We start from the raw sequence: 288,358 nt of genomic DNA, 5'->3' as shown, positions 1-288,358 counted from the left end.
AAAGTAACTTCTAAGTGTTGCTTTCTTCATTCTTACTATGCACAGATACCACAGATCCCTAAAAAGCAGCAGAAACAAATCAGAAATCTTTCAGGGTTTTTGTTATTTTCTTTAGAAAGATCTCACCCCAGCCAGCTGTATCCTCATCCACAGAACAGCTCCTTTGCTCCCATTTCTCTCCAGAGACCCACATGGGCTGAAGGCAAAGCAGAGATCCTCCTGCTACCTTCTCCTCCCCCACCACAGAGAAAGCTAATTGACCTTTTCAGCCTTGTTTCTCTTTCAGCTCCACTGCCTTACCAGAATGAATTGGCTATTAGCCCATGTCCCTTTAGCCACAGCTTTATCTAGTGAACCTGTTCTATTTGAATGCTTCAGGCACCCATTTACTGCGAGACCTTGGGACATCCCTTCAGTCCAGACTCCAGCTGCTACACGTTACCTCCGAGTCAGTAGCAGCTGAAATGTGCAGTTTGTAGCTCTAAACCATGAAGGGCATCAGCATGAAGTGCAGTGCTAAATTGTAGCTCTAAAAAATATGGTGTCCAGTCACAAGTTTTGGGGCTAAATATCAGTGATTATGTCACTTTGGTCACCTCCTCTGAAGTGCTGCATCTCTGCTAGATGCTATCAGAGAATGTGTCCACTCAAAGCAAGAAGGACTGGAAACTCATCACTTTTTCCATGGGAATCTCCACTCATTTGGTGAGATGAGGGTGGGTTGGTTGGTGCAGGCTGCCAGGGTGGTAGGAAGCACCCTGAGAAACCCAGGGTAGGTCAGTGGTCTGCACAGGTCTGATATCCCTGCCTCTAAACAGAGATGCCTGCCTCCCAGCTGGGGCATGAATTGGAGCTGGGTTCATTCTCCTCAATTTACTAATCAAAAAGTGCAAGAAAGAGAAGCTTAGTTGTGATCTATAAATATCCTGATCTTCACACTGGGTGCTCAGAAAGAACAGGAATTTTCATATTAAATAACTCACACGTATCCAATACCAGAGGGAAGGAATTAAATCATGTTCTGTGTTTACACAATGCTTAACACAACCACCAAAACCTACATGCAAATAAATTAAATGGATGAATGAAAATCAATACTCTAGAGAAATATACAAAACTTAAATAACAGATAGTTTCAGACCCCAAGAGGCCACTGAGGACCTTTCCCTAATGACCTCCTTCCCAGAGATGCTAATTATGTTAATTTATTTTATAAAAAGAGAAAGAAAGAAAGAGAGAGAAGAAATCAAATCTAAATATAGCAGAACTCTTTGCTAGTCACATATATTTGGCTATTTCCTGCAATAAGAAGCATCTCAAGTTTCTGTTTAAAAGGGTCAGGAATGCATTGACTGTACCTGAAAGTTTCAGTGACTATGAAAGCTTTAAAATCTGTTGTTAATCCTTAAAGAGAACTCATGCAAAGTTAATTTTACTCTTGAATCATCATGTCTAAATTATTACTTAGTATTAAATATTTGAAATGAAGGATTTTCAAGGATTGATGCAAATTTGGAGGAATATTAGGGTGAATTCGCTTCAAACCTTGTCAGGAACAAATAATCTGCTTTCTGATTATTAACAAAGTATTATTTTTTTTTCTTTTTTCTTTTTTTTTTCTGTCAGCAGTTTTGTGTTTTGCTGTTAGCTCCAGTTAGACACACACAAAGACCCACACATGGAGCAACGCTGAATTAAGGAAAGGAAGTTAACACATGTCTGACAAACCCAAATGCAATAGATAAGTGTGCAAAAAAGTGCAAAATTAAGTCATCTTTCTAAGTATGAATAAGTGTAATATAATGAAATTTACAGGAAACCAAGAAAACAATGCTTTTCAAAAGTCAGTGCAAAGCCAGTTTCAGATGAACACAGCACTCCCTTTGGACTCTACCAATAATCTCTTTTTGATATAAACATTGTCAAAAGCTGAACAAGTAAGGGCAAATACCTTTATCACTAAGTCAAAGAAGAAACAAGTTTCTTGGATCTATTATATTAAATACAGAAGAAAGTGCTGAAAAGATTGTAACAGATATCTTTTTCTGAATTCTCCATTTACTTAAAGCTATAGTAGCTAAAAAAAAAATCTCTGTAGTGTTTTATACTTGTCACACATGAACTTCTTCATTTCATGCAATAAAATATTTATTCTGGAAGCCCTTTCAAAAGGGCCAGATGTGTAAAACAGAGGTAACAAACAAGAACATATCAGGTCTGATCATTCACATGGAATTTTTCTGTGACTTCCAGTAGTTAATGATTCAACAAAATATTTACATAACTGTTTTTCAGGGATAGCTCATATATCAGCATAGATCTAATTCTTAATTCTAATGAGCCCATGGTGAAGAAATATCATCAAAGATACCTCTAGACAGAAGGCATGTACAGAAATTTCAGAATTTCTTGAAATGTGATTTACATAGACTAAAATTCAACGTCTGAAAATGTTATACTATCTTAAGCAGTTATGCAATAACTTAGTGAGATGTTAAACACAGTTGCTGTTCTCATTCTGGTAAGTTTGAATTTCAGAGCTAATTGAAATCTGAAATGGTGCCTTGAAATAAATATAAGGATGTAATTACCGAGATAAGTAGAAATGCAAGAAATTTATGTACATAATGAATTGCCTAAAGGAAAGATCTTCTTCTTCTTCTTCTTCTTCTTCTTCTTCTTCTTCTTCTTCTTCTTCTTCTTCTTCTTCTTCTTCTTCTTCTTCTTCTTCTTCCTCTTCCTCCTCTTCCTCCTCTTCCTCCTCTTCCTCCTCCTCTTCCTCCTCCTCCTCCTCCTCCTCCTCCTCCTCCTCCTCCCTCTTCTTCCTCCTTCCTCTTCTTCTTCTTCTTCATCTTCTTCTTCATCTTCTTCTTCATCTTCTTCTTCATCTTCGTTTTTGTCTTCTTCTTCGTCTTCTTCTTCGTCTTCATCTTCTTTCTCCCCCAAGCTCCACAGCACTGAAATGCACAATTCTTTTTGCAGGAGAGACTCTCCCTAGTTCAAGTTTTAAGAGAATCTGGAGGTCTACACAGAAAGCTAAAAATTGTAAAATTATTTCCCAAGTTGTTCCACCATAGCTATCAGCATGTCAGACAGTCACCTACAGCTGCCCCTAACTAGAATCATGTAGACCACCCTGTCTTAATGTAATGGGCTAGAAATCACTAGAACCACAAATTACCTAGAAAACAGGTAAAAAGAGTTTGCCTAGAGGCACTTCTAAGAAAAATTCTTGAAGGGGTAGCATGAGATTTCCCTTAAGTGCTGCACTGAAGTCCGTGAAGCAACACACCATCTTCCGTAAGGGATTTAAGTAACACTGCTAGCACTGTCCAAAAGCTTTGGTTTTTCTCTGAGGGGCTGCTCCTGTCAGGGAAAATTACTGAGCAGCTCATCTCATCAGTGACACTGAACTTGCCTACAAGGCAATGCTGCTCCTCGCCCATGGCATTATAGGAGGTGCCTCAGGTACTGCTGGCTAGATGCCAGATCATTTCCCCTTGACTTTCCTTGCCTCGTCATCAAATAAATGATCCTCCTTCTTTGACTCAGCCTTTTTTTGAATTCTGCTGCCTCAGGTTGACCCCACCTTCCTTCTTTTTTGCTAGAAGTGATTCAGGCAACTCCTCGTGCTTGGTGCAGGAGGTCAGCCCTTGGCCTGTGGTCTGCTTAAGAAATTGGCAGTACAGAGATACAGACAACTGGCGTTGCTTTTCTGCATAGTAGCTGAATTTCACTTGGGCAGAAGCCATTATCTTCCTTTGCAAAGACCTATTTGAAGGCTTTAAACGAATATTTCCAGTTTGCATGCCCAGAGATTGGAATAACTCTGCTCTTCATTATCATGGAAAATGAGCTTTCTCTGCTGGAGAACCCTGCTCTTTACTAAGGTCAGAACCCACCTGGATGGCAAAATATACTAAAAAAGGACATCATAAGCATTCGAGAGAGAGCAGCAATAGCAATGCAGAAGCTGCTCTTTTATCCTAGGTGGTAATGTGCTATTTCAGAAGGCATTATTACCTCAGGATAACTCTACTTTCATTGTGTATAATGATTAATGGTAATTGCTTTTGTACTTCAGTATTTTTCAGAGAACACTTTAGCTTCCAATGAATACATTAGTACCTCATTGCTGTAAACACCCTCCTCACAACTTGGCCTATAACACAGAATTAGATTACAAAGCAGTCAAGATGGATATTTTTTATCTTGTTTTGATTTTTCTGGGAGATCAGTTTTTTGCTCTGATGTGAAGGAGAAAATTGTTCAAGAGCTTCCACTTTAATCTAGCCATGAGTGGCATTCTAAGTCTTCCTAATGTATCTAAAATTCCAATTCTCTGTTAGATTGGTTTAGTGTTAGGACCATGATCAAAGAATACATTTTCTTCTGCATTCCTAGGCTTTCTCAATAATGTAAAATGCCAGTTTGTGCGATGGAAAAATAAGAAAGATGACTTTCTGGTTTTCACGGGAGCCATTTTATCCCTAGATATTACATCATCACACTGTCCTCAAATATCCTTTATTTGATGACTCACATTAAAAAAAATCTTGCTTTTAGAAACTTCAGCTGGAGGGGCTTATGACTGTCACCCTTGCTCTCTCTTTTGCTTCCTTTTTTTCTTCCTTTTTTTAAATTCTCCTTTATTTTTAAATACTCTCTTATCCCCACTGAAAATTCAGTGTAAGGATAGGGAATTACAGCAATAGATTGCCTAGGGAACTGTTGGGGTCTCCCTTATTAGGGTTCTTCAAAAACAGATTAGGCAGTGTCTGTCAGAAATAATTTATGTATTGCTTATCCTGCCTTAAGGCAGAAGGACACACTAGATGATTTTCTTTGATGTTACGACTGTCAATAGGATTTCTGTACCTACACCACCTAAGGATTTATGAAAAAAGAGAAATCTTATATTTCTTTAGGTCAAAGAATTGTGTTTGTGGTCTCCAACATTGCAGCAGTTTCCATTACCATGCTACAGATAACACTAATATCTTGGATAAAACAGTGAAGCAATTGTATTGTAAGAATTAACTTTGATAGCAACAATGCATAAGGTTGAAATGCTCCTCTGCTCACAGGAAGTGTTGCAAGTAAATGAACTATCTTAGTCTTATTTAAGACCATCTCAGACTTCATTTAAAGTTCTGCTAAAGGGATAAAATTGGATTATATGGGTCTCAAGGTCTTCCTCTGATGGGATTTCCCTCTATGTTAACAGCCCACCAAGCCATATGCTTCCTTCAAAACACTGCTGTGGGACTGATGGCATATAACTGTGGTCATGTGCAAGGTAAGAATTTTATATGAAACATTCTGGAGAACAATTACTACTTTGTAATGTCAGCTTGATGCCATAACATAGACACAATTTGTGTCAAATTAAATTCTAATCTTTCTATAGCAACCATATTATCAGAACCAGTTCTTTCTATTAAAAAATATTGATCCCATGGTCCTTGATAAACAAAACCAGTATTAAATTCAGGAGTGAAAAGCTGAGTTTCCAACTTCAAATTCCCTACTTGATTCAAATCAAGACTTTAACAGAGGGATGTGACTCAGTGAAGCCGTCGACTCACTGCACAGGAAATTATTTTTTTGCTGCTGCTTTACCAAGAAAAAGTCACACTGTAAAACTTGATGAAAGGCAAGTAAATAGACCTTGGTTTAGATGGCAGAATTCCTTACCTGAAACTTCTACTGAAGGCAGCAATAAACTCAGGCTACACACACACATGCACTTTTACAGAAGAGATCTCCAGTTTGGGCCTCTAAGAACTACACAAAGGGTCAGAGCTTTAGACAACTTTGTGGAAAGCTTCTGTGTACCTCTCTCTGTGAGTGGAAAAACATCCCCATACACCAAAGAAACAAGACCCCAACAATGTTATTTTCAATCATAACACCTAAAGTTATTCAGAGGCTGAGATCTTGAAATTCTCAATTTTATGTGAGGCTGGTAGTAATAATTTATGCTTTTATTTATTATTAGTCTGATAATATTAATTTGCTGAAACAGAGACTCAGAATTAGGCACAAGTGTTTTGCAATAATGATGTTTTCAAAACTTGTGTCTGGACTTTCAGTGGAGACAGAAGATTGAAATCAGAGATTTGTGCTGCTTTCTCCAACATGTGCTTAAATGATAGCAAATTTGTTCTGTACTAACTAACCAAATCTTCCTAATCTTCAGTTTTCACATATTTCTTCTCTCTTGTCATTACTCCTCACCTGAATAAATGCAGAAGGTCTCCATTTGATTCTGTCTCAGAAGACAAAGACCAACACACTGGCATTTTTCTATGAAAGAGAATTCTTGTTGTCATGAACTCAAGGCAATTGCAGAGTTAAATTTAGGACCATATTAATGAATATTCCTCAGTACTTCCAGTCATCCATGCATTTTCAATACCTGCTTTCATTTTACTTTTTTAGATCCAAAGCTAGATAGAGTGTATGGAATCCAATGTATCATGTTTGAAAGGTTGAAAGGCAGCTGAGATTTATTCCTCAACAGCTAATTGGGATCTCTGCTTTTGGACTTCACCTGCATCCTTCTGCCAATATAATTCTTTATGTCATACTGGTAAAGTCATCAGAATGTCAGGAGAGAATAATTTGCTTCCTCAAGATTAAAGCAGTGAACACATCAATTTAATCCAGAGTTTTGGGAGACAGTCTATTAATCATCAACAAGGAAAAAGACTTATGCACTAATAAGAGTTTTCTAATTGCTAAGCAAAAGATGGGGGGGAAAAAATGACTATTCCAGTTTGGCAGGTTTGCAAATAACTCCTGGTAAGAACAAACAAAATGTTTCTGTTGCTGTTATCATTGCTTCACTTCAACACATCAACCTTGCATTGTCAACAGGAATAATTCAGCTGAGCCTTAGAAATGTGACTCTGAATCCATACAACTACCAGGAAACCCTCTTTCTGTGCTTTGTGACAATAACCACATTGCTCTGGTTCTTTATCAGGTATGATATGAGGTATGAGAGCCTTGAACTTTGAATCAAACAGGTATTTAGTGCTGTCTACCCTGGATGCTGATGGCATCTTGCATTAGCATGGCTGGTAGGGAAGTGCAAGCTGCCAGGCCTGGTGGCTCACAAGAATTCCTCTGACTGTTCCTCGCTGCTGTTTTCTAGGAATAACAAATGGCCTACAATACAGGAATACTCAGTATCATAATGGGTTGATCTGTGTAGTAGGGGAATGATTCTCAGAATTTTGAAAGTTTCAATCAGACTTTTTTTTCCCCTCTGTACTGCTAAGATTATACTTCCTTTCCTTATTAATACTTCTCACAGAAATCCTCTCTACCTCAGACTCACCGCACTCTTCCACCCCACTGACAGATCTACACCAGCAGAGTAAAAACTACCCTCTAAACAACAACGTGCCAATCCCTGACAGATCCTCTTTCTCCTCTCACTCACAGCATAGTCTTTACAACAGCCTGAGTAGCCTTTGATGAGAAAAAAAAAAAAAGACTGGCCTTCAATTGTTTTCTGAGGCATTGTGTATTCCAAATTATTTATTGACAGACATTTTCATACCTGACAATTCCATATTACTTAGCCTATTCAGCCATAAATTTCAGTGATTTTTTATTTTTTTTTCCCTTGAAGGGCTTCCTTGATGTAGAAGAAGAACAGACTTTTAGAATTAGGAGGCAGCCTAGTGCTCATGAAAGTTACAGATCAATAGAGGTGGTGTGAAACAGCCTGGCACTGTACAAAAGCACCAGCCTGTTCTGCTGCTGCATCTCAATTATGCTGCGTGACACACCTGCTGTCCTAGCCCTGCTTTTCCCTTGAGGCAAGCCTGCTAATGTGCTAATTTATATGGTGCATAACAGGGGATTTGGAACAGAGGCCTAAAAGACTTCTTTTCACCTGGTGCCTTATTAGGGATTTGAGCCCACTTTGCTAGAGATGAAAAGCCAGTGTGTATAACGCATTTGTGTCATTTAGTTCTCAATAGGTAGTCAGTTAGTGAATAATGGACTTGCAATGACTTTGTGCAGGTCATTTCCTTTAACAGATGTTCCTTTGTGAAGCTGCTATCCCGCAACAGATTTTGTGTGTTTTCTTTGTGCATTAACTATACACGTTGAGGAGCTATTTATTCCTTTGTCATTAAACAAAATCAAATTAATTACATGTTAATAATAAGAAGGCAACAATTATATAGTTTGCATTTCTACAATATTTCTGTGGATTTCACATTCTTCTACTTTCAGAAGTAAACTGTCTGCAGAAGAGAGAGCTCTGACTGTTTTGTTAATGATAAGAGAGACAAAGAAAGGTTTGGCTGCAATTCTGAAAACTCCTGAACCCCTCCACAATCACAGACTCACAGAACAGCTGAAGCTGGCAGGCACTTAAGGAGATTGTCTGGTCTAACTCTCCTGCTGAAAGAAGGCTAAGCTGGAAAATGTCATTCAGGACCATTTCCAGTTGAGTTTTGAGTATCTCCTAGAATGGAGACTCCATAAACTCTCTGGAGAATTTGTTCCAGTGTACAGCACCAATGGTAAAGCCTTTTTCTTATGTTTAAATTAAATTTTTTGTATTTCAGTTTGTGACCATTGCTTTTTATCCTTTCACTGAGCACCATTGAGAAGAGTTTGGCTCTGATCTCTTTTTCTCCTTCCAACAGGAGTTAAAGCACATTGATTAAAATAAGCACAAGGTGAAATAATCTCAATTTTTACAGGTGCTCCTCATATAAAAGGTACTGCAGTCCCTCAGTTATCTTAGAGGACCTTCAATGAACTCACCTCCAATATCTTCATGTCCCTCTTGTATTGGGGAACCCAGAAACAGACACAGCAGTTCAGATGGGGTAGGGAGAAAACATCACCTCCTTCAATCCGCTTGTGACACTCTTCCTAATGCAGACCACAACGCCCAAGGGAACACTGCTGGCTCACCTTAGTGATCACAGGCCCTCCAGGTCTTTTCCTGCAAGTAAAAATGTCTTTTTCTTAAGTACATCTCACATGTGGTTATTACACTGACACATGGGGTTATTACTTCCAAGGTTCAAAACTGCACATCCTCTGGTCAAACTTCATGAGGTTCTTGTCTGCCCGTTTCCCAGCTTGTTGGGGCCCATCTGGATGGGAGACAGCTATCCCACGTACCAACCTCTCCTCCCAGTTTTGTATCAGAGCTTACACCCTGCCCCATTATCCAGGTGGTTAATGAGGACATTAAGAAGTGTTGGGGCACAGCACTAGTTATTGGTTTCTGGCTGTACTTCATGCCTTCATAACCCTTTGAACCTCATATTTCAACTGGTTTTAGGAACAATGGTCAGATATCACTCCCCACCTCATGTGTCTGACAACTTCAATCACTTCTTTGTTCTTTTTATGTTTGGAAATAGTTTCCAGAATTATTTGCTACCTTATTATGACCTTTCAGGGACAGAGATGAGTCTGGATCCTCATTCTTGTAATTCATGAAGACACAAGGAATATCTGCATTCTTCAGCTTTCAGGAGTCTCACCAAATTTCCACGACTTTTCAAAGATTTTTCGAAGAGTGTGTGTGGCCTCACAATGACATTGGAGCACACCCTCAGCACTCATGGGCACATTTTCTCAGCTCCTATGGACTTGGGTATGTCCAGGTTGTTTAAATGTTCCCTAACCTGATGCTCCTTTAGCAAGAGTAGTCTTCCTTGCTCCAGACTTCCTCAATGGTTTCAACAGCTTGGGATTCCTGAAGACAAGACCAACATAATATTGAGTACATCAGTCTTTTCATATTCTTTGTCAAAAGGCTCTTTCCCATTTAACACTGGGACCATGTTTTCTCTAGTTTTTATTTTGTTGGTGATCTACTGGTAGAGGAGTCTTTCTTGTTGCCCTTCCTGTCCTTCATCAGATTCTATTCTAACTCCTGCATATTTGGACACTGTATTGTTCTCAAGGCCTCATGTCCCTGCTTATACTTCATATACTCTGAAATGCTGCATATCATCATATCTTAAGGAACAGTGATAAGAACTAAAGGTATTTAGACAGCTTCATTGGGCAGTTTCCTTAGTCACTTGGGATGGGATTTACTCCATCCAATGTTAATGACCAGAAAGACACAAATCCAGTCTTAAGTAATCATCCCCTGATTAAACTTCAAGTGATGAATAATCTCCTGGAGGTGACCGTCTCTCCCGACTGAGTATGGAAGCCCTGACTATTTATATACAGTTTAGACTACGTGCCTAATTTTCAGACGACTAAAACAAATTCCATGCATCAAACTCTACCATCCCGTATTGAGCAGTCAGTAAAAAAATAAGTATGTGCACATTTATATTTATGTGTGTGTGCAGGAACTGGGAACCCAATTCCAAGGTCTTTATTTCTATAAACTTTGAAAAAGTAAGACTGCAACCACAGTATACTGCTTACTAGAGATGGAGCCATATACAGAGTTCTTATGTTTCTTCTTAAACAGAAAAACATGACATTTTATAAAACTGTGACCATCTGCTGTACTGGAGTAATTTTTGCTTAGTAGTGGTGAATACAGAATATTGAAGCCAGTGAAAAAAACAATGGCTTGCTGTCAATGCATTATATGGACTTAGATATTTCAAATGTCTTGAAATTTTTTCAACCTTCTTGGAAGTAAGGTTGCTATATCTACAGCCTTCATATGGCTTAACATTTGAAATTCTTGTGATACAATTAAGTCCTGTGGCTCCAGTTTTGTTTGCCATTCATTTGCAACCTACTTTCCTAGGTCAAGAAAATCTCTGATAGAAATGTAGCTACACAGTTACACAAGACTGTTGCAGGAAAAGCTGGTTTAACTCTGGGAACAGGTGTAAGAGTCTTCAGCAAACGCAGTGCTGGAATAGGCAGAATTTGCTGGCAGTTCTGTGGCTTCGAGAAGCTGTGTCAAAGTGACTTCAGAAGGTCATGTGCTGAATCAGATGCAGAGCTCACACTCTGCTATTGGGGTTTCAGCATCCACACCCTTCTGCTTTACCTCTGGTACAGATAATTACTTCTTTGTTTGTATCAGAAGGCCAGGGAACCACTTCTTACAGGGCTTCAGAAGTAACATTTTAATATTTTTAGATAGAGTTATGCAAAAGTCAGCAAGAGGCTGGAAAAAAGCTCCAACATTGGACACTGCACAGGACTGGAAGAGCTCAACATTTTGAGTCTAGTTTTATACTGGTGAAGGCTTGCTTAACTGCTCCCTAAGGAATAAGACATTTCTTATTGTTAAAAGAAATTGTCATTTTTCTTTGATAAAAAATTTGAATAACATGTAGTTGAAACAAAAATTATATCATTAGTGATTAAGTTATAATGAAACCAATGAAACCACAGTGAATAAAACATCTAAGTTATTCAGAATTCAAATGTGTCTGTCGGGAAGTGAGAGCTAAGATGCTTTCAAAATCCCAAGACTTAGCATGAGTACAAGTGATCTGCATAGAAAATTAAGTATTTTCATTAGCTATTGATTTTTGTTCTCTAAGGGCCATTAATGCTGTACATTTGGACAGTACAGGACGGTGCCCATATTTTAAACAACCCAAGAACTTTCCTGAATAATCTAAATTTATTCAATTTGCTCTCTCTTGGTCTGAACCCCGGGTATAACAGTAGGCTTCAAAGCCCACCGTTAAGTGCTAACATAAAGCCTTGAAGCTTGAGATTGTCTCTTCCAGATATTTTAAATGTGTGAGTTTGACAAAGATCTTAATGGAGCTGGGATTTTGCATTTGCCACATTCTCCTGTCTGGGAAGGCAGATAAAGACAAGTACAGCTCTAGCACCAGGCAGGGGCACAGCCGATTTCAGAGGAAATTGTAATAAATGATGGCTTTAGCTTATCATTCCCCACAGGCTGTTGTGCTTAGCTGCTGCTGTTCAGGTCTCAAGGTCTGTGAAGGCATGGTCCTGCCATGGTGACGGCCTGTCCTCACGGGCTGAGCAGAACCTCACACCCGCTGCGGGATGCATCTCCTGAGCTGAACTCAGGACCCAGTGCTGCTCTCAGCACCCAGCAGGCAGGCCTGGGCTGAGTAGGGCTGGCAGCTGCCCTGGGCAGAGCTGGGGGGGTCAGCTGGCTGAGCCAGCCTTGCCAGAAGGCCTCCTCCCTCATTTCAGGCTCTGGGGAGCAGCGGCCAGGAAGGAACGCTGGGATCCAGCTTAGGCTCTAAAGTAAAGTGACCTCCTCCCCAGCCTTCTGCACAGTGAGAGGACAGAGGCAGGCTCCTGTTATGAGAATCATTGGGGATTCTGTGTTTTTAAATAAACCTTTCCCATCAGATCCATGAGCAGGTCATTGACAGTATAGTGTGGGATCCTTGGAAGGGATTGACCACAGAAATTTCCAACCCTAATTCTGGGCTTGCAAGACTATTTCACTTGCTGGGAGCTTGGAGAAGACAGTGTGGCCTCTCAGGTGTCCCCCTCCACTCACCTGCACAGTTGCTTGCCAGCACAGCCACACCACTTTTTTACACCCAAATGATATTTTGAAATATCAGGTTGTCAGGAACACAACCAAGTGCCCGAGGAGAAGCCTTTCTTTCCTCACTCACATACAGTGCTAACACAGACTGGATTGCTGACATGGCACCCTGGCTCGCTGAGCACAGTTAAGCTCACACCCCATTCAAGACTTTGGGCAGGTCTGCTGAGCAATTCGTTCACCCACTCAAGTTTCAGAAAAGCACTTGGAAACTTCTGTTTTCCTATGTTCTAGCAAGAAAAGAAAGAGTTGAATTTTCAGGGATTTTACAAAAAGACAAAAAGACGCAGAACTGAGGCACAGAAAGTGACATTTGTGGAAAATGCCAAGCAGGCATGTAACCCTGAGAGCTGCTTTTCCCCATCTCTAATTGGGTATTAATGTTCAAATCCACACGTGTGTTTTACAGTCACTGTTTCATGTAATGGCTCTTTTTACATAGGAGCACAGAGTGAAAGGTGGAGCACTTCAGTACCCCTGCATTTCTGTACACTGCATATCTCCAGCTGGCTTTCAAACGAGCAGTAGCTTTGGATCTGACCTGGGGGTTTTGCTGCTCCCAGGGGACATTTTTGGAGGCAGCAGGGCTTGACCTACAATTGGGCATTTCATGCCCATAGCTTGGCCTCTGAAAATTAAAAGACTCTAAAGCTGAGCTCCTCCCATCTCCTTTTTTAAACTCTCTCTTTTCAATTCCCACTCAGTGAGCTCACCACTTTCTGAAAACTGAGATGTGATAAATACCCTGTAGCACAAAAGTTGAATTTTGAAATATCAGGTTGTCAGATACTTGGAAGCAAATCTTGTATATACTATTGACTAAAACACATTAATTTTAATATTAGGTAACACCTATTAGTGATCCCAGAACTTCTACCCATCTCCATGCCTATGCTTAGAGCAGTTAAGGGAGGTCATTTAATAGGTCAGACAGATCGTGTGTTCTGATACATGCTGTCTGGAATACAACAGTAAAGCAATATGTAGGCACACAAGTTTATCAATGAAAAGGGAAGGACATCAAAGACGACAGCTAAAAACAGTGAGATAAAATTGTCCTTCATGTACATGCTACCTACTATTTTATACTGCCCTGCTCACTGCTTGCCATTTCTCCCTTTTTCATTTCACATTGTAAAAAATATAGCTCTTTACACTAGGTTTCCAATGAATTAAACTGGGATCCAGATTATAAGCAATTCCCAATACACATTATTGCTGAAGTTCAGCTCCACAGTCCTGGCACTCACGTGATACATTACCCCTAGTGTAGCTTAAATCTGCTCTAAATTAGGCTGGCTGGGGGAGTTTGGGGAAAAAGTAATTCCCTACAGTAGACAAAACCAAAATATTGCTGCTGGCCAAACCACCCACATACCCTTTTTGCAAAGAAATTGTTTGCCCTTATGTCTTCTCTGAGAGACCAAGAAACAATTTACTTAAATTTCCTAACTGTGTTTCCTTTGGGAGCACCATGGCTTCTTATGTTGTACATAAGCACCTTCTGCACTAGGATCCAATTCACCCCACCCACTTCTCCCATCCGTGCTGCAGGGCAATCATTGTGTTGGGACACAGCTTTGGCAGGTGGCATTGCACCTCTGAGCTCTGCAAGCTGAGGTCCTTTCCTTACACTTCCCCACAGCTACATTTCTGTCTGTGCTGACATGTACAAATGAAGAAAAGGAAAGCTTTTCATTCTATCTGCCTTAAGTGATCTAAAGGAGTGGACATCATAGCCTTTATAAGAATTAAAACAAAATTAAGTTACATTCTTCTACTTGTTGGGTTGTTTGTTGTTTTTTTTCCTGTTTGATAATTCAGGAGTATCAGTATCTGTCTTCTTTATGCTTCTGCAGTTCCCCTTAGATTGTCAGTTTCTCCATCATTGCATTAAAGGTCAGGACGGAAATAACTTTCTCTAAGGTATTTCTTCCTAGGGAGGTTAATTAAAAAAGAACAAAGGGCAGATACTCCACTGCCTTCTGTTTTGCATAGTCATTTGCAGACTTGGATCCAGTCATAACTCACACAGCTCCTCAGACATCCTCCAGCATGGACCACCAGGCTGTATAAATATATGGGGCGGGAGAGAGAAGACAGCTACTGAAGCAATGCGTAAATATTTAAAGATCACCTGTAGTTGCCTGACTGACACAAAGGCCTTGGCAGGCAGCCTGATCACTGAAACAGCTCAGAGGAAGAGGGTATATGAGCTCAGCAGGGGATTTCAGCTTTTGGGATTCTTAGCTCTTGTAAATTCATTTCACTGAGGAAAGGGACCGTGACTTTAAACTGTTCCGCCACAAAGACACAACCTACTTCCTCTAAATCTGCCCCTAAGTTTACTAGGTAGAACAGAAAACCACTACCAGCTCAGAATCCCTGTCTCATTTGATATCAGTGCGAGCATATAATGAAAGTTTAAACGGCCATACAGTTGAGTGGCAATGGAGAATCAAAATAAAACCAATTTCACCTCTCATGTTAATTTGGTTATACTTGCATGCTTTCTCTGTCATTTTCCCACTTCTCCAGTCATCCATAGATTTTCAGGTGAAACAAGATCTGAATTTTAAAATAAGGTTCACATAGGAGAAGAAAAACAAACCAGAACAAAACAACAAAGCACTGCTTTAAAGAAGGCATATAAAGGAAGTACAGGCCTGGGCTGGACAACATTTTCCAGAAAGTGTCTTTGCTAGAAAAGTTGTTTTTCACCCAGTCTAAATATTTCCACAATCAAGAGCCTGAAAGTCAAAATATTTTTCTTTAAAAATATTTTCTGATATATCAATCATATATGGTAGTTGTTAGTTCATATCCTCATTTTTCTGAATTACCTGTGCACTGTAATTTTCATTGGTACTGATGTGAAAATCACCCTGGAAGCTAGGGAATCTAGTTTAGAGAATGCAAAGGAAGAGGAAGTACCCAGGAAAACAGCACCTAAGGTGTTCTGACACCTTTTTCAAGCAGTGATGAAAAAAACCCCACACTGAAACCACAAAGGTGTAGGACATGAGTGTTCTCTTTCTCCTGTGGGTTTCTGTTTCTCCCACTGCCTCAAAAGCATTCTGTCTTCCTCAGCAGTGCTCTGTAGAAAGCTCTTTCTTTAGAAAGCCTGCTGATTTAGCAGCAGATACAATCATTAATGGCACATTTTTCCATCTTTGTGGATTAGCAGTGGACAGCAGTAGAAGAGGGGATGTGATTTTGTTCTCGGTGTTGTTCCCACTGACTCATCACTTCACACCTGCCAGAAAGCTCATAGGATTTCTCAAGGGGGTAATGCAAGGATTGGTTAATTTTATAAATTGCTTTATGACCATTGTTACCCAAACATAAAAGAGCTCAACCTTGAATGAAAGGTGAGGTAAAAGGATAAAATATGAGTGCTACAAGAAGAAAAGCTATTAATAGAATGAATCTTATAATCACACCTCTGTTGCTACACAATTATTCATATTCTTCATTTCTCTGGGTGAGATGGTATCTCTTACTTCTGCTGAACAGAAGAACTGGCTACACTGGGAAGCACAACCTCCTGAGAAAGCTGCAGCTCACTGTGAGGGTATCAAGAGTCAATCCCCCAGGAAGAGATTTGCTTGTCATGAGGAAAGAGTACATTGTTTTCTCTGAGAGCAAGATGCATTCTAGAGTGGAGTAGAAGCCTAATCCTGAGTGAATATAACCAGAGTTCAGCAGAATATGGTACCAAGAGCACTCTCCAGAACAGGATCAAAGAAAACATGAAAAATAAAGTTCAATCACTAATACCACCTCACTCTTTGTTATTTAAAAACTTTCAGCACCCACAAGAAAAGACAAAATTTCCAATTTTGCCACACTTACTATTCCTGAGGAATTACAGAACCATGGTTTCCAGATAAAAATTACTTCTTGTGAAGTCTGATATATTTTAAAACACTTTGTAACAATTCATTGCATAATTCAAAAGGCCTCTACACTACAAACAGCTAACGTATTTATGCTGGCAGGACTGTCAGTGCATTTTTGTTATAAGAAGCTTGGAGGTCTGCTACAAATAATCTCCAAAGAGTAACTCTAATTAGCGGCTAAAGTTGGCATATTTCCTGCTATCTGAAATTAGATCAGAGAGTTAGGCTGAGATGAAAAAGCCCTATTAACTCCCTAGGCTTCCAGTTCCTGTTTATTGGTGGAAATTAATGTTTTGAACTTTATCAACCATTATCTAAAGAAGTCTGGAGTCAGTGGTAACAGAGTGATTCAAGAGAGCCAGCTTCTGTTGAAGTACCATAGGCACTGTGCATAAACATCTACATGAAAACTTTATTTAATGGTTACATGAAGCTGAACAATAGTCAGGAAAGATGGTTGAGTGGCCAGCATGCCAGCCTGGCAATTATTAGGAGTGGGAGACACTCCTTGCTCCAAGGTACTATTTAATCATTTCTGCATGACCTAGAAAAATTCTCTTTGAGGGAGGGTGAAAGTGTGGGAGATTAACCAAAGTTTTCCTATAGTTAAGCAAATCTTTTTCCTACAGCTGGTGGAAAGAGAGAGGCTCCTTCAGACAAAACAAGCCAGGTTTTTGGTGTTCAGTGGCTGCAGCCAGCCTTTGAAGAGATCCATTTGTCATCTGTAAAACAGAAGCAGCACTGTTCCACCTCATGGGAACATTAGACAGATGGACACTTTGATTCCTAGAGACCTCATCTCTCCCTGGACAGGCACACCAGAAGCAAACACCATAGCTCTCCCCACATGGCTCTGCAGCTTCCCTTGGGCCTTTGGTGCTGAGTCTGGGCTTTAGATTTGCTTGCATTCCACTCAACTTCAGCAGCCCTGAGGTCTGCCACGGCTACATGTTCCTCTCCTCCTGCACAGCTTGGAAAATATTAAAATGAATAAGCTCCTTTTAAACATCAGGAGAGGCAGGGGACAGGTAGAAAGACAGCAGAAAGGAAGGCACAAGAAATCATCCTCTTGGGAAGTAAATTTGAACCTCAGTTCTTAGACTTTCTAAACAAGGAAAATATTTGTCAAATTGTATTTAGCTCTACCAAACACATGGGAAAGGAAGTGATTTTTACATCCCAGGGCTAAGCACTTAAAACCAATGTAATTCTAGAGTTAATACATAGACAAAGGAGGAAATGTTATTAGGTCAGGCTACTTTTGTTCAGACAAAGCCATAGAGAATTTAGGGTATCTATTAGTTCTGGTAATCAGCCTGAGCAGACAAATCAATGTTTTAAGCTCTTAATAGCTACAGAAACAAAACTAAAGCTAGGCTAATGTTTCAAAAGAAAGTTGTGGTTTAAAGCAATCCATTATCCCACCCAGTACGTGGAAATTTTCTGAAAAATCCATCTACCACGACAAAAATTTACAGCTTAATAAAATCTGCATTGACACTGAATGTTTGCAGACAGAATTCTGAGGGTACCTTCACCCCCTCCACACCACAAAGTGTACCACAATAACCCTTGCATTTACAAGTTGAGATTACCCTTCTCCATCTTTGCATTGCTTTTTTACATTCTGCTGTTTTCCTTCTGAAGAGGAAAGACAGGATCTGTCTAAAAACATGTTAAGGGAAACAGGAAGAATCTACCTCCTTAGGCCTGTGGTCACAGCAAAGCCAACATAACTGAACTGTCTCAGGAATGGATCCCATTCAAACAAAGAGCCCTTTGCTTAAAGTCTGACAATGGTTAAAAGCCAAGTTGGTGGCAGCCAAGAAGCCAGGGATCACAATTCAAGTTAGTGTAATTTATTCTCCTGGCTACCCAAACACCCTACTGGAGGGCTTGCAGGCAAAACTCAGTTGCAGACAAGCAGAGTTGCAGTACTATCCCAAAGGTTAATTCCCAGGAAATTTAAGAAATTTCAGGAAATTTCTCTCAGTCCCTTCCAGCAAACAGCAGTGTATCACAGCAGGGGAAGCAGCAGGTGCATCTCTGAAGCCTCGTGATTGAATAGAGATATATGCAGGGTGAACAAGGAAACGGGGCTGAGTTACGGGGTTGCTTCTTTCACCATAACTTTATATGACTAAAGCAGAGCTACTTTACACTGCCAGGAGAGAAATGAGTGAATCAAATGAACCTCCAGCAACTAACTGCCATAGGAATTTTACTTGCAGACTGCAATACTTTGGAGAAAAGTGTTTATACAGTTGCTGTGAATTTCACATCTCTCTGTGAATGAGATTTGTACCCTGTATTTTTGGGGAACTAAATAATCCATGACCTAGGAAGACCTAGACAATGGCAGGGTTGCCCAGAAATGTGAGATCAAGCAATCAAGGATCCCTCCCCGGTCTGCTGAAGGAAGCAATGGGCCTTCAGCCAGCAGAATGTGTTTGTCTTTGGACATGCTCTGCAGAAACACACTAAAGGTGAGGGCTTAAAAACTCAGGCTGAGATAGTGTCAGTTAAAGCAACAGTGTTCTCCACTCAGCCAAACAGTGGTAGCGACTATTTAAAAAAGGAGAATTTTTCAGCTAAAAGGAGCCAATTTCTTACCAGAAGGCAACATGGAGAGGCTTGGTCTCCCCTGCAAATTTAAATCAAGCCCAGGGACAAGACCAGTCAGCTGATGCTTAATATAGATTTGTAATAGTTTACATTTTAACGCTGTGGGTGCTTATTTTGCTAAGCCTCTTCCTTTAGCACACTATTCTGTTGTCCCCAAAGGGTGTAACGAGGTGAAACCCACCAGCAAACTGTGTTTAGTCTGGGAGGCCCAAGAAACAACCTGAAGTTGAACAGAAGGCCTGCAAGTTTCAATGCCATGGAGATGTGTAATAAGGACACTTAGAACTATTAAAAAGATGTGTCTTTATGTAGACACAGGAAATTAATGCCTACAGAATAATGTACTTTGAACTAATCACAACAGCATGGAGAACATTAAAGAAGAACGATGAGACCTGTTTTTAACACTGATGATATATGCTTTTACTAAAGGACGTGTTACTATTCTGAACTAGTTTTCCAGCTGCAGTTAATAAGCTCTGGGTTCAGCTCCATTTGTAAGAATACAAAGCAGTTCTTTATGATTTCCCCACCCTAGAAATTGCCTCACTTTGGTCTATTCCCCACGACTGAAGTAGCCCCAAGGGAATCTTCAGCTTACTGGACATTTTTGTTATTCGACCTCTAAGACTTAGTAGAGTGACATAGAGGAGATGTGACATCTTGAAGATGTTAGCCCAGTATTTCTGGAACCAGGGTAAATGAATCAGGCCAGCCTGTACTCTCTGTGCTGGGAAGACTGCTCCACAGTACTCCAAGACTTTTTCCTTTGCTGAGCATCTCCTGGTGTCCGTGACAAAAAGCATGTCTACACCTCTAGGACAGAGGAAAAGTTCCCAACACTTTGTGGGCACTGCATGCTCCATGTCCTGCCTCCACGTGCCTGGCCTGTGCAAGTGGAGCCTCCAGAGGAGTTCATGCACACTCGGGCACCTGCTCTCTTGGGTGTGCTCCAGTCCTTCTTGCACTCAGCTGTGCCAGTGAAGGGAGTCTTGAGACCTCAGAGCTGCCCTAAAAACCAGTATAGCCACAGCAGGCATGCCAATTTCTAAACTCCCCATGATGAGTCTGCTGGATCCTCTAACATGAAATGCACAATAGCAACCAAGTCCAAAGTGGGTGAGTGCCCAAAAGCTCCTTTGGCAAACAGGCATTGCTTTTTCTCCATTCACACACTACCTTTCCATTAGTATATTCAGCTAATCAACAGGTTAATTCTGTTTTATGAATGGTTAGATCTTCCCCAGCTGCTCTAGAGAGGATAGCTGTGTATAGTGCTGCTGTTGTTTTAATGTATGCATTGTTATTTATTTATGATGGGAGCATTAGGAAATAAACCTTGTGTGTGGAGCAGGAGAGACTGAATCTCACGGTGGTTTCAAAGGAGCATTGTTCCCTGCCTCTGGCAGCTACACCAAATATTCCTGGACCCGACTCTTACATGAAGCTTATCTGAAAAAGGATAGCACAGGTCTGGATCTAAAATTGTCATGGAACATACAGAACAAAATTTTAGAGTACAGTGAAAGCACAAGTTAAGAAATTTTGTTGAAAATGCAACAAAACAGATAGATTTCAAGTCCAGTAGATACCTCTGTATGTTACCATCTTAAGTCCCATTGTAGTACTTGAATTGAGTGAGAATGTTGCTTTCAGCATGCAAGGCTGTTATCTACACCTTTCTGAGTCTCCTGTTACTGAGGAGGGAGCACAGTGCATGTATGAACCTAGTTTGTCATCCCTCACCGATTGCTACAGTAATTAAACGACTCTCTTGTAGTGCTGGCAGCTGATTCTGTGCAATATTAAAAAAGCCAAAGTCCAACTTATTACATACTGCACTGAATAAAAATTTGGAGTACTTGAGACAAATTGAAAGAATAATATGTAAAGATTGCAGAATACTGAAATTATCCTCTAGGGCACACAAGACTTTGGACTCAGGGGGAAGAAGATATAGGGGAGCCTTTTTATAGAAGGTGGTAATGAGAAATCACACATTAAGTTATGGAAAGCTGTCCATTTTTTTCTGTACAAAGATTTGGTGGCTAGGTTCTGGAGAGTACTGAGGAGTCACTAGAGACCAAGAAATAGCAGAGCTAGAGATATGATATCAGTGCAAAAAGCTTCACAGCCATGGATTGATGCAAGTGACACAGTTGGATGATTTTTTAAATTTAAATTTTAAAAATGAAGAGAGTATTGCTTTTCATAACAGCATTTTCCCTATGTCTCATTGCAGTGCTACAAATGAATAAAAGTAAAGAACATCATCTTTTGTTGGATCACAGTTTTTTTGAGAAAGACTTATAAGAATCATCTCTCTGCTTGCAACACAGGTAAACTTAAATTTTTCATTTATTTGAATCATGTAGACATTCAAAGAAAGGCATTACCAAAAGAGGTTCCCATTTCTATGCACTAAATATTTTTACTATTCTTAAGCTGAACAACAAATCCAAGGTCAAGATCAGCGCTCACAAATTCCACAGAGCAACACAAGCAGAAATTATGAACCATACCTGGTTGGAACCGCTGGAGGTCAGGTCTGAATGAGGCATTTGCATTTGGCAGGAGATGTTTATCACTGACTTTGGAAAGGTTTGTTTCAGCAGAATTTTCCATGCTGTTTTCATGATGGAATAGTCCCATTAACATCATCATTCAGTATCACTTTATCTCTTCCACTCTTTACTATGGTCTTTATACCCCTGGATGATCCAAAAATTATGTTTATATGTAGTCAGTCTCATTAACTCCTTCATATCATGAGATTCCGCATAAAACTAATGGCTAATACTGACATGGCCTTGAACAAGTAAAGTGCAAGGGAAAAAACTGATGCTTTCTCTATGGTTTAATACCACCAAGGCTATTGCAGCAGGTGGATTTATGGCTACCCCTGTGCACAGGTATCCTAAGAAAGCACAGCAGTGGAGTTTCCAGTGTTAATGTAAAGCTTGTGGAATGCACTTAGCAGACTGGTTTGGCCAGATGTTGAAACAGCTTCTTTGCCTCAGTGCTAAAGCACTTCTGATAAAAACCAGCACAAATGTAGAGTAAGACTTACCTAAGTTCACCTGAGGTATGCTCTCCAGTTGGCTGAATTCCTCCTTGAAATAGAAATTGTGCGTATTAATCTCACCCCAAAATAACAACATAGGATTCTAAGTTTACTACTGTAATGGCTCTTGGAGCACATCAGACCAGGTCACCCCAGAGTCAACAAAGATGAGAACTAGTTTGTCAGTATATTTGAGAGAAAACAGTGAGCAAAGAGAATGCTAATAAATTTCTGTGGGCCCCTAAGAATCCTAATGTCAGCTATCACCATTGTTTCTGCTTCAAGGATCTACTGTTGCAATCAAATATCTTTTCTGTTTGGTAGTGCAAATGTTAGGAGAGTAAATATTAAGAGCTATTAGGGACTCTGTCCAATTGTATGAATGCTTCTATGGGGAAAAATCCTACTTTTGTTGGATTGCCTACTTTTGCTTCTGCTCCATGGCACAAATGTCATATGAGACAGAAAAAGGTCCAAGAACTGGATTGAATCTTTCTGACTGTCAAAGTACATGCAACACACTGCAACATCTGTACTTTTCCTGGATCTAACCTCACCAATAATACAGAATCCGCTTCTGGAATTGGCTGAAAAGCACAACTGATGTAGCCAGACCAGAACTCCAGATCACACTCCCAGACCGGCATGTTGGCTCAGCTTTTTGACAGCAGTGCAGGAAGCTGGTGATTATTTTTGTCATTAAAATAAATGCAGATGGTATGTAGCTGGAGTACTGCTATCAAGCTCTAGCCTATAGCCCTTCTAACCTGGCAGCCAGGAGCCACCATATCCCCACAGCACTCAAAAATAATTTGTTATTTATATTTTCACAGGTCACATTCCGTCCCTTCAAAATTTTTGTTCAAGGACTCCACAACTGATGCAGCTAGGAAAATGCTAATTTTAGTGTAGCAAGTGAACAGAGGTCTGATTCAGCTCTCCTCAATACTGGATGCAGAACAGGATTTTGCCACTGGAAAGATGAAAGGATACAACAAGCATTGGACTGGCCTCCACTGGGAAATGGAGGGTAAGGAACAGGCTTGACCAGAGAGCCAGGCTGAGCATCTTGGAATGTGCTGCTGGCAGTTTCTTATGTAGAGGAGAATTAAGAAGTTTTTACCGTGGTGGATTGACACTGGCCAGGAGCCAAGCAACCACACAGCCTCTAACTCGCCACACCCCGTTCATTGGGATGAGGGATGAAATAGGAAGAACAAAAGCCAGTAAACTCATAGTTCAAGCTAAGGACAGTAAAATAGCTGAAGGAAAGAAGAAATTAAATAGCAGTTGATAGGCAATAATTCACCAACTCCCACAAGCAGACTAATGGCCCAGCCAGTACTGAGCCACCATAGAAGAGAAAGCCCTCACTTCCTTCTTGCTCTACCCCAGCTTTTATTGCTGAACATGTTAAATGGTATAGGATGTCCCTTTGGTAAATTCAGGTTGGCTGTCCTGCTGTGTCCCTTCCCAACCATCAGCCTACTCCTTGGTGGAGCAGGAAAAGGCAAGCTGTGACACCGTGCAAACATTGGTTAGCCACAGCCAAAACAACAGTGGGTTATCAACACTGTTTTACCCACAAATTCTAAATGCAGACCCACAGAGGCTGATACAAAGAAAGTTATCTCCTGCCTAGCCAGACTCAATGCATCAGCTTAGGCAAAACCAATTCCCCTGGACTCTTCTTTACTTTTAGTTTCAATAAAAGAAAAGGAAGAAAATCAATGTCTTCCTTTGTAACACAGTGACTACGATTATTTTCCAAACAAATGGGCAATTTGGGAACAATATTACCACACAATTCATCAGACTGCCATGGCATATCAACGTGCTAATCCATCATTTCCAGATTGCATTAAGATATGCAGGAATTTGGGCTCAAGCAGGAGTATGCTGTACACAACAATTGAGGATGTTTGGAAGGTACCCTCAACAAAATATCACTCACTCGAACTGGGACACAATCAAGGACTATTGGTGTATTCCTAACCAATATCATTTTTATACATGGCTGTGTAAGACACAGTGTCTAGAATGCAGAAGGTCTGGTTTGGCCTCCAGGCCTCTGGACTCTGTCTCTTTTGGCACAAAGCAGTATTGCTTGCCAGTCAGTGTTGCACCACAGCTATTCCTACATTAAATTGCACAGCATGGTATCATGAAAATTTGCCTTCAGTGCTTTACACTACTTGTCACTTATTAACCAAATCATTTGAAACACCAATGTAAAACCTGCTGAAATCAAGAAGTTATGGTTGTGGGATTAAGGCTCTTCAGACCAGGAATCCAGGACATCTAAAGGGAAAGAAGGGTGCTGCATAAAATAATGGTGACTATAGTCAAGGGTGTGTTGTGGGAGAAAGAATTAAATAATGGGCCCCTGTTTCATCAGGGAGGATGATTAAAAGCAGTCAAGGAGTTCAGGTTCTGTAGATTGCCCAATGGTTCAAGATCACAGCCATAGGTAGAAGGTGAAAAAATACAAAATTTTCACAAGGAGAGATATAATTTCTGGTTGATACATATTTTAAAGTCATTGGAGTACCAAGAAGATGAAAATAGACACCATAAAAGTGAACTTCATAGATAAACCACTGCTATATGACAAACCATCATCTTTTTTGATAGGAAAGATCTGACTATAAAAACAACATTTCTTTTCTAGTGCAGCCAACCCAAGGGAAAAGAAAAGGCATTACAGCTGCCCCAAAAGAAAATATTGAGGTTCCTCTTATATTACCTGGTGAGAACTCAGGTATCCATTTTTCTAATTTCAGTTACCATTTTACAGAGTTTTACAGAGTACTCCTGTACACCCCAGAGCAAAACTGAAGTGACAGAGCCCTTCACATATCATCATGGGCAATTTTGCAATCTGCAAAACATTTAAATGTACAAAAGCCTTAAGTACTCCATGGCATTCATCCCCAGCATGAATTATCTTCTTCATGGTGGCAATTTTTGCCCTTCTCCTGAGGGCAAAAAGGAAGGGAGGGTATCAGCTTGCAGCTACTCTTGTCACAGCATTTTATAATGCAGTCCATTGCTCTGCTTGATTTGGGAGTAAGATTCACTGAAGGACCTGGGGATTGAGGTATGCCCAGAATCATATGGAGAACATTTAAATCTTCTCTATGCATGACACATAAAAGGCATCATAAGGGAAGAGCTGGTGCCATAGATCCTGGGTGGATCCAGGGAACACAATCTTTTACAGTGGAAAAACTGTAGGACCAGTTGTTTTTCTGGAAGTGGTGATGACATTGATTGGAGGAGGAGGCTGGTTCAGTGTTCAGTCTTTGGTCTTGCAAGCATGTTCTTTTCACTTATCCTTGTCCCAGGAATAAGGGCTCCAAGCCTGCCTGGAGGAAATAGAGAAAAACTTTCACTCCCCTTGTATACAATACTAAAAATGGAGTACTAATTCCATTGGTCTTAAAATTCACAGCTATTATAAAGATTAAGAATAACGTTTTTGGTTGAAAGAAAGCAACAAAGCATTCTTCAGTTCTTTATTCAAAGTAGTGTTGAAGGAAGACTTTGGAAATGTAAGTAGGGCATCTCACCAGCTCAATTGAATAAAAGATCAGAAGAGGAAAAACTGTGTGAAATAATTCTCCACCCAGAACTCAATCTGCATTCAAACTCAATTTATAGATGAATGAATGATGGAAACCAGCTTAGGGCAAGCAAGCTCCAATCACCATCATTATTATTATATGAGAAAATACCATCAGAGCACTCAAAATACTCACTAAAAATAGCACCTTGGGCCAAATTCTTCCTTTACAATAATTTTGTGTTTATGCAGTTTCAATTTGTGAAAGATGCATTGAATTTCTTGACTGCCTACAAAGAAAACAGTATCTTATTTGAAGGACATGCTTTCATTTTAAAATTCAGGTATTCCAATGCTGACCCAGCACAAGATAACTGATTTGCTCTTGAAAATGTATTGAAACAAAGGGAAGCATTTGTCTACTCTCTATCCTGATATTATGTTTAAATATGTTATGCTTAGTCTCTAGAAAAAACATAATCATATACATGCATATTTTAATTATAAATACTCTATTTATTATTTTGGATCTAAAAGGATCCAGAAATGTACAGACCTGTCTAAAACTGGAGAGCTTAAAGCATAACATATAATGCAGGTGATTGACGCAAAATATTTAATTCAAGGGAAGTTTTGGTGATAGCAAAATCAGGTCTGCCACAAGTGCATAACAGACATAGGAGAACAGAATGGGTTCCAAATTTGAGGCAGCATTTATCAGGAAAAACTGAACTTCTGGTCCCTGGGACTGGAACACGAGACAAGCCAACTACTGAAATGGCCAGAATAATCTAGCAGTGTTGTCTTTAAGTACAGAGCAGAACAATTAATTTTTTCCTTGCAAATCTAGAACATGCACCACTTAGGTCTCAACAAAAATTCCACACATGGAGTTTGCTATATCACCGCATCTGACCTCACTGGCACCTGGCTAAATATTCAGAACAGATGGTTGCCTTTGCATATCAATGGTATAACTGATGTAATGAAACAGTCCAATTTACAGATGCAGGGATGCTGAAAAGCTCATTTATATAGACATACTTCTCCCCCAGACTGCACAACATATTCAGTGTTTATCATGAGCATTGCTCAGACAGCATTCCTGAGTGGTCCCAGTAACTCTCATCGTGTGCTCACTGCTGCCACAGAGCCATCTGCTTCCTGACCGGATGATTCCCAGGCTACAGGCAGCCCTCCCATGCTCTGATTCAAACATAAATATTCAAACCAACGTTCACAGATGGATATATGTTGGCAGGAGTATCTATAACACTTTCCTTCCTCAGAACTAAAGCTTTTTAGGAAATAAATCTGTTGTGGTAAGAGAAAAGGGGTCAGGCATTCTGTAAAACAATTGTATGTGAGTGTATACAGTCATTCCACTTAAAAGAGATAAAAAATAGTCACAGTAAAACCTTCTTCTTATCACATACCTCTCTATCACATCTGTCACTCCCAGGGCTTTTCCACATAATAACTCTCAAACCATGCCATCCTCAAACAAATCATAAAACCTAAACAAACAGAACTAATCTATTGAAATTTTAAAAGGCTGTAATGTCATAACAGGCCTGTACAGATGTAATACCATAGTGATGTTAAAAGTCGAGTTCATCCAAGGCCCCCAAGCCTGTTTACTTGTGACAGTTATCCATTACACTTCACATCCCTTTGATTCTTCCTTTATTTGTGTGTCAAATGCCTTTGATGAAAGAGGTAATTAAATATTTCCAAAGATGCTTGTGGTTAGTATTAAGGTTTTATTAAGGCAAATAATGCAATAACAAAGCTCAACTATCAGACTACCCCCCCATCCCCCTTTTCTCTCTTTTTTTTTCCATCTGAGTGAAAAGCAAAACCAGGAGAGGACCTAGTTTCAGCTTTGCCCTTGAAAATCAGGTGCACAGTGTGCTTTGAATTCAGCTTGCACTCACAGCACACATGCACGCAGCTGTCACCCCACTTCGGCAGCAAAAGCAGACTAAGCTCAGAGCAGCAAATGCCCATGACCTTAAGAATTATCAGTAGTGATATAACACTTAGTGTGTAGGCACATGTAGGAAGTTAAACCATTAGAGTCTGTTCCTCACAGCTACTGTTGTATCTTCTGGAAGTCCCAAGGAACGCTATTTTTAAAACTGTGTAGCTTCAGGGTCAAAATGTACTTGCACAAAACTCTTAACTAATGGTTCTACTATCTTGCAGGTACTTAGCACTTTGGAGGGTTTCTTTCACAGAGAAAAGACTTGGAAATGAAAGTGATATCTGCATGAAACCATAATCATATATACAATGCAGAGTATGGTGGTTCATATGTACACTAAAACAAATTGAAGTTTCAGTTCCCAGGCAGGTCTGTATTCAGTAATAAGTTCCTAAGAAAAGGAAAAAAAAGATGATGTAGAAGAAATTCAAGGAAGCCCTTTTCAAATTTTCATGTTTTGCTTTCAGAACCATTTCTATATGCTTGGGGCCAAAGAATATTTTAAAAATTAAATCTGAACAAGTAAAAGCACTCTTGCATTAGAGAAGACAGTGAAAAGAAAGGAAGGTACACATCCATAGAAAGCACAGGGGTGTATCCAGCCAAAGCTCAGGATAGGTCTTGCTTCTTTAAACTTCAGCTTCTCCTGGATTCTTTATATTTATTAACAGCCTCACATCTAGCTGTTATAAAGGCAGAGAATATCCTTAAAATAAATGAGCTACATGACTGCAGCTCTTCCAGTTTTCTCACAGTATTGCATATTAATATTTCTCTTTAGGCTGCAGATCCTGAGAGGATAAGGGAACGATACAGCAAAATTTTCCGTTTCCATTAGAAACCACTTTTTGTATAGACCGTGGTTTCAGAGAAAATGGTGTCTCAAATGTATTTCAAAAGCACTCTATAGATTGAGAAACTGGGGAGGAAGGAAATCCAAAGTGTGCTATTGTATATAACCCCACAGTATGGGGCTGGGGGCAGGGAGAGGGGAGAGAAGCATCTCACAGTGTGACAAGTGATGGAGCTGGCAGTGTGACCTGACTTTGAAGATTGCCTGCAAAAAACAACCTTCATTTCATGTACTGCTGTTTCAGATGCAAAGGATGATACTTCAGGTGACAACACTGCTTATGATGCCACTCAGGCAGAAAAGAGAAGACTGCTCACTACATCAGACATGGTTTGTATCATTCAAACTACCTGTACATCATTTGTGGTGGTTCAGGCTACCAAAGGTGAACTCAAAAAGCTAAAATTTAAAACTCCAAACCTTTTGTGCTATACAGCAGGGTTACAGCAAGGTGTAATTCCTTCTGTTTGGAGACAGAACTTGACTTTCATAAGCCTGGGAAACCAATAAAGCAGAAGTGTTCCAAATAGATGTCACAGAAAAATGCTCAAAGACAGTGCAGGGAAGAGAGAAAGAAGGGGCAGATGGTTGTGAAGGGCAATCCAGTCTCTCTGTATACAGAGATGTTATTTGCTAGCAATAGCTTTATTAATGACACTATCAATATCTCATTCAACATAACAGAGTATTTTTGCCACAATTTCCTACTCTCTCCGCTGAGCTGTATCAGGGGAAGCTGTATCAGTGACTTGCATGCTAAATTTGGGTGTCACACTGACATGCTTGGCACAGGATGAAATGTCTGTGCTAGAAGCTGCAGAAGCTGCAAGTGGAGCTGTGTTCACGTCACCAACAGATGAAGCACACTAGAGCTGAGAGCAGGGCATCAAATCAAGCTGAGCCTGCTCTGCTGGGCTTGCTCATTTATTCCCAGCAGTTGGTCAGGGCCAGCAGCAGTGTCAGAAAAGCAGTGGTTGCATTATGGGGAGGCATGGCACAGGGAGCACATGGAGCAAGGTGTGTGGGAGGGAAAGGACATGGGGGGATAAGGCAGCAGGAACCATTTCTGACAGCAGAAGTGGGACAGTGGCTTGAAGACAGCAAGCATGAACAGAGCAGAAAGCTGAAGCAAACACAACTGTGGGTGTTTGGAAAGATTTGGAAAGCTGCAGTCAATTCATTTACCCTGTCAGCTGCTATCGCTGTCAGAGCCCAGCCAAGGGTAGCAATGGTGGAGAATTTGGGCAGGAGTTTGCCAGTATGGACACAGCCCACAGTTCTATTATATCTCTCTATAATGAAGCATTTCACTGATGCCAAGACAGTTCAAAGAGCACATACTCTGAAACCAGGATTCCCATCAGTGTTTTCCAGCAAACTGCCCCACGAGCAAGACTCACTCACCATTAGTTATGTTGGCAGCCAGCACTGCATTGCACCTAGTGAGAGACACATAGAGTAACTGGATGTGACATGCCACCATAACGACAGATCAAACCAGGACATTCCAGAAGACAAAGTGCTCCAATACGAGGGGCTTAAAGAGGCACTAAAGAATTTATGGAGAATGAAATGCAACTTCAGGGGGGGTGATGAAATTATCAGCCTCACCAAGAGCAAGCACAGAGCCAAATGGCAGGATCATATAATCCTGTGCTATTGACAGACAACCTTGGTGGTAGTCTCAATACATTCATCTTCTTAATTGAAGCTGAGCTGAACTGATCTGATCACATTAGTACTGCCAGATACAAAAAACAATCAGCAAGAAAATTTTTAAACTATTTTAAGTCCTTGAGATTTTTTAAATTAAGAATTATTGGTAATTGCAATTAGTGAGTAGAAGCTGGTAGAAGTTTTTCATTGGAACTTTCTTTTATGTTTTTCAGTATAGATAGACATTTTTAAAAGATGTTTAGTTTCCTTTAAATGTTTTCAAATTTTCACACAAACATAATAATGATTAAAAAAAAGTATTTTAGGGAGAAAAAAAAGTGTTCCTCTCTTCATAAACCCCCAGCTGTGTTTTCAATGAAAGGCCAAAAATACTTTATGGATTAAATACATCTCTGCACTTCCTTCCTCACCAACCCATACTGCCTTACTTCAAGTTGCCCTGCTCCTAGAAGGACTAACAATCTGATTCAATGACGGTTGACTTGACTTTAAGGAAAGCTGAAAGCACTCAGTTCTCTGTGGAAATGAGTCAATGCCTGACAGTGTAAGTCCTTAAGAAGTGAAGTGGAGTGATGCCTTTATTCCAGCTTGTTACCTGCAGGGAGGAGGATGCATGGCCAGCAGCACTGGGCAACTGCTGTTCATTTCCTGCATGAGGAGCAGTAGCATTATAGAGTCTCTGGCTTGAACTGGGCAACAGAGTGGTTTTTTCTGATATAAGACTGGCCTGGTAGGACTCAGCCACCAACCAGATCAATCCCCTGCCAGGCTCCTTGGCTCAGTGCTGGCAAACGCACCCCGTGCTTTTGGCACACGTAAACTTTCCCCTGCAACTCAGCAGAATCAGGTTCCGTTCCTCCCCACAGAAGGCTTCCTTGGAAACCCTGAGAAAGTCACATAAGGACAGAGTGTTAAATGTATTTAAATTTTTACAATTTTAATGCTTTTCTATATGACACCAACTGCGCTTGGACGGACCAATGCACTAAGATAGTGCTTACACTAGGAATGCAAGGAAGGGCAAAATGTGTGACCAAGACAAATGCGTACAACTGAGGTGTTCAAACAATCCACAACACAGTCCATAGGAACCACAGCAGGTTCTGCTCTGTAATTCAGACCTTTGTTATAGAGCAACAATATTTTTATTTTAAATAAAAATATTTTATTTAAATATTTTTCATTTTCAGTTTTTTCATTAAAAAAACCCAACAAACTCTTAAGAATGTCAACATCCTTACCTACTTCCTATAGGTTTCTACCTTCTGTTTGGGGTTCCTTCTCCTCCACTCTAAGAACCTGAGCCTCACACATAATACCTGCCAGGCAAGAAATGCCATGTGCTGTGGGCTATCTGTAAATACAGAAATGCATATTGGCAGGGCAGTGTGTTTGTGCTAAATGATTACTTAGCTTATGCAATTGCTAAATTTTCCTCTCATTTCCCACACTCTGGGAAGCATTTGGATAGATTTTCTCTTTGCTGATGCCAGTTTATAAGGACTTAATTATCGTTAAGACAATTTCAGATTTGCCTGAAATGGGGAGAGATGGCTTTAAACCACAACACTCTGGGCTAAAATCATCTGACAAGGGGCACTAGATAGCACCTTTTGGTATGTCTGATACACAAATGCAATGTGTTACATTTTGAGAGCTACGCAGACCAGCACATCCTAACCCATATGAGTCCATGGAAGTGCTAGCTTCTGGCTGTCAAAATGCCTCAAGAAAATTTTCCTCTTCAACATGAAATGTCAGCATGGCCAGAATACCTACAAGAATAGAACTGTGTGTTTGCATAGAAACCCAAGACATTACTGGAGATGAACTGAGCCTCCCTTTTTAGTCTCAGTGCCACAGGTGATTCCAAACAACTTAAATGTTAATTTAGGGAGGAGATATATACTCTAGGACTGAACAGACTCTCTCACATTATATGGAGTGCACATCGATAACGTGGGAGAAGAGGGGCAGAAGAGCACAAAGGAAAACTGTTTAATCCTTTCATGGTCCATTCAATGTTTTCTGAAAGTTACTGGGAGCCTGAATGTATCCTTGGCCCTGAGACCATCAAGGGAGATTACATACATAAAGGAGAATTACTGGGTTGTTCAGCAGTAGCAGGTACTCAGAAAGCACATGGAGTACAACGATGTTCTTCTCTCATTAAGAAAATCATATGTTTGAAAGAAGTCTAAAGGGGGAAACTATCAATTTTGAGTGGGCACAGGCAATCTCTCACTGAAAAGGAGGATTGCTTCAGCTCTCACAAAAGCACAGAGCTAGGCATTAAATGGATGCTTCCATTCTCCTCTACTGTCTTTGAAGCTGGGATAGCCTCTCTTGGAGGGCAATCCCCTGAAGCTTCCACAGTGCTCACCTGGATCCTTGAGCTTATACAGGCCTCCTGCACAGCAGCACCATCCATTTAATTCAGCTGTAGCACATAAGGCTCCCACTGGGGCCAGGGCATTGCAGGAGGCAGTCAGGAGCTCCCCCAGACCAGCTTCCATTCCAGACTGACAACAAAAATCCAACTGCTTGGGCACAGCTGCAGCAGCAGGGTCCCTTTTGCTGAACTTGCCTCTGATATGCCAAGCCCTGCTGAGCCTGTGGAAATCAGGTTTACAGCAGCAGCTGCAGCCATTAGCTCCCTCTTTTGTGATTCCCAGCATTATTATGCTGTTTGCGAACTTCACTTTAAATGACCAGACTATAGACTGGGAGAGATGAGACTTAGCAAAAAAGCACATACACACACTGACACACGAAATGTGACAAACCCCAATGGCAAGGTTGTGTTAATAGCTTGTTATTTAGCGACATAAAATCACTGCTAAGATAATACAGGCAGACTAAACCTCTAGCAGCCCTTTGACAGGGATGACAGACACACTCAAAAAAAGCCCCTTTCACAGCATTCCACAGGGCCGTTAAGTGTACACGGGAAACAAAACAAACTAAGAAAACAAGTAGCTTTCTGCCAGAAAAAATAGGCCCCTTCTGCTCATGTATGATGCACAGTGAGGGGGTAAAGCACTCTTGTCATAGAGGAAAAAGACTGAAGTGGGCTTTGGAAAAGTTTTGCTTTAAATTGGAATTCTACAAGCGGCTCTTGGAAGAAGCTGTTCTTTATACCCTCCCCTTTGCTTCAAAGGAGAGGCTACTACTTTCAGCCCAAGCCTTGACCAGGACATCAGGAAGCACAGCAGCAAAAATGAAACTGAATACATGCATCTAAAAGTCTTGTTCCATGTTTGAAAACTGAACAGACCATGGTCATGTAATGTTAACTGGTATGATAGCACTTGTATTATTTTCTAGTGTGGACACAGATTTAGTGCTCCAAAGGCATGTAGCCTCTGTGCATGTGGAAATAGAGTCTTTGTGGAGGATGCAAAGCCTGCTGAGGCAGTTAATGTCCAGCCTGGCTTATTATTTCAGGCACCAAATTGTGTTTATGTGGCCCGAAGTGCATGCAGAGCTGGTGCAGATGTGGGAACAGTTTGGTTATGTCCATGTGAAAAGGCACCTGAGAACACGTGGAGCACAGTGCAGACATGCTGGCTGTCTCCATCCAGCTCTTCCTACAGCACTCTCCATCTTGCACAGGGTAGATTTCCACATGTGCAGCCCCATCTCTGCAGCACCATCCTGTTCAAGGACAAAAGCTGCCTCCAGGTGTTAGTGCCTATAAACCTTCACAGATGGGAGCACACTGAATAGCACAAAGACATCAGAGCTGGTTTGCATGAATCTCTCTTCATTCAGAAACAAGAGTATCAAAGGTTCCACCATCCAGGATGTTCTTACTCCCCATTGCTGCATACAATGACAGCCATGCAGGGGACATGAAGATGCCATTAATCCAGACATATCCATGCTAACAGCACAGCTGTTGAAGAGACACAAGCAATGCTGTCAGAGGAGCTGACTTAATTTACATCATCCAAGGTTCATTATTCAAGGGAATACACTAGAGAGGGGTGGCAAGGATGATTGCAGCCACAACCAATCTGTTTCCACTGAGCCAAAGTACAGTTTCTGATTTGGCAGGGCCCACTCACACCCCTGCTTACAAGAGTTTGGCTCTGTAAACAAGGGAGAGAGACAGACCAGCATACACAACACCTCACTTTATGGCTGCTAATTGTCTTGGTTGACTATTTATTTGTATAAATAATTCACTTGTGTATCCCACCAAGAAGACACCTGAGCCCTACATCATCTGCTAATGCTGACTTTAATGATGCACGTCCAGCACATGGGTACCACCATTCCCATCCTGCTCCCCCAGCCCTCCAATAAGGCCCTCGCCCATCTGTGCAGAAGGACAGATTAAATGACCAAGGATTAACAATGGCAACCTATCAGTCTGAAAACAGTCCTTTTGGCATCTGACAGCCTTCCTCAGGGCAAGCGCTCTGCAGATGAGGCCTCGCTACAGAGACCTACAGTCCTTGGCTCCTAATGCAGGCGGCTAAATTATCTGTAGTTAAACACTTGGTCCAGTCAGCTTAGACTCCTCTCCCAATCCTCGAAAAGTAAAATATCTAGTATTACATTTGTGAATCAATCTATCATTCAGCTGGTTTCAGTGAGCAACAAATCTATTCTGATTCATGAAGCTATTGGGAAGTTTTACTGAGGCTTTAGAGCTCATCCCTGGAAATGTAACCACAATTATGTATCTTTTGTAAGGGATGAACTTAAGCCTCAGTAAAAACCTCAGCTTTGAAAGTTTTGAAAACTTCCAAATTAGGCTGAAATCTAACCTTGTGAAAGGTGTGTATTTAGACCAGGTGCTTTTTAATGCACCACAAGTAACAGATATTTTTGACTGATGTGTTTCTATCTTCTCCTAGTACGAGGACAGGCACCGTGAGCTTTGAATACAAATGCAGAGATTATATTTCCATCAAGAATATAACAGCTGCTTGATACTCATTGGCTGACATATTATTTTAAAGAAAAACTATGAAAATTGAAATACTTAAAATTTGTCAAAATGTAGTTTGATTCCATCTGAAAAGCGTGTGTTTGTTGCCACTGCATGTCCCAACAATTCACACAGCCCAGTACTCCAGGAATGGCACTTTAATTTTCATAACACATTACCATCTATTAGTGAGACATTTGTGCCACACTATACTTTATTATCTCAGACTCTAAATACTACATCATTCTTGAAGAGCCTGTTTCTTCAGCTATGCCTGTTGGTACTCTTTCCTCACACATTTCATCCCATTAAGGCCTGTGGATTTAATTTTATGGATAAAAGTTTACAAGATGAACCTACATTACTACAGAGATGGCTACTCATATACGGAGTGCTCAGAGTATTTACAAAATAGTCCAAGCTCAACATAATGACAGTCAAATGTTTATCACTGCTGGAACAGAAAAGTACACTGCTATTGCTAATTCTCCCTTTTCTATAGCTAAACAATTTTGGACTCTGGGACAGAGAGTGAAGAAATATTTACCAGCACAACATGAGTGCACTGTGTATACAACAGAGCTACAAACACGCCACATGCAAAGATACTAAATGTCAACATTTCAGCCTCAAACAGGTGCTTGTCTTTAAATATATTGGTAGCCTTACTGCCAGATGTATTTTTCAGAAAGATCTGTGTTCAAATATAGGCTAGTCTGGAGCCTCAAGAATGGTTCCTCTAAATATTTACTAACATCAGGCATGTAGAAAAATGTAAACAGCTTCCTCAGCCACTTTAGGCTGCTTTCCATTTGGAAATAGTAAGTGTGGATATAAAAGAAAAAAAATAGTAAACAATTGTGAATGCAGAGGAAACAAGTACTACCTAATGGTGGAAAACCAAAAAAAACCCAGTATCTTCATTTTTATGTGTCAATAGCAATGAACACCAAATGCCTGCTTTTCAAGTATTCCTGACTGTATTCCCTAGCTTTGTTTCTCTCGTTAGTCTTTGGTTGCTTGACAAATTCAAACACCTTTTTATTTGCTAGTGTTGCCCCTTCCCTGTATCCCAGATTTTCTAACCACCTCACAGTTTGTTGGCAAACATTAGCAACATTCAATCAAGTCAGGTCTATGCTTACCATCTCAGAAAAGCTCTTGTCCTGCATTTCTGAAATATTTTATTACATCATGACATTTTTGCCACGTGCCCTATCAGTCAGAAGATAGGAATCAGTTCTCTCTGTAGGAGGTGAGAGGATGCGTCCTCTTAAATTCTTTCATCTCTTCCTCCCTTGGTAGTCTCATGAACACTGCCTTCACATAGTCCTTCAGTAAACTTTTCTAAATATGCTTCTGGACCTTTCATGATCTTTAACAGCAGTAGAGCCATGTTTTAATTCTCCTGATGAAGAAGCTTCCTGTAGAACAGATAAAGAAGAAAGGTGATTCAGATTCATATCAAACATCCATTCTGTTGTGGTCAATAAGGAGGTTCATTAGCATTCACAACCTTGGTGTAAATAACACCACAGCTAATAATCAGTGCTACATGTGGCTTACCCTTGACACTTTACAAGACAAAATTGAGATAATCTGATGCAACATCTTCACTCACAATGCTCTCTGTGCAATTGCATTGCCTCTGATATCACAGAAATTAGTATTAGTCACAGCTTACTCACCCATATGTCTGAAATGTATGGGAGGTGCCATTTCAGCTAGAAATCACTCATAAGCTCTCTTCCCTCTGCTTCACCAACAGGTAGGGGAAGACAGCTCCTTATTGGTAGGGTTCAGAACACAGGCATACATGTGTGGGCATGACTGGAAAACCCAGTACCAGTTTAGCAGACAGAATGTGAAATAGCAATGCAGCTTTCTCCTTAGAGTGTGTATCAATAAACACTGCTTCAGAATCTCTGTGGGGGTGTCTGACTGTGTGTGAGACAAGGCATCAATACCCAATTTACAATAAGGACATAGAAGCTTGGAAAATTTTTTGGTGGAGCAAGAAGTCCTCTGCTTCCTCAGTGTGTGATCTACTGTTGTTGGCAATACCTGCAGAAGAAAATTTAAGAAATATATTTGAAATAATCCTTATTCATCCTTATTCATCCTTATCCTAAAGACACATTCACAGAGTGAAGACTTCAGTGCTTAAATGATTGTCCCAAAGCCATTACAGTCAGACATTCCTCTAGACTTGGAATAAAATGGGGCCTTTTCAGCTAATGGCAGACAGGGTTGTATAGCTGTGAGTGCAATGCGTGTGCTTCTGTCCTGAACCCTCTATATAGTTTAGAATAAGACTTCTTTCAATACTGGTAATTATATCAACTCATGCTATAAGCTAAAAAAGCCCTGAGAACCTTGGCCAGCTGAAGTAATAATATATTATATTGAGCATTAATATCCCAATAAAATAAAAAGGTTCAGAAATGTGGTTACCTTTTTGTTTCCAGTTTTCCACAAAGAACAATAGGCTATTTCTCACTTGGCAGCCATGAGTTGTAGTTCCTTAGTCACTGAGGAAAACCCAGTCCATCAATTTTTTGATGATTCAGGCAGACCTCCATATATTTTTCTTCATTTAAACACTTTTACAGATGATCAGATTAATTTCATTTTATATCTTCTTCCTCCCCCACTCCCAACAAGGCTCTAAAACCAATATTAAGGCAAAAAAAGCATGACAACTCACAAATCCCACTTCTCACTCTTTGGTAAATAACTCCTATGTGACTGCTTTCACTTTTCTAGAGAGTCCTCATCTTTCACTGCTTTTTCATCCAGTGAGGATCTGTACCTCACCTAACCATACATCTGCATGCTACAGCCTCTATTAGTTTGTCATCCCTCCAATACACAATATACTAGGCTCCAATATTTCCTAAAAGTTCCCAGTGACCCAGCACATGTGTTTTATTCGTGGTTTGAATAAAAAGGTTTCCTCAGAATAAGGGATATTCAGAAGGTGCTACAGATGAGGGAACTAAAAATATACAGCCAAAATAATGGGAATGCATTTCACCAGGATTTTAAAAGAAAAAAAAAAAAAAAGCTGCAGAACTTCCATTACCAGCCAGCAATGTGGAACTTCTGGAGGCTACAGAGCATTGTGCTCTAGGGCACAAGAAAAGAAAAGGCTGGTATGCCAAGCTCAGGTGACCAGAAACTACTCAGGGGATCAGGAATCTTCCCTTTTTGGTCTGCTATGAACTTTCTTTCCAGCACCACAGCCTCTCAGCTTGTTTGTTACACATTTTACTTTTGTAAAGCAAGTAAAGCAGTACCTTTTTGAAATGCTTTGGCTAGGAAATATTAGATAGGTCTTGTCTAGAGGCCCATACAACTAATCTGACTTCCCTATCAGGTTGTACTCTTTGGTGTGCAAAGTCACTGGTCTGCATAAACACTGTAGACCTACACGTACATTGAGGCAGCTGTTATTGGCAATGTGCAGGAAAGGATGGTTTTGCTCAGTGTACTCTGCAAACACAGCAGTGATCAGATCTATACAGACTGTTTGAGAAAAGGTCAGGGCTCAAACTTCCTCCAGGAGTTTCTCCTGTTTCCAGAGGTTCTCATAAATTTATCTTGATTTGTTGGGTGAAATGTTACATAAACCAGAAGAATCTCAGGGTCATGTTTTTTGGTGAATTCAGAGAGCAAATGTACCTTTATTTCCAGAATAGAAAACACAGTCATCTGTCCCATTAATTATTCCCCCCTGAATTAACTTAGTATCAAGATTTTTTTCACTCCCTAAATCCACTTTCTTCATTCTTATCCAGTTTTCCCTCAAACACAACCTTCCACAGGAGCAGCATAATGGATTCCTGGTTAGTGTGGGGGATGTAGTCACATTTTTGTCCATGACTGTACTAATGAAGCTCACCAGAGTGATAGATTTATCTTATTCTTGATATATTTGTTCATGTCAACTCCAAGAGAGATTCTGTCAGTCAGGTTAAGGTTAACCTTAACACTAGAGTATCATCTCTTCAAAGCTTTAACTAGATCAGATATGATATAGACATGACATGGGCATGATTTTCATCTATCTGACTCAAGGAAAGTGAAAATCAGGCGTAGGAGGCTTACTTTCTTCCTCTGTTCAGCCTTTCTCACATACTTTCAGATAGTCTGAGGTTATGCTGTGACACCTGAGAATGCATGTGTTTCTCAGATCCTCTTTAAATTGCCAATGAGAATTTTTTTTTCCCAGAAAACCCCTTGATCTCAGAATGAAATAACATTAGAATGGTTGAAGTGAAGAGTGACATAAATTATTTACAGTGCTTTGCAGGCATACCCAATGGAAGAGCTGCTATTCTGTTTAAACTTCCCACTTTAAAGTGGCAGGATTTGTACAACTAAGAGAAAAAATATTTTTAAAAAATATTAAAAAATATGTGCCCCTGCTTTCCCCAGGCACAAACATCCTCTGTCTTCCTATCTGTGTTTCAGACTTCTGGCTTTAGCTCGTTAGACTCACAACATTGATATAGCTGGAAGTGATGTATAGAGAGGAAGAACAGCAGAGGCAAAATTCTCAAACACCTTCTGGGCACCTTAAAGTAGGTGGCTATCATGGGGTGCATCAGCTAGGAAAAGCTGCTACTTCAGCTGCTATAGATAGGTCAGGAAGATGAAGAGGCAGGATAAATGCTTCAAGACAGAGCCTCATGGAAAATGGAACACTTACGTGGGTGCAAGACAGAGATCATGAAAAAACACCCCCACAAATAAATCTATACTATTCCACACATCCCATCTCTGTCTACCCCTCAGCACCTCTTATCTCCCTTCTCACACAAATCAAGCTGGGGTCTGGGGACCCTTTTGTCACCTTTCAGGTAACAACACTGAAAAACATATCTCCTCTTCCCCACTATTTCCAATTTTTTATTAACTGCTGCTGGAAATCATTCCCTCAGAGTTACAAAGTGTGTCACAAACATACACTGTTCTGCTGGGAGACCTGCTTCACAGGATCTTCTGCTTGTTCACCTCAGAAAAAACCAGCAAGTTAGCTTGAAATTTTAATTGGGTGGTTCACCAAACTTAGCTAATGTTTTCTTAGTGTTTGGTTTAGGGAGTGCTCACAGTAATCACTGGGCTAGAGGCAGTAATTTCCCATTTTGTAGGTAATGATGAGGAGCCTGAGGCAAATACCCAGCTAACTGCGTTGGGACTGAAAGGAAGCATGTTTTTATTTTTGTCTTAACGCAGAAATAAGATTTAACATCTTTGAGATATGTTTAACAGACTATGGTCAGCTGCTCTACAGATTCTAGTGTAAAAAGTTCAAACCACATGTGAGACAAACACAAAAATGCTGTATAAAAATCTTTGACTAAAATGCATTAATACACCACTTCCTTTATCTTAGCAGAGGACAAGACTGCCTTCTGCACCAAATCCCAGGGTCCCACCCAGCCTCCCCAGCCGAACCTTGCAGGAGCATCTGCCATCTTTCCTCACTCTGGCTAAACGTGTAATGCTTTAATCACATCAAATGTACAGCTTAACACAGTCCTATTGCGGCACCTTCACCCTCAAAAATTTGTCCATTTCTGGGACATGTCAGTAAAGACAAAATTTTGGAATGGATTTGTTAGTTTGAGTTAGAAAGAAAACAAAGATTTCAAATTCAGAAAGACACTAGGAGAACTTTGCAAACTACATTAACAGACACATTTCATCAACCATGAAGGAATAAGACAGGATTCTCTTTGCCAAAGATAGCACATTACAAAACAAGAAGAGAAGACTATAAAGGTCTTGTCTTGGATCACTTTGACACTTTCCTTATCACAACAAGCAGTGAAAAATACAGATGTATCTGCAATTACTGAAAAATTCAACAGGAACAAGCTTAGTAAAACTAGAATTTTAACCATAGTAACATATTTTGAAACTGTCCCCCTATCACCTCAGTTGATACATACAAATGATCAAACTTTCTGTATATCTCAAAAGAAGTCAGTGGCACATCACCATCTTCTGGGCCACCAGCACCATGCCCAGCAGTATGTAAAATAACAATTCTTTCTATATTAAGGCAGAACTAGAGTTGGTTTAGTGGCTGGTGAAAGCTGCTAACACAAGACTTCTGATTATGCTGCCCTAGAGAGCACAGGAGGTTTTGTGGGAAGAGGCTGGTTCTATTTCAGTTTCCTGCAGAACAAGACACCACAGCTGCACTGTCATTATGCAGGGTAGGGTCCCAGGTCTAAATGACACTGTGAGTTAAATCATGATTTTTTTTTAAATTTTTGGTTTTTTAATCTGTCTGATCTTGTATAGGCAATTTCAAAGAAAGAAAAACCTTGTTTAAAAATGATTTTTCTATTTGGAAATTGTGAGGTCAAAGCATTTCTTCAAATGTGCAAAAGAGGGATTACATCTTCCCCACTCAGGAACTGTGGCCACTGAAACATGCACTATAAAAATCAAAATATCTACAGTACTGAGAACTGGAACTGGAGTCTTGGGTTTGAGTTTCGGCTAAGCTCTCAATTGAAAACCAAAATAGTTGTTGATAAAACAAAAAATTCAAACTTTTAAGAAAAATGTTTAACTATTAATAGGGTGGTTTTTTTGTTTGGTTTTTGTTTGGGTTTTTTTGTGTTGTTTTGGGTTTTTTGGGGGGGGTTGGGTTTTTTTGTTGTTTTTTTTTTTAAAGGGAAATTTCTTTTTTTATGTGTGGTACTCCAAAATGCAGTCAGCACAATATATATGGGACGAAAATCCACTTTGTGTCCAGGATTTTGGTGAGGGCTTTTCTGTCTAACTGAAATCTTAGCTGAAGTCTCTTTGTCAATTATTTCCAGGTAACTGGTTTCAGATCTAAGGTATCCCAAATGTCACACCAGAGCTGTCAATTCACATTAGAATAATGTTAATAAAGGACCAAATGGCAAAAACAGAAGGCGAGATGAGCACAGGTTACCACTTCAAATGACCCAGGAAACACTTCACCTTGAGACTAATTCCCTATCTGTGCCACATGGATCCTTCTTGCCTCCCAAGCAGAAGTGGGGGTCTGTGGTTGGCTCCTGGCGCTTGGGGAAGCAGAACACGGGAGCCACGTTCTGCTGCCCAGCCACAGGACAGCAGCAGCTACTGCCCTGCTGCTTCTGGGGGCTGGCTCCCAACACCTCTGCTGTTTACCTTGTCTTAATCCTCAGGCTGCAGCCTGGACATGTCTTTTAGCATGTCTGGGCACAAACAACCCTGGGCTACGCCCTCAGGTGTGCTCAGGTGGATACCAAGAGTCTGAGCAGGCGATAACACTCAGAGGTCCTTGCAGGGCACAAACATGACTGTGGGCAGGGCTGCTGTGGTTGGTGGCAGCCAGTCCACATCATGTCCTGCCTGGGAAAAGCTCCAAATGCAGAGAGAGGTAATGGAGTCAAAAGTGGGATGCCCCTAGCTTACTACTGGCGAGAGTTAGGGCTGCCCAAACCGGCCTTTCCATTCAAAAGTTCTTTTCTCAACCCTTTGTAAAGATAACACAACTTTAATTTTATTGGTTTTTTTTAAAAATAAAAAAGTAGACAGATGGTGAAACCTCAGCAAACCAGGGATCGGGTTCAAGTAATGTTAGTATCCACTGGTGCTTGCAGTGGGAAATTCACTATTAATCACTTTGCCCAACCTGAACAATTGTAGGCAAAGACAGGCTATTTTAATTACGTTATTGATTATTTCCCTAAGCTGTCATTCTGAAATCTCACAATGAAATACAACAAATTGGAGGAAAAAAAAGCAGATTGCTCTTTGCAAACCTAGCTGTATAAAAAACAACTCCCTGAATATCGCAGCTCTAATGAGCACAGCTAGGTGCACATCTGTGTGTCTATTCACATGTTTTTCATTAATCTGCCATCTTCTACACACATGTATTGTAGGAAAATACTAAGTACAATGAAGAACTGATACTGTGGGTTTGTGAAACTTCTAGAATAACATACAAGCAGACTTGATATGCAGCTCAAGTAAAGCAGTCCCTGACCCAGGAAAGCACTCCAACACATGCTTTATGTTAAGTCTGTGAATATTGTTACTGAAAGCAAATGAGACCACTTGGTGTTGGAAGTGTTTTGCTGGATTAAAGCCTAAAGGAAGAGGGGAATTGCACAAAAGACTTTTTATGACAAGTAAGAGGCAGAATTCTCAGCAGTACCCTCACAAACAAAAAATGACTGGACACCTTCTCCACTAGTTACTAGGATATCTAACTTCCATTTACCCATGCCACATAAACTTCAAATTCCCAGGAGTAAGGGAAAAAAAAAAAAAAGCTTAAAACCTTAAACAGTTTAGGGAAAAATAGGGAAGCTATTTTACTTTAAATCATGATGAATACTCTGCAACTTCGTGGCAAGAAAAATTATTTTTGCAATATATTACTACAATCTTAGATTACAATTTTAGATGCCTGGAAAACTATGTTTGTAAAAGGAATACCTTCACCAGTTATAGGAAACATTAAAATAAGGAAGGGCTTACAAAAAAATGACAAGGGACAAAGACCTGGTGTTTCTAAAGCAAACTATCTTGTATATTACCTTGGTACTGTATAGTTATCTTGGGAAAAATAAAACTTAGTCCAAAGTCACACAGAGGTAGGTTCATGCAAAAACCATGAGTGAGGGTAAGTTGCTAGAATACTGAGCAGCTAAGCCAGGGAGAAGAGGTCACAGGGAAGTAGCTAAAGAGAATGATGTTAGTGCACCTCAGAGCAGCAAAATGGTTCTGGTCCTCTGAAATGCAATATTCCATCTCTTTTCTTCAGAGAGGAGCAGATCTGCACTGCCCCTCCCACTCTGAAACAGAGCTAGGCGTCAGCAGTCAAGCAAGACAGCATATCAACATGGCTATTCAAAAATGAAGAGTGAAGCATGGAAAAAGTTCAGTCTTCATATACAACAGATCCACTGCTACTCTGCCACCTCGGCCACCATGTGTGAATTGAAAGCATGAGAGCAACATTGATTACACCCAAGGAAATGATTCTGCAAACAGTGGCCTTGTGTCAATAGCTTTTAGCTTTTCTGTGCTGAATCATAAAGGCTTGGTGTGCAAACATGGTGTGGAAAGTAGCAAAGATATTTTGACTAATTTGATGATTAACCCCCAGTAAAAAGTTGCTCATCCTAAACAGAATCTTGCCAGAAACATTCTCTCTCACCTTGTCCTGTCAAACTGTTCATTCACTGAGCTGCTAAAATTTTGCAGGTTTAGTATATTTTATTTCTCTGCTCTGATCCCCTGAAATATAATTGTGTCCTATCATTTCACTCCCAGGTGAAAGCCCCAGGCTGTTGTCAGAGTACCTTAGAGACATAAGTCTTTGACCTGGATGGAAGCAGTAGACAGTGTAGTGGCAGCTCACCTTAACAGCATGTTGTCTGGGAAAAAAATTCAGCCTTATCAAGAATAAAGAAAACTTCTGTTTGAATCTGGAAAAAATAAAACTGTATTTTCTTAACCTAGTTTGAGAGGTTTTTCTCCTCATCTCAGCAGTAAGATTACTTTCATGGAGAGAATTTATTCAGTTTTGCATCAGAGTGTATTATTGTTTCCAGTTGGTAATTTTCAGAATATAAAGGAAGTTTGGCAGTGAGTGGTTTCCAGTAGCTCAAGACGTGTGTTTGGTACAACCTGTACACTTCTGACGTACATTTCACCCAGCTGAGGGGAGTATCCTGCACACAGCAGTACCCACCCCTCATGAGAAACCCAACCACAGAACATCTCAACTCACGTACTTGGGACTCTCTTAGCCTCAGATACTAGTCTCAGAATAATCATACTGAAAATGACAACTCTCTCAGTGTCAAGGATTACTTCCCTTGAGGATTCTCAGTTCCTTCCTCTCAGGCTATTTTCCTTCCTTCATACTCATGTCTTCTTTCTCACCTACCTCTCCCCTTCCTCTTTTTTCAACTCTCTTATCTACATTACTCTTTCACATCTTTCTGGTCTTCTTCTCTTCCATCTTACTTAACCTTCAGTAAAGAAAAAAGAACCAATATATGCCATTTCAGTGTATGTCCCCAAAGAGACACTTGTGTGGGGCTTGATTAGGGGATGTCTCTCTTATATAAAAAGAGCAAAGAGATGACAAGCTTACAAGGAAAGATTAAATGTTTTTTGAAGGTCTTTCTCAGAGACTCACCATCACTTTTTTAACAGTTATGACACCAATTAATTGAAAGCATTGCAATTACCGTGATTTTGGATGAAAACCCCAAAATACCTTAATGCAATTATTCTTGGGGGAAAAAGTGATCAATTTGAGTAAAGGTGGATAAACATAATGGGTTGGACTTTTTTTGCATGTATAATTTTGTACATAAAATTGCTTCTCTAATCTCAGAACTGTTCTCTTACTATTAATCTTTTCCATGTGTTGTGTGAACTACTCTGTATTTTAAGAACTTTTTCACATCAGTTTTGCTTGAAGAAAGAAATCAGACATACTTTACTGCTTAGCTATCCTGTTGAGTCCAAACAAACAGTCCCATTAGGTGACATCACCCTTACTAACCTTTAAGTAATTCCACCTACACAATAATCCTTCAGCAGCACTTGCACACAGTGAAATGGAACCTAAAAAAAAACAAAATCAGAAAATGTTGCCAGTTGGATTGAGTCGTCTGTACTTGTGAACATCTTATGAACTATAATGCAACTCCAGTGTTGAAATGAAGCATGTAAAACTGCACAAGCACTTAAATCTCTTCACATAGATACCACTTACATGACTGCAGTCATATTATGACTACATCACACAAAAACTGAACAAGTAATGGGACAGAAGTGGTCCACTTACAAAGACAAGTTATAAGAGAAGGCAGATCAGGTCACATTTTTGCAAAGTGAGTTACCTAGGCACCACTCCACAGATGCAATATTAAAACTAAGATAAGTATGCCACATTGGTTCCTCACATTACAGCTGCTGGATGTTGGCACCTCCATCTTTGCTGCCTAGGAGCTATCTTCTGGTTAATGTCAAACCACTAATGTGCACAAGAAGAGGTGCATATGCTCACCAAAAAATGAGATGGAAAGTTTACCTTTGTTTTGCCATTGCCTTAGTGGAAGGTGTCTGTACAAGATTCGTAAGATGCCTCTCCCACTGCTGCAGCACTGCTTTTTGGCAAACTCTATTTTTATAGAACTTAATGAACATATTCTTAGCTAAATGAAGTCTAAATGAGACTTCGCTATTCTTTCAGCTTTGAGATACAGCACAAACGTGAATGGATATGATCCAACATAAAAATACAAACATTTCTATTCCTGTTCTTATGTTGCCTTCTTATACAAGAAAAAAACTAAAAGCAAAATCCCCAAATGTGATAACTTTATTTTCTTTAAATAAATTAGCTTATTTTAAATAAATTAAAATTCAGACAGTTTTCTTGAATTCTGTAGTGGGCTGGTTTTTTTCACACAAGACGATATGTGCCAATTTTAGTGTCCTGGAACACTATTAAAGAAAAATAACACATAGATGAGAAATCAGTAGTTTCTCCATTTGAGAAATGTCAGAGTGCTGAAAACTAATTTTTAGGAGATTTTTAAATTTTTTTTTCTCTTCTGTACTTTGTTTTGCACCCTGGAAATTTTAATACTTTCATGACAGCTCCCATAGACCATTAGTCTTTGTCATTGATAACCTGACAGGACACCATAAAGATGCCCTTTCTACATCGCTGGCTGGTGAAGAAGAACACATCAATGATAGAAATTCACAACTACAATTTCACTATTGGACTGTCTCAAGTTTTTCCCAGCTCTCCAATCTTCACTTACCTAGCAACCTGTCAGTTTGCAGGACATTTATACATCTCACATTTCTGGAATATCTGGGGGCCCAGATGTACAGAGACAGTCAAATTTCAAAAATGGACATAGGGTGTTCGTGGGTTGGATTTTTTAATTTTTATTTTTTTACAGTGTTATAAATATTTAAAGAAGTTTAGATTTGCACCTTTAGGCATTTCAGTGTGTACTTATTCATAAATATTTTATTGATTAGCTACTTGAATACATAGCTATTGATCTGAAATTACTCTTAATCAGTCTAACCTCAGCTGAAACACATCCTTCACATACCACACTCTTCCAGTCAATGACTTTGTAAGTATTTAGCCAGTATTTGTTAAGACTTGTATTTAGAGTTGGTACAAGTTTCTGCAGTTTCTGAAGCCATTCTGAGTATGGATTGCTGTTTCTCCAAACTCCTCTGAATGTATGTTTGCACCGCAAGTCAAGCCAAGTTTGAAGTTATGCTCCAGGTCAACCTTGCTTACTCTGTTGTTTACATATGAACATACACCACGTACAGACTGAGGACAAGCAGTCTCAGGAACTCCTTGAGGTGGAGCCTGAAAACTGACAGCTGGGTAATACAGACTGACCTTTTTGTTCCTGGTGATGTGGGTAAATCATCCATATCCAGGAGCAAGCAGGCTCATCCTGTTCTCTCCTAAGCTCTTCCCAAGCACAGTCTTAGCATCCTGAGTCCAAGCTACAGCCAGTCAGCAGAGCTGAAGTAAGAGCCAGCAACACAGAATCACACAGGCCGCAGAAGTCACCACAATTAACCTCCTCTAAGTATGCTCTTAATCTCCCAACTCTTTTAAAACTAAACAACTTAAAGGGGACAATAAATCAAGACAAAGTATTTCAACATTCTCACCAGAGTTTTGAAGTTATAAGAACAAAATTCAGACAGAAGAGATCATATTTAGAAGGAGTTCCACATAGAAAATTATCTTTCTAAAACTAAATCTGTGGCATGTCCTCCTTTTAGACAAGCTGGCTTAACTCTTCTGCACACATATACACTGAACTGAGAGCAGAACTTGGCCCTTCTCCTGTTTTGACACAGGCCCTTTAAATATGGTTTGCAAATGAGCTTTGCATCAGTCCTCCTTGTTAGCTTCTGGTAACAAAGACAAAATACAAGCATAGAGTAGTCAGTGTTCCCCAGAAATACCTGTTTCCACTTACTCTTGTCAGATATGAATGTGCAGCAGCAGTGTTGGACATTCCAGCTACTGCCAGCTGTGTGAGATGTACCAAGCAGCTCAGGGAAGAGCTCGTAGAGAGAGACAACAAAGAATGAGTATATTAACCCCCTCTCACTCATTCTAGCATGAAAATCAATAAACAGAACTTGAGGCACAGTGTTGTAAACACCTTTAAAGGCAAAGTGAAAAATCCAAGAACATTTTTGGAGAACAAGCAAAATCAGGCATGTGCCCACTCTGTGGGGGTAGCCAGATGCCTAATGGTGATTACTGCAGACTCTTTCATCTAAATACACTGCAGGAAAGGAAAAGATTAAAACCATTTTACTTCATCTTTCTTAGTTCAAAAGCATATGTGCAAGTGGCATGGGATGAAATGCAAAATATTAATAATAAAGTCCCCACTCAGACTGTTCACAAGATGTTAAATAACAAAATAAAATAAACCAATTGAAAAAAAACCACCCGAGTCTTTTCTCACCTGCCCCTTTGATGAATATGTTTGGCATTATTTTCCAGGCAAGGATCAACTCCTTGACAATTCCAACACATTTATTTAGGGATTTAAGTCTTCAAATTGAGCCCTGCATGGTGGGTGCCACCTCACCCCACCCCCATGAAAAAAGACAAACAGGAAGACAGGACAAAGAAATGAACTGTCTTAATCTGATTTTAGCCTCCTCTCATCTATCATATTTTTTTAATGTCATACATTTCCTCTTACAAATTCTCTCATTACAGTGCTTCAAATCAGAGTTGTCTACTGCAGCTGGGTTTTAAACATCATCATCCCAGCAAGGTTAAGCATGTTTTAGGAAGACTCTCATTTTAGGCAAGAAGGGTTAATTATGAGGCTGTTTGTAGTGTTATTCATTCATTTCAAGAACATCCAGTACATAGAGTTTTCTCCTGGAGGGAGAAAGTCTGCAAGAGAAAATCCAGATAATGCAGCACTTTTTGGCTATTGAGAAAGGCTTAAGGCCAAGTGCTGCTCTATTACTTCCATACAGCTACTGTTTTCAATAGGAGCAAACACACAAACATCCACAGAATTTAACTCTTCACTCCTCTGTTGACAGATTCTCTCCAGACTTGTGTGACTGATGTTAGCCAGACAGAGTCCTAGAGGTAATGCTCCCGCTGCTAAATTTGTTTTAACTTTTAAATGACTGTCTTAACAGAATCCACAAAATTGCAGATATAGAAACAAGTGCTTTCTGAAACTCATCAAAAAATGCTAATCCATTAGTCAGCATAAATCATTACTACAGCAGGGTTTCCCAAAAATCATTTCAGGAATGGAAGGAAAAGAAAGTACACCTCTCCTAATCTCATTGGATTTTAAGCAGGAAAATGAGGTAAGTAGCACCACAGATTATATGTGTACAAAAGATAAAAAAATAGTTCCTTGTGTCTTGGGCACATAATCACATTATCACAACTTGACAAGCAGAGTAACAATTTTGTATTAGACTTCTATACAGCTGTTCATGTGATTTGAAACCACCTGTAACTCTGCAGCAGAGTGAAATTCAGAGAGGCTGAAAAGAGTAAGTACGGATATTGCTAGACTGGCAATATCCCTAGGTACTAGAACAAAGGCAAAAGATACTAGAAGATATGGTACTTGTCAATAGGACATACACACAACATCGCAGCGTTTTATGACCTTCACAGACTGAAAGCAACTGTTGGACAAGACTAAATAGAGAGTGGGTACCCATGGTGCTCCTTGGATTAATATTACTCTTACCTCTTTTCCTATGACTTAGGTACCCCGATAATTTGATAACCTCAGAAAGATGAATTGGCTGCATATACCCAAAATAATTTAAAAAGTCAGACAGAAAATTTAAAAAAATCACAAATTCTATCATAGGACCTGCTCACTGCAAAGAAATCCATGTGGCACAAACCTAGGCCTGGAATTTAAGACTTGTTCAGTCACTGACCCATGGATTAAGACGGATAAAAGCTGCCAACTTCACTGTCTAATCACTGAAATGAGATGGAAAGTAAATACAACTGGAAATCATTATGCCTTTGGATTTTATTTTTAACATCTTTTTGTTTGCTGAGTGTGTTTGGCATAAATGGTACCATTTAGAAATGAAACAAGCCTTAATAATCATTCTAATACATCCTTTTACAGTTTCCTAATTGACCCCTGTGGAACACTTACCGGCACACTAGCCTCTCTATGTTTCATGGAGTTTTAACAATTTTCTTTGAAAATCATTCTATATCTAATACATAAATTATACAACCTGGAACAGGCTGGGTTGCAACCTGTCTGCCCTTCTTATTTAGCCTGTTTTCTTTTTTCAGCCCATTCCTCCCAGGAGAGGAGACTGACATGCTTGAAATTCCTGCTATGAAAAAGGTTGGGACTTGCTGATCACCTAGATCTTTCTCTTCATAACACTGGCTGCTATTCAGCCAAAATGCTTCCTTCCTCCGGATTTGTCTCATTTCACATGCCCGCACTGATTCCTCTCATTTGTCTTCATCTGGCACTTTAGCCAGCTGCTGCTTAGCCAAGTTAGGTGCATTGCACATTTTCAACTTTCCTTGTAAGCAATCATGTCAGCCCCTCTAATCATCTGTGTTGCTGCGTGCTGAATTTCCTCCAATGTGCCTGTATCTGGGCATCAGGAGCTTCCAGAAACAGTATCTGAAACTGCATTGTAATCTTGTGCAGGTTTTTGAATGGCATTTGGGCAAAGGATGAACAGGGAAAGATGCAATTTAAATTTCAAGCAGCCAATTATCTCAGCAGCTGCATTCAAGGTGCTCATAATTCCACACCACAACATGTGCATCTGAACCCAAACTACCCATTGAGAGGGGAGCTGGGGATGGAATTGATCAATGCAACAGAGCGCCTTAGGCTCGGGGAATACCAGGGGCAAGAGGTCCTGTAAAAGATCAATAAAGGAATTTCTGTAAGCTCTGACACACACCAACAGATCTCAGCTGCTGCAGTACCATTAGGCTTTGAGCTGGGCTTTTAAATGAACCAGAACTTAATCCAGATATGAGGCTCTCCACCATCTTCAACCCTGTAATAGACTCGATGCAGAAAATAGGCTGCCTTCTCTCCTTTAAGGGATGCTTCCAGTAAGTTGTAGGTAGAAGGTGATGGGGGTGTGTCACCCATACCAGCAAAGAATCATGGACACAGTAAAAGCATAGCTCATGCTTTAAAGTCCACAGCTCAGAAAAAAAGGACTCAATTTCCTCCCAGCAAACCCTATTTCCAGCCTCTTTTTGAGAGTTAATTTGACGACAAATAATATGAGAGTAAAATTATGTCACTGAATTACTGAGAATAAAAGACCAGCTTAGCTGGTCTATGATGAAAAGCACATACATACACTGAAAATATTTTCTCTCTCCCAAGACTAAAAATAATTTTTAAAAAAACAGCTTAAATTAAACACAAAAGAAAAGGAATCTTGTATTTGGGAGCATGTACATGATGTCCTCAGGAAATTCTAAGCTCAAATAATGTCACTGCAACTCAGTGACATTAAAAAAAAAAGAATTGGTATATAAATCATGTTGGTTTATGGTAATACAGCTTTCTTGCCAAAAGGTGACTCTTAATTTTCTGTACCATTCTGCTTGTGAATGTGTTCACTTCTCCAAACAAGAAAACTAAACCAACATGGGTGTCAGAGTGTTCCCTGTGAGGAACCACACCCCACATCCTTGGTGATTTCCAACTGGCTTATTCTAGTGTAAATATAGGATAAGAATGTCAAGCCAGGTCTCACAGCCAGAACCTCAGTGAATATAAACTAACACTTCAACCAACTGCTGTGACTGAGAATAGGACTCTGTCAGTAAATTACTTTCTATTATGCCTTACAGAGCTCTGCCACAGAGCCCCACTAAGCCCTGGTTAATAGGGGACTTTATTTTCCCTACCTGTGGAAAAAGCTAATCAGCATGAAACACAGTAAGCATATGAACAGATGTCAACCACTCAGTGCTTATTATTCAATGGCATGACAAGGAAAACCAGGTTTATACAGCTCTGGCTGGAATTGCTAGATAAGCTAGGCAGAAACTAATCTGACAATACTATTACTAATATCATGTTGTGCTAATTGGTTGCATGAGCACATGAATTTCACAGTCAACACCAATTCTGCTCTATTTTGAGTTAGCAGACCTAACTCAGATTTACTGATATCTTGTTCCAAAATATTCTGATATTACAGCATTTTTTCATAAGACTGTAATGTCATTTATTGCATTTTTCTTGCAAAAGAGAAAAGGGACATGACCTTCATACAGGAGCTGCTAAACTGTCACAGTAGTTCTGGGACACTGCCCAATGGAAACATTTCCTATCAGTGGAAAATAGCAGAGGAAAGCTGACACACCTCACCAGATCTTTTAGAGAACTGTGATATGTCCAGCATACACATCCACAAAACCTTTAACACAGTCTTCCTAATGTGAGCTTTGTCAACCTCTCACCTTGTCCTTTGTCCCCTCACCATGTTTGCCCCCACAACAAGACTCTCCTCTGTATGCTCCACGCTTCTTCAAGGCAAAATGGTGTTTGTAGGCCTGGGAAGGAGGTGAGGGTATTGCAGATACCCCAGGCAGAGAAGGCATTTCTTCCAGCCTCTGCTCTGCAGCAGCTCCCAAGGAGAAGATAACTTCCAAGGACTCTAACACTTTCTCCACTGATAGCTTTTTTCTGCCTGGTTGCCCCCAGTACTGGAGATGAGTTTCCCCAGGACCCCTAGCAGTTGTGTTAACATGGCTACATGGCTCTGTGAAACTCCCAGGGACATCCTAGGCCTGGGAAGGTGGAAGGGGAATCCTCTGCCATTCCATAGGTAAGCAGGCACAAATCTCTAGGGCTGTGATTTATACAGTCACACCTCCCAGATTTCCCTTCACCACTTGGTTGATTCCTCGTGTCCTTTTGTCCTCCCTTCTCTTTCCACATCAGATGGCAATGAGCTTGATCAAGAACTTGGCTGCCTAAGATTATAAAGTAGTACTTTCTGATTTATTGTTTTCCATTCCTCTCTGTTTCCCCAGCATTAATTTTGATCTGCACTCTTCTAGGAACTTTTCACCAGTTCTTCTACCTATTTACAAGACAGCCTGATTAGAGAAAATTGCCAGCTTTTCACAGATTTTATGATTTGGGTCACATAAATACTGAGAAAAATATTTTAATTGAAGAAAAGATGTTTTATGTTGTCTTTCCTATGAGTTTTCTAGAGTTTTTACTGGTTTTGAGGGGGAGGAGATAGGGGTAGACAACAAGCAATTTTGTATTAGTGGTGACTCTTATAGTCTGTCTTATATTATTCACTGGGACCTGTCTGACATCTAATGAGTAGACTTGGAGAAGTGGAAGGACAGTCTGAGGAACTTCAGCATCTTTCTGTGGCCTCTGAGGGCCGGCCAGATCCAGAGACCTAATGTCTGATGTGGATGGTCAGCATTCAAGGATCAGGCACTTGGAAATTCTCTTCTGCCCTGTCAGCCACAGGGTTTAATCTATAGTTTTCACCCCTCTTCCCAAGGTTTCCCTCTATTTTCATTCATGCCATCCTGCTGCTGAAAAATATCTAAGATTCTCTGTCTTTTACAAGAGATCCATGTGAGCAGCTTTCTTACCAATTTTTTTCCTCTCCTTTTCTCCCAAGTGTCTCTCAGTTCAGCATTGCTCTGAAGCCTCTTCACTCTTCAAAAAAGGCTTGATATTTTTGTTTGCCAAAGGCTCTGTGAGTCACAGAGAACATGACTCCTGCGGTATAAACAAAGTTCAAGGCTGAGGTTACCGAGTCTATAAGAGGAAAGCTCTCAGGCAGTGGAAACAATAGTATGTCCAGATGCCAGACCTCCCTCAGCAGACACTGCTCCAAAACCCCTGCATGCAAAACAGGTCACATTTCAGCCTCCTGATCTGAGGACAACATGGTTCAATTTAGAGGCAATATTTATGGCTATACAGCTCTTCTCTCAGAAGTAAATGTAAACTAACAAGTTTACATTTTATTAGCTAAGAACTTAATCAAGAGTGTAATTTTTTGCTTTACTGCATGCTGCTATAGGTTCAAGGCATGTCAGAGTTGCATGAGTTGTTCTTGGGAGGCAGTGGAAGTCCAGGGGAATATGGATAGGATATCCATATCAAGGGAGGCATTTTTTTTTGTTACACAAACACAAGTGATAAGATCACACCAGCTGTTTACTGTCAGGATCACTTACAGCATGGGGCCCTGACTGCAGGAGTCATGAGATGTGGTTGTTCCTTAGAGAAATTTCAAGACAAAAAAATGCAGTAGTATATTTTGCCACCAGAAATACCAAAAAATACATTTTTTTCTTTCCATTTTCCCAGTCGGGTTGCCTTAACATCAAAAGGAAAATATTAGCTCAAGTAGTGGGTAAGGCATTGGGTTAGTTATGATGCCTTATACATATTTTAGTGAAGATAGTTTTCTATGGACATACTTTAATTTTGCAACCAAGAGGTTATGCTTACTTAGGCATATACCAAAATTAAAGAGACCAGCTCTTTTCCAGTAAGCTTTAAACTGGTTTCCTCTATGATATAATTTTAACATCTTTTTGGGATAGATGCCAATGAGACTTGTATAGAAAGCTTTAAAGGAAAGTGAGCAAAAAGTCACTGCTGAATATTCTACATTTAAAAGTTTGCATTTCAGGAAAGTGTATTAAAAAAAAAGAACAATGAAAACTTTATAAGGAGGGAGATCCCACTAACACAAAAGGCCCCCCCAAATAGCTCACAACCCTATTGCAAAATACCACATGAGCAATGTGGCTCAAGGAAAATTTGCTTTATTCTGAACTCCCCCTTGTGTTTGCATGGACATGGCTGTAGCAGCAACATGGCAACTCCAGCTACATAAAGCTCATTCTATGAATTGTAGAAGCTATGATAATTTTGTTCTCCAGGCCTGTCTGTGGGTCTCCCAGGGCAGGTGGGACCTAAAAGGCACCAGTTAAATCTTACTTTGGATTAACAAGTGATTAAAAATGAAGGAACCCTTGTGGCATCTCCTGCTGACACAACATACCTGTTTCCCACTGTGTTCGTGATAGGGCCAGGCCAGTTTGTGATAGAGCAAAGCTCTCCCATTCCCTTTTGTCCTACCATAGAATAGAACTGGAAACTTAGAAGATTGTTTGGGTTTGTGGTGCTGGTGGTGTTTTTCCCTCCTATAATTTAAGGGGAAAGCCAGACAAGATGAAACTTTTCCCTAAATTAGAACCATGGGCTTAGCACATTACAGGCTCCGTTCTCTCCCCCTCCAATATGCCACTCTGCTCCTCTCCTCTCCCTACTCCCACAAACATATTTGTGCATATTTATAACTATTTATTAAGTAGCATTGATTAGGTTAAGATAGTGCCTCTCACAATATTTATTTTTTTGTTGAAAAATTGCTGTTATGGTGCTTTAATGTAACAAAAAAGTTCATTTTCATCCCCTTCTTGTCATGCCAAGCAACAAGCCATTGAAAAAAGTGCTGAAAGTGATTTGAAGAATCAGTCCCAAATTCACCTTAACTTTTTTCTGATTTTTATCTGACCTGTTCTTAAAACTTCTGACAGAGATTCCATAACCTCTGCAGTTCATCTATTCTGGTAATTCACTTGTTATTAGAGGTTTTTTTCTCAACAGCTAAATTAGTTTCTCATAATGCAATTGAAGCCCATTTTTTCCTGCACTACCTAGGCTAGACTATGTGAGAAAAATAGTCCTTTTCTCTTTACAGCAGCATATAAGAAAAGTTACCTTGTCCCCATCCTTTCTGACACAGTACTTTAGATTGAGTTACTCCACTCTTTCAAACCCTCTTCATAGATCATTTCCCCAAGAAGAAAAGACATTGGAAAGTATAATTTTTTGGGCATCTGACAGTTGGAAATGTTTTAGTTTAACACCTCTATAGACAGCAAGTATAATTGTTGTCAACAAAATTAGCAAATGACTAGAACAATCAGCAAGGCTCTCCCACATGGAAATATAAAGCCTCTTTTGACAAAGATATGGTTGATTTGGTTACTCTATGTCTTTTTTCAGTAAAGACAGCTCCAGAACCCACTCTTATCTTCAGACTTCTTGCACTTATCGGTAATTCAGTTTTCAAAATAAAATCAAAACAAAGACACAGCTTTTAGACTTGCTCAGCCTGTTAGATTTGGCATCTTTGTATCCCAGTGACTAAGCTTAGCTATGTTACTGCTTGACTTGGATTGCATATCAGATAGCAGTAGCTCTACAATATGAAAAAAACTTGAGTTTTTTAGAGCCCTACAGCACGAACACCACAATACCAGATCAATCTCTAGCTTAGCAGTAGTCCTGGATTCTTCAGAAAACAGTAAGTTTGATCTTGGCAGCATCCATGAATAACACTTTCTACGATCCCCAGTTGGCAAGAGACTCAGTCCCATCTGGACAAATGCTGATCTGGCTTTCTCTCTTATCAAAACTCCAGCACAGTGACCTGGCATGAAGCCACAGTCCTTGAGAAACTCCAGCTACGAGGAGAACACCCTGTGTCTCTCCAGTAAGGCAGCTGCCAGGAATGCATTAAACCTTCAACGCACTGGCCTGGGCAGATGAGCTATGTTCAAAGCTTCCTCATTGTCCTCAAAGTGGTTCACAGCCTGGAGTGGCACTGACTGCCTTGGCAATTTTAGATGAAAGACAGGAGAAAAATAGGTACAGGATAACTGGACATTTTTGCATATTTGTGCATACAGGTACACTGTGCCTTCAATAGGCTGTAGTGACCCTGAAGAGAAAAAAAACACCACTCTTCCCAGCTTATATCAGTCAGCAACTTTGAGAGTAGATCATTTACTCTGCATGTATTTCCATCAACCTCCTAGCAAGTGCATTTCTGATTTCCCCTGCTCCAGGATGTCTCCATATATAATTACCATCTTTTAGAGTAGAAGTGGGGTAACTGTGCACCTTCACCTTCCCATGGCAATCACTAGAAACACCTCTTCACTCCTCGTCTCCAGTAGAGTCATGTCAGGTGACTGCTGCATGCTTTCTCCTTTTGGAAACTAAGACACCATAATATTTTGATGCACAAATTACACAACTGAGTGTCTGTTTCAAATTAACATGTTTTTTAATAAGGTGCAGATACTGGTTGTCTCTATTTTAAGTGATGTCTTAAACTTATACTTCTGAATTTTTCCCTTTTTTATAGAAAAAAAAAGGACACAGGCAAGTAAGAAAAAAAAGTTTATTTCACTTACTTTCCTTCTGCAGGAAGCTCCAACTTTGCTACTGAAATCCTTCAGAGGTGAGTGCTTATGACAAAACAATCTGCTTAATGAAGCAGCCTGGGTGAAAAATACTGGAAAATAATCTAAAGGAAATTAAAGGCAAGATATGTTCTGGCTTATCTTAATTTTTGGACAATGGCCTCAATAAAACTGCAATCTCACAATGAAGCACATTCCAAAGGGTTCTGCTAAGATTGAGTATGCCTCAAAAGACACTGATGTCTCTTGGAAAATATTCTGGTTTAGAACAATTACAGTTCTACTATATTTTTCTTGAATTTCTCTCCTTTTTCTTCTATTAAAAACTCTAAGGTTTTTCTTGAATGAAATCATCTGCTCCTGTGGCTTAAAGAATACCTGAAGTTAAAATGCTTGGACTATGAACAAACTGTGAAACCTGTATTTGGTGGTTGCACTTAAAAACACAATCTGGGCTCTTTAACAGTCAGCAAGATCCAGAAGTGGAAGAGATTCACGGTCAATGAAGTGACTTTCAGGCTGGTATAAATACTTCTACTTCCCAGGCACCATATGGAATTTGGGGCTAGCAGTGTTTGCACAGCAAGAAAAAACCCAGCAAAACCAAACAGTTTATACACCTACCATTGCCTAAAGGTCCATTGGGAACAGGAAAGAAAATGCTCCTCGCAACTCCTCTTCCTCCCTGGCAAGTTGTTTGTGTATCACAGAGCTACTGGCAAATTTTGGTAAGACAGCTTCACATTTTACCCTTTGGGGTCATTATTCCCACACAATGTCAATCAGCCTCTGGCTCTGTGCTTTCTCTAGAGGCCTGTGTAGAAAAAAAAGCTTGTCATCTCCTCTGACAGAAGATTGCAGAATAAAGAGTTGGTTTTTTTTTTTTATTAAAAGGTTGCTTTTGCAATTTGTCTTTTTCATGGAAAGAAACAAAATTAGAGTTTGGCAATCAATCAGAGCAGTTGGTCAGCATGCAAAGCCCTTCACAACAGACCAAGACTCCTGCTCCTAGGATTACCAGCATGGCTATGGTAATGGAAAAACCTAGTTGTAGAGGTAAGATTAGCACAAGTAAGCATCTGATACATAGGAACATTTTTAATTATATATATTTTAAAATATTTTCTGTTAATAATGTAGTAATTATTATTTAGTTATTAATAATTAATAATATTTATAATTAATAATATTTATCATTAATAACTAATAATATTTATTAATTTCTATTGAAATGCTTATAAATTATACTTCGTATGATTCAAAATGTCCCTTTTCTTTATGAATTTGAGAGCTTAAAATTGAGCAAAACAGAGCACAACAGATGATCATGTTTCTGCCTTCACAGGAACATGTTGTCTTAGAACTGTAAGACCTCAGAGCTTCCACTTACTTGTATCCTAAATGAAATCAGCTTGTAATGAGCCTTATTTCTCCACATCAAAGCTATTAGAGCTTGTAACCAGATGGACAAAAACTTGCTTAATAAATTCTTTATTACATATCCTCTGGCCAGGCTTTTCTCAAGGTGAGCCTGCACTTCAGCGGTAGCAGTAACAGGATGTTGCTAACTTTACAGTAATTAGCTCAGGATCTTACCACTGCAGCCACGGCAGACTCAGTCTAAAACCTGAGTTCAATTAACCCATGCAGTGTTCCATCCTGCAGCACTGAACAGGTTGTGTGCCAACAGAAAACTATTGTGAGTAGGTCTACACTGCTTCCAAACTTATTAGGATAGTTTTTGCATATTCTGGACTAGCCTTAATTGTTCCCAAACACATAGTCCTTAAAGAGACTGGAGAGCACACCATTTATCATTTAATTACACATCCATGGAGGTCATGCAGAACTCTTTTAGGTACCATCAATGGGAAATCTCAGTTAATAATTTACTGGTGGGGGGGTTTCAGACTTTCCCCATACATAAAGACCTTTCTTGATCTTGTGTAGGAGAAGCGAACTGCAAGATGTGACCCAAATATCTCCCCGCACGTATCCCCTGACAGCTTTCAAGTACTGCCAAGGAAATGTAAGCTCATCTTCTCGCTGCCTCGGACAATGTTATGTTGTCACAGCAGGAAGCAGATGGGATCTCTAGTGAATATTTTAGGGGTCAGTGCATAGAAATGAAGCTCCTGAGCAAACTCTTTAGCATAACAACATGTGGCATTCATCCTGAGTCTGCTGTTAGCAAGGTTGGGATCGAACTGTAAAGTTAAACTAGGCTTTGATTGTTTCTGTAGGTCCTTAAAATTACATGCTTTGGCAGCTAACACTCAACTCAACCTGGGAAAGTTCTGAAGGAGAGGGTCTCTCCTATTGTTTGCTCTTGTTCTCTCTGGCCAAGCCCTTACAAAGTTGTGGTCCTAAATGAAAGCAATTTTCAAGGCTATGGGGCTCTACAGAATCAATTGAAACAATTCACAATGAAAAAATGGTTCTGACAAACATTAATTGAAACATTCAGAAACAGGATTAAGGCAGGGGGAACCAATTGCCTGAATCTTGAGCTTTTGCAGCCAGTAATAAGTAGTCCAGTTCAAAAGACCTTGGAAAAAGATACTTTATGCAAAGCCAAAGGACCATGCCAGCCATCAAGCAAACTCTCAAAGCACAGTCATTATCTGGTTCGATAATCATTCTTTTAATTGAAAAAAAAATCTATAAAGTCACAATAATCAAATAAAAAACATACTAAACTTTAGGAAGAGGGGCAGAAGTCTGTATTGACATACATCATTGATTTTAATGCACCCCATAAAGGTTGAGGCACCTGCTCAAAGAACTACCATATATAACCATATATATGGTTATAATCATACCAAGGGTCATACCCTTAGCCCACACTTTCTCCTCTGTACTACTGCTGTGTCCTATCACAAGGGAAGGGTTTTCCTGCCACAAAAGGATCCTCAAGCAGTATAAAAGTGATAAAGTTCCTACCTAAGAACAGCTGCACTGGCTGTGGTAGGAGATGGCGAAGAGTTTGAACATGGAGTGTTTGAGAGCACAGCACAAGGTACTCTTTCAGTTGATGTGAGATAAACAAAACTTCTTGGATGCTCTAAAATATGCCAAGAACTGATGCAATTTCTATGCTGTCCCAGGAAGAGGAGAACAAAAAGATAATCCCTCCTCTGTACCACACTGGCTCCTGTATTGTGCTTCATAAACCTTGGGATTTGGCTTCAAATCTTAAGCTGTACCAGGGGAAGTTTAGGCTAGATATTAGAAAAAAATTCTTTATAGAAAAAAAAATTTATCAGATTAGGCATTGGAATGGGCTTCCCAGAGAGGTGGTGGAGACACCATCCCTGGAGGTGTTTAAGACAGGATGTGGCACTCAAAGCCACTGTTTAGTTGGTAAGGTGGTGTTAGGTCATAAATTGGACTTGATTATCTCCAAAGTCTTTTCTGACCTAATTGATTCTGTGAGGTCTATGTGGGACATTCCAGACCAACATGCAGGTTTGTCCTGATGTATCTGACCCTGCTAAAATTGGGAAATCATCAATTTAACAGATAGTGTCACTTCAGGTAAATTGATGATTTGCAGCCATAGGGATCCCAAACCTTCAGTAAGATACAGAGCCTTGAACAATGCTTCCTGTGGCAATGCTTTCTTCAAGGGCCAGTCTCAAAACCTCAATTGATCCTTAAAATAGAAATTATAATCTCATAAAATGAAGAACCTTTTGCCATAACTGAGCCAATTCAAATGAAATGACAGTATCTTTAAACATTTCTTTTAGACTTTTAACTTTTTGTATCACAGGGCCTGAAAAATCTCCTTTGTGAGAAAATGAGAAAATGCTTTTGTCTGTGCTGCTTCTGATGGTGGCATTCAAAGCCATGTTCTAAAGATCAATAGCAAGGATGATTAAGGAGATGGCGGCTGTGTTTGAATTTTTTTCTGAGGGAAGGGAAATCTTATAGACTTGAATGGGCATTTCTGCCACTATTTAACAAAGAGATCTTGCCAGAGTTGGCTTCTGTGCACCTCAAGCACAGATGACAGCCTTACCTTATTGTCTGAGGACAGAATTCAACCCCTCAAAAATAACTACTCCAAGAACAATATGCACCCCCAGGTTTTTCTACTCCCAGTGCACTCTCTGGTTGGTGCGAAAAGTTCTTCAAAATACAGTGCTTTAAAAAAACCACTGAGATGGTCTTGTTTTCAGGTTTAGCCTGACTGAAGGCTGCTGTCCACAGTGAGCAATAGTGCCTTCTGGTACAGGGACAGCCACAAAAGAGCACCTTTTCACCTGTAAACACACACACACACACACACACAAAAGAACAAAATCCTTGAGGAAAAATGGCAAAGTTTTCTGTGGAACCCACTTGCCCAAAGGGTTACAGGCCGGCCAGCCTTCCTTAAAGCTTGTCAGAATCTCCATGGAGGCTGAACAGAAGAGGTTCTGGGAAAGAGAATAGCTGAGAATGAGGATTTCACCCAAATTTCAGTAAGGAATTTGGGTAGGTAGTGATGCATTTCATCCGCATTTCCTTCTAGAATTTCATCACAGGAAAAAGCAAAATGCCAGTATACAATACGTCAATATATAAACATCAAGTTGCTGCACAGTGCAACATATTTAGAAGGAATTAATTTTATATTAGTTGAACACGCCTGCAATCAGGAAACTGAGACAGTGCCAGCACTATCAAGAATGTGATGGAAATGTATGTCTGAAACAAAAACATCTGTTTGCAATAATAGCAGGTCAGAGATCTCCACCGTGTCCTTGGGAAGGTGAGCATAGGTTGAAGAACAGCAAAATACAGCTTTCCAGATCCCTGAAGCCTTAGCTGACACCACCAGTTCTTCAAATCATACAAGCACACATTCACCCACAGTTAACCTGAGAAAATTACCCTCTCATTTGATTAAATGATCTATCAGACAGGTTTCTCAATATCTTTCTTTTCCCTTCTGTTTTTTGTTGCATCTGCTTTCTCTGGGTGAACGGACCTTGTTGAGCCTGCTATGCCACAGAACAGGTTGTAGCAAAGTTCCCCAGGAGTCTCAGCCCCCCATTTAAGACTGCTCCCACTGTGTTCATTTAGCCATAACACATCTACAAGGTCTACCACTGTCTGAGACAAAGTGATAAAAGAGGACAGAAAGTGAAACAGGAAATCGCCAAAAGAGCAGAGAACAAAGCAGTAGAAAGCCATAGAGTATTACGTGATTTACATGATGGAGTAAGAAAGATGCAGCTCCTGTACCCATTTCTCAATCCCGAGCATTACTTCTACTGCAGCAGCGGCACGGTCTGATCCAAACCATGAGTGTCTCTGGTCCTCAGGAAGATAGCCAGCACGCTCTCAGGAAATGTGGCCCCAAGGAAATCCTATGGAGAGAAAAAAACAAAATGCTCCCTGGTAAGGGCTGGATAGAAAATAAGATTGAAATTTGAACAAGGCCACCGTGAATATTCATTGTAAGTAAGCGGGATTATATGCAAGGAAATGTCTAACATTAATCTTTCATTTTACCCCAGATTTCTGTGGATTTTGACAAACTGCCCAGTAAAAATGGGTTAGATAATTTCTCTTTTTATTATAGGAATCCCTATGCTTTTTGAACTGTATATCCACAGAGATCTACATTTTCACACATTCAAACTTCCTAGAAAATAACCCACTTCAACTAATTTATATGCAATTTCTGTCTCACCAATATGCCACCCAGCACTCTTTCCTCACTGCAGAGCACATTTTTGATGATACTGATCCTTTTCCAAAAGCAAGCAGGAGCAGCAGTTTTTGGCACATGAGCTCTTACTAAAACCCATCTGCACCACTCTACCTACCAACTGGATGGTGAAAAAAGGTAAATGTTAGAAAGAAATGAGGTAGCTGGCAAAAAAGCCATAGGCAATAGTTGAGAAAGATCTTTTTCATTTGCATGCAACTGACCTCACTGGTACTCACAACTGATTTACATCAACTGCCATGGTCAACACTTAATTCACAGCGAAAGCTGCTGGTAGTTTCACTCTATTAATATTGACATCTGAACTCTGTAACTACAGTGGATTACTATTAATAATTATTTATGACCAACGGTTTGCACAGAGCATGCTGCCCAATGCTGAGAGTCAGGTGATGAATCTCCAACATCAATTCACAAACTGTCCACCTCTGCAGCCATTCAAGGAGCCACTTTCCCTCACCTCTCTCACCAGCACTGACACTTGTCCTACCATTAGTGCAGTGTGTTTCACATGTAAAACTCACACTTCCTTCATGCTTTTGGGTAGGGTAGGAAGCTGCAGCAGACTAATAATATTCCTTCTTTGATGAAAAATACCAGGGGAAGTGAGAAAAGCTAGACAGTAACAGTAAAGGTCAAGACTGTAAATATGCAGGTGCAAAATATTTTATTAGTCTAAGTTTCTGGTTCAGAAAGACATCTAGAAGTCCAGCTCCTCTCAGATGTCTAACTAGCAAAAGTCTGCATTTCCTCTATATTTGCAGGTCTACTGAAGTTTTATGTAGGGTACAAAGTCCTTAACCTTCCCCTCCAGCAGTGAGAGGAGTTGAAAATTTAAATTCATACACATACTGATGTGTTAGGCTAAATTAAGGCCACAGCACTCAGTTCCTTTCAGGGTCAAGCCAACACCAAGAAGCACCTCCAATCTACCATTGCACAAGGCTCCCATGAGCAATCCAGCCCTGGGTGACTAATAAAGTAATGAAGTGACAGTGCAGGCGAGTGTGGGGTTTGTACCAAATCAGAGCTCACAGTTTCCAGGTACTGTTACTCAGATCAGACCAGACTGGCAGTGTCCCACGCAGCTCTCCACTGCTCACAGGTGGAAAAAGTGAACCAGCTCCCTTGATACCCACAGCACAGACTGGCTCTCCTGTGCCAGTGACTGCTGCTGCACTTTGCCAGACTACATTTGTGCGAGTGACTTGGTAATTTCTAAATAACTACAGTTAAGTGTGCAGAATCACGGCCTAGTCTCAGCACCTTCTTGCTTTATTTTAGCTTGATTTCTTCCCCAAAACTGAGCAACCCAGAGATGCTGACAAGAATGGCTTAGTAAAACAGAAAGGAAAAAAATTGGAGCCTCTGGCACTAATGTTGTGCCTGGGAGAATGAAATCCCCAGGACACTTTACACTTCCACAGGTTATTATTTTTCTCATTCCATTCTCACACTTTCTCCCAGATGGAGAATATCCTCAACCACAAGCTCATAAAACAGTAAGCTTCCACTTGGTTTTAACATATTTTCTTACGTAAACTTGAGGCAAATATAGGATTATTTCCCCATAGCAGCACATTTTCTTCCTTCAATTCTATACATTGAACAGAGCTTAACCATTTTCTGTGAATAAGTATCCTTTCCTAGTAGAGAAGTTCAGCACATCTTTATTATTTCAGTTTTCATGTGACAGAACAAAAATGGAGCAAGTTGGTATCATTGCACCTGGTTTGCAAAGATTCAAGAAAGAGTAATCACTTCATTTGAAAGTGCTTGATTTTTAGAAGATTACAGAGGCTTGCAGTGCCACCATCACTACTTTGTGGTATATAAGCAAACCCAAATCAGAAAAAACTTCAGCCCGTTCAAGATTTTGCAGTTTTAAAATAATTTTTAGTGTGGACTTAGTAACTGTTGCTTCTGCCATCAAAATGCAACAAAAAAATATGAAAAATAATTAAAAATAACATGTCAACATTTTTGGTCTCTCACTCTCTTCATAAGAATTCCTTACTGTTTCAACTCTGTTAAGAAAATCTAAAGGAAGAAAAGAATCGATTTGTAAAGAAACACTCTTTGAATTGTACTGAGAAACAAAATCCTGGTAATAGTGACATTACTATCAAAGCATATATTTAATTCAGAAGAAAAAAAAAAATTAAAATTGTACTAGTCATCCTATACTTGGGTCTATGGCTGCATTTCCAGTATTTAGCAATTGTTCCCTTATACAAATTTCTTTCTCCCTTAGCATATACATTTTGGCCATGGAAACAGCCTTTTCAATTCATGTCCTGTGGCATAAAAAAACACACATAGAGATAAAAACAATCACATTAGTCTTTAGTCTGTAAAGCTTGCTAGACCACCATCATTAAATTCATTAAATAGAAGATATAAATTATTTAGAAAGAATTAGACATGTTTCTTGATAGAGTGCTTAGGAAGGAGGCTCCTTAGAGTCATAATGGTTGATAGTGGTTGCAATTAGAAGCTAAAATTGTAGTCTACAGGAAACAAGACCTTTCTAAATATTATTTTTCTTCTGAATCTGAAAGAAAAACTCATTTTTTCTTGAAATCTAAATTCATCCCCTTTGGGCTTTTCAAAAAGTTCTGCTTTGATTAAATTTAGAAGTTTTTCCTACTGTATAATACAATGCAAAATATGTTGCAAACAAAAGAAAAATATCAAAGCAAACAAAGCACAGACTTACTGACATTTGCTTTACAATTTCTTTACATACAATTGCACTGAAAATGGCATGTGTTTCAGTTAAATAGCATGTTCTAACAGGAAAATGTCTTTTCAGCTAATTTTTCCAGAGCCTCAGTTCCTTTCATGAACACATTTTGGATGACAAGGAAAGTAATTTACTGCAAGTTTGGAAAAGTGGAGGCTGAATTTCGTCTCCTTGCCTCTCTGCTTTTTCACAGGAGGGGAGCTGCTTCAAAAACAATGTTTTTAAAAGCCAGAATTAACACTTACTCCACCATACCTTAAGCAATGAAATCTAGTTTCCTGTCACTCTTTGTCTAGTGATTGGATTCTCTCATGTGTAAGAAGGTGAGGGCTTACCGAAGACTTTCCTGATGTTTACCTGTCTGTAGATGTACAGAGAGAAAAAACTCTCTGGCATTCCATGGAAAACAGGAAACATTGCAGGCTTTTCCTCAATTAATTGAGTCTCTTTCCTGAATTTAATCTTCTATTTCCCTAAAATATTGGGAAATTTGAATATTTTGGACCTCTAGTGCTCTGTCATATTTGGCTGAAAGTGCTCTGACATTATTGGCACACAGATAGAGCTGTATGGTGTAAAAGGATAATTTCTTTAGAACACAAAGTGAAAATTGTAATAGCTGCCTGTATGTGACATTGCTGAAAGATCCTTGCACTCTTTTGCAGCCACATTCAGGCAAGGAACAGTCTATGTTATGAGACAATTAGCAATATGATGAGCAATTCACATATGAAAAGTGCTGCTTAAATCCCAACATCATTATAGTTAAGAGCAGAGTAATAATTACAACTAAGGTTGCCTGCATAGTTTCATTCCCAGTTTGGGGGATTAATATTTTTTCCCCAAACACTCGTAACTCTATCTAATCTGATCCTACCCTCTTTCCTCTGGTGAAGTCCACTTTTGCAAGACTGATTTAATGTATTTTTCCTCTGCTCTTGGTTCTGGTCTTGTGAAAGACTCAATTAAAAGAATTCAGCTGCTGTTGGAAGAGTTTGCTGTGGTGGGTGCAGCAGAGAGCTACATATTGGGGTTTAAGAAAAGGTTTTGCTTTCACTGACAATAAAAAATGGGAACACAAAAAACACAGCTATTGTAAAGTATTACCTACAGCCTGCCCTTCCAAAAGAATATCTTCTAGCTTTTTTTTTCAGAGGGCAGAGTATTCTTCCCTATACAAAGGTAATTTGCATTGCAAGCATAACAGGAAATGAAATAAGCTTAAAATACAAATCAGGAATATATCCAGTATGCAAATCAACATCTTTATGAGCTGCAATAATGAGAAACGAGCAAATTAGTGTAATTTCAAACCACCTTTTAATTTTTTATGCATTTTCTTAGCATCAACAGATAAACAGGGATAAAGATCTCCCTAATTGCCACATACAGCACCACAGTTTGTATATACATATGACATGCTCACCAAACCCACACCACTAGCTAATGGCATTCACAATTTAAAAAAGAAGCTATCAAAACTGATTTTTTTTAAACCAAACAGAGTGGTCATGAACCATCTTTTAAGTCTTTAATCAGGCACTTGAGCCTTTTGCATTGCCACACACAAAAATCAGGCTACAGATTCATTTGATTTCTGCTATGTGCATGAGGTACCATGCACCAGCAGCTGGTTATCGTCTTATCTCATGGAGCTTTTAGTTGCAGCCCATCAAGGGTCCCCCAGCTTCTTCCCAGGTAGGGCCAGACTACCCCAGCTTTCTTTCACTTGGTTGTTGAGAATCAGGACATGCACAGATTGTTTCTGTGGAGTAGATAATGCATGGCAAGGTCTTATCCTGTGCCCACCAAGTCATGTGTCATAGTACTTAACTAATGTAACACATACCAGCTGTTGGTATGAAGGGTGTCCTTGCTGGGAAAACTTAGGAAAAGCTGTTATTTTGTTGCTCACATGTATTATTTGAAGCTTTATGCAGAAACAGTGGACCTTGGACATGAAGGTGTGCAAGCTGCTCAAGAATTAGATTGCTCTCTAAATTCACAGGTAGAGTCAGTTCTTGAACCAGACATGCTCCCTAGGAGCAATTTGAAGCTCATGGTACTGAGAAAGTGTTTGCAGTTTTTTGTGATCACTCCTTTTCCAGGAACACTTCCTTAGTATACATACAAAACATACATTACTATCACTCAGAACTCCCCCTTGCTGGTTTTGTCCATCATCAGGAAGCCAGCTCAGAGCTCTGGCATTGCTTAGCACACAGACAAAGTGCTACAAGAAAGGACAACATTGTCACATTTAGGACACTTCAGTATAATGGGTCTTGTAAGAGGGGCACTGGGCATTCCTCAGGCAGACAGTCTGTCAGATCTGTTCTTGGTTCTTGTCACATCCCTGGCTGGTAGCTGAGATTCAGCTGCAAAATCATGCTGACGCATTAAGGCTGGCCAACAGATCAGTCTTCCATCAGCACAGAAAGAAAATCATACTTTGAAAGGCCCCACCTACAAAGTTCAGTGCAAGTGTAGAGGTTAACAAAATAAATATAGTTATTTTAGGTTTGCAAATAGACTACATAGCACACAATGTGTTTAGGAAGGGTGGTGTTTGATACTCAGTTTTAAAACCATCTTAAGGAAACCATGTATTTGATTTACTCATTCTTAGAATTTAAATAGAGGTAGGTTGAGAAGGACTGAAGACTGGATTTCTTCTTTTACGAAAAGGCAAAGCATGCATAGAGCTGCTATTCCATCCTTCCACCTATTCTAATTATGGTGATATGCAGAAAAAAACCCAACAAAGAAACCCAAACTAAACAAAAGAAAAGAAGTCTACTCAGCCTTGATCCTGCAAACATCTAACCAGATGCAGAATGTGTCAACTGGTTTCCCCAAAGCAAAACATGCCACTTCTGTTAAGTACTGACACAAAGGCCAGGGTCCTTGTGTGCTTTGCAAACCTGTAACACACCAACAGAAAAATTTGCTCAAGTCAACTACTCTCAAGAAAAAGATATAAAATTTATTTCAGAACCATCATGCAGTGTGTGATGTCTGCATGTGGGTATTTCAGATTCACAACATATTATTTGGTCAAAGACCCAAGAGAATGAGCTAGTTATCCCCTTGCCTAAAAAGCCATACTTTATCATAGGAAAAGCAAAGGAAGAGATAATTTTCAGACAATGGTAAAATTTAATTATGAGTCCCCAAGGTTATAATTATTACTATTCTACTCCTCATTTTTAATTATTTTGGGTAAACTTAATATTTTTTATCATTTTCATATCAGAACTTTTCAGTCCAGGTTATAATGTGAAGTAATATGTGTCAAACTGAAGCTTAACATCTAACACCAAGGACAGATAAATCGACACTGACACTGTTCATTTTAAGTGTCTTAAGTGGTTTACAAGGTTTAATATAGAGAAGATTGTGAAAATACTATATAAACACCCAAGAGACGTTGGGGAAGAACCAAGAACTGTGACCTTTTAGATGTCTGATTTTGCAGACACAATTGTTTCAGCGGTTTTCTTTCTCTTTCACGCCTTTGGGGTTTGGTTGTTTGGGGTTTTGGGGGTTTTTTTTCTGCTTCTGTCTGAAATTTTAATTAAGACAAGCTTCCCAAACACTGCTGCTTGGAGTTCATAGCAGAGACTCCCAAGAACTCCTCTGATATCTCACAGCAATACTTTTGCATGTAGCTTGAAAACTTGGTTCTACAATATCTTACAGTCAACTTCAGCTATTCAAGACTCCTTTATAGATATGATGACCATCAGTAACCTTATATTCTATTGCTTGTTGTCAGTGCTTTTTTCAGAGCTGACAGGAAGTATTGTTCAACAGTCCTGGGCAAGTCAGTTTTACTTCTCTCTTTTAATGTTTTATTATGAGTTCTGCCTATGCATCTAAGCTCAGCCCCTGAGTCTTGCTGCCTGACTCCCCCACAGATTTTTTGTTGCATCCTTCCATAGTTCACGTGTATTTTAAATGTTCTCATTTTATCTCCTTAACAGAAAACACATCTGAAAGCATTGTTGTTAACCTAGAAAAGCTAAAGAAAAGAGAGCAGTGAAGTTGCGGATTAACTGTTGAAATCAATCGCTTTCTTGACCCGTTTTTCCAGGTGCCTCCAGCTTCTTTCAATAAATAGAATGTTCTTTTTGAGCAGTACCTGCACTGAAAACCCCATAGCCACCTGGGAAGTGCAGCCAGCTACTACAAGAGCCCAGCAACTTGCAGGAGCTGTAAGTAAAGCTCCTGAGGCTGGCCTCTCCTCTCCACAGTCACCGTGCCAGCCAGGAACCTTGTCCTGAGTGTTCTCTTACTCAGGCCAAACACTCCAAAGTCAGGGCTCCAGATACGCTCTGACTGCTTCCAGAGATTACACCCCTAATGGACTAAGCTTGAAATATCCTTGTCAAAGCAAGAATCAAACTCCTAGCAAGTTTGGGGGATATAAATATGCAAACAGGACATTTGGAACAAATCTGATAGGTATCACCTCAGAAACTTTAGCTTTTTCTACCTGTCAGAGGAAATTAAAATGCCAATGAGGATATGAGACAACATAGAATAGAAGCCATGGCAACTCTCAGTACATTTATTTCTCACTGATAAATTGATAAATTGGGTAGTCATCATGTAATTGGCATTTTGGTACATTTTTTTGAAAAGTGGATTCCATGGTGTGCTAGGCAACGATGTCTATTTCTTTTTTGTACCTCAGCTTCACTGAAACCCACTGAGCTTGAGCACAATTTTAAGTGTCTTACTACCCAGGACAAGAATGTTCAGCACGCCTTTCTTTTGTAGATGCAAATTTAAACTTGCCTGCTATTTATGGATCATCTCTCTCTCAGCTTGGCAATGACTGACAAGAAAGTGATAAAATGAGGAGATGCAACTTAACATTCATTCAGTGTAAATACTTTGCAAACCTACAGCTTCACAATTTCCTTTCTTTGGGTAAATAACTTGAAATACTGTAAGCAATGATAGTGGATGACTGGAAACAGAATCCCTCAAAGTCCAGTGTACTGAAAGATACCACACATAATGACGTATTTCTTTTTCAATAGCCTCCATCTATTTTCAGACAGTTCTGTTCATGCTGGCCTAATGGCAGCTTACTAAAAAGCAGTGAAATATATGCAACATCTGTGTGAGCAATACAACTTCCATACAGGCTAAAATACGGGTACTGCTGTATACCCATACATAAACCAAAAATAGAAAGGTGCACATTAAACTAAGCCAAGTTATGGGGCAGATTAGCCTCTGATTATGGATGTTTGTGAGGCATAAATTTTAATCATACATGCTCGAATTTAAGACCTGAAGAACAAATTTAAAATTTCTAGCACAGTGGGTTACAATGCAATGAGAGCTGCCTTTCACAAAGGATGGTTCTCCATAGAAATGTTTAGATTCGTGAGACAAGATTTGTGTATTAATATTTCCTGGCATAGCTGAGGATTTTCCCCAAAATGCTAGATATTGAGGAAGGTTAGACCACACTCAAAGAACCTTGATTTCTGTTCTATTTTGAATTTTTGTAAAATGTTGTATCCCTTTTGCTTATCCTGTAGGTGGTACTGTTGATATAATACCTTATGAAAAATTATTGAGGCCTCTTGGGACACTGCCCATCCCTGCAGAAGACTTCATTCTAAGCCATGTTGACTTATTGCCAGGTTATACTTCCTCTAAGGATGGTACTTCTTGTTCTTAGGATCTATAAACAAATATTTAAATTACTTTATATCCATGTTTTCTCAATAAATGATCTGTGGTGTCAGACTTTGTATGGAGGGGAATACCAACAGAATCTATAACTAGGAGAGTCCACACTGATGCTGTTATTCTTCAAGTTTTTCTTACATTTCATAAAATAGTGAACAAATAATGTTGCTTCTTTTTCTACCTTAATCCTCTACCTTTGGCTGAACAAACAACAACCCACAAGAAGTAGTGTCATCTAGATTTGCCACAGCTTTTTGTAAATTTTAAAAATCCCAAGACTTTAACTTAAATTTTATTTTTTTTGAAGAATAGAAAAACAAAACAAAAGGGCTTTACTCAAAAGCAGATACAATCTGTTTTGATGGAAAGATAATTCATAAATTGATAGTTTTGTTCTTTGCACATACAACTCCAGATGCTGGATGTTGGATCCAACACACAGGAAATGCCTTCCTGTAGAAATGCAAAGTTTCTCCTTCTTATTCTGCCATGAAACTCCTTGGTAATAATTGTAGGTATGTCAAATAGAACCAAACTTCAAGTTTGGGTCATGGAACCAATAAAAGAGGCTCTTCCAAAGAGTAGGTAACAATTGCAATACAGATGGAAAAGGGCTTTAAGATTCCTTATCCACTTACCAAGAAAGAGCTAACAAGAAAACGTCTCTGATAATAAACCAACCTCAAAAAGCCCTCTTGAAACTTTAACAGGGTTGGTCAGAGACACACCAGGTGAACAAAAGAAAGCGCGGCTGAGGAAGCATTTGGAAGGCAGCAGTCCAGCAGACCATGCCATCAGCACCTCGGCTGAGAGGCGGCTTTGCTGCGAGGATCTCAGCTGGGCTCAGCACAGGTCCCTCTCTTGCTCTTGTCGTGCCCACTGACTCTCCAGGGCAGCAGCACTAAAACAAATGCCATTCCAGGCCTGCTCTGGATTTGTCTACTTTCAGTGAGCACAGCAAGGCCTACAGACCATTCTTCCTTTATGTTAATGATATCTGCTGCTTGTTCTTCTTACCACTGCAAGTAATAGTGGTTGCTGCATCTTGACAATGATGTTTTTCTGCTAAATTTTGGTTGAATTTAGTAGGAAAGTATATATAAATTGCCCCTCCCCCATGTTCCCCCTTATTCTCCCTGCTTTCCTATCCTTTTGGACAAATTCAACTGAACCGTTAAATCTCAAACACAGTAAAAATAAGGCAGTTCCACTGAGTGGCAGAATTAATCAAATGTCTTAGTTTCACAAGATTAGGCTGGCAAGTCTCTGTTAAAAAGCCTACTCGGTAAATTTAGAGCTTTTCTTTTCCTCTACCAATGAAATCAGCTGTTTGACAACATAGTATCTCAGCCAGAATAATCCAAGAATAAAGGACTGCCCTCGAATACATCTCCTTGAGATCTGAAGATTCACAGTACAAAAATGAAGACAAATATGAATAACTACAGGAAGCTATAAATCATTATTTTATAGATCATTATTTTAGGAACTGCTAGACTTCCAAAACTCTGCATCACACAGAAAAGGACTACAGAGTCCATCCCTTGTAGTTCATCTATGATTTTGAAAAATCTAGTCCTTGCATGCTACTTGACAGAGTAAAGCACAAAGACTACAAATCTGGAAGCTAAATGAGCTTAAATGGTAGAATTAGGCACATATCTCTGCTTGCCTGTCTCACCAAATAAAGTTCAGTGTTGAGATTTTTTTGAAACTTTTGCATACACTATCAGAAGCAAGGCTTGCACTTCCCCTGCTTTGAAGTGCCTCATTCCTCCTTTTAATAAGAGGTTCTGGCATACCAAACCCTTTTTTAATCAATAGTTTTGCCCTGATTGTTGGAAATTCTAAATGATCTTTTTCTGATAGAGGTTTCAAAGTGAGTGTAAAATAACTTGGTTTAGTGCTTAGAGGCCTGACACAGACATCACAAATGGCATTCGTTAGCTGAGCCATCTGAGCCATGGGCTCCTAACTATCTTTCTGCATTACTGGCAGAGCTTCCCACCAGAAGCAGAAAAGAGCAGTAAGAAAAATGTTATTCTGTGCTTACCCTGAAGGTTATTGATACAGAAAGCCCTAAGTTCAAATCTACAGAATGGAGTCGCCTGAGGTGAATTGCTATTAAGTAAATACTACCAAGCCTCTGCAGGAAAAGTGAGACTTGGATGGCCATTCCTTGGATACTTGTAATGAATTCCTTTCACCCTAGATTGACATACTGCCTAGGAAAGATTATAAAACACGTGGTTGTCGCTATTAGTACTGAACTCCTGTGCTTCCAAGACTTTCTGGGAAGCTTTAGACTATCCATTACAAAAAAACCAAAAAAAACAAAACAAAAAAAAAAACAAACAAAAAAAAAATCAGCAATATAACTCTTTCATAACTTTAGTCTTCTAAAGAAACAAATTAATTGATAGTTCAAATATAAGCCAAACAAATCACTTGAAATCTGAATTAAAGAATATCATGCTTCTATCACCAAAGACATTGAGAATTTACCATTATCCTTCTGTCTCGTTGAGTTTTTCCCTGTCTTAAAAAGCATAAGGCTGTGTGAAATACAAGGAATGGCAGGATAGCAGGAAAATAATATCCACAGATATAGTCATGCATTCCCAGTTGTAATTTGTTCTGGCTTCCTTCATTCCCCTCTTGCTATTTTTCCAGGAACTTGAAGATGAGTGGTTACTATGCATGGAAACACTGAGCTTCTGTTATTTGCAGGAATGCTCACAGACTGTGTGCAGAAAGAAGTTTTGCCTAAAGAAAGGCAGTATACTAACAATCTCAAAAAGCATACATCCAGGTAAGGATGAGGCTCAGCCTAGTGTTAGGCAAACTACTAGTAGTATTTGTTAGGTTAAACTAGAGAGTGGATTACTACAAGATTTATTGAACAAACAATCCATCCTTATTGATTTGCAGGTACAATAAGAAAATTGCTTTCACAAATTGAGTGCATACCCATTAGTAGGATCACTTACTCAGAACTAAACTGGGGAGGGGATGCAAGTTAAAAACAACAAAACAAGGCATAAGCAGAGCCACCTAGGTAGAAAATGTTTCCAGCAGGCAATTTTCATAAACAAATTGCTCAGTTGCTAAACAAGTGGTGCACACTTCATGCATATTCATTCAGCCACCAATGTGTTGCCTGACAAATATAATCAAATCTAGGAGAGAGAGAATGCAAGAGTTGAAAGAATTAAGGGAACTAGTAAAGGAAAGCAAATCACTTTTTTTCTCTGGTCTGCTGGTTTGAAACCAATCTGTGTTAGTAGACATGAAGTTGTAACTTTCCAGCATGTAACTGTGAACCAGTCCATGGGAAATCAGCTGGCAGACTTCTTCCTGTCCTACTAAATGCCAAAGCCTGTGAGCACCTGTGCATAACTGGCTCCTGAGCTCCTAGAAACCATAGATGCAACAATTAGAAGCAACTCAGCAAAATATAAGCATCCACAACAACTGTCTATTTTCCTCAAGGATGTAATCTGCTCCTTTCTGCAGAGTTTACTTGCCTGGCCTAACCATCATTTTCTTGTTATTGCAGAATTGCTGTCATGATTTGAATGCTAATGTCTGGCCAGTTCTGATGAAGGATCCAAAATAATGTCAATCTCTCTATTTCAGAAACATTAAGGCTAAAAACTTGAACCAGAGAAAGACGTTATGATTTCTCATATGTAAAAATGAAAAAATGTTATAATGTCTAACATTAGAAAATCTTAGAACTCTAACAAAAAGAATGCTTAAATTTTGCACTAAAAGGTTGAAGTTTTTCTCTCATGCAAGTAAAGTGTTAACTGGATACAGTCTTCATAAACTTTGTGAACATATTTGTGGAATTTGGATCCACTTTCGAAATAGCTATAAATTAAGATAATTTGGCACCAATCTGTCATAAGGACAGAGGATATATACAAATTTATTTTTTTTTTCTGCAATAATCATACAAAATTATTTTATTTAAATGACAACTACAATCTAAAAGTTGCAGTTTCAATGTTAAAGACACTTCCCAAGCTGGGTCTGAATTTGACTTCATGTGCTTTGAGCCCGGGAAGCTTGACATGAGCACCAGTTATGACCCAGTTTTGATGACCTTTGAGTACTAAAGATCAGAGCATACTAAGTGCTACCAGTTCTCATCATTTCAGCCTTGACTAATACTTTGTCAGAGGAAGTAAACCACAGCTTCACTATAACTCAGTATTTCATGACACTTTGGAAGATATTTCCAAAATCTGCTTTCCATGAGAAGAGATGGGGGACTTAGAATTGGCAGCAGCCACCTACATAACCAAGTTTCCCAGCTTCCTGATACAATAAAACAACAGGAATGATAAACTGCACTTACATTTTGCCTAGTCCTTACTGCAAAGGCCTTCTTGGCATGTCAAGAGGAAAAACAGAAAAACCTCACTCTTCCAGTACCAGCTGAACTGAATTCATTGAGCTCAGCACAAAGTTATTTTTCCTTGCTCTGTCTTCTGGCAGTACCCTCCTTTCTGTGAAGGAAAAGACCCAAAACAAATCAGTGGCGTATCTACAGAATATACACTTGTGAACTTGCCAAAAAGCTGAAACAGAAAGTCTTGGCAATTTGGAAAGTAATTCAGCCCCAAAGCATTTGGATTAAGTTCCACAAAATGTTGTTTGGTAGCAAGACTCACCTGGCTGAAAAGCAGTGGTTCATGTAGCACAGGCACAGGTACTCTATGGTGTTTTTGAGTTTTGTGGTTTTATTTCATTTTGAGTTTTTTCATGGAAATTATTAGTTTGTATTGAGATTCACCCTGCTCCTTCAGATGCCTAAGCTCCAGTGAGATTCAGGGCTGCAAGAAATGTAATAGCTGAAAGTCATTCTGACCTCTGAATCCTGCTGTTGCTGAGCACAGGTCCCAGCACCAACAGCTTCCTGTCTTCACACCTTTTATTTGCTGGAGAGGGAATGCAGACACATGCTGCAAACTAAAGAGTTGATTGCAAAATGATTTAGTCTACAACAGAAATATTTAACGAGCTCATGGAGACCAAGTCAGTACAGGCCCTTTCTATGGAGCTCTCAGAATCAATTTTTAAATTGTTGCACAACTGATGGTAGCTGAAGCTAAGATGCCAGCAGAACTTAAGATTAAAAACAGTATTGCAAGTGCTCTCATGCACCAGTAGTCTCTTAAACTAATTTAGCCCCATCAGTAGCACTTTCATATTGGAAGTGGCTGGCCTTATTTACAGACTTATAATTTCCAAGGCAACAGCTGAATTCAACAGCTTGTAGACCTCCTTCCCACGAACATCTCATGGCGTAGGTGTGGAGGACTCAGAGGTCGGAATCAGGAAGGAGCTGCCATCTGTCTTTAATTCTCCCACAGTGTGATGGCTCTTCAGAGAATTAAATCTTTACACACAAATACAGACAACAGCCCCTCTGTGCTCCCTTACTGGTATCGCTGTCTCTGCTCAGAGAGGGCTGTAAGAGAAGCATACATAGTCTCAACATATAAATATGTTAAAATGATTGCTCCATCACCCAACATCACAGGAAATATTCCATCTAATTGTATAGATTCAAGTGCTTTGAAATGAGCCACCAGGGGCTGTGAGCCGAAAGGGAATCTGTGGGCCAAGCCATTTGAGTTTATGTTTGGTTTTATTTTCCACTCCTTTTATCTTTAATACACATACACTTAGCTCCTTGAGTCTGTGCTGTGCAGGAAGTGTCTGAAGCAGGGTGAGGCCTCACCAGCTGAGTAAGACTGAAAGCTTGTGTGTAGAAGGGGAAGATGAACTGTAAAGGCATCAAATTTGTGCCTGGAGTGGAACATTCTAATCTGAAGATGGCAGGCTTGGTGGGGAACACCGAAAAGCCTGACTGTCACACTGCCATCACAGTGAGTGAGGAGACATTTTCCTATTAATGGAGGTGTAGGAGATCTTGAAAATAGTCTCAGCATTCGAAATATACGGGACAATGCTGACATACCCTGACTTTAGTAACATACTAAAAATTATTTTAGCGCATCTTCCAAAAAGTGCAGTAAGTGCAGTTGGAGGATTGGCAGGATGCTGCCAGTACAGCTCTGCTGGAAGAGCTGAGGAACTTCCTGAGTACTTTTGTCTTAAAACAAACAAGAGGCTTTCCAGGAAGTTCTGAGTAAGCATCTGACCTTGTGCGTAACTTAACAGCTACAGAGAGGAAAAAACTACCCTGAGATGGAGAAACAAAGATTTAAGTAAACAAGAAAATGCACCAGCCTGCTTGAGGAAATTAAGAAAGAACAGATTGAAATGTGCCACTGGAATTTTAGCAGAGAGAAACCAATCCAGTGAGACCTGTGAGAGAGCTGCAAAGAATGAAATGTCATAAAGATGGGCTACTGGCTCCACACAGGGGATTTCCTCCAGAGCCTTCCATCCCCTCCAGAGTTTAAAGTTCTCTCTGTCTTTGTGCAGGCCTCTTACTGCTTTCCCCAACTAAACAGCTTCTATCTATAGAGATGGTGGGGCATCAATATTCTCTACATGAGACCACAGTGGCATCATAACACATAAGAATGGGGAGCCCCTGCAACCTGCATGCTTTATTCAGGGATCCCATCCACAGAAGTCAAGTCAACTACTGATGGCAATACTACTCTGTGGGCAGCTTTTCAAGCCAAGTTAATCATAACAATGCTATGGCCTTTCCAGTTAGGCAATCCTGTTTTTTAGGCTTTGATTCTCCTGCATGAGGAAGCTTCAAATGGACTAAAAATAAAGAGCAAGTCAAGAGGAAAAACGAGATGAGAAGTTGCAGAGAAAATTAGCTTTTTCATGCCTATGAACAGACGCTGTGGGAATCCTAACACTGAATATCTCTCCAATTTAATTACAAGTACAATGTCAATTTTTGTTTGTTTTGTGTATGTGCATGTATATAAATACATTCCAACAAGTGTCTATTCATGTGCTACAGCTCTCTCCTCAGCTCTTAATACTGCTCATCTTTGCAGTTGTGCAAATATGTCTGCACACCAGAGGAAATAGAATCAGCTCCCTGGAAATTTAAGGGGGGCAACAGACACACACACACACAGACACACAGATATAAACACCACATTACAGGTCTCTGTTGTTGCTCTATCATTACATAAATCACAATAACAACATTGTAGGTTAGCAATAGTTTTAGGGCCATAGATAGCACAGTATCCAGTCTTTTCTGAAGCCATCTCTACCACTGCCCCTAAACCATCAATATCTCGCTGTAGACACCATGGTTGAAGCCTTAACTTAGGCAATGTATATACCACAGCTCATTGGGTTGTTTTGCAAAAGATTTGCCATGCTTCTAGCTAAATTTGCCTTGCATACAAAAATGTGAGCACACAGTCTCTGAGATAACCTTTTTAAACTTTTCATATCAGCACAGCAGTGTTTCAGTGGTTCCTCATATCCAACACAATCACGGAAGGATAAGAACAAGAACTGAAAGACAGAGTGGATTACAAAGAGAAATTTGAATAGTAGGGTTCTGGCCATATTAGAAGTATTTGTGTTGATGTCTAAAAATGATTTTTTTTTTACTTTCAAGTGGTAAACACCATCGCTGACTTTTTTTCCCAGTCTGTAGAATTTTTGAGATAAGCTGATTCCAAAGTATATGTTGTCCCTGGTTCTAGACTGCCAGTGAACACAGTTTTTGGGTGGATTGTGAGGCCTGTTTACTTTTAGACTTTTAAAACTTAAATTGCAAACTTATGGATGACTTCCCTATCCCTCTCCTTTTCTGAAGAAGAAAAAATAAACAACAAAGGTTGATGATTTCTTTAGAGCAAACACCAAAACACTTGAGAAAATGGAAGTTTTATTTCAGACTTCTCACCAGGACCAGGCTTAGAATCTGCAAAACATTCAGTCTTCATGTGCTGAGGAGGAGGAAAGGACTGTGAAGCTGTGTGTCAGCATCAATCTTCTCTGTGAAAACACAAACCTAATTCTGTGCCCTTTGATTTGGATGGTGATAAACAGCAGAGTGACTCAAGACACCACTTTTTTCCACAACAGCTTAAAAAAATAAAATAGCAGCAGAAAACAGTTTCAACTTGTAAGAAAACTAACACCTCAGCAGACACAAGCATTTGCTAAATGTAACACTGCCCTTTCTGTTCCTTCAGTTTCCATGGAAGTATTTCCAGTTGTATTTGGGTTTCTGCTCACACAAACATCCTCCCTTTGCACAAGTCAGATTCTAGTCACAAGCATTATCCTGGGGAAAATAAACTTCAGGGTAGGCTTGCTTTTGATCTTATGAATACTAATAGAATAATCAAATGCAGTGATGTAGCTTCACTGCAAAACAAGAGAAAGATGTCCAGTCAGGCTCTTGCTCCTAAGATCTCTGGCTTATGCCACTAATTTGAAAAATTAACAGCTAGCCAGGTACTCAAGAATATGGCTAAAGTTACGAGCAAAGGAACAAGATTTTTAAATTATTTTTTTTACAGAATCTAAACGAATATAGTAAGTTTTTATTATTAATATATTTCTGTACAATACATTTGCCATTGATAAGTCAAATTGGAGGAATTCCATTGAAACAGACTGAAAAACAATGCTAAGATAATTACTTTTGTCCTTTTCTGCTCTGAAGTTGGAATACCAACATGTGACATCGCAGTAGGAGCAGATTATGATCCAACAGCAAATATCTTCATCCACTTGCAGCAAACACCTTGCATGAAGCACGTAGGAAACAGGAACTCACAGCATTGACCCAGCATTAGGGGGTCTTAAAACTACACTTGGTGTTAGGGCAGAACAAGGAACTACTCTTCACAGTGTTACCCTGTAACTCCCCAGCTTCCAGAGCATCCCTACATGACAATGAGTATGAGCCAGGGATACTGTCCTGGTCTAAGCACCACTAATAAATACATCTTCCTTGAGAAAAATCTGCTGCATGATTATTCTTGAGAATGCAGGCTGGAACAATCTCTGAAGAGCAAGTGTATCAAAGCTATTGGTAGTGTAAAAACCACCTTGAATTTTATCTGGAAATTTCATCATTCAAGGATCATGAAGCATTCCTGTACACTAATCATACACTGCAATACCTGTGTAAAGTATAAGGCATGACTGTGTCCATTGTACAGGATGAAACCAGACCCACAGAAGATAAAGGCAACATTCCCAAAAATGGCTATTAATTTTGGAAATCACAGGCATTAAGAGTATTCTAACTGTAAATCTCTCCGTAAAGTAACGTACGTGCTGCTTTGATACCTTTTGTTCCGATAGCAGTTTCAAAAGTTCACAGCACTTCCAAGAAAAAAGTAAGAGATTTTTCAGATGTTGAGACCTTCAAAATGAATGGACATTCTTTGAAGTGTTAACCTTATGACTGCACTAAGAACATGTGCTGAGCCACTGACAGAGTGGGAAATGAAATTTCTGGATACTCACTGCTTAGGAAACTAAACAGTTGTGCTTTCCCCTCTTGCCCCCTTTGGTAGGCATATGTATTTTATCTGTCATCTAAGCTGACCAATATAACCCAGCAGCCGACTTCCAGCCACCAGGCCAACTTTGAGGCCGCATTAGAAATTGGGTGCATAGTTTTGTCACTCTGATTTAGTGTGCTAGTACAGAATATAGATAACAGACACTATATTGTTTTTCTTCTCAAAAGGTAATGTCTCTCAAATATACTTTTAAAAAGTCCATGCATAGGCAACACAGGCCATGCCAAAAGTCTGCCTTGGCCTTTTCATTCCTATTGCTTTAGACATCCATTTCTATCCCTATGAACAGGCCAGGAACAGGGAAGAAATGCACAGGCTGGTAGACAATCCTGCATAGCCCAAGGAAAAATATGCCGTTAAGTAAAATGCTGCTACAGACTGCACAAGACAAAGCTGACTGTTAATTCCTAAAAAATGAGCTTGCAGGTCTTACATTTAATGGACACTTTTACCAGAGTATAAGCAGCAAACACAACCTTTAGCAATAATGAATATGTTCACAGTCCATTAGGAAAGAGTGACCAAAGTTTAATTTTTTTCAGCTTATGTTCAGATTCTTTTTAAATATGCTCATTGTTAGAGCCAAATTTATTAGGACAGTGTGAGAATTTTGTATAATGAATAAGTGTCCCACAGATTATACCTTCACATAAATGAGTTCAATCCTGATGAAAATGAACCTTGACAACTTTGCTGTATCCTCTGAAAAAACATCCTGACAACGCTGTATGAAGAAAAATAACACCTGATAACCCAAGTACAAGCAGTGACTTTGCCTTGGAACGATCTGAGTACACACTAGAAAAGCAAGAGCATGCAAACTAATACTACCTAAGGGATCACTCCATTTCATGCTGGCCATTTGCACAGGGTCAGCTCCTGAAAAAATGCTTTCCATTTTATACTTACCCAGAAAATCAGAATAGAACACAGCTGCACACAAATACTTTTAATGAAAAACAATTAGTAAAGGGCCTACCTCTCTAGCCTAATTATTTGAAAAGCAAGAAACACTGCTTCTGTCCATCATCTTTTGCCTCCTCTTCAATTCTTTTGAGCCTTGGGCCTCAATGCTTCAAAGGAGCAGCGGTTTCTCCAGGGGCAGTAAACGCCACTCTGCTAGGGTGAAGCTTTTGGTTAGTGATAAGGGAGCTTCACCTAATGGGAAATCCCCTGTGCAGAACTACTTTCATCACCCGTGGTTCTGCTGGAGGGGAATGTTTACTGGAGAAGTGTCTGCCCTACTGGCATAAGCAGCAGATGGAAAATTCCTTTATAGGGGTGGGAGGAAAGACAGCGGTGAATTTAGGTGGAAGTAGTGCAGACAGTCCTGTCTCTACCATAATGGTCCTGGGTGTAATGGAAAGCACATGGTATGAGAAGGGATTTGCCTTCCTCCAGAACGCCCTGCAGGCTGTTGGGAATACAAACAGCAGAGCTGAGAGAGCTGTGTGTGCTCTTCATCCACACAGATACCCACCTCTGTAGTCAGAGCTCACACACAGCTCACCTGCCATGCCAGGTCCCATGATTTGTGTTAAACTGCCTTTTGTCATTAGTGTCACCAAGCTGTCAGTCCTGAAAGAGATGAACATTTCCTATCAGTGGCTCATTACTGTCTTCCCTGTGAGTTTCCCTGGGTGACCCCTCATTCAAAACAGATGAAGTTAAATTCAGTTCAACAGCTGACAAAAATCACAGCCTGCAGTAGTAAGGTTGCAATGGCACTAAGTAACTGAATAGCAGGATAACATGTCATGATCACATCCTCACATTTCTTGTTTTTCCTGTGCTGCAAAACTAAAAAATCTCACCCTACACTTCAAATATGAAACATTTCTCCCACTGCCCTGCATGTCCTTCTTATGAAGATGGAGAAAATCTCACTAAAACATCAGAATTTGCTAATTAATTGAAATCTGTTGGCATTTTCTATCTTCTCTGTGTAAACATCAGCTATACAAGGCTGCAAAAAATGAAGATACTCCTACCTGCTACTAATCATTTAGATCACAAGCTCTTTCAGAGATAGCACAATTTTTTACAAAGTGCAGCACCCAGCTCAACAGGGTTCAGATCGAGACACAGACCTCCTGCAAGTTTAAATAAGATTTCATGTAGAATTTAGAAAAAGCTGTAAAGAGGAAAAGGAGCAGGAAACATTTAATCTTCATAAGAAGCAATATCCCAACATAAAAGTACTGCAGTATAACCAAATATATCCTCTTCCACGAAGCTGGAAGCCACCAATTTTCAAAGATTTCCAGACAACTGGACTTCCATAATTCTGAGGTTCATTTTATAGATTTTGCTTCCATGATCCTGGCTGTTTTGCTGCTGGCTTACAATGCACCATCTGCTTCTCAAGTGGTAAATGGAATTTCAAAAGCAAAACAAACCAAGAGATGGTAGAGGTTGGAGTCTGTACCTGTACTGGATCACTGACCAAGCTATTTTCCCTTCCTATAGCACTATACACCTTTAGGACATGCTTCATCTCATTAAAAGCATAAAATCAACGCTTTAACTGAAACATGCTTGAGGAAGACAGTTGAAGGGTGAGAAAAATCTTTCTCAAGAAATTTAAACATTCTTGGTCCCATCATTTTGAATGTCACATCATGCATAAGAAGAAGCTAAGATACATCTTATATATATTTTCCATTCTCAGTACTGTGAATAAACTCATTGTAGGTCATTATACATAAAACTGCACAAATCAATTTTGCTGTTTTATGTGTGGAGTTGCAAAGAAGTGATCAATCAGTTCTAAGAGTAGGGAATTTAAAAGTTCTATCAATTTTGAATGAAATATCACACTTAGCATCAGATCAGGGTGACCATTTCACTAAGCAGGCTTTGCCCAAACTAGATGTGCAGTGTAAATCTGACAGACCATCTCAAAATGTCAGAAACATTAAGATTTATCATCTACATTTAAATAATGGATCATATCCAAAAACGTAACCAGCAGTTTTAGAGATGTGTGTAGCAATCTTCATTTCCCATTACTGGAAAGAGAGATGCAGTGACGCCCCTCAGTGAAGGTCACCCAGCACATTATCTGCATCCCCTCCTACTCATTCCTTTGATCACTCTGAGGCACAGATAAACAGAAGTCTAGGTCATGGTGCTTGGCCCACTTGAATATTTGCCTACTACAACACACACTTCAACTGAGACATTTGGGATCTGAGCCCTTAATAAAAAGCAAACTCTCCAAACAGGAAGCCCCAGGGAGGGGGAGTGAAGCAACCTAGGCTCTAGTCCAAACTTCTCAGCCTGTTGCTCACTGATTAATTTAACATCCTGTTGCTGCCAGCACCCTTCAGAACTCACCATTGCCTTCTGTGGGCCAGGCCTGCACCCTTCATCTGTCACACACAGGCATTGGTACTTTTGCTCACCACATAACACCTCCAAACTGGAACATGGACTACGAACTAATAACTTGGCACAAACAAATGCGATTATGTTAGGTAGGTAAAAAAGACGATAATCTATACTGACATGTCATCTATTACTGACATGGGTGGCATAAGCCCATTTCCTGACACAGCTCCCACCTACAACCCTTAGCAATAGCTAAGTTAGTCTTTTTTCACAGTTCTGTTATTTTCACTTGGAGTTTCTGTGACAACAATATTATAAATTCACAGCCAGGTAGACTATAATAGAGTGGTAACTTGCTGAAATCATATATTTTTGCACTGTTAGCTACCTATAGTAATATCACCTTTCATTGCTTCCTTGGTGATCCTTAGATTGTTATCTAAGGCAGCACCAATCCTGTTCATATGTGGTTTTGTACCCAGAACAGGCCATACATGATTGCTAGATAGTCAAGTATGGTTGGAAATTGTAACATCAGTTGCCCAAATGGGCAAAGTGAAAATAGAGGAGTGCACAAATCAGTAATTTAGATCAAAGAATACACAAATTATGTCCAACTAGCTTTGATTTTTTTTTTTTTCCTGACTTAAAAAAATTATAACAAGGGTTAGATGCTCTGCAAAGGATACAATTATTTTCAGCATCTGAGGATCTGACTCAGGAGAATAAACTTAATAAAGTAGATTTAAAGCCAATACATCACAGGTGCCATTAGTTCACAGAAATACAGTCATGCAATGAACCTGCTATTATCTGTACACTGAGAAATATTACCATGAAAGTCTAACAGAAGAACATAATAGGAATAATGTACCCATCTGCTGGGTTTTGTCAATATTAAAATTATTTTCTGGCTATTTTCTCATCTTTCATACAAAAACCTTTGAAATATGAACATTTTGGCTTTTGAATTCTGTGAGTGTGTTTTTTTGAAACTGTAAAACTAAATTCTCAGAACATTATGCCTCTAGATCCTTGTAAAGCCAGTATTTCTTTTACAGACTGAGTGTCAGAGTGATGCTGAGAAAATACAGATGTGAACATTAAACACTTCTTCCTGTCATAACTGCTCAACAGAACAAGTTTTACTACAGATGAAGGAGACGAAACCCTCAAAAATACAACTCAAAAGAGGCTACTTCAAGATATTTTCTGAAGGCCTTTAGTGCAGTTAGAACTGTACACAAGGCTCTTTCCTCATCGTGTTCTCCTTTCTGAGAAAATCTTCCGGGAAGTCCTTGCATTCATTAGGAATCCCCTAGAACATTACAGTATTTGTTAACCCCTCAGGATGTTCCAGGGAGAGATTATCATTATTTATGGTCTGGTTATGGTCCTTCAAAATCTGGCAAATGAATAAAAGTGAGAGAGGGTGGCTAGCTGACTGCTACCATTGAGGACCTTTTTGCTTTGGTCAAAAGGTACAAAATAGATGAGCCAGCTAAAGAGGGAAGGGGAAGAATGTTTCTATAAATTCAACTATTGAACCTGCAATTAGGGAGGCTCAGCTTCACATCTACCCTCATTTCTGTGCACAAATTTCTTTTGGATGCAACTTAGATACAAGTTCTCTGTTTCTCCCAACTCACCCAAACTCTTCTCATTGCAGAATGGTCTTTGATTAACATAGGCTTATTTGGTCACTGAGGCTTTTTTTGATCCAATAGGATCTTCTTCATACCTGCTCTGCTGCCCTACATCTGTACTTGCCTTCTGCAAATTCATAATTCCCAAGATACTTCCTTCTACTTAAACACACATAAGCCATTTTTAAGAATGTTTCCTTTTGTTTTGGCAAAGATGAGGGTTTTCTGTTTGTTTGTTTGGATTTTGATTCTTTTCAAAGCCTAAGGCTGAAATAAAGGAGGGGCAGTCACCCCAGGACAGCCCATGCCAGCAACTCTTGGTGCTCTGGAATCACAGGGTATCCCATAAGTGAAACATGAGTTGTTGGATCTTGAGCTTTGCTCTGGGCTGTGTTGCTTTCTGGCTTCCATCAGGCAGAGCTCCAGTGTGGGTTTTGTCATCTGTATCGCCGTTTAAAGTTAACACCTGCACCCACAGGCTAAGACCCCTAGGCTTGAGGAAAATTGCTAGCACTCCTGGAAGGCAAGTTTTACTGCCTGACATTTCAGGAGATGGCTTTGAAGGGCAAAGCTCTACAAATTACTGTAAGAGAATCCTCAGTTCTTCTGTGTCCCTGTAATTCATCACTCAGCAGAGGCAACCTGAGAGACTCATTGTCTTATGAGGGGTCTCCCTTTTCCTTACTGATGATCCTGACTTTGCAGTATCTGCAGCAAGTTTGTGTGTGAAAATTGTACAGACATGACATAAATCACCTCAGGTTTTCTAGCAACAGTATGACCCCAAGGCAACATATTCAGTAAATTAAAAATAAATTATGTGATGACCTGATGCGACTTCAGCAGACCTCATGTCAGACCCAGCCTGAGGGAGGAATGTGCCTTCCAGCCTTTTCATAACAACTGTCCTTCAACAATGAGTTAATTATCTACAGATACTGTGTGTTTAGAAGACATAAAACAAGACCAGCTGATTTCAAAAGCTTTAAAACAGACTTGAAAATGCACCTCTAGGGCCTCACACCAGTGCACAGTATGTAAGTCTAGGTGACACCACTGCTTACAGCAGCTTTGAGGGGACACAAAGGATGTTACTGTAAAATCTCTCAGGAGTTTGGGGGTGGCCATATTACCTATGTGAGAGTTCACAAATGAAGAGTGACACTCCGAAACTCTTCCAGTCATGCTCTTAAATGTGAGTGTTCAGTTCATTTACATATCTGGTTTCTCAAACCAAGTGAGAGCTTCATAAAATGTAGAGGACAGCTGTAGTACAGATGTAATGACTGAGTTCTGGAACTGAGATTTGCATGCAAAGTCTGCCCATAACACTTTTCCTCTTCTCATGCTTGCATCTGGCCAGAAAATAATACACAAATCTGCATCATATACCTACTCATCTGTAGTATGCACATATAAACATACAGCTGCATTTTGATTTCACAGAAAAACCAGAAAACAAAGGATTACAAATTCATTTGCTTGATTTTTTTTTTTTTTTGGTTTTTGTTTTTTTGTTGTTGTTGTTTTTTGGTTTGGTTTTTTTTTTTTTTGTTTTCCCCAAGGTAGCTGAGAGAGCCCCAGAAGAATATGTCTGCATCTTTTAATGACTTTTGGCTGGTGTGGTAGTTTATACAAAGCTGAAAAAAATAAGGTTCAGTTTCCTCTGAATATAGATAGATGTCAGCTTCAATTCTTGTTTATTTACAAAACCTCTCTTAAAAATTATTATGGAAACTTTTTCAAATGTGCTGCTTCTCTCTGTTTCTAAGCTTTTAGAGAGGTAGCTAAATTTATAGGGATTGGGGTCAAAATACGTGCTTTATTTTCTAAAAGAGTCTAACCAATGTACACAAGAAAGTGTATTTTCATTTTCCTGATGACAGGTATAACATATCTTCATACATATGGCAAACTAAACACTATTACTTTAAAAATGTAGCTCACTTTTACTCTAGAAAATGCTCTATTAATTCTTCCCATTATCTCTATACTCAAGTTGCCACCATAGGTGACAATTAGTAATTTACACTGTTTCCCTCTTTATTTTTTTCTTTTTTTAAATGTCAATCTTTTTTTAACTCATTAAACTTTAGAGAACAGTGAGGATGAAGCCTTTCCTGGGTCATACTCTTGGAACATACTCTCATAGCTCAATTAGAACTCTCCTTTTAGCCCAAGCTCCATGTCATCTGAAATTTCTTTTCAGAAAATGAAGACCAAAAATTAATGTCAAAAATTTGATATGATCTCTTCAATAAAGCTAAAAGTGGCAAAAATAACCTTCTTTCCCTGGAAGTACTTGCTTTGTATCCCTACCCTACAATACAGTCAGTATTCGATATTATTGAACTGAAAATTCATTCTGTTTAAGTAGTAGTTGTCTGCTTTCTTTTCTTTCCTTTCAGGCTAGTCCCCAGAGAAGTCTGTGATTTGCTTGCATTTTATATTTACACCCTTCATCACAGCAGCTAATTTAATTTTGTCCTGTGTTGTCTATATCCTGAGTCTTCAACCTCTCTAGTCCTTCCACAGGGCTTTCTTTGCAGGCCAACATCTCACACTAAACCCACTGATACAAACTGATCAAATATTCTCATTTTCTCCTGTGTCCTGTGGCTACATTGTCAAGGCACTGGTGTAATTCAGCCCCACTTCTAGTGAGCAGTAGGTATTTAACCCCTCAACCAAACATTACAGTACAGTAGAGAAAATGCTGAGAAGCAGTACCTTGGTATTAGATAGCATTAGAAGACTCAGCTTGCAGTCAGCAAGACACATGCACACAGTAGGTTAAGTCACCAGGTTTGGCCACTGCCTCATGATGAGAAAATTATTGCAACTGGTTACCACCTAGGATTTAAATTCCCCATGAAAAATGTGGAGAAAATTGGAAAATTGTTTCACCCTAGATTTGAAGGACCCCTCTCACTTCTGCTCCGTGTTTTAAGTGAAATGGTTTTAGGACTACCTAAAAATAGGCCTTGCACAAGTTGTGTGCAGGAAGATCACAAAAGGTTCCTGTAAGAGGACATGGAAAATTCCTATCCACAGGACACACGCAAAAAACTTACATTAGCAATCAAGTCTATAAATCAATTCAATTCAAATGCTTCTGAGTGGAGGAATCCTTCAAGACCACATGTATGAAGCTTTGAAGTAAAACCTACAAATAAAAGTTCCAGCAACCAAATAGCTAACAGCTCTATGGTGCCTCCAATAAGCATGAACTCATACTATTTTGTTTTTCCCAGATGCTGTAGTTCTTAGTCTTTAATAGGAGCAAAAAGCAATTTTCCACCAGCTGGCCAAAGAAGGAGAAAAATCAAGATGGATAAATTTGACTTTCTACACCAGTGGGCTCAAATCAATTCTTACCTTCCCCATCAACAGTTTTCACAAGTGTTTGAAGAAGGTGAGGGAATGGAGGCCATGAAACCAAAAAGAGGGAGGAAATGGTTTCACTACTTTCAAATTTTAAGGAGAACTTAAACTACTAAGCAAGTTCTCTTCATTTTCAGGTTGATAAATATAGCTTACAGTTAGTAAACTGTAAAAAAAAAAAAAAAAGAAAAAGAAAAAGGCTATCCTTGTTCGAGGGAAGAAAGTGGGGTTTTGCTGCCTTAGATGTTTGGAAGTTTCTTAGACCAAGCAGGCATTAAATTCATCAGAAAAATAGCCAGCCCTGGTCTTCCTCTCAAGAATGGGCTATCGAAACACCAACACTCTACATTGACTTCAGCCTTCTCCTGAATGCAACAATGCCTGACAGTAGATTTAGCAGGAGGCAGTTCTTCAGTGAATGTTTTTAAGTGAATCTGATTTTGATCAATACTCCTTTTGTTTCAAAATTCCTTCCTTACAAGCCATCACCCTTTCTTTTCTGCCTGGCTACATGCCCCAGGATCTATCTGTCTCTCATTCCTTCTCTCCACACCTCCTAAAAAAAAAAAAAATAATTTTTTTTCCTCTGTATTACCATGTCATCATCTTGGTATTGGTATTAGAATCTGTTACTTTAAGTACTTGGCAAACAAATATTTCCCCAAAGTTGCTCAGGAGAGCCAGTCCACAGAAAGTTGATACAGCTTGAAAGTTCTGACAGCAACTGGACTTCAGGCTGTAACTATGTCAAAATTACTGCTTTTGTCAGGCCTCTCTACAACTCAGCAAAAGGATACAAGCATCCCATTTGAAAAGCTCTCTCCCTGAAAGCTAAGAAATATGGATCTCAGTGAGGCAGAATAAAGCATAGCAGAACAATGGAAGAAAACAGCGAAATGTCTGGAGAAGTGGAAAGTACTCAGCCACACCAAAGTCCCTCTGAAATTTGGGCAAGCTGAGAAGACATAAGGAGCTGGTTAATTCGCTTGCTCTTTCTGCAATTTAGTGAACTTAAAGGGCAAAGCTAGTTTAGCTCAGTTTAGTTTTAGTTTTAGTTTAGCTAGTTTAGCTTAGTTTGTCCTGATGGAGTCTGATGCCTTTGGGAAGCTATGCAGAGCGTTGTTCCACCTGAAGAGACAGGTAGGAAAGGTTAAAAGTAAGCCAGCTGGTCCTGACCCCTTCCTCAGCCACATACCAATAGGAATTTTCCATCTCAGAGAACCAGTTCTCTGGCTCAAGCCTTTCTGTCCAAGTGGATGAAAGTGGCAACAGACTACATCTGCAAGAGAAAAAAGAGAAAGAGAGGAATAGGGGAGGAAGGGAGAAGAAAAGGGAGTCTGGGACAGACAAAACTACTATTCTTCTGGTTCTGCTCTGGCAGAATGTAATGCTGATGTGTGTGCACCCTACCACAGCTGAACCAGTCACACACATCTTCATCTGCCTCGATGCTGATGGATTAGTGTCTGTTTGCACTGGTTAGGTCCGTGCCTCATTTGTGGCAACTAAGATCACAGTGATACTAGTTTATGAAAAAATGAACCCAGCTTTCCTGTGCTTATAGCTCTGTATTAACACCTGTCTTTATGTCTTTATGTATGGGGACTGTGCAGGGCAGAGATTAATTTAACAGTGTCCAGCACAGTGAAGCCCTTATGCCTGGCCATTATCACCACTAAATATCAGAAAAATAGATTATACTTTCTTTCCTGCACAGACTTATTACCTACTGCCTGAGGCAAGAGAGAGGCTCGTCTCTCTGCTCAGCTGTAAAAGGAGACCTCAGCGATTTTCATTCTAACAGCCTACAGCCTAAAGAAATCTCTTGCAGGCAACCTTGATCCCACTAAATTCAGAGGACTATCAGAGGACTCTCTTCTCATGCAAAGGACAGTGAAGTCAGTTGTAAATTGGGATATTAAGGAGGCAGCAGATATATTCTTTCCCTTCTGCTCAAGCAAACTACTGCTTGTTCTCAGAGCAGTCGGCCTCTGGAAATGGTTATTTTCTACCTGGGCTGATCTGAGAGCAGGTGTTTTCTTCAGGAAAAATAAAAAATATTCCACAGACACAATATGCAAACTGTGCAAGACTAACAGCTCTTTCCACTCCCTGGGACTTCTCCCAAGGATACTCCAGTTAACCGAGATTAAAATCAGCTTGACTGTTCATAATGCAAGAAGTCAAACAGAACACACCCTCCAACCTCCAGCTGTGTGCAATTATGTTGTTCATTACACCAAACCCCTTCCAGACAAGGCACAGTCCATCCTTGTAGCACACAAAATGTATGGATACTCTAACACAATCCTCAACAAGAAGCCTTGCAGAAAGGAGGAGGAATTCCCTGTATTCAGATGTAATCAGTCATTTTGCTGTAAGGCTGTTTCAATATTGCCAAAACCCAAACACTCAAGTTAGGCCTCTGGAGTTCTAAACCATGACTTTCACATTCTTACTTTTTAGCTTTTGAATGCTGGAGAATGGCAGAAGCCTTTGTCTCTACTTCACCTGTGGACTGAAATATCAATTTCTCAAAAGTGGAACAGATTATCAGATTATGACAACACTTTGAGACCTGAGGCTTCATTCCAACCAGCACAAAAATCCAAAGACCCGACAATATTGCTGCTTCACATGCCTAATGGTGCTGAGCAATACTTTTGTTACCATTCAGCAGAGGCACTGGTGACTTCCACAGGGACACATTCATCAAGTGTGCAAAGGCTTACTCTTCTATGTCCAAGACAGGCTTCATTCTTGGGTGGGTTTTTATTTGGTTTTAAGTTATTTCAGAAGCAGAAGAGAAAATAAAAATAGAAATAAATAGAAAACTGTGGATGTCTCAAGTTTTGCTGCTGTAAGAATGGAAGTCAGAGCATTGCATTTCACCCTCTGCTTGAGGAGAGAACAGAGCTTAGCATTTTTCTAAATTCCCTCCCTCCTTTTCTGTTTCATATATTAGATAAAATCTATTTTTTCATGTTTATCTCCTTAGCATATCACTGTCATACACGTTAGTATTAGCTAATCCTGGGGAGCACTGGCCAGCAGAAGTTCTTCTATGCATTCATATGACTGGAAGGGCTTCCACTCCAGCCCCGTTTCTCCTAGAGCAGGCTGTTGTGTGCTGGAGCACACTCGTGCTGTTTTTCAGCCATGGCTTGCCTACAGCCTGATAGAGGACATTGGATTGCCTTTCTTTTCTGGAGTGAGCTCTTCTGAGATTTATCAGGCTCAAGACCCCATTGCACAACCAAGATAGGATGGAGAAGCTGGGTTTCACTACAGAAACTACAGGACTATAATTTAACTATATATTGTTATTAACTTAACTTTTGACAACTATTGTTGTCACTTAACTTTTTTGGTGCAGTCATAAAATTCTGAATACATAAATACTTGTTATAGTAAAGGTTAATCAGAGATATATCACTAATTGGAACTGTTTGAAAATAGGTTGTCTGTATATCTACTTTCAATAGTAACATAAGGATTAAAAGGAGGAGAAAATTTAGAGATTTTCTGTAGCTGTTTTTCCTTGGTTTTAACTCACAGTTCTCCATATCACTTCTACAAATTCCTTGAAGTGACTTGTAGATACCATTGCAAAAGCAAGTATACTACAGCTCTAATTCCTATAAAAACTTCCCAAATTTCCACATCCTAAAAGTTAAGAGTTATATCCATTACCTGGGTCTCCACCCTTAATTTTGTCTGTCTGTAAATTCTTCATGGAATTCCCTGTTATGTAGATCATTTACAGAAAGGTAAACATTAGGGAAGCAGCTATTTATTCTCTTGGCAAAGCCACAGATGAGTTTAAGGGTTTCACCAGAGACAGAGTGATACATTCCAAGGTGAAATCAAGACACTTGGGTTCAGTTCTCTGCTCTGGTATTGATTGGCTGAGGCATGCAATGACTCATCTGTGTGTTCCTGCTTTCCCTCATCTCTAAGACTACTCCATTTATTCATATTCATTTTTGTTCAGTGCTTTCAAATCTGTAAAGGTAAAAAATACTCTAGAAACTATAAAGGGGAAAAAAATCAGGTCCCTCTATAATTTCAGTGAAAGTCACAGTCAAAGCTCCTTTGAATCCCAAGAAGAAAAGGTTTTCTTATTTTTGGCTTAAATTTACTTCTGCTGTCTTCACACCAATAAAGGTAAGTATTCAGCATAAGCCTCACCTTTTTGGCAGATCTAGGCCTTTGTAGAGATTGGCCCATAAGTATAAAATTAGGTTGGTTTAATTTTCTGTCTTAGAAAACTAAGTTGGTGTGGACACCGTTTTATTTTCTCCTTAAACAGCTTTTCCACTTATTTCCAAAAATTACAGCATATCTGTCTGCTGAACTCCTTGTTTGTTACACAAGTGCATCCAGTGTGTGAGAAGGTCTCAGCTCAGTATGGGTAATCAAGGAAGGGAAGAAACATGAAGGAAAGCAGTAACTTGCCTTCAGTAACGATTAACTCTTCCCCATTGGTCCTCTCTCATCATGGTAAAAGAGAAAATTACTGCTTGATTCAAGATATTAAAAAACAGGATCTGAAATTATTTGACTGAATTCAATATGGACATAAGACTACTTTGCTTTCCCCAGAAAAGCATTTTTCATTTTATTTACTTTAAGCAGGAGAAACCTTCAAACAGCACATCATGATTTATCACATGTACTGCCTACAAATCCTTTGAGCAGTTTTGCTGTGTATTCACTAAGTAAGCCTTGGTATCCAGTCCAGTTGCTCTGTAGCTCTCTGAATTTCCTAGCAATTGCTGCTCAGACACTGCCTTACTGCTGTACTGTGGAGAAGACGAAGAAGCCCTGGAAGGCACACGGCATTACCAGCATGCCTTCATGTCCTCAAGGGGAGCACGTGGCACACTGCACATCCCTGCTCACTCACACCTGCCGCACAGAGGAAACAGCAAAGGTGATCTCTGTAAAGTGCTGACAGTTCTGGTACAGGCCTTTGGCCCCATTTCAGCCCCACATCACAGCTGACATTAGCCCAAACCCATGGGAGTCTGTCCACAGAACTGAACTAAGCTTAAATAACAACAGTATCTTTTGGAAGACTAGAGAAAAAACAAAGCAAAGCAAAGCAAACAACAAAACCAAAACAAAACCCCCCACCAAAACCAAACCCAACACACACAGACAAAGAAAAATGCTCTTGATTCTAGTTACAGCCTTGGTCCCAACATTCCTAGTGTTAGAGACATTTGCCCAATTTATGAGCAAGATCAGCCCTCAAATTGATGACAGGTCCAGGTTCATAAACTGTTGTGGACTGAGACGTGGTCATGCTTCCGTGGCCTTTGCTTATATAAAACACCAAACTTGTGGGTGCTGTCCCACCAAGAACAGTCTGTGCATGAGGCAATGCAAACTGCTAAGGTAATGAATTTTTCTCCCTCCAGCACCGTTTAACATCTTCACCATACCACCCTCAAGGGGAGAGAACTAAGTCTTGCTCTCTGTTCCACCTCTTCTATTTCTTTCTTGCAACATCCTCTATTGCAAGAGGAGTTTTATCTTTGTGGCAGTAAAATGAGGCATTGCCTGCATAGCTGAAAGCTTTAATCTGACAATACCTTTGTGAATTACAGAAAATTATGGTATTCTGCTTTGAATGTTGTTGAAAGCAGAACATGCCATACAGATGGAACAAGGTCATCACAAACTGCACAAGCCAGAGAAAATTTGAAATTCTTTGGAGACCAAAATAGGTAACCTTACAAAATGAATCAAGCAAATGGAGAATCTGATGACAGGTTCTCTTTTTCACATGAAAAAGAGTACAAGCCTACAAATGTTTTGTTGCTATAGGACAATATAGAACCTATTGTCATTTTGTTTCTAGAGTGAAAAAGCTAAAGATCTGGCTTCCTGAAACTAGCCAAATAAGTCAATCAACCCATCTAGGGTTCATGAACAACTGTAGGAAAAAATCTCTCTTAAAGCAGGGAGTTAAACTTGCTGGTTTCTGAGAAAAATGACAGTAACCCTGATTCAATCACAGATTCATTCAAATTCTAAAGCCTGTAAAACCTGCAAAAATTTTTAGCAGCTTTAAGGTGAGCTGTCAGTTAACAGTCATCAAGCAACCAGCAGTATGCAGACACATCACAGGTCTGTATTCTTCTTCACTCTATTCTAAGGCGTCACTAACATGATCTGCTACTTATACAAATAAGAAAACAACACGTCAGAGGAGGAGTTGAAACAGGGTGTGCTCTTATTTTCTACTATCTTTGATCTTAGGATTTTCTTTTTTCTTCTGGCCATCTGGACACAATGAAGAAAACTGAGCAGAAATACAAACATTAAGGACAGAAGAAATATTGGTGATGCCCGTTAGTCTAAGCCCATTTAAAAGTTTCTCTAGCTCTTTACAAGCTGTTAAAGTGCTATATTTTTGCCACCAGGAGTGAGTCAAAGGAGTAAACTGCTTCACCAGTACTCAGTACATACATCATTCATTAGAAACATAACAGCAAAAGCTGCCACTCTTTCATAGAAAAGAATACTGCATTAGGAAACCTACTTAAAAAGCATGAATCCTTTCCACTAGTATCTGTCAATCACTACATCTCAGGCAATTCAGTACATTTATCCAGGAGCAAATCTCAGGAACACAAGCTTTTCCAAAAAGCACATATGGATATCTATGATGGAAGTAGGCCACTGCAGCAGACAGCCTTCTCCTGCCACCTTTCAAAATGAACTATTGTGACCCTGCTGACAATGAATCTCTGTACCCATATAGAATGGTATGCTTATTTCTATTTTGCTTTGGAAAAGACAATTCTCTCCAATTTTGGTTTCATTCCAAATTCAAAGTGTGTCTTGAAACAGAACTTCAACCCTTCAGACATTTCTGACAGCAAGCACTATAGAACAGCATTTGCACACTGCAGTTTCATTTTTCCTGTGGCTGCTGTCTTTATGCTGCTGAGTTCCTGTAGTCCTTTTCTTCTCTGACTACTGAAGGTTTTAAACCACGTGTTTAAATGACTTGCTGAAACAAGGCCAGGGAGAATGAATAATTATGATTCTCTTCTTCCCTCCTATTTTGCCACTGTACTATTAACATGTAATTAGGAGTCTAATTTTCAGTTAGGTGTTTAAAAAACCCTGCAGCAAAGGGTTTTAAATTATTAATGAGCCATTTTTTAAAAGGCAAACTGAAATAAGCGTACCCTCCTCTTCATATATTTAATGACCATAATGGTTTAACACATTATTCTTCAATTACTAAGGACAGGCTTGCAGAGAAAGGCAGTATTTTCTCTAATTAGAGGTACTAAATTTCCCTTATAGCCATGGTGGTCTACAGCTATGAAAACTGCCTTCACTAAGTGCCAGTCCTAAACTGCACACAGGAGGACATTTTTCAAGTACAGGAATGTATCATTGTGCCTGTACTGGTGCTTGTTCATTATTGGTGCCAGAGATGCTTCTTGTTAGAAAGATCATCTTATCAAATACTTATTTATTAAGGTACTAATAAAATATAAATGTGGTAGACACACAGGAAAATAAAATAAATTAAAAAAAAAAAAAAACCTAAAAAAAAAAAAGGCATGCAGTTAGAACAGGCTGTTGATTGTTTGATATCCCAAAATTATTTTGGCAGCTATATCCTCTTTAGAGCATAGTGGCAACAGGGAATTTCACTGTCAAGAGAAGGCCTGCAAAGCCAACTGAGTCCACTCAGCAGGAGTTAGGGCCCACTAAGGACAATCATCCATGAGTTGCAAAATACTTCAGCCTATGAGCACAGCTGTTGTGGGCTGTATGACTTCACATGCTCATTGCTGTTTGCTTAGAGCACATAACAATTCTTTCAATCCATCCAAACCTATGCAAGGCTTCTTGCAAAGTCCTACCAGCTTGGATGAGGTTAAGAGCACCTCACTTCTTCTCAAGGATACTGCTTGCAGGTAGACAGCGAGATAGACTAGTTTTCATTAACAGGGGTTTTAGGACTTTTGCCTGCTAATTTGCAGAATTAACACCCTTTTGTATGTTTTGAGGCCAAGAGTGGAATGTGGCTGAATCCACACACAGAGCTCGTTCTGCACCCTGGTGCCATACTCAAAAATAAAGACAAAACAAAATCTTTTCCAGCATCTCTTCAGTTTTGTACTTAAGATAACACCCAGGGTACCAAACTTCTGAGTGAGCCAAAAGACCAGCTTTCAGTTAAGAAGTGAGATGTTAGCGGCAAGTAATGGTAAACTCTGAAGCCTGGCTTTGCCTGAACTGATGCAACAGTGTCAGCATGTATGATATGCTACTGATTACAGACAAACCAGAATAGTGTGAACTACTCTGGAAACCCAGAAAACAGAAAAATGAATAAAGCACCATGTCCACACCCAGAGGAGCTGGAAAAATACAGCTTCAGTCCAGGTATTGATAGTCACATGGCACCAAGCCCAGCTTCATAGGCAAAATTTTCAGTGCTCGTTTCATGCCCTAGCCAGTGACCCTGTATGGCACAGTACTGGGTGAATTTACTACATCAGATGTCCTCTATCTTTAAAAATATGCTCTGTCTCCTTTTACAGCATTTGCATGACTTCTGGTGGTCAGTAGTTTGGCTCCTTGCATGGGTTCTGCAAGGTGACTATTTTTGTATCTCTGAGGCCCCTGACAACACATTCACTTGAGTTTCTCTAAGCACAGCAATAAAAAATAGAAAATAGCATCTATTTCTATCCATAACAACTACTGGAACTTACTGAAGAAAAGCTATTAACATTAAACCTCTGTTAAGGTAAGAGGGAGATCCCTCTGTTTATCAGCTGTTCCAGGATCAGTCTACATACAAGCTATCCAAGACGGGTTGGGAAGATTTTTATCATGACCGGCCTATGGATCCAGGTGAGCATAAATTAGCCTGATCTTCTTACCCTCTGGAATGCAGCATGTATAATTGCAGATATTAGGGGATTTTCTGATTTCATGGTCACTCTTGCATCTAGTAGCATGCTTCTTCAGGCCTTCCCTTCACATATGTGTGACCAAAAGGGCCTTGCAAACACTCTTACAGCTGGTTGTGTTCTTAGAAAAAATAAAAACCCAAGTAAACTTCTTCAATCAAGCAAACTCAAGAACTAATTGTTAAGGTAGTACACTATGCCACAAAATTTATGAGGAAACCACACATTAGAGCTCCCAAAGCAATATAAAAAGTAATTTAAAAAGGTTTATTAGCCAATATGTATAGTTCATTATGGGAACTGATTCTGAAACTATCTTTGGCATACCCGCCACAAGATTCCACAGGGGCCTATCCTAAGTACAGGACTATTTGATGCTTTCCTTAATAAACTGGCTGATGAAAAGACAGTAAGATTATTAATTTTGCAGGTACACCAAGCTGGGAGTGATTGCCAGCGTGCTGGAGGATAAAAATAGAATTCAAGATGATCCTGAAAAAAAAGCAAAAGAGAAGTCTGAAAAAAAAGGAGAATTAAATTGAATTGGCAAAATGCAGGTTAGCGTGCTGAGGCAAAGAGAAACAACTAGAAAATACCCAGTGAGAATAAATGGGGTAAAAGGCACTGGTCTAAGTTTCTGAGCAAAAGGATCTCAAGCTCCAGATGGCTCAGAACACCTAACACCCTCCCCTGTAATGCCCTTAACTGGCAGAAGCAAGCTGAACCTCAAGCAAGTAATGCAAGGTAGATCAGTAGTCATTCCTGCCTGCTCAATTACATTTGAAAACAAGATCAGGCAAGTGAAATGCCTCAAGTTAGAGTCTTTGGTTGTGAAAGATTCAGAGGTTAAAATACAGTTGTTCTTGTTTTCCTTAGAAATATACTGGAAAGCCTGCCATTTTCATAAACATTCACCTAGAGACCAAGATTTACTTGAAGGAGAACTTGATAGCTAATCTCCCCAGATCCGCCATGGAGAAAATTCTAAGTTATGTAGCAGGAATAAAGAAACAATGACCAGCATGGACAAATTCTCTTCTGGATCTTAATCTATGAAGAGAGCTAAGCATGTAATAAAAAGATGAGGTGTCAGTCAAGGACACTGGGTTTTAACTTTTATTTCCTTCCAACTGTATTCAAATTATATTAAAAATACTATGAGTTTTGCTTCTTCCCTTTGTGTATTAAAAAGAAGTACCATAAGTAAAGCAACCTGGTTTGCATAATGATTTATTCTGCATGGTGACACAATTCCAGAAAAGAACTGGGATTCCTAGTAAACAGGAATTAAGGATGGAGCGATGATCTATTCATCTCATTGCGTGGGTGTTTGAGATCAGCACCAGATGTCATCTCTCTTCCTTTCTCCCATACCTCAGCACCACATAACACACAAAGGACTAACTTAACCCCTCCCTCTCTCCCCCCTTGCTCCCAGAAAAGCAGCTCATACCACATCCACATCCTAAATCTTGTTCTTGGAAAGATGAGCTGGTAAAATATTAAGCATTAACCAGCAGACGTTTCAATTCTCTCTCTCCTTTTGTTTACAGCTGCCAGGGATTTACAAGGAGACTCTATGGCACACCCCTCCAGCAGAGCACAATCTGGCTCATGTGGTGAAGGACGGATAGGATGTCCCCAGCTCAGGTCCAGACCCATCCTCATCCCCCATTAGGGCTGTAGTGGTTCCTGCTCTCTTTACTTTCAATTCACTCTAATGTAAAATATCTTCAGTGACACTATTTTTCCCCTTAAGCAAATGCCAGGAAATTAAGTCACTAATTTTTCAGAAGTCTGGATTTTAAAATCACACTTGTCACCTTCTCACAAAGAATTATTTTTCCTGTAATCAGTGCTAATTCCTAGGCACATAAGTAAAGAAGCTCATTGGGATTCATATGTGAAAGTAATGTGATGTCTAATAATTTAGTTAGAGAACACTGTCATTTCCGTAAATTTTTCCTGAAGTCCTTGATTATCAACATTTATGTTGTTGCAATTAAGGATAAACATTTTTGAGGGTTTTGCTGACAAAAATATGAGCTGTTTAAGCAAATTACTCCCCAAAAGCGCAGATTTCAGTGGTGGGTTTTTATCCTACAGATGTTTTATCTTGGCACCAGTCAACCACTTACCATTTTCTGCCAGCTTCAGTAATCCAGAGTGTCTGCTCTCAGGTTTTGGCACAGCAAAAATGTGTAACACTAAAATTAACTGGGAATCACAAAACTTTGAAAGGTTACTGTTGTATTAACAGTTGAAGGTATTCCACTATTTTAGGATGTTGCTTTGGCCTCAGCTGAACAAAATTTTCATTCCAAGCTACAGCTGCTGCTTCATTTCCTTAAATGAAGAGGAAGTCTTTCTAAATATATTTAACAAAATCATGAAAGTAAAAGTGAGAAAACACATAAATCTTTTCAGGGCCACACCAGCCGTACAATATTGATCCAAGCTCGGGTTCCTGGCCAAGGGACAGGAAGTCTAACCTATATATGTACACCTGTGGGCACGAAAAGCAGGAGGCTTATTACTGGTTACTAAAGATCATTGTTCTACAAACCATGAGTCATGCTTGAAGCTGAATTTTATTACAGACAGTAGTCTAGTCAAATAGTAAAAGGTATGATGCAAGCCAGCTGTTTAACTTCTACCAATTCTAATATTACAAAGTAGAAGGGGAAAACCTGATTTTTCCAAGACACTGGTACTTAATGACATAACAAATATCACTAGAAATTCTTTAAGTAATGACCCCAGCCCTTCCCCCCTTTCAATTCCCTAGCACAATTTTAACAAAAGATGCAGCAAGCACAACATTTGGACCCAATCTGCTGGGAAATGGACATTCTGCTTATTCTGCTGACTGGCACATGCAAATAAAACTTCAGTTGGACTTGCAGCTCTCCAAAAATTATAACATTTGCCTCTAATCGGATATATTCTGGTAGTTTACACCAGTCAAGAAATGTACATTACAGTAAATTTATAGCAATGCGGATCTTAGTCACCCAAACGTGGGACTGAGGTCACTAAAAGACCTAAATGCTTTCCAAATGTTATGTTAACAAGTCAACCAAAACAAAAAATTCAGCTTTTTTTTTAATAGAAACAAAAATGTGCATCTACAATTATAACGTAGAATACTTAAAGAAACCATCTTATTCAAACTCTTCCCCAGTTTGTCATCTCACAGACTCAGCATCTCAGTTCTTCTGACTGTGTTTTAAAGAAAGCCAGGGAGTTGTAAATGAAATGAAATGAAGGATGGATTTAAGAGCTGAGCTCTAGGAAATCATGTTCTTGAAATTTATAACATTATTTTACCCAGCAGTCATCCTTGGAGAAAAACAGGATGAAATACATGGATGTTTCTCAATGGTGTCATTTCATGCTTTGGATCCGAGGTTGAACTCCTCATTTTTAAGTTGTCTGAGTTATGCATGAGAACATTGTGCTGACTATACTGTGAGGTTGGCAGTCTCTAGCAGAGGGTTAGTGTAAGCACCTGAAGCTAAAGCCTCCCAGAAACCTCTTCCAGAACCCTACACCAAAACCTGCATTAAAGCTCAAAGGCAACTTCAGCTGCAGTAACAGTTCACAATTTTGCACATCATAATCCTTCAAATGGCAAGTATTGCTTTAATATATTACATATTTTATGTTTCACAGCAGAGTTTAACTGCTGTAGTCACAGAATTTTCCAAGAAATCTCCTAATATTTCTCTGTATTTAAATATGTGACTTTCATTGCAGCTCAACACAGTGGACTATTAGAGTTTAGTATTTCTACCTGACTACTTTTGGGATTCAGTTTTGTCAGAAATTAATTTGGAACTGCATACACTGTAGTCCAACAGACATGTTGTTTAAACTCCATTGGTCATTATGCTCTCTCAGCAATGTGCAATTCCTAGGTGGCCACTGCACAGCAGTTTGGATCCCAATAACTGCAATGCAGTTTAATAATGCAATATATCCTGCTGCTAATGCACTCAGCTTGATGTTCAAAATACAAGCAAATGTGTAGAGGAAAAATGGGAAAACCACTTAGGTAAAATAGAGAAATGAGTCAGGGTTCTGTGTTTGCCCTTAGATAGGAGCCAAACCTTGGAGCTTCAACTGCAATTTTATTGCTCATTTCTGTCCCAGTATTCATGGTTTACTTTCATGGATCTCTATACCTGCTGATTCAAATAAAGGAAGGAAATGAAGCCTTCAAATGAGAGGACACATACGGAATTATATTCTGGTTGCCACTCTGCCAGCTTTGTTTCTTTCCAGTTGTTTTCTGCTCTTTACCAAAGCCAGCATGTTTGTTACCACAGGGCTGCAATATCTACCTCAACATTCCAAGAGATCACAACTAAGATTTTTACTGCAGTACTTTATTTTAAAAAGAGGCCCTAAACACAAAGATCTAGCCATCAGAAAAAGAGTTAATAATATAGGGACTATGTTTCTACGACAGAGGAAGCAAGGTCACGTAAAATGAGTGTGTGTCTTTTGGTGACGCACTGTACAAACATTATGTTCACTTGTTAGTCACATTTGTAGGATTCCTCATGTTAGTAGGAAATTTTATGGCTTGCCAACAGTAGATATTTACAAAAGGTCTCTCCTCCAAAGTCCTAGATGCACACAGACACACACACTCAGAACTGAGTAATTTGTCTAGTGATGTTTTTCATTAATTTCATCTTAAAAAATGCTCATGACAAATAGTACTGGAGCAGAATATAAGAGTTACAGCTGTGAGGAACATTCTGGTACTCATGATAAATTCATAGGCTATATTCACAACCTGACAATGGGAAATAAACCCTTTTAAGGAAAGGGGAGAAAGACAAGACAGTCACATGTACTGTGTGTATATTAATTTCTAGAAATGTTAAAAATAAAAAGGAAGAAATTGACAGAAGTGCTTAGGCAATTACATAATACCATTAAAGTGGTTGTGTATGTAAAGGGTGAAAGAGAAGGCAACATCAGTGAAATTAACAAAGAATTGGTGTAAATGCTGGGAGGCTCCAGTCAGCAATAGTTTGTACTAGCTGGGAATCCAAAATGTTGTTCTTTCAGATTCAGAATCAAAAAAAATCTACCACAGGCACCAGTGATAACCCTTAAGGGTAACTATATAGGCACTACAGCTGTAGCTCAATTTGTGAATTCAAAGCCTTTTGCCTACTCAAACATCTGTGAAATGGCTGGAGGTTAAACTCGTTGTCAGTCATTTTTCTTGTCCTATAAGAAATTTTGAGGGTTTTTTTTTTATGGATTAGAACAGAAACTTGAATGAGAAAAGGTGTTACTTTTAAGAGAAAAGGTGAAAATACAGAACATGTCTGGAAACACACAAATAAAAATATTCTAGCATTTCAAAATTGACTAAAATAGCTTTTTTTTAAAAAAAATCAAACAGAAAGTATATTATTTGAACTAACTGGGCACAAATTCTCTTCACCAAATCTATCGCACTAGGTCTGAAAATTATAGTTTGATATTATTTGCCCATTCCTGGTGCCTGAGTCAGTAGATAGGGCTTCTGCATATATGTGAAAGGACAGATAAGGGCAAGGCCGAGGTAGAAAACAAAGCATAATAAATATTGCAGCTCAGAAAGTGCAAACCATGAGTTTACCAGGACTTTCAAGATAACAGAACTCTTTCTATGTGCCAGCACTGAAGACCAGTTTAGTACCAAACTCCACTTTTCAGTGATTTGTAAAACCAATGTTCAGATTTCAGTTGGACCAAAATATTTCTCTCCAGCTTTCACAGCACAGAGTGAGTTTCTTAAACAGAGAATTTGATTAAATGATTGCTAAATATTTTCTCCAGCTGCAAATTTTCAGCATACAAAAACTCAGAATTTTTTCAGCCAGCTATAAATTGAACTTATGGTATCTAATCCCAAAATAACTTAAAAATATGGTAGTATAAATGAAGCACAATCCATAAAAACCTAATTTTTTTGTTATTTTAAATTGTCCTTTTATTCTCAAAGTAACAGTTGTAAGCATATTAAAGTTTGAATTATAATTAATGTTCCAAGAAATATAGTCAATTGTGTAACTCATCTAAATTTTATCAAATCTTTTACAGTGAGTTAATGTGCTGTTAGTGAATCTCTTCAATATGAATTTGATCATAAAAATGGTGCTCTTCACAGAGTCTGAAACTATTCTATCTTATTCTAATTAACATAAGATCTGCTTAAAGTTTCTGCCAGGCAAAACCCTCCACTGTTTATTGTGCTTCATGTTGTTTGAAATGCAGTGGCTGAACACAAGAAAAGGAGAACATGAACAAAGTTTTAATCACAAATCTTTGAACATCCATTTATCACAGAACTGAGATATTTGTGCTTCATTCTTGCTGTCTCTAACCTTGGCCCAGTCACTGCATTGTGGTGGACTTTCAGAATTCTTCTCCATCCACATCCATTTATCTTATCCACTGAAACTCTACAGGTCAGGGTTATGACCAATAGTCATGATATGATTGTATGACAGCCCCTGCAAGGTTTTGTATTCCTGACCCTTTCCATTTGGCTTTACTCCATGACAATCTTGTTTGGCCTTGCCCCACCTTCATTGTGCTATAAATTTCCAACAAGTTGTGTACTAACTGGGATGTCTGTTCAAATAGTCAAGAATTTAACCATTGACTGAAGGGGTCATAGCGCCAGTTTTCTCTCCCATGGCATGCTGCATCTCCATGTATGGTATAATGAGCACTGTCCCTAACTTTAATGTGAAAGTGATCTGGGTTACTCATATCCTTTTTCTCCTTCTTCCCTTCCCTTGCAAAGGGAGGGACAGGCTAAGTCAGGGCCTCAAGATACTGCTACAATGCTACACCTCCAGTGATCCAATGCTGATCCAAACTCTCACTCACCCCCCTCTTCCTGACAGTATTCCCCCACAAATTAGTAAGCTTGAGCTGTGGCTCCTGCATGTTTGTCGTGACTGTAATCACAACTCATTTAAGCAGCTGTTTGTTGAGACTCTGTGAAGATCAAACCATTAAACAGCAAACAAAGCCAGATGACCAATAGTAAGCATTTCAATAAGGATCTGAATTCCCACTATGAATAGCTCAATCAGGCACTGTTTGTGTAAAGTACTGCTCGTAGGCTTCCAAATTACTAATATTTTTGAAGCTGTCCCAAAAATGGACTCAAATCTGCTGTATCATTTTCAGTTAAAAGCTTCTTAATTTTTTTTTTTTCTTCTTTTTTTTTTTTTTTAATTAAAAGCTCAAAATTTTTTCTCTTTATTCAAGAATTTCACTGATGAAAAGGATATGTTGGGGAGTACAGACTTCAATAAAAAATGTGTGAAGTTCCTCAGTAGAGGAATAGTATGAAGAGGGAAAAAAAAGATGATTAAATACTACAAATACATTTTAGATATAATCCAATGCTGATTAAAAACTGCAAAACTGCACCTTACGAGCACCTTTTCCTTTTGATCTCAGATGGAACAAATTTATTCAATTTATATGAACTGAAAAGGCAACTGAAAGCTTACTATCTCAAAGTACTTGGTTTATAGCCCAAATTCCCAAACCACTAACAGATTTGTGAAGTATTATCAACTCTTGGCTACAGTTTCTATCCATTCATTAGTTTGTTTGCTGTGGTAATTTGTATGCAGCTACTAAGAAAAAGCACTAGATGCTCTTGAAGTGGCATCCAGACATAAACAGAGGTCAGAAATTATTGGTAAATATGAAAGCTGTGCAGAAAGCATCACTAGGAGAGAAGGTGTGAAGTGATAGAAAGTCACCCATTTACAACATTCATCAAGTCAGTACCCTAAAAAGGACAAAGAAAGTAATTCATCTTGGTAAGAACATGAAGCGAGAAGAATGCAAAGTAAATATCAATAAGCTAAACTGTGATCACAAAATTTGGACCTTGGAAAATAGCCTGTTTGAGAAATAATGTATATCAGAGCATGACTTCAGCTGAAATCTAGAATAAAGGTTTACGAATCAGTCACATAAATCAGTCCATTTTTATTAATAAAATAGATATTTACATCCAACTTCTAAAGTATTGAGTTTCAAACCATCTGTATGACAGTAATGCTACTTATAAATCAGGCACATGAACTATCCATTATTTTCTACACTTATAAATCAGTCTTACTCGCAAAGCACTTGCCTGACTGGAAAATCACTTTCTTGATTAATAGATCAGGTGCCACCAGACAAATATATTACTGAAACGAATCATATATCTTTTGACCACCGGGCCCATTTCATAAATCAAAAACTCCATATATACCAAGTGTTCGTAAATGCTCAATTATGAACAATTTAGCAATCCAATACCAACACAGAATCCCTTAACACACGCATACACACACACACAAAATTCTAAAGCCACAGAGATAAGATTTGCTTGGTTGAGTCTTTTTTTAAAGCTAAAGCTTCACTGTATTCCCTGTTCTACTTACCACTGTGTAATCCATCAGGACTTTGTTTATCTAAAACTAGAAAGCAATTTAATGCTTTGAGGTTTGCAGAGTGAGGGGAGGCAGAGAAGGGAGGGAGATACTAAGAAAAAGTTCTTGATTTTGCTTTTTTATACTTTGCACAAAATTCGAAGTAAAAATTTCTGCTACCTCTTTCTAAAACTCTTGTGGATTTACTTTGCCACTGCCCCTCACCTTTCTCTGAACTTTTGTATGAAATATATTTACAATTTTTTTGTCATTATGGATGTTTTATATCATTGAAATAATTTATTTGGCAACTGCTGCATTACAAAACATTTAATTTAATACGAATTAAATATAAGGTGCATAAATTTATCTGAGGTTAAGAGAGGATGTGGTATGACAAACTTCTGTGAGATTCTCAGCAGAAGGGTGAAAAGCAGTTCTTAAACTGAGAAAGGCCTCATTTACATAGCATCCACTTAACAGAATGCAGCTGATGTTGAGTCCAAATAATTTCTAGCTAGTTCATAAACACAACTGGGATGATAATTGTATAAATAGTTGCAATAAGACAGGATAATAAAAGCAAGCATATGCTTTTATCATATATCATAGAAATAAGTAAAAGTGTCATTTGAAGATGTCTATTTGAAGTTTACCATAGCAATTCCCATAGAGAATTCAGGAAAAAAAATTATAAATGAAAACATTGTGCTTTAAAAAGACAAATCAAATGTCTAATTAATAAGAAACTGATTTTATGTAATCTGGTAGAAACAACAAAACATTTTAGCTTGAGGTAAATAGTATGCTTTGGTATCCTTTGATATTATTTTCTTCCAACCCAACTTGACCACTGAAGTGAATAACTTATTACTCCTACCAGCTTTTTATCACACTGATATCCTTCAGATGAAAGGCACAGATGTTGTTATGGTTACTGAAATAGGTAAGCCAAGAGCTCCTGTGTGATAGAGGTATAGCTAAGAATCAGGTTTTGCATTTTCAGTATTTAGTGCTGAAAGAATGAATTGATGTTATAAGGACTGTAAAATGGAGATGTTCCTGTAGGGGCCACCTCTGCAAGAGTATGAGGCAGCTCCTGTTGCCTCTGTTATGCATCCTGCAGGTACTGGAAGGCAGGCATAAAATGGAGCACTAAGTTCATGACAGTGGGAGAATGGGTTGGTAACAGGATAGATGGGAAATATAGCTGAGAAATAAGGGTTCACAGAAGAACTTTCCTTTCAAAACAACCAGTGTGTTCACCTTTATAGAGAGTTTCTCAGATTTAAGGAAAAGATCTGTGTACCATGGAACAGAAGAATTTTTCCACATCAGGCTGTAGTAAAATAAACTGCAGACTTAACCAGGTACCAGCTGGCAGTAATAATAGTTAGTAATTAACTAATGCATTTCTCTGAAGTGCTCAAGAGTAACAGTTGAGGTTATGCATTCAGTTTTTGCTCTTATTACAATGGCTTGGGAAGAAGCCTTTTCCACATTAATAGTTAAGGTTAGGACTAGTGCAAGCTCTTGACCACATTATAGACAAAATTGCATTTTACTTCTCAAAGATAAAAAAAACCATAGCTCCACTCTGCATTTGGTTCTGTCAGCCAGAAGGGAGGGAGATCATAACCAGTGGATAAAAACCAGCCATACTTTCTCTCAGATTTCTTTCTTAAACATCACTAACTCATTTCTGTAGAGTGTGGAGATGCAGCAAGGACAGAGCCACAGAGTATCTAGTATCTGTCTATGCTGGTGTAAAAAAAATAGGCTTGGCTAACTGTACTCAAGCAGTGGGTTAGAAGACTTATTTCAAAAAAACTCTGGCTGACAAATTTGAGGGAAATCCCCATTAGTATCTGAATAGTTAATTGACTAAATTCTGCTTTTTCCTACAACACCTATTTACTTATAATCCTGTGTAAGTAATATTCTCTTGACAATTTTGTATAAATTTGTGGAGCCGTCTTGTTTAAGAGTACATATTAAATTATTAATATTTTTGGGGGAATACATAAGAATCATAAAGTAGTGGGCTGCTGTGGGTTCAGATTTAGCTGGAATATTTTATTACACTAAATTTGGCATTATATAATAAACTTTTATCTAATAAAGGCACATGTTTAGGAAAGATTAGGAGAATTTGATGCTTGCTAATGGTTCTAGATAGACATTTAAGTCTACATGACAGTTTTGGAAGGCAGTGCATTCTAGTCCAAAATCAAACATCTCTGTGTTTCATAACACTTTCAGCTTGCCATAGACAGGATGCAAGTTTTTGCCAAATGTATAATTGGAACTACATTTGCTTACATGGGTGCTGCAGTTCTAATTCATTATTGCACAGCAGTCTGCAGTACCTTGAATACAAAAGGCAATTCAAAGAAAACAACTTTCACCCAGTTAAGTACATCACAGGAATTCTACCTCTGAATAAATGACCTTTTTCCTCCTGGCAGGTACATTTCCATTACCTTCTGTAAGCTAGTCTCGTCCTATCCAGGCACAAATCCAATTTCTTTCTATCTTCAATACTTTGAAGTTTTTGTTCACACTCTGCTGATAAGAGGGGTCAGGATTCTGAGACCTTAGGAAGATTGATCTATAGCGATTTTCTGTACAGACATTTGAACAGGACAAAGTACTGGAGATGGTCTATGACCCTCCCAAAGTCCTCTGGGGAAGCACGTTGAATTTACTGGATCTCCAGCACTGCAGACCTCCACACAAAGCAGCTCTCACCATTGCTGTCCAACAGGCAGGAAGCAGCACCCTAGCACAGGTCACCTGAGAAGCTGCCCACAAATTCAACAGCTGCAGTGTAGTGTGGCAGACCTTGGCCTAAAGGCCACAGGTCAACAGATCTCAGAAGTGAAAAGCATGACCATCTATTGCCGTGGTGCCATTCAGAACTGGTACATGGTATGTCTGTAGGCCAAACTTTGCTCATCACCTACCACAAATCAGTGTTATTTTGAGTGGTAAGCGTAGAAATCTCAAGAGGAACATTCACTTAATTTTTTTTTCTTTTCCCCTTAGAGCCATCATACAGCTACTGCCTTTCTCAAATTGTCCCCGACCTCCCCTCCTTCCCCATCAAGTTAATGAAACACAGTGGTTCACCAGAGGACTGCATAGTTTGCCTGCACAGGAATGATTTTCACATTTATTAAAAAGTCTACAAATATTGATAGATAAAAGGTATTAAATAAAGTGGTATTTTACTATTATTAGTATGAAATTGGATTATACATGCCAGTTATATTAGCAAGAACCACCCTAAATGATAGTCTCTGTCAAAATAAGGGGAACAAATGTTAAAAATGTGAAGGTTTTGAAAGGCTGAAAATTTACTTGGGGAAATATGGAGAAAAAGCAAAACAGAGGGAATACATAATGTGAAAATTCAGACTGGGATTTCAGTCTGGGTTGTCTGTAAAAAGACATTTCAATCTGGACTTTCCAGGAAGGTGGTGGAGTCACCGTTCCTGGAGGTGTTTAAGAAGAGGCTGGATGTGGCAATCAGTGCCACAGAGTAGTTGACAAGGTGGTGTTTGGTCATGGGCTGGACTTAATGACCTCAAAGGTCTTTTCCAGCCTAGCTGATTTTACGATTCAGTGGTGTCCAGTTGCAGAGCAAGAACAGGGGATTCAGATGGCTCAAGTGCCAATACAAGTTTTGTATTAAAAAACCCCAAAACATGAGTAAGTGCATTTATCAAATTGTTCACTAGAATGACACCATAAAATGGAAAAAAATAATTAGAAATTGCATCTGATTTCCCAGAGAATAAGGGTGAAACATTAGCATACATAAATATGATCCCAGAGATTTCCTTACAAGTGAAAGGTGGCAGTGGCAGCAGCCACTGTCAACTTTCTGTACCAGCACTGTGACAGAGCCAATTAGGCCACCTGTTCTTAGAATGCAGCTTCTAAAGACCCACCATTATGTCTATGATGATTTAGGACCAGATATCCATCTCCACTTTGATTGCAAAATGCATGGGATTTCACAAACATTTAATTCCCTCCATCAGAACAGGATGCTAACAAAGCAAGAAACAGATTCTGTGCAAATGTTTGTGCAAAAATTCAGCATTGTATAATCTCATGCACAGAAAAGAAGACAGCAATGAGAGTTAATTTCTCCAAAGCTCTTAGTACACCATTTCATTGTATGTAACAGAGTTTCCAGCTAGGAAGAGATCACTCTGTTTTCAACCAACAAAAGATAATAGAGATTTATATGAACAACAAAATTCAATGAGAGGCTTTGTTTCAAGATTCAACCATACTGTACCATTTCTGTGGCCATGCTATTCTCTATCAGTACAGTGACAAACCAGGCTACTACGAGTATACACAATACTACTGCTTCCACAAAGGTAAAAGTAGAATGGAAAGCACAGGTTAATCCTGGAATATGTAAATTCCAGAGGGATTCAAAGAGAAAATTATACAAATTTGCTAAGAAGGTATAGTTTAATGAGATTGAGAAATATCTGAAAGAAGCTGTTGTACTGTTTTTCCCTCTTGCATTTTGGGCAAGAAAAAGACCTCCTTTTCTCCAAAACCAGCAGTGCAGTAACAGAAATCTCTACAGGTATTTACCCCTAAAAAGCCATGAGCAATCAACTCTAGGAACCTTATAACATTAGCCTGTAAGGCATGAGCCCATCACTGTGAAGGATGGGCTTTCTGACCAAGATACCATAGGACCTGGAATGATTAAAGCTTGATTTTTCTCCAACAAAGTAATCAAGAAATTTGCTGTTGAATTCAACAGAAGAACCAAGGCTTTACACTTCCAAAGACACAAATGACACCAAGATATTCATACCACTTGTGGCTTTTGGGAGCCTCATATATACTTGTTTGGCTGTTGGGAGCATCATATATACTTGTTTATTTTGATCTGTGTCTCTTCCAACTGAACTGTGTCTAAATCCACTTTATCTTCCTTTATCCACATCCTTAGTTTCCTAAAGCCATTGTACAATTCTGTTGCATTTCACCACTTTTCCTTGAGACTAAATTTTCCTCCCTAAACATGTATCAGTTAAAGCAAATTAAGGCCTTTAAACTACAGGCGGTTCAAACCAATGAGATGCTATTAAAGCTCAGGCTGATACTTTTGAATTTTAAAATCAATGCCGGGTGACCAAGCATATTGAATTCTTCGCACAAGTCTAAGGAGGCTATATAAAATTTTTAAAAGCTTAAATTAATGGTCTGATAAAACTCATTTGTTAATTTAAGAAAGATTGGAGTTTCAGGGTGATTTACTGAACATGTGGGTTTTTAAAGAATGTAAAATATTGTGCAGAATGGAAACCTTGTCAAACAACCTGTGGTTCTTTTTTATGATTTAAAAGTGGTAGATGTTTCTTGGAACTAATAATGGGAGATATATTTTCACCTCTTACCCATTAGCTCAAACTTCTCTTAGATCATTAATAAGAGGGGAGAAAAATAATCTGAAGTACCTTTTGATGAGCTAGAGGGCTTTAAAATTATTAGCCCATTAATTTTCACAAAAAAACTACGAGATTCCGTAACCATTATCATCTTTTACAGACTGAAAGTGGAGAAGGGAGAAGTGGAAGGACTTATCAAAGGTCACACACTAACTGAGCCAGACAATGAGACTTCTCCAACCACATCTTCAACAGACCAAAGTTCCAACAGTCAATTTTAGGTATTAATCCATTTGCTCTGGAATTGAGCCAGACAATGAGACTTCTCCAACCACATCTTCAACAGACCAAAGTTCCAACAGTCAATTTTAGGTATTAATCCATTTGCTCTGGAATTCATAAGAAATCTTGACATTAAACCCCATCCAAAGTGTTCATTCTCAACTGCAGGGCTAGAAAAAGGCTCGGGCCTATTCCTTCCAATTACCCAAATGATAAATTTGGTATCACCAAATAAAGAAACACTTGAGGCCCTATAACATTAAATTATATGAACTGTCACAGCTATGAAGTAATGATGCAGTCTGAATCTGAGCTTTCTTAATCTCTGTGTTACTTAAAAAAAATAATTAAAAGCTTGAAGATTTTATAAAAGACAATATAAAAGCAATTATATTAGATTACATTAAAAATTGAATTGAGAATATTGGGAAAATAGGAGAGTAAGTTCATTAGGCAAAGCATACCTAATGTTACTAGAATCTTGGACTGAATTTTCTGGCAAAGACTGTTATTGCAAAAACAGTGTGGGAATTTTGCTAACCACAACTGGTCAGAGGGATTCTGGTTCACACTTCATACAAAGACAATTTGTCATCAGCAGGAATTTTTTTAACAGTCAGGAAGAAAAAATCCAGTAAGCCAATAAAACTTTTAGAAAGGCAGGATCTTCTCATTAACTGACACAATGGTGACATTTCATGAAAAAATGGTACTTCCCGTAAATTCTCAATCATTTTCTTGTTTGTGGAAATTTAATTTAGGCTACAGATGAGGTTCCACATGAGTTTTAGTCTGAAAGTATTCAAATTTCAAATACTCACAGAATTTTGTATCTCTGCTTCAGATAAGAGAGAATTCAATTCTAAATGAAAAAAAATAAATCCCCTTGAGCTTTAAAAATTGTATTTCCTTTGGAAAGGAATTCTGGCAAGCTTACTTCAAAATTTTCCTTAGAAAGGAATTTTTTGCAAACCTACTTTAAAATTGTTGTCATCACTGAGAACCCTAGTGAATCTTGCTGGACCTCTCCCACAGGTTGAACTTATCAAATACACCACAAGGGTTTTGAGACATGGAGACTAGGCTTTAAAAGAACAATACACTCAAAACATAAAATATATAGATGTAAAAAAACCCTCAATATAGACATATTGTAACCAAATATGCCTGTCTGCTGATAGGAAGGATCCCTTGTGTGCTGGCTTTGCATTAATTGACATTTGGTGAGGAGGGAAGAAGCCACCTAAACTGCTGCACTTTGTTTTAACAAGTGTTCCCTTTCTAGTCATCAGTTAATTTGGGGTTTTGTGCTGTAAAGTCCTCTTGGGGACTTTGAAAAATATATTTTTACTTTCTTCCATCTCTGAGGCCTGGTTTTTACTCCCCTTGCTTTTGTTCCACCAGCCCCCCTCCTCCTGACACCTGCTCTGGTCTGGGTACCTACGCCTTTGCATGACACAGGAACATCTTTCCTTCCTTGGTTTTCTTCTCGTGCCTGAAAGGGGCATTTCTGTGCCAAGGAGGCTTGCTGAACACTAGGGAAGGAGACATCTCCCTTCCTCACAGCCCTTTGTAACTGAGTAATCTAAAAATGTGTTTTTGTGTGATCTTAAAAATACTTTATTTTCTCCTACCACTGTAATTTGAAGGAAAACAGTGCTAGCATTTATGCACTCATGTTTTATCCATGGGTTTTTTTACTCCTTTTGAGTACATTGTGGAAAAGTGGATATGTGTCATTACCAGACTATTGCCATGTTATGAATCAAGCTTAAATATAACAGAAGCCTGCCTGCCAAACCACATTTGGTTTATCCAGGGTATTTGGATAAAGTTGAGGTCAAATGATCAGCAGTCAAGAGAAGATGGAATTACAGAGATTGTTTATAAATGGAGTTTTGGAAAACTGGGAATTTCCTATATGTAACCATGCATTAGTCACTCAAACAACGTTACTAAATATATAGTTCACTCTTATGTAGCAGTTCCCTAAAATGGGATGTGGAGAGGATAGGTGCTCCTCTCAGACTCTCCAGAACAAAAAAATAGCAAGAATAAAACAAATCAATAGCCAGATGAGTTGGTAATGAGCAAAACTAACTTTGTATTAATATTGATGTGGCGATGAAATTTCTTAGAGCCAAAGCACTGGGGACAGTGGTGGAGACATGAACTTCTCCCATAACACAAGGTATCCACTACTCAGTTTCCCCTTTTTACCTTACACCTATAGCAAGTTTCAAATTAGTACAATATACAGGAAAGGAATGTAAGAAGAGATCACATTTGTGAGAGGTGGAAAATGCAAAGCTGAAAGTTTTCAGCAGAAGAAGGAACCAAATATGAGTGCCCTAAATTTTTCAGTGCATACTCTCACCTATCTAAAGCTTATTCCAAAACACAGATATTACCATTACTATTTCCAGATGTTAAAAAAACAAAAGCCCAGTGAGCCCTGCCTGGAGACACAGAAGAGTCACACATTAAAAGGAACCAGACAATAAAAGAATCACATTTTGATACTTTTCTTTGATGTAAATGTTTTCATGGAGTCATACAGAAGAGGTTTGGTTCCAACACCACTTCCTTTCCCTGTCTCAGCCCCCATAGATGCAGAAATATCTCTGTCTACATGTGGCTGAACATTTAAAACCCAGCAGTATGGGCTAGCTGCCCAAGACACCATTTCCTATCTCCTATGAGGGAAAATATACACACAAGAAAGAGTTCCAAGGACTAGACCCAAACCAAGCATCACCAGTTTGACCATGTAGACTTAAATGTTAGCATGTCAGTTGATATTTTAGAGTGTCATGTGCATTTCAAACTCTTCTCGGTCTATGACATGCATATAAAAAAAAAAAATAAATCAGTGTTTAACATTTTAAAAGATAGCCTGCTGTTCTATACATTGCTTCAAACTTTTTTTTTAAACTTGTCTTACTATCTTGAAAGAGCCCGTAATAAGAATTTCTGTCTTGTAGCTACAAGCTAGATCAGAAGAAAATCTCAGATGTCGGTAGGATGACTCTGATGGGGTGGGATTTTTTTATCTGTTGGCCTCAAAGTGCTTGTAGTACTGCTAACTCTGTAAAATGTTCAGTCCATTCACAGGCAGACATCGGGACTCAGCAATTTAAATTAAAATCAGGACACCTGTTTATTATTAAAAGTAAGGAAAGCACATTTCTTTGTTGTATTTATAGTTTTATCCTCAAATGCTATAATTTACCATCACTTTCATGAGACTCCAATGGGATTCTGGTTCCTACAGTGGTCATATTTCAGTTTCATAGTCTTCCACAACAAGTAAATAAATAGTAAAAAATAAATTTAAAAAATAAATCATTGAAGTTTGTCTAGAAATTTTCTAGTCCAATCTCCTGGACCAAAGCAGAGTAAACTCAGTTAAGTTTGCTCAAAATGAAGTCTAACTGGACATAAGACATCTCCAAGGATACAGACTCCACAAACTGCTGGGAACTAAGCCAGCAGAAAGCCACTCTATCAGAAAACAAGCTGGGCTATTTCTGTTAGGATTCAAATGGAATCACCTGTATTACAGTTCACACCCTCTTGGCTTTGCACAGGACACCAGTGAGAAGAATCTGCCTCCATCTTCTTTGCTCCCTCCAAGTGGTATTCATGCACAGTGATAAGATACACACAAGTTTAAGTAATGCCAACTTTTGCATCTTTTCCTTACGTGACCGATGCCCTGGTCTCTTCCCCCTGTAGGGGACCTTTAGGAGACTCACTGCTGTATGTCCATGTCTCTCCTTTACTGGGGAACACAGAAATGTGCACAGCACTCCAGTGGTGTGTGTAGAGGGCTCACAAAGGCTGGACAGAGGGAAAGGATTGTCTCCTTCAGCCTGTTTGTGACACTCTTCCTAATGCAACCCACAATGCTGTTTGCCTTGCTCAGCCTGTCAAGATCTCTCTGAAAAGAAACACAATTATCTTGTCTATCAACAATTCCTCCCAGTTTTGTATGATCTGTGACTTCTTGAGGGTACACTCTGCCCCATCATCCACATGATTAATGAAAATATTAAATGGAATTGACTTTTAGGGTATACCACTACTGACTGATCTCCAGCTGGAACTTTATGCTTTTGACCACAAGCCTTTGAGCCTTACAATTCAAGCAGATTTCAATCTATCTCCCTATTCACTTACTTATCTGGTTCATCCTTCATCAGTTTGTCTATGAGGATGTTTTGTAAGACAGTGTTGAAAGCATTACTAAAGTGAAGATAAGCAGCCACTGATCATCCACTTGCATTATACCATCACCAACCACAGTTGCTCATTTCATGTAGAAGGCTATTATACAATTCAGGGATAATCTTCCCTTCATAAATCCATGCTGACTAATCCAAACCTCTACTTATTCTTGCTGGTTTTGGAAATGGTTTCCAGAATTATTTGCTCCATACCTTCCCAGGGATCAAGGTAAAGCTGACTGGCCTCTCATTTCCCAATTCTTCCTTCATTCTCTTGTTGAAGGCAGGCACATCATTTACTCATTTCTGGTCCTTAGAAACCTTCCCCTACCAGCACAACCTTTGGAGGAACAAAAGTGGCCATACAATGACATCAGCCAATTTCCTCAGCATACATGGGTCTATCCCATCCAGACACGTGGATTTGTGCTTGACAAGGGTCATTTTAAACTCCCTAACCTTATTCTCATCCCGTAAGTTAAGACTTCCCTCTTCTAGGCTCTCCCACTGGTCTCAGGGGCCTCTGTGAGTACAAGTCTTACCAGTAGAGATCAAAGCAAAGGAGACATTGATTATGTCAGTCTTTACCATGCTATTTGCCATCAAGCCCCCTTCCCCATTCAGCACTTAGCTCATGTTTTTCTTGGTCTTCCCTGTGCTGCTTTCCTCTTAGGAAGCCCTTGTTACTTTTAAATCCCTTGCTAGGCTGAATGCTACACTGGTGCTGGCATTCCTAACCCTGTCCCCGCACATTTGGTTATACTCCTCTTAGGTCACTTGACCTATTGAATCCTGTGTACGCTTCTTGTTTATATCTAATTTCATCAGATCATTGTTCATCTATACAAGTCTCCTACCACCTTTGCTTCAATTTCCTGCATGTTGGGTTGAACTACTCTTGGACTTGGAGGATGCAACCCTTTGTAGAGGGAAACAAAAACAAACCACCCAAGCAGCTCTCTTGGACTTTACCCCACAGCACTCTTCCAGGGAGACGCCTAAAGAGGCCAAAATCTGCTCTTTTAAAGTCCAGGGATTGTAATCTTGTTATATGTCTACTTACATTTTCTCAGGAGCTTGAATTCCAGCACCCTGTGCTCAGTGCAGCCAAGGTTTCCCCTACCTTCACAGTTTTTTCAACTTCTTCCTCACTCGTGTCAGGCCCAGCAAAGAACAACCTTTTATCAGGGCCCTCAGCAGCTGCAGCAGGAAGTTACCATGAATGCACAGCTGCTTGTGCCTTTATTCATTTCCCTCTCAGCAGATACCATGCTACTTAAAGTTCCCATGAAGATCAAGGCTTGTTTCAGTGGTATGAAGAAGGTCTCCTCTGTTACTTCTTACTCCTTTAATCTGCTTGTACAGATAAAAATGCAAACATTTTTATTGACAGGCAAATAGTTTATTATTCAGTATTGAAAAGGTTCTTTGCTTTACATCTTCAGCACCTTTTATCTGTGGTTCACACAACACTCTCCATGCCTTATATAAAACAGACATTTCCAAGTATTACTACTCACTCTTCAGACAGAACAGAGTGTAACTTGTTACCTCCAGGTATAAAACATGGAGGTGGGCATGGTGGATACTTAGTGGGAAGCAGTTATTAAAATAGCCTAGCTGAGGAATTACCTTTCAAAGAACACAGTACTCAAAACATGTATGTGACTTTCAGATGTGAAAAATGAACTAGGTGTCAGGTATATCAAATGTCTTTTCTGTTTCACCTGCCACTCTCACTCTCATTTTCTGAGCAGCAGAGGCTGTAGCACTGTGGGTGGGGCAAATAACTGAATAAAGAATATACCAGATCTCTCCTAATGAATCTTTAACTTGAGTTATGGGAACAGACATACTCATAGGTTTTTGGAAAGTTTATATTAGTCAGCCTTCATGAGCACCCCAAGACACCAGTTGCTTTGGAGAGGCTGAAAGACTGGCTGTCACACTCTCCTGCCAGATGAATAGATGTGAGTGTGTCGCTACCACTCTCGCTTCCCCTGCTTTAAAAGTATTTCACTCCTGAAGCAGCTGTCACTTAATAAATTTGTTTAAAAAGATAAAATATATGACAGGGCAAGGAAGTGTGAAGATTGTGAAGAATAAGGATTGACCACTGTCCACAAAACCCAGCAAGTCCTCCTTCCACCCACCCTTTCTTAGTTCCCTCCAGCCAACCAAGGCTCTAGTATTAAAAACAAGTACCTATAACAGAGGTTGCATCAACACCTCCCCAGATGTCTGTATTAATCTCTTTCGATCTCTTCTCTCTCTACTTCCCCCTGCTCTAAGCCACAGAGCTTTCACTTTCTGTCTTTGTTTCAGTCCTTTTTTGCCAGGACAGACTGCAGGACAATCATCACCTCTGAGTACCTTGAAGCCTTCTTGTTCAGGCAGTTTTCTGTGGGCAGGACCCTTAATTCAAGGCCTCTTCAGAACCAAACATGGTTAGAAATGATATCAAGCCTTGCACAAGGCAGAAGGCTGAATATAATCTGAAAATCATTACCTCAATCAAGAGACTCCAATTAAGTTTCATTCACTTTGGTGTCTCAGAGGGAAAGCTTTTCACACTTGTGCTGCTTGCTTTTTACCTTTGATCAGAATGTCAGATTCTCTAATTAATGTAGTAGGGTTCTACCCTTTGTTGCATTTTTTTAAACTCACGAATTCTCCTCTGTGTCCTAATAATGGACACTGAAGATTTCAGAAGTATTATCTAATTACATGCATACATTACCATGAAGAGCTTCACTGGTGCATGAAGCAGGTAAGTGAAGATTACTCTTGCCAAACAGTGTCAATATCAAAAGTATTACAGCAAAGAGAAAAAAAAAAAAATTCATTTTCAAAAGTTATAATGCTGAAAGAGGAAAGGAACAAAGGCAGGAGAATGTTCCCCACAACCACTCCCCACCACTTACAAATCTGTTGTACCAAAACTGATTATTAAGCCCCTGGCTTCTTGTATAGTTTATATATTCTCTCTTACTGCTGAGAGTAAAGATCTATTCTAAAATAAAAGTGTGCTTTCTTCTCAAAAGTTATGTTTGCTCTAAGATACCAGGGAGCATCCACAGTTTTATTCTAGCACTTTTCAGAATTCATTATCTTGTGCTAGCTTGTCTGTCATACCCTGTGTCACATATGGACACAGTGACAGTAATAAATAATAGCAAGAATGTTAATGCCCTGATACCTAAAGTTTGGCTATTACATGCATTTAGGGTACCAGATTACTTGGGGACTAACTATAGGGATTCCATTTATTATAGTCTCAGCAGCTTGTAATTGTCAGGATCTTGGCAGAAGATTCTATGGGTATTACCAAGAGAATTGGTGAGAGGCCATAGAACAGGAATCAACCACAAGTTTCTGTCATCTTGATTTCTAGCATACTTACAAGTCCAAACTCTTACATTACAGAGGGAAAAAAAAAATTTAAAAAATTAAGAGAGTGAAATCCAGAGCTATTTACTGCCCCAGCACGATTAGCTTGGATTTAAATCCATAGCTAGATCTACCTAATGGACAACTTCCTTTAAGCCAACAGAAGCGTTGCCATGTCTTTTTGTGATGCATTTGGACTGAGTTAAAACAGAATGACCTATTGAGTAGATTTCAAAACTTACAGTTATTTGGCAGTGGTGATTCATTGCAATATTTTTATGTTTTGGTTAGATGATGTCGTGGCAGTGATCTAAGTAGATGCAAGTGCAGCAGGGCAGCCATGTTGTATGCATGGGCACATGACTTAGGCTTGCAGTTCCAAAAAAGCTCTCAGTTTTGAGTAACTGAGCAAAGCATGTGTTGAGTACCACCTCCCTTGGAGGGTGATTTGTCTGCAAAATCCCCAAATGGCATATTCATCTTCCTTCTCCCCCTAGGCTTTCTCCCTCTGCTTGTTCTGCTCTTGCAAAAATTTCATTTTCTTTCCTCCCCCATCCTGTCATAAGCCTTGCTAAGAGCTCTGCCAGAGCTCCTAAAGTACTGTGCAAATGAGACAACAGAGTCAGAAAAAGGAACATCTCCTCAGAAAGCTGTGGACATATCCAGTATTTCTCTCTTCAACATACAGAATAAGAAAATAAGAATGATCTGGTATTGCAGCCCTTTGTCAACTGTGTCAGTGATACCATCCCACCAACACAGTGCTGCATGAGGACCTTTCCCATTCCAGTTATCATTGTAAAAATTGCTGATGTCCAAATTTAAGCTGCATGTGAGCAATATCCATACAGCCAGCAGTGCCACTGTTCTGCCCAGACACGGCTTGGTGAACCTCCTTATTTTCCTGATCTCTTGAAGAATACAGAGCTGATGGAAGAATAAAATCAAATTTCACTCTTGATTATTTTAAATCTAAAAGTCTAGTGGGCACATTTCTCTTCCATCAGATTTTCCCACACATAAATTCCAATGAGAGTCCAGAAAACAAGAAAAAAAAATTACTTTCATTATCTCTACTTAGGAGAGCAACCCTTTATTAATATGGAGAACAACAATTGCAGGCACAAATAGTAGTAACACAAATTGTGTTATTTCACAGATATGTGAGAGAACCAGCACTATTTCTGCTTATGATTAAATTCATGGCTACCATAACCACCTCTGTCTGTCTGGTCTAAGACTTCCAAGTGCTTGTTTTTGGGGATTTATGCTCTTTGTTTTCTTTTCTTGTTTTTTTTAATAAGTGGCTAATTTTTATGAATTCGGCTTTTTTTTTTTTTTTTTCCTTTTTGGAGAGGAGTAGGATTGTTAGTTTGTTTTACAAGAAGGATTTCAGAAGGTACAAATCCTGAAGCTAATGATGCAAGTGGTTTTTTTTTCCCCATTCTGTCTACTCTGTACAAACCAGGACTATCCACATACTTCCCACCCATTTTTAAAGAGAGGGACATATTCTGGCAGCTCTGATATACTTCCCATACTAGTGTGCAACCAGAAAAAGAGCAGCTCGAATAGGACACATGGAGTCAAAAGCCAGAAAATGTATCTGAAATAATTAGATGTCTTTGGAAAAAAACAAAACAAAACAAAACCAAAACACTCAGCAAGTATATTGATGTAGACAAGGATTATCACACTTGATTTTTTTTCTTCATGTATACTTTCTTTTTCTCAACCTGCTTCAACTTGTTTCCCTGCTCCTCCTTGAGGCTTTAATGTCACCGCCTTTCTAGACTTGTGTTGCCTAAAGCTGAATTACCACAGGGATACCAAACTCAAAGCCCAGTAATGAGCTACTTGCAGCTGTTACTAAATCCACCATATTTGCTGCTCCTTGCTGCCTACTCCCCCACACCCCTGCTTTGCCTTAGTAAAAACAATTTCAGATTCTGTAAGGTATTAAATGCTTTACTGCAGTATGTTGAGTTAGGAGAATCAAAGACAGCAATAGCCAGTGGCTCTACAAAGAAATAAAACTGTCAAGTCCAGCAAGGAAAGACAGACTTACCAAAATGATTTCTGAATCTTTTTGAAAAGATTCTTTTTCCATCTTCTACTCATGCTGCCTCGGGCACTTCTCTGGAGTCTAAAGATGGAATGGAAAGCTCAACCCATTTTGGCTGTCAAAAATGTACACAAAATCCTCTTTACCACCTAAAGTCCTTTCCTTTAAAAATTGCAGACAGCTGAGAAAAGATACAAGTAAAAAAATTTGTGGGGTTGTGTTGGTTTTTGTTTATTTTTTTTAATTAAATATCTACTTTATGGCACTATGAAAATCAGGAATAATTTACTCTTTAAGCCAAATTTATATATCAGCATTAAAACCATTAATAAAGACATTGTCATTAAATTTTGTCGAGTTAAGAGAAGTTAGAGAAGTTCAACAGGGGAAAATTTTGCTCTCTGATACACCAGTGAAATCATATGATATGTTACTGCATCTATTGATACACCTAATTTCCAGTTGTACAGAGGATGAAATGTGACCATATATCTTTAAGAATCTCTGAAATATTAGAGAGCCAAAATAAAAAAATAAAAAAAATATGGTTTGCTCCATGAAAAAATTCACAGCTCGTAGTGTTGCTAAAATGACATAACAAATGATACATTTAATGCTATGCTTTTGATTTTAAGAATTTAGAACATTATTAGAGAATTGTATGGTGCCTTTGTTCCACTCCTACCTGTATAAGCTATTTATTACATGGCCTCAGGCAAGATGCTCACAATAACCAATTTGCTCTAAAAACAGTACAGAACCTCCCCATTTGCTTTAGTAGAGTTAGCTTGGGCTTTATCCCTCTTTTAGCTTCAGTTTATGGATCAATAAAATAAGTATTTACCTATTTCATGCATGTTCAAACTGCAAAATAAAAGGCTAGGTAAAATTACCACTGATCATTACAGCCACGTGGAGTTTTTTACAGTGCTCTGAAAATGATAAAGGATAGAGGTGTTTGTACAGTTCGTACTAGCTCTCTCTAATTTCAGTTTGTGATTGCACATGTTCATAAAAGCAGTACAGATGCCTATGGATCCTGCAGATTTATTACAGGTAATAGAAGCCAGTGGTCTCCTCTTATGTCATTTCAGAGAGAAGGGGTTATGAAAACTATGTGTATTGTTCTATCTCATAAGTGTTATTATCTTAAAAGGGTATCTGTTTTGAAAATTTATTCTTTAAAAATATGAAGGTTGTATCCAAGTATTAAGACATGGATAATGCTAAGCAATTTCAACACCTAGTGTCTCTTGCTGCACAGAAACTCCAGGAAAGATCTTGAAACTAGATCCTCTAGCTCTCCTGGTTTTACCAAGGTTATCAAAAATGGGCAAAATGGAAAAGGGCTGCAGTCAATTAAAGATGACCCAAAAACACTTGAAAAGAACATGAGCAGTCATTCAAACAAAAAACATTATTTGTGCCACCTGCAGCTGCTCAGGCACATTTCTCGGGGGCTTATCAGTCTGGTAATTGTTGTTTCAAACTTTACATGACCATCAGATATGGCCAAGAAAGGTGTCATTGCTCTCACCCATCATTTGTTGGGGGAGACATGCCACAGCAGGAAGTGCCAGTACCTCCTTACAGATACAAGTGTATCCCTCATGACAACTCATTTTTTGGGGGGGTTCTTTTAATGCCAAAGATGAGCAAACAATAAATAATTTGTGGCAGCTTGGAGAGAGAGGAGAAGAAAATAATGACTAATTTTCCCTGCAGCAGGTAAATCTACAGTGTAATTGGCAGGCAGCTTTAGAGAGGATGTTCTCCTAGAGTACAAAGTCCTAATGTAGCACTTGATTTCCTACTGGTGCTACTATAACGTGACTCACAAGAGCAAGCAGGATAAAATTTCAAAAGATATTGAATGAATCTGTAACAGAAGGAATAAGTATCAGGGCACACTGAATTTTCTAACCTTTATTAGAAGTAACACAATATTCAGCAAAAATTCACCAAACTAAATATTTTTGTGTAGCTATAAAGTAGAAGGAATTAGAGGTCCTCTGGAGAAAAGCTTGAAAGCATGAATGCAATAAAGAAAAGACAGTCAAAACCCATAGTTTTTCCAATCTGGACCTGGATGGTTTATTTTTAACCTAGATTTTGTGACCTTGTGAAGTTATAATTACTGCAGAGTTTAAAGCAGTGATCTATCCTTTATAGTTCTTGCAATAGGGCTTTTGTGGGTTTTTTGTTAAAATAAGTGAAATTTTGTGTGACTGTACCATTTGTAAGTATCTGTTTCTTTCACAGGTTATAACTCAAAAGCCTCAAAATTACTAGAAGTTACAGTTTCAAGAAGATGACTTTAAAGAAATAAAGTTCAGATTTTAATACATCAGCCAGCAAATCGCTTTTAGAAACAGTTTCATTTCAACAGCATACACTGACCAAGAAAAGTGGCTAATATGGATGGAGATGCATTTGCCTATACAAGTCATTTCAAACCTCAATCACTAAGGTTACAAGTTTGCACAGACAGGTTTTCCTTAGAGTCTAGGAGTTTTACCACTGACTTTCCTAGTGGCAAGCTAAGAGGAATCCCAACTGACCTTTGCAGAAAACTACACTATTTCTATTCAGATGTGAATCTGTCCAAAGATCAAGGTGTTTTGATTCCTGTCACTGTTCATCCCTATATTTCATGAGGCTTACTACAGAAGGAAACAGTGGAAGACCTCTATAAAGGAAATAAAACAGTTACTATACCTCGGGAACTGCATTGTCATTTAATGAATAATTGTGTCATGAAATGTTCCTATCAGGATATATTTTCCTGCAGCACAGATGAGACTGGAGAGGAAAAATGGGCACCTTAAACATTCATTAGTAGAACCAGCTGCTCTTTTGTTGAAGCCAGCAGAAACAATAGTAGTATGAATAATAACCACCCCCCAATCCTTCTGCAACATGAATACACACACACATATGTGTAAACATCCAAAAATAATGTCCCCTTGAGCTTTTTACCAAACCCACACACATGTGTCTAGTGCTAGGTAACAGTTCAGTTTTAAACAGGATGAGGGAATTTCCTATGGGAGAATAAACTCCAGGCAGTCATACACAAATTCCTTACAAATCAGTCATTAGTTCTAAAGCAAGTTCACCTTCCAGGTTTAAAACTAATGTGGGAATAAGAAACCAAAAGAGAATGATTGAAAATGACATCTAATTAGTCTAGAAATTATGGTTTCACATGGTATTTCACCATCAGATCTGCATACTCTGAACCCTCTTGTCAATATGTAGTTTATGACTGAGACTGGAAGTATGTGCTCAGCACCAAAGACAAAATGCAGTGGATAGTTTTACAGGCCTGGGAGTGGAAAAGTACCATGTCAGGAGCAAGTATGCAATTGTAACAAATGTATTTTTGATATCCATTATTATCATATAATGGGAAAGCTGCGCTGCTAAGTTCTGTATTCATGTGTGGTTTTTTTGTTTTGTTGTTTGGGACTTATTTTCTTCTCTTAACCAAAGGAAAAAAAAAAAAAAGGCTTACTAGAGAAGCTTCTTTTTTTGTATTTACAATTCATTCTTTTACTGGTATTTAAAAGACTGAAAATGTGGTTTTTGATCAAAAATTTAACTCTACAGACTACGACCACTACCAGTTTCAAAAGCAAAGACTGCTAAACCTGAATTTTAACCGGCTGGAACAAAATACTATGGAAACACTACTCAACCAGAGTAGCATTTCTTGACAGAACAGCAATGGTAGGAAGCAGAAGCTACTGAGGGTGTTTTTAAGGGAGAGTTGATGTACCTATCACAGTCTTAAGAAGCTGGTTCTATTCAGCTGCCTCAGGCACAGCCCTTGTAAGTGTCCAGGCACAGATTCCAAATTCTGTTCCTGTCACTAGCTGCAATTATACCAGTACATCACCTCATTATGTCTATTTAATGGTTTGAAACGTGGTATCCTGGGACTAAAGCACCTATTTGCTTTAAGTACAGAGTAGCATATCCCAGTATGTGCTATTGGTCTGCCACTTTGCTTGAATTTACTACTGTCAGTTCTCCCAGGCTTAACAAAAAGCGTTCTAAAGGATGTATATCCTAAATTATTCCCTCTGCTTAGGACCCAACATCTGCTTCCTCTGTGATCAATCACAGAAAACCAACAAATCAAAATAGGCTGCAGCTGATGTTCAGCATAACAAGCAGCTACTTATCATAAGATGTGCATTATCAATGGGGAGGATGATTATTCCCATATTATAGATATGGAAACTACACTCCATGCTCACCACCTTGTGCAGATGGCAACACTGGAAGCAAATCCACACAGTCCCAGAATCTTCCCTAGTTATCCTAGTGCATGAATTTGTACTGCAGTAGCCTAGGGCAACCAAGAAAAGCTTCTGAGGGGTTCTCTTTGTGCACACATTGCTAGCAAGTCATTTATGAAGCATTTATTTGTATTGACACTACCAGGTAATTTTATTTCTCTGCAAAATAACATCTTTCTACCAAGACTCTTGCCTCTCCTTCTGTCTGACGTGACTCTTAGGACAAGGCAAGAACTGTAAGTCTTTGCTAAGGCCACACACACACAGCTGCACAGAAACTTGTTACTGAAGTTTATCCCAGAGAAAGGAAAAGTAAACAAACTACAACAACAAATTCATTTCTACTTGCAAGGATTTGCATGTACACATTAATTCCTAAGAACTACTTTAGAAATTAACCACAAATTCTTTATGCGTGAGCACTCCTTGAGGCCCAGTACTCTACAAAGCAAAGGGATTTAAAAAAGAATTGAAGTGCTCTTCAATGTCTTGAATACACACTGACAAAATAGATGAAGCTAAACATAAAAGACTTAGGTTATGACCCTTTACATTATGTTAATTAAACAATACTTCCTCTAATCAATGCTCATTGTCACAGTCTGATATAACAAAACCACAATCTTTTTCCTCGAGTCTCTACTCATTCATACAAATGAAAGAAAGGATTTGTCATTGGAACCCCTTGGAAATCAATAATTCTTAGGCCAGTGAAGATACTAGTCTTATGTTAGTTTTTTAATGGCAGCTTTTTCTTTAATGGCAACTTTATTTCTTTTTGTTAATGTTACACAAACTGAAAGCAATGTAAATAAAGGCTGCATCTTCTGTAAGAACTAAGCAGCTATATGAAAGTCACCTCCTGCTCCAGAAGCATTGCCACTCACAGCTCAAAACACATTTGGTGAGGTTCTTGCTTGCAATTAAGATATTTAAGCATGTTGTATCCCTATAACCCCAAATATTTGAAAACAGCTTATATAAAGACAGTGAAACCAGTTTGACTACTAATGAAATAACTGTTGTGTTCCAAGAAGTTCATACCGATAAACAGTTATCTGATACTTCAAAAATAAGGATAAATTCTAGCATGCTCTCTCTTCTACATTCTATTAAAAAAAAAAAAAAATTAAAAATCCCCAAAACATCAACAACAGTGATCATGACTTTTTTCTTTCTAAAACAAATTAATTCTTGTTCAAATTTTGAAAAAAGCTTTTGAAAAAAAACTCAAGATTTATCACTTCCAATCAGCATATTCCAAAATTAGCAAGACACAAGAAATTTGATAAAGCAACATTTTAATCCTAGATACGTTAAAAATGAAGGTTCTTCAAGATAAAATTCTTATAAATTACACATCTGTCATATTTTTCAAGGTCTAACTTCAACTAGCCACTTTTTCTTTTACTATATTTTCTAAGCTTCCTTTACAATTTCAAAGAAGAATATTTTATAATTGACAATACAAAAAAAAAATTGTGATAATCCTACTTGGCATTGTTAAAAAAAAAATAAAAAAAAAATAAAACAAATCAGAATTTTATAAGTCTGAACTATCAGATAAGAGAAAGACAGGCAAAACAAAAATATACCCAAGATTTTTCACCCAGCAGGGAGAGTAGTTCAGTGACGTATTAAAGTCCCTTAACCACTGAGTTCAGAAAACAAATTGCAAAGAATATGACAAAAATTCAGCATTTTGTAAACTTGAATTTGCTCTACATTTTTCCCCACTCACTTTAGTATGGGGAAAGAATAAACCACCCTGAGTCCCTTTCCCAGTGGAAGGAAACCCACAATATAAACCAGTTTAAGCCTCAAATTCCCCTGGAGTTAACAATCCCCACATTCTCACATTTCCTAAGCAGCTTCCTATGTGTCAAAGCTCAGATAGCCCAGCCCCAGTGGATTTCACTGAACGAGGGTGGGGCCAGGATGCCTTGTGGAATAGGTTCTTCTACTTGGCTTCAGTGTAATACAGCTTGACTAATCAACTTTTGCCACCAGAATAAGTAACCCTGAAAAGAGTCTAAATGGTTGAAGTTGATATAATTACCTAGCTACAAAAAGGAACCCAGAAGTCATATCTCTGCTAGTCATTCTTGTAATGAAAATTTGCCTTGAGCCTAAACTCTATCTCTGGTAAATAAGAGCCCTTAAAGCAAAATTAGAGTTGTGGATTTTTCTTTGTCTAGTAATAACAGAAAAAGAAAATACCAATAAGAATTATTTTTCTTGTCATTTCTCTCATTTAGATTTGCTTTTCTGAGATCAATGCTCTGGGACTGGGAATATTCTTGGCATTCATACACTGCAGAACTTGAGATCTACTTAGAGAAAAATGAAAGAAACAGCAAGGAACAACATGAAGTTAGTAGGAAAAGTATTTCACTAAAGTTAGAAACAAGAAAAAAATCTGAAAGATCAAATAGCCAGTCTGAAGAAACAGGATACTGATCTATTTATATAAATTTCTAAAGCTGAGCTTGGGGTACATTCAGCTGAGGAAAACAGGAGCAGGTGGCGGATTACTGCAAACATGGTGCATTCTAGGCCAATTGTGGAGAAAAAAGACTGACTCTCACCTAAATATAGTGCCCTGTTTAAGTGTTTTGCAGTTCTTCTGATTTGGGGGGTATATCACCCACTTCAAAATTCACTTACCTGCTGAAGCGCAAAAAAGACAGTAGTTTGAATATGCCTTCATTAGAATAACTTCAGCAAGAAGTGGAACCATGGGATGATCTAAAACACCTCTAAAATAAGATATTCTTGCATGCTCTCCACCAATGAACTTTTGTTTGGATTTTCTCCCAAGAGAATAATTAATCTTTGCATGAGTTTGGCAAGCGCTTATACTGCTTCTGGACTATTCCAATATAAGAAGCAATAAGAATGTATAGCTAGGAGGAGGGACTTGAAGAAATTCTCTTGTTCTGCTCTCTCTGAAAGTCTTCCTCTCTACCTTCCTGCTAGAACCCACTGAACTCTTTGTTACTCTACTACATTACCTAAAACAGCTCAGAGAGTGATTAGTTTGCCTTTGTACCTCGCCTAGAATGTACCTTCCAGAGCAGCCGTGCAGAGCAAAGAGGAATAAGACTGCATCTGACTGCCTTTTGCACTGGCCCCAGATGGAAATCATCATCTAAGCTACAGTGGTGGCCTCTCTTGTTTCATGGCCTCTGGGCAACTCCCAGTGTTAGAAAAGCTGTGGTGCTTGTAACAAGCTGGCAGAGTATGTACAAAAATGTGCTGTTATATGGGATATAGTGTCTGGTTTGAAAAGAAGAGGTCAGATCCTCAGCTGACAAATTGATTGTAGAGGCTAAATTCACTGGTGTTGCCCTTTGGATGATTTTACAAATTTTTAAACAAAATTTAGGTCTTGAGAAAATGCAGGATCAGTGTTATCCAAGAAATCAAACCAAGGGGGATGATTTCTGTGATACAAAAACTCTGTATGTGTAATTTTATTTTGTTTCAGAGAAGAACATCAAGGAAGTTGGAAATGGCATAAGGGTCTAAAGCTAAACCACATTTATTAATCTTTTGCATAATAATGAACAAAGGCATCTGCAGTTTTATTCTCCTTAGTGACATGGTGACTACTTGGAGAATAAATATAATTTTTTCACTTTCTTGGTTTTTGTCTTTAGTGCAGCTTTCCTGAAAATGCTCTGCAAACAAAAAGCAGGTATCTGATTTTGTCAAGGGAGAGAAAAATTTTCTCTTTTTAGTGAGCCTTACAAAAATCACAGACATACTAGCTTTGATTTGGTACATTTACTAGTTCTCACTGTGAGGTATTCTACTTTACATTTCTAAATGTGTGAATTAAAATATTTTCTAATTCCTTTCTGAAATCAGCTTACATTTTTTTTGTTACTAGTTTGTATTATCAACTGCTAGTGCTCCATTTTCTGGTACACAACAGTTGGCCCTACATCAGCATTCCAAATCAAACTCCCCTACTTTATGCTACCCTAAATCTTTATTCACTGGTGTTTTAAGGGGATGTTGATCATCTGTGTCCACATTCTCAGTGGTATATGTGCATTACTTTCCAAATTAGATGATTTAGCTCAGCTGATGTGGTACCAGGGACCTTTTAAAATCTGACTCCATGGCCTCCAGCTACAGTATTTATTTAGGTTGCATATCAATTATACTATACAAACTTTTAAACTCCCAGGTCCTGAACCACCCATTATTCAGGCCAAGAACCTGGATCAAAGTTATGGCTTTTTATTTGATAATGTGCTTGCATTCTTGATTTGTCAGACCATGTGAAGTTTGGCTGGTGTGTGCACATCTCACTCTTAGACTGAAACTGAAATTTTTGTTGTTCATCTAGGTCTAGAAGTTGAGGTGGTCAGTCTCCAAGAACAGATACGGTTTAAATTTCTCTGGCCCAACTGATTTTAATTTTCCTCAAATTAGCTGCTCTTTTGCCTTCTCTTCAGATACAAGGACATGCATCTCTCTCACGTTTCTTCATTGGTAAACCATGCAGGTAAATTAAAGCCCCTTTCCTCAAATCAGTGACTCTCCTACCTTAGATTTGAGTGAAAAGTACAGACCCTAATAACTTGAGGTAAGCAGTTTTCCTTCATACAGTATAATCTCATTTCCCTTTTAAAGCCTTACAAGGAAGTAATCAAAAAAGGCATAGTACCTGAGGTATAGGCTACTTTGAGCCTGCAGCATACCATAGTTATGAAATTATCATTTATAACAAGTATAATAATATAATGGAAAATTATAGGATTTGTAAGGTCGGAAAAGATCTTCAAGACCATCAAGTCCAGCCTTTGACTGGACACCACCTTGTCAACAAAGCCATGGCACTGTGTCATGTCTGGTTGTTTCTTGAACAGTTCCAGGGATGGTGAATCCCCCACTGTCCTGGGCAACCCTTTCCAACATCTGACAATCATTTCAGGGAAGAAATTCTTTCTGATATCCAAACTGAACCTCACTTGGTGCAGCTTAAGCACATTTCCAGTTGTCCTGTCACTAGCTGCCTGGGAGAATAGGCCAACCCTCACCTGGCAACAAGAGGTTATAGACAGTGTTAAGGTTCCCTGTGAACCTCTTTTTCTCCAGGCTAAACACCCCCAGCTCCCTCAGCTGCTCCTTGTAGGACTTGTGCTCCTGACCCTTCACCAGCTCCATTGCTCAAAAGCTGTAAACTACTTTAAAAAGCTTTAACTTACGAGAAAGTTAATTAATGTAAACTCAGGTTGCATCACTGAATTTGAAATACTGACATGGACTTGCACCATTTCAGAGCATCAGTCATTGTTTATGTTGGCACTGTCTCTGGCTTCACAAGCGTGAAAGAGAGAAGCGCATCTTTCTGCTTTGTTTTTGGCTTAGGGCAATGAATGTGGCTGAAAGGAATTTTTCCTTTTGGCTGTTACTCCTGGATGGCACTATTCCAGCATGAAGCAAAATAGCTTTGTGTGCCTTTGTGGGTGTGGAAGAGTTATGCTAACACAAGCAACACACAGGGCAGCTGTAGGTACAGGATTTTTTGCTGCATTCACAGGGAGGAGTAGGAAGAGAGCTTATGTAAAACAAGGATTTATCTTATGAGGTTCCTTAAAATATATATATTTTTTTTTGGTCTTACAAATGATCAAATCTTCCTTGTTTGTTAGGCCTCCACAGATACACAAGCACAAACATTCACCTTGAATTCAGCAGCTACGAGTTCTGCCCATCTCAAAAAGAGCTTTCTGAAAATCTGGCAGACACTGGAAGGGAAGGCATGTTATATTAATGAGAAATTACATTTAGCTTGCTTTTGTTATTACCATGCTTGTTTTGTTGAGAATAGTAATTTCTTTTTTTATCCTAATTTCAAGGACAGCTTCTGCATATGCAGGCATTTCTCTGTAAGTAACACAGAGCTCAGGAAGACACTGCTCATAATGTTTTATATCTTTCACTCCATTACAGTAAAATAGGAGGTTTCACAGTCCAGTCCTACAGAGGACAGCTTGAACTCCTTCACTAGCTCTAATTTGAAGATTTTGGTTATAAACTAACAGTAACTTCAACTGTTAAGACCCTGAAAACAATAGGGATGCACCCTAATATTAGTGCACTTCATTACTGAGGGGATGGGGCAGGGGGATGTCAATGGAAAAGAAAAGGGGAAAAATAAATAAATAAGAGAAAATTCCTGTTTTTTCCTGCACCAGAATTCAGAGATTATTAGTGCTTTACTTCCTTACTTCATTCACCTACCTTTTTCTCTAAGGATATCTGTGTCTCTGTTTATTTTGCCTTCTCTCTAGGCATGCAAAAGTTCCCTTGTCTCTAATAAAAATAGCCCTGAAATCACAGCAGGGAAAAGCCAGAGCTTATGCTCTTTCCCGTAATTTCCCACTTCAGCTCCTTTTATTCTTTATGAGTCATAATCACTTATTACTTCAGTTGCCCTACAGCTCCTGGAAGTCATGCAAAAAACTTCCCAAAGTTACACTTAGGTCATTTGCTGATATCATAGAGACTTTAACAATCACTTCAAGCAGCCATTTGCTTGATCCAATGTGCATATCAACATAAAATAACTGCTGTTGGATTTATGAAAAATAAGTTTAAATTAAAAAGCAGGGTGCTCTAGTGGGACATTTCACCAAATAAGTAACATTTAGTAGCAACCAGACTACAAAAGAAAGGCAAGACAAAATGGCTGACTACATTAGCATGGCTTTCATTTTATTTATGGTATCAAGGAAACAATTGAGGACCCATATTCAATTTCAATGCTTGGCAATACTCACCCCATTTTGTGACAACAAATTGGGATTTCCGTATCATTTACGGGGAACACAGCCACACTCAAAACATAACAACCTGTGGTACAGTACTGAATACTGAAAGTCTTATGATCAGATAGCACTGAACTCAGCTGAGGAAGGAGAAGAATGAGCATCCTTGGATAATTGTGTATCACATCTGGCTAAACAAGGATTCCTCCCCTGGGCTCCTTCAAGAAAAGAAAGCGAGGTTTTGGCCTGGAGCAATTGTTTATAGAGACAGGCTGGGAACAAGCTCTTTTTAACCCAGAGTCCATTTAAACAACTTTAAAGTTAAAGAAATAGTTGACTGCTCTGCTGAATCACATTCCATGAGGAAAAAACATTGTTCATATCTAAATAGAAAGTATGTAAAAAATGAGTAAATAAAAACCTACAAACTTTATAATATTTCCTTTTAATGGAGAAAGGGAATGAGAGAATGCATGAGGCTGCAGATACAAGGACAACTTCTGAATATTAATTTAGTTACTACAGAACTACCTTATACAGAGTATTTCTGTCAAAGTAAACTGTTTTGAAACAACCACAAACTAGACATGCAGAGCTATGTAGCATGGAAGTTTTCATTTAGCATTTTTCTGCAGGCTTCTAACATGGTAAGCCAGCCACGCTGAGAGCAGAGTTTGAGACCCAGACTATGGCTTAGGGTATGATGTGCATCACAGAATTTCTGCCCTGTAAGGTACCTTGTTTTGGAAATATGGGCTCTGTACCCTCCCGACTATTAAAGTCTCTAAGTTCCCACCTCAGCTTCTATGTTGAATTAAATTTCTTTGTTTCAGAACAGACATTCCTAGGCAGCCCTAGGCAACTCAGCTATCACAGAGTTTTGGTTGAAGCTGCCATTTTTATTATTCTGTTTCAAGAATGAACTGGCTTCTCAGGTAACTACATCAGGTATTGAAAAACATGAGATAAAATTAGGAGATAAAATGCTGCTCCTTGTATAAATAGGCAAGAATCTACTTTTTTTTTTTTTCCCCAAGTCACATGGGATTCCCTACTCTGAGAAAATGTGCTATGACTCCTACTAAGTAAGACAGAATGCTTCATAGGTTGCTATTTCCTTCCTCTCACCACACAAATTAGCCATGGTTTCTGAAAGTGCAGTAGTGTCCTTTGCAGTGGACAGTACAATATGGTCCTTAGTAATTTTTAAATGGGGAAAACCAGAATTATGGAGTCACTGTCTGACAAAGGATGATTCAGGGGGATTTCTTAAAATAATTTTAATTTTTTTTTTTAAATCCTTTGAGTTACGGGCAAAGAAGAAATATTACAAGGATAGAGAGAGAAAAAGGATTTCAGAACCTCACCAGAATGAAATATAGTTGCAGGGACGTTGCTCAAACACTGCTGTAGTAAAGGATGGAATGTTATTTCAGTAAATGAAATCTTTAATATATTCTTTTTATTATATTGATGGAATGGATTCTGACAGAAAATTTTCCTTTTCAAGGCATTTTTGTTATCAGTACTGATTGAAATACATTTTAAAACTTGAAAAACTGTGAACACTGAATTAAAATTGAAGTGGCAGTCTAATATAGAATGTATCTATGCAAGTTTAGTAGAGTAAATAACTACTGATAAATAAGTGGCAATGTAAGTCACTAGGTTCTTTCACTAATTAAAACCTAACACAGCTTAGAAATGAACCTTTGAAACTGTCTCAGCTTGACTATTTTGTTTTATAGAGGCAATGATAACATACTCCTGTTGTTTGATTTGCTTCCTATTCTGTTACAGATGCAGCTTGATCCATAAATTTTCAGATTCAGCCTAACATCTCTATATACACAGAAGTGCTGTGAAAAAATATAAACTTGTTAAACTAGAATGTTCCAGAAGATAGGAATAACAGTCCATATTAGGAAAAAAATTGTTTCTCAGCAAGAAAGAACTCATTTCCTTATAGGTGCTGAAAGTAACTACTTTTTCAAGGAGGTAAAGCTTTTCAAACTCCAAGTGACATCCTCACTCTCAAGGCTAGGAACTCTGCCTGGAACAAAACAAAAATCCAGGCTTGGAGTACTAATAGCATTGTTGCTTCCTGTTCCTGTAAATGTTATAGAGGAACCAAAGCATACTCATTCACCTAAAAAAAGGGAATAGAAATATGCACTACATGGAAATTAACCACACTGCTGGACAATTCCAAACCCTTAAGCGTTTCAGAAATTACTCAGTTGTGTACATAAATGGAAGTTTTATATTTTATGTTCAGAATGAGTCATTAAGAGCTGAAATACATACAAGGATACTTATGAGAGACTAATATAGATAATAATGGAAGGGTTCAAGAAGGAACAGGATTACTATAAAACCTTAATTTCTCCTTTCTTCACCTATTATTCCTGAGGAGCTCCTAAATCCATAAATATTGGTAAAATGGTTCAATTGCATTTTTATTGAATAAATGAAATACTCACATAGTACTACAAGCATAAATATCTTCCGACCAAATTTTAAGAATCTGCACTTAAATAGAAGTGGAATAATTAGGTCTAAAGTATATAAAAATATGCTAATACCTATACCAATATTTAAATGTGTCCCAGTCCTCAGCAGCTTACAGTCAAAGTGACTGCACATTTACTTATTGCAAAGGAGTTAAAATGCTGACATAGATATAGATAGGTACTTGGTGACTTGTTTATGCTGTAGCTTCACTCAAAAGCACTAGAGACTTGTACATTGTACATATTTAAGAGTACTAATCTATTTTTGACTTGTTTCTTACAATTCAAAAAACTAACCTAATGAGCCCAACTCCCACCCTTACGTGGGAGAAATAGGCACCTAACTTCACTGCCAAAATTAAGCATGAAATTACCTCCCTAGATTTCTACCACCAATTATATTCTAATAAAATTAGCTTTTAGATAAGCACAAAAATACTTGCATACAAAACGTTCCTACCCACAGGTCACTAGCTTCAATCTGAAAGAAAAAGCTGCTGTATGTAAAATTGGTGGTCAGTATTCAGTTTCAAGTGTGTGGTGGCTGTTATGACAATGCAGCCAGGAGATTTTGCATAAGCTTATAAAATAGTCCAAGGATTGTGCCAATACTGACACCAAGTTCTCCACATTCCTCAGTAAGTGGTCCCTGAAGGACTGGGAGAAGTAGAGCTCCTGGAACACACTCAAGAAAATACAACTGCAGCTGTCTGCTATATCTGCTCTGTGAATAACCAGAGGTTGAATTTCAACAACGAAGTCTGTCAGCAGCATTAAAAATTATACTGCAGCAAAACAAAAAGAAGCCCTTTGTTAGCAGCTTCATGAAGAGCACTAAAGAATGAACACAGAATCTAAATTGCCCTGATATTTGTCTTGTTAACATACAAAGGACATGCACCAATGCCTTAAATTCCCATTCTCTTTTTGTGTGTACATAGAAATATGAGTTTGTTCCTGCTGTCACTTTGATGCCAGCTACAGAGTCAAAAAAACAAAGGGAGGGAAGAAAGGAAAGGAAGGTTTGTAGTTTATTTCATCCTTGTATACAAACTTGTACTTCTCTTCCTGCTTAAATATGGAAGTCCTTTTATACACAGCATACTTCCTTACAACATTCCCAAAGAAGACACAAAGAGACATTTTTTTTGGAAAAGGATCAGTTATGGTTTCCAGGCCCTATTATGCTTAAGATGACTCTGGGGCAGCATGTAGTCCTTGAAAGAAGCAAAGACTTCAGCATTGAAAATTACTTACCCTGTTGCAGTTTTGTGTTTTATGGTATGGGCTGCAAAGTTCCTTCACTCACCTCTGTCATACAGACACACACATGCTTTGTTTTACTGGATGACCAGGAGAGATTGGCAACACTCAGTTCACTGTAAATCACACTGACATATTAATCTTTAACAAGAAATAGCTAGCAAAGCGCTAGAGCTGTGTTCACCACATGTTCCCAATTTTCTTGTTTCCTCTAGATGTCAATCCTGCAAACACATCAGTGATTTCCTGTGTCAAAGTGGCCTGGTCTAAGCTTATGCACATAGTTCGAGTATATCACATAAAATTGTTTTATAACTTGTTAGCTTGTAACGTCCATCCATGACTTTCTATAAACAACCTAACAGAAAGGATGCAATAGGGAATTCTGACTCCTGGTTGTACAAGGAACCTGAGGCCCTCTTGAAAACTTACCACAGGCATCTTTCGAAATAAGCCAAGAGCCTAATGAAGCCACATTGCCACACTGATGAGTGTACAATGACTATAATCTTTACAAGCAATACTGACCAACATATGTGGTCAAAGAAACCATAAGATTTCCACAGCTGTCAGATATTTTAAGGTTTTCAGAGTTTCCAAAATGTCACATATATTTAATTTATAAATGTTTTAAAATATGAGCTAGACTTATTTTCCAACTTATGCTACCAATTTCTATCATTCAAGATCATAACTCACATTTACAGAGATTATATTTCCAAAAGCAATTAAGAGTTTTTAAATATTTTAAATATTTGCTTGCAAAATTGAAAATGATGCATCCATCATTAAATAGTTTCTTGCAGGTAGCAGTTTGACCCAAGTACTTGGTGGCTCAATTCATGGAGAAAACCATAGACAAACTAATTTCAAAAGCACATAAATGAATTATAGAAATCAAAATACAAACAAAATGCTTGGGCATTGAAAATATGCTTTGAATCTCTAGTAGAGTAAAAATATGTTCCTATGCAGCTGCTACCATTCCTTATTTCTCAAAAGAAATCTTCCATTCATTAATGGTCTGCATAATGAGGATTACAGATCCGGGAAGGCTTATTTGAAAGTAGACTGGCCAGAAGGCAGTCCAAAACTTCTATCTGAGCTGCTTATCAAACTTACAATTTATGGTGGTAAATGTCCAAAGAGGAGAAGAGAGAGAATGGGTTAATCATCCCCCTCCTGCATCCTGGTTGATGCAGACTCTCACTCAGCTATGAGCTCAGGTGCAGAGATGGTCTGTTAATAGTACCAACAGCAATAATATAGAAAATAAACTACTACAAATAGGTCACTAAAGGAATATAATCTGCTAAAATTAACATATTGATGAATATCCAAGTAAAATGTATGCATTAATACAATATACCTCCTTTTAACCACACCATGTTCATGGGATATACTGCATTTAGCACATTTCTTGCAAATTCATTACTCATTTGACAAAGTGAAAGTTCTTTGGAAGAGTGTATAGATGATAATGATTTGACACTTGCTGGGGGTTGACCCAGGCTGGATGCCAGGTACCCATGAAAGCTGCTCACTCACTCCTCTCTGCAGAGGAAATTTTAAAAAGGGGCCATGGGTTCAGATAAGGATCAGGAGACATCACTCATTAAATACCATCACAGGCTCAGCTTAGAGATGTAAAATCAGAGCAGGATAATAAGAAGCAAAATAAGCCCTTAAAAAACCCTTCCCTCCTTCCCGGCTTTACCTCCTACCCCAGCAGGAGACAGGGAATGGGAGTTATGGTCAGTTCATCAGCCAAGGCTTCTCCCGCTGCTCAGGGAGAGGAGTTGTTCCTCTGCTGCCTCATGGGATCCCTCCACAGGAGACATTTCCCCAGGAACTTCTCTGGCGTGGCTCCATCTCACGAGCAGCAGCTCTCTGTGAACTGCTGTGACCACGTCCATCCGCAGGCTGCTCCGGCCTGGCTCACTGCCATGGCTACAGCCCTCCAACACAGGCTGCTCCGGCCTGGCAGCAGGGCCCCTCTCTCCATGGGTCTCCCCGAGGGTTCACAGCCTCCTCCAGGCACCCACATGGTCTGGTGTGGAGCTCCACATGGGCTGTGGCTGGATCTCTGCATCCCCCGTGGATCCCCATGTGCTGCAGGGGCAGCGCTGCTTCACCGTGGTCCTCACCACGGCCTGCAGGAGAATCTCAGCTCCAGTGCCAGGAGCACCTCCTGTCCTTCCTTCTCCACAGACCCTGGTGTCTGCTGAGTTGTTTGTCTCACATGTTCTTACTCTGCTCTTCTCTGGAATTAAAGCTTTACCCCAACCTTTGTTTTGGTTTCTTCTGAAATGTGTTATCACAGAGGCGTTACCACCATCTCTAACTGGCCCAGCCCTGGCCAGCAGCAGGTCCACCTTTGGAGCTGCCAGGGGTTGGCTCTGCTGGACACAGTGGAAGCTTCCAGCAGCTTCTCACAGAAGCCACCTCTGTGACCCCCCAGTACCAAAAACCAAGCCATACAAACCCAATAGAGTGCTAATGAACTTCATGTCAATTGCCCCCAGTATTTCCACCTATACTTGGAGATTCTGTATGTTAGCCTTTAAATGAAATGCTACTTGAAAAAATAACCCAAAAACAAACCCCAAAAAAACACAAGATAAAAATAATGTAATGTCCACTCTACTTCTTGCTTCGAGCTTAGTTCTGTTTCACAGAAGATTTCCTAGCAGATTTTTACACCTTATGGAAAAAAAGACCCCCCAAAAACCAAGAAAAAACAAACCAAATCAAAGCACTTTTAACTGTAGGTAAGACTAGGTGCTTAAGAAAAGATTTTCTGCAAATTCCAGTAGCCTCTCAGAAGTGCCCATTTTGATGTAACCAGAGACAGCCTGCATCATCCAAAGTAAATTCACAAAAAATGCACATGAATGCATAAAATAAATACAAAAGTGAGTCTCACATCCTAAAAGAGGAAATTAGACAAATATCTGGTAGAGGACTTAAACAGAGTAAAGATCAAATTTCTGCCCCAATATGGAAATACAGCAAATTATACATAACAGATGCTATTGACCAATGCATTTTTCTTACTGCAGTGCACAGATACTACACTGAAAGCCTCTTGCCATTAGCAAAAGTGCTGATCTTTTGTTAGCAATCAGATTAAGAGGCTTTTTTGAAAGCTTTCATTAAATGTCATACAGATGTGACTTGTATCCACTGATAGAGCACTTCACGAGTTGACCTTGTGTTGTATTACAGGTGCTACTTTTGCTCCAGAATTCCTCATAGCTAAATCTTTTGGTCCTTCTGCCCTGAAAACCTGGTAGCTTTGCTCTGTTTCTCTTGAGTGTCTCCAGAGTGTCCCCATCGGTGAATGGGCTGCAATTACTTCCCGCAAAATTTATCACATACTGCTGATCATGCCAAATAAGCAAAGACTCTACCAACTGCTCAGAAAGGCAGGTTTTTTGGAGGTAAGGAGTCCTGAATGAGTACCTAATCCAGGCAGATTGTCTCTCAACCAAAGCAGAACACCCCAAAGGACTGTTTGCTGAGCAATGCTAAGATTTTCAACACATTACTAGGAGTTAATTATTTACAAAAAACCAAAGTTGCAGGTTCTTTTGCTAAATGCTTGCAGAGATGCTCCACCTGGGTAAAGAGATAAAGAGCCATCCTATATAATGAATTCACAATCCTATGTAGTGAATTCACATTTTAAACAGGACATTTTTCTGTGCAAATGTTAATGTGCAATGAAACATCAATATGGTGTAAAACTCCTAGCATGTGGGGTAAAAGGAAATAATAACTTATCAAATTATGAATAAACCATTTAATATGAAAAACATGCCATAGATGCACTCTTTAATCTGTATTTTCAACAACAGCCAGGCTTCAACCCGAAATAGGATCAGAGTTGTTTCAGATCTGCCAGGGCCAAGTTCTTAGACTGTCATTTCCAGATTTTGAGTCAGATGATAAAATTAATGAATTTTTTTTAATAAGCTTTCTGTTCTCTTCATCTGACTCAAAATCAGATCCATAAAACATTCCTCTTTTAGTCTGGTTTCACCTCAAATGTAACTGTCTGTGTAAAGCTTGGAATCCAAACCATGCTGAATTCTAAGGAACCAAAATTTGCCTAGAATTCTCTGATTCTATCCCACTATTCTCACAAAGCAAAAGGTGCTTAGCATTTTAACAGTTTTAGCATTTTAACAGTTATTTCTTCCAATATTCCTCAGCCTGATTCAGGTTGTGCTTAATAACAGAAAAGCAAGAGACAGCTTCTGCACAAGGTTTGCTAGTGGCATTACATATGCTGCATTTTATTACAGAATATTTTAAATGAAAATTTAAATCTGCAAGAAGTTTCAGGAGCTGTGCTTTTGAATATTTAGTCTGACTGTCCTTGCTCAAACAAAACAGTCTTTCATATTTCCTTTCTGTGAACAGAGAAATGGCAGGGCTGGAATAAAAACTGGCAAAGGAAAATGATTAGCGGTGGATGTTCCTGCTGCTGTTGCTTAGGGGTTGTCCCCGTCACATCTGAATAAGCCTTCTAAAACTTGATGGTTGCCTTTTTGTAGCAAAGGAAGTGATCGAATTAACCACAGACCATTTGTTTCTCCTGTTGTTAACTCATTTCATTTCTTACTGATGTCTAAATATATTGCAGGGTGGACTTTTTTTTCACTTACAAGAGATTATTGTCTGCATGTCTAATTAAGTATTCTTCCATTACAATAATCAATGCAAAGATGTAATTTTTCTTCTGCAATTACCTTTTATGTCAGTTATGCAACTTGGAATATCTCTGCAAAAGAGGTAATTCAGCACTTGTTTCAGACCCTTCAGAAGATCTAAAACAGACAACCAAAAAAGAAAAGAGTCAAAAATCATGGGCTCATTTGAAAATAATAATCTCAGTGTCAATGCTTTTAAGAGGACACTAAAAATCAACAGTAAATTATGTTCTGAAAAGCAAAACTGTAATGCAACAACAGAGGCCCCACGAAGAACACAACTGTCTGTGAAATCAGAGGAAACAAACCTATTTTAAATAAACCACATTACTATCCTTTAGCAAAGTAGCTTGTGTAAAAATCTCCACTGCATTTAACAAACATCACAACCTTTGATTTTCTTCAGTCCAGTTCCTGTTGATGTAGCTTATGACCTGGTTACTTATCAGTTCAGAGGAAAAGAGAGTCCTTTTATAATTTACCATCTACCCAAATGTTGTGCTCTAGCACAGAGGAGCAGAGTACTTTTCTGACTGGTTGCCCTCTTTTCAGAAGAGATGGGTTGGAAGAGGACAGTAGGAGACAGCTTAGTTTCACTTCTGCTGCCTGCTCACATTTAGAGAGACAATGCAGAGGTTGAGAACAGCAGTAAAGGTTACAGGTGAAGTAAGAGGCAAATTGCTACTACCGGGCTGCAGGAAAGAAGCTACAGGAATTCTGACTCACAGGTGTGTCTGAGTCAGGGTTTCTTGTGACAGCAGCTGGGAGAGGCGGTAAAACTATGCATTTCCCTTTGTTTGGGCTATGATTTCAGAACACAACAAGTTGTGGACATCAGCGTTATGACGTCTCTCTTCAGCTGCAGCAGGAAGACTTGCAAGCACCTGAACTGCATTCTAAACCCTTTAAAAATGTATAGGATAAGGGGAAAAAACAACCTCCCTCCTTCAAGCCTGAGAGTTATAATTTAAAAATCAGTGAAAGGAACACTTGATGTTAATAGTATTTGTGAACAACAACACATGGTTATACTTTCCAGCTGTATGAAGCCCCAACCTATTTTCACTGCTTTTGCATCCCAAATGACTTCCCAATTATTATCTCACACCCAACATTGCTCTAAAATACTAAATTTCATTCACAAGACGGTGTGCTCCTTTCACAGAGATAATTACCACATGCATTGTAGTGTCATTCCCTCTATACACTTGGGAACTTGTTGAACTGAGTCATTTCCACTTTTGCTATGCACTGCATATAGCATACTTATTTTCTGGCTGTAGCTGAAAGCAGATTTTTAAATTTTACTGTGTAGGATTCTTGTATCTTTCCTAAACGACAGGAATGCAAGGATTACAACCTTTCTCTTGGAAGCTGGTAACTAACAAAAGGGTTCTCCTAGAACAACAAAAGCCAAGTGATTACAACTATTAGACTCCATTTCCTACACACAAGACAGAGTGAAATTGTGCACATTACAACAGAAATGCTCTGCGGTTCAACCATAGGATCCTTCTGAAACACTAAGGGACACTTTTTTGTTTCCAAGAATCTCTACTTAGTTCAAAACTGAACCAGAACTATTACAGATATAAATATTCAAAGCCTTTTACAGCTTCATCTAAAACCTAATATGAGAGAATAAAAATGTTGGGCCATTCATTACAAAGGACTTCTGTCATGAAAGGTTCATGAGTCCATCTTGAACAACAAATCCATCTTTAACCAACAGGTAGAAGAGAACACTCTCAAATACTTAGTGACTATCAAGCAGAATAACTTCGTCCTTCCCCTTTTCCTCTGTATGTTAATGTACCAGATAGCACAAGTATTGACATGCTCTCTCAAGGCAGGGAACTGCCTCTTAAGAGTTACTGGAGGAAAAGTTTTTTATTTTTTTTCTTTTAAAGGAGAGTCACATGAACACACAGAAAATATATCTGCACCAAGTGAAAATGCGCCTGGACCTGGGCCTGATGCCTAAGCAAAGCATCAGAACTTGGACTGAGAATCTGAAACCAAAGCAGAAGCGGAGATGTCCACGAACACTGGTAATGCATGTCCTGTAAGGAACAGCCCTTCACTCTTTAAAGTAATGCTAGTTTCATACTGAAGAGTGATAGTTAACCAAAACAGTCAAAACTGATTTTACGCTGCTGTATGTCATGCAGTCTGACCAAAAAAAGATTTTAGAGCCTCATGTACCATACATACAGTAGGAGATATAAAGAGAGATACCATAAAAATAATACTGAAACTACTCTGGAAAAGAATTCTATGGACAAGGAAGTAGCAAACACTGATGAGCTGAGCTTTACCCACAAGTATTAGTGATTTATTACAAAACAGCTGCACTGGGACATTTAAACCACTTCCCCAACCCCCTCCCCCTCCACTTCTAGCTGTCTGTCACTAGTTGGAAAGACTCTCTCCCTTCTACTTCCCTGCTTGGCATTTAGCACCATTCTCCACCCACACAGCCTACTCAAAATGGCACCCACACTGGAAATTTTGTGCTTTTCAACTCCTATTTTCCATCTGTATCAAATTCCACAACATTACAGCTGCAATTCCAGAAGTCAGCTAAATTTATTATTGTCTTCATGCCTGCTCTGCTGTTCAAGCTCATTCTCCTCTTTCATCTTTTGCCCTCCTATTAAGCAAGCTGGGCAGTTTAAACACCAGCATACCCCAGGGAGATTAAAAGTTAAACAGCATCCAAAATGCTACATTTGAAGGAACAAATAAACAGAGCAAAAACAACTGAAAAAGTGAATGCTGGCTAGTTCCTGCATTCAACTTTTACTGAAGTTCATATTTCATGAGGCAACTGTCCCAAAGCTTTTAAGAAAGTTTACAGATCTGGAACATACACTGCAGAATTCCTCTAATATGGGGATGTGCTTTATCCTTTATCTATAGGTGTCATTACAAACAAAAAAAGATAACTGACATCAGAGATAGAAGCTCAGTTTGGTATGCAAACCACAAGAAAAAGCAGCTCTCTCAGGACCATCTTTTGCTCTATTCCTGCACCAGCTAGCAGACACTATGTTGCTAAAACTACAAAACCGAGCACCTCTCTCATTCCCCACCGTCTGCCTGTATATGTTGCCAGCTCCTGTCAGGGACAATGTGTCCCACAAATGCCCTCCAAGGGCATCCAGCTGAAAGCACATGAACGTAATTAACTTTCCAGGGGCTGCTTCCCTCCTCACAGAAGCCAGCTGCTCATGTACCTTGTTACAGAGCAGCAGAGCTAAGGACAGGAACTTGGGACACCTCCTGCCAGACAATGGGAAGTGAGGAAGTTCTCTTGGAAGTACACTTTGACACAGCTAAGTGGAAGAATATCATGTTTTTCAAAAATTAGATACACAGATACACAGCAGACTAGCAAGATGATGCTAAATATTCAGACTACATTTTTCTTATCAGCTGTGGTCTGTTCAGACGTCCGTCACCTGTGAAACAAATGGATTAATTTTGGAAGTGAGCTGAGAAGTTTTGTTCCAATAAATATTTAACTTATGCTGGTGGAAAATTACAGAGCTTTAGAGGAACAGCTCTCTGGAGCAATTCTCAATGGGCTGTGTTGGTCTCGGAGGGGGCCAGAGTGAAGACCTGAAGACATAAACAGATGTAAGAGCTCTTTCTTCATTCCTTTTTTTTTAAAAAAATTGCAGACCTGCAACTGAAATGACCAGTGAAAGTAGCAAGTGAGAATACAAGACAAGCACCCTAGCCCAGGCAACTATTTACAAGATCTTTCAAAGTCACACAGTCAGGAAATGGAGACAGACTGAACCTATCTTAGAAGTAACACAATTATACAATCCATTTTTATTAATAACCACATGTTAATACGGTTACACTCTATGAATTTCAATAGGCCTTGATTTCAACACTAAAGAAATTTGTTTTTAACTTTATTTTCTGGACTCCAACACTCATTTTGCTGTGACAGTTTGCATTCATGTTTATAGCATTTCTTTCCAATACCTAAAGTGCCCAGTAAACAGGCTCAGGAAGAAAATGGTACATCCAGTCTCACACAATAGCAAGGAACAGTTTCATCACCATCCACAGTGGTCATGCTCCATTATCCATTCCAGCAGAATTCTGTGGATCTGGATGCTTCTGTGTGATGCAACACCTCAGCTTTGCACATTCAGTTGTAGGAAAAGGTCATCCACAAGGGTGAAAAAGGCCTTCACTTCTTCTGAAGGACTCACAATGGCACCAGGAAATACTGAATAGAAATATATGCTCACTGAAGAGACTAATAAATTTTCAAAACCTTTATTATGTACAAAAAGAAAGCAGTAAGTGTTGGGCATTGAGAAGGTTCTCAGGATGCTACAGCAAACACCTTTTTCACATTAGATTTTCCATCTGAGTTGTCCTGAACAGCCAGTTGTCATTTATCAAGTTCATCTGAAATAATCAGAGCCAGCAGGTTTTGCACAGTGAAATTCTCATCCCATGGCTGACACCGTTGCTTGTCAGTCTGCTACTAGCACGGATTCCAGCAGCTGCAAGCCCACAGCAGTGCTGCACCCAAGAAAGGGACTGCAGACTATTCCACAAGTGCTATGTGGAAAAGTGAGCTCAGCTCTCCTGCTTATTCCTTTTCATTAGACATGCTGGTAGTAAATCCCAAACCATGTGCAAACACAGAGCCAAACCCATCCACAGAAATGCCCTTAGTCATAGTTAAGTCTCTTGTTTTCTATTCAAAATTATCAATACATTATCTCCTATTCATCAGGGGTACAATTTCATAATCTAGTTCAGGGAAGAGAGAGCTCAGCACTTCTGCCTACGACTTACAGGGAGGCTACGCAGGAGGACAACAGACAAAGTAGAAGTAAAATCCTCCCCAGAACATTTCTCCAGAAAACATCAGTTGGAACCAGGTAGGGACCATTTAAACTCTGTTTTCTATGGGATAAAATATTTTTGTCACCTTTGAAAATGAAGGATCAACAGAAGCCCAATATGGTGCATAACTTCCTTTTCTCTCTTATTTGCCCTTCCAAGCTTTCCAGTTACCAATATGCAAGGCAAAAGGAAGAGAACTCATGAATCTGTGTGGGCAGTAGGAGCTAATATTACAACTGAACCTGTGTTTGCTTTTCTGTGATATGTACAATGTCACTATCGCACTGTAAGCAAAGGCCTCTGGGGAGCTGAGAAGAAAAGGGCATAGAAATAAAAACTACAGTGACAGAAACAAAGGGCAGATTTTACTTCTATGCCTTTTTCAATACTTCAAAGTAGATTTAGATTTTTATTGAAGTTCTCTTCCAAACAGTTTAATTCTTATTGCTGTGTCTATCATCCATTATTTTGAAAAGGTTTTCTTTGATGGGAAATTATTTCCCTCTTGTCCTTGCATAGTCATGTAAAATAGGTTTTACTAAAATAATGAACAAGACAAACTAAGAATGCCAGTGATACTTTGAAAGTCTTAAGGTCTTCGTTAACTGTACAGTATAAAAGAAAATAAATTAAAAGTTTCTTCTCATATAAGAAAGTGAGATGGACTTTAAACAAGATATTTTCTGATCAGTGGAAAATTTAGGCATGATCCTATGACTAGCTGAAGTCATTATGGAGCAGACCGAGAAAATACAGGAATACACCACCTTCACAATAGGAGTAAGCTTCCTAACAAAAAAAATAAAAAATAAAATAAAAAAGTAAAACTCTGCGTAATGGTTATTTCCATTCTTACATGATTTTTATATTTGTGTAAAAAGGTTTACTCAGCTTTTGATGAGTAATGGTTCTGATTTCAAACATTGATTAACATCAATGGTTTGAAGTCCATAAGAGGGTTTTTCCAAATTTAATTTTAATGAGGAATATAGTCATGAGTTCTCATGCCAGTGTAACGTAGAACAAGGACACGCTATCAATGAGTTTTTATAGATCCATGGCTTTCATTCCATGGTTTATGACACTACGAGTCACTGTTGGTCTAGACTCGTTCCCACTTAGTTTCTTTTATTTTCCTCCCCCACTCACCCTTTTGTAATAACTATGACTGTCACGGCTATTTAAATAAGACCATTTCTTTCTGTTACATCAGAGGTACATGGAAAAGATGAAACTGACTCATTTGGCTGGATGGGTAAACTTCATGCCAAAAAGAGAAAAAACTCAGAGAAATTTGACCAGTTTTATTTTTAAGCAGTCTCCAGTGTCTACTTTAAAAGCAAAATCCATTGAGAACTACAACCAAGTTGCATTTAAGCAAGCTCATCTACGGAAGAAACTATGAAACCAAAAATATTCACTTTAACAGGACAAAGTTCTGCCTTTATGAATAAGATGTGAGAAGTTCCCTAAGTTTGCTTTTCTGGTCCTCTCTCACACACACATATATATTTACACACAGAGAGAGACCCCAAACAATTTTTCCACAATGTCATGCACATTTTGCAAACATACATTCTTACATTTATGCTGCTAAGCACCCTTGAAAAATTACCCTTTTTTTAGAAACACACTTGGATAAAGATGAAGCTTAAGCCTAGATAAGTGCATTAAAAATGAGAGAGTGAATACGACACTAAACAGAGAAATTAAGCACAACTGAAGACATAAATCCACAAAACCAAGTAAACTTGTCAATATAGAAGACAATCTGGAAAGACACATTTTACATTTTGGTTTAAGCCAAGACAGTCTCACTGATATCACTTTAATTTTAGAAGTCTGAAAAAGGCTCAATATACTTCAAAAATAAGACCACCATAAAAAAAAAAAAAAGCTTTGAGAACATGTAAAATTAAATATCTCAGACTACATGATGTTTAAATGCTTCATGCAATACAGTGAAACATTAGTCATAATTAATGCTAATGGTTTTCCTGTTGACTCTACAAGCTCGTTATTCTGAATTTAAAATATCACCAGCTGAGTGAAAACCAAATCTACCTAATGTTACTTGTCCTTCCTCAAGCCTGTAGGAAGATCACATAAAAGAACACTACTGTATTTTTCTACTATTTTTTGGGCTACTCTGACATTATGATTCCCAAGATTATGTTAAAATCACACTAAAATACAATAAAATTGCACAAGCAAGATCCAAACAAGGTTTCACATAACTGTGGATACACCTCTTCATAGAAGAGCTTTAACTGCAGCTAATTGATTAGATTCTAAATCATTGCCAAAATTATGACTAATTCTTATCCTGCTTCTTATTCATAAGCAGCTTATAGAGAGTATTTTAATATTTAAATTTTGGCTGGCAGGCCCAACTAGAAAAAACAAAAAAAACCCCAAGTCTCATGACATTTTTGTGTTCTACTCAGGAGAAGGAATTACAGTCAGTTATTCACAAAGAATATCAAAGTTTTTGAGCTCAAAACTCTCTTCCCAGGCACTGCTTCCACTTGATTGTATTCAGTCAAGTTTCACTATTTCAGCAAACAAGCATTCTTTCAAAGGAAGCTGCAACTTCTGCAATGCCAAGCAGAGCAGCCGCTCAAACTGAAAATGCAGAAAGCTTGAGTGAGCATCAACATACAGTATCTTGTAAGAGAAGTTGAACTGACTGACAGATAAGCTATACAAGTAATTTGGAATAGATCAAGTGCTACTTGCACAGGTAGTGAAGAACACACATTGCTTTCTTACAAAAATAAATATCTTCATAGACTAACACCTTAGGAAACACCATTTAGTTTTAACTGTGGTACCTACCAGGAAGAGTTCAGAAACTCTTCAAAGTGTGATAAACAAATGGATTTAATTTAAGCATCAAGTCTGAAGTCTTAACTCTTCCAAAATCATGAACACATGAGAGCCATTAAAGTAAAATACCAGGGTGATGTTTGCATATTGTCAGTGGAACCAAGGCATTTAACTACAGCCACAAGCCTGTATCTTTAAACAGATGTCAATCTCAACTTATTGCTTGCAGCATACTTTCTCTGATTGCTCTTTCTGATTATTTTACCTCATCTTTGATTCCTTTCCTCTATCTTCAGAGGTCATTGATACAACCGCACATGAAGATAACAGCCTTTTGCTGGTTCTGTCCTTACACAGTAACACAAGAAGACCTGAAATTGAACATATTTTCCATTTATATAATCACTACATTCTTTGAAGAATTTTGAAAAGTTTAATTTACTGTCCAAATTTCTGCCTTATTTCTGAATAGGTTATTTCTTCTGTATTTCTGCTTTTTGACTCCACCAGCTACACCCTTCATAGGTTTTGTGGCTCAGAAATCAGGTTAAATAGAGTTAAAATCCAACTGGCATATTTTAGCCAAGTGGAAAGAAAAAAATAAATATAGAAAGCCCATGAGTAAAAGGAAGTAACTTCACGAGAAAATATTTTCAGCTTTGACCAAAGGGGAAAAAAAACAGACATTGAGAGAGATGCACATTATGAATTTTTTCCTTTTAAAAAGTATTACACAGATTTAAAATATTTGAACTGGCATGCACTCTGTCACACACACCACAGTACCTACCATGCTCTGCTTTTTAAAAGTGTAGATTTACCTGTTTCTATAAAAGTCACAACCACCTATAATTTCAGTGCCTGTAATGTTACATAGATATTGTACACTGGCAGGAGATACTGCACTGGTAGAGGAAGAGACACTCCACTGAACTGTAGACTTTATTATGTCATGAGGCTGTGCAAGATTATGAAATTGGGTTGAGAAGCCTTGCGAGTGAGTTCTCTTTGAGCTTAAGAGTGGCAGGGTGTACCTTTATTCAGGGTCTACAAAGTGAATTACTCCTGCTATTTCACTGCTCTAGCTGACCACAGAGTTACGAAGAAGAAAGGCAGTGAGAATTCCCACACATCCCTAGAAGTTGCATTGAGACTGTACACAAACAGTGTGCGGACAGTCTTGCTGAGGCTCTGACAGAAGTCCAAAGCCAGTTTATATAGCATCAAAAAACTGAGGAGTTAATGAATCCATATTATTCTCTTTCAATCTGACAATATTAACAGATATAATAACAAATATTGAAAATAAACAGCCCAAGGCATGTACCTACAGAAAAAGTAAAGTGTTTGTTTAAAACAAACTTCAGAAAACCAGTCACGAGCAGAGCAAAGTATTCAAGGATTTTTGAATTAGCAGGCAACTCTGCACCTCAATGCACCTTCACATTCAGTAAATTTTCCAAAATTATCAAATATCTACTTTTATGAGATCAGCCTGCCTTTCCAAGGATTCATGAATAGACTCATTAATCAAATCACTACTTTTCTTTCAAAATTCTGGATGCATTGCCTATAGGTAAAAAGAAAACACATGCAAAAAAAATCTGAGACACAGGGCTTTCCTACTTCCTCCAAACTTTCTCTGTAAGTTTTGGATAAAACAGCCAAATATTTAACACTCAGTTTCTGGTATTCCTTTCTATCAGGACTGAGTGAAGCATTACACACTGTCCACACTGTTGACATATAAGAATGTTAACAATATTTCTTGTGAAAAATAGCATTTAGACTCTCTTCTCATAAAGAGAAAGGCACAAAAAAGGGCAAACTTGAAAATAAGGGGCAGTATAGGTATTGTTATCAACCCTGCCTTTTCTCTATGTAGAAAAACTGAAGAGAAATTTTCACTTAATATGGTGGATTGAGTACAAACCATGTACTGTACCTGGTGCCGAAATTATACAGCTGTTGAGAGATATAAGGCTTTAATCATAAATATTTCATTAAAAAGTAAGCACTGTGACACAGTCAGGCTAATTTGCACAAAAGCCCAATAAAACATATGAGCAGCATGGATTACTGGTAGGTATGTAGAAAAAATGTATTTGAGTGTTCATTGCCACTTCTGATGAAGTAAACAGTTTGAGAACAACTGAACTACATAAGAAGACATTTTTTGTTATCCCCTATAGTACTACACTATTTCAAGAAAAGCTGTAAAATACCAGACCCTTTTAAAAATCCAAGAATAACAGAAAGGAGAGAGGAAAATACTGGCATGACAGGCTTGTAAGCCAGTATAGCTGGTTTTGCATTTACCAGCAAGTGAATGGTAACTGAACAAAATAAAAACACAGGGAAATAAATCTTCAGAGCAAAAAAGCCAAAACCCACACTGAAATAAAATCACATTCCTAGTAATTAAAACTACTTTTGTGCAGCTTGATACAAGGGTCACAATGTTCTGCTGGACAACTGCTGACTGTCTAAACAATGGGGGCATCCATGTGGAACTGGATACATTGAAAAGTTGATAGGAAAATGAAAGAAATTCAGCAAAAGAAGTTAATTCAAGCTTCACTTCTTTATTAGTTTTACTTTGACCTCTCTATATTTCCTTGGACACAACATGCCGCAATCTGAAACTTAATGGAAACAAATGTAATACTCTCCCACCCAACAGAATTAACAGAATAAAGTCAAAGCACATTTCAATGTAGTGTTCACTGTTGTTCAAAATATGACTTCTTGATGAAATAAAATGAATATTTTCCAAAGGCAAAAGTCACTTATTGCTCTCCCCAGAAGTCTGATTCACTGGTTTTCAGTTTCCTCTTGGCGGGGGAAAAAAAAAAAAAAATCTTGTACTTTTATACAAGTACTTCTTGTACTTAAGATGAAATAGAAATAGTCACCAATTGTGTTCTGAAGAGTGAGCAACTGATGTAAAAATCTTATCAGCTAAGTCTGAGAATAACTGAATGCTCTGAAGCATGCAGCAAATAATCACAAATACCAAATGCAATTTGTGTTACAAAAGGTTAAAACAGTGACTTGCCTTACAAAATACATGGTTTACTTTTCAGTGTGGAAAAAATAAGTTATTTTAAATTAAGGTAAATAAGCAGAGGGAATAAAACCCCAACTTGTTTATTTTACCAGTCAAAGACAAAAGGTTCCTGTCATTGCTCACAAACAAAAAATCAGCAGAACTTGAGGCATACAGGAAACACAAGATACACCACAAATTTGCAGTCAAGGAGTCAAGCAGATTATAGTACAAAAAGTTGTCTTGTTTTAGAAGGATGAACAAGAATATTGGAAGTGACAACGAAAAAGAAGAAATTTAAGCAAACAAATCATTATGCTTAAGCTATGATTTCCTAGAACGGTATAATTCCCCTGTTTAAAATGCTATCTTACTCAACTGAAAACACGGTTTTCAAAAGGAAAAGTCTCTATGACAGTGTCTCATGTGACTATTTCAATTAAAGCTGCTAGCAATACAGTTCAAATCTCCACTAACTGAGCTTATTTCATCTTGCAGAAGTAGACACAGGCTTGTGTCCTGTCAAAGTGCAACTCCTAAAATGAAAAGTCTCTGTAAGTAATTTACAACTTCTTACCACAAGCTGAAAATCTTTTAAAAAGGGCAAAATTCCATTCAAAAGGCTATTTGAATGGAAAAGAACAAAACCTCCTAATTATCAAGTCAAACAAGAAAACCAAGTTGTACTTTGGCAAGACATCAAAAAGGATGTTGGAGTTAAAGATTGTTTTATCAGACCAAGATTGGCAGAACTAAAATCACGGTACTCAGAAGGAACAGAGGGATAATAAAATAAAAAATAGATATAGACATTGATTTTTTTATGCTATTGCACAGATGGAGCAAATTCAAGAGGTAGTACTAAAATGACAGGACTTAGTTAAAGCCTTTGCACCTGCTCTGGCAGATGGATGCAATTAATAACAGAAAAGAAACAGAAGAACATTCCCTGAGGGGTAGGTTGTTTTAAAATTAAGCTGACACACTTTTTTAATACAATATATTAAGGCAGAGATGTGTTTTGAAGTGGGCTGTCTAGTTTACAGTAAACTAACTCATTAGTGAGGTGTGTAAACAAACACAGGCCTGGCCCCACAATTAGTTTTCATACTCATTCTGCAAACAGAGAACACATTTTTTAATTACTCATAGGCAAATGGATGAGCTGTATTTTGCAAGGGAAACAATATCATAGTTAAGTAGATTTGCTCCTAGTGTAAAGGAAAGATTTAAAAACGTGAGCACAAGAGCCTCAGTCAGTTAAATTCTTGCCCTTTAAAGATTTCACTCCTCAAGAAGCCCAGTGAAAACAATTTCATTATTTTCAGCCCAACCAAAATTAAGATGAAAGATCTCCTATTACATTGTGTATATGTATGTATGTATATTTATATGCATACAAACTGGAACAATATCTGTCCAGTTACTGTAGCCACAATGACCCAGGCACACCATGAAGTGTGGTAGCAGATTATTAAGATACTGCTGAGTAGTTTTGGCCCATGTCAGCTGGTGTTTTCCCAAAGAAATCCCTGGGAGCTTCAGGGCCAGCACAGGTCAGGGATTGCTATTTGGGGGTGTAAGGAGGTGGTGACACTGGTGTCATTTCAGAAAAGATGGTGGTCACCACTCCTGTGCCAGCCTACCTGGCCTCAGGGCCCAAGAACAGTGCCTGGCTCGTTTTATTTACAGGTACAGATAGAGCTAAATTTAGCTTGTCTTTCCACATCAAGGATAAAAAGAGGGTTTAATTACTCAGCAGAGGGAACTAATACAGCAACACTGTATTACTCTCAGTCTGCTCAAGCAATGATGGATCTTTACAGCATACAGAAACTTGGAAAGGCAGTCTTTTTTTTTTCTTTCTTGCAGTAGTTCAATGGCAAAGTGGGTTAACTATTACACTATTCACATTTCATGTCTGAAAATAACATATTGTCACTTCCAGAAAGCAGAAACAAATTTTTTTAAAAGTAAGCTGGAGTAGTTGATGATTATGAAAAACAAAATATAAGTAAATAAAGGAAAAACAATAGTAGCCAAATTAGATCATAATCTGACAACAAACTGCCACTCTCATCACTAATTTTCTCTAATTACCCACTAAGGCAGGAAAAACATCTATTATTATTATTATACCAATTTAAATTATCAGTAAGAGAATACTGAGTGCCACAGGTGATTGGTTTCACTTTCTGTCTCTCAGTTTGCTACAATAAAACTCAGATTAGTACCTTGCAATCTATTTTAAAAATTACCCATGAATTTGGCTTGCAGCTTATAAACAATTTTTTTTTTTTTTTATCTACAGATCCTAGCATTCTTGAGGGCCCTATGAAATAATAACATGTAAGCATTTTGCATTTACTTCACTTTAATATTTTTAACAACTATTACGGGCGATTATGCAGTAATTTGATATGGGAAAAGAAGGGTAGCATAAGATATTGTATGTATCTAGAATGCGCTAGCCAAAACGTGTTTAAGCAAATAGTCCTGGAACTTAAGAGTTATCTGTTGTTATCTTTTCTCTTTTTTGGTTGTTTTGTTTGTTTAGGTTGTGGTGTGGGGGTTTCCTGTTTTCTGGTCTTGTTTGTTTGATCTTTTTACAGAACAGATAAAGGTAGGGCACCAAAATACCAGTAGGTTCCAGTGGCCCTTAAAGCTTCAGCTTCCCTGCTAAGAGGGACCAGCTGCATTTTGCTGGGGCACTGCACATGCTGAGAAGAGGATGACCTTGTCAGAGCTCAGCCATTAAACCACTGCCTGACCCTGCACCACAGAATGCTACCCACAAACAGCTGCCTTTTCATCACATTGTACATATTCAGTCAAAATACCAAGAGATAAATTTGAAAGTTTAAGGATGCTGGGATAGCCAGGATATTGTGTTACAATTAGCAAGAAATCACTTCACATTCAATTTTTGAAACAGATGACTTAAGCATTACAAGCATTGTTACCATATCCCTTAACTCAGCATATTATATATTAGCCTTATCTTATTTATGTTGCTATAAATAGAACCTACATCTGTCCTCTTCATTGTTCTTATGTTTCAGTGTATTTGGGTACAAAACCATTTGTACCACAGAAAAAAACACATAAATGATAAAAGCTCCCAAACCACAGGCATTGACTGAAGGCAGAAAATCAGTAATATTTTAATAGCTGGTGAAAAAAGAAAACCAAACCAAAACATCTTTCTTGCTTCTAATGCCTGTCAATTGCTCTTTGATGGAATGGAATTCATTCAAGAGCATCAACATAAAATTTCATTCATAAGGCTAATAACTCCAGATGAATGAGAATCACCAAGAAAGTAAAAAAAAAAAAAAACAACACCAAAAAACCTCCACAAAAACAAAACCCCCAAAAAACCCAAACCAGTTAAGAGATATGAAAAATACTACAGTATTAGTGTTAGTAACTGTTAGCTTAATCTTTTTTATCTGTTTTCTCCCTGCCAAGCAGCTGGGCTTTTCAAGAAGTCACATTTTGCTTTTCAGTAAAATGCTTAGACCTAGAATCCCTACTTTACAAAGGGACTTCAGGGAGTTCAATTCAAAGCTTCTTTTACACTGTCTTGATTCCTTCATCATATCCTGACTCTCAACCACCTTCAGTCCATAATTTTCACTACAGAATTTTACCAAATCCTGGGTAACATCCTAATATCATCATTACATGACTGATTAGTACTTGCTTAGGCTGAGGATCCGTCTCATGCAACATACAAATCTCAAAATCTGATGCCTCAGATTTACCATGATATATACTGTAGTGATTTCATAGTGACTGAATCACAGATCCAAACACTCATATTATTTTGTATAATAACAAGTAGAATAAACATTTAGTTGGAGAGCTCGTGAGTAAAAGAGATCTGTGGAGCCATTTTAATTGTATATACAAAATTTTTGGACCTTAGACACCAAATTTACATATGTACCTTACATGTAGCCCAAACAGAAAGACACTCTTTCCTAGAGATTTAAAGTACCTGACCTAGGTTTCTGCACTGGAACACCCCGTGGTGTCTCAGTGGATCTATACACGGGAAGTTAGCTTCTTAATTTAGCCTGGCAAGAGAGCCTGAAGCTGGGCAGTAGGAATTAACACAGTGCTGCTGGCCTGTATTACAATATTCCATTACCAATATTCCAGTGCCTTAAGTGACCACCCTTAATCTTTATGGACCTCACAGATCCAGCGGGCTAGCTAAGTCTTTATGTGCTAACTGCTAACAAGGCATGTCCTGAACTTCAAACACAGCAGCTGTTGGCTCCGCTCCTCTCAGCCTCACCTCTCAGCTGTCTTCTGTCAGCCTTGTCACACTGTGTGCTTGAAGCCACATCAGCAGTAATGTGCCTTCTTGTCCTTCCACAGCACAGCCCACAGAATCCTGACCCATCTTTAACAGCCTTGATGCTGAAGCCATAGGTATCTCTTCCACCTGCTCTCCCAGCTGGCTTGCTTCCAATGTACTCACATGACCTTCTGAGGACTGCAATTCCCAGAATATCTGTGCTTACTGTACAGCACAGGCAATGCGAGAACACTGCTTGAAAACCACTCAGTTTCCCCATGGAGCTGGCTACTCCCTTAACAACAGCACAGATGCAGAGGGATGCAGGGAACCAAGCTGCTGGCTCCTGCTGGCCTGCACTCGCATGAACTGCAAGACACCATGACTCAGCCCCAGACAGCTACCAAGAGCTCACAGATCACAGCTCTTGGCAGAGTGTGCGATATGAAGGGAATGACATAACAACAATGAAAACAAAACAATCCAGAGCAGGAACCAAAGACTTTACAAGTTCCGAAACAGCGTCAGCTCCTCTGCTTTTTTCACAACCAAATGACAGATAGCAACAGAGTGAGAAGTCACTACCAACTTAATCTTATGAAAGCCAAACTCCAAAGAAAAAAGGGATAGGGACATTTGCCAGAGAGAAGTTTTAAACCAACACAGTGAAGAGAGCAATTCACAGGGACTACAATAAAATGAGAACCTTCCAGCTTAAGGCAAGTAACTGGTAATTCATATTTAAAAGCTGTAGAGGAGCAACCTTTGAAGAAGACATTATTGATATGATTTTATTGTTTTGCGTGTTCAAAAGAATAACATGACACATTTTAAATCACCAGGAAGATACCTGCACTAAAAATACCTATAAATTACAACATTAATAAAAGCAACACTGAAATACTCTACGAGTTTTTCTACTGTTTTTTCCTGACTCCTATTTTATTAAAAGTCAAATCCAAGAAAAAGCAGGGGAAAAAAAAAAAAAAAAAACAAGAAAAAGAGGAAACCGTTAAAAAGAAAATCTTAGGAAAGAAAACTACTACGAAAACCACATTTGCAGATACTTTGTAAAGCCGAAGGTTAAAAATACTCCTCTAATACAATTTTTTCCTTAGAAAATAAAAACTTTGATACAAAGTGTTGCATTTTTGTTTTCTTTTATGACAGCTCACTAGAAGATTAACCCTTGTAAAGTGTAATTGCTCCCTGGACAATCTTCAAAAGGATCTGAAGTCAAATGTCTTGTACTCTATGCAGGTAAAGCCTCACTTTTTGCAGCGTTCAAGCGTAACAATCACTTGAGTTTTATTTATCATATCCCCAGGGGAAGTGCTCCTATCAAAATAATCGCATATAAAAGGGCTTTTTAAACTAGAAAGTGCCTACATTTTCCCTCACCCCCTTTCAGAGCCCTCCAGCCCATTCCCAGCATGGAAATATGGAAATCTCAGCACTTGCTTTACAGCAAAGCTTCCTCACTCTCAAAAACCCTCAAAAAACAAACAAAAAAAACCCAAACAAAAAAACCCCACCCAAACCCCCAAAACCATCCCCCCCCCCAAAAAAAAAACGAAACCCAAAAAAACAACCAAACAAAAAACCCAGAAACAAGAAAAGGAACCAGACAGAGAGAAAAAAAAGTTCTTGTTCTTTGTGGCAGCAGAAAACCCCCAGCAAACTCCCAAAAGCGCGAAGGGGAAGCGCAGAGGCAGCGCACTCAGAAGGCGGCAGGAGCTCTCAGCCGTGAGCACACTCTAAACGCTGCAGCAGGCAGGGGTCCCACAGCCTCCCCAGGGGAGAGAGAGACACGCTCCCACAGCCCCAGGAGACCCCACACACAGGGACAATGCCAGCGTCCCCACGAAGGCAACCGGCCCTCAGAGGCCTCAGGCTGTCCCTCAGCCGGCGGGACCAGGTGGGACCGGAGCCCCACCTCCCCCGGCCCGACCCCGGCCGGCTCTGCTACCGCTCCCACCCCTGCCGGCCGCTCCTTCCCGCCCCCTCCCCAGCCCGAGCCCGCTCCGGGCCGCTGTCCCGCCCCGTGCCCATACCCACGCCCATTTGCTGGATATCGCGTCAATCAAGCGAATCTGCCCTTGCCATTGGCTGTGGTGCGGCAGCTTTCCCGCCCCCGGGCAGAGGGCCGCGCTGGCGGCGCGGCGCGCAGGCGCGCACGGAGTGTTGTCCCGGGGGTGGGCATGTTCCGAGGAGAGGAGCGGCCGCCAGCGCGCCGCGGGGAGGGGGCGGGCGCGGCAGAAGGAGCGGGGCCGCCGCCGCCGGGGAGCCAGCCTCACTTCCTAGGAGTGCGGGGAGACCACAGCCTGCCGGGGGCTGCGAGCGGTGCCACAGACAGACCTGTGCGTGTGCATCTCTCTCTCTCTTCTCTCTCTGTCTCTTTTGCATGCGCCTCTAGGACTCTCCACACAAGCGCGCACATTCCCACCCACCCGCCGGGAGGGCTGGGGTACGGGAGGGGACACGGGCGGCGGGGCAGCAGCTCTCCGCGCTTCCCCGTGGGGCAGCGCTCGCTCGCCCGCCGCCAGCAGCAGCCGCACGGGGCAGAGTCCTGCGGGGCGGCCGGCGCGGAGCGGGACGGGCGCGGGCGGCGGGGCGGGATGCGCTCCGCTTGCCTCCCGCGGCACTGAAGCCACCGCGGCCGGAGGGAGGAGAGCCTCGTCCGGAGAGACGTTTCGCCTGCGCTCCTCTCCGCCGCGGGGGCTGAGGAGCCTCCCTGCGGCCGCCCGCTCCCGGCTCTCCCGGCGGCCGCTCTCGCCCTTGGCACACGGCCGCGCGGTGCCGGTCCGTGCGTATGCGTGCGCCGGCGGCCAGGTCCGTGTGCGTGCCGCTGCCCCCGCCTGCCCTGCGGGGTCCTGCCTGCTGCCCGCGCTGCCTTCCTCTGCTCCCGCTCTTGCCCCCGCTCCGCCGCGGCCTCTTTTGTTGTGCCGTGCCGGGCATGTGCCCGCGGCCGGCGGGCGCAGGGACGGGCAGGGGTGCGGCGCGGAGCCGGGCGCGGGTGCGTTCCCCCCTCCCGACTGTCGGTGTTGACAATAAATCCGAGATCGCTTCTGCCAATGTAAACCCGGGCCAGGTGGGTTTACGCTGTTTGTCGTGAAAAGTTAAGCTTGTTCCTAAACATGCTCTGATCTTGCCCTTTCCTGCCCGTGGAGAAGGAAGTGTTGCCTCGCAGGCTGCGGCGGGTTCTATGACAAGATGTTTTCGGAGCACCTTGTGAGCCTGTGTTTCTCTGTCGTTGCGGCCAGCTTGGCTCCCAGATGGCCAATTCCCTGAACGGCCGGAACCCGCGCAAGGGACGGATCCTGGGCTTCATCGATGCCATTCAGGATGCTGTGGGCCCCCCCAAGCAGGCAGCTGCCGACCGCAGGACTGTGGAGAAGACCTGGAAGCTTATGGACAAAGTGGTGGGTGTCTCTGTGCGTCCGTGTATACGCACAGTGAGGAATGGGGCTATTTAAATAGGTACACCGGGGCGAAGGGCTTCTTGCAGCTCTGAGTGCTGTGCTGCGTGTGCCTCGGGAAGTTAGGGGACTTATGTTTTAGGTTATTTAAGCATCATTTGTTTTTTGGGTTTTTTTTTTTTTTTGTTTTTCTGTTCCAGTGGCCTCTGGCTATGTTTTTTTAAATCTTGGTTTGTGGAAGGAAAACAAATGTGTGTGTTTGCCTTAGGCTATTGTTATTTTCAGATCCTTTAAAATGACTCAAAGTTGAAGAGCTGTCCTAACCAAAAGCTGCTTAACTTAGACTTGTAATCACATATTCTGTGTTTCATGTTGTATCACACTGTTAGTCTGCAAACAAGACCTCTGAAGTATTAAACTTCAGTTAAGCTAATTGTCCTGTGAGATATATTGGTGATGGCAGCATAGATGTGTTTGTGCTTTTAGGAATGTGCGTGGGTACTGGTGGATGTCACTCTTGTCAGTTTAGTAAACAGATTAGTATGGCATGCCTAACTTTTTGAGTATGTGTTCTGCATTTTAATGATTTATAAGTATGTCTACTATTAATTTTGAAACTAGAAATACACTATACTGAAACTCATTTTTCAGGAAGTGGGGGGATAGACGGTAGCTTTTTAACTCTTATGCTTTCCCTCACCACCCTGATACATTTTGTTTAGTATTCTTTGAAATGACAGCTTGTATAATGATAGATTATCAAGGAGAGTGTCTTACCAGTGATAGGAAGAATTTGATTGTAACATGGCTTGCTGTTCAGGAGATGCAGGCACTCTGCTTTGCACATGGGGTGATACTTAAAAGCTTCCTCTTGGAACTGCTGAGCAGTGAGGATTACAACCTGTTGGCCTTGGGTCTGTATGGCAGTATAGTTACTAATTTTTAACTCTGTGATTCTCTGTGATTTAGTGCAACTCTTTGCAGTCCGTGTGGCTCTTGTGAAATAAGATGTTCAACATTTCTTAGTGTTCATAATTAGTTATACTGGCAGGGTAGTGACTATTTCATGTAATGTGCCTTTACAAGTGTTAAACTGTTTTTGAAATCTTTGTAGGCTCTTTTTTGATGCTCCAAGAATAGTATCTGTATTTCCACTGTGTTTTCTGATAGCAATTATAAACTGAAACCCCAGCTTTAATAAAAATGGGTATTATCACAAAGACTGTTGACATTTTTCCCCTCAATGGTCAGGATGCTGTTAGCAGTGAATTCTCTTGTGCTAAGAACTGCAAGTATAAATACTCAAAAGTAGGTACTCTTCTTCAGTAGGAGGAAGTTTTCAGCTTGGAAACTAGGAATCTGGTTTGTTGTTGAAACCACGTGGGGAATGCAGAGCTCTGATTTCCCTGTGTCAGGCCTTTTACAGATCTATATAGTAAGATTATACCCTGATTTGTTTGTATAATCACAGTTATCAGAAAGTCTTTATCCCACTGCTTAGGCTTCTGGATTGCTTTTACTCATCCAATACAGGAAACTGTATTTGTCACAGCCCATCAGAACAGCCAGGAAGGCCTGTTTGGTAGAAGTCACTGGAAAGGCTGGACATTGTGCTGTGCTGCCTTTTTAATTTTACTGGATAAGTGTCCTCAATTTGGGTCTTTAATGTATCCTCTTTAAGCTGCTCTCAGTTAATCAAATTTTATTTCCAAATTGTATTAAAGTATACCAGACAGGATGATGTCATAGTGTGAGAATGCTCTAGCTTGTTGGTTGAGTTTTTAGCATTTGGTACTTGTAGTGAAAGGATGTGTTTGAGCAAATTTAATATGCTGGCAAACAAATTTAAATCTCATAGTCTTGTGTGGCAGCAGGCACAGGAAGGTCATTTTTTCCTCTGCCTAGATCAAACCCAGGGATTAAAATCAGAAATAGAAACCTGCTCGATCAACTGTTGTTTTAAATCCCATTTCTGGAGTGTGTCCTATGACTGATTTCTGTGGTGGGTCAGGGATCAAATTAATACCTATTGAAGGCAGTAGCTCTGCCAAGTCACTGGGGTGCTACCCATGGTAAGGTTGTGGCTTGGAGGCCTATTTTACTTGTTGTAATAACAGTTATTATGCTTGTTTATTCTTTAACTACAGTAGTTGTGATAACCATCTTATTACTGTAGTAAGGTAGCTGAAGTTTTCCTGCATTCTGATGATGTTAAGAAAACGAATAATGGAAACAAAGCAAAGCTTTTATCTTGACCAAACACTGAAAAAAGAGCAGCCTTAAAAACTAGTGGTAGAGCTCAATAATTTCTAGTTTGCATTTTTATCTTTTTTAAAATTGCCATCTTCAACCTTTCCTTCGTTTCTTTCTGTAATTTTGTCCTCTAGCATATGAGATTTTCTGTATGAGTTACTTGTTTGCAAGGAGGGATTAACCAATATTACAAACATTCCTACCCTATAAGAACTGTACTATGAGGGTAGTTTTGTGGTGTGCAAAAATTCTGTCTACCTAGGCACTATGCAAACTCCTTTGTGTAGAATTGGTTGTCGTGCTTTCAAATTGTTCAGATTTCATGATAAGATCAGTGTTCCATGGGCTGATACTTTAGGTTGGAATAGGCAGAATATTGCAGTTCTGTTTGAGTACTTTCTTTTTAAACTTCTATTATCAGTCTGAAAACAAGAATGGATTTTGAAAAAGAGTTCTTTAGCAGGACAGAATGTTGGTGTAGTTCTCCTGCTTAGATCCTTGTTTGTAAAAGTTGCCATAAGCAACATTCTTGCAGGGAATTAAAAAAAAAAAAATCTGCATGTAGATAATCAATGAAGGTAAATTGCTATCTGTCTATATATCTTTCCTTTTTATACTTCATGTACTGGGATCTATACTTTTTGTGGTCTATTGATATGCCTTATGTGAATTTACAGTATTAACTGCATTATTAAAGGGAAAACAAGTGTTAGCATCAATCAGGTTTCTCTACTGCTTTTCTCATGGGTTCTTATCATTAAGAAACAAAAATATTTCAATTCCTGTGCAGTGCAAAAGATAATATTTCTTTCATGGTTTAGAAGGCTAGCCTTGCTTTTTACTGCTTGCATTGTATAAGAAAGTTGACCATATATCTCTGGACTTGTAGGAAGCAAATTACTGTTTTTAAAACACGATCTATATTTTAGAAAGTTTGTATCCTGTAAATAAATGAAAAATAAATATTGTTAACAAATAACTCAGGTCTTCCTTTAAACTGTGTATAAGATACATGAGGTATTTTTTCTGTGATTATAAACCTAAGGACTTTTAAAACCTAGACCTTAGGCATGTATTACCATTAGAGAATAATGGTATGTTGAGACCAACTTTGGGAGAGAGTTACTGCTATGTAAACATTGGAGTAGTTAGGTCTGTTTACTGCTTGGGCTATTTTGACTTGTCAGTACTATTTTTTTACACTTCACTCGTGTGGGATTCAAGCTGATAAAATCGTGACACATTATGAATGGGGTTTTCTAAAGTAGGTGTATTTCATCAACTTGTAATCACTTGTCATTCCTCCTATTCATTGGGCCTGAAAATAATGAAATTTTCTGCTATGAAGATTAACAACATTGCCTAAACTATTTGGTGCACTGTCATGGCCCACCAGTTGTTTGACTGTATAAATGCAGATGGAATTGATTTGCTATTTAGGAATTATTTAAGAGCAAAGTAGAGTGCTTCTCCAAAGCTCATACTGTCAACTTGGCGAGTAAAAGCTGTGTTACCTCTGCAGTTTAGTATTGTGGTTTCAAGTTAACATCTGTCAGCATCTGAGTATACAGAGCATGGTAGTTGAAACTAGGTGTGTGTTGGTTATCCTTTGCAAAACTTTGTGTAATTGATTCTATGGTCAAAGTTGGTAGGAAATCTTACATCATGTGTATGCTGGTTATGGAAAAAGAATACAAAATTAAACATGGAAACAGAAGCTTCTCTCTTTCTAATTGGAAGAAGGTAAAATTACCCTCCAAAGTCAACTGTCCTTGTGTCTGTGGTATCAGGAGTCTTAGTGTTTATTCTTCCGCTATGGAAACATACAGTTGCAGTGTGGTTGAACAAACACTTTCTGTATTCTCAGTCAAAAAGATAGGTGTTTGGGTCACTTCTACTTATATTCTGACAAGAACTTTTTTCCCTATGGAAAATGAAATGCATTGCAGTTCAGGTGACTTCAGGCAACAAGAAATCTCTGTCAAAGAACCATAATGTTCAAACTTCGACTATTTTCCTTATTGTCCCCTCCTGATTAAGGTTTTCAGAATTTATGGTTGGTTGCATTGGATGTTGAGGATTGCTAGAGAGTTGTTATGGTATCTTAACAGCAGGTCTACCTTTATACTGTTTGTGCTATGTCAAGGTGTTTTATAGTTCTTTAGCTATTTTGTGCAGTGTGGCAGAAGAAGCAGCTTTGTTCAGTGAGGCAGTTTGGAAGTGTAGTTTTGGAAGTGTGTGAGCACTGATGCTCCAGTTGTTCTGACCCATTCACTGAGGCTGAAAACAGTCTTTAGCGGATGTCCTACTCATTAGATACTTACTCTGTTTTAGCTGAGTTACTTTCCTTGTATTGTCTTTTTGACTAGCCTTAGGTGTTTAAACAGATTGTGTTAAGACTGCTGTACTTTGTTTTAACAAGAGTCCTTTTGTCAAGTGAGTCAAAGGCCTTCAAATTTGCTTTAAAGAGTGACTAGAAGATAGTTTTTAGCAAGAAATTAATTGTCTGTATACAATAGGCCTCCATTACTCTCATCTCCGATGATGCTATGAAATAATGCCTTATAATTTAAGTCAAATATCTTCAAAAGTGTTATGAGTAGTGGCATTTATTTTGGTTAGGGGTGGCCAAGGAGAAGGGGTTAATTTTTTTTCTTCAAAGAAACTAGAGGTAACTTGTCTGGAAGTTCTGGAGTTAACTGTTTCAAAATCATTTTCTGGTAGATCAAGGTAATGCCTCAGTTTTCACAGAATTGCACTCTTATTGTTTCTGTGATTCTGGATTAAGTACTTGGATTTTCCCTGAGTGTGAGCTAGTGAAAGGAGCTTAATTTTTTCTCAGTTTGCCTCAGTAAGAGAGATATTTTTTGACAAACTTGCTTGCTGCTTTTCATTTTTCACCACTGAGTGCTTGCTAAATATATACATGTTTACTTCCAGTCATAACAATACAAAAATCACACAGAGATATGATTCATGTCCGTTCCTAATGTGTTGGTGAGAGTTGCCTTGTAAAGTGCAATATAGAACTTTTTATTTTAGGGGTGTTGGGGTTTTTTTGTGTTTATTTGTTTTGAGTTCTGTTTTCTTTTGAAGAAAGGTCTTGGCAAATCTTTTGCGTCAGCAGGTGTCATTTCTTACTGCTTACTTTTAATTGTGAACTGCTGTGGTATGTGTCAGGACATCCTGACTGGAAACCATATGGTTTACCAACCATCTCCTTACAGACTTACTTCCTTTGAAGCCTTGTGTACTCTGTAAAGTGAAGGAAACCTTATACTACTTCAGTGGATCACTGATTTGAACGTAATATTAGTATTTTTTTCAATTATAATGCATAAAACTAATGAAGGTGTTGAAGAATTTTTGTATGGTTTTCTTGAAACATTGTTCTGAAATTGAATGTTCTGGTAATGTGCTGTTATTTATCTCTCCAAATTTAGCAGAAAGTGAGTCTTTGTAAGCTATCTTGTATACAATGATGTGAAAATGAAGAAAACTTTCTAGAACTTCCGAAAGAGAAAATAGTTCTTCCTTGTAATGGGATATTCTTTTTGTATTAGCTGAATGGGCTGACTGTTGAAAATACAGCAACCAGCATGAGCAAATTGCTTTTTCTTGTTTTAATATTTTAATGGTATTTCTGACATATATGAAATCACTTCTGTTCTGCTTGTTGGCACGTCTGATTGAAAAGGTAGACTTCAGAAAGATAATTAATTCTTTGTTCATGAGATTTAAGTTAGGGTAAATAAGTAATTCAGAATGATTGCAGCCTTTTCTGCTTGTGGTCTGCTCTCATTGCTGACTTTTCTCTAAATAAACATTTTGATCTTTCAGATTTTTTTTTCCCTTGTGATTTTACTTCAGAGAGTTGTAAGGCCTGATCAGTGATAGATTTGTGTCACCTGTAGTTGGTCTTGTGAAGAATGTCAGTTTGGTTTCAAGTTTTCACTAAACCAGAAATCACAGTGAACTCAAAGTTCAGAGGTAAAAAATCTGGTTTTCATAAAGATTTTCACTTCTGTATTTGGGATTCCAGTTCTTAATTTTCTACTAAAAGAAATTCATGTATGTCTCATCATCTATGGATGATTTTCAGGTCTAGCTACACATGTTAGATTCTTTGTCTGTGTTTCTGACATCTCCTTAGAGAATTCTGTCAGGCTAACTTCAGTGCTTTTCTGATCTTGAAAGAATGCTATCATAGCCAATCTTTATTCTTTGAGAACCCTACCTTAGACATCTCCTAACCCTCAACTGGGACCCTGTTGTCCCTTTTTTTTTATCCTGATGACCTTATCTTTATCACATAAAACATAAACAAGTTATTCACAGTTTCAAAGCTCTTGCAGTTGTAGATTGCAGTTTCAGAGTTCATTACTGGTTAAGAGATGATCAAATATGCTTTACTTTTTTTTGTTTCCTTCCAGCTTGTTCTCAGCTTCCTTTATAAGCCATTAAATTATTTTTGAGAGCTTGCAGTGGAACTTCGCAGTTTATGTCTAGAAATACCAAACTTCTGGTGTTGAGTCTCTGAACCACTCTTCAGCATGTTGAGCAGCTCATGTGTTCATATTTGCCTGCTTCTGTTTGTTTTTATTCCTACTGAGATGTAAATTTCCCTGGGATAAGGACTGTCCTACAACACATCAGAAGGCTTCCTGATGTATTACTTGGTCAAAAAGTTGAAAGAATAATAGAAATTACTAAAATAACAATCAGTGAAATGAGGAGAGCTATTGCTAATGTCATGTTTTAAATACTGTTTTGAATGGTGGTAGACTTTTTAAAAACTTAGTGCTTGACTTTTGTCCACTCTATCACCACTTTTCTAACTATGACCTTCTGTTACCTCAGTCTAATTGCCTGGTTGTGTTCCTGCACTGTATGTTTCAGACACAAAATGTTACCTGTTTGCTGTTTGGAGTGCATGAAGGTCTGTTAGTGGCAGCAATCTTTAGGCAGTGAATTTCTTAATGGTGTAGATGTAGAAATTACAAGAGAGGTCAGCAATAGCGATAAAGTTTTGAGTTTAAAGAGGTGAGTGTTAGAGGATACAGGTTTGTTCCCTACTCACCCAGAAAAGCTCAAGGATGTACTTTTTTCAAGCTGATAGATTAGTAGGAATAGGAATCTACTTTCAGCAGTATTAAGATGTTTTTATAACCTCATTAGTTACTTCAAAAGAATGTCAAAGTCACTAATATATAATGTGGCAATCTCCAAATGATGCTTATAAAACATTTATACCACATGGTCTTAATTTTTTTATAAGTATTTGCATATGTACAGCTGCACACACATCTAGAAAGTGCCTCTATGCAATGTTTTAGCTGAGCCTGAATAGCTCAGTGCAACAGCAGTCAAAAACTACCTGTTAGTTTTAGTCTCTTTTCTTTCTAGAACAGAAAATTACAGAACAAACTATCAGAAAATCTAGATAGCCGGGAGACAATTCTAACCTTTTTACATTAAGGATGTGTAGGAAACAAAGAGTACCTTTCAATTCCAGTAACAATTCCAGTAGAGCTGGATTCAAATAAAGGTATTCTATTAGTCTGAACTTACTGAGTAATATATATTCAATTAATATTTGTGCCATTTGGGATCACAATGATTCCAAGTCCATTGAGATGTTTTCTTCTATTTGGTTTAAGTGGCAGAGTTTTAGTAGTGAGGGGAACTACAGGGGTAGTTTTGCTGAGTTACTGCCAGAAGCTTCTCCCTGTCCAACAGGCCAGCTGGCTCCAAGCTGGACCTGCTGCTGGCCAGGGCTGATCCCATCAGCCACAGTGATGCCCCATGTCTGAAAGGAAGGGGGAGAAAAGCTACTGTGCAGAAGCAAATTGCAGCCAAGGAAGAGGGAAGTGTGCATGTGTGAGAGAAAGAACTCTGCAGCCATGCAGCTCAGTGAAAGAGGGGGATGTGTTCTGGGTGCTGGAGCAGAATGCCCCTGTGGCCCACGGTGAAGACCGTGCAGGTCCACAGTGGAGCTGGCTTTCACTGTAAGCCATGGAGGACCCCACGCCAGAGCAGGCTGAGGCTTGAAGGAGGCTGTGACACCTTAACGTGTCTAGTGTGTGCTAGAACAGGCTCCTGGCAGGATCTGTGGTCCCATGGAGATGGGAGCCCACACTGGAGCAGGTTTCCTGGCAGGACTTGTGACCCTGCAGAGGACCCATGCTGGAGCAGTCTGTTCCTGAAGGGCTGCACCCTGTGGAGGGAATATGTTCTAGAGGAGTTCATGAAGAACCGTGGTCTGTGAGAAAGACTCATGTTGGGGAAGTTCAAAGACAGCTGTCTCCTGTGGAGGGACCCCTGTCTGGAGCAAGGGAAGAGTGTGAGGAGTTCTCCCACTGTGGAGGGAGCATGGCAGACAAGGTGTGATGAACTGACCACAGCCCCCATTCACCATCCCCCTGTGCTGCTGCGAGGGAGGAGGTAGAGTGGAAAATAAAGTTAGGCACAGGAAGGAGGGAGTGGTGGGTGTAATGTGTTTTCAAGGTTTGGTTTTATTTTCTTGTTACCCTACTCTGATTTGATTGGTAATTAAATGAATTAAGTTCTCCAAGTCGAGGCTAAGTACGTTAATATTAAATACCTGTGACAGTATTTTGTGAATGAGCTCTCCCTGTCCTTGTCTTGACCTATGAGTCTTTTGTTACCTGTGACAGTATTTTGTGAATGAGCTCTTCCTGTCCTTGTCTTGACCTATGAGTCTTTTGTTACAGGTAGGGGAATGAGAACAAAGCTGTAGTGGGCACCTCCTCATCCAGCCAAAAGCAGAGTACTGAACTTCTATTCCAGCCAGGAGCTGGAAAACAATCAGTTTATAATATTTTTGTTTCCTGGTTTATAATATCTCTTTTTGAGTGACCTAAAGTCTGTCCTTTATAGGTAATAATTTTTGAACCACTGTCACAGTTCAGACCATTTTCTTACGTGCAGAGCTTTCAAAATTAAATTTCCCTAGGGTCTAAGAGGCTATATTGTTAGATAAAGAGAGACAGCAGATGACAAAGTAATTTATGTCAATTCTTAGCAGATACTTAAACACCTGTAGCTAAGTTACCTGCAGCAAACAGAGCTGTATGAAAGTAGTGCTCTTGGCATTTGTTGCATGCTGTGTTTTGATATACTCCTTAGCGTGTATTAGGCAGGAAAAGACATACTTGAAGGGCAAACCCACAAATATGTAGGTAAGCTTGTTTGCTTTTTATAGATGTGACAAGATTAAGTCAAATTTTGTCCCTTTTGACATCAGAAACTGTATTGGAATTTCACAGAATATAAATGAAGTACGATTTAATTCTTTGGGATTGGAGGTTAGAGAACTATGTTAAACCTGATAAATCTGAAGATATCAGATCAGTTTTTGTCACAGTGGATTTCTTGTCTTTTACATTCTCTTGTTTTTGCTTATAGGTAAGATTGTGCCAAAACCCAAAGCTTCAACTCAAAAACAGTCCACCTTACATACTTGACATTCTACCTGATACTTACCAACATTTGCGACTTATACTGAGCAAATACGATGACAACCAGAAACTCGCACAACTCAGTGAGAATGAGTATTTTAAAATCTACATTGACAGTCTTATGAAAAAATCAAAACGGGCCATAAGACTCTTTAAAGAAGGAAAGGAAAGAATGTACGAAGAGCAGTCACAGGACAGGTAAGTGAAGTACTTAAATATGAAGTAGATCATCTGGTGTATCTGTATTCTTAACACTGTTGTCTGCAGCCATTGTGCATTTTTAATTATTCAAAGAGCAGAAATATTTATTGCTTGGATTCATTGACCCTGCAGGTCAATCAGTAATTTGCTGGATTTGTTTTGCTGAATGCTCTTATCTGTCACTTTGTGACCTTTAAAACCAAGTGCATTTCCTTCATAAAACATTCATTTCATTGTAATTGCTTATTCACAGGACTTACAGTATGTAGCTTTTCCTGTGGTAGAGAGAGGGACTGTTAACTTGGATTGAGCTTGACCTCCCTCCCTACCCTAGATCCTTAAACTTTGGGAGCCATGATGGATATTGACTTAGAGTTTTCACAAGCGATGAAATGATGCAAAACAATATTCACACTTTTCATATATTATGTAATTTTATGATAAGGAAATTATAATGTTAGCTTCATGTTGAGAAACCTTTTCAGAAACATAATGGATTCTTGATTTGCAACAGTTCAGTTTTAATAAAAGGAATTAACGTCCACTTTATCTGCACTCTTGGTGGTAACTGAAGAGGTTTTTAATATTTGATTTGATTACCTAATATTTAAAAAAAAAAAAATTCAGGAAATTCTGTGCAAGATCTGCAGTCTTGTTTTGGGAAGAGGGGGGATTGAACATGGTTGTGGCCATTAGTCTTTGCCTTGTGTGGTTTTACTGTAAATCTATTCAAACGAAAGAGACAATGCTCTATCTGAAGTCTCTTTTTAAAGGAGATAGTGAGGAATGAGATATCAAGCGAATGGAGGATTGAATTCCTGCTCTTCTGTCTGTCTGCACTTGAGCTCTGAGGCAGGCATGGCGGTAGTATAGTTTTACAGCTGGTGAAATTGTTGGTAGAAGCAGTGAAATGTCTACATTCTTGTATATGTCATTACTGTTATGTTTGAATTGTACATATGTTCCTACCAGATCTTTGGCAATGATTATAGCTACTCAGTCTACTGTGGTAGTCTTTTGGGCTTGGTAGGGTGTCTGAAATTTGTTTGACATCTAAGGACTTTTTTCTTATAGAACATCAAGACTGTCCAGATGTGAATATACTTAGGCAGACATGCTCGAAGAGGACCAAAATATACTGTTTAAGGTGTTTTAGTGATCGTTAAAGATTTTGATAAATGCATGTTTTCTGTGTGTGAATTTGTGTGCAAAGCAATGTTTTCAATGTGGATGCATTCTTACCAGAACTCCTGAGAGAGCTGTTCATTGCTGAGCCCATGGCTACCTAATTTAGGCATCCCATTTGGTATATGTGTAGAAGTCATTGTGTTTCAAAGGAAATATGAACTTTTCATGACAAGGGAAATTTGACAGGAGTAGTTGGATTATATAAGCAGGTTTTATTTTGACTTACTTGTGTTGTATGAAACCCTAATCTAGTTACAGGTTTGCTTAAAGTTGGCAAAAATTAAAGCCAATTTCAGTGACACTCCTTCAAAATACTTGCTATAAGCTCTGTACAGTAATCCAGGCAATATGTTAGTAACTCTTATCTAGTTGCTAGAGTTGCTTCTTTCTGGTTACCCATTTCATTTTCTGTAGTATGGTAACAGTGGTGCTAGAGGGATGTCTTTTGTGAAGCACAGAATTTTTGAAGAGGGTGTAGATAGCATATTTACTGTCTATTTGGGCCATTCTTCTGAGATGGTTGGAGAGGAGCAATTTTAAACCAAATCATACTAATGAAGTGCACTGAATCACAATAACTTTCAGGCTTTTAAAATTAGTATTTCAGAAGTTGACAGCTATCTTATTTTGCTTAACTGATGGAGTTCACGGCTTGAGAAAAGAAGCGTAATAGAAATGTTTTTCTTGTGTTCAAATTGTTAGTTGTGTTTCCTATACAAATTGCATTTTGACTGTCAGAATGCTTAAATGAAAAAATTGTAAGAATGACTTCATTAGATCATGACCCATGTCTTTCCAAGTAAAAGTCTGTATGATTTCAGTGCATCCTTTTTCATCTACTGGTGATGCTTAATCTGTTCATGTGTCCTAGTTTTAAGTTGAATGAAGGTGTACTTTTTTGCTGAGCTATGACTAGGTGTTGGAGCACTGCTGAGGAGTGCTTCAATATACTCTTGATCATGCTAATTCTTGGTAACTTAGCAAAGAAGTTGTAAATGTGTTTAATAGCTTTAGAGTGTTTTAATAGTTTCTTTGCTTCCAGATATGCTTGCATTAACCTCATTTGTTAGTATTATAATGTAATTGTAGCACTGATCAATTGAAGATTGTATTTTTGAAGAGGTTTCTAAAATGACTGTCATTAAAGTAGTCAATTTGTAGTAGAAATATTGGGGAAATAGTAAATTTTAAAAAAAGGTAAGGCAAATGTTGGCACCTGGACAGTTTCTGTGGTTTTTCATTCTTATTCTGTTTTGGTTTGTGGATAAAAGGGCATCATAGAAAAGAGAAATGCTTCATTCTTCATAAATTTGATTGGTATAATTTTAACCTCTTTAGCATTATTGACTAATTTCTATAGTGATGGTACATTTAGGAACCAGTGCCAATATACATGTGATTTTATTTGTGTGATGGCACAAGACTTACTCTATTGTGAATAATTTATCAGAGATTTTAGTTTTCAAAGATCCTTGTGGAAGAAACAAGTTAGAGAAGCAGCACTTAGGCAGTGTAAGCTTTGGTGTTAGCCATTTGTAGGTTATCTGACTGATACAGTATCTTGTTTCCATATCAAATGCATATGATAGCCATTTAAGAGTAGATGGTGCTGTCATTCTGTACTCTATTGGATAAGTCTTGCTAAGAAGGGAAAATAGGGTTTGCAAGTTTGTTTCTTGTGCTTAACTGTATCCATTTTCTGAGTATGGTGTCTTCTACAAAATTATGTCCTTTCAGTCTTCTTGCTTAATGAAGTAAGAGATATGTCCATTAAGTTCTGTAAACTGTATTACATACAGGCTGTACAGAAGTCTTTCTGTGAATGAATTCATTTTACTTTTTCTCACAGATTTTACTTTTTAAAAGGTTATTAACGCAAGTTTATTAGAATTACTGGTTCAGACTCATCTACTCTAAAAAGGTTTTCTGTGTCTTTGAGGCTTTTGGGGCTGTCTTTTCTGCTTTTTGTTGCTTTTCTTCGTCGCCCTTTGTTTATTGGGAAGTAAACTAAAGCTGGAAAACATCATGTCTGTGAAGTCCAAACTTCCTTCCCTTTTGCTGTATTCCAGAATTAGCAATTCAGAAAAAATAAAAACTTTGTAGAATGGCAGTTTTTGAGACAAATGTGTTATCCAGGTGTAGAAATCAAGCACATAAGTTACAATAATAAGACTAAAGAATAAAGTGGCAGTGGGGAGAGTACATTTGGATTCATTCAAGGTGCTGGACATAGTCTTCAGTTCTTACTAATGGAGATAAGTGGGAGGTTTCCTGTGATTTCCTGTAAATCATATCTTAGAAGAATGTCTTGAAATGGAACTTTTCCTCTGACTTTTAATATTGACTGCCTTCTGCTATAGGCCCTTTATATGAGGAGAGGCAGAAAAGTATAAAACCAGGGTGTATATTTTTAATAATCCTCTTAAAATGGTCCTTGGTTCAGCCAGAGTTGGATGGCTGTTTGTTTTAAAGTGGTATTCCAGAAGTGGAAGATGGATATTTCTTAAGCAGTGGATGGTATGGATGAAGATGTCAGGAGAAGACCTGTGACGGTTTTGTGGTCAGTGTAGAAAGGTGTGTATGAAGTATATGTCAGTCAAAGAAGTCCTTCAAGGTGATCACAAAACCATTTCTGTTCCTGTCTAAAATGTCTTATCAAATTCTCTTGTGCATCTGGCCGTTTGGTGTCTTGATTCAAATTACGTGTTTCTATATTGTACAGCTTGTTTAAGTGTTGGTGCAGAATTCTTATACTCTCTTAAGTCTTCTAAGGAAGTCTTGTACCTGCAATTCAAATGATAGATCAAGTTCTCCTTTGTTACTGTTGATGCTGGTTACTGGGTTTATAGAATATTCCATTTCTCTTCCTTAAGTCCATGTTGACAGGTGTGATCAGTTATGGTTCTTGGATCAAGTCCTTGAACTGCTACATTAATGTACACAATGTTCTTTCTGCCGCAGAAATTTCTCATGTATTTCTTCTTATCCTGAAAGTACAGACTTAATAAGAGGTTAAAAATAGTATCAGGATGGGAGTCAGGTGTGCCTGCTGCGATGCAGTAGCCCCTTGTGTACTTCTGTCTTGTGTGTCTTGTCTGCTTCCTTGGATTACCTCTGCTTGTATCACAAACCTGCTGTTTAATTTATAGGAATTTAAGAAGTTTATAACTTAGCTAGCCTCACAACTTGTTCGTGTCTCCAGGCAGAGGAGGTTTTGTTGATTGTGGGATGGATCAGGAAGAGCAGTTTTAATTCAGGGTGATTTTGTTTGGAGAAGTTAAGATTGTTTTGGCTGATGTTTTTTTTTGTTTGACAAATAGAAGGTAGAGATTCAGAAAAAGATGTTAATGGCCCTTTTCATAGAGCCAGTTTTGGCTTTTGGTTGACATCACATAGATAACTTGGTAATTGTCAAATAAAAGTTATGGGCTTCCTGATTTGTTCCGTTTTCCAAGCATATTATGTAGTTTTTGGTCTCCAGTAAATTCTGAGCTAAGCTATACATGCCATCAATCTGTTGCTTAACATTGTATGTAAACCCCTAAACTTAAACTGTCTCTACATTTTAGAGATATATTGACTGTTTAATCTTGCTGAAGCTGAGAGAAAGGAATCTAATATTTGTTTTTTCCTCTCTTGTATTTATTTACCTGTATTTTTAGATGATTCCTGCGCTAGATTTTTATTTAGTATAAGAACTTGGCTACAGTAAATAGCCTCTAACAAAGAGGTTACTTCTGAGGAAAAATGGATGCATGACTGATTAGATGAGGTTGCAGTAGACGGGGAGGAGGAAATGCAATGTTTTTGGGGTTTTTTTAAGCTTTTATGTTACAGTGAGAATTTCCACCCTCTTCTCCCTTCCGTAGATGAGATGTAAAACCAGATGTAAACGAAACAGCTTTAATAAACCCTTTGGTTTATTACTGTACCTGACCCACATGAGTAGCTGAGCTTCAGTGCAGATCTGGTGGAGCACAAGCTGTTTGCTATTTTTGGCTATAGTTTAAATTAAAAAAGGAATGTTACACAAACACACTTTTCAGACAAAGAGACTCTTGTTGCAGAGGGCAGGTGACAACGCGTGGAGGTTACAAATGGTAGAGCAGTATTATGACAGCTTGTTCTCAGCATAAATGCAAACAGGCTGTGACTGCAGTTGTTGTAAGGCAGTATTTAAATTTTAGATTTTTTTTTTTATCATCTCCAGTGCTTGGGGGTGGGTAGTGTCAAATGAGAACAAAGGAAGTATTAGTACCAGAGTTACTCAGAGGCAACTATTTATTCAGATTGCAGAGGAAGACAAGGATTTTAAAACCACAAAAGATCCTAATGAAAAAATAATGGCTTGTAAATTCTTATAATTAATTTAGAGCCTTGATTCATATCTAGTTGTGTAGAGGAGAGGTACATGCACTTTTTCTTTTACTTTGTTATTCTTATAAAATCAAACAGCATTTTGTATGTTAGTGAAAGGTCTCTTTCAAACATTATTTTACAAGTAATGTGGTGTTGACAGTCATGTCTGAGCTGGTTGTGAGGTGATATACACACAGTCTGATATTTTCCTTGTTGTCTTTTGTATAATTATTTATGCCTTATGAAAGTGTGCATGATGTTGTTGCCAAATTTTAAGGTACCATACAATTTATACCCATTTTAGGCAGGTGTGAAAGCTCTCAAAAAGTGCAGTTAGGGGAATCAGTCCTGTAGGCTTTCCATACATTAATTTCCTTTATGATAAAGCTGATGATAGTTTTGCTGCTAGGGTTATACAAAATAACTCTTGCAATGTCTAACCTGACATAGTTTTCTGTAGGATTTCAGTTCATCTTCAGAGTATAGTATAGGATGGCACAATAAGCTGGGGAAGTAGGTGTTTTTCTGACCATACAGTATTTTTGGTTAGAGATGTCTGGAAGTATTCTATTGCAGTGAGGGTACCAGTACCCATTTCTGGTCTGCAGCAGCTCTGTGTTACATCCCTTCCCCATACTTGCCTGCAGGGTCTGTATAGGGAGCAGCTGTGCTTGTGGGGGCGGACCATGGCCACCAACTAAAAATAGAGCTGTGTTAGTAGGTATGATAAAGCCCAAGTTAGCAACTTTGGGAATTTCTTGAAGAGCAGGCAGTGCTGACTCCTGAATTTAGCATGTAGAAAAGAAGGCTCCTCTAATGGACCTAAATGTATCTTTTGTCAATCGCATTTTTATGTGATTTTTAGAAAATTTTGGTCTCTGCTTCTCCATCTCCAGAAGTATTTTGTATTCAGTGATAAGGTATTTGTTTTAGGATGCCTTCAACACTAGCCTGCATGATGGAAGCTGCTTGCCATGCAAGCAGGAGCACAGAGAAAGATTATAGAAGAAAGGATCCATTTTTATGAAATATATGCCTAAACTTATAAGCACATATAATTTTATTTTTAGGTTATAAAAAGAAATTGTTTCCTTTTCCTAATCTTATGTGGCATTGTTTTCCATTAAAAATTAGAAACATGAAAGAATAAAAGTCTGCTTTTATTCTGTAAAGAGATGGAAAAAAAGTTGGAAATAATCACTTTCAAGTGCTACACTTGCTGTTTAGTCAATAGAAGCTCTTTGAAAGTAAAGTAAAGCCAGTTTATAAAAACAATCAGGCTGTAGTGGTAATCCTTTGTCCAAGGAATGCTTGATGAAAAAATCAGCCTAGAAGACATGCTTGCTATGTATCAAGTCAAGACAGTTGACTTGCTGTAGTCAAGACAGTTTCACTAACCTGTAAAGAGTAAGAAATAACCTTCATCTGAAAAAGTGGCAGTATATATTTAGATTAACACAATTGAAGTTTTAGTTCAAAACAAAAGTGACAGAGAGGGATATTGATGGAAAAGCTAATGGATGGAACTACTGTATTCCATTCATTAAAATCTGGCATGCTAGTGAGTACTTTGATAGTCATGGAATTTTAAAAATACTTTATGATCCTTTGACTTAAGTTTTTTTTTCTTCCTATTTTGTTCTCTGCTTCAGTATTAATAAAGTTAATTTACTTGAATCTCACTAAAAATAACAGAGTTAATATAAATATTTAGCAAGTATTTTTGTCAGTGGCTGCACATTTGCAAGCTGACTTTATCTTTACAGGTTGTTCAATAATACTGTGCATGCTCTAGAATGAAGCAAAGCTTTAATATGGTTAATTTGTATTGGAGGAACAAAGATTAGTGGTTAAAAATACAGGTTTACTGTTGTCTGCACAAAACAGTTTTGTTGGTTGCAAGATGAATATACTGGCAAGTTTTATTATTTTATATTGAGCAATTACAAATTATTTAAAAGCATATTCTCTTGATAACCAGTTTAGGAATATAATGTGCTTGATTTGAAAGAAGATATTATATTTACACAAAAGACTGCAATTAATAAAACTAACAAAAAATCCAAAGTAACAGGGTGAGTAATAACGTGGAAAGTACCAAGAGTAAACTGAGAAGAAGAAGCACATCTTAACCCGTAGTACAAATGGAAGAAGTTGTCACTAAGTGAATTCATGTGAGGGATAAAACTTCCTGAGCAGGCAACCAGGTGACTGTCATCTGTGTCTTGTTAGTAATGTAGATGATTAAAAACATTTTTAATCTTTCTGGTTTGAGTACTCATTGTTGAAATGTTTTTATATTTGTCTCTAGTATATGATAAAACATTGAGCACTTTCACCATCATTTGCTCAGATTTCATGTTGGAATTAAAGAGCTATCCTGTCTCATAATGGAAGGTTTTCCCCATAATCTGTGTAATTACCTAATTTTTAACATTGTGTGAAGTGAAATACATATTGAATAGTATATTGGCTTTATTGTACATACATCTTTCAAATATCTTGGCAGATCACACAAGCAGTGAAAAAGTAATTTTTTATTCATTTTAGTGCATTTGGTCATAATAATGATTGTATTGCTCCGTCTTGTGTATCTGATGGAGAGGTAGATTTAACTGTATTTCTTCCTGCTATGATATAAGGCAATAAGGGGAAACATATAAGTAGCAGATGCCTAAGAAACACATTTCTGGGGTATACAATGAAAGATTATAGAGCTTGGTGGCATATGGATGGAGCTAAATTAAATTTCTGTATGGGTAAGGTTGTGATCTCTCTGTAGGAGGACTTTCATTTATAGTTCTTGAATGGTCAAACAGTGGAGATGTAATTTTAGTATAGTATCTGATGTGTTGTGCAGCTAGGACTCCACTGGGGACCTGGACAGCCTACTTGATGAGCTAGTCTTTCACTGCTGCTAGCTGATTTTTGGCAAGCTGTGACTCTACAGTGGCAGAAGAATTTTGGGGAAAAATAATTAAATTTCATTTTTTTCTTCTACTTGATACCACTTGTGGGAGAGTTCACAAAACACATCTCTGCTTTCCCCTAAGATAAAACACTGAAACAATATGGCTTTGAAATTTGAAGCAACAATAAAAAAGGAAATTATTCCTATCATGTGTAACAAAAATGTGTCAAGATTACCTTACTTATTCCACAATTCTTACTCAAAGTTATCACTAATAATAGTTTGAGCCTTACTTTGTTTTGTCTGTGGTACTGAACAGATGTGTCTTTAGAAATAAAATCCACAACCATATCTCATTTTAAATATTAGCCCCAGTTTTGCATCTACCTTGCACAATGCAAATACCTCTTGATGGGGAGGAATACTGAGTAATAAGGTATGGAAGTCTTATCAGCTCCTGATTAGCTGCTGTCTCTGTCTCTGGAGCTCCAATCCAAAGTATTGCACTGTGTCTGTTTATGTTGATATGACCAATGGTGAAGAATACCAAGACTCTTGAGAAAGTACTTGACATACTGCAAGGTTGGGTTATTAGACGAGTGCTACTGATGGCAGGAAGAGAAGGATCCATGGCCTTGCTTATGAGTGACTACAGTCAGAGTCTCCTGCAAATGATGATTAATTGTATCTGGGGCCCAGTGTTCACCTTTTTTTCTAGTATCTGTTGACTAACTTCTGTTCTTAGTTTAGGAAAGGTATTCCCCAATTTAGTGTTCCCACAAACCCCAAACCACATGCTGCCACTCACTCTCCTCCTTTTTCCCTCTCCCTCCCTGCTGCAGCAGGTTGGAGAGGAGAACTCGAAGTGCAAAAGGCACAGGTACAACAATTTACTGGAAGCAGCAGTGAGATAAGAAAATTAACAGGATCACTAACAACGGTAATAACAAAAGTTTGCAAAAAGGAGAGTGGGGAGCTTGACCTGACTGCAGCCATGTTCCCTCTGGCCCAGGACCAGCGTTGCCACCACTCTGACCAGAATGAAATGACCTGAACTGGAATGGAATAACACTGGGGTCCTGGCCATGCCCCTGTCCCAGCTACTGCAAGAAATTACCCTGCCCTGGCTGGAACCAGGACACACATCAAAGAAGGAAACCAACATATTTAGTAGAAAATCTGTGGTCGTTCCCTAGTTTGTGTAGAGGATTATTCTGTGACAAATTCTAGTCTTGATTACAGTATGAATAAAGAAACATTTTAATAATCTTAATTGTTTCTTGTGTGTGTGCTAGGCCTCAGTAATGTTCTGAAAGCTTTTATGAACCTCTTTACTTGTCCTGAAAAAAACACAATCACCTTCATTGGCTCTGTATCAGAAATCTTGTTACTTTTTAAGAGGTGATAAGTTCATTTGTTAGTTATCCCTCTTAAAACAGCACATTTTGGGCAATACCCTATTGTTTAAGGAATGATTGCATGATAAAAAATTGCCTCCCGTTATAAGTTAAAGGACATTAATGTAAGACAGACACTTGTATTAGCATCTGTTTTCAAATTGTTCCAATGGAAGATGGTCCTTAGCCAACAGAATATTTTGTGAACTCATTTCAGAGATGATTCTGAGTCATGAATGTCTGTCATGGGAAGTATGAAATTCAGGGTCAGTAATAAAATGTCTTGTACTCAGGAACATTGATTAGAATAATGTTTAATTTTTTTAAAAAAAGTCATTAATAGATGAGTCCTGACAGGTGTATATCCTAGAGCAGGCCTTTAATTCTAACTGTTCTCCAGTGGGAGAATGTGAAAAGACAAAGAGAAACACCTTCAGATGTTTTTCATGTCAGCATTTTGAAAGGTTTATGGGGCTGTAGATAATTAGTCATTGTGTAACTTGTAAAAAATTAAATTATTGTGTTACCAGATTACTTTAAGGTTTAGTATCAAAATCTCTAAGCACTATTCTTATTTTTGGAGAATGCTTAGTTTTGACAGAAGAAAAATAATTTCTTTAATGTCAAAGTTATAAGTTTCAGCAACTAGGGTATGTAAGCCTTTCATCAGTACAGTTAGGGTAGAGCTGTGTAAGTTCTTTTTAATACTCTATGAATGACATGCATGTTAAAGGAAGATATAATACAAGAAATAGAGCCTGAAAATATTTTGGTTTGTTCAGATATACAGCCTGTTGTGAAAATCCTAAAGTGCAGAACCTGTGTTCCAACTGTTGTTTGTCATTAAAAATGATGACAGTCTCTGTTAAGAACATCTGCTTGCCTAATGTGCCAGCAATAAAGATGTCTATGTTATGCTAACTTAGCTTGTTTTTGTCTCTTCATTTCTAAGTATTTGGTTTTAAAACACTAGAAAAAAGTAATCTTTTGTAATGAAATATTGTTCTAGCTTTCAGCTCTGAAACACTGTAATAGGAAAATCACATATTCAGTTTCTAGATCATCTCAATAACACTGAGTTGGTCATAATGAATAGGCTGTGTCTGTATTTTTTTGTTCTGAGTTTGAACAGCTATGCTTTAGTTCTAGTTACATTATTTTTTACTGGTTGCCTGAGTCACAGTAGGTCACTTAGATGTAAGTATTATGCCATTTAATTTACAGTACAGCAGTTCCAGGTTTTTCTAGAATTAAGAGTAGTATTTACAGTTACATGCTTTTAGATTATAGCAGCAGAGTAATGATGGGTGATAGGAGTGCTGATAAAGGCTTGTGTCTGTTCTAACTTCATAAGAATTTTTAATCCACTTCATAAGTGCATCTTACTGACAGCTCATTCCCAGTGGCTAATGCTCCAGTGGTTTTACAGCTTAATGATACATATTCTGTGCTGAAATTGGGAAAATACAGAAAATCTGGCATATATAGCAAATTTTTTTTGTCTTGCTTAGGAAATCATGTGTCAGCAGGCTGAAATCCTCTCCTCCAGTATTTTTTTTAATGGGCTTCTTTAATATGGCAGACTGGAAGACTGTATTGTAGTGTTTTGTTCAGATCTCCGCACATCCTTTTTACTCCTTAATTCATAGCTGTAGCAAATACACAAAGATTAAAAGAAAAAAAAAAACAACACCAAAAAACAAACCCCAAAAGTGTGTAGCATCCTGTTCATGTGTTTCCTTTTACTGTTAATCCCTGTAATTAATGCCCTATGAGGAATGGGGCTGTAATCACTTACAGAGCACAGTCATGGAAGAAGGCAGCGCTCGTTTGGGGGGTGTTCAGCAGGATGGAGCAGGGGTGACCCAGTCAGTGCCCAGCTGTCCTCCAGTCCCTGCTTATGTGGCTTCATTAACTACACCCATGTATGACTGACAGGCTTGTAATGATTGTCTGAAAGGAATCTTGCCTTATGAAGTTGTCTTAAGTGGTGCTGAGAAAGACTTGCTTATTTTCTCACTTTTTTCCACTTCCACTGGGAGGAAGAAAAGAATGGGGGAGGGAAGCTGTTCTGTGAGGATCATGAATCTCGGCAGTCACTTTGAAATTATCTTTAATGAATCCTAATGCCAGGAAGAGACATGTTTGAACACCACATAACAGTTTTTTAGCGGCTTAAAAGGAATATGAATACAAAATGCTTTTCTGAAAGCACAAAAGCTTTTTTCAGGGTTTTTGTTTGCGCTGCATGAATTTAGCATTATTAATGCTAAACTGTCATAGGCAACCTAAAAGATACACATAGTTTTTTTAGAATCCTACAATATATCTTTAAATCGACTTGGAAGACAGATTTTTGGGTATTTGTTTTAAAATTCCATCCTTTATTTAATGATTTCTGAGAATGCAATTTGTTATTGAAATGGATAACTGGAAGGACTTTTGACATACCTTCTCAAAACCTATTCTGGCATACCTTCTCAAGCCCAGTGCACCCACTCTTACTGGAAGGGCTAATAGCTAATGAAATACTAGAAAAATATACTAGCTTATCCTTACTCAGTGTAAACAAAACAACAAAAAAGAGCAAGACCAATCTCCTGTTATGGGTTTTAACACTGTGAAAGTGTCTAGTGGCTAAATCCTTCAAACATAATGGAACAGAAGAGTCCTATCTGTTACACCAGTTGAAGGTACCTGTTGGGAAAAAGAGACATGTAAATGTATGGTTCCTTTGTTTATTTGCACTTTGTTTTCGAGTAGTGTACTATGCAAGGCAGTCTTCCTTGGGTAGTTATTTTTTCACACTTGTTTTAAGCCTATTAAGGAGTTCTGTTTGCCTTATGCTTGATGTGCCTAAATAAGCTGGAATGGAGGCAAGTAAACCTTAGAGTAAAATGAACTGAAATCTGTGAAGACATTTAGGTTGTGGATATTCATGGATATGCAATTTAAGATAACTGTAATATCCTTCTGTACCCTTGTGGAAAGCCAGTTCTATGAATGCCAGTCATTTGCTCTATTAACAGAAGGAAGAGTATTTGTCACTGGAAAATTGGTGTATAGGTTAGAGTTGCCAAGAGAAGAAAAAAAAAAAGTCTCAAAGGATGTGTCATGTTCTTTTCTACCTTTATGTATACTTGTGTCTCTCTCTTACAGCTTTCCTGTGTGGTAGCCTTTCTTGTTTGCTTTTGTTTTTAAAAGCTTAGCTAAGAATCTGGAGTGAAAGCAAATGGAAAGGTAGTTCTGATTTTAGTATAGCTCCCATATATTCTATTCCTGGATTTTCAATTTGCTTTGTGTAACAGCAGATGGTCCATCTATTGTTTCATTATTCTTTTGGGAGTCTGACCCTCTATAGTGGGTGTGTGCTTTAGTGGAAAAAGAATAACTAAAGTAGGTCTGTTTGTAATGGATGTAACTCATTTTGTTAAACTGTTGGTGACCTCTGCAATTCTAGCTCTCAACATTTTTTTATTTGAATGCTTGATACTGTGTGTAAATTCTGTCATCAAGGTGTTTTTTTCTTTGTTGAAGTGTCAAGGGTAGTTTTGATTCAAAAGGATTGTTCACTGCTGTTAAGTGCTGGTTTGTAAAATGGCATAATTTTACCATATGCCTTGGGTTTCGTTTGAGATACTATGAATAAGGAGTGTGAGTGCTTTCAAAGAGGCATTCCTGCTGTCCCACATCAACCATGTGGGCTCTCAGCTAAGCTTCCCAGGAAGACAGCAACATATGTGTACACAATGTGTGCATTATATTGGCGCCCACTCACAGTGTTAAAGATGTGTCAGCATTTCCAGAATAGCTCCCTATTTTAAGAGCCTTGTTTTAGACTGCATGTGAAAGTTGTCTGTGATGGAACTTAACACACAGTCTCAGCCATTGTAGTTTTCAATGTGACTTTTTGCCAGGTGAATACAAGCTGAATTAGAGGCATGGTGTCATGATAGTCTCTTAACTCTAAAGCAGTACCTGCTCATTAACTGTACTGAGGCTATAGTGGATATCACTATTTTTGAAGAATTTTAAGAGATTTGTAGTCAAAGAAGATGGGCTAGGGCTTGTGACTCTTGTCTAGGCTGAAAAGCAATTACGTTTTTCTAATAATCATGTTTGAGTATGGGGAACTTCCGGTTTCACTGAGTTAGTTTCATCAATTAGTCTATAATTAATCGGTGTCTCCCTTATTTGTCAAACCAGTCTTTTTTATTATATACTGAGAAATGGAGTAAGTCTGTGGTGTATTTTTCTGTGTTTAAACTGTGTTCCTCCAAGTTCCAATGTTTTCTTGCTAGAAGCCTTTGCTAGTTGAGAAACCACTTGGTTTCATACACACAGCAGGGCAAACCATGGGGCAGGACATGCTGATTCTGTAGCGTGTGGGCGGCTGTGTAGGAGCAGAGTTCAGATTGGATGTTGAAACAGGCAGACTTCAAACATTTCAGTTTGTGTGCAGGAACAATAACTTGCTACTAGAGTTTCAAAAGCGATGTGCTCTAAACAAAATGTTGTTGTGTTATGGCTTGGGATTTACTAATGTGTGATAATATTTGTTGGACAGAGGTTTTATATTAAATGAATGTGTTTTGAGCCCTCTTTAGCTGAATGCCATCTACAAGCCTCCATACAAATGGCAAATGGTTTCACTTGAGTAACAGCAGGCCAACAAGACAAGCCTGCAGTTTGAAGATAAGCAAATCAATGCTCTTCCACGTTTTGAAATCTGAGTTGAGAACTGACACCCCTGGAAAGAGCTCCTCTGTACATCCTTGTAGGAAAGATGGGTGGGCAGGACATTGCTGTAAAAACTCTTCTCTTGTGCAGCTCTACTGATCACGTTAGGACGTCTGGTGGTCCCACATTTCTGCAGTGGTAGATTATTCTAATTATTGTTTTATATGGAATGAATCCTGGTCGTGGCTTACTTGAACCTCTTGAGAGGAACTAGATGTGCAACACATCAGGTGATATGCATAGTGACAGCAAGTATGCAAATTTTTTTTTGCCTCCCTTAGGAAACACAAGTTAATATTGACAAAAGAACATTGAATTGACAGAAACCTGAGGTTTTCTGTTTCTGTTCTGAAACCCCATCAATGCACTCCCACCAACTAACTACAGCCCCGCCCCAAACGTCAAAGTATCTTCTGGAAACTTAAACTTTGACTGCAAAGGACAATGAGCCCAGATGTTGCAAGACCTTGACCTCTGTGAGCTGGAGAGGTTAAACCCTGAAGCAAACAGTAGTGTAACCTTTTGCCCCTTTTTGGGAGTGGGTGGAGTTTGCAGGGGAAAGAATGATCCAGGTGATGACCAGGTCTTGGATGTAATCAGGTAGTTAGCAGGGCTCATAACACATTAATATGTTGGGTATGCAATCCAGCTGCCCTTCTGGTTAGATGAATCACTGTACTCTGAGTTCCTTTTAATGTTAGTCCAAGAGAATTGCATGTCTATAATGAAGTCTGCAGGTCACTAAGGCATTAAATCTTGTGTAAAGATGTAATTTGGCGTGCAATAAATATGCATAGATGGTCAGCCACTACTGTGTCCTGCAGTAAATAGGTTTGCAGGATGATGGCCATAATTTGTGATTAGAAGCTCTGTGTCCTGTTTTCTCCATCTGCAAAATGTGATTGTTTACTTAATTTATTCATGCTTGTAAGTGCTTCTGTCTTTTCAGCATCAGAGTGCATTGATGTCAGATTAAATTCCTATGGCTGATGCCTAAGCTCATCTTTACATGTTTCCTCAGAATGGTCCACATCAGAGACAGAGGGAACTTGCACAAACCTCAGACAAAATCAGAATTTCTTTAGGCCTTTACTTTTTAAGATACCATGTGATAAAAACTTGAAACAGTGATGGGTGCATATGCAAGTCTGAGTGTTTGACAATCTTCTGGAAGTTTGAGAGTAATTTAAATTTCATATAGATTTGATGCTGCTTAATAAAGTGTACTTGATAGCATACTAGTTTTATGTGTCCTTTTGGAGTTTTTCATAGAGACCATACACTTTCTGGGTTTAATATTACAAAATAAATTTTCATTTATAACAGCATTCTCCTTTCAAGAGTAACTAGATGGATGATAAAATGCACACCAATCCTGATAACAAAAAAAGGTGTTTGAATAGCCTTGGATTAGTCATATTTCTTATTTTGCAACTACTTTCATTTCTGTGCAAGTCCTACATATCCTGGAGCTCCCACTGTAATGGTTCTGCCTCATTTTCATAATTAGCCTTCCCTCCCCACTGCGGTGTTGCTAAAATGTCCCCAGGGTTCCTTCTTCCACAAGGCTTGATTCCCCAGTGAATCTAGGATGAATGTATGCCCCCCTGGGGAGAAAAAAATAATATAGTCAGCAACTACAGCTGTCCATGACTGCAATGTTATAACACAGTTTTACACTAACAGCTGAGATTTTATATACTCTAGCTTACACTGGAGAAAACTAAGTAGTAATAATGCTGTCCCATCAAGGACTATTCAAACAATCACATGCACTTAAATAGATACTCTTTCATCTTTAAATAATTAGAGAACATTTCTATTTTGCCAGTCCAGCAAATGTTCACCAGACCTTCACAAAAAGCTTACTTTATTCTTTTTAATGTTGTTACCATTTGAGTGGCAGTTTTATTTGTACAGTACTTTAACTCTTCAAAGTGGTGTTACAAAGGGTAGTTATATTTTTATGTTCAGAGAGATTTATTTTTAAACAACCGTACTTTAGCTTTTTAACTTAGATACTTGATTACACTGAGAGTTTTGCTTTGATTCACAATTCAATGTGCCCTGTCTAGTATAATTTGTTTGAATAAATCTGCACATGAACCATTGGAGGATAAGTATTTGATACAGCCTGAATTTGTGCTTTCCAAATTAAATAGTGGAAACCTTTTTTCATGGTTCTGTTCCCAATGAAATATTAATAAGATTTTATCAAATTTGAAATTGGGTTTCCAAAGTGTGGGGCAAAGCAATGCAACAGAGATGAGTGCTAAAAGAAGACCAATTTACTTCTACTCTCATTTAGTGGACTGAATTTGATGCAGTGAGAGCTGGGATATATTACACTGGGCTTTGTGTTGCTGTTGTACCATTCTTAAAAGGTGTTGGGTGTTGGAAGAGAAAAGCTTGCAGAGGAATAGTGAAGAAAGGGCAAGATACATGAAGTCCTGACTGACCCATGCTTGAACCTGATATCTTTGTGGCCTGTGACTTTTCGGCAAATCAGTAAGCATGACATGATTAGCATTATTCTGTTTTCTGTTATAGTATTTAGTAGCCCATGATCAGTTATTTAGTTTGTGTAAAAGCAGATGACCCTTCAGATTTCCTTCTCTTTGAATCTCTCTTTATGGATAGAGGCATACTCATTTAGAATAGTTAGTCAATTTTATTAAAACTTCAAAAGAAAAACACACAAAATGCACGTCTTAATTTCCCCGTGCTATATATGACCTCAGTGTTTTGTTCCTGAAAAATCAACATTTAGTCAATAGCTCTCTCCAAGGAGTGCTTCAAGTGTGTAATTTAATTTGATTCCATTTGGTTTATGGTACCTACTTAATCTGGAATTTGTAGCTAAATTGAAGAATGAGCTAAGTTTATGTACCTCTTTTAGGTCAAAGCTATTTGGGGGGTTTGAGCGTTCTTTGCAGTGAAGAATGAAGTAAGATTTATTAGATAGCTGAACATCTATTCAAATCTAATTTACCCACCAGTAAGTTCTGATTTGTTGTGTGTTCACTTTAAGTTAAAGTGATCTAATTAAAGTGCTTTGGTTTCATCTTCCCTGTCCCATACCATAAGTTTAATGCTGGACAATGGCTGCTGTCCAGAAATCTTTGGAATTGTGAGACTCAAAACTGCTGATTCTGCTACTCCTGCCACCGTTCCTTCCAAAAACTTTGTTCTTAGTGCATGCTTTTGGATATCACTGTGTCTTCTGGTTTGCAGGATAAAATGTGCTCATTTTCAGGTCAAAGGCTGCCTCGGTAACATATCTGAAGAACAGAATGCATCACAATTTGTCAACACCCAGTTTCGTTTCTGTGAAAGGTGGTATTACCCTAACTTATTTGAGTCAGTGAAGTTATACTCTTGGTATAATACTGATGGAGGAACCAAGTTAAGGATGAAAGAAGTGGAGCTTTTGCTTTTCTCATGTGGAACTGTTTTGAATTGGAGTGTGTGGGGAAATAACCCCAACTGACTCAAAATATGTCATAACAGAGCTGCATTCTATGGTTTTTATTATATTACTTATCTCACAGTTGGAGATGCAGCTGCTCTAAATTTTAATATCTGACTTAGCAAAATAGTTTTATAATAACAAGATTTTTCTGTCAAACAAACCCCATCTCTTTAATTTTTGTGTCATTATTTTAATAAGCTTATATGATGAATTAGTTTATATCTAATATATCTTTTCATGTCTGTCTAAAACTTGACAAAAGATGAATGCACTTTAAAGTATTTTTATTTTTAAACATTGTTTTAAAATAATTGCATTGTGTTTCTAAAGGTTGAGTCAGAATCATATTTAGTAATGTTCAGTGTTTAGATAAAGACTTGGAAGTATTTGATTCTCACACTCACATGCCAATGGTTTATATATTTTACACAAAGATCAACCTGGTAGTGTAATGTGTGAAATAAGTGGGATTTCGGTCATATTCCTGACTTTTATATGGTATTTAGTTCTAAATACAAAAGTGCTTTTAGATTTTTCTTCAACTAGAAATTGAGGAAATTGAGATACGGAGAAGTGTGAAAGTAATTTTCCTAGGATTATGTAGCTTGTTCAGAGCAGTGCCAGGAAGCGTGTCTCCAGCTCTTCAGGCTCTTGCTTTGATTTCTGTATTATATCATGCTAACGATTTTTCTTCTTCCATATTTTTATTAAAAAGGGGAGGATACATAAAAAGATATTTGTCTTTGTTAAACCCCATTCTGATCTAGGGATTTGCTGTAAGACCAGGATGATCTTTGCTGGAGAAAGTAGCACGTTGGATGTAGAGTTACTAGGACAAATTTGCTTTTCATGTTGATAGCTACCAAGCTGGATTAAAAAGACTTAGACATTGCCTGGCATCAAGCATATACAGGAGGATATAATGAATAATAGTGGAACCACATTACATAACTAAATTTTCATGAAACGTTAGATTTTTCTGATTTTGTTTATTGAGCAAAGCATTAATCAGTTGGAACCATTTATTTTTAATTTCTTGAAAACAGGAGAATGGACTTGGTTTCTGCTACAGTAACAGGAAAGAGTGCATTTTACAGTCAGTTATGTGTAGTACAGGTGAGATACAATGCAATGGTTTGTATCAGCTTGTGAAAAAGGTGCCGAGTTGAGCAATAGGCTTCAATGACTCACCCATGATTAAACCTATATTTATATCACCACTCTTGTATCTAAGTATTTCAGAAGTCTGTGAAGAGGAAATGAAGGTTTAAAGCTAAATAGAACAGTTTTTATTTCCAAAGATCACACTGAATTTTGTCTTCACCTCTACTGCAGGAAGAAATGCTGTTCTCAAAATTATCTTGTGCTTAGAACAGAAATGGTTCTCCTGGAGCTGGCTGTTGTTGCTGTGCTTGACTGAGTGTAGGGAATGCTGCAGTGTCTTATGTCAAGTGTGTCCATTTCCAGTGAAGAAATGCTCCCAGCTGAACTGCAACTCCTGAACAGATAGTACTCCAGGACACAGCTGGGGACACACAGAAACTGGTTTTAAACTTCAATTGGCACAGCTTGGGAATTGGGTCTCGTGGGAATCTTATCTCTTACTCTTTCTTGAGTTGATACTTATTTAGTTAGATTTCTATAATGGAAATTCAGTCTTTTTCTGAAAAAGTGAGTGTTGTTAGCATTCAACAGTCAGCTCCTCAATTTTACTTCTTGTCAGACTTGTATTTCCAAGTGGACGTGTTGATCTTAGGATTTGAATAGCTGAAGTGGGAAAGGATGTCTGGAGATCATATGGTTCAACCCCTCTGCTCAAGCAGGGCCACCTGCAGCCAGTTGCCCAAGGACAGAGGGGGGAGAGAAATAATTTTCTTCACAAGTTTAAGGCCAGGTCCTTGTCCTGTCTTATTTTGGTTCTGAGAGCAATCATAGCTGTGTATAAATTACTATCTTAAAATATTACCTATTTTAATGTTGTAGCAGCTGGCATCAGTTTTTTTTTTTTTTTTTTTTTTTTGGTAATAGAATATGGTTTCAGTTTAACACTTAGATTATGTATCACATAGACTCATGTGAGTCTATGAACAGGATGTCATCTATTGATAACAGAGATTTCCTGTCCCTTTCTCTCCCTGCCACCTTTTTTTTTTGTTTCCCCCATCTGCGGGGAGCTTGTGGGTATGGATACATCTGATGTATCTGCTGAGCTATGATCCCCTGCATGTGTTTAATAGATAGCAGCTGGATGACAGTAGCACTGAAAACAGACTTACAGAAAAGGTAAAGCTCACAGAGCCACTCAGAGAAATTTGGTTTTAAATGACTGGAGAGGAGACCTCCCCACACACTTTAGTTTGGGTAAGGTGACATATGAGAGTGGAACGATGTTGGCACAGAGGAGGAACATAGTGTGAGAGAAGGTCCACTGAAAAAGATGTTCCCTGGTGATGAGGAAGTAGCTAAGGCACCTTGAGTTCTAGTCAGCCTTTTAGCTATAAAAATTGTTGAGCTAACAAAATTCCATTTTGGAGGGAAGAAGGCAGCTAGCATGATGCAAGGTTCATTGATTTTGTCTACTAAAACATATGTATGTTTTATACAGAAGAGCATGTAGAGTTGAGCTGTAAGGAAGCAGATTGTGGATGAAGGACCAAAGCCTTACCAAAATGATGTAAATAGGTAAAAAACAATATGATAATTTTCTTTTTTTTTTTTCCTTTTTCAGCCATGCAGTCAGCATAGGCTGTTGGGCCTGTTTGGTCCAAAATCAGCATGTGACTTTCAAAATAAAAGAGCACAGAACAAGATCTCTGAGACAGGGACCCGTGGCTTTCTCACCCCTTGTTTGAATAGGGAAGAACCATGGAAGCAACCTGTGGTCTAAGTGTGTTTTAGAGAGGGCATTGTTAGTAACATTTATATGTGTGTAAGAAAAGGTAGGGTTACAGAAAGTCTGGAGAAATACAGTGGCATTTCATGGAAGGGTATGTCTGAAGATGGGAAACTAATGCCTGGAAGTCCTTCATTGTAAGTGGCCTGTCCCTGTTGAAGGTTAATGTGGCCCTTCTAAGGCTATACCTGAAAACATCAGCTGTGCAGAATTTTAAGCTGCAGGGTTTAGTTATGCTTAGAGGAGCAGAATATTAATTTGCTAGACTATAAATATAACACAGTGAGAGACTGACATTTTAAATTTCAGGATGTAATTCTGACATATAAGACATGCTTATTTCCTTGAAGAGCTGTTAATGAACTCAGGTCTCCAATTCACTTGTACTTCTACTAATTGGAAATAACTCCAAAGATATTGTTGACCATTCCCTTGTTTTGGCTCCTAGGGGTTTAGTTTCATAAATTGTGTTCTGAAGGGAAGTTTATAATGCAAACAAGTTATCAAAGAAAGGTAACTGAAGACTAACTACCTGAGCTGCTCTGTTATGCCTGCTGATATAAGAAGAGATTTCAATCCACTAGATTACAAATTGTGAGATTGTAGCCTCAGTGACACAATTTAGATAACAAAATTTTGTTTGTTAGCAAAATGTGCATTTGTCAGTAAAACACAGAAAGTTGTCTTTACATTTTGATAAGCACATTGAGATTTAAATTTCTGAAATACTTCTCTTCCTCTCTGCTTATTATATTGTTTTTCTTTTTACTATGGCAAGTACTGTAGCTCCTTGGGGTTTTAGTCCTCTGCTGAATAATTTCTTTGTATTACATACAAGGTGTTCATAATTTCTGGCCACTGTTTGGAGATACTGCTATTTGTGCTTAGGCAATTGCCAGATGTGTGTAAGTTCTCTACATGCATGCACATTATCATCATGCCTGCCTGTGGTGAGGGTACTGTGTACTTAGTTGTCTGTCAAATTTACCACATTTAGAATTTGAAAGCAAAGGCATAAACTCATCTTTGGACAAGTAATATGTGTGTAGAGGAAACTAAATTTTTTATGAGGAAGAATGTATAATTTTAAATCAGGTTCCTCTTTAGATATTTCAGGCTTGGGTGTTGTAAAATTGAATATAATACTTCAAGACCACCTTAAAAATTACCTGTGGATATCATGTGTGAAGTTTTTCTAGAATTATACAAGAGCAATACATTAGATTGCCTTCTGTTTAAAAAAAGTGTGTAGAAAGTTAGCTTTTGAAGATAGTTAAAATCTCAAATGTAAATGTTCTGTTTATTTCCATAAAATATGTTTTCAGTCACATTGTATAACTTTTGCCAATGAAAAGCTTTATAATTTTGAATAATCATTGCTCCCAGTCTGATGCTGCTATTGAATTAAATTTTATATTCTAATCTTTAAAAATATTTATGTCTATGTTCCATCTTGTCATAGTGTTATATTTTCTGGTTTTTACTGTAAATGTTACGTCTGTGGTATTCAAAGTAAGCTGTTCTGTAGGGTGAAATAATCTTAAAGGCCCTATGATGAAATATAACTCTTCTAGCAATAGTGCGCAGTTCTAGTTTTATGCTTTTTAAACTTGAAGACCTCAATATATGAAACTTCAATATATTGAAACTTTTCATGACTCCTTTAATACAGCTATTTCCTTTTAGAAATTTCTTGTGGTTCAGTAAGTAGAGGGTTTTATTGATACTGTATCTCCCAGAACAATTCTTTAAAAAATCAGTGGGTCCTTCACTGAATTTTCTTGCTGTTGGAGCCATATCACTAAGCACCATGATTGTTGGCAAAGTAGGCTTCTGAAAGGGCTTTCCACGTGGGCTACAGTAAGCAGAGCAGTCTCTTAAGCAGGCTGTGAGGGAATCCATGCCTTAAAACATAAGGTAAATCAAAGCAGTGAGGATTGATCTGTATGTGTCAATGCCGTCCCCGCTGTGAGGTAAGCGGCTGTGGAAGCTGGGGTGCAGCCCCTGGTCCAGCACCCCCAGCTGCAGGAAAACCGTGCCTCCCTCAGGTGGTTTTGTATGTCATCCTAACACTGTCCACAGCATCTTCTCCATATCTGCTTACCTTAATTTCACTTTTTTTGCATTTTCACTGTTTATTACGCTTTGGCTTTTACAGTTTGCCATGAATGTTCAGGGCTGTGAAAGGCACATAGTCAGTGTACAGAATCTGTAACAGTTGTGCCCTTCAGCTCGGGGTGAAGGCCAGCTTTCATGGATCGGGGAAGTCTGCTCTGTAGACTGCAAAGTTGTGCCAAGCAGCAGCACAGAGCACGTCAGTTCAACAGCATCTACTGCCAGAGAGCTCAAAGAATGACTGTCCTCCTGCTTTTGCTGAAAATAGTAGGCAGGTTTACACCTCACTGTAACAGCTGTTCATCTCTATGTATAGTGCCAGTAAAAAGAAATATTTGTCATGGTCTGCTTCCTCCGTGTGAGATGTTTGGATGAATTCTGCTAGCACAGCAGTCTGAACTACATTTCAAATACTGTTGATTAAATCTTGCCTTGACAGGGGCAGCCCCTTATTGAGCTGTTACTCTGTGCTGAGCAGGAGCCTGTCTGCAGTTCCCAACTTCCTCTCCCCTTGCAGACCTGCAAGACAAAAGTCAATGGACTGCAGTGTACGGGAAGGTATTCAGGGTGCTGTTGCATTGCAGAAATCTTACATAGGGAGGAATTTTGTCCGTTTCTAACTGTTTTAAAAGAGCTATTTGAGCTTAAATTAGTGGAACTTTGTAAGACTTGTGGTTTCTTTCACCCATGCGAAATGTAGGATGAAACTTTGTAAGCTGCGAAAGTTTAACCTTTTGGTCCCCTTTTCAATTCTAGACCAGCTCTCTTGTGTCTGTTAAGCTGCTTAGTTTTTCTCTGTGTCTATAAGGAAATGTTATTGGAACTCCGTGACTGTATCCTGAGTATGATTCAGTCAGGATATTTGTGTCCTTGCTTGACTAGCATATTGTTCTGAGCATCAAGCATGCAAATAACCAGCTGAGTCTTTATAAACACAGTCGCTTCCAAAAGGGATGCTTTTCTTTTGTTTCAAAGTTAAGGATGTGCTTTGCTAAATCTGGTGTTTAAAGCAAGTAACATTTTCTGAAAATTGAGATACCCATCATATGACATGTACTGATGAAGATTGAGCAATTAATTTGAGAGTAGTCAGCCATGAGTTTATAATAGTAAATGACAATCAAAGTGAGCTGAGGCTATTTGGTATAATTAATTTTCCATATATAAACAATGTTTAAAGTTTCCTACACGATCTTATTTTGCTTTGGTATTATTCTATACTGTTACCCTGTTCTCAGATTTTTCATGTAAATGAATATGTATATTTTGAAACTTCTGGGTCTTTCACAGACTGACCTTGGATTAGGATCAACTAAAATACCAACAGATATTTCACCTTATTAAATTAAATGAGGCATAAACTTCTTGGTATTGCATCGCCTTTGTTCTTAGATTACTGTCACAGTGTGGTACTACTGATCATACATTTATTCCTGGAATTAATGAGTCATGTGATTCCTTACATAATTATTTATGTTGAATTGAGTCTGTAAAATAAAAAAAAGGATCACAGAATTGCAGAGTGGTTGAGGTTGTAAGGGGCTTTTGGAGCTCATCTGTTCCAACACCCTGCTCAAGAAGGGCCACTTAGAGCCATTTCCCACAACCATGTCCAGGTGGCTTTTGCTTGTATACAGAGATGGAGACCCTAGCACTTCCCTGGGCAACCTGTGACACTGCTTGGTTACCCTCACAGGAAAAAAGTGTTTCCTGATGTTGAGAGACAAACTCCTGTGTTTCAGTCTGTATCAATTGCTTTCAGCTCCTGTTTCTTCTCCTTGCACCCTTCATTGAGGTATTTTTACACATCGGTGGGATTTCACTCAAGTCTTTCCTTCTCCAGTCCAAATGACCTTGACTGTCTCACGTGACGCTCTCCAACCCCTCAATCTCCATGGCCCCTTGCTGAACTTTCTGCAGGAGCTCTGTCTCTCTCTTGTAGTGGAGAGCCCAGCGGTGCTCCAGGTGAGTAGAGAAGGATCCATTGCTGGATGGCAGCGCTCCTCCTAATGCGGGACAGCATGGCATTGGCCCTCTTGGCTGCAGGGCTGTGTTCCTGGCTGGTGTTCATCTCGGTGGCCAACAGCACCTCACATCCTTCTCTCAAAGCTGCCTCCCAGCATGTACTGACTGCTCCAGGTACTGTCTCCTCAGGGACAGGGCTTGGCGTTTCTCCTGTTGAACTTCCTGAGGTTCCTCACAGCCCATTTTCGAGGTCCTCTGGGTGGAAGCACGACCTTCTGGTGTATCAGCCACTTCTGCCAGTTTTTGTGTTGTCTGCAGACTTGTGTCCTTATTTGAAAGGCCTTTAGGCCTTCCTGTTCTGGTTTGTACAGAGCCTGACAAAGGCCTCAGTTTTGATTGGGGCCTCTCTGTGCTAAATTAATCAGAAATAATAATGTCTTCATAAGACAGAAGCAATGATAAGCACACAAATTGATGTTCAATGCAATCTGCTTCTAATGATTGTGCTAGTGACGGGAACTGGCCGGCAGAAGAAACTCTTTTTGCTGAAACAGGCTAATGAAGTAAAAGTTGTGGTGATTTACAAACAGAAGTTGAGTTGCAAGGTAGTCCGACATATTCATCAAAGTATTTCCAGTTAAACTTCTGGCAACTAGATAAAGTATTTTTTTGTGCTGGAGTTTTTGGAAGCGCTCTTTTGCTATTCCGTCCCTGCTGAGCTATTTTATGGGGGGTGAAATTTTTCTTAAAGCATTTTATTTTGATTTAGCTTTCTAGACTATATTGTTGTTCAATAAATCTTTTAAGAAACATTTATATTTGTAATAGGAAACTACAGCTACTTGCAGTTTCTGTAAATATTTCTGGCTAGTCAAACAAAAACATCAGGCAGCTAAAATGAGAATTGTTTTTAAACAATCAGGAAGGGATTTTTCACCCAGAGGGGAACAGGCTCTCCAGGGAAGTCCACAGCACCAGACTGACAGAGTTCAGGCAGCATTTGGACAACACTCTCAGGCACAGTGTGACTCTTGGAGTGTCCTGCTCAGGACCGGGAGTTGGCCTCGATGACCCTGATGGGTCCCTCTCAACTCAGCATTTTCTGTGATTCTGTGTGATAAATCAAAGCTATTCTGTCTGTTAGGTGAGGAATATGAGTTACATCCGTGACTTTAAGCACATGCACTTAATGGAAGAGGCAAGTTGGATCTGTTAAGTACAGAGCTCTGCCTTGTTAGGTTTCTTCAATATTATACTAATATTTAAAATTACTAAAGACACTAATATTGAAAAAAGAGAAAAATGATATTATTTTGGTCTCTCTATAGGAAGGACACATTTTCAGGATCAATATTTATACAACCTCATGACTGAGTTTTAAATAATGAGGTAGGCTTGAGTTCAACACACTGAAGTGATCTTCAAAGCAATGGCAGTATTTTTTTTCTTTTTTGAATGCAATATTTTATCTTTTTGATGATAGTATAACCAATAATGTATTTGAAATAATTCTCTATTCTATTTACATTCTGATTCCATGAATACAGTCCAGTAAAGTCTGTTATTGCTCTTTGCTTTAATAAATTGTGTGCCGAAATAATGAGAAGTTTGAAAAGTGTTAGAACCACTGAAGTTATAATACCAAGTATTTAAATTTTAAGAAAAGCAAGCATAACTACTTTAGTTGTCCTTATGAATTTGGTACAAAAGATTGGAAATATGTCCTACTTCTTTCAGGAGATGAGACTTTTATTCGAAGGATCTACGTGATAAAATACCTCAGGGCCCCTTTTGTGTACATGCATTTAGATACTGTTTTCATTTATATCATATTCAGAATTACTTGTTATTGCTCACTATTTAAATAGCCCCAATGTTTCCTAATAAGTTCAGAATAATTTGCTATTTTTTCTTTTACTTACACATTGTGTAATCTCAGACTTCTTTCTGCTTACTTGCCTTATTCATGACTATTATTAAACTATTATTTTCAGCTATGGCATTATTAAAACTGATCACAGTAGTGTCCGAGTGCTTTGCAGTAATAATTTATATTCATGGTATTTTGCTGGAGGATAGTGCTTAGTGGGGAAAATTGAAAGAATGATGGTAAAGTTAAGCAGCCATTAATTTTGTTAGTCTGACTGAGACATCTCTCAGGGTTTCCACATCAACGTCAATTCAGTCAGGAGTTGGATAGTCACAAAGAGCTTCACGAATGCCAAGTGAGTTTCAGAGGCTGTCCTTTTTGTGTCCTGAAAGAGCAGGAGTCTGGTCAGATCTGCTGTGCTACACTGTTGCACAATTGAAACAGCTTTCCTTAGTCTTAATTTTAGATTAGTAATTTCATAAGTGGCTGAAAAATCGTGTCCTTTCTTGAGCCCTGCTTTAATTTAGGGTGACTTTTTGTTTTCATATGTAGGCATGTTAGAAAGCGAAAAATGACCTTAACTTATACAAGGCTTCTATAAAAGTCTTGTTTAACTTAAATACAGCCCTGTTGTAAACTAAAATAGAGCTGGTTAAGTCCTTCTGGGAGCATCTTTAACATTCATCTTGCATTTGAAATAGTGAAATTGTTTGTAGATGCCTGAGGTATAGTCCAAAGAACAGCTTTGTCTCATTAATTGCTTAGCCATATGTCAGAAAAACATGAGTACCAGTGTGTGTCTTTTACTTGGAGATCCCTCAGGAGTAGCAGGTAAGGAAGTAAGAGAAATAGAAGGTGCTCAACTGCTAGGTGGTGCATTTTTTTACTGCAGTCATCTGAAATTGTACAATATATTCTGAAATGAAATTGTTGCAATGCCTGAGTGCAGGACTGGATCTTTACTTTTGCTGATTGACTGTGGGAGGATGTAACGCTGGTTTTATAAAAGCTGTGTCTGCTGGAGTCCACTTTCCATATTGCTGCTCACAGACAACTTTGCCGCTGGCTGCTGAGGAGTGTCCTCTTTCATTTCTCTCCCCTTTCAGGCAGTGCCTTGAAATACAGTTTTCCAACTGATTTTTCTCCAACAGTGACTTTTTGGCTTCTGGAAAGGAAACCTCAAGCTGCCTGGACAGTTGAACTTTGTGGTACTTGTGATGATACTACTCTCTGTGCTTATACAGTCATGGACAACCGGTACATGTTATTTCTGCTGGTATTACTGGGAGCTTTATCGTGAAATATGTAATCTTTTTAACACAAAAGGAGAAGATCAATCTGCAGAATTAATCTAAAATAGTGTGCCTAAATGTGGGCAAGAAAAGCATTTCTGGTATTACTGACAAATGTGGTACATGCAGAGAGCAAAAGCTTTCAGTGTTTCAGGGAAGTGCGTCTTCTCTCTTATATCATGACCGTCCACTAAAATCTTACTTGTTATCCTCAAAATAAATGCATTTAAAGTATGTTTGTGTAGGAGGATCTATTTTTGTATGCTCTGGGTTTTTTCCTTTTTTAGGCAATGGTATCATCAGTGTACATCTTCTGTATGTGAGTACTGGTCACAACGCAAATGATTTTAAGCTTTTAAAGGAGCACATAAAAGATGAATAATTCTTGAGAATTATTGGGATGAGGAAGAAAAGATCTCTCATTTGGATTAATACAAAAATTGTTCTAATTAACTACTAGACAGAATAGCTTAAAAAGCCCCAGATTGTCATGAATAAAAAAAAATCAAATAACCTACCTTCCATCTTTCTACCAGATTAATTCTGAAATAGGCTGTGTTATATTATCGTCATCATAAACAAAAAAAAAAAAAAATATGACCTATTTGTTAGACAGCCTTTGCCTTCTCTATTTTCTGTCTTGCAAAAATTCAGAACTAGTTTATTACAAGGATGAAATTTTGAATTACTGATAGGTGTTTTTTAATCACAGTTTGAAATCTCTTGATATTTAATCATTTATCAAAGATGAATTGCAGCCAAAAGTGAGATGAAGCTAACATCTTTCTGTGTCTAGAGATGTAATTTGGAATGAAAACTAAACCCCATCTCAAGGTATGAAAATGCCAAACACTGTATTAGAAGCAGGCAAAATAGAATTCCAGACTTTTTATTTGTTCCTTAGAGAAAATGCTTGCTACTGGTGCCATAAATAATAGCCTTCATAATTTTAGGGAAAGTAAGTATTCAGAAAGAAAACATTCTATTTTCTTTGCATGCAGCAGATAAATTAATGAATGAAGGAACTGCTGGTGGGTGATGTTTCTGAGGGACTCCCAGAAACAGATGGGTAGAGCAGCACTGTGAACTTCTGAGATGCATAATCAGGGAAAAAAAGGGGGGGAGGGGAGTGGCAAGTTATTTGTGGGAAAGAAAAAAGTATCTATTAAAGTAACCATGTGAAGTACCCAAGAAATGATCATAATGATCTAAACATATTGTGAAATAACCTAACGGTTACAAAAATGGTTTTGGATTTGTCAGACTTTCCACGTCATGGCAAAAGTTGCTGCTGTGACATTTCTGTGGCAAACTTTTGCAGTACTTGTTATCATTTGAGAGATTCAGTTCAGAGCCAAGGAGCATCCATGCTGTGTTCTATGTAGTACAAAGTTCCAAATGCAAGTGGCATTGGAGGTGTACAGTAGCAAAAGAAATAAAAGGATTACTGATAGAAACTAATCTCAGAAAAGCTGAAAATTTTTGCTTTACTTGATATTACCTTATTACTCTATAAATGTTTGTCAGGATTTTCTTGAATGTTTGCATATTGATCAAATTTAATCAACCTGTAGAAGTTTTTGATGCAAACAAATACATGATTATTTTATACTTTGGATGTTGGTAGTTTTCACATACTTACTTGTAAGCACTGGAGTAAGAGGTTTTCATTGTTTCTTTGTTCATAGATTATTATTCTTGGAACCGTTGCCAGTAGCCTGATGTTTTTACTGTCTCATCTTATTTGTGAAAGTACTATGATGTGAAGAGACTTACTGAAACAAAGTATTACAGTTAATGCACAATAAAGCATTTTAAGAGTGATGGTACTATTGTATTTCTTTTCTGATCTTAAGTGTTTAAAAGCTGGCAAGTTTTAGCTCTTAAAAATTGGGTCAAACAAATGGTGAATTTTCTGACCCTTAGAATGTTGCTTCAGGAAATGTGATAGTGCAGTTGAAAATCTGATTCTGAACTCAGTCTTGCCTTCTTACAGTAAAAAAAACAAACAAAATGGAAACAAAACAAACAAAAAACACAACAAAAAAAACCCCAAAAAAACTTGAAGCTTTCACACATATAGGAGGCTTTCTAATGCTAATAAAAAGTTTAGTGCTCTAGGTAAAGATTAATTCTCTGTTTATGGTACAATTTTAGTGTTTGGGGTGTGGTTGTTTATGAAACAGTTTACTTGCCAGCACCAAAATATGCCAAAACAGATGCAGGCAAGGAACAAGTTACCAAATGTGCCAAGATACCATTTCTGAAAAGCAGTGATAGTAAAAATTAATTAAGCATTTTCAGTAGCGTGTTTAAAACAGCCATGACTGTGTTGACTTTTCTTCTGCCTTTCCTTTCTTCCTGTAGTGATAAAAATATTCGAACCATGAGCTGATGTTATGCTTGAGCAAAAAGAGTAAAGTTCTAGTGTTTATTTGTCAGGTTTTTGCTACAGTTGTTTTCATCTGTTTTTAAGCAGTTGCAATAGTTCTTTGGTAGCTTTGCTTCAAAAGTGAGTAACCTTACTTAGATTAATTGTTTAACAGATTTAATGAGATGAGTATGCTGTGGCACTAAATGCTCTGTACAGCCTTTCTTTTTTATTTTCCTTTAATTTGGCTAAAATGAAAGCAAAGAACTTCAACCTGAAATATTTTGCATAGGAAAAAAATACCTAGAAATTTTAAAGTATTTTTAACCATTTAATCATTCCTTGGAAGGAAACTGTATTTGTAGAGATAAACATAGCTAGAATTTAAGGTCTTAATATTGATAATTTTCATTGGGAAAAGTCATATTACTTAGTAGTACTGTTTGTAAATATGTACTTAATGAATAGGAAACAAAGAAAAACATGCTTGAAAATTGTTTAGGCAAAAATCACTGATGCTCAGATGTTCTGGGTAAGAACTGTGAGCTCTGGATGTGAATCAACTGTGGACTAATTCAGAAGGTTGTCTTTGATACTTTGTTAACTATAATATGTATTCAGCTCAAAGGAAATAATGTAATGTCCAGTTTTAATCATGTCTAATATAGTGCAACTTCCGTGGAAGAGTTTTCATAGGCATTTTAAAGCTTGGAATATGGCTGAGTATCACCTCTAATTTTTTTTTTTTTTTTTTTTTTTTTTTTTTTTTTTTTTTTTTTTTTTTTTTTTGTTGTTCAAATGATTGGTCATCCTCAGGGCTCTTTTAAAAAAATGTGTATGCTTTGTACATGTTTATATTTGCTCCCTCAATGAACAGCACACTCTTTCTGATTATGTGCTGTCTGCTGTTTCACAATAGATCTAAATGACCAGTGTTTTGAAAGCAAAACTAAGTGGTGCTCATTCATGTGTTAAGAGAGACTTCGCTGTTGTGTGAAGTTGTTGACATTTCTGACAGTGTAGTCTGACTTCTTGGTCATTTCACTGTAATGAAAAAATAAACTTAGTGCAAAACAATTTGACAAAAGTTTAGTTATAAGTTATGATAATATTATTATATTTATTTATAACTTTTAAGTATTATTAAAATAGTTATTTATAACTATAACTAGTTAATAAAACAGAGGCACAGAGAGAAAGAAGAGACTGAAGAGACTGAGAGAAATTTTAAATTTTACTCTTTCGATGGCACAGATGCTGGAAAGGAATAAATAACAAAATAATTGGAAAATGTTACTTTAAAAGAAAGCTCAAACATTGTCACAAATAAAAAAATGTCTCCTTACAAAAATGTTTGAACAAAAAGGTTTTAATTAAACTGATCAGCTGTTTTTTTGCCTCATGAGCGTGTAACTTCTCTCAGTGCCCTTCCTGGTGTGTGTTATCTCCTCATCTGTTTGCTCAACTTACTCTGCCAGGTTGTGTAATCCTTCCACATGCCAGTGAGCAAAACTTAATTCCTGAGACATCTACAAAGTAATTCTAGCATAAACTCCTTCTTGGTTGCAGACTAAAGTCTTTAATTTGTCACTTACAAGTATTTTCCCTGCTTTTCTCTTTCCCCTTACTTGGTGACTGTCAAACTGCACAGCAGGGTAGCAAAAAATAACCATGTAATTTATGTGGCTTTTTAATTAATTGGCTCTTATTCTGCTATTTTGCACTTCAGCCAAGTGGAAGGATAATTACTCTTTTGAAGGAGACCTCTATGGTGTTTTGATTTAACTTTTTTTACATAAAGTCTGTGGTCATTATCATCAAATGAGAAAAAAAAATCTGGCAGTGTATTTGCAGATGCAGTGACTAACCTGCCTTGCTTAGGAAAGTCTGGGCACTGATACACCAGACTGGTTGTAGTGATTATTTTTTCACTAATACCACTGGAGGAGACAGAACAGAGTTGCTTGAGCATCTGTCATCCCTATCATTCAGGTTTTTGGTGGTATATGCTGGGGAGGACAGAGTGGTCTGGGCCTTATTTTTGGGGTATCTGTAGAGAAAATGGTTGCATAGAGCAGCTTGAGACCTGTTTTTATAATGACCCTGACTTGAAAAGGTGGGTTTCCTCGCCTTTGGATTTTCTTACTGCTTTCTGTTTGAACTCAAGCCAGGCCACAAAACCATGCTTGGGCTCTCTGCCCATTTCAGGCTTTACCTTAATAATATTAAATTTAAAGAAAATTTTGTAGATGCAAAACAGATTGTGCTTTATAAGTAGAATGGGAAAATTAAAATATATGAAACATGCTGGAAATACCTAAAATCAGAAATTAAAGTTTTATCTAAAATGACAGGTGAAGATATCAAGACTAGACTCAGCTGTTATTAAGAACTTTAAGCTGTTTAAGCAAATAGGTGAGGAAAGATCTAAGTTATGTGAATAATATACTATGCTAGTGTCAGACCAAGAGTAGTTGCTTCATTTACTGCAGGGTCTTTGGCAAATAGGTGAGTGTTTATTTCTCCCATGGCAAAAATAGTTCAGATGCAGTTATGGATTATGCATTAAAGCTTTTGCAGGTGATCAGAACTTCGTGTGTTCTTAAACTGCTGTTGCAAGTACCAGTGGTGTGGCCTGGCTCAAACAGCAGTGCAGGTGCCTTTTTCTTTCTTAGCCAGTGATTTTTAATGTATAGAGAGAGAAAGGGCTTGGAACCCTGGTTTTCAGCCATCATCCAATCTCACATTAGCCTCTTGGACCACCTTTGGTACATTTGCTTTGACTTCCTGTTGGGCCGTTTCCTGTGTGTAAAATAAGGCATGGCAGGGCTGCAATTCTTAATTCTACAGGGGATACTGACAGAAAGAACTGGCTTTTCATGCTAAGAATTTTCATTTGTTGCGTATGAGAGTATATTATAGATAAGAGTGTAATACAGCATGTATCATGCTAATTGATTTTTATCTAGAGAATGTGGTTTCAATTTGCTTAATTTGCTGTATGTAATTCACAATAGTGACTTGTCTTTAAAGCACTTAAAGGCAGTGCATCTTTTTAGGGTTGGATGAAACTTAAAAGGCCTTCACAGGCCTGCTTGTAGAGATAATATTCAGTAGTAGTTTGCTACTGTGTTTTTCATTAGTGAATGAGAACCTACAATATATGTTTATATAAGTGCTTCATCTCCATGTTTCAGTTGGAAACTGAAAATACATTCAGAATTGTTTATCAGCTCCAGAGGTGAAATGTCTGCTTAGTAAACATGAGTGGGATAACCTTGTGTGGGATAACCTTGTTCTGCTTTCACAAAATGATTCTGCTCCTGATGATGATAGTTTCATTCCCGTTCATGGATGAGGAAATCAGAGATTTGTAAACTAGTGCACAAGGTAAGTGAAGGGAGTGAGGTGAAAAAGCGTCAAACCTTTTGGTTTTGATGTTCTGGTTTTTTTGGGTTTTTTTCCAGACAGGAAGGGAAGAGAGTGGGAAATCATAATTGGGTGGGGAATATGTATTTTCAGTACCTCTGTTCCAGTGATGCGATAAAGCTTCCAAGCAGCTTTCCATTTGTTGTGTTTGTATAATCAGAATTTCAGTTTGATTAATGTTCTTGCTCACTTTGTCTCCACTTTCTGTTCTTTATGAAGGGTAAAAACAATAATTAAACCTCTCATCATTTTTATCCTATTTGCTGCTTAGTGAAGGTAAACTCTGGAGCTTTTCTGTTTACTGCATAAATACTCTGGTGATTTGTGTAAGCTAACCCTTTCCTTACCCAGAGTGTAACTGCTCCACCTTAAGATGCACCAGAATATGAATGTTACATTAGAGGAACATAGTTTCAATTTGTGAAAGTTGAAAAGGCAGCTGGGTATTCTTTGCTTCAATGTTAATGATGCAGAGGGTGGGGGTGGAAAAAAAGTAAAATTGCATTTGTCCACAATATTTGGTTGTTACAAAAGCGAATTATAGTCAAATATTATAGTGTTAGTGTAAGAGTCAAAGGGAAGTCCGGAAAGTAACCAATTGGTTTTTTTGTATCTACATAGGTCTGTATATCATATGGCTTTAGGCTGGTCAATTAACTCAGCAAGCCTTTTTTCTCCATTACTTAAACTTTGTATATATAAGTTGTTCCTGCTTTCTGTTTTCACTTCCCACCTTGACTTGGCAATGTTTCACATGTGCTGGATGCAAAGTATTTCAGTGCTAGACATCTGACTTCTCTTAGCCATTAGAGAATGTACTCATTTTTCTCCCCCCAAAAGAGAGAAAAAAGACAACAACCTCTGTAAGGCAAGAGCAACTCAGGTTTTTTAAATAGAGAGGAAAACCCATCCTAGATACAGAATTTTACAGGAAAATCATATATGAAAAAATAAAATGCTTTTAACCAGAACTTCCACAAACCAGTACTGACTAGAGTGGCTCTAAATAAGCATGTATCAAAATTTCTATTGGATATCTCTGTTTTGAGGGATTTTGCAACTTACTAGTTAAATTGTAGGAGCAAACAATTTGCTGAAAAACATGTAAAAATGAAAAATTGATTTGGGGTTCTGAGTATTATGCTGGAAAATACAAACCCCAACACCATGCACCCAAACCAACCCCAACACAACACAAAAGAAACCCCAACCCAACCAACCTAAAATCCAGATCTTTATTCCCAGTAAGATCTGTGATTGGGCTACTACACTGGGACAAAACCCCTTTTACATCATCTGAGGAGCTCAATTACAAAACTGCACCCTGAAGTACAATGGCATTAAATGATTTCCTGTGTGGCATGTGCAAAAAAAACCAAACAAACAAAAAAAAAAAAAAAACCAACCCAAAAAACACAGCCAGATTTTTTTTGAAACTTTAATACCACCTGATAAATCATGTGTGGAAGAATCTTCATATAGGGTTTTGATGCATTTTTTCTGGTGCCTTTGTGAAGTTTCCCCATGCAGAAAAGAGTCTGGCAATTGTGTGCTTACTTTTCATGGAGGATGTGTTGTTTCCTACCCTATTGAATTGGGTGGAAATTGCTGTGCATTCATTGGGGTGACTAATTATCAGTATAGAAACTGCTGCTGATTCTGAAACAGGAAAATTTGAAACAGGTTATTCACAAGAATAGCAGATTCAACACAAATCTCGCTTTTGGGTAATTCTGTGATTTTGCCCCATCTAGATGACAGATTTTTCCCTATAAGTTCAATTTGAGTGAAAGTCTAATGTTAGTGATGGGAGAGCTCAGCTGAATAAAGTAGATGCAAAAATTTCACATTTTAGAATAGGAAAAGTATCTTCAAATAGTCTCAACAATTATTGGATATCAGTGGAATAAACAACTATAAGTTCTTAATAAGGTTACTTTCGTCTTACAGGTAACCTTAGAGTATGCAGCATTGTTCTTTAGCATTTGGGTTATGTTTTGTTTTAAAAATACTATAGTTCACTTCTAACTAAATGTGCAACTTCATATCTATATGCAAAGGAGAAATTCTTTCATACAAACTCCCATGGTTTTATGTTTGACTACTTTCCTGTAAAAAGAAGGGGAGTGCTAGAAGTTCCAGTGGACTTCATGACATTTTATGTTTCTCCTTTTTAAGGGTCTGTCTCTTTTTGGAGCAAAATTTAGTGTCATATAAACTCTAGGATATCTCAATCTGTATCAAAATCTGATGTTTTCCTTCTGGATTTGATAACTCTCATGCATAACGTCTTTAGATACTTTACTTTAGATAAAAGCTACAGATGTAATTGTATTTATAGTTCTATGTATTTGTGTCATAGTTACATTCTGAGATAATGCAGTGTTTTCAACAGATGCTGAAGCGGCTTTGTGCTTTTGAGAGTGAATATTCAAGTTTTTACACTGTAAAACTTCTGATGCATTTTTATTAGAAAAGGTGCATGCTTTATTGTTTCGTGCCTTCTATATAAAAACCCAGTCTGTTCTTCCTTTGTTCTTTTTCTCTTGGGTACAGATGCTGGTATTCACAATTGAAATATTTTCTTCAACAGAAATGAACATTACAGAAGTTTAAGTTGAATTACCATTAACTTTTTCTGGTAGGTGAACTCTGGTATTTTTAGGCTTTGTTTTAATTTATCAGGCACTTGTAATTTTGCTGAGTTTCACTGCTGTCTGTGAGCCTCAAGAATGTTCCTGAGTTAGATCCCTGGTGACCAGCTTTCCCTAGATTTCTATTCTGATGGCCATTTTGGTGTTCAGTAATAAAATGTGCCCGTGCTCATTGCGTGGAGTCATGGTGTGGGATGGCATGTGTCTAGGACAGGCTTTCCTGTACAGACAGGGAGAGCTGATCCACTGGGATCAGCTGCTGGGATCCTGCTGGGAATGGTCTCCCACGGGAGCTGTCACCCGAATGGCACCCGAATTGTGTGGCACAAGTCTGGTGGGGCTGGGACAGTCATGGCAAGGTATCTGCCTTGCAGCTAGGAGTTCTCATGCCCTGGCCCTATTTCCTGTTACAAGGAAGTACACAAGCCAGTGTAGTCAGGGCTGTTGAACTCCTGTTAAAAACGTATCTTTGCCTTCACTTTTTCTTACATAAACTGGGGGAGTGAACGTTGGCTGTGTGTCTGCAAAGACTGTTCTAACTGTTCACTTGAACACCCTAGTTAAAACAAATTCTTACTATCTTGCAACATATTGCTGCATAGAGGTTTCTGAACCCCTTAGTTAAGTTATTTACATAATCATGGTCTTTTGTGAAAGAAGCAGCAAAGACTCTGTGGAGTTGAGGGCTTAACTGGAGTGGATTGTTCTCCCTTTGTGAGGAGCACTGCCCAAGCTGGGACCCTGCTTGAGGCAGGCAGTAGCAGCAGTGAATCTGATTCTTCCTTTTCTTTGAGGTGCCTTGGTTGCACAGAGCATGAGACTAATTTATGGTGCAAGGGAAAGGTTTTCATTCCTGAGGGGACAAAATATGTAATCTGATGCAAGGTATGTAAATGTATTATTGGTGTCTGATTGTAATATGTCATGCACCTAAGAAGCCTTAATTGCAAATGAGAAGTGAAAGAAAGTGTAGGACTTGGGGACAACACTCAAAATGTGTCTGGAGCCTGAGAGTCTTAACAAACACATGTCCAGTTTGGTTTACAGTGTTGGAGAAGAACTGCCTTCTGTTGTCTCAGAAACAGAATGGTTTAGCTTGGAAAAGACCTCTAAGGTCATCAAGTTCAATCTTTAACCCAGCCACCAACTTTTAAGCTAACTGCCAATTGCATATAAATATCTCTATCTATCTATCTATATGTCTGTCTGTCTGTCTGTCTATCTATCTATCTATCTATCTATCTATCTATCTATCTATCTATCTATCATTTTCATATGTGTGTGTATCTCAATGCCCTCTGGTACCAAAAGACATACAGGACAGAACTAGTTTATTAGTAATATAGATGGCTGATACTTACCACACTCCTACTTGTACCTGAAAAATACCTTTCAAGTCAGCCGAATAAATGTTAAAATTAATGCAAGTAATCTAAAGAAAATACCAAAGGGCACAGGTGAATGTGGTAGACTAGGCAGATAATATAAAGTTAGGAATAGAAGAGAATGTTATTTTTGTTATGTAATGTGCTAATGTGACATTTACTACGCAGAAACATCATGCTGTTTTTATGACATGGGTTTCAGGTAAATCCCACCATATATTGCATATATTCTTGGTATTATGGTTTGTATGAATTTTTTAATAAAAGGATCACCTTGTCCTGTGTAATGAAGGATAACTGATATCATGTCTTTTGTTATCTGTTGAAGAGATGTTTTGCCAAGCTGTACTGTATCCAGAGGGTGAATGATGGTGCACAAGGGGCAGTAAGTGGCCCAATAGTATTCCAGAACAAACACACTTATTCTGAAGGGGTTTCAGGAAGCCATACCTTTCCCCTCACCAGAGGCTGAAACTGCTTCAGAAAGAAGAAAGCAAACTAATCCCAGGAAACCTGTATGAACAGTGAAGTTTTGGATGAGGAATTCTTAAATTGAGGAAATATTTTTGGTCTTAGTTTTCAGCTTTCCTGTCACTATCTTTAGAGGGACCTTGTTACTCTTTAAGTATATTATAAGGGAAGCTTATCATTATAAAAGTCAATGGTTAAGAATTAATAACTAGGAAAAGGATTTATTACTTGTTGTCAGATGACAGATAATAAATTGTGGAGTAATACTACTTGTAACCTCTCTCTTTTTAATACTTGTTATGCAACAGAGGCAAGATTTCAGTTGATAGTGCTGGCTGCTCCAGGCTGTCATCCTCTATGAAGAGGGTTTCTGGGTTTTGTTTGAATCTGCATAAATGGCTTTGCTGTTGAGAGAGATGGTGAGGGATGTTAATGAGCTGATAGAAAGTTCTTGTGAGATACTTGCTTCACACAAAACTCTGTCAGAGGCAGGGTACTTGCAACAGAGTTGTTTGTCAGATAAAATCTGCATAACCCTTGCCTGAGCTTGCTTCAAAATTCAGCTCATTAAAATTAGGGAACTCTGTTTGGATTAGGAATTTATAATACAGTGACTAGTGCAAATTAACTCATGGATACAAGACACACTCTCTTAATACTGGAGATGAGGCGTTTGTCCCTTTACACTTAACCTGATGGACTTAGAGGTCTTGTGGCTCCTATTAAAATAGTGTCACTTTAAGTTCTGGACTGGGAATAAGTCCCTGCAGTCTGAGAAATGCTGAGTGATTGCCTTTGGACTAATGCTTCAGTGACACATATTGGTGTTTGTAAGCCCTATAACAGCAAGTAATATGGTGATTTATCTCCTGTGCCTTTCCATTATCTCAGGATTTTTCTGAATTTGCAGGTTGAAAGGATCTCAACTTTATCTTGTTACAGAATGCTAGCTTCTTTCCAGTGTTGACAAATATTTGATCCAAAACTTTTTCAAATCTTCAATTTTTAGACAAGAACTGTTATTCTGGGTTTGTTTTAACAGAGACAGTTGTTGAGCAAGCAGAGGGAAATTTCTGGTTTATCATAAGTGGATGTGATTGCAGTTCTGTAGGTTTATGAGATAGTATACATCTAAGCAGTAAAATAGCAAAGACTATTAAAACAATGTGTTCTGGTATAATTCTGGAAACAAAACATATATGTATGTTATTTTATTATTTTTTTATGTCAAGAGAAGTATTTTTCTATGGCAATCCTATTACCTGGGGAAAAAGCATAATTTTAGATCAAAGGCATTTAGTGCTGGATTTTTCTCTTTTTTTTTTTTTTTTTTTAATGTTGTAGTTTCTCAGTGGGCCTTCCTTTCAGGAATTTTCAAAAATAAGCACTCAAAAAGCTAGGTAGAATTCAGGCCATCTAAACAATAGATGAATATAGCTATATATTCTGAATATAGCTATATATTCTGAATATAGCACCAGATTTGTAGTGTAGTGAACATTGTTTTCAGCCAAGACTTGTTTACAGCAGGATCCACTGAGTTCTGTGGATTGACTATGAAATTACTTCAGTACAGCTTGAACGCTCAGGTTTCCACGTCCAAGTGCATTATTGAATGCTTCCAGCATCTCCTGCTCCCTCCCCTTGCACCCAGCCTTGATGATAAAAGTAATGCTGTGTTTAAATACCCATTGTAGAGGAGTTGAGTGTGGATGAGGGTGCAATGTGGTTTAGGATCATGACACTGAACGTGTTCTGAGGCACAGGGAAGCAGCAGCACCTATGTACTTGCTTGCAGCTGTACAGAATTGGAGTTGATGTTGTACACTTGGTGGTGGTTAATTTGCACAGGCACAAGCGTGGAGAGCTAGAACAGCATGTGGCAGGCTCAAATACCCAACCTGCAGCAAAAATATCTGTGACCTCCCAGCTCCTGGCCAGAGGGCCATGCCTGTTTCAGAGATCCTCTGCAGTGTTAATGTTCTCCATTTTGACTGATTAAACTTTGTCATTGAGGGCTCAACTTTGGTCTGCTGGAAAAACAAACCCCCCTCTTGAATACATTCCTATTGCTTCATCGTTATTCAAATTTACCATTAAGTGAGAGTTTAGGTAAGAAATTATTTATTTAGCATTACCCTCTCTTCCAAAAGAAGCTATGTTGTCCCTGTGGCATTTTCCTTAAACATACTATTAAAATCATTTAAGGGAAGCTAAAGAAGACTCTTCAGAATTAAGCACTTTAAAAACATTTTCTTATTTCCACAGTTGTGATTCTTTGAGTAACGTTACAAATCAAAACTGCTGCCTAGCACAGTCTGAATCCAAAATTATTTACATTTTTCCTAACACATACTAAGGGCTTGCTTTTGGGAAGAAATAGCTTTCATATTCTCCTAAGAGTTATGTACAGCTAGTGTGGGATGTTGATGAACTGCTCGGTGTTAGTACATTGTTGCTGTTACTACTAGGCTCTCTGCAGCCAGACTAAAAGAAGCAAGAAATGGAAAAATCAAATTGAGAATTATTCATCACATACTTGTGCATTTTGACTGAAACAATTTTTTTCCAGATATACTGAGGTCTTAGCTATTGAAATCAAAACTTACTGTGCCTTCTTAATCATGAAACTTCTGTTACTAGCAAGTGAGCCTGCTGTGAATCATATGTGCAATTAAGGCGACTAAACCTGGAGGAAAATGTGAACTATAAAGTTCTGAAGGAAAAATTAGAGATATAAATTTTGCACTTTTCATTTCTACCTTTTCATCCTTTTTTCATTTTCAGCTCTCAAAGGGTTTTATTTTATCCTCCTTTAATCCCTGCCTTTTAAAAAAATATATATTTTTAATGTCCTGCTCATTTCCTTCTTCTGCGGTTTTTCTCTTAATACCTTCTCTAGATCTCTTGACCTTTTAATTAACATCGCTTATGGCAAAAGCAAAGTTTCTTCTGGCTAGCTTATCTTTTAATATTCTGGATTTAAGCAATGAGTCACTATGACATACTAGCCAGGCCTTTTAATCCTCAAGCTCTCAGGAGAAGTCTTTGGGAATTTTTGTGTTTGGGATATTAACAGAGCAAGGTTTTTTTCTCTTCCTAAATGTTTACCAGTGGGCTTTAGACTGGTATGAGAACATGAATGCAGCACAGTGGATATTTCAGGCTTTGCATCAGTCTTTTCCATGGATGCACGTTCTGTAAGAGAATGCTGTGTGTCAGATACTGCTTTATCTTCTGTACTAAAGAGGGGTCTCTCCCTTGTGGGGCTGTGGAATGTGGCTTGGTGGGTGGGAAGCAAGAAGCTCCAGGATAGCTATTCGGCCTTTGCCTTCTCTGTTTCCCCTCTCCTGTCTGTCTCTCACAGTCTTTCCTTTCTTTTCTTTGGGAGCCAGATGTAAAATTTACTTTTAGCCATTAGGGAATAGGAGGAGTGAAGGAGTACTGTGGGACTTCTAGTGGAAACTGGTGTACAGGACGTTGCTTTTTCTGGGAAGCTGTCCAGGGACAGAGCAGGCTGTGTGGGGACTTGGGGCACAAAAACTTTCAAGAACTCTGTCTTTTGCTGATACAGATTGAGATGTTTTTCAAGTTGGCTGCACAAGCTTCTCCAGTATTCTCTCTTGTAGTTAGCTGTAATAGTTCTTTTTTTGGTAATGATTCTTTTGCAGTCACTAGAAAATAGAGACTTTGTAATTTGTTAGACTGTAAGAGCCAACAAAGCTATTGATCACAAGTATTTCTTATAGTAGCTCAGGTATGGCTTATTACAGGAATAGTATTTGTCATCCACTTCATGTCAGATGTCTCTTAGATGGGAAGAAAACTGCTAATATGTGTGAAAGGGTTTCCAACACCAAATGCACTACACTGAGTGAAACTCTTTGTCAAGAGTATTTCAAGCTGTGCCAAACCTCAGCAGGCTACCTGCCATGGTAGCTGGTGCTCTGAGCTTCCCAGAGATGGAAGGAATGCAGTTTTATTTTTCCAGTTCTGTTTCCCTTCAGCTCTAAACAGTCATCTTGTTATTCATTGTATCAAAGGGTGTAAATACCTGGTATACTTTGGTTGTTAATGCTCCTTTCCTATCCCAAGATGGCTGATATGAAAAAACAGGAGTGTGAATATGGTTTTGACTGTGAATATTTTAGCCTGATGGCTCTTAAGAGTATTTTTATATATTTAATTTAGCTACAGCACTCAAGTAATTAGAGAAATTGAAGTGTTGGGTCCACAAACTAAACCACACTAAAGATAGTATAATTGCATATAATCTTAATATAAGTATTTTCAGGTGGTGAGGATATTTACTGCAGTGATTTTAAGTATGACTCATGAAGAAGAGACTGATTAGAAATTTGCAGCTGGATGTCTTAGTGTCCAGAGATTTTTGTTTGTTTCAATTTCTGTCTCCTGCTCTTACTTGCTTTGGTAGCAAGAGCTGGACTGAGCTTCAATGTTTGAGAGTAGAACAGTATTGTCTTAAGGTTTACATTCCTGATCAAAGCAATTTGTTTTCAGAGACTGATGGATTGTTCCAGGAATCCATAATCACATAAAGTGTTTACTTTTGCAAGTAGCAAAGTGAACTGTCTTGCTAGGCAAAACTGCGCAAGTGTTGTCCCAGGGGAATAAACTCTTAGGGTGTGACTCCTGGAACCTTCATGCCTTAAAAGCTATTTTTACCAGAAGGAATTTTAGTGTATTTTGTGTCCAGTTGTGATTCTATTCATGTACATTGTTTTAATGGCCTGCACGTGATAAAATTTAGCAGTAAATAAAACATACAGATTTTCACATTGGTGCTCAGAATTTTGAAGTTTCCATTGCAGCTGTGGTGTAGTAACCTTTTCTCTTTGGACGCTTGCCCTCTATGAGCCTCTTCGTCTAATTTTAGGAATGCTATCTTACTTGGTTTTCACTGTTGAAGCTGATTATCCTGGAAGACATCTGTGATTCAATTTTCCTGCTAGCCCTCTTAACACTACTCGTGTCTCCAGTGTTGGCAAGTACCCTTGTAGGTTCTTGTTGCAACTATCATTTAAAAACACAGAATAGGGCTCTGCTCCTGATCAGCCCTGGTACTTCTCTCAATCTTTGCCTCACGTGGTGCTGCTCCACCGCCTGCCCTTTCCTGCTACCAGATGTTGCCAGGCCACTCTCCTGGTGAAGCAGGTAGCCACACTCATGGTACAGGCTGTGATTTGGGCAACTTCAGCTTCTTAACCTCAGTTACGGGGGTGGAAAAGAATGATTGTCAACAGCAGGATGCTTCCATTCACCAAGGCATCCAGAATCAATTTAGGAGTGATCAAGTATTAGAAGTTCTGTGCAATCAAATTGTATGAGTGAAATAAGGGGACTTAAAAGCTTTGGGTGTAACCTATGAACCATGTGCTTTAGTTCTTAAGTACTGTGTCTTGTTTTTAAGACAGAACCTGTTCTGAACCACTATCGTTACTCTTGTTTTCAGTGGTGAGGATAAGGAGATACCTAAGGAAGAATAAATGGGGCAAACATGTATAATTTAGTACGTTTCTGTAGTACTCTCTCAGCCTTTGGCCATTTTTAGCTAAGGGATTTCCTGAACCTGTTGTGCTTTGTTAGTCTAGTAACCTTCAGTGAAGCAGCTCTTCCTGGGGTTTTCCCAGCTTCCCCTCAAACCTATTTAAACTTGTCTCCTCAGTATCCTTAAGCAACAACTTTTGTGCATCAGGGATTTTTTGAGCCTGCTTCCTGTCTCCTTCACTAAATGTTCTAGTTACTGTCAGTCCTCAATCCATCTTCCTTATGTCACTTGCAATTTGTAGATCTCTATCAGAGTTCCTCTGTGGTTACTCATCCAACGTGAAGAGTCCCACCATACTTACTTCCTCAGTTTGTAGCCAATTCTTACCTTTGGTAAAGTCACTCATCCTTCAGTGTATCTCTTATGTCTTTGTTTCTTATATATCTGGTTTGATAACAGGCTATTGTGTTTCTACATGGTGGCATAAGTATGTTTTCTGGGTTTTTTCCTCTCTTCTTTTGCTAATAATTCATAATGTTTGATCTGGGTTTTTATTGCGGATGAGCACTGGGCAGATATTTTCATGGAATTACCCATCATAATTGAAAATTTTGCTTTTGAGTGACAATGGACAGCTCAGAGCCTGCTGTTTTCTACATCAGGTCAAGCTTTTTTGTTCAAATACGTTATGCCTTCACGTCTATTGAACTTCATCTGCCGTTTTTATTGTGCAGTTACTCTGCAGCTATTTGCAGTTATCTGTCAGCCTTATACCCTTTGAATAGCTTCATGTAAAAAAAAAAAATAATAAGCAGATCAAGGTATACATTTCTTCATTGGTTACTGTACTTTAGACCAAAAGAAGGCAAGCAATTTTTTTGCAAATAACTTCTCAATCTTTTTCATTCTGTTCTCTTCCTTTGCTTTTCATGGGAGATAAGGAGTGAAAAAGCAAAATGGTTTATTTTGATTTTTATGGAAAGCTTCTGTTTGGGCATTTGGCATCAGTACTTCTTGAAGGCAAAGATTCTGCATCTGTTTACATGAAAAACACACCTGCCTGTCTAACTAGATCCTTGTGGGTTTTAGTGCCTGCTTTTACTGTCCAAACTACTGATGAAAATACTTCAGCCAGTTCTACTGTTTTCTAGTTAGTGTGAAATCACACATCTTATTATAAAATCTGTTAGACTTTGACCAAGGTCTGTGCTGTATTCCCTTGATGCCACATGATTCCTTGCTGTCCTGTTGGATACGCACTGGCCTGTTCCTCAAGGGACCTAAGTGCCTATGGCATCATTTCAAGTGGCATTTTGGAACCAAGGATTTGATTTTTCTCTCCCTGCTATTCTGTACAGATAAAGTTCCTAACGCAGTGTGGCAGCAATCTGGATTTAAATGGTTTAGATGTGCTCCTCATATGCAGGACAGGTGACTGAGTGCCTCAGGGTGCATGTGAAAGGGAATAGGGTGTGTTGTTTACTGTTTTGACCAGAGATGGCAATTTTCTTCTCTCAATGAAGTCACATTAAAGTCTCTCAGTAAATAAAACAGTGATTATTCTGATACCCACATACAGTTTCAGTACTTCATATATCTTATTTTGTATATTTTTATGCCGTATGCATTTGTGTGACACTGCTTAGCTGTGGGACATAGATTTCTGTTACCTGAATGTTGCAAACAAGTTGAATCTCAGCTCTAAGTAATGTTTAAATCATTTTCAGTGAATGATTTCAGGTGGATTTGATTAGAGTGCATCTGACGAAATGGAAATTTTTATTAGATGTTTGATAGAAATTCAATACCTTGAGACGTGGTTTGAAGGCTGATTATTATATTTTGATGGATTATGTAGCTCTCACTTGAATTTCCATTTTGAATAAATAACATATTTTCATGTGTTCTAAAATACTTTTAGAATGCTTTAGTGACAACACTGAGAATGCTGTAATGAGAGCATCTGCCTACATGAAATCTGATTTCAGGGCTTAGGGTCAAAATTCTTACATATTTGAAGGTCTGTGAAGAAACTATATTTGTTGAAGTGTAGAGTTGGAGAGTTTCTCTGCTAATTTAATGATGATAGTTTTGACAGGAAGGTACATGGGATGAGGAGGTTTAGTTTTTGTAAAACAATTCTACTTTTGATGAGAGGCTCCTATCACTGCCACAGAACAAATAAATAGAAGTGATGGTGCACAAGAGGCTTGAAAAGTAAAATCCAAGGGCTTTTTCTAAAGTTGAATTCTAGGGCAAAATGTGCAACTCAGTATTTTCTCGTGATCAAGTCTCAGAAGCAGCTCAGCCATGAAAATTCCTTTTTGGCCAGGCTCTTGGGAATGCTGGGACAGCTTGTTGACTTGCACTCAGTGGAAGTCATGTGTGACACAGCAGCTACTGAGCGCCTCTGCATGTTACAGCATTTCTAAAATACCAGCAGTTTTGATACTTTTATACACTCCTAATGCAAGAAAGTGGATGTTATTTTAAAACTTCTCTTTAGATCCCTTGTCTGCATTAGAAGATCTGATCAGTAAAAATACTACTGTACTTCTTACAACTCATACAAACAAAAACAAAATCATAACTGGGAAAAAAAAAAAAAAAAGGTGAGGTCTCAAAAGGATTGCCAGGAATAAGATTCTGTGTGTAGACTTGTTTGATCCCCTTTGGATCTGTACATTTTGATTGTCTCTAAATACAGTATGAGTTTTTTTTATTCCATGGCTCTGTTGCCTGGTTAGGCCTGAATGCAGAGGAGAGATGTTCACTTAGACAGCAACTGCAAAATACATACATTTGTTCCTGGTGTTTAATACATCTCCTTATAGTTTAATTTTTTTATGCTGTTCAAACTTTTCTCTAAGTGTTTGCTTTTTCTCATGGGTTTTCCTATGCTTCTCTGCATTATCATACCTTGTAAATAAAGTTTCTCTGAGTACAATGTTGCCATCTATTTATTTCCATCTCCCCTCTCTAGCTTCAGGGTTCTTTGCTCTTGAATCAAACAGCTCTTCTGCCTTTCTGAGTTCTTTGAGGGCTTTGCTGAGAGAAATGGAGAATAATTTTCTTATTCGATCCTCTTTGGTGTTAAAAGTCCCCTACGTAAGAATTCCTTCCACTTGGAGGAGGCTTTGGAAGATGGCGAAAGGATGCTAATTCAGTCTTCCATGTTTCATATTAATTCATTCATGCTTTCAACAAGCTTTATGTATTTGTGTATTCAATGAATTAATTCACCTTTTCAAACACTGAGTTTACTGCTGTTCCTGGGGAATTCTGAAGTGACAACTTCAGTTTCATTTGTACATACAGATATAGGTTTTAGACTTAAGTCAGTCTTCAGTTTAATAATATTGGACCGTTGTAGACAAAGATGTCTATGGGAGGAGGTCAGAGGAAGCACTCTGTGCTTGAACAGATGTTGTTCTGATGAGTGGAACCAGAGTGCAAAAGCAATAGACTGTTACAAAGGAGCAAATAAAAGTAAACAGCCAGTGTCCAGCTCTGTTTTAAAATCATTAAATAATTAAATTTACATTAAATAATTTATATTGTAAGGATGATCTAGTAGGTCCATTGAAAGTCTTGGCAGTAAAATCAAGAAGTGTGTTACTTTATGTTGCTACTTAAAATGTTATAGGATTGACTGTCTTCACAAAGTATTTGCACTTGTAAATATTCAGATCAGTTTTATGCAAATCTCTTTCAGAGTAGCATTCTCTAGAGGGTTTTTTTTTTGTGTAACCTCTATCCTTCTGCATGAATAATTAAAGATAATAATTATAGGCAAAATTATTAAATCTTTAGCTTGTCAACACACCTCTATTGCTGCTGACTCACATTTTGCTTTATGCAGACTGTGCTTTCTTTGTTACTTCTTACTCTTGCCACTACTCCTTAGGTTTTCATTTCATGGTTATATTTGTTACCTCATATACCAGAGGACTAGGGAAGAAAAAAACTAAAATTGTTTAGGAGTACCTTGAGACATTTATCTGTGTGGATAAATGCCCCTTGGACAGAGCTGGAGGTAATGAAATTTTCAAATCTTGGACTGTAAAGCCTAAAGCCCAGCTGACAAGAGCTATTCATGGTTGCTGCTGTATGAAACATTTGTTTAGCAAAAAGCAAACATAATCATTGGATAGAACTTCACTTAAGAGATGTTGGTGGCACAGTGCAATGACAGTTCACAAATGAAAGAGCAGTGAGCAGACAGACTCATCAGCTTGTAGAGTGTCATAGATTGGCAAACCTCTGGCCTTCTTCCTTCCTCTGTGTTTATATTCCACTTTCTTTACTAAGTAGTTGTATATTAAGTTAATTCTCAGGATAAATTGTATAAATTTGGTAATAAATACCTACTGTAAAAGCAATGACAGCTGATAAACAGTTTCACAAGATGAAATGAAATTTTGAATTCTTCAAGCATTGCCTTCTCCCATTTTAATTTATTTTCTTAAATATGAGAAGAAAAGGAGCCAGGCTGCTAGTGAAAGTTGGTGTATAAATGCAGAATGATTTCTAAGCAAAGGAAAAGATGGAGGAAAATTCAAGGTGACATTGGAATCAGCTTTTTGTTTTCCCAAACATCTTTGCCCAATCCTTACCCAAAGTCTGTCATTTCCTCCTTTCGTATCCATTGTGAGTAGCACAGACTTGTGCCATATTCCTTGTATCTGTTACAAAGAGGCTGATGAAGAGGCATTCAAGGAAGGATGCTGCCTTCCTACCCATAATAAACCCATCTCCTCCAGGATTCAAAGAAAACTAATACTTCTCTCCAGTTAGTTTCTTACAATTTTAAACTCTTTTTTTTTTTTTTTTTTTTTATGCTAAATATATGATAAATTTAGTTACTGGCTGAATCTTGCTGTGTGTTTAAGGCAGGTATTTAGGTTTTGTTTGTGGGGTAGCTTACAGATAAGGAATACTAAAACAAACTGTAGAAAATATTTATAATAAACTAAAGCAAAGTTGAGTTATATGTGTTCCTTACATGAGTCAGTGGCACAAGTAGGAAACAGAGCTCATGATTATTCTTAGTCCCAGGGACATTTCATCCCAAGAATAGGCTCATATACTTTGGTCCCTAAACAATACCATGTCCTTATATAGCTTTTAAAAATAATCATTGCACAGGAGCAGAGTTGATCTGATTGCCAAATGTGATGGTAGGCATATTTTATCTCTGCAAGCATGCTGACAGGAACCTTTGGTTTCCTTTGTTTCCTCTGAAGTGTTAAGGAATGCTCCATTGTTAAGATTATCTGACTGCATTCTACACCTGTAGATTTCTAAAAAGAAGTGTTGGGGGTAGGTGGTTTTTTGTTTGTTTTTGTTTATTTTTTGTGCTTTTCCTTGGAGGGAATGTTACTGGGTTGGGGGGGAGGGGAGGGGTTGTTTTGTTTTTTTTTTTACTAATTCTTTTTCCTATGTTTCCTGTCTCTGAGAAGGGAAGTTCTGTAAGAGGAAGGGGGATGAATGAGTCAGGGTTATACTAGATTATCAAGAGTGCACCACTATCAGCACATATAATTTTTAGTCTTGTTACTATGTCTTCTGGAGATCTTCAAAAATTCACATATTTCTTCAGATTTTTTTTCTCCTCTGTATTTTATATTCTATCAAATATACATATATTATATAAAATATATAAATTTTTATATCAAATATATAAATTATATCTATATCTATATATTATAAGTCCTGGACTTAGTGCATTCCTATTTGAGTCACTTATAAGTAGCTAATGGCAGAAGTATCATCTGTCAAGGGGTTTTTTGAGCAGCTATGACTGTCTTCATGGTAGCAAAATAAAAATGGGAAATAATTTGTAAAGAACTTTTTTCACAAAATGGAAATGTGAGTCACAAAATGTAAATTCTGAACTCTGGGAGAGTGGAGTGATAGAGCTCAGAACTTGGGTCTTCATTTCCCTCTTTTGCAGCAGAATCACAAGACTCTATTCTGTTCCTTTGGATAAGTAACATGTATTTTGTAGAATCCTTGTGTTTTACCACAATAGAGCATATGGACCAGAAATCTGTTTTGAATAGAGCTAATTAAGTGAAACGAGTTCTGTACATATGCTTTGGATTTTGAGGCTTTAATATTTGGTAATATTTGGTGGGGGGGGGGGGTTGGATTTTTAGAGGTCAAAATAAACAATTCACTTTATGAAATACATACTTCAAACTTCCTTTCATCTTAGTTCCTATGCAGTTATGATTTGCAGTTTTGCCAGCTAATAGAGCTGTCTTTGTATGATTATTCTATATAATGATTACAGAGGAATTATCTGATACTTAGGAGTAGTTTGCTGTACTTGTAAAGATCTATCTGGAAAATACTCTTAGCTGCCAGACAGATTTTATTCAAACTCTAAAGATGTTTTCTGTGCCAGGTGATTGAGTTATATATTATGAGCTTGGAAAGCTGTATTGGAAAGGTGTATTGCTTATTACAGCAGGTGATTGTTTAACAAAGTGTATCAATGTGGATGCAGAAAGATTGAACACTTACTAGATGCAATGAAGAAGGAAGTCCAGCAATAACCTAATTTTTGGAATAACATAAATAACTGCAGAGCTATGCATTCATACTATTCTTCCAGACTGGGTTTCTTTTTCAGAAATATTTGTAGTTGTAAAATGAAAATATGTTTTTTCACGGGCATAGTAATACATAGGCATGAAAGTAGAAACTATATATACGTGTAGTATGTAGGTAGATATAAACACTTTCAAGTTTTTGCAGGAGTAACAAGTATGTATTGTTAAAATGACTTTGTATTGGTTATTGTCTGTGGCATCCAGTAATTATGAAGGATGATGGCACAGAAGAATGCTTTGCTTTGTGTATTTATGCACAGGCTGGATCTGCCATATGTTTTTGTCCAGAGCTCTCCAAGTTTGGCACTCTCTGAACATTTTGCTCTGTTGATCCATGTACACAGACAGTAAATGCAGGACTCAGGTGTTCCTTCCACCTCACAATTCAGGCCAGTGGCAGAAAGGAACTGACACCACCTAATTCCCTGTCCAGTTCTTTTCGCTGGACCATACTGCCTTCCAGCATGTAAAATTAATTTCATACAGTTTGATTACTTGATTACAAAGTTGACACAGCCAAAACTGATCTGTGCTGTTGCATGCTGATCATGCTTCCCTTTTTTTTTTTCAGTAGATCCAGGAGGGTAGGACTGCTTCAGACCTCCTACTGCTCAGCTGTTCCTGCTGTTCTGGTTTGGCAGGGATATTGTAGTGTCTCCATTATCAAGCCCTGTTTTCACATTGCACATGACTGGTATTTGAAAAGTCCTTCAGTTATTAAATCTTTGCAGTATTCTCTAGCCTGACCCCACTCCTAACAGTGTAAGAGAAAATTGATACAGAATATAGTAATTTGCTGAGAAGTGAAGAAACCCAAAATTATTGTCTTCAGGCTTTGCTCTCTCTAAAAGAAGGATTCATTTTGAAATTAAAAAATGCATATTTCTGATTTACCGAAGGATGATTACTGATTCAGTAGATCTTCAGACATTTATATGAAATAAAAATTCAGTTTTTAATTTCTGTATCTTAGGTTCCCTGGGGTTGATTTCAGACCATGTTGGTTCTTCAGTAGATCTGTCATGTGCAAAGATGTTTGGCAATCAGTCATAGATTCTGACTGACAAAATGGTACTTCAGAAATCAAGTTCGGGTCAAATCAAGGGATTTGATCTGTATGACATTAGTTTGACTTGGTGAAAGTCAAACAAGGTAGCAAATTATAAGCTTGAATCATAAGAAAAACATCAGCTAGGAGATATTGAGTATGTTGCAAGTAATATGGGCGAGACCTACACTGTTGTTACATAAAATGCAGTTGATATAACATCATTTAGTGTTAAAATACTGTTATATTTTACCACAGTAGCCACTATATACTGGAGAATCATCATCTTGGTTCACTTTTGTATAAAGCAGTGTTGTTCGATTTTAATTTCAGTAAGGTAAGGTTTTTCTTCTCAGCATGAAATCCCTTCTCTGCAGAGATAAAGATGTCTCTGCTCTGTTCCACAGCTAAAGAAAGAAATTCCACCTCTAACCAGCCCCAGGTTGCCAGAAAAAGTATAATTTTAAACCCTGAAGCTTGGCTGCTGAGGCATTAAAACCATTGTTTCTGTATAGTTTGGATGGTGTTAATTTGAGTTGCAGCTCCAATGTGATCCCTTAGGATATCTCCCCTGCTGGGATCCAGTGAGTCAAAGGGTCTCTGGAGCATGTCTCTATCAGGTCAGCTCTTCTGCTCCACTGGACTGGCAGTGCAATTGTCCCTTTGCCACTACATCAGTCTTTGCTGTGACCAGAAGAAAGCCTTTGTTACTGCAGGAGGTGCAGACTGGTTTCTTTCCAATCTTATGGTGGCAATGAGACCTAAAATGGGTGCTCAGATTGAACAGTTCTTTGGCTTCCGTTAGAATTGTTCACCAAATTGCCAAGCCTTGATGGTTTTAGTTGTTTTGGTTTTTTTTTTCCAAATGAATAGGACTTAAATACCTTGTCTTAAACATATGAATGGAAACTAAGATGGAAATTTTTTTGACACTGCTTCATCCTTCATATGGGGGAAAGAAGGGAATCATCCTAGGTGGAAAAATGCAGCGACACAAACTACTAGGTCTGAGTACATATTTCTTGAGGTATCTTGGGAAAGCCCTCTCCAAGACAGGAAGAGTACACTGCTGAAATGGATAGATATCTTCAGGCAAGTGAAGTGTCCAGAGAGGGAGAGTCACTGGCCCACCCCAGTGCTATTGTCTCTGCGCTGTAATTGTTGAAAACCATTTCTGAAATCAGTGAGCTTTGTATGTCTGCCTCAAGAAGGTACTGAGATCTGGTATCACATTAGTACATCTGAGCAAAAATGGTGCAGTATGTGCTTTGCTGTTGTGTAAGTAAAAAATTGAGATGTGATTTATCACGGCTTTTTGATAGCCTTGAGATAATGATCTTACAGAGTAAGAATCAAAAGTAAAGAGAAAAAACAGATATCCTGCATATAAATTACCAGGAGTTTGTAATCTCTTGCTGTTTATACATGCTCTGATATATGTTCAAGCACAGACAAGCTTTTAGTTGGTTTCAAGTTTCACCTTTGTCGTCAGATAAAAAGAAGCTGTCTCAGATGTTAAAATATTTTTTTCTTATTTATGCAAATGCAAACAAAAAATAATTTTACTTTTTTTCCTTTCCTTGTGATTTCATATATTGGAGCAAAAGTGTCCTGATGGCACTACGTGACTGGTGCTGTTCTAAGAGGGAAGGAAGAGGCTTTGTGATTTAGGTGGAGCCATTTGGGTGCTGTTTTTATTGTGCCTGTACTGCCCACATCCTAGGGGCTGCTGGTTCTGTCCATGTCCTGTGCAGCTGTGCCCAGCAGGCAGTGCCTCTGCAGGTACAGACACACGCTGCCCTCTGGGCAAGGAAGTGCCCCAGATGGCACCTCTGTGCCACTTCATCCCTTAATTCACTGCAGGGCTGCAGCCTCACAGACCCAGCAAAGCTCACTACTAGGTGAATTTGTACCTGAAGAGAGCCCCTGCAGCACAGCACATTCATGTGGGACACTGCTTGTGCCAGGCAAGGCAGAGCTCTGCTCAAACATGCACGGAGTCGTGTTCCCATCTGTCCCAAGGACAGAAAGCTTCCTGTTTAATCTTGGGTCTAGGGCAGACCCAGGAAGCCACATGAAAAAAAGCTGTTGCTTGCTCCTCTCCATCAGGCTTGAGTTCTGAGGAGTAAAATAACAAAGAACACATGTGTGTAATTAAAATACAAAGGAAATAGGAAGGGGGATAGTAAGGAACTATTGAGCATCGTAATTACAGACATCTGATTTTACTGAAGGAATTAGAGGACTCTGAATGACTTAGCCCTATAGCCATTCTTAATCTTGAGGGAAGGGAGAGTGTATTCATTGGGGCTTGCTTTGTTTGTTTTAAATTACTTATGTTTTCACAACAACTTTATCATCATTTTCTCGGTAGTAAAACCTATGGTAAATCTGCAACACAGTTTCTACAGAAATTTCTATTATAAAGTTCACAAATGTAGTTGAAATAATTTCTACCTCAGTGCTAAATTCAGCATTCTTTTAGGACGACCCCAGGAAATATATTTAGCTAAAATAAATATCTACCTTAATATTTCCATGTGGCAAGGAACTTATGAATAAGTTTGAATTTATTTAAAATACTGTCTTTAAACTGTCTATAAATTACGTGATGGATAAGAATTTTAGTGTGGTATTCATTAAATTGCTTGAGTCATTTTTAAGTAGTACCTGAGATGGTTGAAGCTGAATGGACTTGACATACATAGGACACTTCTAACACATTAAAATAGTCCAGTGGAATTCACAAGAGTACAAATCCTTCATCAGAAACTGCTCAGTCTCCTCTATTTTGTATATTTCCTTGGGAAATGGCCCTTCTTTTACTGCAAAGAGTGTCAAGGAATCTCCAGGCATAAGCTCTCATAAAGTTTGCTGCTTCTTTCTTTTTTCCTTTCCTCACCATTTCCCACAGATTTTTCCTTACAAAAGGCTTATTTGCATTTAAGAATTCTTTGTTCTTTGCACTATACTAGATGGGATTTCTGTGCCAAAAGCTAAATAATTTTTGATTAACTGATAAAAGCCTGGAAAACGTGATGAGATGATTGCAAAGAAGCTTTTTGTTTGTTTGTTTACAACAAGTTAGATTTTTGTTTATCATATGCTAGTGAAAGCAAATTTTAACTAGAGAGCATTTGGAAGGAGAATAAGTACAGTGAGAGAAAGCTGAAAAGAATAAAAAAAAAAAATAAAATAATCATAGGAGAAAGGAGTCAATCTAATTCTATGCCATGTTAATATTTCTGGAAACCTGGACTGAAACAGGTTTGTTGTCACATACAAAACTATAATTTTAGGTTTTTGAGTGTGAGGTAGCTTTTTGTTTTTCTTTGTTGGTTGGGTTTTTTTAAAAAATAAGCTGTCTAATTAATATAAGTTCTTGCTTCTGCAATGAGTAAATGAAATAGAAACATAAAAGGATCATGCACAAGAAATTTATCTGAATATGCAGTTGAGAACTCAGATTTGTTTTGTTGCCAAAAACTGATTTTATGTTGATGGAGACTTATGATAAATATGTCCTCAGAAGTCCATGGAAACACGAACCACTGATTTGTATTTCTCTGTGTTTTCAATTGAAGCTCAGTGTTTTTCTTGTGTCATACAGCGATTATTACACAATACATGGGATATGTGAAATACCTGAAGATTGATTAAATTTGAAGGATTTAATGTAATTTTTTTTTTTTCCCTCTTGTATCTGCAGAAGAAACCTTACAAAGCTGTCTCTCATCTTCAGCCACATGTTAGCAGAAATCAAGGCTATTTTTCCAAATGGACAATTCCAGGGTGATAACTTTCGCATCACCAAAGCCGATGCTGCAGATTTCTGGAGAAAATTCTTCGGAGATAAGTAAGTAACTTTTGTAAAATCCTTAATTCTTTCTAATCGTAAGCATAAAAAAAAATGAACTTTTCATAAATCCAAATAAGGGTTGGTGGGTGTTTTGAATATTTCTCATCTAAGTCTTTAAATTGGTTGAAATTGCTGAGTTCATTGTTAGTGGTTTTTTTTTCAATGCTGTAACTTGCATAAAGGTAGTTCTGTCAAGGGTACTTCAGTCTTACTGCAAGAAGTGTTTGTTCTATTATAGGGTGAAGATAGTACACTGCTTTTACAAAGTATATGGCAAATCATATCCTTCTATATATATATCTTCTACAGAATATATATATATTCTACAAACAAAAACTCTAAAGTCTGAATTAGGAACTTGATATTAGTTTAATGGACTGTATGTTTCCTTATCTCACCTTTAACTTTTTAACTACTACAGTATTTGGTGGAATGAAGTATGTGAAGTGCAGATATGTGATTTAATCCATATAGGAAATGGAATGGTGAAAAAGTAAAAGTAGGCATATGTGGGATTTTTGGTTTGTTTCTGGGAAAAATACCCCATTTAGAATACACATGTAAGCTAATAAAGGATGTGAAGCTGGTTCACTTTCTCATGTGGAATGTTTGTAAATGTAAGAGTGACATAAGAGGAGTGCCAGAGGCAATAGGTTGGTGTATTTTTCATTATAGCAGAGCAGTCATTATGGTCATCAGCTCTTGTATCTTGCACAATGTTGGCAGAACAATTTCTGGAACAATCTGTTGCATCTTCTGAGCATAAACAGCTCTTTAAAATAAGTCGTTTTTTATTTAGAATACCAGTGTAGTAGGTTGGCACTTTTGCAAATCAGTTCTGTTCAGTGTGAATTTACAAGTTTCACTTCCATGTTTTTTTTGTTAGTCTAAACACAGTGTCAGCTTTCCTCTTTCTGGGTTCATGGTAGTGTTTTCTGGTAATTTCTTTCCCATGTAAGTAATGTTGGAGTGTGATGAAGTTGCTATATCAGTCCTCTGTTTTGTTAGAGAAAAGGAATTTAACTGTGTTCCGTGTTACCCGTTTTTACGTGAATATAATTTTCAAAATAACTTCAAAAGTTCAGTTAAAGTTTTCTGGGGGATTAACATAAGTGATGTGTAGGGTTCTCTATCAGACAAGGCTTTTAAAAACATGTCAGTCAAGAAAAGAAAAACAGGATCTTTGATCAAATGACTAATGATCATGTTTGTTCAGCGTTGCTATTTTTCCTTCCTCTCTTTTTCCCCTTTTCTTAGGAACTCTCAGAATTTGAATTTTGTTGTGGTACTTCTCTTTTCCTTTTGGGCTCTGTCCTTGAATGATCTTTAGCAGATGTCTTGATGTCAAATTGTGTTTCTGTCATTGGGATTTACGGATCTCCTTCTCTGCAGTCTGCTGTTTCTATCATTTCATCTGAACCAGTTTCCTCAGCTCCCCTATTCTCTCTGCTGCTCCTCTTTGGGGCTCTCGACTGACTTCTACTGTCTGTGTGAGATTCAGATTTCCTTCAAGTTTCCTTCCATGGTCCTCCAATTTCCATTGGGAGGTGACACAATAGATAGGTATTTGAGGTGTCAGACAGTGGGATACTGTAACATATTTATAAGTTCTTATTGGAACAAGACTGGTAAGGAGAATCTTTCAACTGCATCACTCCATCTGAACAAGTCAGCTCTACCCTTGTCTTTTTCTTGTGCACACTTAACTCTTACCTCTTCTGGAGGTACTCATCTGGAGTTCTTATTTCTAAAACCTTTCATGGCCTCAGTGCTGTTGCCATGCCTTTTCTAGGCTTTGGGTTTTTTTCTGCTTATGCAAATTTCTGCATAGAATGCAACTTTAAATATGAACCTTCAGTATAAACTCTCTGACCTTCTCTGCTCTCCCCTGTGTACCTTGCTAAGGTTTTTTTTTATGTTTGGGTTTTTTTGTTTGATTGTTTTATAGGGAGTGTGACTGGATGTTTGGGTTTTGTTGGCTTTTTGCCTAATACATTAATGCATCAAAAATACCTAGGAACCAAGGCAGTTTGGTGACATCCAGTTAAACGTATGTATTTTTGGTTTTGTAGTATAGCCTGAAAATTTTTTTGAGTTATTTCTAGTCAGGTGCTTTACTTTCAGACCAATAAGCACTGTTACTGGTGTTCCCAGCTCTTCTCCAATAAAGTGAAGCTGGTTTTGTTGCCTGTCTTCTAAGCAAGGAGCAGTAGATCTCTGCTTGGCAGCCTTGCCATTATCTCAGGTTTAGTTAATTGTGCTTAAGTAACTATAAAACATGTAACAGCATATATGTCAAACAGATGAGAAAAAAGTTTATTTGGCATTATTTTTAATCTCTTTGTTAAACAAAATGCCTGAAGCTTTTTAAACATTAATTATTTTCTAATCCTTTTAGAAATATATGGCAGATATGCCTGTAAGCCACATCCTTTACAGTGGGCCTGTTGCAACAAATTAGTTTGTGAATATGCTGGTATCACTTCCCTAAAATCAAAGCCTGCATAAAGGTTTTGAAACAACTCATAATATCTTTCTCTAACCTGGCCATCCAAAGGTAGGCCCCTAGGACTTTCTGAAACCCCCAACTCTACTTAGGCAGTGCAGTGAAGGAGTACAGGGAGGAACTTGATTGTGTGCTCCCTGGCTGCATCTCTGTTTTACAGGGCAAGCCTGGACCCCTCACTTGTTTCTGAACAGCAGCCCTTACTTTGGGTCACTGACTAACGCTGCTCAAGATTACAGCATAAATAAAAAGTAAGTTGTGCTGGATCTTGGCTTCTGATGGTAAATTGTAGTACTAAAAATATTTCTATTGCAGTTTGTTCTGATTGGAAGGAGGGAGTTTGAAGTATTAGATGAACTTACAATTTTTTCAACATAGTATTATCATTAAAACTTTCCTGTTTCTAAGCACAATGAATTGGAAGCTTTTTTATAGAATCAAGCTTTTGCACTCATTTCTTTCTGAAATACGATGGTTTTTATTTTTTAATTTGAAATATTTTAAATATCAAGAAGAATATCACCAATAGTAATTTATATTTTTAAGTTGGCTTTCAGTTTTTGAAAACATGACCTACACTTCCTTTTACAGAAAGCAACATGAAATCCAAAACACAGTTTTCATGAGTCCAGTTTGTACTTTAAAACAAAAAAGGAGCATTTTTTTTTTTCCCACTGCTCTTTTCCAATGGATGGGGAACTTTAAATTTTGTTGGTTAGATTTTTCTGTCTGAACACTTGCTGAAAAATTGTGCAGCTGCAACTAGGTTAATTTGTCTTGTTACTAGTAAGTTTCATAGTCTGCAGGCTTTCTTTTTTGTGTTTAGAGCTAGTCAGGTGTAAATTCACATGGCTTCAAACTTATGAGCAAAGTGAATGGCCAGGCTCTTTCTCACCTTGGATCATACATCTAGCTGCTTGTGGCATTTCTGTTGAAAATACTGTGTAGAACTCAGCAAGCAATTTGAATGCCTCCCTCATAGCAAAGTGCTGAGATAACCACATATTCTTGGCCTTCAAATACCTTCTTAGTTTTCACATTTCTGGTACACCCCTAAAAGACTTCTAGACAGTGGCAGTCTAGAATGGCTACAATGCCAGGAGTTGGAGAAGCTTATCTGGGAGAGAATGCTACGTGAGAGCAGCAGATGTACCAATAATGGAAATCATCAGCCCTCACACAGGCAGAAAGTGTATAAGGAGCACATAGAGCCTTTACAATTGTGAGTTTTTTCCAGTATTGCATGTTTCAGAGGAGAATGGGAAACCTTGGAAGTTATAGGATATTTGGAAGGGATCTGGAGACACTAATGTGGGATTCAGGAGCGTAAAGGGAGGATTGATAAATCAAAGTGGAAGATAATGAGATTGTGATTGTCTGGGTGGAAGGAGAAAGGTGCTAATAGCCCTCTGAAGAAGGAAAGAGTAGAGGTATTGATTTCTCTGCAAGGACGAAGTAAAACATGTATCCAAATTATGGGGGGTAGGTGAGGAGGTCAGCAGTGTTCAGTAGAAGGCCCAGGATTATTTTGGTGTATAGATTTTGTCAAGGAAGCTGACAAAGAAAAGATATCAGGGAGATGGGGAATAGTTTAGTTTGGATTTGCTTTCTGAAAACAAATCAGGAATGGGTGAGATCATTCCAAAGGCTGAATGCCTGGAATAGGTAGTCGCTGGTATTTTCACAGGCTATGTGGAAAAAGAGAGCCTCTTGAAGAATATAAAGGAGCTGACTGAAAAAGAACTAAGAAATAAATTGACACAAGCTTTACCTATACCAAAAAAGAACTTGATAATGTCAAAAGCAGGAAAGTAGTGAAGCTGAGATGTGATTTTTCTGAATTTGTAGTGATTGCTAGAGTACAATGATTGGAACAGGTGGTTTTAGTGGAGTGAATCTTCACCCCCAGTTGACCATCCTAGTTGTGCTGAAGCAAGTGCTAGTTCCATGTACAGCTAGACAGGAATGTTCAGTGGAACTGTGAAATTGTAAGGCATGTAATCAGCAGTTACACTTGTTTACAGATACTTTAGTAACCCCCCCCCAGCAGGTTGTAAATCTGCATATAAAACACAATCTGATAGCATCTTCATTACCAGCATTTTATTACTGTGTGCTGCTTGATGAGAATTTGCCTTGATTTCTCACTCATTTTAATACCACGTTATATCTTCTATTGTTTTTGTTTTTCTCTGAGTAGAACTGTGTAAAATGCCACAGGGAGCAATCCTGAATTGTGAAGGAGATTAGGCAAGATGACCTAACAGATCTTTCAGCTTCTTAATTTGGAAACTACAGAAGTCATGTAGGGCTTGGTAGCTACTGAAATTTGTTACACAAATTTGTGATTTGTGACAGTCTTCATGTTGCAGAATGAATCAGCAGCAAAATGTCAATATTCTTAGATTTTAATTTTTTCCACAGTTCTGTCATTTATTTAACTTTTAAACTTTTTATTCTTTATTGTGGAACTTTAAAAATGTTAAAGCATTTCTGTTATTGTTTTCAGGTAAATCGATTTCCCATCCACCTTTTAGTTGCTGAGGAAATAGAAATTCTTTCACTGTTGGGATCAAAGACAATACTATTTTAATGCTCCTGTATTTTTTTCCAGATGAGGCCTGAAATATATTTATTTTTTATTGGAATTTATGAAAAAATGTGGCTATTGATTTCTCTGTAGCAGTTAAATAGTGCATTTCAAATTGATATTCTAAACTTGGAGTAGCTGTGGTTCTGCTGTGGTCAGTGCTTTTTGGCTCAGGATAGAGCAGATACGGCCTCAGTGGTTTGGGTTCACAGAAGCAGCAGTAAAACAGGCAGACCACAATGCACAACTTATCTGACAGTTAAATGTTGCCAAGTTCAAGAGACCTCAGATAAGCTAAGTTTTAACACCTTGTTAATCCCCTTAATTTATTACTTGATTTTCTGTTCTTGCTGCTGATAGTGCCCAAGAGCCCTATTACTGCCTGAACAGTGTAAAAATACAGACTGAAGAGTTGGTCCTGGCCCAGAGAGCTTCAAATCTGAGTATGAACTGAAGTGTAAAGGGAAGCCAAAGACAGAGATGAAAGTGGAAGAGGCAGTGATCCAAATGCCATTGCCTTCGTCACTGTCAAGACAGGTGTTTTAGTAACAGGAACTTTTAAAGAGCTTAAAATGGGGCTTTTGGCTTATTGATAAACCTGATTAAACTTGAGCTAGAGACAGAAGGTACTGTTCTCTGGGTACTGGTAAGACAGGAATCTCTCTAGACCTCTTTCCTACAAATTCAAGATGAAAATGTTTGAATAAGACAGCAGGTAACATTACAGAGAAGAGCAAGTCAGTAGAAAGTTGCAAGACAGGATTAGAAAATGGAAAAGAGCAATCTTCACAGCTGTTCTGGGTATCTAAGAATGAAGTAAAATTGCATCTACAAAAGATAGAAGAAAGTTCTGATACTTTGCACACCAGATTGTGAGACAGGAGAACACATTCTCCATGGATAGACAGGAGAGGCAATGTTTTAAGTATAAAAGGATGTGCAAAAGTGTGAACATGCTTTGATTTTGTTGTTAGAGATCGGAGTTGAAAATACAGAGAAGTGAATAGGGAAACACAGAGTTCCTGTATCTCAAGGAACTTGCTGTCTCTCCAGCAATGTCCAGTTACACAGCTTTGGAAGTGGCTTTTTTTGGTGGTATATTTTCTCCATTTCATAAGGCTGATTTTCTCTCTTTTTCTTTTTCTGTTCTCATTAGATTCATTTATATTTGTTCACAATGATGTCACTATTTAGCAATTGTACTGGCATGATATGGCAGAATTCCTTTTTTCCCTTAGGACTGAATTTTTCAAGCCTTCTGTGTGTCATTTATTTGCTTTGCAGTTCAGAAGCAGTGGAAACATGTTGCCTCTCACTTAAAACTGAAGCAGCAGTCTTAAGAAAATGCTCTTTTCAGTGGTGATAAGTCAAAATCCACATTGCTCACTGCAGACTTACAAAGAATGTTGTTTCTATCTGGGTCAGTATTTGCTTGAATATTTTTGAGATTGCTCTGGAAACAGTATAATGGCCTTTTCATGGTGTGTTTTTTGGCAACATTTGAAAGAGTCTCTTGCAGAAAAAAAAACATTCACTGTAAGTGTAAGTTATACAGGTACATGTTTACCTCCCTAGACATTCTTGTGGTCTGATCTGGTTCAAATGGAAGCAGTGTCACTTGACATTCCAGGGTAGCTGCATCTCTGCAGTTTTACACAAGTGCTGTTCTCTTTGTGCTCAGGAAATGGATGCTTCATCTCCAGGTTTATATTGGCATCTTTTGCTTTTAATAATGTAGCAACATTTGGGGAGTTTAGAAAATCTCATGTATGCATGATGAGGGCAGGAGGGAAGAGAGGACCTAAATTCCTCTGCTAAATCACTTGGAAATCACATGCTAAACACTAATCCTTTCCCTTTAAGCATGTGGAAGTTGTGTGGGTGGTGTTTAAAACACTTTATTTCAGATTATAGAGTCATACTTCTCTTTGATGTGTGCCAACAATAGTAAATAGATACCATCCTATATAGCAGTGTTTTTAAAATCTTATGTTTCATATAGGACACTTTTGAATTCATCGTTTTTCAGATACACTTACTGAATCTACTATTGCAGAAGAAAGGGAGTGAAGTATTATCATTTAGAGAGGCCTGTGGAAAAATGGCTTATTTTAGGGTTTTTGACAGGAGAAATGGCTTATTTTAGGGTTTTTGACAGGACTCTTTAAGAACACAATCCCAGGGTAAATACCGTGATCCAGATAGTTTTGTTGATTTGAGAGGTGCACAGAAAACCTTAAGGAAATATTTTTCAGGACCATTTTTTTATTTTTGTTTTCTTTCCTTGAATTGGCATGAGCTTGCTTCTGCTTTAATGATGAGGAAAGGCAGTACAAGGACATGTTGTGTATAAATCATTTCCTAAAAGATTGGCAGGTGGATATTAGGATTTCCTTGTAAAAGGTCCTTCTATTCTTTTACTGCTGTACATCTTGACTTTCTTCATATTTTTGTTTCCTTCTAATATTACCTCTCTGAAGATTTTTTGAGCTGATAGTGCTGCAGTAAATTAAGGTGTAGCACAGTCAAGGTATATACCTGTAATTCAGTCATATTTTCTTCTTCTTTTTTTTTTTTTTTTTTTTCTAAAGTGTATTATAAAAAAAGAAATTGTTACCAAAGCTCTGGGTATATCTATTTGTAATGTGTGCGTATGCAGTAGTGCTGTAAACTTTGGGCATCAAACCTTTGAGAGAAGCACAGTCACTGTTTAGTGCCACCCTCTCAGGTGAGAGACTCCCCAGAGCATTGTTTCAGCTGGAGTCAAGTCACGGGCACTTCTACAAGGGATAGCTTATGTAACTACAATTAAATACCTGAAATACTGGGACCTGCACTTCCTCAGCCTGATTCTGTAGACAGCTAATGTTACCAAGACGTCAAATCACATCTTTCTGATGAGCTGAGGCAGAGCTGACTGACTCATCTCCTAGACAAGTGTCTACAGGTTCAGCCTAATAGCATGAGGCATGTGCAGAATATCTGCCAGCCTCTAGTGCAAAGCATCATTAGGACATGATGCCACAAATATTACAAAGATCCCTGAAAATATTTATAGGAGATGCCTTCTATGGTTCAGGAGCTCAATGTGGCAGGCAGTGGTTTCATTGCAAACAGGATTTTGTTATTTTCTTTCTGTAAGAACAGGTGTTTTATATATGTAAACATATGTATGTATTTAAATAACAGTCTAAACATGCTATTGACGGGGACAGTCTGAATCTCCATCTTGGTCCTATTCTTTTTTCCCTTCCACTGCCCCTTCTACCAACCAAAACCCAAATTAAAATAACTTTAGACTTGAGACTCATGAACCGACGCCTTCAAAGTCTGTGTATCCCCTAAAACACAAGAAAGCAAGAGCAGTAAAATGCTAATTCAAACAGAAACTCGACTTGCCAGCCATCTCTGAAAGCTTCTTTCATGCTGAGTGAGCCCTCCCACATCTCTGCAGAGGATGTGTTTCTCAGGGTGCCTGAAAGGTCACCAGGTTTCAGTGATGTAGGAGCAGGAGGAGAGGACAATGCAGAAACTTTCACCTTGTGAAGACCCAGTAACACCTGCATTTAGTGGGTGTGTGCCGTCTGCAAGGTCTTAAAGAGATCAGCATATGCGAGGATAAATTGGAGACAGACACTGGGGAGAAATAATCCCTGGCTGATGCTGTTTCAAAGTGTTTTGAAATGATAACTATAAAATAGCTGCTGAGAAATAGGAGTTAACAGGTTTCAACAACCAATTCACACCTTTATTTAAAGAAAGCAGAAGATAAAAGACCTATCCCAGGAAGCTGCAGAGAAAAAATAAAAAAAACCTGCTGAATTTAGTGTATTTTAAATTTGGGCCACCACTATTCCAAGCGCTTGTTCTTGGAGAAATCCCAAAAAATAACTTTAGTTGTTATTTCATTAGCTAATCACTCATTTTCCAGCATCTGGTTTCTGTCTTAGCCAAAATATAGCCAACAGAGCTCTGAAAACATACTTTCCTGAAGACTTTCGTTTTCTGTGTTGCTGGTGGAGTTTTGGGAGTGTGGGTTGTTTGTGAATAGATAGCTAAAGATCCTATTTATTAATTGCATCTAAGAAACTGTCTTGTGCAAGGGATGAAAAAGCCTGTTGTTAAGGTGTAGTATGATTGTCATCATATCTGATAAATGCTCTATCGTTTTTTTCTTTTAGGGTTCTTGTCTTTAAAAAACCTCAAAACAATAAAATTAATACCCTCCCCCCCCAAAAAACCCAAAAAACCAAAAAATAACAACCAAACAAAAAGCTCACAAAACCCACAGTCAACCCTGAAACTTTTCTAACCCCATTTCAGCATGATCCCAGTGCTGTAACCATTTAGGGTGGTTCATAAAGAGAATCAGAAAAAAATTTGGAGCCATAGTTACAGGAGCTAAATAAGCAGTAGGCGCTTGAACCAAGACAACTTTAGCACCACAAAAGCATTGATTTTTCTAATTTTTTTTGTCTGAATTTAATACAGTGTTTTATTCTCTCTTTGTCCTAATGAAAATTTGATGTGCATTCTTTCATAAATGGCATCTGATGTGGTATCTCTCTTCAGCTCTTTGTGGTTTCCTGTTTTTCATATACAGATGAAAGTATCTGCTGCGATCTATTAAACTTCCCATTTTGTCATTTATGACTTTCTCAATACAAGCCTGCATGTAACAAGTGAATTTCTTTGCACTTAGAAGTGTAGTGAATATCTTATGCATTAGAAATACAGGAGTATATCTTTAGTGTTGTACTTCAGACTATTGCTTGTTTGAATTTAGGATAACTGTGTAGTATTTGTTACACAGGACCAACTTAATACATTTGTTCCCTCCCGCCCCATATAAGTTATTTGCATTTGTGCATGAGAAAATAGTTAGAAGAACTAAAGCAATTTGAACTAATAAAATCTACAGGAAATATTACTGAGTTTGTGAGGCCTATATTTTTTGTTGATTTAGCAGTTATTAACAAAATATTACTATGAATATGTGAGATCTTGTCCTAAATAATTATGCATTTGGTATATTTTGATTAATTAATTTTTTTAAAAAATATCATATAATCTGACCTCAGTGTGTGGGAGAACATTTCTAAGAGGTGTTACAGCTTAGCAAAATTTGGATTTGACCCCAATGACACAAAAATTATTGCTGTTATTGAGAGTGATAAGATGAAGTACATTCAAGTGATCAACCTCATCCCAGTTTCCAAATACAAGTACTTGGCTGGTGAAATAACTAACCTGCATTATCTTCAACTGTGGAAATAGAAACTGAATCTGACAGAACATGGCTTTGTGTGTTAGAAAGGATAATTCTAATTTCCTGTCTATTAAAGTTAATGTAGCTGTCATGGCTTATGACAGGGCTTGGACCATTCTTGGTGGTACCTGGTTGATTGCTGTCATGTTACTTAACCACTGTTCATGAGCTTTAACTATAGCAAAAATCACATAATTGTAGATATTAAATTGATGCTTATCATACTGGGAAGGGAGATTTTGAAGAAAGGAGTTTTTAACAAGCATAGAACTGGTCCTTTACATTGTCTCTGAAAGGATGTGAGATTGTTTGCAGCACCCGCTTGGTGGGGTACTTTGGTTTCTGCAGTGTTGTTTTTGTTGTACTCCTAAGGAAGCTTGAATATTTATCATTGTGAAATAAATGACACTTCAGCTGTGTTTAAAGGAAGGTAAGACATTCTTGTATTTGCTTAGGCTGCTTTCAGAAAACTTAATTTGTAGGGTTTTACTTTCCTTTGTAGAGAAACCAAATTAATGTTGCACTTCACTCCTTTGAAAGTTCAGTTTTGATGTCTGAATGAGGTATCATATCTTAAATATGTTATTTCACTGAATTTATTCTTTCTGCCTATTTAACAGAACTATAGTGCCATGGAAAGTGTTCAGGCAGTGCCTTCATGAAGTTCATCAGATTAGCTCTGGTTTGGAAGCAATGGCTCTTAAATCTACTATTGACTTGACCTGCAATGACTACATTTCAATTTTTGAATTTGATATCTTCACTAGATTATTTCAGGTAAGATTTGAAAATTTTAGATACTTATGTGAATTTTAGAAGCTTAGTGCTCTGAGACAAGGAAGCAGATTTTTTTTTAAAAACTGGAAGAACTAAAACATTATAATTTAGAAATAGAGTGCATTTCTTTTAGTCCATCAGTGGTGTTTGAGGCAGCAGCACATGCATCTGAAAAACTGAAAGTGTACAGCAGCACCTGCTTCATTTCTGCATGTATCTAGTTTTACTACAATAGCTTTGTGTTTGCTGCTTATTTTTCACTATTTTTAAATACATTCCTAGAAATGTAGACGTCCTTATAATCAGAGTTTTACTTGGGTTTTTTTTGTTGTGCATTTGTAATCTACATATTTGAGGTGTTTTACAAAAACATAAAGACAGTTACATATTAATTTACTTTAGGCTAAATGTAGGCCTAACTCTTTTTTTCATGAACCTGTTTTTGCCATTAATGCTTTATTGCTTATTCACAACAAGGAACTATATTTGGGAATAGCATTAATTGTATTGTTGTCAATATTTATAAAATTAACTTTACATATATGTTACGTGTCTATTTTAAACTTGTGTCTCTTCTACAGAGCATACTTAAGGTATTTTAGTCAATATGGAAGACTGTACTTGCATCCATATTAGATGTACTGTTTCTGAATTTATCACTTTGGATATTTCTTTTAAAAATATAAGAAACCGCTGAGATATACAACCATTTATTTGATAATTTATTTTCTTTACCATGTACAGTGGTAAACTAGTACAGAGCTACAAGTTGCACTAGGGAAGGTTTAGACTGGATATTAGGAAAAGTTTTTTCACTGAAAGGGTTTTCAAGCACTTAGGGACATGTTTTAGTAGGAATGCTGGGTTAACAGTTGGATTTGATGATCTCAGAGGTCTTTTTGGAACCTATATGAATATATAAATATTATTATATATAATACTATACATACTGTTAATTATACTTATTTATAATAATAATGTGTTATATATTATTATATATACTATTGTATGTGTAATATGCATAATATCATCATAACCTATATGAATGTATCATTATGAAGACTTGGCAGTACTGGGTTAACAGCTGGACTTGATGATCTCAGAGGTCTTTTTCCAACCTACATAAATGTGTCATTATTATTTAGCCTAATGGAGATACGTTCAAAATACCAATTTTGCATCAAACCCTGGGTTGATGTTTGTTCTGTTTTCCACATTGTCTTGTGCTAATTCTTGCTTAGATGTCCTAGTTTTGCTTTTGTGGGAAAGGGTGCCATTATGAAGGTGATCGTAAAATCTGGCAGGAGGGGATTAATGATTTTAGTATATAGAGTTTTGATTTTGAGTATCTCTTCTCCATTCTGAGTCAAAACAGTGTCACAGTTGCAAATGTTAATGGTGTCAGTAATCTCTTTTTAATTGAACCACAAACATTGGCCACTTATTTTCTTTGTGAGGCCACTGCTGGTTGGATTCATTACTGTGCCTTGTGCTAGAAGAGGGATCAGCAATATTTATACATGTAAAGACAGATGACCGGTAAGGGTTAACTTTTAATTCAGCAAAGAAGCAGAGAGATCTGTTTTGACAAACAGATTGGGTGCAAAAGCTGTGTAACTGTTGAACTGAACTTGAGCTGAACTTGGTCTGAGAACTTCTCCCAGAAGGTTACATTTTACTTCTCTAGTTTTTAAACAGCTTCTGTAACTATGTGTGCATACACCCACGGAGAGAAAATCCCAGTAAAGTAATCAAAATACTGTTTTGCCAACTGTGGGTTATGTTACAGAAAAGCTGCATTTGTAATACTATTTTTTCACACAAGCAAGCAAGACTAGGCTTTATGGAGATCCTTTGAAAGTGAAGTTGCTCCCCCTGCCTCCCCATTGTATGTATACACAACTTTAAGTGTTGTGTTCCCTGACCAGAGAGAAGCTTAGCACAGCAGAGTATCTGGATGCTCTGCAGAAACTTCAATCTGTTGCTGTTGACATGTCCTTTGGTGTGAAAATACTTCCATTGAAGAGAAGGGGTTAAAATCTTGTACCATTTAGCACTTCTGCTCTGGTAAGACTCCGTGTACGCAAGGCAAGCTGTGGGTTCTTGCCTTTGAATGGTTTGGGTTGGAAGAGACCATAAGATCATCTCATTCCAACCCCCCCTGCCATGGGTAGGGACGCACTTCTACAAGACCAGAAGCTCCATCCAGCCTGAACACTTTCAGGGATGGGTCATCAAATGAATGCCCCATACCGAAATGTTATGGATCAGCTTCCCTGGGCAACCTTCATTCCAATGCCTTCATTCCACTTAGACTGAAGAATTTCTTCCAAATATCCAGCTTAAACCTATAGTCTTTCAGTTTGAAACCATTCCCCCTTGTCCTATCACTCCAAGTCCTTTTGAAGCCCTTCTCCAGCTCTCTTGTATACCCCTTTAGGAACTGGGATGCTACACCAGGTTTCCAGGTTTTCAGAGCCTTCACTTCTCCAGGCTGAATAATAACAGCTCTCTCAGCCTGTCTTTATAGGAGAGATGTTCCATCCACCTCATCAACTTGCTGTCCCTCCTCTGGACTTGCTCCAGCAGGTCTGTGTCCCTCCTGTGCTGGAGGCCCAAGAGCTGGATGTGGTTTTCCACATGGGGTCTCACAAGAGCTGAGGAGATTGAGAATCTCCTCCCTTGCCCTGCTGGCCACGCTGCTTTGGGCGCAGTCCAGGACACATTTGGCTTTTTGGGCTGTGAGTGCACCTTGCTGGGTTGTGTTCAGCCTCTCATCCAGCAGCACACCCAAGCCCTTCTCATCAGGGCTGCTCTCAGTCCATTCTTCCCTGAGCTTATACTTGTGCTTGGGATTGCCCCAACCCCATGCAGGACCTTGCACTTGGCATTGCTGAACTTGTTGAGGGAGCTGGCAGGATGCAGTGTTGAATCTAGGACTGGGATTTTTTTTCTTTCCTCCTGGCTTTTGGACAAATTTAAACACTTCAGATTTCTTATACCCTCTGTGCTGAAACCTGTCTTCTTATTCCATGTGTCCAACTTGATGAGGCATTAATTTTAAAATAAATAGGTATTCATCTGTGTTTAGTTAGTGGCTAGGGTTTGCCTGGGAAATGTAACACTCTCAAGAACTGTTAGGATAAAATGCTCAAGCATATCATACAGGCATTTCATCTCTGCCCCTTAGAAGTTTTTGTAAAGGGAATTTTCAGGGCACATAAGAGCACAAGCCTCTTGTCTTGTGTCACTTAACTTCACCTGCCTTGATCTTCTGAGAAATAGGTTAATGATCTGCAAAACATCCAGAGGCAGTTTCTTGACTTCCCAAATGCTGGAAATGGACATTTATATATCTGAATGAATCTATTACTTAAAAAAAATCATCCTTTATTTACAGTAATGGACTGTTCCACATTCTTTGAAATCATAGCATATCAGGCATGTTTCACTGAATTTTCTGAAGCATATGCTACTCAAGTTAGAAAATACTCAGGTGAAGTGCTGTCCATATTTGTTCTGTTTTCTGGCTATAATACCATTATAGTGACTGAAGAAATCAAGATGGAAAAAAGGAATGATAGCTCAAATTAGGAGCATTATTACAATTCATTGTCAGTGTTACTTAACATTAACTATGAAAGTGCTTCAGGACCTCTCAGGCTTAATTGTGTTTTTATTAAACCATCATGGAGTCATACTTTCCAGGTTTTAACTAAATAAGATGTTTAATATTTTATGTAGCTATGAATAGAAGGTCTCTTAAATTCATGGTCTTCAAAATCCTTATCCAAAAAGCTGTGCTTGGTGTTCTTGGAATAATTCTTTTGAAGGAACACTTGTAGCAAAGTTGGGTATATAGGACAGTCCTTTGAATCATTTAGACCTAAAGCAAAAGTGTGTATTTTTCAGCTGAAGCTCAAACACTCCAGGTGACTCTGACATGCAGACTTGAGTTTTATTAGAAATACAGAGCTGCATGGCTTCATCTCTTTTACTTGTTTGTCTTCTCGTTGTAGCCGTGGGGCTCGATCTTAAGGAATTGGAACTTTCTCGCTGTGACACATCCTGGATATATGGCATTCCTGACGTATGATGAAGTGAAAGCAAGGCTGCAGAAATACAGCACTAAACCTGGGAGGTGAGAGGTTTCACTGCCGATTGCTTTCCAAATAAACTTGCTGTCTTGGAACCTACATAATTCTGCTAGGTTCATACTTCTATTTTGCATGTTTTTGCATTTTATTTAACACTTACTGAAGCACTGAAGAAGTGAAGCAAAAAAATATCGTATTAGCACACTGAAGTCTAAATATGTAAAAATAAACACAGAGAAATTGAAAATAAATTGCTTTTCCTTTCTTCTTCTGAATCAGGTAAAACAAGCAATTCATTATTGAAAAGCATATTTTAAAATATAATTTGATTTTCAAAATTTACATTGAATAAATGTACATTGAGTTTTTACTCAAAGCAAAAATCTTAACATCTTTCATGGCAACATTCAAGCTATATAATCTGTGATTTGTGTTCCTTTTGTGTTTTATATGTTTCTTTTTCCTTTGCCTGTGTCATTCTGTATCATAAAATCTTCACCTAGTAAAACAGTCAGATTAAAGAGCATGACATGTAGTTTATAAACACTTCCTTATGTGGTGCTATGCATAGTAAATCACTTAAACTGAGCTTTTACCATTATGTCACTGGTTTTTTTCTTCACTCAGGGGAAAAAATAAAAACAAAAATGTATTTAATCCCATATTACATACAATTTCTTTTGTTAGCTTTGTCTTACAGTTATGAAGTTTTGTCCCTAATGTCTCCTTGCTGAAATTGCTGCAGAAGCACATGTACACATAGTTAAAGTGCATTTTTTTGAAACTCATTAGTGAAGTCTACCAGCAGTTATACCCATGTTCTGTACTTGGTTTCTTCTAATTTTTAGCAAATAGTATACTGTATCAGAAGTTGTCCTAATAGTCAAGTGCATATATACAGAAATCTTGTGGTTCTAATGGAAAACTGCTGATTTTTAGCTTAATAATTGTGGTCACTACTGCAAAAATCAAATAACTAAGCTGATTTGGTGAGCATTTTATGTATTTATTATTTTCCCTATTATTGATTCTAATGCTGTGATAGAGAAATTACCCCATGTAGCTTTTATGTTCCTTGTAAATAGTTAATTTTAAGATACCTTTCTATTGCATATCAGAAAATTACTTTTTGAGTTGCTTAAGAGAAATGCTGGAGTGTGAAAGAGGGGATATGAAGTGAAATTTCTTCTTTAATCTGACTAAAACATCCTGCAAATTAAAAGATTCAGTTCAGATGAATAGTTAGTACTTCAATGTAATGTCGGCCCTACTGAAGGTTGTAAGAGCTCTGTCAAACTTCAGAGAGGCTTAGATTTCTTATATTAGTTTGAAATGAAATATAATATTGATGGGTAATTAAGAAAAGCTCCTCTGTAATATAGAATTGAGTTTGTGGTCTTTTGCTGTGAGATGCTTTTCTCAGTGAGGTTTTTGCATGTGAAATGGTGTCTGACATGAAAGGGAGTAGAGTTTTTAATAGGAAGCTCTATACATGCCCAATCCTGTTGCTTGTAAGCTTCCTTTTCTTCTGCTTGTGCTCTATGTCTACATTACGTATACTCCCAGCTATCACCTGTAACACACAGAAGTATTTAAATCTAAGTCAAATGGTGTAGTTAATATTTCACTTTACTGCAGTAGAAATGTTATTTCTTTTGTTCACCTCCAAAGGCTTACACAAAGTTACCATTTTCTAGTAGAGCAGGTTTTATCATTCATCTTTCCTGTTTCTGTTGCATCTAAAGATGCTTTATATTTTTCCTTCCACTTGTTCAGGTTATTGGCCTGCACGTGCACAAAAGGTGTCTGTTGTAGCTGTGGAGACTGGCTAATATCATACACTCTTCTTGAAGAGGTTTCTGGACATGTCTGAGTGAGACTGCTCACGGTGAATGTGCAGCTTTCACTCTGAGAACTAAAACATAAGCAGATGAAAAGCAGGGGCTAGGCAGCTACTCTTACTTTATTTCTGCCTATGAGAAAGTGACAGTGTAGAAGAGGCAGGTTTATTTAAGGTTATACAAAGAACATGGCAGAAGTTGGAATCTGACCCAAATGTTCAGAGACCTAATTCAGTGTTTGAACCAGAGGCCATAATTGCTCTCTTCACTTGTTTTGCTGAACTCTGAATTATACTGACTTTTCATTCATCCTGTTTTCATCAAGCTACATTTTCAGACTGAGTTGCACTCGCCTGGGCCAGTGGGCCATCGGGTATGTGACTGGTGATGGGAACATACTGCAGACCATACCTCACAATAAGCCTCTGTTTCAAGCTTTGATCGACGGCAGCCGGGAAGGATTGTAAGTACAAATTCTTAACAGCCACCATGGCTATGAAATCCTGATTTCCTTGTTCCCTTAATGCTTATATGGGTAGTTAAAGATGTTTAAAACAGAGAAACTGCATATGGTGGTTAGCATTATTTCAGAGTTTAAGGACCATTCGTTTAATTCATTTAAAAACAACTTGTTTCTAGCTAATTCCATTAACCAGAGTTACTGAAAGTTAACCAAAGTCATATCTCATAGCAAATAAATTCCATGAGAAAATAAAATGAGACAGTTGTTGCATTGATCCCTCCTTCCCCCCACAGCCCCCCAAGAGTCCCAAATGCACTTAGGCTTATTGAACAGTTGCTACTTCCAGTTACTCATCTGTCTAACTGTGGACAATGATTTGAAAGCTATGTAATTGCTTTTTTATATATTGTGCAGCCAGAACATTTTCCACATTCTAATAGTTTACTGAAAAGATTTATAATTATTAGAGAATGTAAGTTTATAGGGAGAAGTAGTACGTTTTTGCTAGGTTGGCTGAAGTAACAGACAAATATTTGGTGTCAGAATCTTTTCACTGGGATACATGTTTTGGTATACCCAATATAAATATATATAATGTGAAAGAAAGAGAAAAGGCAATTGATCAATCATTGGAAACAAAAAGACTGATAAATCTTTTCCAGTCTTGTAATTTTTCTCAGTCCTACACAATCTAGTATTTTTTTTCTGGTGTGGTGATTTCGTACCTGTAATAAAAACACACTTATATTGGTAGTGTTTCTCTCTGACAAAAACTGAGCAAACAAAAACTGAAGCTGAGAATATTTTATGCAGAGTGATGTTTTTGTACCTTATAACTTTTTCATTAGATCGCATAAAAATACATGACCTTTAAGAAACTGTTCCCAAGTTACAGGTAACATAAACCTGAATATAGAACAACATAGGGTTGCTGTAATGTCATTTGACCTATTGTTAATTTCCCACATGATTGAAATGCTCCCATTGGTTCTTGTTCTAACATCCAGTCTACATTAGGAGTTCTCAGTGTAGATTCTTGTCATAATATACACAGATATGCGCAGATATAATATCGTGACATATATATATCTCAAAATACACATACACACAAATGTGTTGCCGCCTTTTCTGCAGCTTTAGTTGAAGTAGTCTAAATAGAGTCCTGAGCATAATGCTCTCAGAGAGGAAATCACTAGGAAGTGTGTGCTCACTGTGAAACAAAGATCTGAAATAACTCTCTTTTGAGTTTCCCCTGGAAGGTTATCTGCTAATCAAAGCTCAGATGCATTCTGGTGGTAGCTATGCAAGTGATGCCAAAATCTGTCCTCTGCTTTTATAAATACGCTTGAGCATGTGTCAGAATGAATATGTAGCAATTTAGTTGCACTTAAAAGATAAAATAGATGGCTGAGGAAAGATGATTTATTTTAGTTAATGTCTACTGTCACTTATTCTGCCCCCTTGAAATTTTAGAAGTATGATTTAGCTAATAAAGCTAAAGAAATGTACATATTTATAACAGTCTTCTTGTGATGCAGCTATCTGTTCCCAGATGGACGAAGTTATAACCCTGATTTGACAGGATTATGTGAGCCCACACCACATGATCACATAAAAGTCACACAGGTATGTTGGCAGAGTTTTGAGTTACTTTGTAATCTTCACTTCTCTTAGTATCTCACCTAGAAGTATTAATAAGCTTTTATTAAAATGTGAGCAATAGGTTCATAAGACTGAAAATATATTGTTGATAGAAGGGCTTAGGTGAAGAACAGGGTAATAATCCTTTAAACTGTAGAGTGGATGGTGATGCAGACTGCACATCTTGGAATGTTTTGTTTATTGTGAGCCTTTTCCCAGTGAGAAGTGTTTCATACAGCTATTAAAGTTTTTTTCTGATGTTTATGTAACAAATTTATGTAGTTTGTTTTTTCCTTGCTAATAACAAAGGGGTATACAGAAACAAAATGAGAACCAAGTAATAGTTTTGAAGGCTGGATAGGAATGGTACAGTTGGTTGGCGAGTCCAGGAGGAAAGGGTCATACATCGCAGAAATATCAGTTCCAGGATATCCAGTTCTCTCCTTTCTTCTTTGTCTATGGTGCAAATCGAAAGAGAGATCATGGAAAACAGCAGAAGTGATTAAATGTTTAGACAGAGCCACTTTGCAGAGAATTGCAGAGAAAATTCGAATATGTAGTTGTGTTTATAGTCTTATTAAGTGATGATGTGATTAACTGTGCAAATGTTTGATAGTCATGTAGTTGGAAGTAGCCACCCCAAAAGAAATGCTTGATTAAAAATGATGCTGAAATTAACACTAGAAGGTTAAGGGATACAGTGCAGAACATTTTTCATTTTTCCTGATGCAAACATCTGGAAGACTGTGCGCAAAGAAAGACATCAGACTAGATACAAGCCATGCTGCTCCAGCTGGTCTTCTGTTTCTTCCAATCAGTCTGGCTGACCTTCTGAATCTTCTGTACTTCTGGGTGCTCTATATGCATTCCACCTCCAGAAGTATTTTAGAAAAGAAGTATTCTTTACTATCTATGGTATTATCAGAAATACCTGTTTTGTAAGTAAAAGAATTCCTAAAAAGAATTATCCGAAGAAAACCTGAACACTTCCACTTCTCTGACTTCCATCTTTTCCCTCCTGTCTTAAGATAATAATGAAAGAGTAATGGAGATTTATCAGGTATTTGTGTTGCTCAGAGCAATACTCCAGTCCATATCTTCACTTTTTGTCAAAGAAAGGAGAAGCAGCACGTGGTCAATGGCTACCTCGCTCCTCACAAGCCAATAATATTTTATTTTGTATCCATTGAATGAATCAAATTATTTCTGCACATGTAGTTATGAGGACATTATTAGCTAGTTCTGATGGTAATTCAACAAAGTTTGAATTATGGGAGTCTGCCTTAAATAATATGTAACTGAAGAGGTTTAAAGTTGTCACTAGACCTTCTTAAACTATGGAAAGATAGTATGAAAGTGGCTGCAGGGCTAGATTGCTGCAGATGGATTCTTTGCTAGAGCTTCACCATAAGCATCTTTAGTAGACTGACTACAGCTGCAGATGCAAGCTCTCACTTGTTTTCTCTTTTTCTTAGCCTCATGTCCCCTCACTTTACATAGCAGTAGCTGGTTATTTTCCCATGATCTGGATTGTACTTACTTTAGGATTTCAAAATTTGGTTTTTCAAGGCTAAAAAAGCTTATTTCAATACAAATGCATTTAACTGTTAGTTCCACAACAATAGCTAATTCTAGAAAACTATTCTGGACTTGATTTTTGTCTATTATTTATTCCATCTAATGGTGGTGTTCTACCTTCCTGTCAGTCTTGTAAGGATGCAAAGTACTGAATAATCTGTGCATGAATGTTGCCAAGTTATCCTGCAGGGTGTTGCCATACTTCCTTTACAAGGATTGTGTACTTTAACTTACAACAGCCTTGCTGTAGGTAAAAAGTGCTCTTGCTTGTCAATCTTCAATCCAATAATCTTCTTAGTCCAAAACTCACACCTAGAAATGAAAGTCCCAGTTTTGTTCCCATTCATCACTTCAATTTTTACTTAGAACCATATGTTCATTTTCTTCCTTTTAGCTGCAACCAAAGAAAAGCAGGATGTGTGCCTTGCAGAGAAGTTACATATGACAATTCTGTATAAAATCAAATAGGCACAGATATTTTTAACACTTTTTGGCATGAATTGTAGTATGTCACAGGTTGGAAGAAGCAAAAATGTAAGTAAAAAATTCAGTAACCTTAGTGTGGCTTTTAGATCCGTAGCAAGAGTTTCCTTAATTAATAAATAAAGCAGATTGGAAAACAGGGTATTTGGAGAAGTATATTCTTTGTGAACAATTCACTGGAAAGAAATAATTGCTTGATTTTTTTTTGTTACAGGAGCAGTATGAATTGTACTGTGAAATGGGTTCCACTTTTCAGCTGTGTAAAATCTGTGCAGAGAATGACAAAGATGTGAAGATAGAGCCTTGTGGACACCTTATGTGCACTTCTTGTCTTACAGCATGGCAGGTAGTGTCAGAGTTCAGTTGGTGGGGAAGAGGATGGATTTTTCTGTTACATTCCTGTTTACAATGTGGGCATATGTTTATTTTTCCAGGTGCAAGGATGAATATAGCTAAAATTATAAACTTCCTCATTTTTCAAACCAGGAATCTGTGAAAAATAAAGCTCCAGGAGTCTTTCCAGTCTGGACCTGTAGTCTTGCCAAGGCCATTTGTTGACTGCTGCTGAGTGGAAGCTATTTCCTGAGTGCAGTACCTACTCAGACAGTAGCTGGGCATTTGGTGCCAATTCAGTCACTTAGAGATCACTTCATGATGTATTTAAATGGCACAAAGAGGACATGTAGCTGCTGGGAATGGATAACTGACTAGACAGCATTTTATAAGGAGAGGGGATATCTTTGGTGAGAGGAGGATTCACTCAGTAGTAGAGGTCATGTATTGATCTGTAGAAAATTAAGCTTTTAGGATGCCTGTGTTTCACATTAGTAACATGCAAAGCACTGGAACACCTAGATGGCTTTAGATGGTTGTTGGACTAAGATTGAATGGATGGGAAACTCCCTTCTCTCAAAGTCATTTATGGAACATCCAAAAAAACCCAGAGACTTCCTGGTGACACAGGTTGGTGTGTTTTGTCCATCTTGTTCATGGGTGTTCCAGTCTGTGGGAAAAGGGAGAATGGGTACCTTTAATTCAGAGCAGCTGACCTAAAAAGTAGTGTCTGAAGTCCTCTTTACAGTTGTGCATCATCCCTGCCCCTTCTTTCATATCTATATTTTATGGGGAGAACTAAGGTTCATCCAGTTCTCTTTGTTCCACATTTAATAATCAGTCTATGCTTATAAATGTAGTGAGAAGAGTAAAAAGAATCCTTGAGTCTAGTCCATTTTGGACCTATTTTTAAATGAGTTCACCTCCATCAGTGTGTTTTCACTCCTACATTAGTGGCATGTCTTCAACTACTGTAATTTTCCTTTTCTAATTAGGACATTTTCTACCTAATTAAGAAAGCCTCAGTGGCAAACCAACACGATATATCAGAAGTATCATTTGAGTTTTTCTTCCATTAGCAATAAAGGTTTTTGAAAAAGAAGTACTCTCAGTTTCCAATTTTGTGTTCTTTGTGAAATTTGAGTTTGATGTTCCAAACACAAATCTCTCAAATTGGCCATAGATCAGAAATTCTGAGGAAATTCCATTTGAGGCATACCCACGAAAGTATATTTATTTCACTACTAAGTAGCTGCTGGGCTGGAACAATATTTCTCATTTCAGGAGTGCCCTTTCTCTATTCTTTCAAGTTTCGTTCTGAATGTCAGACATAGAGGTCTGACCACATAAATCATTGACTTAAAAATTCTAAGGTCTGTAGTTTTGTTAGTTTTGTTTGCTTGTTCATTTGTTTTTCGGCTCAGCTGACAGGGCTAAGCAGAAGGACTGAAATCTTTGTACTTCTGATTGTCGGGTGTCTTGTGGTGTGGTAGGAGCACGTTGCAGTCTTGGGCCAGTGATGTGCTCTGATTCTGGAGACTTGAGAAGCTGAGATCCCCAATATCTGGCTATGGGATAGGGATTCAGGAAGAGAATGACAAAGCATTTTAAGCTCAGAAAACTGACATTTTTGAATGCACCAGGTTTCATCAGAACACAGCTACCAGCTGTAATTGGTCAGGTACATTTCAGACTTCATTACAAATTTAACTTTTGTATAATTAGTGAGACAATGAAGAAATATTATAGTGTAACAGCATCAGCTGTTGTGAGCTTCTGGTGGGTTGTTTAATTGGCAGCATAATGGCTCGTTAGCCATGCCTCAAGAGATCCAATACAGATGTTTTCACTAAGCAGAAAAAATTTGAGTAAGCAACATCAGATCTGTGTAGAATACTAAGGATGATTGAGTTGTTCACCTTTATGGGGCTCAGTCTCTCAAATAAGACTTGGTTTACTTATTTCCTTTTTGTATTATGCAACAGGAGTAAAATGTCATTTTATACCACAGAAATCTGTTGTCTGAAAAGTACATGTTTTCTAAAAGCATATGTATAGGCTGTGTTGTAAGGCTCTGAATAACCTTTTTGAGGGCATGGGCAAGTGTGTGTGTTAATATAGACAGATATATATTCATACTATTGAATACAAGTCTGCTGATGTTTTTAGTTACTAAGACATTTTAAAGAAAGTATGGAAACTGCTAGTGCAGAACACAGGTACATGAAAGCCTTGAAAACTAAAAGCTCTGTTGCCTCACTGATAAGTTTTGGGTTTTTTTTTTATGAAAATGAAGCTGTAAGGAGTTGTATAGAGTGAGGGAGGACTTCTGTTCACTTGACCACAGCTACTTCAGTAGGCCCATATAATCTAAAGATGTTTTTTGCATTAGTGAAGTTGACTAATTAGTTGTACTTACAGTGCTGAAAGTAGAGTAGATGTGTCTTTCCATAGAAAATGAAAATCCAGTACTGATCCTGAGAGTGATGTCAGGAGCCATCATTTATGCTCATCTGGCCTTGTGATACAGCTTATCCAAAAACTGTAAAATCATCTGTCAGTTTAGTAAGACTGGCAAGTGTCAAGATAAAAATAAAGCTAGAAAAAAAGTAAAAGTTGTTTTTGCATCTGAGAAATCAAAAACCTATGCTTGCTTGGTTATATTTCAGTATCAGTAGGATATTTAGAATTAATGTTGGTGTTCATATCCTTTTAGCTGTCTGTCTACCTGACTGTAAATATAACACAACGTGATTTCTGATTTCTCTTTGAATTATCCTAAACTCTCAAAGCTTCATGGTTCTGGGTGTGGGTTTGTGGTTTTATTTGTTTTGGTGGTGGGCTTTTGGTTTTATTTTTAATAATTAGTATCTGTTGTGCTTCTTGATAGAAATATTTCTATAAGTGCTTGAAAAGACTTCTCTGATTTTTGTTCATTAGTAGTCTGAATCTAAAGGCTTTTTGTTTATTTCTGATGTGAAAAAATACATTTCTGAAATAAGTAAAAGGAATTGAATATGGATGCTTGAAAATCAGTGAACACATATGACTTAAAAATTAAAATTCAAGTAGTTCTCATTTCTGATACTATATGAAAATAATTCATTGTCTTATATAATTTATTGAAAATGTAGTTCAGTCCTGATTTTTTATGTAAATGTGAAGAAAGCTGCTTGTAGCCTTAGGTGTTCTGAATGCTGGTAATGCTGTAGCTGTGATGGGCTGAATATGTTTTTACAAGAGCTGCATGCCATAAAACTTGCTCCCCTTTTCTAATGTCAAATGAAAAAGAAATATTTTCTGGTTAATATAAAAGGTATATAATAAAATGCATTATCTCTGTCTACACACCTCACCTTCTTTCTCTTGAAGAAATAGCAAAATTGTAAGCCTGAAAGGAATCGTGTTGTCTCCTGACCTGTAATATTAAGACTGTTTTACTGCTTTAAAGAGATAATAGCTACATTTTGATTAGTTGTTTTTAAGTGAAGTTTAATCTGTTAAAGAGAGACAGCTTTAAACGTGCAGTCATTTTAAGATTTACTGTAGTTAAATATTTGTTAATCTGTTTCCTGTTTATTCCAGTCCTTCTTTACAAGCTTTTAGAGACTGATTGAGGATGTTTCTGTGCATAAGGTTTAAGTCCTACTTTTAAATTATTGCTGGTTTTGTTTCTTTTTTTAAAATCTATCTACTTTTTTGTCTTGCTGTAGGAATCAGATGGCCAAGGCTGCCCTTTCTGCCGCTGTGAAATCAAAGGAACAGAACCAATCATTGTGGATCCCTTTGATCCCAGGGATGAGAACTCCAGGTGCTGCAGTATTATGGACAGCTTTAGTATGCCCATGTTGGACTTGGATGACGATGATGATAGGGAAGAGTCTCTAATGATGAATCGTTTGGCTTCAGTCCGAAAGGTAACTTTCCCAACACTTCACAACAGCTAAACCCAGACGTTTGTAAACAAAGCTCCTGTAACTTTCAACAGTGAGAGGTTGCACTTCATGCTTTAGCTCACAGCATCTCACTGAACAGCTGTTGGATTGAAAAAAACAAAATGTGTCAATACAAATGCGTTAAAACTGAAGTTGAATTGGAGGAAAAGAATATTCCATATTCTCAGCTGAGGTGATGTGAACTGAGATAACTTAGTTTATAAAGGGTGAAGTATAAGTTTGCACCAGCTGAAACTCTTACTCAAATTATGCTGTATGGACAATTCCCTGAGCTTTTATTTGTAAAGAAGAAAAAAATTCCTATATGCATTTGTTTTCTGCACATGTGTGTACACATGCATAGAATGTTTTAGGATTAAAATTGAGTTTCTAAACAGTTTTCAATATTATTACTTCATAAAAGTGACTTGATGCCTAATTCATACTGCGCACAAGTAACTATGTTTCATGTGTAGTTATGTTTCATGTGTAGTTATGTTTCATGTGAGTTGTCCATAATTTTTTTTCTGTAATTTTTAGTATTAGGTTCTCTAAGTGGGAAAAGCATTTTTAAGATTATCCGTAGTGACTTTGTGTTTTGGGATATGTTTTGGGATGTTTTGTGTCCTGAAAGTGCTCTGTGTTAAATTCGGAGATCTTTGTTGCAGGAGATTTTATTACTGAGAAATAAGCACTGTCATTGACAAAAGTTAATTTTATGGTGATAGTTTTTTAGTACTGTATTTTGCTCTGGAATAGATATTGTCAAAGGGCATGCAACACTGATTTTGACAGAGCACTTACTAGACTTTACCTTATACTAAGGTCATCTAGATTGAATTGTTGCCTTGGAATTAATTTTGTAACATCTTACTTTGCCATTTCCTTATCATTGCATTTGTTAGGGGAAAAAAAAGCATTTTTCACCCTCATATCTGAGAGTATCTGTCAGTTAATATACATGCTGCTGATATCCTTCCTAACCTCTTAAGGCTTATGAATCATTCTTGTGTTGTGTACGTAATACAACATGCTCTACCCTTGGGAACAGTTTATCCTTCCTGGCTGGACTTAAATTGCAGTCTGCAGCATGACCTCTGTGAGATAGCCTTGAATTGATGGGCTTTTATAACGCTATCACTTCCATGATAAAGCAAAAATGCATTATGCCTTTATCAAAAGAAGGAACAGTAGGTTTACTATAAGAAGTCTTCTTTTAGGTATCCACCAAGTGCTTGAGTGCTTTGGTGCCTTGCTATTTTTGTTTCATTGATTTCATTGCTAGGTGAAAGAAATCTTCACTCTTCCAGCCTCTTGAAATCTATTTGAAATTGTTGAATTATTGGGTCATTTGGTGATTTTTAGGCGCTGTTTTCTTAAACTTGTTAAACTTATTACCATTGGTTGTGCAATGATGGTCTTAACCATGTCACCTGTACGTAATACGGAATTGTTTATTATTTTTATTTTTATAAATATTATTTTTGTTAGCAATGTCTTCATCAGACTTGCCTATTTCTTTAACCATGATTTGTTTTTCCTGCTAAGCAGTGTATCTTTGGAGCCTGCTAAAAGAAATTATATTTTTCTCTATAACATTATGTAGAACTTTATTCTGTGAAATTTTCTTTTCTTTGTCATTAATGTTGTTCATTTGAACAGGGTGCTGCATAACGACTGTGCTGTAGCAAAGAAATTTGTTGAAATTATGGAAGTTAGGTGTCAAAGACAGTAATTTAGCTCTTGCAGCCAACCTGCTGGTACTGTTGTAACTTTGTAATCTCAGTGAACAAATTTTTCAATTCTTTATTGCGTGGACTGTGGTAAGCTTTCTCAACATAAATCTATTAATCATTGAAAATCAAATGGGCTGTATTTGTGCCAAGTCACCTGGCTGACCAGTCTATGAAAAAAACTGGCTATTAGTGAGCTGGGCTGTGAAACCCTTTAGAAGAGGAGAATTTCAGGGACATGAAGTTCTGATGAAAGTGACTGTAGGGCTTCACAATGTGTTGTGGAAATACTCAATTTGATATCAGAAAAACATCAGTTCTGCAATTTATCACTCTAATGTGTGAACTGTACTCAGAAACACTCAGAAGTGTCTGAATTGAGTCTCTGAAAGACTTGAAATTGCTTAAAGGAAAAGAATAATCATGAAGCTCCTTTGTCATTCTTTAAAGGAATTAGTAAGTGGATACGGACTAAGAAAAATGAATAATTCCTGCTAGGTGTTGTGTATGAGTCAGCAGTAGCAGCAGGTCAGCTCTGACAGAGGCTTTGGAGAAATCCACTGCAGTTAGGCTGTTTATCTGTCTCATCAATCAGCTTTTTTTTATTATTATTATTATTTCCAAATTGTCTTAAGATATTTCTTAATGAACGAAAGAGTGGTGCCAAAACCCTCTGTTAATTGTTTCCTCACCGAGACATTTCCAGTCCTGTGGTATCAGATTAGCTAATGCAGTTATTTTCCAAAATGTTCCTCTTCTCAGCTTTTATTCTAGCAAGGCAAACATAATGAAATGCATACTAAAAAAAAAAAAAAAGAGATTACAGGCTCAGGTAAATATTGAAAATAGCTTTTTTTTTTTTTTATTATTTTTAAAGAGAGCATTTCAGTCTCTAGTAGAGTATGTTAGTTATTCTATAATGTTTAATATTTAATTTTCCTAATGAATGAAGAGTTTTCTGTCACTTTTCCTTGGTACAGGACATAATTTGATACACTTCTTTTAAAAAGAAAGAAAATAAGGAAAATGGATAGTGCAGGAGTTCTTGCTAAGAGCAAATAATTTTGAATTCCTAAGTGCTGAAGGTAATTGTTATGCAAATAATGTCCCATGAAAGCATAGACGGCTCTACCAGTATAGGAGTCTGAGGTTTTCAGTACATTAAAGTGAATTAATACTGTCTATAAATACTTTTGTCTAAAAGTAGATGCAGTTACCCCATCTGGGGTGTTACTGCCTTGTCTGAAATTATTTTCCTAGATATCTGAATGCACAATACCCTGATTGGTTCACCCTGTACTTTAAAATAATGATAGGAAATTGTCAAGGCTGAAAGACAGTTTGCCATGACTAGGCTTCTTCCAGCAGTTGAGCTAGGTCAAATTTGGTAAATCAGAACAAAATGGCTCTCAAAATATGGGAGAAGGCTGTTTTCACTCATTTCCTTATTATTAAGTTGACTTTTTTCTGGTAATGGAAATGGAAAAATGGTAATTTCATTTTATGAAATATAAAAATATGTAAAATTAGACTTGAAGTACGTATCTAGATATTCCCTTCAGCAGTACCTGAACTGACACATATGTATCACTTCCTACATAACGCTACACCTTGTTGGTGGGAATGTATTAAGATCATGTCACTCAACAGGAGTTACTTACTTAAGTGATTACTTACTAGTATTTGAAGGGTTTAAATGCTGGGAGGCAGTGTGCCTCCCCTAATTACTGATTCCCTTGGCAGTGTGCTGCTGACTCTTGCAGACCTAACTCCCTCTCCCTCCTTCACATGCATTTTCTTGGGTCAGCAATGATAAAGGGAATAAATCTGTCTTTTAAAAGCATGTTTAAAGTCATCAGTGTTAAGTGATGTAAATTTATATCCTCATGTAAGTTTTTAAGCCTAGATTATACAGCTCTGCCTAGGTCACAGCTTATCAAGAAATAACAAATACGTGAGTTACTCTTACCTGATTATAAATAAACTTCAGGAAATTACTTCTGGTGTAGGTCTTCTTGGACCTTCTTAGATGTGTCATGCAGTTTGAGGTTGCTCCAAGGACATTAACAGGCAAAATAGTATTCCTCAGTGAGTCAATTGTTAGGATTTATGTTGAATATGCTTTTCATATGTGCCTATTTGGCATAAAACTAAAAGCTCTTGATTCAATAGCCTGGCTGTTAATATTTCCATCAGAAAAAACCTTGACTAGAAATTGGAATCAGGGTTGGAAACAGACTTTTAGTTGAATTCACAACTGCTGGGGCAAACTGATACCAGTATATCCCAGTAACAGATGCATCTGATGGAATAACACGAGAATGGTCCCTTCTGCAGTACAACTGCAAAGTCGCAGCTGCTTTTCCTTTGGCAGCAGTCACACCAACCAGATGAAGACCATGTTGTTACAAAGGAGTCTGTGTTCTTCTCCTTAATTACATCTTTATTGCACAGGTCTCTGTGTGGTGCAGCAGAGCCCCTTTGTACGCTGAAGGTCTGTCTTCTGTCACTGCCAGTTCATTTGAGTTAGTTTGTGTCTTAATCACTTGATTGTTTTAGCTTTTTGTCACTGTTCTCTCTCATTGCACATTTTTTCCCAGTGTATAGAAAACACACAGAAATCTCCAGTAGGTGACAAACAGAAATTTTAGGAGAGTTTGCCACAAAGAGTAGATATTAGTGCATCTATTAATGCCTTGGTATCCACATGAGATGCAGCCATCTTCTTGGCCTAGCTGTCAACACACATAAAATGATGCAGCTAGGCACGTTGGATGAGGGTGGACGGAAAAATACGGGATTTTCATAATGGGAATATGATGGAAATCTGATACTGAATGCTGAGGAAAACCTATTTGTTGCTGTGGAATATTTGGATTTGTTTTATTTCTAGTATTGATGGATCCAAACAAGGAATTATTAGTTTGTCCCAGCAAAGCTTTTGCTCTTACTTCAGCACCAAGTGATGATACGGATTAAGCTTCCTTGTAGGGGGAGAAAAGCTACATTTGCTTGCAGCTATTTAACTTTCTCCTTTTTTTTTAAATTTTTTTTTTTAATTCTATTTTTTATTGTGCCTGATACATTACTCTAACTTCTTGGTCGTAATCAATTCCCTTTTTGAAATCTTTGGGAGTCACAGTATGTTCTGTTAGCATTCTGGCTGTGGTATAGCATAGTAGTCCAGGGGACCAAAAAATCCCTATTTTCAAACAAGACATAACAAGGCATGGATGTAAGCCCAAATTCAAGTCTTCTCACACACTTACTGCTTCAAAAATTTTCCATCTGGTTTTGTTAGTTGTGGTTTACTATCCACAGAATGTGATATAGGTAGCCAAATACCAAGAATAGATGGAAATAGAAGTTTATCACATAAATTAAACAGCTTGCTTCATTGGGTTTAAAAGCATGTCAGGGTTTAAGAATCTTGAACTTCTATATTAATGGGTTTTAAATGTGAATATTCTATGGTTTTTGTCTCTGCAAAAGCTAGACTGTTGTTGCAGCAGGAGAAAAGAAGTCTGACATGGATGTAACCAGTGAGCACACTGAGGGAAGAGGGCATCATTTTGTCTAATGATTCTTTAGAGCAGAACCATGTAAGAGAAGTTTGCCAGATAGAAGCAGGGATGGATATTCTTAAGATGATATCACTACAGTGCTGTTTACTTAGCTGGGATTTTTACAACTCCATGCAATCTCCTATTTGAGACTCTTGGATTGCTCTTTCAAGAAATTGCATTAATTAGTTTGATGATGTGACAGTTAGAATATTCTAAATTCCAAACAAGTGTTTCCTGTCCAATAATTGGTTTTCAGTATTTCCTATCTCTCTTACTCTTTGTTTCCTACTCCTATCACATATATGATTGCTCTTCTGGAACAATTCCCTGCTGACTGAAATGCATTATGTTGTGCAACACCGAAAAATGCTGTGACTTAACTACATCACTTTCATTTATTTTAAATAATTGAATCTTCTTGGAGGTGTGACCTGCCTTATTTATCTATTTCAGATAATTTGGGAAATAAATTCATTTTGTGTCTGCTGAAGTCAATCCTTTGAGTATATTGTATTGCATGGTTCTTCGCTTTCAGGAATGCTTTATGGAGTTGCAACTATACTTTGAAAACTAATGCTATTAAATGATATAATGTTTATTGTGCTGTTTAATTGACAGATGCCTTCTGATAAGGAAAATGAATTGACATTCGGTTTATAATAATGATAATTTCGGTTGCTCAGGCATGCTCACAAGATAGTTATCTTACTTAGTTATTAAACTTCCCTTAATGTTGAGCAGCTAAATGCTTCAGTAATTCATGTGCTTATCTTTATGGTCTCCCAGTCAAGGACAGGGTCATTCACCAATTAAAGGAAACAGAATTTAAATACTTTATTCAAGACATTTAATATGAGTATTATGACCACCTCTTCAATGAAAAGAGAAAATGAGAAACTTCTGGTAGCCATGAAGACCGCAAATCTTAAACTGCTCTGTCTCTTGAATTTGAATGTTTAGTTGTGACATTGAGCTTGCACATGTAGACAAAATGGGGAAGACTCTAAATAGCAGCAAAACAATCATCCTGATGATGGAGTTGCACATTACCCTTCTAGCTTTCAACATCTTCTCACCCCTCACCTGCATTTTCATTCACTGTTGACAGCAATACTTTGGTGGCTCCTATTTTTGAAGGAAATACAGTAGCAATCCATTGTATGGAATGGGAGATTAAACTAAGCTGTAGTACAGAGCATTGATAAAGAGTCACTGCTATAGATACTTTTCCTAAATCTGCTTTTGAATAGATGAAGTTTCCAGTTTCTTTAATACAATGATTGTGTATAAAGAAAGGTAGTGTTGCTTACTTGTTTACCTTGCTGAAGAACTTTCTACTCTTATTCCAGTTACCACTATGGGATGTTCAGCATTCATGAGAAAAAGCTTATGAAGAGAGGGGGGAGTCTATCAAAGGGGTTTAGCCTAAAGATGGGTGCATTTTTGCCTCTTTAAGCAAGCTGTGATATGAGAACAGTGGGATGCCTCAATGCACAAGTGGCCTAAGGCTGATCCTTCGTGGGAATGTCTTCCAGCTACTTGTGTCTACTCTCAGGGAAAGCACAGAACAGCACAGATGTTCAGGTTTATTACAGGGCACTGAAACTCATTCTGTGAGTTCATAGAAATAACTTGTACTGATCTGTGCAAACACCTGAGCTGTGTTTGTTAAAACTGAGCCAGATGAAGGGTTGGGACTAGTTGCAAAATTGGGTGGAGACCTATATTAAGAGTTGAAATCTTTGTTCTGATGAATTTGAAAGGATAGGTCCAGGTAAAAAGAAATCATAATTTGTCACTGGAAGGGGATGATAAATGTTTGTGTTATTAGTTCAATATTTGTTTAAATGATAAAATTATTCTAAAATTATTGTTGTAACAGCTTCATTTTTTGCTAATTTTGCTTCTTTCCCTAATATCTTGCTGGTGATTTTGATTGGTGAATTTTCAGAAGACATGCATTCTTTTTCATATGGAAGTATGATTTGAAATTGGGCAGCAAGCAATAACAGGCAATATCATGGATGTCCAGTTTTTAAAAGTAATTTGTAGAACTTTAGATTGAGTACTCTCTATTAATAAAAAGGTTATCAAGGGTAGTAGTGCTATGGTAGAATGGGGTTATGGGGTTTTTTTCCTCATGCTTGGCCACTGTTGTTAAGATTTTATACAAATTGCTGGAACATGTATTCTTTTATTTTCATCACAAGTTAACACAGCTCTTAATTTTGAGATAAAATGACTTGTAGAGTTCTTCTTCAGTAACTACAAGTTGAGCTGTACTGTCCAGATGTCCATTACGAAAAATGACTATCATAATTGACTCTTAGTAAGTATCTGCTAAGCATCAAGCATTTTAGTTGTGGAATGGAAGTTGTATACTTGATCATCCGGTAAAAGGCAATTTTATTTTTTCTATCCTGAAGTGCAATGAGAGGCAGAATTCACCAGTGACTTCCCCAGGATCTTCCCCTCTTGCACAAAGAAGAAAACCACTTCCAGACCCCCTGCAAATCCCACATCTTAGTCTTCCACCTGTACCTCCCCGTCTGGATCTGATTCAGAAGGGAGTAGCACGGTCACCGTGTGCCAGCCCAACTGGGTCACCAAAGGTAAGTGGCCTGAACCATTATTTCTGGATAGAATTCTGAGAAATTGTATTTGCTTTTTTCCAAGGTGAGCTTCTTGTTTGTTTTGTATAGTGGACTGTTACAAACATTTCCATGGATTTTGCTTTTTCAGGATTTTGCTCTGCCCAAAAGAATTTGAATTCCTTCTAGTTTAAAGACACTTAAGATTAGATCCATATTGATGAAGTCTGTTCTCTTTCCATAGTACCTTATATAGTTAAATGTTTTTGGCTGCATGTGTTGGTCAAATATGACTTCAGTTTGTCTGATGATTATCTTGTACTTGGTTATGGTCAGAATTTTAAAGATGTTGCAGTAATGGATCAGTTCTGTAACAAACTCTGATTAATGAAAATAAATAGAAGCTAAAGTTTCCTGAAAATAGATTTAAAGGTCATTATCTCATTAAAATTATATGTTTTCCTTTTATGATGATTTATGTTCAATTTGCACAGTGTCCTTACAAGAAAAATATGTGCAGATACACTGCTTTCAAAACCTTAAATGGCATATAATAGGACTCAAATTTCAAGGGAAATAATAATGACTCTATAGCAAATAAGATTGTATGTTATGTTCTGTAAAACTAGTGATACTAAAGATTCAATGATTTTTTGAGCGAATAAGCATGAAAGAGAGCAAATATTGTTTGTTGCTCTCTATAACAAGTTGATTGTTTTATTGTAATTGCTGTATAGAGGGAGTTAGATTAAAATTTTTCATTTTTATATGATTAATTCAAATTCAAGTTCACAACATGACTTGAAACCTGTGTGCTCATAATAATCCAGTTTGAAGTACCTTGTTTCAGGTTTTTACTTTAAGGTTGAAAAGCAGTATATTTAAGATTTTAGTGGTTCATAATTTAGAAGGAAAAAGAGAAGTCTGAATAGTTTATTTAATTTTCTTTCTTAACTTCCTGTATTATACAAAGGAATTTATAACACATTGAGGATATACACAAAGCATATGCCACATCCATTAAGAATTAGTTTTACAATAGGGGTTTTTGCAGAGTTCATGGCTTTAAAAGAAAAGCAAACCATGAATAGCGTTAATGCTGCTTTAATTTTTTGAAAATGCTTTTTTTACATGAAACTTTTCCTGTAAAAAAATAAATTTGCGGGGTGCAAGGGAAGCAGAACAGGGGCAACCAAGGATAATCTCATACATTAAACAAAATCATATTTGAGAGAAAAAAATATTATTTAGTCCTGCCAAAACTACTCCTTCAGGAAAAAATCATACAACTTTTCTGTTTTGCTCAAATTAAAAACTGTAATTTATAAGGTATAACAAAAAATCTGGATCAGGGTATTATTTTCCTGTGTTGACAGTGGAAATAACTATTTTATTTGACTAGTAAGTGAGTTAAACACTTCTTTATTTAGTTTACTTCCTTTTAAAATGCATGGGTCTGTAGTTAGAATAACTTTATTTTCTGTTCAAGTGATGTGTTTAGGTACTGCTTGAAGAGTAGTGTTGAGCTAGCCAGTGAAGTGAGAGCAAATGTTCTTACTTTAAAAAGTTTGGTGACCTCCATTTCTTTAAGTGATAATAAAATGCAGGCTTACCGAAGTCCAAGAAAATTATACATTCCCAGGGAAATAATCTTCCCTGTATTCCTTATGGTAGCTGGAGATAAAACATTTGTAAAGACCTGGCCCAGGTGTTACTTTGTAAATTGTCATTATTAATTCAGTCATAATGAAAATGTTTTAGTTTTGTCAGATTTGTGCTCAGATTTGTGCAGCTGTGAGGTTTTTTTCCTGATAACGTGGGTTTCAGCTTTTTAGTATTAGCATACATAATTTTAGACCACATTCAACCATTTATGATGTAATTCAGTTCTTAGAAAGCAGGTATTCTGACAAATGTTGCTTGCAGATAAGCTAATTGCAAGTAAAACTACAAACTAATTAGGTTGCTACCTGGAAAACTGAATGCAGTTCAATCAGATTTGGTACTCTAACACAGTGCATTTTGTGTAAAGATTGGAGTCATCCCTCGCTATATAATTAAAAATGAAATTTTTGTTTCTTCTTCTCCTTGCTCTGTAATCATTGCTTTATGTGCTCACTTGCTATCAGTGAGTATCTGGGATTTTATATTGTTTGGGATTTCGGGTTTTCAACACACTTTTCCATATGAGGAAGCCCGTTTTTTCCAAACACTCCACAGAATTCATTTCCGCAGATGAGTAAGCAGTTCAAATGATCAAAGCAAAGGATACTGGAAAGAACTATGGGTCAAATAAATCTGCCTGAGTTAATTGTCTTTTCTGCTTTCCACTCCTCGCTTGGGTTACTCGTGCAACATCAGAAATGGGGGCATGTTTTGTGAAGAAAGGCCGGGTTGTCTGCGGAATGCTGGCAAGGCCTGCATTCAACCTCCTGACAAGAAAATGTCTCAGTCAGAAGTGATAAAGCCATACTTGGTCACGAGCAGCATTTATGCCTCTGTGTAACCTTTCTTTTTCTTTTCTCATAATTTCCCGTGTTGTTTAGTCTTCGCCCTGCATGGTGAGGAAACAGGACAAACCTCTGCCAGCGCCGCCACCTCCCCTGCGAGACCCTCCGCCGCCGCCGCCGGAGCGGCCTCCCCCCATCCTGCCGGACAGCAGGGCCGGCCGGCACCTGCCCCAGCCCGAGAGCCTGCCTGCCAGGGAGCAGCCCCTGCCCCTCGAGGCCTGGTGTCCCAGGGACGTGTTCGGGACGGGACAGCTGGTGGGCTGCCGCGGCGCGGGCGACGCTTCCCCCAAAGCGGGACTGACCGCCGTTTCAAAGGTGAACGGGAGGCACGGCCGCGTGAGTTCTGAGCAGGGCTTTGTGAGGAAGCACAGGCGACACGAGCTGCCTGCAGAAGGTGCCAAGGTATTTCTGATGGACCATAAATTCACACCTACTGCAGCATTGTCTGGCGCTGGCTAACGCGCTGTTTATATCGGCCAGTGTTGATTGGTGGTTTCCGAAGCTTTTCTGTTGATACTTAATAATAAGCTGCTCTTAAAGAAATGATTTGTTAAATACTGTAATTTGTAAAGCAGCAGTACATGAGGGTCTGAGTTACAATTTTCACATAAAACCTTCTAAAAATATCTTTGAGAGAATATTCTAGATTTGCTATATTCTTATAGCAAATTATCCACGATAACAATGTATCCCTGTGTGCTGTAATAACATAGCATCTCAAGTCCCCTTTGGAACTGTCATATGCCAAAACTGTGTATGCATTTCTGATGGAATAGTAGATGTTCCAGTTAGCTTTGTTGTAGGTGAGGTGAATGCTGTCATTTAGCAGCTTCAGGCATTTGCAAAGCCATTTACAGCTGGTCAGGCTTAGCTTTGAAAAGAGATCAAATGGTGATGTCCTAAGAAAAAATTCCTAGTTCTGCTCTAATCAGTTTTATCAAAGCAGCTCAGTAATTTATTCATAGAGGTTAGTAACTCAAAGCTGCTCCCTTAGCTTGAAGACTACATAGATTGTGCAAGACTACATAGCTCTTGCTTAGATGGATGGATTTGTGGTTAAGTAATGGTTGTTAGAAATATTTTTTTTTCATCTATTTGCTTTTCTCAAGACCACAAGCTATTAAACCTTTGTATCTCCGGTTAATTCATTTTTTTTGTGTGTGTGTGTATATATATATATAAAATATCTTCCCATATATAGAGATACAGATATAGATAGATATGTATATATATATACACATACATATATGTACATATATACACATATATATGTACATATCAGTATGTATATATGTGATTTTTGGTTATTTTGAAAGTACGTTACTGAAATTCAATTATTGTTGACAAGGGATGTTGACATGTGTGTTGAAGGGTACTTAAGTCATCTAGGATGTTATATATAATTAAATTATTATTATATAATGCTTAGCATTGAGGGTAAGCACCAAAATTTTACCTAGAACTAGGCTGTTGTTTAAAATGCTGCAGGCTTTCTTCTGATTTTCAAAGGATAGATTCTGGGTTTATATCTTCAACTGTACCTTCATGTAGCACTGTTGTGGAATGACTGCTTCTCAAATTAGAGTACCCAGTCAGTGTGGAAGTGTAGTCTGGAGAAGTTATGTGTCTTTAACCAAGTACTTCTTGAACTGTCATCTTCAGGTTGTAGATCTAAACCATTTGATTAGCAGAAGCAACCCTGAATTACCATTTCAGGCTGTATTTACATTCATGAGGGGAAACATGGAATGAATTTTCTTCCCTGATTCTTATATCAATTCTAATATAAACAGAGGCTGAGAATTGGGAAGACAATCCTGTGGGTAGAGGATGGATTCTAGCAGGCACTGTGTCACAGTTTTAATAACTAATATGTTTAGTATGATGTACCAGTTGCTTTGCCATTACACTTCATCACTCTCACGTTAATCTGGAAATGTTAATTTTCCCCCAAGCAGTTCAGCTGTAACTGGGTGTCTCTAGTAACTGTCAAGTTAAACTTCTTTTGGTGGAGTTTTAAACTAACATGTTCTACAGCTCCGAAATGGGGCGAGCTGAAGCAGGCCTGAGAGCCACTTCAGAGACAGCTCTGTGGTGTAAACTCCTGGGAAAGCCTTTATCCACAGGCTTCTCAAAGTCTGTTGTGTAATACATAGTTGGTGAATATCCATGGTCACAGAAGGAGATACCCACTGTAATACTTGTGTGATTTTTAGGTTTTTTCAAATGGTCATCTAATAAATGAAGAATATGATGTCCCTCCACGGCTTTCACCCCCTCTTCCAACTGGCTCCATCATCCCTAGTATAAAGTAAGTTAACTTTATCTATAAAAGAAAAATGCTAATTAATATTAGATAATAGCACCAACTCTCTGGTGCTAAAAGAAAAAATGAGAAAAAGAAAGAAATTAACTAATACAATTTGATATGCTTTCCATTAATTTTAATGTGCTTTTTCCTTAAGGAAATGTAAATGGTATTGATTAAGTGGGAGCAGTCCTAATGTTAATTGAACACAGCATGTTTGTATAGGGAGAGAGGATAAATTGTGGCAGATTTTGCTCACAGGCATTTGGCAGTGAGAGCAGATACTGTCTGGTTTGGCTTCTATTACTACAGGAGAAGTGTGGTCAGAGCTATTTATTGCAGGAGATGACAGATTCTAGGGAAAGTGCTAGGGCTAAAAAATATCTTCTGTCACTGTTCTACCCCTAATCTAGTCAGTCTTTCTGGGCTTTCAGTATGTGGAGCTTTATCTGGGGTTCACACTATCATCTCTTATTTGTTACAGCTGAAAAACAAGCCACCAAAACCATTTTATATAATTTTAAATATGATCAACCTCCCTGAGTTCCAGAATATGGGAAGATTTGTCATTTCAATTGCAGACTACTGTTAGTCTTCCAGTAAAATGACTGTTTATTTTTTAAATAAAGATGTTGCTGTCACAGCAAGTATCTTCAGATTCTGAATGACACAGGATTTTGTACAGAACAAGATATATTTAAAGTCAAAATCTTGGAACTCCTATAATGTGGTTTTTCATTTTTTTGTGTTTTTGTAAGGAAATTGGAGCATGTCACAATAATGCTATCCTACAACTTTTTTCCAATGTTCTGGTTGTGATTCTTGCTGTTAAATAATATAATTGGACAGTCAGTTCGTATTAGTCCTGAACTTATTTCATTTTTGTGTTCAGTTAGCTTCAATATAGAAGACAAATATATTTCAGCACTTTATTAATATGCTGTGTTTTTTCTTCCTGAGCACTACAATAAAGGTGCAGTCAAGCATTGACTTTTTTATTTAGAAGCCCGTTTTTTCAGGTGAAGCAATTGCTGAGGTGAAATTCTCCATGCCTACTTTGAGTTCAGAAGAAAATTTCAGTATATTATCCAGACATACCTGTAATTAAATGTCAGAGTGTAACCTGATGGAGGTGGAGTCTCAGAGGAGTACCAGTTGAATACCTCATGTAATCAGTGCCCTTCTAGTCTACTTATTTCATAACACAGTGTAAATCTGAAGAGGGGAATATTCTTATTTTTGTATTTCATGTCATGGAAAAACATCCCCCTTCTTGAGAATCCCTTTTTTTTTTTTTTTCTCAAATATTTCCAGATGTAGCCTACAACCAAAGTATAGTGTATTTACACAGAGCATACAGAACTTGGAAAGGCCACACAATATTGTGACAATATGTACAGGCACAAAACCCATTTCAGGCCAATCCAAAGCTAGAATGTGTGACTTCAGCTTGGTCAAAAGAAATTCTTTTCATTAACTGAAGACTTCTGAATAGAAAACTGATGAATTCCAGGAGAAAGGAAAAACCTTCATTTGCAAAAACCAAGCTCCATTGATTTTTGAGGAAGAAATTAAGTTTCATTTCTATTTCGGCTTTGTGCTTACACCTTTTAAAAATTACACAGGCAGTTTTAGATTTTGATTTTTAAAATGTAAAATAATCAATACATAATACTAAGAGTATGAAGTTCAAATTATCTAATTACTAAAATAGCACATTGAATGACTGTTAAAAGTAAAAATTTATCATTGTATGTTCTTTCTTTAAACACTACCATGTTGATTTTTAATTTATTTAAAATCTTTTGTCACCACTAGGAAATATGTCTATAATATAGGCATATTTATATTATATACACAATAATATTGTGTGACAATACGTAGGTGGAAAAACTTGGGAGGAAGGGAAAAAAAAAACTTTAAAAACAGCAATTTCCACCAACCACAACAACTGCTTTCAAAAAAAGTAGCTCAAATAATATCTATCATGATGTATTTGGAAATGTCAGAGAGAATATTTTTACAGTCTGTTTTTCTTCCTGTTGAATTGACTACTCTAAACACTCATAAATGTTGAACTGTACTTGATTCAAAATACCCTGTTTTACTCCAATTAATCTGAGCAAGTTGCTCATTTTTTTTTCGTGCTCTCCAGTCTGTGCAGTGTGGTGGATTGAGAGCTGGTTTGTTTCATATAGCTCCAAGGCATTCTGTTCCTTCTAGTTGTTATAATCAGTCAGTAATTCCAAACATTTGACTGAAGGATACACTGATCATGTATGAAATGTCTTATTCTAAATAACAAGGAGACAAAATGACTCTTACTTGAAACGTCACAATTCTAAAATGTCCCTACTTAAATTGTTTGTTCAGCCTTTACTGAATATAATGTTACAAATGTGACTTTTTTTCCTTAAAAAGTTACATTAATAGAAAAACACTGGAGGTTTTTGTTTTTTTGTTGTTTGTTTTTTTTTTTTCCTGGAAACAGTGCTGATTTATTTTTGTTTTGCTAAAGTAGTTACGATAAACTGCACTTCAATAATTAAATATTGGAGTCTTGCTAACTGAACATCTGATTTTTATTTTCCACTCAGCCCCTATGTTTTTGACTGTACATGTAAAAATAGTTATTTTTAATTGGACTTCTGTAATTATGTCAGACTTTTTGATCAAATTGTTGTTTTATTCTTGAAAAGAGATCTAAAACTCTTATGTCAAAGATACAGAATGATTCTTCCCAAAAATTTCAAAGTGTTCAAGTTAAGTAGTGTTTGTTTCATTCTGATGAGTAGCTCCCATTTTGCTACGTCAGTGCTGTCTCAAAAGTACCATAAGTCACAGTGGTATTTTGCATGAAGGAGCATCCATTTTTGAGTATGTAATGAAGCATCCAATTCCAAGCACCTTTTGTAGTTTATAAATTTGTTAGGAATATTTAGTTGCATTGAGTTGAGGTAGTTGAGGGAACAGTAGTATCGAAAGGTGTTTGTTTTCTTGCTGTCTGTCCCATCTTGCTAACAAAATTTTGAAGGTGAAATCACAGTTGCATTAGGGCAAACTGTGTCTTGGAATTCCTGTGTCCCTTGAGATCAGCCTTTGGCATGGCACTTCTTGGTGACAGAAGGAGCAGTCTGACGTGCACGTTCCAGACATGTGAGAGGACACTGTGTGTCCTTACAGCTTGACAGGCCACTGAAAGGGTGAATGTCCTCTGCATCACTAAGCCCTGCTAAACACTTTTTGTCCTGAATTAACTTCTATTTAGTGCTTTTGATAAGTGCAAACTGGCTGAGTCTTGCAAGTGCTTATTTAGTACTCTTAATTCTTTGCAATTCTCTGCTCCGCTGTGCTTGATTAAAGTAGCTGTTTGTCTCTTAGAAGGGCAGCTGCCCTTTGCTCTATGCATTCTCAGTGACAAAAAGTCAGTAGCCTTCCAAGGTTGTTTGTCGTGGTGCTTTTTTCTCCTTATATGTAGCAGACATATTGAGGATGTTTTGGCTAAAGAAGAGCATTTTTGATATTATCTGAGGTCATGTACCTAACAGCTAAAGATAAATCAATGTTTTTCTCATCTCCTTAGGTGCCCTGGTCCTTCAGCAAATTCTCTGTCTGATAAATCAAGGGAACACCCAGATGATGATGATGAATACAAAATTCCTTCTTCACATCCTGTAATACTGTGTTCACAACCACCTCATGGTCATAATATAAAACCTCTTGCTCGGTAAGGTAATTTAGCAGCCTTGAAAAAGATCTTTTTACAAAACCTCTGCTTTTTCCAGAATTAACTGGATTGTCTGTAATGATGGTTAAGCTTGCCTGCTTTCTAACCTTGGATTACCCATGCTTCTGTTTCATTTGGCCACTGACACAGATATAAACCTATGAAGTTTACATCATTGTATCTCTCTTGTGTAGAACTGGGTATTTTTTGCCTTTGGACACCATTTCTGCATTTGGGGTCTTTTTTTTCCCCCTTACATTGAGGTTTTCAAAACTGACCTGGAGATCCAACCCCTAAAACTCTTTCAGATATAATTTTAAGGAGAATTGTGTGACTGAAATTCACAGTCAGCTTTGAAATTCTTTGCCTTTCACATTTTATATAATTCAATTTAAAAGCAATGTGGTACTGAAAAGTATGTGAACTGGCAGCTGTATGGACATACTTTGATTCTCTTTTTGTCCAATGTATAGTGTGTCTTTTTAGCTTTTTGAGCCTGTTTGGCAGTATATTTTTTTTGTGCTTCTCAGGAAGAGAACTTTTTTTAAATACAGGTGGAATATGTCTCCTTAGCTTTAAATATGTCCTGAAACAATACTTCCAAACCTTCACTGTTCAGAATTACTAAAGGATTATGACAAGGAGACTTGGAGCAAGGGACATGGCAACTGAAGGCTGTCACATTCCTGCTGAACTTTGCCCCTTAAAAAGTTATGAATGACTGGAGTCATAGAAAAAAAAAAGGGCAAATGTTTTACTGATCTTGTAGGTCACAAGTATGGTATTAAAATCAAGGATTGATCTAAAAAATTTAGATCTTCCTCTGATCAAAAAAAATCAATGACATATTGCCATTTTTAACTCTCTCTGTCAGAATGTGATGTTGAGGACCTGCCATCAATAAAGCTCAACATGTATCTCACCCCAAAATTAGCCAGAAATAATTTTTAGACCTTTTAAGTCAGAATTTAAAACAGGTAGATAAAACAGTCATAATACAATCATTCTTTGCATGCAGGCTAAAAATTCTGTCTTAGAAATCCTGATCCAGGCTTCACTGCACAGACATGAATATTGTGCCATTGCCAAAGCTTAATGAACTTAAGTACTTAAATTTTTATCTACTGTTTGAGACTTTAAAAAAAAAAAAAATCAATGATAAATAAAACTGTGTTGGCTGAGCAAAAAAATGGGAAGCAAGAAGAAAAACATTCCAAGGTCCTAATCCTTTTTACCTATGCCATTTTTATGGAATCATGTTGTGCTTCTGTATGGGAATGATGCAAATAGATTCAAACTGAAAGGTTGAGAAAATAAGCAGCTGGAGAAATAGAATCTTATAATTTTTATTTTACAGAAAAAAATAGAGTGCCTTCAGTTGGCTGGTATAGTATTTTACCAGACCCTTAGAATTACTAATAGATAGATAGATACTTAGAAAGATGATTTTCAAGTTTTCTCCAGTTTTTAATGTGCGTATGGTGGGGGTTTTTACATGAATTCAGGACCTGATACAGATAAAATGCCTCCGTTTACTATTCAAGTTGCTCCATGATTAAAACCACCAACTCCTCTTATTATACATTCTGATAAAAAATGTAACTCAAACCATTCTCCTAGGCATTAAGAAAAGAAAAAAAAAGTCTGCTGTTCCACATACTTAAAATGTCTTCTTTTAGCCTGATGTCACTACTTAGATGTGAAAGCTGAGCTAAAGTTTTCAAGAAAGAATCTGGTTCCTGGTTGATGTGTTCTTTGAATGCATTTCATTAAGTAACTTGGGAGGGGTGTTATGTTTCAATGAAACTTAACTTCTCATTATTGTTCAGGAAAGCTGTTAGCAACTCTTTTTTTTTTAAAATTTAATGTTTTAAATTTTTAGTACATTTCAGTTGTTTCCCCCAGTGTCACTTTCTCTTACCTCTTTCCAAAGTGTTAATCCCTCACTTCTTGGACAGTACTTGGAGTTTTCAGTAAGCTAAAGAGCTTCAAAATTTTGTCAGAATGGTTTGTGGTTTAGAATTATGTAATTGTTCCATCCTATTCCCAGATTTGTGTTTCCTTTTCTCTCTTTTACTGTAGATATGACAGTGCTAAAAATATTTCAAGAATAATAGAAAAAAATGATTCACAGTCTTACTTTCTGGCAGATCATTTAATTGTCTGGTTTGTTACTGCAGAACATCAGTTCAGGAATAAGAAATAAAAGGAAAGAAGTTCAGCATTACTAATTAGACTATTATTAGAAGAATGTTACCTTACTGGATTTGCTGTCTTTTCCTAATAAAACTTTTTCCAAAAGGGGCAAGGACAAAAGGCTTGCTTGTTACTACTCATTTGGTGCCCTTTTTTCTGGAGTTTACTGTTAATGTAAGCAGGTATTTCTGCATTGTTTGTAAACTGATCGCTTAGCTGGGCTCATCATGGACTGAATACTCCTGAAGTGGTGCTGTGTTAAGTTACTGTGCTGCCTGTGGCTAGTTACATTATTGAAAATGCAGAATTGATTAAAACTTGAGCAGAAAATACTCTTAATTACTTAGTGTATATGGTGAGGAGTCAAAGGAAGTGTTGCATCCAGTGCATTTGAAAGATTGAACCAGTCTAATGTCAGAGAAAGAAACAACACTTCCTCTAGCACTTGTCTGGGGGAATTAATTTATAGCAGAAGATCTCTTACCATTAGGGGCTTTTGTTTATTTGTTTGTTTTTAAATCTTGCAATTATTCTTATATTTATTTCATTACCCTTATTTATAACTCTTGGGATGACAAATGCAATTCACTTCCTCTTTCCTGTTTATATATTTTAAATTATTCCAGACCCTTATTCATTCCTCCTTTCCATTTGACCAAAGCTGATAGGTTTATTAATACTGTTGGTAAAAACCCCAAACCTGAAATTTTAGCTGTATATAGCTCTAGCAGATATTCCAATGTCTAATAATAACGGTGGATGGTGGAATGGGATTTTTGTCTTTAAGCTGGAATTGCTTAGCATGGTGGCCTTTATCCCAGGAAAGTCTCTGGTTCTTTGTGAATATACAGGGTCCACAGTTCCAGTGATTTAAAACCACAACAATAGGTTCCTGCAAAACTGCTTTGGCTAGTTAAATTTTGGGGTTTTCACTGGAGTTTTGTTAATGTTTGGCAAAGCTGAATTGAAATTTGTTATTAGTATGTATTGTGGTGTTCTGTTCGGATTTTTTTTTGTTGTTCTTAGATTTTGTTGAATGTTTTTTCTGTGTGCTTTGGTGTGGAAAATTACCAAAATCCACTTTTCCCTTTCTTCATAATTCTGCTCGGGAAAATTCGGCATCTGGGAAGGTGAACTAAGATTGAGGCTGTGATATAAGTGTGATGTGTGAATAAAGTAATGACCTGGGCTCTGAAGTGAGGACTGTGTTTAATGTTAGTTCTTCCTTTAACTTATATTGCAGCCTGTGTTATTTTAAGCCATGTCAGTACATCACCAAGAAAGCAGTATAATCCTTCAAAGCAGTTTTAATGAGGGTTAACCAGTATCTGCTCTCAATATCTAAAAATGTAAATTTAAAAATTGGTGCGGCTTATTGTCCCAGATTCGTGTCCATATAGTGAACTGCCAGGTACTGCTGATCCAGGGAATTAATGCTTGGCTAAATGGTTGATTACTTCCTGCTTAATGTCTGTCTTCAGGGTGTGTGAGAATGGTCAATGTGCAAATGGAACACACGGTGCTACTTCCGAGATAAAGAAATCTAAACATCCCGAGTCAGGTACGTTTTTCTTTTTTCATTGTTTGCCGAGAAGATTTACTCTGTGCTGCCCTAGGGGTGCAGCAGGAAAACATTCACTTCTTGTGGTTGTGTCATTCAGGAGATGTCTATGATGCACCTACTGTTCCGGTACCTTTGCCTCCTGCACGGCCTCCTGCCAGAGACAACCCCAAACACAGCTCTTTGCTCACCAGGACACCCTCCGATTATGATCTTCTGGTGCCCCCTTTAGGTTGCAGACTTTTTGCTGATTACATGGAATGGTTAACACTGCCCAGATGAACTAAATGCCACATTTAATGAAAAACAGCCAATGTTGAGTATGTTAGGATGACCAAACAGACTATGAGCTAAATATTGCAGCTGTCAGTCAATATTTCTGTCATTTGGAGTCTGTTTGTAGGGCCTCACTCGAGATGGACAAAAAGGTATACTGAATCCGTAGTCCAGCTATACAGAAAAGTAAAAACCACTTTTGCTCAAATGAATTTTAATTGTCCTTTACAAAGAAGATTGAGCATTGCAATTTAATGCAGTAGTGGAGCATTTTTCCTGCTGTAGCTTAAATAATTCCATTTATTTTATCAAATACAAAGAAGAATGCTAAAAAGATAGTATTTGAGTAAAACAAACCAAGGCACTAAATTAAATAAATAAGTTAATTTCTGGGATTTTTGGGATTTTTTTCCCCCATAAAGGGGCAGTTCAAAACTCACTGCTGTCTACAGTCACCAAAAGCTCTTTTTTCCAACCCTGGTTTCTGCTGTGTTCTCCAACACAAAAATTAATGATCTCTGCATATATATTGGTGCTGAGCTTGGGGGCCACCCACACTTCATTGACAAACTCAGCTGCATGGTTGTGTCTGTGTGTATGTGTCAGCATCCAAATTTCTGGTTCCATAAAACCTTTTTGAACATTTGCCTTGTTGCTGCACTGTGCTCCCTCTATCCCTGAAGTGTTGCTGAGATGCAGGAGAAAGGAAGGCAAAAGAACACAAAAATCACGGTGCTTGGTAACTCCAGTCCTGCTTGCACCACCTTTGTATAAGAGGGGTGTTCTTTTGCCTAGCTCTAGAAAATTCAGTTTATATCTGGAGTCAGAGCTTCTGAACAGCAGATAGAGATAGTACAGAGTGTAAATGTAGCAGATTCAGTGCAGCCAGCACTGGTGTTTGTATCTAAATACACCTGCTTAGCCACTGAAGTACAGCTGTTATTCTGCTGTGGTACTCGGTGAAGCTTTCATTGTAGTACACTCTTGGCAATTGAGTCACTAAAAGCAATCTCTCCTTCCATCCTAGGAAAGAAACTGAGCATGGCAAAAGGTCATTCAGAGCATGTTTTAGAAGGGGACTGTGGGTATTAACAGTCAGGTTTACAGTTTCATTACTGGAGTCACTGAACTGCTTAGATGAACCATAGGAGTAAAAGCCTCAGCAGCCAGAGAAAAATAAAGTTTATTCTTTATTCTGCAGTTCTTAATGAAGTCTTTCTCATCTAATAATTCATTTCTAAACTGCAGGTGAAGATGCATTTGATAACTCTCCCCCCTCACTCCCACCACCACCACCACCTGCTCGGCACAGCATGATTGAGCACACAAAACCTGCTGGCTCAGGGAGCCGACCCTCTTCAGGACATGAACTGTTCCTTCATTCTGGTAGGAAAACAGAGGAAACAGCATATTTTATTTTATTTTCCTTTACTTCAGAAGCTTACCTGTTCAGTGATAAAGCTGTCATCGGGCCTCAGATCTCATTATACAAAATATTAAAAAATCTAATTTTTAAATGGTGGAGGTGAAGCTACTCAGAAGATAGAAAGGCTTCGCTTTTCATTATCACAAAGTAATAAAATGAGGTCAATATTTCTATACCAGGCTAGAAATTTTGTTAATTGTAGTTTTCTCCTGTTAACAGACTGATACTAGTCTGTATATTTCTTTTCAATTCCATTGTTTTCAATAGTAAAATATAATTCATGGGGGTTATTTTCAAGTTGAAACTTTGAAAGAAGTTGTAAAAGAAAAAAACATTACGCTTTTACTTTCTTATGATTTTTTTTTTTTTAAAAATTTACTGTTGTAAGATTTTGCAACAAAACTATATTGTTAACACAGGTGCTAAGTCCTGAGGTTCATAATCTTTTTGCTAAGTCAGGTTTTCACATATCTTTCCCTGTAAATCACTGTGAGACATTCAGGCTGGAATTTTGCTTATAAAAGGTATGAAAACTGTGTTTACAATTCATGATTTTTTTGTCTTCAAGTTGAAAAGAGTTTGATTTTCAGGTTAATGAAGTTGAATGTGTTTGCTGATTATGATACAGATTACAGCAGGATTTTTGTGTGTCATAGTGCATATCTGTGAAGTATTTTTTTGTTTTTTGTATTTTTTCTCTGTGGAAGCTTTCAAATGATGTTGGTGGCTTAAGTTTACATTTTCTGTGAATATTTTCAGGGATGATATGTCCTGAGGCGGGGTTAGATGTTGTCTACCCCCTGTCTGTTTTTCTTAGAAGCTCTGTGGAGAGGGATAAAATGAAATGTTTTGGTGATAGTTTCACAGGAAGGCCAGAATGTGGATGACAAGCAGTCATGTGCAGCTGCATGATGGCCTGACACATTCTCTGGTGTTTGGGTGACCTGTGTGAGTGGAACTCTGTGTGGGGTGAAAGGGAGATACTTTAGGTTGAAGTGAGGTGACCTTTGATGGAATGTTTTTATTATGTATGTTTTGCTATCAGTCAAGGCCTGACATTGAGTAATTTGCCAAGGCTTTGTGTATTTTATAATGCAAATTCAGCTCAGTGTGTTACTTTCTCATCTAAGTTGCTGAATGCATACAGGTGCACTTCAGACTTACTGCATTACAGAATTTAAAGGTTGATGTTCATAAATACAGTGTAGTTTATCGTCTACACATCAAAATAAAAACAATGCAATCTTCAGCAGTCTAATCTGAATAGGTGGCTCAGTTGTATAATCTGATGCAGAAACACTCACTGCACCGTTTAGTTCTGATGGTAATGGACAGGAAAAATAGGAGCCCTCGCAGTCAAATGCACGTAAGCTCCATCTGCCAATACCCAGTTCCCAGAAACATGATGCAGAGTTTTAAATGTTTAAGTGTAACTTCCAAATAATCTGAGGAAGTCACTGATAGTGTTAAAAACATTTATTATCTTTAACATAAATATCTGGAATATGTATCTACAGCCACGTATTGTTCTTCATATTTGCATAAGGAATACAGTGGTACAGCAGCAGTTCTCATTAATCTTAGCAGTGTATTGCATCTACTTAGGCATGCATGGTTGTGTGAACTGGTCTTTTTTTATTCATATGGTATTTCTAAAGCCATATTACTCACTTTGCATCTTGTCACATAATCTGTTGTAGAAGATTTATGGTGAGGTTTTGATGATTGGTTTCCATACAAGTCTTGAGGGTGATTTCTCAGCTATCCATCAGAGCCTGTCAGATTAGAATAATAATCTCATCATCAACACCAACAAAAAGTTGCACTCACATACAAAACAAACACTCTGCAAGCTCCAAGTCTAGAGCAGAAGCCAGATCCAGGATGATGTTGCACTTGCTCAGCAGCATCTTTAGTAGCCAAAGAAAAAAGGAGGGAACAATATACCAGAATTGTTTATTTCTCTCATTTTTTAAATTCTGTCCCTGTAATATTTACCCATAGCTGGGACTGTATGAATAGGAAATCAGCCCTGCAGTCTTTGTGCACTGCAAAGCACAGAAGTGTAATGAAGCTCTAAGTAAACTGAATAGATGGGATGTTTCTAATTGTGCTGCTTTAGGTACTGCAACATCTTTCATGCTTTGCCAGGCACAATCCCAGCAGTGTCAGGGTTGGGTGGTTGAAAAATACCTCATGGATGTAAAGAGACCACAGCCAGTGCAAGACAGACCACCTTTAAGCTGTGCTCCTGTGTTTGTTACTTCAAATCATACTTACATGTGTACTATGAATGCTGACGTTGGAGGTTTATGTCCAGGGACACCTGGATTCATGGTTCTTTTGCATGATGGGAGGCTATTTTAATCCAACCTTCTATGCTTCAGCCCTCCTTCAAACAGTAATTCTGATTATTCTAAGACACTTTTTTTTATTCTGTTATCATAGATCCCCATTTCGACCCAATAAGTGGTCATGTTCCTTTGCCACCTGCTCGGAGAGCTCCTGGAGAAAATGTCAAAACAAATAGGACATCTCAAGACTACGATCAACTTCCTCCATCTTCAGGTAAGGCACAAAACTGTTCCTGTAGAAAATTGCAATTGTATGAAGAAAGTAACTTGAATCCATAAAGTCCAATGAGTTTTTTGTCATTCTGGGCAACAAATGGCAATGGTAATGTTGCTTTACAAAAGTGTGAAATCATCAAAGAATAACAGAGATTTAAGTTCTGCAGTCAAGACAGAAATGGCTACTTGCTGTGTGTAGGTGTATATACTATTATGGCATCCATTTTACTAGCTGCCAAACTGAATGCTTATGTGAGTTATAGCATTCCTTATTTTTTGGGAAAGGAAGAGATTTTCCTGACACCTTTCAAGGTGTTCTTTCAAGGTCATAAGAGATCAGAAGTACTGAAAAGAGCACAAGCATCTGATTTCCATCTTTGTTTCATTTCTCCTAAACAAAATATAGAAGCTTAACTCTCTAAAGTACTATTATTTCCTGTCTTTTTTGCTAATATGTTTATCTGAATTTCTAAGAATCTTTTAAGATGTTTCTTAATAAAACAACAAGAATCAAAACCACTTAAAATTTGGTCTTCCTTTTCAATGGGACAGGTACAGTAGAAACGATTCCTCTGCCAAAGAAATTTTGGTTATGGTTTTCAGGCAACAAAAATAGTACATTTAAAGGAAATCTACTAAGTGAATAAAAATGGTAACAGTATTACCTGTATTTCAAAGTACCTTCACCAGTTTTTAGACAAATTTTCCTTTCTTTAGATGTGCATGGTACATAGGGAAGGGGGAGGATTGGCCCAACCACATTATTTTGCTGTATGAAGAAACCACACAAAGAAAAAGCCAAGTGATGTTTTGTGCTATTAATCATTCTCCAGATAGATAAAGTTGTGTGTAAAGACTTCTTATGCGTAAAGGAAAGTATTTCTTTTTCCTCTAATCTTTCAGTTGTAGTAATCACCATTGTTCAATTGCAGCATTCCCAAGTGTGAAAAAAAGTATATATTTTTTTAGTAGTAATTACATTCTCCTTCTCAGAAATACAGAGTTTCATGCTGCTGGGGTATAGGGAAAAAAAGAGTATGTTTTTCAAACTTAAATTATGGGAAATTTCTGTAGCTGTCTTCAGGCTTACTTATTTTTTTAATGACTAGCATAATTGTGAATTAGTGTGATGCCTTTAGTAAATACTATCCCTTTTGGGAGAGCATCTTTACAAATATAGGTGTTTTTCTTTTTTGTTTCCAGTTAGAAGAAAAGAGTTTATAACACATGCTTTGTGTGGCATTGTGAGGGGTCTATCCATTTATTCAGGGTGTTTTGAGTTGTATTATAATGGAAATTATGACAGTGATGTAACTACTTTTAAAGCTGTGGAGTTTTCCTGCAATTCTTGCACTTCTGGGGTCGAACAATTTTTATTTTTCCAAAATTATTGCAAGATACTTGTTAGTGAAGAACTTGGAGCTTTCTGGTGCTACTTGAGACTTTTTGATTTGTGTTTCCCACAGCCATCTTCTAAAACACTCACGTGTCAGCTTTTGCTATAAATATCATTCTAAATCAGCATGATATGCAGCAAGATATTCCATTTAATTTCAATTAGATGAAAACTATGTGATAGATCATGTCATTCTCTTAATTGGAAAGTTGTTTTTACAGTGGCAGTAATTCCAAAGGATGGAACTGATGAGCTGCAGGATGAACTGGTTCACCTTCATCTATGATTTAAAAAGACAATGTAGGCAGCATAACTGTATTCAGAACTTTGGTTTTGCATTTACTCTGAACTAATCAGCTCACTTAAGAAATTCTTCTTTTCAGTGCTTTTGTAAGGTGATTCTTTGAACTAGCTTAAAAAGAAATGGAGTTCACTCTAAAATCTAATTATAATTTAGCCACTGGGTTCCTAGAGAAGCATGGGCAGTGCTTTAACTTCTCTGCTTCACTTTCACTGTTTTTAAGATTGCTGTCATGATGTTTAACTGAATCCTTAACATCTACCAAGTAATTTATTCTAATTCAGGTATCCACTGTTGAACACTTCAGAAATAGTACTCAGCCATGCAACCCAGTCCCCCAAAGGCATGCTTTCTCAAACTTCTTATGTACAAGTGTTTAAAATTATTACAAAAAGAGCAAGAAAAGGAGATAGGACTTGGTGGTGCTGTGGATGAGAGGCTGGACATGAGCTGGCAATGTGTGCTCAGGCCCCAGAAAGCCAAACATGTCCTGGGCTGCATCCAAAGCAGTGTGGCCAGCAAGGGCAAAGGAGGGAATTTGGCACCTCTGCTCTGCTGTCATGAGAGCCCACCTGGAGAAATGCATCCAGCATAAGAAAGATATGGACCTGCTGAGCACCTCTCCTGTGAGGAAAGCCTGAGACTATTTGGATTGTTCAGCCTGGAGAAGGGAAGGGCTTTGGGGTGAACTAATTGTGGCCTTCCAGTACATGAAGGCAGCCTCACACAAGGCAGGAGAGGGACTTTTTACAAGAGCAGTGACAGGACAAGGCAGAACTGAAAGAGATTAGATGAGTTATCAGGAAGAAGTTCTTTACTGTGAGGATGGTGAGGCCCTGGCACAGGTTGTCCAGAGGAGCTGTGGATGCCTCATCCCTGGAAAGTGTTCAAGGCCAGATTGAATGGAGCTCTGAACAATCTGGTCTAGTGGAAGATGTCCCTGCCAATGGCAGGGGGGTTGGAATTAAATTAACCTCAAGGTCCTTTCCTGCCTAACCCATTCTATTATTCTATGATATTGCTAATAATTAGAAAATTTTACCTAAGCGCAGCAAATAATAGGAGGGAAAGGAGGAAGAAAATTAAGCCTCTAATAGATGTCTCTCTATTTTGCTGAACTTAGCTATTCTGTAAGATACAGATTCAAATGATTGGTTAACTATATTTGCCTGCTGCCTATTCATTCACTCAGTTGGCCTTATGAAAATGCTTACAAATTTGGATTCCTTTTACAAAAACATTATTCCAGGGTGTATTTCAGTTAACACTAGAGGAAATAATGTAATCCACGGTATTACAAAATGCAAAGATCGTGCCTAACAACTTGATGGAGCGTCCTTCCCTCACCTTCTCGTTGCTCTCTGAGTTCCTCAGAGCACGTGTTCCCTGGGTGTGCTTTGTTTCTGCAGCCCAGTTAGGTGAGGTGTAGCTGCTTGCTCTGCTCCACAGAGGGCCTTGCACAGCTGGCCTTTGTCACCTGCTTCCCTGATGCTCCTCAGGCAGTCAGTGAAAAACCAAGGAATCCAGGAGAAGCAGTGAGGGAAGAGAAGAAGGGCATTTCACAGAGAGAGGAACAGACAGTTGGCATTGATACAAATAGCCTCTCCCACTGTGCCATAGAGCTCTCACCACTTTTCCCATGCTTTCTAAACACTTATTAAAGGAGCCTGTGTCTCCCTTTGTATTAACCCCTTACCTAAGGGTTCAGTCTAGTGCTGATTTACAGAAATGTGAGCGGTGGAGGAAGCTGCTTGTGGTAGAAACTGTTAATTGAATTTCACAGTTAGAAAATCTATTTGAATTTTTAGGTAGACATCTGTGGTGGCTGAAACATCAGAGGATGGAGGTAGGGAAGGAAAGTCCTGCTTAATACCTCTATCTTAGTGTCCAGATGGACATGCAGCTTAGGCTTAGTATCTTTAAGCTCAGGATCCAATATGATACCCAGCTTTAGCTGAAATTTTACATGGATGTGAAGATACTGAAAGAGATGTCAGCGTTTAAAAAAATAATGGGAATTGAGAGAGAGGCTGAAGATCTCAGAGTATCTTTGCTATAGAGAGATGCCACTGCAGTGAGAAAAAAATGCTTATGCTTCAAATCTGCTGACAGAATTTAAAGTGACCTTTCTAAATGATGTGATTGCTTAATAAAGTTTGTTTGAAAGCTTCAGCAAAGTGAAGGTTTTAAACAAGAAATAACTTCAGTTTTAAGCCTGTATTAGACTGAGTCAAGCAAAAATACCCTCATGTAACACAAGCACAGGGAAGGATCGGATTTATGAGTAAGGAATTTCTTCTGTACTTCGAGCCCAGGGGAAAATGTAGTTTGTAAATTAATTTTGTTTCGTACTGTATAGAAATGAAGCCCATAATGGAATGTACATATTAAAACACTTTGAATGTTTGTGAAAGAAAAATGTTCAGTTTTAAATGATGTGCCATTATTCTAAAGATAAAGAATATTATTCTATTATAGTCTTGAGTTTCCTAAAATAAGTGAGAAATCTGAACTTACTTTATTCAGTTTTTAGTGATTACCTGCATTTCCTGAGCTACATTTAATTTCTCAGAGAAGTGTTTTGTGGGTCTTCCACACCTCCATAGCAGGTTTGGATCTGCTTCAGAATGTTTGTCATTTACATCACTCTTTTTATCTTCAGAGAGAAAAAAAATCAAAACAAATATGAAGTAGCCCTTAGTACTTGTAGGTCTTAGCCTCTTACTATAAATCTTTAATCAAATTTCTTTCATCCATTTGTTGCATGAATATCACCATCTTGCTAAAGGTACTATTAACTCTAAATTAAGAAGTGGAATTAAATTTTATAGCAACATACATCCAAATTGATGGAAAAACTGACTTGAAAGAAAAATACACCTGCATTAGACATGCTCTTATTTGAATTGCTATTATTTATGTGAAGTGTTTAATGCACTTGGTTGATTTATAGTTTTCTCTGTCCAGTGTTATGATAAGGTTTCAGCAAGAATATTGGAAATATAACATTTCTTCTATGCCTAAAGAACTGTCTCTGAAATACTTAACACTGGAAAATGCCACTGCTATCAGTGTAAGTAAACAGGAAGTATCACAGCCAGAAATTCCATTAATTTATCTATCAAAGTCACTGTTGATAGGACTTGTTAAAACCCTTTTTGAGGGATTAAAGACTTTTTAATTTTTTAAATACTTTGCTCTTGAAAGTGCTTTTTGCACTGTGCCTGCTTGTATTTAAGCTTCTTATTGTGGAATCAGTGAGGATAAAGGCGTTTCCTTAAAGTACCAAGTTTACTTGAGCACGAAACTCTTGACTCTGAGAAGATTAGCAAGTTTGCATATTAGCTTTTTTTTCACCAGCAGATCATGATTCTTAGTCACCAGCATTAACTGTGAAGGTAACCTTTCCACAGAAGATGAGGAACTGGGAGATGTTTCCAAAGGCGGACTGGAGAGGAAGGAGCATGTTCTGTTCTCACCATGGGAATAATTGGGCTAGAGGTCTTTTTGAGAAACCACTTATTTATCTACTTAGGTGTAGCTGCTGTGCATGAAATGAATAGTAATTGAATTAACAGCATCTGCAAGATGGACCAATAAGTTAAGGATTTTTCTCCTTCAGTCATATTTGGATTTCTTTTCTATACAATTTATGGTCCCCAATAAAATTGTGATCAAACTTGTGCTTGGGTTTTGCTTATTTGTTTGTTTTTGTAGGGGTATTTTTCTTTTTTTTTTTTTTTTGTTTGTTTGTTTGTTTGTTTGTTTGTGGGTTTTTTGTTAGTTTGCTTTGTTGTTTTGGATTTTTTTTTTAACTCAGGAGTTCGCAAACTGTGGTCTGAGAGTGGAGAGCCTTTAAGAGTTTGACTGGCTATTTTCACTGTCTTTGTCGTTACAGCATACTTTATTTTTCTTCCAGCATTAGATAATCCAGATTGTAAATTGCATGTTCCTATCATATTATTAAAATAGTGTATTGCTGCATTATTTCAATTTTGGATTCTCTTGAGGACTTCTGCTTCTGTCAGAATTTTAAAATTAACTATATTGGTTAACTAAAGAATTTCTTCATGTTCCTTTAGAATTTTGCTTTTCAAACAGCTTCATGGGACTTGAGCAACATTTGACACAGTCTTAGGCCAATTTATAATGATTTTTATCTCTTTTATTTGAAACAGATGGTTCACAAGCACCAGCCAGGCCCCCTAAACCACTTCCTCGGAGAACTGCACCAGAAGTACATCACAGGAAAGCATACAGCTCTGACAGTTCCATGGAAAATGTGGATGCAAAAATTGCAAAACTTATGGGAGAGGGCTATTCCTTTGAAGAAGTCAAGAGGGCACTTGAAATTGCCCAGAATAACGTTGACGTGGCCCGTAGTATTTTAAGAGAGTTTGTTTGTTTTCCTCCACCAGTCTCCCCACGTCTCAATCTATAGCAGCATCAAGATTTTCTTGGAGCGTATGAATTCTACAGATACACGTGTGGATTGGGGAATAAGAGGAAGAACAGAATGGAGTATTTTTCTTCCATCCTTAGCAGAAGGATGTTTGTTTCCAGCCATTTATCAAAGGCTCCTGGCTGCTCTGATCAAGACTTATAAATATGCTGAGGCTTATGTATTTTTGCTAGCCATACTTTTTTAAATCAGGGTTGAACTTACAAAGTAATTTAAAAAAAGTTTACTTCCCTAGAACTTTTAATCTGTGAAATGCTTTTTCTTGTTTACAAGTTGGCAAGTTACAGTTTTCTAGTTTGTGCCTGTACTATGTCCTGTTCATATTCCCTTGTACTTGTGGTCAGTTCTGCTGTAGCATTCCCAACAGTTTCCATGCTGACCACTCCATCAACTAAATCATCACTTTCCAGAAATTCTGTGTTTCTTTTGGTCGTTTTTTTCTTTTACAAGATGCTTTAATTGTTTTTTGCATTTCAGCTCATCAAATGCAAAAAGTATGTGGCCTTCACTACTGATTTTTTTTTTTCTTCTGGGATTCCTTTGCTTTTGAAAGAGGAAGTATCTGAATGTAAAACACATTATTCTGTGAACTGCCTTCTTAGAGGTATTTTGACAGTAATTTTGGGCAGCTTTCTGTTTAACAAGAATTCCATGACCTGTAGTCTCAAGGTCTTTTATATACAGTTTCCACAAAAAAACATCCCAACCAACAAATAAAACACTTCATGCAGCAGTGATACTGAGTTCTCACATGTAAAATCTCCTTCAAATTCGAGTATTTGATTGCAGATGTTCAAAAAAAGCCAAATGCACATGATAATACTGTGTTTTGATTACACACTAATGGCACCAGTTCTTCATGACAAGACTAAAAGGAATCTTTTTCAATGATATTAAAGGTATTCAGGTAAATTCCAGTTCTAGATTCAGTAAAGTAGAATGCGGTTAATGTTTTATTTGAGTGATTATCCTGTGGTTCATTGTGGCTTGGATCAGTTTGTATTAACTTGGAAACTTTAAATCTTTGATGCACTGTTAATTCCTAATGCTACTGTAGCAATATTTTTTGCAAAGTTCTTTAATAACCTCCTCCCTCCCCTGTATACTTTATAATCCTCAAAGATGTGTTTAACACCCAAATTCATTCACTCACTTTCCAGCTGATTAGCTGGAAATACATTTTTACTTTACTTGGTTAGTGATACTCCAAGCTTTGACATTTTATTTTTGAGCCCAAATTGGTGCAAGCCAATTGAAAAAATCTTCCTGGTTTTAAAAAAAGAGAAGACAGCTCTATTCTGTGTACTTTCAAAGTTGAGTCCAAATATTTTCAGAACAATTCTTAAGATTGCTGCTTTCAGGTTTTTTTGGGTTTTTTTTAGGATACTTTGAAATTTTTCTTCTAATACTATTGAAAAAATAAAACCATGTGGTAGTTAGAATATTTTTCTCATTTTGAGATGTGATTGAGTGTATGAAAATTTTCAGTGTGCCTGGCTGGGTGGTGAAGTATATATTCTTTATTCCCTTTCAGCTGTTAGTGTTCTCTTTCACTCTGAGCAAGTGCTAGAATTTGTACCACTTACAGGATCAGATCTCATCAGCCGGTGCGTTTGTTGTAAAGATGTTTTTAAAGGCAGCACGTGGCTGAACTGCAGGATTTGAACTGAGAACACCCATTGGAAATTACTGGGCTATCTCAAAGTCCTGTTGTTCAAACAAAAAACTTATTCTTAAAACTAAAGTATTTTGTAGCATCACGAAGCAGAGTATGGATACTGTTAATCTGCTTCAGTGATAAAAGATGATCAGGAGAATACAGGGTATAGGGAAGAACTGCTGCTCCATTGGGATTTGAGCAAATGCTTCTGAGTTTATGTTCTGGGAAAAGACATTTGCATCTTACTGTAATTGTTCATTCCTTGAGTACAGCTTAGGAAAAGTTTTGATGTAAGTTATATTCTGTGCTTTTGGCTTGAGTTAATCTTTTTCCTTTGTTCTGGGAGAAAGTTTTGTGTAGTAGTGAACCCTCTTGCTCATTTGGTTTGTTTGCAACATCACTGTAGCATTTTAGCTAGCTATAAATTGAAAATGATTCAGGCTATTAAATTATACACTCTGGTTGTACTGGAATTACTGAAATGAGGTTCTAGCATAACTGCCACCATAGCAATGATGACAGTGAAAAAAGAGCACTTTACAAGGATGAACAAACAATCTGCAGATTGAGTTTTGAAATTTTGAATTGTAATGAAGAACTCATTTTCTCTTCTTTTATGCAGCAGCTTAGTATAAATTACATCCTTATATTTCAATTAGAGGCTGGAACTGCTGCCTGATAGATTAAGGTTTTTAAAGTTTTCCTTCTTTCTGCTTGTGACCACCAGTGACACTTTTTTTTATTATGTGATAAAAAACCAAACTTGATGAGCAACATTCTGAATGATAACTTGAAAAGACTTCCACTAATCTTTAAATGAGCGTCCTAATGACTCTTCTAAACAGGGGAACATGCAGACTATTTCAAACCTGTTTTGGTTAGTAGTTTTAAAGTCAAACAGCAAAAGTGCTCTGCTGTAGTGTTGATGTTTACTCTGCAGGAATTAATAGGCTTAAAATAAATTAATCTGGCTGCAGTCTAGTTCTCTAAAGACCTAGTTCTCTAAACATATTTTTAACCTTTGAAAGACTTAAGGGTTTGAGCCTGGCAGTGTGTTATGCACTTGTATTACTTCAGGGAACACTGACTTGAATGAGAGTACTTGGGTGAACAAAGTTGGTTAAACTCAGAGACATTTGCAGTCTTTAGACCATCCTTGTGTTGTCTTTTCTCTCCTTTTGGCTGAGTTACTGCGTTTTGAGCAAATCAGCTGAATCAGAAGTTAAGCAAAGCAAGTGGACATCAGCAGCACAGATCATTTTTCAAAGGCTATGTGTAGGAAAAAGTTAAATCGTGTTAAAGGAAATGAATATAATTAGCCATTTTAATGGCTTGTCTTGAACCCTAAAATGGCCACTGGTAAAATTTGTTAATGTCCAATATGTCAAGAGTGCATCTGGCACAGCTTTTTTATAATGTGAATTTAGGAAGTTTTGTACCAGGATCATTTCTTCTGTTGTATTTCTCTCATTTTCAGCTTGAAGCTTTACTTTGCACTGACAACTCTGACCTGAAAGCATTTAAATTTGTGTCTTAAATCTTGACAAATTTTGAAGCAAATGAACACCGTATTCAAAGCAAATTCAGGTGCTACCTGATGACCTGGAATTTAGGGCTTTTAGGAGTGACTTCTTGAAAAAGGACTTCAGCAGTTTCCATTTTGAAGGATTTTCTTTCAAATAACTATTTTATCTGAAAATGCCTTTTATAAACTTGTCTCATGTGGCAAATTTAGTGATGTGTTCAATTAATTTATATTTTATTCAACATTCTTTTTAAATTTTGGTTATTATGTATGCTCAAGTTCTTTATCTGTTCATGTAAGGTATTTTATAAAATTAATGTTAAGAGAATGTTGGGTTGGTCCGTGATTTTTCAAGACTCTGTCTCTCTGTTGCTGAATATTATCACTTTTCATATGATGCTTTAGCAACATAGCCTGTCCTGTGTAGGGGCCTTAAAAAACATTGTTCTGTAAGCCCCAAAAATGAGGCCTTGCTCTAAAATAAGGTGAATCATTGCATTGTGACATGTGTTTTATATCCCCATACATTACCTCATTTCTAAATTTCAGTAGTAAAAGTTAATAAATTGGCAGTAATTTTGGAATGTGCATGTAATAGTTGTATGGCAGAAAGATGCTAACTTAAATATTTAGAATCCAAAGTGGTGAACACATAGTCCGACTGTATATTAATTATCAGGGTTTTTTCCTCAAGAAAATTACAGTAAGTTAGCACTGATATAAAGTTTAGAAAATCAAACCCCTCTTCTATGCATGGCAATACAACTATTGCTACTTAAACCCCAGCACTGTTCCCTGCAGTTGGATTAGACCTTCAGTGCTGAGATTTTCATGGTATTTTCTTCATTGTGTTAAATCCTTGTCCACTGTGTATGTCACTAGTCACATTGCTAATTAGAGAATTTTCCTGTTTGGGATACTTGTCTTTAGTACTACAGGTGCCTATTTCTGTCATTTTCACTCTTTGTATGTGAAAGTGAGGTGTTACATTATTGTGTTACAATCAAATTTTAGCAGCTGGGTACTCTAGGAATGTTTCAGGAATTTTTGTTTGATCGACCCAGTCATTATTCTGTACAAGATACTCACCTCCATTTATCAGTTTCAGTAAGTTCCCATCAGGAAATTGCTACGTTTAGATTTTAACACTGTGTGTTACTGTGACATCTGAACATTCCATTTGGCCTTAGATGATTTCATATCTAGCAGTGGAAATTCTGATTCAGAATAAATGCTAATTCCCAAATCTTAATCTTAAATCACAAATAAATCTTAAATTTGTGAAACTTAATTGCATAAACATCCTTAACATTGTAAATAACTTAGAAGACTCAGAATGTGAACTGTGACAAGATTCTTGCTTCGTAGACCTGCCAAAAGTAAAAGCCTAAACCCATTGAATAGTGATCTTCTCACTGTGAAGCTGCTTCCATCTGTCTGGATCTGTGGAGGAATCAGCCAACTCCAACAGTACTGCTTGGAAAACATTCTTTAATTTTTTATTGCCTGAAGTGCCACAGTAGGCAGCAGGATGGGAGAGGAACAGATAGCTAGGCAGAAGGAGATAATTATGTAATAACAATCCAAGCCCCTCTCTCCTGTTGCCATGTAAGATTTAGCTAGTGTGAATTGCCTGGAGTTCTAGTGCACATGAAGAGGTGTTTGTTATGGTTTTTCCAGTCTTCAGTTACTGTGTTCTTCTCCAGGGAAGTGTCCTTCTCTGAGGACAGTGTGTCTTAAATAGAAGTCACACTGTTCAGGAACAGGATGCCAGGATTTTAGCAGCAGAGGGAAGTGTGAAATAGCATTCTGCTCAAGTGTTTGCATGCCAGCAAAACAGCCAAAAGCTTTATGAGGATTTCAGTGGAAACACCTCTGGTTTCAAGTTCATCTCTTGGCTTTTGAAGGATGTGTGTATGTACCCTGAGATGTACGTGCTGGTCTGGTGGAGAGTGGAGGAGAGAGGATGCTGCTTGATGCCAGCCTGGAGAGTTCCTACCTAGGCTGTGGCAATCATGTTACAAAATACCTGCTCCTTTTGGGTAGCTGAATCTGCCCAGTAGTCAAGCTACTACAGTCATCCACATTTTACAAGGAGAGTTTTTGTCCCTGTGTAGCTGGGGAGGTACACACATCCACTCCAAAATAGAGAGCCTGGCTTCTGTGCATCGTTGTAGTGATCAGGACACTGAAAGTAATACCTGCTCCCTAGTTCTCATTAGACCACAATGCAGAAAGTGCCCTTGGAGAGCTCTTTTTAATTTGTTAATGGAGTGTCATTGAATTTCAAATTCTTTACAACCAAAAGTAAACTTACATGAGAAATACCTTTCTAAACTTACCTTTCAGAAATACCTGAAGGTAGTGGCTGGTACTTTTCTGAAGCTATTAATTTGCTTGAATATGTGACTCAAGTGTTTTCTCTTGTTAAATTTTTGTTACCAATTTATTGTGGTCCATATGAAATTCTTTGGCCTTAATTTAAAAGCTCTTATTCCTTTTTCACTATGGCTTTTGTCAGTAGTACCTTTATTACCTTGGCTAAATTCAGATTATCCTGCTCTCCTAAATCCCAGTTTGGGCCATGTTCAGCCTGACCTTTGTCCTACAACAGCCAGCGATGAGGATGCATCACTGTGCATCCTCATCCGCTCCCTCTGACTGTTTTTATCTCCTCCTCCCACCTCAGATCTCTCCAGTGGCATCAATCACCAGCACATCCTTCATTGCCTTAATGACAGACACTTTACACTTTCCCATCTCAGCTTGCAACCACATCCGTGTTTTTTTTCTGAGGTCCCTCATAAAGTGTTCTGCTGGCCTTTTCTGTCTCGGTGATTATTCAGATTCTGTGCACTGTATCCAAATGGCCTCTGTGAATGTGGTCATCCAAAATGAATCGAGAATTCTGTGAGAAAGCCTGTTTTCTTTATTATCACTGGCTTTTTTTCCTGGTGCCTTCTTGATCTGGAAGAGCACTCTTGTGTTTCATGACTTACTTGTCAGGGATGAAAATGAAATCCACTTCTTATTTCAGCAGACTGCTATTTTGCTTCTGAGATGTGAGAAGAAACCAACACATGACATCTG

The 288,358-nt window shown here is 38.1% G+C and overlaps 1 protein-coding gene across 2 annotated transcripts; it reads left to right on the top strand.

Moving 5' to 3' along the window:
- Positions 1 to 159,243: 159,243 nt before the first annotated feature.
- CBLB (Cbl proto-oncogene B) lies at positions 159,244 to 285,917 on the top strand. 2 transcript variants are annotated; one of them, XM_058854795.1, is made up of 19 exons: positions 159,244 to 159,405; positions 160,309 to 160,467; positions 170,146 to 170,396; positions 225,798 to 225,944; positions 236,933 to 237,089; positions 241,109 to 241,230; positions 243,353 to 243,490; positions 245,029 to 245,116; positions 247,407 to 247,538; positions 251,239 to 251,442; positions 259,186 to 259,371; positions 261,897 to 262,262; positions 264,077 to 264,171; positions 267,752 to 267,895; positions 271,573 to 271,652; positions 271,753 to 271,884; positions 273,177 to 273,314; positions 275,803 to 275,922; positions 281,800 to 285,917. In XM_058854795.1, the coding sequence occupies exons 1-19, from the start codon at positions 159,247 to 159,249 to the stop codon at positions 282,060 to 282,062; spliced, it is 3,081 nt and encodes a 1,026-aa protein (XP_058710778.1). In that variant the 5' UTR covers positions 159,244 to 159,246; the 3' UTR covers positions 282,063 to 285,917. The 2 variants fall into 2 exon arrangements, with proteins under 2 accessions (XP_058710778.1, XP_058710788.1); XM_058854805.1 differs by lacking the exon at positions 271,753 to 271,884.
- Positions 285,918 to 288,358: the final 2,441 nt, after the last annotated feature.

The sequence above is a fragment of the Poecile atricapillus genome, chromosome 1 (assembly GCF_030490865.1).
Source record: "Poecile atricapillus isolate bPoeAtr1 chromosome 1, bPoeAtr1.hap1, whole genome shotgun sequence".
Taxonomy (NCBI): Eukaryota; Metazoa; Chordata; class Aves; order Passeriformes; family Paridae; genus Poecile; species Poecile atricapillus.
This window is presented reverse-complemented; position numbering and strand designations above follow the sequence as displayed.

What these genes read in the sequence shown, in the direction of transcription:
- CBLB (XM_058854795.1), top strand. Translation starts at nt 159,247, where the DNA reads ATGTTCCGAGGAGAGGAGCGGCCGCCAGCGCGCCGCGGGGAGGGGGCG. An exon ending in GTTTGGCTTCAGTCCGAAAG is followed by an intron (nt 251,443 to 259,185) that starts GTAACTTTCCCA and finishes TCTATCCTGAAG; the next exon opens with TGCAATGAGAGGCAGAATTC. An exon ending in TCCATCATCCCTAGTATAAA is followed by an intron (nt 264,172 to 267,751) that starts GTAAGTTAACTT and finishes TCATCTCCTTAG; the next exon opens with GTGCCCTGGTCCTTCAGCAA.